Source organism: Falco biarmicus, chromosome 8 (assembly GCF_023638135.1).
Source record: "Falco biarmicus isolate bFalBia1 chromosome 8, bFalBia1.pri, whole genome shotgun sequence".
NCBI classification, from domain to species: domain Eukaryota; kingdom Metazoa; phylum Chordata; class Aves; order Falconiformes; family Falconidae; genus Falco; species Falco biarmicus.
In genome coordinates this window covers 28,175,330-28,463,687 of record NC_079295.1, presented here as the reverse complement: position 1 = coordinate 28,463,687, position 288,358 = coordinate 28,175,330, and the positions used below count along the sequence as shown (strand labels likewise).

At 43.6% G+C, this 288,358-nt stretch overlaps 1 protein-coding gene across 7 annotated transcripts; it reads right to left on the bottom strand.

The window, feature by feature from the left end:
* Positions 1-185,783: 185,783 nt before the first annotated feature.
* On the bottom strand, positions 185,784-287,937 carry BIN1 (bridging integrator 1). Of its 7 annotated transcripts, XM_056348986.1 has the most exons (18): positions 287,677-287,936; positions 244,553-244,633; positions 237,415-237,469; positions 236,881-236,975; positions 234,932-235,027; positions 230,183-230,290; positions 227,394-227,486; positions 222,181-222,266; positions 220,218-220,293; positions 218,132-218,214; positions 210,472-210,622; positions 206,276-206,404; positions 203,314-203,421; positions 201,474-201,497; positions 197,262-197,354; positions 196,384-196,494; positions 194,881-194,982; positions 185,784-191,412 (listed from the first exon to the last, which is right to left on the bottom strand). In XM_056348986.1, the coding sequence occupies exons 1-18, from the start codon at positions 287,758-287,760 to the stop codon at positions 191,305-191,307; spliced, it is 1,683 nt and encodes a 560-aa protein (XP_056204961.1). In that variant the 5' UTR covers positions 287,761-287,936; the 3' UTR covers positions 185,784-191,304. The 7 variants fall into 7 exon arrangements, with proteins under 7 accessions (XP_056204961.1, XP_056204962.1, XP_056204963.1 ...); XM_056348987.1 differs by lacking the exon at positions 201,474-201,497 and having other exon boundaries at positions 287,677-287,937; XM_056348988.1 differs by lacking the exon at positions 227,394-227,486 and having other exon boundaries at positions 287,677-287,929.
* Positions 287,938-288,358: the final 421 nt, after the last annotated feature.

The following is a 288,358-nucleotide window of genomic DNA, read 5'->3' as shown; positions in this document are numbered from 1 at the left end:
AGCTATGGAGTCCTGGCCCTGAAGGTGTTTCCAGCAAATGGGCAACACCTCACCATAGCAATATTGTAAAACTTGGTCTGTATTTAGTGGGGTGTGACTCATGAAACAAGGGGCTTTCCATGGTGAGTGGAGGAGGGATGGTATTGAACTGATCTGTGGTTTACCCAAAAAGAGAGAGACCAAAGCTGAACGCACCAGCTACTACTCCAGCTCCTGTAAACTCCTTGCAGACTCTCTTCCCCCCTTCCTATCTCCCACTAAGATACACTTATTTGCATGACCCTATTCTCACAAACCTTAAAAAACTGCAACTTGGCCCATTGCTGACAGTTTCTCATTGTTCACTGTGTACAGATGCTCTTCTACCTAAATCAATTACATGGTGTCACACCCTGGATTTCTGATTATGGTGCTGTTGTCTTTTTCCTGATAATGCTTTCTGTTCATCTGTGCCATATGCTGCCTTGAATTTATGCTGCTGTGTTTTATTAAAGCTCAGATTTTCCTTTGCCATTAAAGGAAAAATAGAACATTTCAAATGGACTGTGAAATAAGGTATAGAAAAGTTTAATCGTGCTAAAATCAATTCAGTGGAGTGGCTTTATTAATAGTTATTGCATTCTGCATCACATTGCTTATTAAATATTGTGCATTTTGGAAACTGTACTATTTTGTGCTGCAGTTACATTGTACTTTAGCAAGCAGCCAGTTCCCACTTCATGCAAGATTTAGAGATGTGCTTTTTGTTCATTGACAGACCACATCACTGGAAACATAGAAATCATCTTGCTGGAAAAAATTATGGACCATTTACTACAGTATCCTGTCCCTGGCACAAAGTCTGGTACATATTCTCAGGAGGAAAATGTAAGAGAATTCACGGTTGACAATTATACATTACCTTTTCTAATTCCTACCCATTAAATGGTGGCTTACATCACAATTCATAAACTTTTCTATTTATTTTTCACTTTTATGCATCAATTTATGTAATTTTGAACATTCACATGCACTATGTAAAGAACATGCATGGTTTTTCTTTGTGCTGGAAGCTTAGATATTAGAGTTGCATAGCTTCATTACTTGCACTAGAAAACATAATTCTTTTTTTTTTCTCCTTCCAATGATTAACTTTGTCTGTTTGTTTGTTTGTTTGCTTGCTTGTTTTGGAACAACCAAGACATCTCAGGCATAAGTCAACACCTCATTATAACTAGACCTATATACATCAGAATAAAAAGTCCTTACTCTGTGGGAAAGACCATTCTTTTTTTCACTTTCCTATATCACCTTGTCATGAGTGCCCCTCCACTTCCTTGTTCTCTAACAAAAGACCCTCATTTTCAGCTGGTCTTGTAATCCAGAGGTGTGTGTGGGTGTGTGTGTGGGTGTGGTGTGTGTGGTGTGTGTGTGTGCGTGCAGGGGGAAGGGGTAAGAACCCTCAGCAGGTCTTCACAGTCCTTTGTGAAGGATCAGTTGGGACCAAAGCAAGGTGAGGCATGACTCATTCCATCCCACATGTCCATGCTTTTGGTCATCTAAAGGAAGGCCATTTTTAACCTGCATTTTATATCTTAATTTGCACCTGTTCTTGCTGAATGATCACTCTCTGAAAGATTATTTGAAGTCTCTAGTGTCTGCTTCACCCCAGAGTCAATAGAAAAAGTCATTAATTTTTATCATATACAATCGAGGACGATGACTTTCAACTAAGGCAGAAAGGGACTAGTACTGCAGATGGCCATTACCTCCTGGTCCTTTCAATCCCTCACCTGAAAATGCTGTCTCTTTTTTGAGCTCCAGCTAATGAATATATACACATTTCTTGGATTCCTGTGTAGTGAAATACTTATTAATCCACAGATGAATGTGGGCTCTTGTAGGGAAGGATTTGTCTAGGAGAGAGACTAAATATGTAATAAATACAGCTGCAGCTTCAAAGAATAGTGAGGTTATTGACTTCTGAGAATAGTGATAATTCAGAAGTGTCTCTCTTTCCCTACTTCCCTTTAGCCTCTTTCTTATCGGATAGTCTCCTAGGGAAAAAGACTTACATGATTGTATTGTGTGGGTGGGTGTGCATCTGCATTGATCAATTTCTTGTTGCCCAAAGAATTTTTCATTCCTTGGCCAATTTAAATGCAATTTGACAAAGGTATTCAGTGTTTCCAGAAGTACACAAAAGGAAGATCATTGCACCCCTGTTTTCCTTTACACTCTTGAGTTTTTCTTTGCTCTTTCTGACTTCTGCTCTCGTCTCATCTCTCTGTCCCTCTTCCATCTCCTGTAAGTGACAAGGAACCCCTGAAATCAAAGCCTGTCTAAGCTCCCCACAAATTTTAAGAAAATAAAACAGCCTAAAAAATTAAACAGACTGTGCAAGTATTATCAGTTAAAGGAAAACTCTCGTATCACTGAAACCACAATGATTCTTCAATGAAAATTCTAGGTGAGAATATTTGGTGAATAATTGTGCAGCTAGTAAGGCTCAGTTATCACTTGTGTCCAATCAAGACTCAGAAAACAAACATCCATCCTAACTTACAGTATGGATTTAATTATGTCATTGATCTTCATAAAATCCTAGTACCTTCCACATAAAGTTAATTGGTAATCATGAATTGTCTTGTACATGTACAATATGTCCTCACAATGAATTACGAATACTTCATGTGTGGTTTGGTTTCTTTATGTCATTACTAACTTCAGGTCTTTAGTGTGTCCGAGATAAACTTGTAGCAAGGAGTATGAGAGCCATTCCAGTGCAGGTGCAAAGGTTTTATCAAAGAATAAAGATTTCCAAATTTACCTGATTCAGCTGATCCATACAGTTGGTAAGGACATGACAGGTTTTCCTGATCTGAAATCTCAAAGATCATGTCTAGTTCTTAGCTTTCCCCTGACACATTTGTACCTCTATTCTGATCTGGCCTCTACAAAAAAAACCCAAAACAAACAAACAAACACACACACACAAAAAAGGAGGAACCCAAAGAAAAGTTCAGTTCAACATTTCCAAAATTGCACAAAGTATTGCCTTGTTCTTTTTATCTCAGTCCCCAGCTGCTGTCTCTTTATCTTTGAGACTGAGAGAGGTTTCCCCAATGGACTTCTGCTCACAGTGTTCATCACCTTATAAAACAGGACTCCAAGGCCATGTGTAGATTTTGAACAACCTGAAGCATAACTACACCGTACAACTGAACACCCCCCCCCAACAAAAATAAAACAAACCAACCAAACAAAAAAATTCAGATTGCAGGTTCTGGAACTGACCAATGTCCTGTGGTTCTTAGAGTCTGGTAGCTCATGAGACCCTAATTCCTAAAACTCATGTATGAAATGCAAGGCCTAATGAGAGAACTGCATTACATCAGAAAGCTAGAAATGTTTCCAAAAGTAGAAAAGAGGAATACCCTTTGACTTGGGTATTAGGGAAGCTATTCACTTTTCCTTAGCAAAGTTGTGAGATTCCTTTCTTTGAGAGTATTTAGAAAGTTGCAGAAATACCTATCAGATGGTAACCGAAGTGTAGTTTATTCTACTTCCTTGCAGCCAGAAGAGTGTAGTGACTTCTGCAGGTCACATCCAGTTACATGTCTACGGTGCCATGAAAAGCCAGAAATGTGATTATAAACCTGCCTTCCACACTACCCTATAACCCTGTCACTTCAGTGTGACACTAGAAATCAGAAAGGTGTAAGCACACTATCCCTATGAAACCCTAACAGTTATTTTTTTGTATCATAAAGCAAATGCCTTTCCCCATTCTCAAATTCTTGCTGATATTTTTCTCTGAAAAGCAGACTTTGGACCCCAAGCCACGAGACGTTTGGAGACTTCATAAGCACCGCATATATTCATGCTTTTAATTTTTTTGTGGACTTTGCTCAGATCCTGCAATGATATTTGGGTCCCCAACTATGTGATACACAGATAAATAGAACCCAGCAAGAATATTCATGGATCCAGACTCCATTACATATCGATTCGGAGTTAGATTCTGACTCATGATGAGGAATTAATGCTAAAGTATGAGATTTTTCAGAAAAGCTAAAGGATGCTGCTCCTACCCAGTGTCCCACTGGGTAATCCAGTCTTATTATTAAGTACGTTAAGAGACAGAGAAAAATGTTCCACTTTTAATGAAGAAGAAGAGATAGTGCAAAATAGTTTACTAAATTTCAGCCATGGCATTTAAACCTATTCATGTGATTCAAACTCATTTACTTCCCCTGAAGTTTTCTGACAAGAACATATATTTCCCTGGAAATGTAGCATACTAAAGCCATTGTAAATAAGCTGCATGAAAAATAGTGCTTTTATTTACATTATGATTTACCAGTCTTAGCTCCTTATCAATCTAGGCTCCCTGTATGCTTGCTACAAGGTTGAACATGAATCAACATTTTCTCTGGGTGTCTCTTCAAAACCTTATGAAAATCACTTTCTGATCATGGGGACAGCTGTTAAACTTCATACTTGGTCTGTTATTTCCTAGTAGGTGGCAGTAAGGAAATGAAACCATATTCTAAATAGGTTTTATTGACATGCACATACAATATATACCCACATTTTTCTCTGTTGGCAATATCTGAAAACAACAACTTGCAACTGGGTACAAGTTGAATGACTGTTCACGCTAGAATAAAATGGAGATATGGCTCATAAACCCATGGTCTTGATGGCTGGTGGTCATTACAACTCCTGCGGTTATTTTTGCAAGTCTAGGTATGTATATCCTGTGCACTCCTGCATAAATTCTCTCAGCAGTTTCTACTGAATAGTTTTCCTTCATTTCTGCACACTTGTTGTATGTGCCTTGAAACAATAGCCCCATTTTGATTTTGACACAGCTACATCTCCATTGTCCTTATACAAGGGTACAATACTACATAAAACAAATGGGTCTGATTATTCCCCACAAAGAGAAATCCCATTGAGATCCCTGGCATGACCCAACTGCAATTTTAAAGAAGCATATTTTAAACGGAGATGTACATACACGCAGAGACAGGAAACGATGCTTTCAGTAGTAAATGTTAAGTTGTATTAAATTAATATTAAAACAATGTGAGAACACCATGTATTTAGCAGAAAAACATGAGAAAAATCTTGTGGAATTTCCAGAGGAGTACTTGTGTAAGAAACCAATAAAGGAGAAAACGTATGTCCTAACCAAGGTGAGACTGCCCTTGTGCCCACCTCTAAGCAGAGAAACAGTAAGTAATGTACCCATTATATCCATCAAATAGGAAAGACAGAAGAAGAGCTGATATTATCTGCATGATAAGAAAAGAACGTATAAATTGACCAAGCCACAGAAATGAGAGCCAGCCATGAACTGAAATGAACTCCCCTGAGTGCCAGAGTAACACTGAACTGCTCCCTGATGGGAAACTGGCAATACGCAAGATGAAAGCCTGTCCTGGTTTTGGCTGGGGTAGAGTTAATTTTCTTTTCAGTAGCTGGTGCAGCACTGTGTTTTGGATTTAGGATGAGAATAATTTTGATAACACACTGATGTTTTTAGTTGTTGTTAAGTAATGTTTACACTAAGACAAGGACTTTTCAGTTTCTCAGGCTTTGCCATCATGAAGGCTGGAGTGGCAAAAGAAATTGGGAGGTAACACAGCCAGGACAGCTGAACTGAACCAGCCAAATGGATATTCCATACCACAGAATGTCATGCTGAGTATATAAACAGGGGGGAGTTTACACACAGGGAGGAAACACACAGCCAGTGCCTTGTGATCACTGCTCGGGGACTGGCTGGGCATCAGTCAGTGGGTGGTGAGCAACTGTATTGTGCATCACTTCTTGGGGTTTTTTTTCCTTTTGAGTTTTATTCCTCTTTCCCTCTCTCCCCTTCTAATTATAATTGTTGTTGTTGTTAGTGTATTTAATTTTATTTCAGTTATTAAAATTTCCTTATCTCAACCCACAAGTTTTACCTTTTGCCTGATTCCCCTCCCCATTCCACCAAGGGAGGTGGAGGGAGGGAGTGAGTGAGTGGCTGCATGGTGCTTAGTTGCTGGCTGGGGTTAAACCATGACAAAGACAGGAATTCTGATTTTAGATTGATGGACTTCCTTGTTGTTGTTTTTTAAGGTAATTAGAGTTTCCTGTTTGTTTTGCATTTGCAAATGTTAACATGACTGTGAATCGTGTGTGTGTCCTCCTTTGCTCTACATCTTGTTTTATGCTACCAGAAATTTCAAACGGACTTTCAGGACTGTGTGTGTTTCTTCACTTGCTTTGCCTTCAGCATTTCCTGTACTCACTGAAATTGCCTTCCCTCGCTTACATGATGCAGTTGTCTGAGTCATGGCAATAGATAAAACAAATGTAAAGAAGGAGAATATCTACAAATACTACCAGCATTTCCTTTCCCTTGTTTCCTCAAGTGATCCCATTTGTGTCTATCCTCTTTTTGGGTATCATTAGAGTATCCCCAGGGTATTAAAACCTCTAACTTTAGAGACCATTATGAGCAAAATCCTTTATCTTTTCTTGCCTTCTCAGATGATGATATAGAAGATGATTTTGTTTGTTTGATTTATCAGAGCAAGTAACCATTTATAAAGCCTTCAGACAGCTGGCTTGCATTTGCTTCACTTCTCTCTTCAACCTGACATACATGGTTTCACTAGGCATCCCAGGAGGGACTAACAGCCAAAACAAGGTGTTTAACATGAGTTTTCTCATTGTGCAGTAATTAGATCCCTTTCCCTTATGACTTTCCAATATGATTGAATTTGATTTGGATTTTAATAGCCAATGATAATAAGGAGATGACTGAAAAAGAAGGGTCACTATGTCCCCTGAGCATGTTCAAAACAATGACTCAGAAATATGTCTAAAGCACAGGTTCCTGAGATGGTAAGAACTATGATGTCTACGCCTTTTGTGAAATGTGGCATGTTTGACCAAGCAATGTGAAAGCCAAGAAAAAAATGCTTGCTTATTACAGACTCTTCCAGGTAATTAAGACTGCAGAGAAAATAGCCATTTGTGATACAGAACAGTATTGCTCATAGGGAAAAAAAAAGAAAAAAAAAAAAAAGAAAAAACCTAAAACTTGCTAACTGCCAAGCACAAACTAAATAAACTACATGGAAGTTCTAAAAATTGGTCATGTCCTGCAATATTTTTTCACAAGGACAAGCAGAGCAATGTTTATAACTAGTTTGGGGAGTGAGACAAGAAAATATGTCAGAGGAAATCTTTCAGTTTGTTCTTTAGCATAGCAAGAAACTAATTTCAGACATGCTTTTTCCAGACCTCCATGTGGTACATGTTTTCTTCGAACCATTTCAGAAGTCAGTCATTTAATTCAAACACCCATTCCCCTATGTCTCTCAGTAGGATGTGCTCTCTTCAAGGATGTGCAGACCCAATGGATGCTGCAGCACTGGCTATAGGTTAGGCTAGACTGCATTGTATGAAGCACCACAAAAGTCTTGATTTCTTTCTTTTTATTTTTCCCAAAGGAAATGGAGATTTCACTAGATGCAAATTGCCATCTCGCTCAGAGGAGGGCTCCTTAACACCTGTGTTTCTATCTGAAGCACTGGCAGCTTCAAAGGAAGAATTTTGGGACCCTATAAATTACAACTGAAATAATACGGGGACAACTTCTGGCCAAGCCTGCCTTAATGAGAGGTGTTATGCCCTAAAGCATGAGGACTGATATCCTAACACTTTCTTTTTCCACCCTATAGATGTGCAATGGAGGGCCTTTCAGTTGTCAAAGTATTGCTGTTCTTCCTACCAAATTCTTCTTGTGGGTGATGTCTAGTGTCAATGAGTTCCAGTGACAAATTATGTTCTCAGAGAAGAACAAGTACAGAAAAGATTTCCTTTTGCCAGATAGAACTTTAAATGCAGCCCACGCTTCAATCCCCCCACCTGAAAAACTGCTTTTGTTGAGGTGTTAATTAAAACCATCCACCATACGTTTATGGGACAAGTAGGTTTTAAATCAGCCAGAGAAAACAACTTATTGTTATTAAACCCATAGGTTATAGCACGCCTAAAATGCTCATAGTCCTAAACCCGCTGCAATCTCTGTTTCAAGGGATCCTAATAAAAAAAAACATTTGGATACCATTATGGTTTGTAAATAACACTAATTTGTTTGGCTGTCGCAGGTTGCCTATAGGCCTTTCTCATTTCCATACAACAGTATTGAAATCGATAGTCCCTGTTGCCCAACATCATTTCCATAATTTCTAGGAATTGTTTTGATTGTTTCCTTTAGTCTCTTAAAAATCTGCATGCCAAAACTACATGGACGTGCTTCCTATGTTGATTTTTGCTTTAAAAGATTAATCCAAACCCTACAAAAACAGTAGCTTCTCTAATGACTGAATCAGACCCAAAAACCATTCATTATGTGCAAAAAAATGGTGATGTCTAGGACATCTTTCTAGACAAAAAGGGAAGAGCTTCTCAGTCTACACCACTACACCAAGTGCTAAATGGTGTGAATGAGGTCCTCATACTGACATAGATCCCACAGCCATGGCCTCAGAACCCTCTGAATTTTCTTCTCAATTCCCTTTTGAAATATTTTGTGGATGAAAAGGTGGTAAGGAATAAAGAAGTGAACAGGAGGATGCAGGAAGTCGGTGGAAGACCAGTCCATGGTTTTCTAACCTGGATTAGTGCCCTAGCTATAGATAGATCACCAAGACCTAATTTTAAGCAATTAATCCTTCCCTCTCCTTTGCTTAAGCATTTTGAATCATGTTTGGGAAATACAAAGGAACAGGAGAGGAGTCAGGGTGAGAGGCAGGAGACATCGGAAGGAAGGGGGAGTATGTAGCAAAGTATTCGGTGAAATTAAGGGATTGGCAGGGAGGGGAAATTGCTTCTGAATTTCATGTGGAAAAATGCAAATGGTGAGATGAGTTAGCCTGCAAAATAATGTGCCAGGAAAAGTGATGGGGGCACCAGAGCTTGAGACATTTAAATTACTTTGGATAAAGCACTGGGGTATGGAATATAAAGAGCAGTCACAAGTGTGCTGCATGTAACTTAACAGCTCATTTCCCTCTCCTCAGGGCCTAGTTCCTCACCGCCCAAGGACAGGCAGGGTCCTTCCAGACCCAGGACATGAGTGTCCAGGGCTGTGCTATTCCCTGACACAGCCATGGGGCTGCAGGGAGGCTGGGGAGAGGGAGAGGTTTGTCTTGCTGATTCACCTCTGAAGAGTGTCTTCTTACCCCAGCACTTGCTACTACCAAATGGACAGGAGAGCAGTGCCACTGCTGTAGGACAGAGTCTGGGAGAGTGTTCTACAATGATGTGGTGTCCGGTTTGGTCCCTGTATGTGCAATTAAACCACTTCTATCCCCCACCTGGTTGCCTGTCACAAGGGTTTCTCTATGCCTGCCACCCTCTGCTCTGTTCAAGGACAAACCTCAGGCTCAGAAGCCACTGACACATACAGAGCATCTGTCTTGTGAGCCCTTCTCCTTTGCAGAAGATGTGGCTGGTTTGCATCCCCAAGAAGGGCAGAAAAGCCTAACCTCAGAGCATGGCAGCTGTCTGCTTGTGAGTGATTAGCCCATTAAGCAAAAGATCTATAACAAGAAAATGTGAGCAAGATCTTGAGCTCTGACTATAGCTGGCCCCTACTGCTCGTGTCTTGGATGATTTGTGTGGTGCTACAGAGGTCTTTGTGTTCCTTCCTCATCACAAGGACCACTGGTACAAGATGTCCTGGTTTCAGCTGGGACAGAATTTCCTTCTTAGTAGCTTGTACAGTGCTGTTTATTGGGTTTAGGATGACAATAATGTTGATAACAGACTGATGGTTTAGTGTAGGCACTGCTCAGCAACAAGTCAAGGGCTTTTCAGCTTCTCATGCTGCCCTGCCAGGCAAGAGGCTGGAGAGGCACAAGAAATTGGAAGGGACAGAGCCAGGACAGCTGACCCGAATTAGCCAAAAGGATATTCCATACCATATAGCTTCATACTCAGTACATAAACTGATGGGAGTTGGCCACGGGTGGGTATCACTGCTCAGGGATTGGGACTGGCTGGGCATTAGTCAGCAGGTGGTGAATCTTTGTATTGTGCATCATTTGTTGGGGTTTATGTTGAGTTTTACAGCTCTTCCTGTCATCTTCCTTTTCTTTACAATTACTATATTTTACTTTATTTCTATTATTAAACTGTTCTTATGTTAACTCACAGGTCACCTTTTTCCAGTTCTCCTCCCCATCCCACTGCAGGGGTGAGAGGGGAGTGAGCAAGCGGCTGCACGGTACTTAGTTGCCAGCTGGGGTTAAACCACAACACTCCTTTTCGGAGCCCAATGTGGGGCTCAAACCCATGAGTCTGTATTAGAAGCCCCATGCTCTACCAACTGAGCTAGCTGGGCTCTATCCCAGCTGGATCCAGCGCAAGAGAGTATGCCAGATCCACTGCTTTCTGTAGCTGGAGACTTTAAACCAAATCCCACTGGCTACAAACTAATCAAACTCCTAGTAACTCCAATAAAAGACGCTTGTTTCTTCACTGCAAAATCTTGCTCACTGGCAAGGAAGCATGATGCAGTAAGTGGTAGGGGTCATGGTAGGTATTGTAACATATTCAGAGAGATCTGGGTAATCTGCAGGTATAATTCTAAAGTACAAACAGTTACAGATGCTTTCAGGACTCCATCAAAGCTTTATCCATCCCATTTTATTCTCAGCATCAGTCTGATAATAGCCTATTGGTGTTTCTATCCATTACTTCTCACTCTGCAGGAAGATAGTGGTGCATTCGAAAATAAATAAATGGCTTAAAAAAAACCACTGTTTTCCTATTTTTCACCTAGAAAATAAAAGCAGGGTAAGAAACGGAGCACAACCTCCATGACTGCAGTACATTAGAATTGCTAGTAAATGTTCAGAAGGTAGGAGAGGGTAAAGTGAAGTGGTATGTGAAACCCACACCCCAGCCCCTTTTTCAGTTTAATCTGAACGGGGATGAACTCAATTTATCATGTGGCTACTGCGCTGATTAGAAGAAAATGTTTTGTGGTAATATTACAGCTGAGGGAACCCCCTTTGGAAGTCTTTACAGACCAGGCAGAAAGACCTGCTTAATCTGCTAAGACTGAGGAAGCTAGCCCAGAATGGCCATAGGAAAGGAGCAGTCCTGCTCATTTTGTGAGATGACTTCAACCCCCCTTTGCAGGAGCATGTAATGGCAGGGATTACCGCGCTTAGATTCTCAGCAGTGTTATAGCCCCCATAACGTTCCATAGACAAGGAACTCAGGTCTGCGTGGCATTCAGCTGATCCCAAGAGCTTTTAAGTAGAAAGTAATTCTGGCTCTTTCCTCAGCATCTTCGCTGCATTTTTGGACTTTGTTACTCCTTCATATAAAAGTGACCTGATGGACAAGTTGCGTCAGCTAGACTCCCCAAACCTCCAAGCCAATCCTTTTCAAGTCTCTATTCATACTGATTCTGAGTTGGCCTATTTGGATGGCATGCATTAACGCAAGCATATGCACATGTCAAGACCTCTTTGCTTTAGCTAGTACAAGAAAACAGAGCTCTTGGCAGAGTACTCTGTGTTTTCTATGCATTTTGTTTCCTCACTTTCTTAGCCACCACAAGGTGTGCCATGAGCATTTTCTGCATATTAGATTAGATTTCTACAAGGGATCAAAGAATGCACTCCATTCTGAACAGGAGTGTATGGCTATTCTCTCAGCTGACCTTCCGTGCTCAAACCTCCTCAGGCATGGCTGGTGAGAGAGCATTTTTAACCTCCAATCTCTGTAGTCACAGCATTCCCTGACAAGCCCTAGCAAGCAGTTAAAGTCTCTCAGTATCTGATTCATTATTTAGTTTCTTCTGCCTCCTGCAAGAGTCCAGACTTGAAAGAATGGTTCATCTTGAATTGAGGTATTTGTTGTCAAGCAGACTTCATTTTAATGGATGACTATCAAAGTTCATCATCCTCATTGCTAGCCTGGTACTAGCCCTGCTCTAGCAATGTAAAAACATCTCCTTTCTAGTTTTGGCTCAGTTAGGAGGCAGATGAAAGGAAAAAAAAAAAAATAATCAAAGCTCCAGACTCCCTTACAGAGTTTTTAAGAGAACAGGGATCCACATAGTGAGCTCCCACTATCAAAGATAATTCAGAAACTGAGCCCAGAAACATTCTCCAAATTGCCACACAGTGCTTCAAAACTCTTTGCAGCAATTAAAGTACTGATTTGATGTAAGCTATTAGGCAATTTGTTTTAATATGTTCATTCTGGAGAATAGTTCCATGATTCCAAACACCACCATGGAAACAGGACCATCTGAACTATTATTATTTGATAAGGTTTGAAAAGGTGCTGTTCTTGGAAGTCCTGGGTTTTAAATCAATGAACTCATGCTTTACACAAAAATTAACAAGTGACCTGTGTCCTTGAGTTCTTCAGTTCCTTCCTTGTATGTATGGGAAGTCACAAGCCACATATCTGTGAGAAATGACAAGAGCAGAGAAGGAAGCCTGTTGCTTCAGCAAGGTTGTTTAAGACCCCAGCCTCTGGAATTAAGCTCTGCCTCCTTTGGGGTGTTATACTGCAATGCATTTTATTGCAAAAGACATTAGGTAAGGAGCAGTGAACTGCGAACAACTAACTTTCACTTAGAAGAAACTACAAGAAGCTTAGACATGCCCAGCTCCAGCCTGAGCTTTGCTGCAACCCAGCGCGCCGCTGAGACAGCCCACGTCACCAAGCTCGACAGGATGCAGTACGACAAACCAAGGGTGAAAGACAGCAAAAAACAGCGTCTTTTCTAAACAGTCTTAGATAACTGTAACTTTTACATCTCATCAATCTGCTCAAAAGAACAGCTACGTGTGAAATAAAGATTTTGGCTAGGGAAGGCATGAGCTTTAAATACCTAATGGTAGGAGTCAATGAGAAAACTGTTTTAATGGACTCTCTCCACAACAGTGAATCTAAGGTAAGCCAGTCAGTGTCTGGCAGAGGACGGTGCACTGACTGCAGTTAGAATGAGGGGCATTTTCACCTTCTCAACACAGTCTCTGAACTGGTGAATGCAGTGTGCCTTCTCCTTCCTCCTCCCTTTTCAGTAGACTGAGGGGGCTGATGGGGTTCTGCCTGCAGGATCTGCGCTGAAAGATAACAGACACATGCTCCTGCCCATGCAGCAACCAGATCTTCAAAAAGGTGGTAAAATTTTCCTCCAGGAAAGATCCAGTCCTTGGGCCTGCCTTGGCCCAAGGGTCAAGGAGAAGGGTTTCTGCTCCAAAGGGTCAAGAAGGGCCTTGGCCATGCTCTGCAAGTCACTTCTAGGGAGAAAATTCCAGCTGTCAAAGGGTTTGTTTTGAAGAAAAAAGCCACTCATACACACTCTCACAAAAAAACCCCACAACTCAGTAAAAAAATTTTTTTTTAATGCCAAGAACAACTAAATCGTAACTGTCAGCAACCTTCTCCTTTCTGATTTTCCCCCCTGTCACTGGCTACAGATAGAAATCCAATGACTTTGACTCATTTACAGCTATTTCAGGAGGCACTTGGCAAGACATGACTTCTACAGAATCCCACAGACTGAAACCCCAAATGTCTCAGTTGCTTTGAACCACAGACAAATTGAAATCTACACATTTGCTGCTCCTGTGGAATAGCAAGAACTAAGCTGGGTATGGTGCAGCCATGACTGGCAATGCACAATGAGATCCAGACATCCTGAATTCCACATCCAATGTATCAGAATAATACGTCCTCTCCTACTTACATAATCAGTAACTTACACCTTGCATTATTTATTTTAAATATACTGTCATCTTCTATCCCATCTCTTGCACGCGCTTTAAACTGAACAATCTTTTTATCTACTCCAGAAGCACAAGCATCCAGCCATCAGCCATGCCATGTGAACTCACAGCCCTTGAGCATTATGAGTTCAGTGGTACCTCACATTCATGGCCAAACGCTGTAATTCCTAGGTGATTTCTGTAGGTTCTGAGCAACATCAAATGGTCTTGGAGCTTCTCTCTCTACCTGAACTCCACTGAAGAGCAATACTGTGTGGACACCATCAATAAGAGTTGAAGATACCATACGATTGATTTCAACTCAAACTCTGCTGAAAGGCTTTAGGCGGTTTCTTCACTGGCTTTGGTCACACTAGTTCTCAGTCACTGATCAATTTTCTGCTGGATGCTATGGCTTGAAGATTGGTTAGCTGCTTTGAGTGGCAGGTCGTTAATCACAGGAAAAAGCCAATTATTCTTTTAAAGGAAATTCATGCATTGTTTTTAGATGCAGAATAAAGTCATATTCCTCCAATGACCACATCTGAATCTGTCATATCATCAATAATGACAGGCTTCTGAAATGTCATTCTTTGCAACAGTAGTCCCTTGAGAAAGAAAAGCAGGAAGGGAAGTTTACTTCATTCTGCTTTTTCAAAATAACTTATTTTTCTTTTCTTTTTGGCAGTTTTTTTTGTGCCTGTTTCCACAGTGACACTAACACCCCCCTGCTAATTGTTGAAATTATCTATGTTGTTTGCTTTATTACAGCTCAGGCAGCTGACATGGGAAGAGCTGGGTTTGCAGTGTCTGACATCATGTGCAAAAAGAGAAAACGGAAAGAAAAGCACCAGCCTATTGAGAATGAAAGTAACTCTTGTTCCAACATGTTCACTGATCTCCTAGGTTCACGCATCTGCTTGGATTGAGGAGTGTAGGGTGTCAAGTAAGCTTCATTCAGCAGTTTGATGTTTATTTCAGGGAGCTGCCTTCTTTTGGCTTTTATCTCCACAAAGTGCCTGGAGATAGTCCTCAAGATTGTGGGGTTTTTTGTTTTTTGGTTGGTTGTTTTTGTTGTTTTTTTTTTCATTTGTCTGTGATACAGTGTAAGAAATGCTGCAAACAGCTACCTCTGGGTGGAACCTAGCAGAGAAGAAACTTATACCAGATATTACAAACCAGCCTACTGGTGGGACACAGAGTTTAATAAGTGAATTTAAACCCTTCAGCCTTTTCACTTGGAAAGGGAAACCACAGTTTCTGACCCTAGATGGTCTTGTAGCTCTGTGAGATACTTCAGGGCTTTACATCACAGTAGCATGTGAACATATTGGGCTATGAACTTCAGGGGATCAGTAGCCACTTCTCAACAGCGGAGCTGTTGCTACAATGAGACCAAGCAAAGAAGGGCTACAGGGAAAATGTGGGTTTGGGAAACCCTAATGACACCCTAGAGTAAGTTATTCACACTTCTGAATGACAGTCCTTAGACTGAAATGATTTCATGATACAGTAGGGAATCAGAAAATAATTTAGTAATTATTTTCCATAAGTCTTCTCCCCTCTTTTTGTCTGCTCTTTAAGCTTTGCAGAAGTTATTTAATATCAATGCAAAATAAATTTAGAGGAAAAAGTTTCAGCATTAAATTAACTTTTCATTGCATTTTAGCATTTTTAATCCAGCAGACAAAAAAAAAAAATCATTATTTTCTTAAATTTAATTAATTTACTAAACTCCTCATGGTTCATTGAATTCAATCCTGTATCTGCTATCTTTCTGGGTCCATTAAGCTCCTGGGGTTCAACTTCATCTCTTCTAACTCATAAAAATCTCATCAAAATGGAAATAAAATGCAATTTTGAACTTGCTAATGAAGGGAAAAAATGTTAACTTTCCAGCGCTGTTGAATTAATGGATTATCTTTGCCAGCCCATTTTAAAGGGGAAAACTTTAACACTGGGGCAAACTTATGAAACTGGGAATAATTGCACAAAGAGGCGTTAGCTGTGCAGTATTTCTCACTGCTTTACTCCGCCACTACCTAAGATATTACTGCATTAAGATTTCTTTCCCCTGAGCTTGCTTTGTCTTCTATCCAAGCAGATGTATATGAATGTTCCTAGAGCATATCACATATTGTTATTAACTGCAGAAATGGCCCTAGATGTCAAATGCTCATTATGGCTTCAGTTCAGTAAAGCACAGAAGCACCTGCAAAATTTTAAGCCTGTGGAGTAATCATAGATTATTTGTTTGAAGCAAGGAGTTTTGAAGATGGAAAGTGAAAACAAACTTTAATTACTTAAGCAATGATCAAAGTATTTGGGGGTGGGGACAAGGCAGGGTGGCCTTAGATTTGGTATTTTTGCATATCAGGTGTTGTTTTATCATCAAATAACATTTTAGATGGCTTCCTACATAATCTTGCAGTTGCAGCTTGGTTTGGTATCATCTGATCTTAAATCAGGGTAGAGTAACAAACAGTTGCAGCCTGCTAAGTTCCACCCCAAAAATATCTGCTATCCAATGCCATAGGAAACAGTTTGGGGTTTTTCTAATCCACAAGTATAAAAAGGAGAACTCGCATCTACAAATACAACTACTAATTTTTCCTAGTAATTCTTTTTCTTTTTTTTTTTTTTTTTTGATTAGCCTTTCTAACACAAGACTTATCTCACCTTGTCTGGGTTTTACCTTTCCTTGAAAAATAATTTGCTTTTTTTTTTTTTGGTTGCTGTTTTTCAGTTTCCCCATAATGTTATATTGTTTTGCCTCCTTGTAACCATAATATTTTTCAAGATATCCCTTAAGAAATAACTAGGGAAAGAGAACCTTGGAAAACACAAATAAATGAAAAAAGATTATTTTTTTTTAAGCCTGCAGAAGTAGAAAAAGGATATGTAAGAACTGAGAGAAGTATTGAAAGCAGGATAAAAAAAAAATTTAAACAGACTTGCTTATCTCTGTGAAATGAAAACTAATTCAGAATTCCACAGGAAAAAATAATGTAATTTCTCAAACATTTCTAACATAGTGGAATATGCATTTATAAATAAATATATATATATATTGCTCAAGAAATAAGTGCTCACTATATTATTTTTACTGTCATTGCCATCATTATTATTATATGCACAACTGAATCATGCTCATGGACCAAGCCAGACTAGGTTAATGCCTGTGCAAATCATGCACAAGCAGTGCTCGGATCAATGAGTTTTTCATATTAATAGCCCTTAATTACCATCCTCTAAACACAAAACCTGAATGACAGATGAGCAAGTCTTTAGGAATAACACTGATTATATTTCAGATAGACAAGGAGTTGATCTAATGACCGCAGATCCATAGTTTTATCTCCTCCCCATGTTCCCCCTCCTGGAGAAATTACACATGCCTTAATGAGGGCTTGGTAGGGCGTGGATACACTTATCTGAATGAACGTGTCTGTATTACCTTCTCAGACAAGGATATTTTAATCTTCTGCACGTTGGATGCAGAAAATACAGCTTCTTTACATAATTCTAAGGCTTTCCCGCTTTTGTGAAGCAAATCTAAGTGTGCAGCACAAGGATGCCTCAGGCTGGTTCGCTTTGCCCTGTGTGAACACTGATGAAACGGTCAGTGGAAGTGTTAATGTATAAGCCTGAATCTTTATGGTTTTCCAAAGTGGCTGATTTTTGTGCTGTCTTCAACCCATTTGTGACTGCCAGTTAATTAGTTAGCTAATTTTCTGACCTACACATATGGGCACTTCATGAAGCTTTGCCATGTTAAGAAAGTTTCAGGCATTCAGCTCTGAAATAAACATCCAGGAGCTGAGGTAGCCTTTAAATAGGCAGCACGGGGACCACAAACTGCAGGAAGAAGTCTCTCCCAACACTTTGAGAACTGACATTTGTGCTGGATGACTGAATCAGGGAGGAAGGGAGAGGGCCTGGAAGAGTTTCAGATTCATCCCCCTGCTCTGCCAATATTTCCCTACTGCCCAGCAGACCTGTATGCACTTACCCAGTTCTACGAGACCTCAGCAATGAAAAACCATCATCCTCCCCATGCAATTGTTTCCAGTGAATAACTTACCTTACTGTTAGAAAGCTTTGCTTAGCGTCCAGCATACCTCTTGCTACAATTTAAGTCCATTCCCTCTTGTTCTTTTCACAATGAATGGGGAGAGCAATTTTCTCCCTTCTTCCAGATAACAGACTTATAAATATGCCTGTCTTTGCCTGCCTCTTACCTAGGCTAATCATACTCAGTTTCTTTCAACTTTCCTGGCAGCAGCTTTCAAGTTTTTAGTGCTTTCTCGGCTCTCAGCATCTGCACCACCTGAAATACAGTGACCAGACTTAAGTCCAGGCATCCCAGTGAGGCTTTACTGAGTTCCAAGAACAGTTATCTCAAACAGCTTGTAAGAAACCTTCCTACTCTGTATCCTGGGATTAAATCTGCATTATTTGCATGGTCTGAAACTGTTTTATTTGTCACCCTCTCTACTCCCACTGTTCTTCTCCCTAGATATGGCTAACTTGTTTCTCCTTTATGTTAGCACTGTGGATTATATCTGTCAGGCAGAGCACCTTACACTCACCTTGTTGAATAGCATGCAGTTTCCTTTTCCAAATCATGCCTCCATCTTGGTTCTCCAGCACATTTACAGTCTCTACTCATTCAATGCTAGCCACAGCTTAGTAATCATATTTTTATTCCATCACCCAAACTGTTAGGAATATTGAATAGTTTCAGGACAGCAGCTCGCAGCATCCCTCTTGATACTCCATTCCAGTTTAACTACAGATTAGCTGTTCTCCCTGTATGATTTTCCAGTCTGTTTTCATCCACAGTACAATACTTTCAGCTAAACCACTCTTTCCTAGCCTGTTTACCCACGATGCGCTCATGATTTCTTTAAATGAGCCAAAGGAACCTAACCCACAGCTCTACATACTTGTTGCAGTATCATTACTATTCACTCATCTAAAAGTGAGCAACCCAGCCCACTTAAACCGATCCTTAAATCTTCAGTGTTATCACAAAATAGAGATCTCTTCCAACACCAGCTTTTTAGATAATCTAGCTTTTAATTAGTCACTGGTGTTAACGTTATTGTTATTAAAGGTAATCCCAAGAAGACAAGTTCCACCTGAGGAGTGGGTAATTTAACAGCTAATAGCCAGCAAGCACCTGTGGTTCATTGACTTCCAGCTCTCACAGCTGCATATACACCACCACCTCTGCAAAGGGTCTGCAGAGGGTTTTTATCAGGGAAATTCTTGTCTGAAACAGGTTGGCCCAGCCTGGCATTTAATACTCTGATTTAAATGTTAAGGCCAATTTTAGATTATTAACATTCTGTCTACATTCCACATTTATCTTTCCTACCTGAAAGATCAGGAAATAGTCTAATTAGGCCTAGGCTCTATAACTCCTGTTGCTAGAGTCTCTTTCCTTCTGTCTCTTTCTTCCTATATCTTTGAACAAATCAGAGGAAAATTAGCAAGTTTTCCAGGAACAGTCCAATTAATAGTGATGGATTCTTCTCCCTCCACTCACAATGAAAGGTCTGTCACATTGCGTATCTGAATGCACCTTGAGCAGGACAGAGGTGTGTACTAGTTTGAGCGCCATGACAGAGTACCCCAGGCAGGTCATTTCAAAAACAGGTGCTCCTTTCATCTTCTTTGTCTCTCTGTGTCATCTCTTACCTTGTGTTTGGACAGCATCTTACTTGATGAGTCCCAGTTTGACTCAGGATAGAAGTGCAAATGATAAACAGTAGGAGAAAGAGATACACAGAGTTGCCTGTGATTTAGCAAAGGTGGTGGAACAAAACTCCAGGTTACTGACAGACATACAACTCTTCCCTTTCCAGATTGGTGTTGGTGGGAAATCCATCCCTTTTCACCAGATCTAGATCCACCTGCCTGGTTTCAGCTCATGCAATTGGCACTTGGCTGAGCATTATAAGCAGCCCAGCTGTATTCTGCAACCAGCATAAAAGATAGACTCCTCTGTAGGACTGTGGGGTGGGTGTGGTTTTTTTTTTCCTCTGGGGCTGCCTGCTGTTGCCATTGGGTGCAGACATAGGAGTGATCCCATTCTCATATTAAATACTGAAAGCTAAATTGAATAAAACTAGAGCATTTTCTTTTGTTTCCTGCCTTTCCAGAATGGGGGTGTAACCAGTGGAAAGAAAATAAACTGAACGCTCCAGTAATCTCTTCTGATCAGCCAGTTCAGCCAAAATAACCTGGCTGTGTCATTACATAATGTCAGTTAAAATCAAAGGCAATAGGGACACAAGGAATTAAATGTGGCACAGAGGGCTGATCTGGAGGACCACCACTTCCTAGCATGCTCTGCATTGCAGTCCCTGCAGCTACTGCCAACCTGGCAGTATGAGCTAGTTGCTTCCTTAATCCGTGCTCTGAAGTACCATGAATATTTGGGATCTCAGTCATTGTTTTTTAAAGCACTGTTCTAGTCTGAATGAATTAAAAAAAATATTATCTGGCAATCATGATATGAAAGCAATTTCAAGATTCAAAACTTAGAAGGAAAAGAATCTTCTAAGTATTCTGGTTTCAGAAATCTTCATACCTGAAGGTGATGCTGAGTGGCAGAGAACAGCTCATTCATGGTTTCAGAATACTTGTTGTCAATACCATCAATTCAAGGAGTGGTTCAGTGCCCAAACTCCCCATCCAGACAATGTGTTGCAATAGAAGCAGTCAGGAAAAAAGCCTCTAAAAAGCAGGTATAAAGATATTTCATTTTCTGTTTCACCCCTGCTTTGATCACACATAAATTCTTTTTGTCCCTATGGAAAGCCCATAAATACCAGACATTCATTTCTCCACAGATTTGCTCAGAATAGCTCCGCGATAGCCAGTTATTTCTATTCTATTCCATTTTTTTATTCCCTTCTTTCTTTCTTTCTTTTTTTCAGACTAGTTTTCCTTGGAACATGAGTATTTTGGGAAATCATTAAATTTTGCTGATTTACTACCTTTAAGTCTGTCAAAACTTAGTCCCTCCCACACTCACACACACACAACTCTTGTCAACCACTGTAATTATGTTTGGTTTATATTTTTTACTTTATTAATTGAAGAACTGTGTTAAAATTACCTCTACCCCACTGGGGTCCCATTGTTTGCCTCATGGAGATTTTATTCAGCTGGTGAACGATGGCAATTAACTTGTGCCCTAATTATTAAATGATTCACTGATATAACTATGTATTTTATGTTGGGCTACTGATAAACTGATAATTAATAATGCTGCTTAGACAGATAAATCACTTTTTTCCAAAAGAGTTGTTTGCTACATTTGTACTTTTGGTCATAATTGCTATTCTATTGGATTTGGCTGCAAGCTGTGAGGACTGTTAATTTGAGAAGGACTGTGGTTTTGCTGGGGGTTAATATGTTCTCTGCAGAAAGCAGACTTCTCTAGCCTTTAGAGAGGGTGGCACTAGGATGCCAGCATCCCAGCCCTGGTGCTGCTCCTAAAGAGAACACCCTGGATGAGCTCCACTGCAGGTGAAGTTTCCCCCTACAATGGGGGTGCTTTAGGGCAACTCAAGGTGAGTACCCAGCACTGCCAGGCAAGACACTCCTCAGCCTCTTGACCCAAATTCAAAAGCTGTAACAGAAAGGCAGGAGGCTGACAGTGGCTTGGGGATGTGCTTCCCAGAAGCCTGCATTCCCCTTTTATGACATTACTGGGGCAGGTACCACAGAGGGCAGCTGCCATCCCCTGCCCTTACAGAGCCTCAAAGTCTGCAGTCACCACCTCACTCCCCAACATACCTCAAAACACCACCAGCGGAGCTGGGAAGGTGGATACTTCCTGCTTTCCTGTGCACCCCGCACACAGAGAAGCAATGTCCAGCCCAAAACTTCATTCATGACCCAAGACATCATCTTTACCAACCCACAGCAGTGTCCCAAAATGCAAGGCAGACAAGCTGCCCCTGCACAGCCTGGGTCAGTTGTACCTTGTAAAACTCCACCAGCTATTTATCACAAAAAGCTTTCGGTCAAGTTAATTCAAGATGCGTCTTGATGTACTGTCGTTTAAAACCAGGACTATAACTACAAGGAAAATCATTCTGGCAAGTGTATAATGCTGTGTTAAAATGCATTACCTTAAATCATATCCTCTTACACACAGCACTGCAATGTTTGAATACATTAAATTTCTATAGCCTCAGTTTGGTAGCCTTCACTTTGGAGAGCAGCGATTGCTGCTAATTCTCTTAAGGGGCAGTATTTGTGATTGTGGCATATATCCACATGGGACTTAGAGACACATTTAACCCCTTAAAATCAGGAATTAAAGCCATAATGTTTACCCAGTTCCTGTGCAACCAACCTAAGGCTCAATAACAAACACAAAAGCTGTGTGTCTCCCCTAACACAGCAGGGAGCAGAGGTCAAAGAACTTGCCCAAAGACAAAAGAGGTATCCGTGGCAGAACCAGAAGTCAGCTGAACTCTCCTGGGCAATATGCCTGTGCTTTCCCCACATGAGAAACATTGCTGCAAATGCTTTTAGTCTCCTGTATTTGAGGATTAGTTTTCTTATTACTCCTGTGGGAGATCTAATATAAGGGCAAAGAAGACAGATTGATATTGAAAATTTTCCCACCTAAGTGAACAAAATGGTTTAAATTCAATGACTATATTTAGACATTTATTTGAACATTATTATGGTATGGCAAGGACAGACAGACAGAAACACAAACTGAAGAATGAAACAGAAAAGTAGTTATACATAGCTTATCACAACCAAATTTCCAGATGTTTCTTGAAATTTGGCACAGAGATTTTTGTTCCTTGGGAAAACTTGATGGTCTGCAAACAGCTTTTCCAGTCTATGAAATCTGTTGCAAGAGGTAAAATGTTTCTCTTTCCAGTTTTGGATGACAAACTGATATTTCAAAACATCTACATATGGAAATCCAGTGAGGAAATCTATGAATGGATTCATATCTCTAAACTGAACTGATTACATTTCAGCATTTTGGCTTTGAAATTTTTTCTCAGCTCAGAAAATGCACAAATGAAATACTTTCACCATTTCAAAACATTTTCTCTAAAATGTTTCAAGGGGGAATAATTATTAAAAACCCTTACCAACTTCAGACAAATCAAGATGTTTGTGTGGAAAACAAAATCTTGGCTCCCTGAAAAAAATTCTCCTCCAACTCTGTTGGAGGCCAAGACTGAAAACACTTAGAAATGAATAGGGTAGCTAGCACTGATGGGAGAAAAGAGGTTGCCCTCAGGAATGCACGAGCAGCTCTTTCTTTTTTAAATAAATTTCTGATACAAATGGAAATGTTTGACCCGATTAAGTTCCTTCTGCTTGGCACCTCCCAGCTGTACTGCAGCTGGAGGACTGTGAAAGATGGATGGTGTTCACCAAAGTGAACAAAGGCTCTTCTGCTTAAGCAGACCTCCAGATCCTATAGGCTGATGGTTTCTGAGACCTTCAGATCCTATGACTATAATCAGGCAATTGTGCTAAAAGTGAGAGTTGTACAACCTGGCCCAGAGCAAGAAACAGATCATGTTGGTTGTAGAATGTGACTGACTTAATACTGCTGCAGGAACCTTAATACTTTGATTTTTCTGTGTTTCTTGGGTGTTTTTAATGTTAACTGTGCAATCTTAATGGAACTGTAATGAACTCCTTTGCTAGACTGCATTTGCAATGCTGTGCTACTAAATCTTTATTTCACACCTTATTACAGCCTTTACTGCATGAGGCTGCCCAAAGACATCAAGTACAAAGTGCTATTATTGTGGAGACAGTGGAGCTTAGCAAAAATGGACAAAATAGTAGGGCTGACGATGGGTGCTTTGCAATACCAAAAATAAACCCCAAACATCACCTCATTCTTGTACCTGTTGACATTTCCAAAAGCCTAATAGTTATGAACTGCATTTCCAAGCAAAGTGTGAAATTTTTGTTATCCCCTCTGGTAAGCGTTTCTATCAGACGCCATCACCACAGAAGCCCCATAGGTTTTTGTCTGTCTTGATCAGTGTTTGCAGGCAACTCATGAGGCCAAACCAACCCTCCCCAGGTCCCCTTCTGCCTCCATGTGTCTTTCCAGGCCTGAGGACAGTGGCAACACTCTGGATTGTGGAGACAGGAGTGGTAGGCTGGCCCCAAACTCAACATTGTGATGAGCAGATCAGCAAGTCTGGACAAGTCTTGTCCTCTATCTCTGGTCACACAGTCCTTCTCCCAGCCCTGTGCTACCACTGGTACTCACATATGTGGCTGTGCAGTGGGATGGTTAAAAGGGCTGATGGAAAACTAAGGAGGGGAAAGCAAAAAAAAAGTGTTTCAATGACAGCTAAAGCAGGAGGAGGCTGGACTATGCATCCAAGACAAGGAGCCCAGCACTGACTTGTGTGTAGACAGAATTCAGCAGCCATGGCACTACAGCCCTCACAAAGGTACCCTACCTCTAGGAATGCTGTAAGCTCTTTAGGCTTAAGAGTTTTAAAGGGAGGAGGTGGTGCTTAGAACTTACTGGAGCCCTTATTATTAAGCCTAGACCTCTGTGGGGTGTTACTTTAAAAGTACTCCCCCCCAAGCATGCTACTTTAGGAAACTCTTACAGCTGTCAGTCTACCGCTTCTGCCTGATAATAGGAACTGCCTCCATGTGCTTTTATGGGCGTTAAACTACTCCCCACTAGATCCAGTGGGCATTTCTAAGGTGCATCAGGGCTGCATTTCCCATGTCAATAACCAATGGACAGCTTTGGGTACAGATTCCCATACAATGACATGAGACATTTTATGCTTTCAGTGTAATGTTTGCCCTCTCTCCTTACCAAATATGAATATTACATATATCATATCCAGGCATGAAATATTTGAAATTGGAAATTCTGATTTTCCAAATGCTGGAGATATCCCAGGGAACTCCATGGAAGGATCATCCGGCTGGCACTGGCACTGCGGCAGCACAAGGACTAATCCCACAGAAGAATTAGAAATGGCCTAGGCAGAGAATAGAGTGGAAAAGAATTGATTGGAGATGGCATTTCATATTCATTAGCAATGTGTCATAAATATGCTCATTTCTGATCTGCCTCCCTTTTGCCCCTTGGGATGGTAAAGTGCGAATGAAAAGCAAATCTCATGTTTGATTAAAATTTTAAAGAGATACCATTGGGTATTTTCAATGCAAAAAACAAGTTTTAGTTAAAAAGTAGAAAAAATGAAGGAAAAAAAAAATTAAATTTCTCATAAGTATAGTAATATGCCTGCAGTTCATTTTAGATTTGGAAAAGAGTAGAATTCAACATTGGGGTTTGTGCTATTCTTTTTAAAACTGAATCTTTTATATGATGTAGATCCAAACACAACTCACTGCAGGTAGCAATGAGTTCTGAAAAACAAAAGTGGTCTCTAAATAGAAGTGTTGAATCTGACATTGAGGGGAAAATAACCACTATTCTAGGCAAGTTCTATTTTTTCATTGTAGAAATGAGCGTAAGTAGCTTTTGGATATTTTCTAGTTTTTTTCTGGGATTTCTTTATATCCAGCCAGCACAATGGTTTTAACAGATCTGATACACATTCAAAAAAATCTAGGCAGGTTCATAATATCTTTACAAATCAGCTGTACCCCGGATCTGTAATGAGTATCACACTGCTGGGAAATGCTGAACAAACACACTGTATTCATGCTGTCTAGCTATTCAGTTCACACACAGTAAATCCAGCTGAAAGCTCTGGATAGATTGCACATGCTCTAGATAACCAGGACAAAATGATGGAAATTGTCCAGTAGCATCTCCAATTTAGAATTACAGATTCTAGCAATCCATGGTAGAGGTTATTTATGATTTTTTGGTATACTCTGTAGAACCCTCATTTCTGGCCATCAAGTCACTAATATTTATCAGAAAGATGTAAACAAAAGCTAGAAAAGAGAAGGAAAATTTAAAGAAATTAAAAGCCACAAGCATACATTTCCTCTTGAAATAAAATCTGATTTTTAAGTCACTAACGATCTTCTGCTGATTTCAATTGGAAAGCCCTGCCTCCTTTCCCACAGTTTGATGCAGTCTGCATGGCTGTTTCGCAGCCAAGTGCTAGCTTTAAAGGCTTTTTAAATCTGCAGAAATTCTTGGATTTTTACTGTCTGAAAAAATCTCTGTGGTGATGGATGAGTGGGCCACCCACAGGTGAAGAGATCAAAGATCCATGATAATTGCAATTTAGCAACAAAGGACAAAAAGAGGGACAGGAAACTTTGTGAAATGAGAATAAAAAGATATGTATAAAGGAAGTTAATATCTATTTTCCTGGGTTTCTAATGAGTCAACTTGGTGTAGGATGATGAATTACCTGCCAGCTTTGACTCTACAGATAGAGCAGCATCACTCTGAACTGATATTCATCCATGACAGGGAAGAGTGAAGGTGGTTCTTCTTAGGAAACAGTTTATTGCCACTTCCAGAAGCAGCATTGCTGTGATATAAAGCTGGGAAAGTTGATTTGCATTTTACTGTATCAAAGACAACCCTCCTTTTCGAGCTTTGGAACAGTGGCAAAGCAGTGACTTTACACTGACACATCAAGGAGACTAATGTGAGACATCTCCATTATGAGTTCTGGAAAGAGCCTCAGCAGGACGGTACCCTGAGGGGAGGCTGGATGTGGGCACGAGCGATGCTGTGTTATGGCATGACACAGCCCATTCAAACTTCAGCTGCGTGTTTTTTCTCATGAATTGATACTAATTCTAAACTTTCCACATTGCATGTCCATTCACTTCAAATATCTGCTTGATGCTTCTCAAAGGCAAAAACTATGATGAAGAGGTCTCTGGGAAATGACCTATGAAAATCACACCCTCCGAGACTTGCTCTCAGTCACCCATTAAAGTCAGTGGCCCAGACACAACTGCAAGCATGTTTCCAGTCATCCAACTTCACAAGGCAGTAACAAAACCCATCTACATGTTGCTGTTCCAAAACTTGGTCTTTAATATGGCAAAGTGAGGTTCTAGCCTTGTTGTTACAAATATCAGAAATGTTACTGTGCTTTCAAAGCGGTCGTAGTCTGGCCCTTCACTCTTATTTCTCCCTGCATTCCTTAACCTTGTACTCATTTTTTCAGTTGAATGCCTTCAGGGTGAATGCTTCATCTTCCTTTTTTATTATTATTATTTTCTCCAACATTTCTCTAATGATCTACCCAGAGGAAGAGCGAGGGCTAAAATATTTATGTATGCAGATGAAACTGTTCTTCTAGTTGCTGTTAATGATGTTTGCTTCCCTTTCTAATACCCTTTCTCCCAAAATGACATGTATGATCACTAGGCTTAATAATATTCATCTCTCTCAATCTTAATAAAACTCTGCTTGGCTTTCTGTCTGCTAGCAGATTTAATCCTTCTAATACCTTTAATGCACCTGACCCTGTCTGTTCAACCTAGGTGTGAGCAGATTCTGGGTTTGGACTTGTGTCTTTGATAAATTTACTCTCTAGATACTTAAAAATACTCCCCTCCCTTAGTAAACATACTGGTGATTAGACTGTAAATAGAATTAAGTTGTTCTCAGCAGCTGGTGTTGGGCAAAAGGGTGGATATCTGGATGCGCCCACTTAGCATTTTGATTTAATTTGATCATGAACTTGCCCACACACATTAGGAAGTAATGCCTGTCTCCCACAATTTTGCTTGGACAAATTAGGCTTTGTCAGACCACTTGATGTCAAAGGTTCAGCAATTTGCTTCTTTTCCCTACAAAACAACCTGGAAAGATGCTGGAACTGTCTAAAAGTTTCTCTTCATGTTTGTTCTGTGGTTGGAGGAAGTTCAAGCTCTTACAAAGTAAATTCTTTCTGAACACAGAAGGGCTAAATGAGTGTTACTTCTCACGGTGTTTTTCAGAGACTCTGAAATATTCAATCATAATAAATGGCATATGTGAGCTCTGGGGTACCAGCCTAGTCTAAAATGGCTGGGAGTCTGGAGACGTCTTTTGGAGCAGGGCATGGCTGGCAGTCATGGGGTACCAGAGAAGTCATCAAACCTCCCCTTTTTCTTAAATTCATCCTCCTTCATTGAAACTGCTGTGAAAGGACATTGTGGCAAAATAATTGGGATTCTTGTCTTGCAAGTGACAGGCAGGCAAGGTTATGAGAGGAGGCTGGAAGAAGTTAGAAAAAAGGCTGCAACAGGAGGAGGTCAAAGCTTATTTTGTGTCTACCTGTACTGGACTAATATTAATGTCTCTGTGTAAGTGAGATGTTAATATGGCTGCTTAAGCATACTAGTGTTCCAGAATTTTTTCAAGCATAATTATAGCTTCCAACAAAAAACTCTGCCCAAAATGGGTCATCTTTCTCTTTTCTGAGTATAGGAAAGCCTGTCCTGGACAGATATTTGTGAATTCATGGCTTTGATAATGAAGCAAAACTTGCCATTACCTGTTGAGAATTCATTTCTACTTGTTGGGCTTTGTGATCTACACTCACGCTTGCCAAGGACCTTTTTTTTTTTTTTGATGTTAAGGGGGTTTGTAAGCATTTTGCTTCCCTTACCTTTCTTTAGACTGACAGGGAATATAAAGTGGTGTTAAGTGCAGAATAGCTGCAAGACTATCTCCATTTTTGTACTAGGCAAATTTTTCCAGTGCACTGTGAATTGGCTTCACCCACACCTCTCTCAGCCAGGGTACTGGCCAGGTGACTGTACTCTGCCCACCTTTGTCAATTTTGTATTCAACGGGAATAAGGAGAAACCACATTTTAACAATCTAACCCCAAATGTTTATACCTGTTTCTTCATCTCACACAAGCTCCAGATATGTTTGAAATCTGGACGGTTTTCATATAAAAAGAGCGGAAGATGGAGAACTGACTGGAAAGCAGTATGTCAGCTGTGGGTTGCTTCGGACAGAATAACTGGCAGCCCAGAAGGCTTTTTAAATTAAAACTCATTGTCTGAAAACTGACTTTGCATGCTGTATATTAAATAAATCCAGATTGGATGGAAACAACACCATCTCCAGATGATTATTTTTTTCTTTTGGCAATTTATTAAGCTGTAAAACCTAAACATTTTAATAAAAACACAGAAGTACAAAACAAAACTCTATGTGGTTCATATTTTATTCAACAACAATGCTGAATGAGACATCCCCTTTAGGGCAAAAAAATGCCACTTCCATTTCATACTGTACTTATTTCTCCAATGTCTCTCAAATGATTATTTGCCAAGAAGCATATTATGGGGCCATCATTTTTCCTTCTCCCTCCCAGCAGAAAGGCTGTTTCTGCTTCACAGCAATAAGAGATCTGCTGCTTCTTCCCGCCTTTTCTTTTTTCTTTTTAGTTTGTTTACGTGTGTAAGTGTGTGTGTGTGTTTGTGTACGTGTGCAGGCAAATTCAGCCTGCATTATAAACAGCAATTCTACGTGCCAAGCAAGATGCTCTGCAACCTCAGCACTGTGCTCTTTTAAAACAGCATCCCCAGAGGAGTGACTTTACAGGTTATTAGTAACATTCACAGAAACGGCAACAGATATCCCTGCCCCATCCTTCCAATGTATTATTCATAAGGCTGTAGATTTATCATGATAATTTATTGAGTAAATCACAGACTCCTCTCACTGAGGCATAGTCTGTGGACCTCAAGGAGAATAACAGCAAGTTGTGGACATTGCACAATATGTATTAAAGTTTTAAGTGTCACGCCAAGGTGCAGAGAATGGGGGCCAAAGTTTCCCTCCTTAAAGACAATACAGATAAGAATGAAAAGAGACTCTGCATGTCAGGAGGAATTTATTCAGCTTTTGTAATGTGAATATTCATCTGGTGGAAAACAAACTGAAAACCATGGAGGGAACAGAAGAATTAGTAGGTGATAACTTTCTTTTACTGCTAGACTGGGGTCTAGCTGAATCATGGTAGAGAAATGCATCAGATCCCATTTTAAATTCACCAGACCATCAAGAATTGATTTTTCCAAAGACTGAAGTGCATTTGAACTGAGCATCTAAATCCCTTGTGCTGTCTTGAACTTCCTTTGCCACATGAAATTGAAATACAAGTTAAAAACTTCAATAGTTCAGAAAAGTACAGCTGGATAGTGTACATATTTTTGTCTCAAAAATAAGAAAACAGAATGAAAACAGCTTGCAAAAAGAAAAGGAAAACATACATATATGTATGAAACATACATACACATGAAATTGAGTGATATTATGAGCACCTCCAGTGCGTTCAGGTCTTGGACCGTAACTCATTTACACTTGTTTTGTGCCCTGTGACTCTGGAGACAGTAACTGAATGATGTGAAAGCATCAATTCTTTGTCCATCTCTTGGATGCCACATGTAATTTCAGTGACCTGTTGGAAGAGCCACAGAGAAGGTACAGAAAGGAAGAGCAGGGATACATAAACCCTCAGAGGTTTGGAGTAGCTTCTTCAGGAAGCAAAAATAATAATCTGTGACTCTTCAGCCTGGGAAAAGATGACTCGGGAGAACGGAGCAGAGGTCTAAAAAATCACAAGTGGCACAGGCAAGACAAACAGCAAATAATACATTTGGTATTTCCCAGCACATGACAACCAAGGAAACAATCAGGCAGCAGATTCAGAGCAAACAGAAAAAAGAGCTTTCTCAGTCAGTACATATTTGCAGTGTGAATATCTTTGAGGTGAAAATGTAAATAGATCCAAAAAGAAACTAGACAAATTCAGGGAGGAGAGGCCCATCAGGAGCTATTGATCCTGATGATCAGCTGAACTCCTCAGCTCAAGAAGTCTTATAGCCGACTTTTGTCGATGCTGAATAGATGGAAGGCATATATATTCCAGTACAAGGATTAAGGAGCTTCAACTTAAACTAGAAGGAGGCAAGCTCAAAACAAGTGTTTTCAAAACAAGTTCCTCTAGGAGCATGTATCAGGCTGTGAAAATTAGTTTCAAAACTTAGAAACTTAGAAATAAACAGTTTACTTGGGTTCAAAGGGAAACAAAAAACCACTAATGAAAGGCAAGTTGTTTGTGGTTTACCATTAGGAAGTCACTTATCTATAAATGCTTGAATAATATTAAATGTAATTGTCATAAAAACTTCCTGTATTCTTACTCGCTTCTGCTACCACCACTACTGAAGGCAGGCTCTATAGGATTTGACCCCACACAGCTGCTCAGATGCTAGGAGTGCCTGTGGGTCTACAGTACAACTTGCAGGCAGCCAGGGGGCTGGGGGGAGGCGGGGGGGGGGGGGGGGGGGGAGCGCGGGGGGGAATGGGTACTGAAAGGATTTAAGTGGAGCTGGATTCAGTTCTCAACCCACTAAAGTCTATATGCACATCTGCTCTGTAAATCAGTTCACTGCATATAGGATGAAACAGCATGTTGCTCTAGAGCATCAAGAAACCCTTCAGCAAAATGAGGCCCAGAGCTGTTGCAGAGCTCATTGCCATAAACATAAAATTATTGATGGGGTAGCTTTTAGGAATCAAATACATCATAAAGGAAAGTAATTAACAGGATGTATTCTCTATACACGTAGGATCAGATCCATAAAAGTATTTGGCCTCGTAACCCTCATTGACCTCAGTAGTTAGGATCCTAAATACCTCTGTACATGACAGTCTGGCAGTGCTGGCAAAGAAAAAAAAACTAGCTAGACAACCAGAAGGTTGGTAACAAAAAAAAAAAACAAACCCAAAAACCAAAAACCAAAAAAACCACTAAAAAACCCCACAAAACAAAGAAAACCAACTACACAAAAAAAAAAAAAAACCACCAAAAAATCAGTATTAAGTACGGAAACTTGGGAGTTTCCTAATCAGTGGGGTTTTCCTGTATTATTTATCTAGGAGTTACTTTGTCTACACTTGTCTGCAGTGGACGCTACTCCTCCATCTCTGCAGCATGCTGTGGCCAACCAGGAGGAAATGAAAGTGGTCTGGTAAATGGCAAAAGCAATAAGCAATAAATATAGCTGTCTGAGAATGATCAGTTCTGGTTTGTCAGACTTCAGCAGATCCTCTAAGTGATGATTTCATTGTGCTCCTCAGCAGTAAATATTCCAGGAACAGAAAGCTCAAGATTGACAAACAATGCTCTGATCCTCCTCCCCTCACAACCTCTCCAACAAAGGAGATAGTGAAGCACAAAGGAGGTCACTAAATATTTGTAATGCAACATTGCTAATGAGAAACAAGAAGAGCGAAAGGAAACAAGAAGGCAGAAGTCCTTTCACCTGTGGTCGGGCTTCCATCCTGGGCTTTGCTGCAAAAAAGGACCAGAGCAGATCCCTTAGGGTTAGCCATCACAAGTCATGGAGCTGGTTGTGGTTTCCCACGTAGTCCTGCTTTTCTTGGTTCTACTCCACATTGTGGGCGTCTTAGCTTTTTCCAAATCCCAGTCTGAGGATCCACCAGCCCCTTCAGAACAGATGGGCCCAGAGACAGTCTTTGCTACCCCAGATCAATGAGCTGGCACCCACCAGCTTTTCCTAGAACAGGGTTTCCATCTCAGATTCTCCACACGGGGATATTGCAGGAGGTGTTTGGCCCATAGCAGAATAGAGCAAATCCCGTACCAGCTTCTTTGTGGGAATAACCTGAATGCATTCCCTGGCTGGGAAGTGGATATTATCTTTTACATTCACAAGGCCTACACACTCACCAGAAAGGTCTTCATCTTTAAACTGAGAATTGATTTAAATTCCAAATATTTAGAAATGAAACTATACCATAATGGCAGGAGTTAGCCCATCAGCTTACAGATGGTGTCATATCCCCACCATCTCCCGCTCATAAAAAATCAAAGCATTTTTTTTAATACCTGTGAGCTCAGGCATGAATAAGACAAAAGTGCAGAAGATTATAACCTTACGCTGAAATATCATAACCTTAAATATTCCTTCTAAGTTTTAGCATTCTTTAGCATTTTTCTCATTCTCACATTAAGATGTTCTTGTGAAAATGGAAACGTTGCCTTCTGTTCCCCAGAAAGTCCAGGCCTCACTTGTGAAACACATTATCCTTCCAATACTTGTGTGTTTGCAAAGGAAGCAAGTATATTTTTAAGACACATCTGACATCTGCAGAGGGGAGAAAGTTAGTTCTGCAGTTCATTAATCCAAACAGCAGCTCTTCTGTGCACAAAAGGTTTTGCGGGGTTTTTTTCCCCCTAGCCAAATTGCCATGCCCTGTATATATATGTTCAGGTGTAAAATCTGCAAAAGGTAATTACTTTCCAAGAGTGCTATCAAGGCTCAGGCACTCTCCTCAGCACATAAATCTGAGGCAGCCATGCATCTCTCCAAACCTGAGGAGGCTGCTTGAAGAAATATAAAACCTCTGAATTTCCCTTTCCTTATTTAAACACCTGCGATTTCCTCACAGAGGCAGTGAGTGCAGAAACCCCACATAAATGGTTTGTAATGCAGTTCTGAATCAAGCCCTTAAGGATTATTAAAGTAATCCATCTTAATTACAGTGGAAACCTGTTACTGGCCTTACATAGTAATGCTTCATTTATAATTTCCACTTAGGTCTGTTTCCCTTCCTTCTCATGGTTCCTTCTCTCCTCTACATTATTTTTCCTTTGTCTGCCTTTGAACAGAATTACCCAATACCTCTGAAAACTGGTAGAATATTCTTAGGGTGGCAGGGTGACTCCCTAATTAAGGCAGAGGTCAAAGGAAAATGACACTTTAGGTTTTCTTCCCAGTTGTGTCTTTGGCCAAAAGTCCCTGATTTATGAGCAACTTTCTGGTTATCCCTGCAGTCCCAGCCAACATCGGAGATGGATGAAATGAAATACCATAAAGGCTCATCTCTACCTCAGTCTAAATACTTTTATCTATCTGTCATATCATTTACATTACCTGTGCTAACAATGCTAATAAAATATGGCTTCCTCAAAGGGAGGATGTATCTCTTAAAGTCTGCTTAATGCAATGAGATCCCCTAAAGGAAGAACAAATTCTTATTCTGTGCTAGAAGAATGATTAGAGGGCTAGGGCTGTACTTTGATAAAAGCTTCTGAAGATAGACATCATGAGCGTCTCTGTTGACACCACGTCATTATTTCCATTTGTATTTAAGTGAGGTGGTGTGATCTGTGCAGAATAACAGAGATGCCACTTTGGGTTGTGGTTTTGGGCCTGCCACAGGTCCCTTGGGTTATGCTATGCCCAGTGCTTCTACCCCAGCTTCAAAATCTGTGCATAAAATGCTTGCTGCCATGCACCTCCTTCTCCAGCAACAAGCCTGCACCCAGAAGCATCCAGCATTTTGTAGACACAGACTGACACCTAAGCAGAAGCATATGCAAACTTTTTGCTCAAGCAATTTTAAATGCAGAAATCTTCAGTAAGCCATACTTCAGTTCTCCGGTTTATAGAATGGTGGGAAAAATGACTCAGGTGTCCCTCAGAGTCTGAGTCATCACCAGTACAAGATCATGAACAGGGTCTCCTAGAGGGGTCTGTATCGCTGCTGCATCCACCTGCCCCTTTGCTACTTTGGAGAACTCGTAGCTGTCACCCACCTCTTTTCAGACCTAAGTGACTGAGGGGATCCTCTCCTTTTCCACTCTCAGCCAGAGTACACCACAATCAAGTGACTTGCTACCAGTCTTCATTTCTGTCATCTCAGAACAGTTTTCTTTTCTTTTTATTAACATTTGAGTCCTAAACTCTTGGAATGACTTCATGACTTCACAGCTATCTTTTCTAGCTTTTACCCCTCTGTAGCTTCAATAAAAGATTTGCATATTATCCCTGCTAAGACAGTAGAAGAGGATCAGGAACAGCAGAGGCTTTCTTGGCCAAAAGGTACTGCTTGTTCAGGGACCTCACTGCTGGCAATGCTGAGTGTGCAGCATCAATCACAGCACACAAGGCTTTGGCCATTTGACTCGTTGGTTTAAGGTGGTCTCTGAGTTGTTTAACAGACATGTGCTACTTAGTTTTAAAAATGAAAAGATAATGAAATAAAAATATGCAAACTGTGAGCTCTTTTGTTCAGTTTTACACTTGTACAAAATAACAAGCAAGGGATTATAATGCTCACAGACAGCTTGACTGACCACACGGGAATCTATTCTTGTCAATTCAGGTGACCTCATGAAACACTCATTTCTTCCAGTCAATTGCAACATTCACATTATTTGTATTACATATATAAATCACAGAACCACAGAATGATTAGGGTTGTGAGGGACCTCTGGAGATCACCTAGTCCAATCCCCTGCTAAAGCAGGTTCTTCTGGATCAGATTGCACAGAATCACATCCAGAAGCATTTTGAATGTCTCCAGGGAAGGTGGCTCCACAACATCTCTGGGCAGCCTGTTCCAGTGCTTTGTCACCCTCAAAGTGAAGAAGTTCTTCCTTATATTCAGATGGAACTTCTTGTGTTTCAGCTTGTGCCTGTTGCCCCTTGTCCTGTTGCTGAGCACCACTGAAAAGAGCCTGGCCCCATCCTCTTGACACTCGCCCTTAAGATGCTTGTAGAGACTGATAAGATCCCCTCACAGTCTTCTCTTCTCCAGGCTAAACAGGTTCAGCTCCTTCAGCTCTTCCATGTAAGAGAGATGCTCCAGTCTCTTCATCATTTTTGTAGCCCTCCACTGGACCCTCTCCAGTAGTTCCCTGTCTTTCTTGAACTGGGGAGCCCAGAACTGGGCACAGCGCTCCAGATGGGGCCTCACCAGGGCAGAGCAGAGGGGCAGGATCACCTCCCTTGAGCTGCTGGCCACAGGTCTCCTGATGCACGCCAGGATCCCACTTCTTGGCCACGGGGCACACCGCTGGCCCATGGGCAACTTGCTGCTCCCAGCACTCCCAGGTCCTTCTCTGCAGAGCTGCCTTCCAGGTCAATCCCACCCTGTACTGGTATCAATTTCTATTTTAATTAAAGTCATTTATTATCCCTTTATCACGTACAACAGAGACCTGATCCAAAGTGCTTTTCAGCTAAAACGACTTTCTTTCCCCACCTCCCTTTGAGGGTTTTTTAGGGGGTGTTGATGTGCTGTATTGAAAAAATAAATACTATCCATTTTATGCACAATGCTTGGGAAAGTAGGGACACCAAACTAATCCCCTGGGGTTAGCTGAGTATCTTGGTACACATATATGTCTAACTTGCATGGTCTCTGGGCATATTCCAGTCAATATTAGTATGGAGACTTCAAGCTTAGATGCCTTGCCTCATCTATGGGGGAAAGGGAAACCTAAACTGTGGCAAACCCAGCTACAGATCAACATTTCCAAGATTAAAATTTAATTGAGTCAATTATTCTTCTTTTGCTCTCCCATGGAAGAAAAGGTTAAGCTAAATTTAAATAAGCCATGTTGATCTTTACATTATTCATTCAGTCACTGATAAATCACTGTCTTGATAATTTATGGATTCTAAAAACTACCTAGATGATCACTGCCCATCCCAACATCTTGGGGAATCATCAGTTAAGATGTCCCTTGGTTCCAAATTCATTTCAACTGTGATAAATCTGCAGGAATTGATCAAAATTACTATTCAATCATTTTTTCACATGGAGCGCTCTGACCTCACCTCATGGTATCAGCTTTCTTCTTGTGGTGATATGGATGTCTCCAAGCTGAAGCTCCTCAAATTAAAAACCCACTATTAATTCTAGCAGTGATTTAATACTGCTGCACTTGTAAGTTTAGCTTTTTATATTAAGTTTACAGAAAATCTCCTTTCTTTAGGAATGTGTGACATTTTGTCTTTTGTTTTTAAGTGCATTTTAAGCAGTATTTTCAAATATAAGAAAGGAACATGGAAACGAAGTGCCATTTTCAAAAAGTATTTTTTAAATACTGAGCCCCATGCTCTGCAATGCATTTTGTCCCACTGAAATCACTGGAGGTGTTTTGGAAACCTTAGCAGCCTAAATGCAAGGATTCACTAAATCTATACCTAATAGTCAGCATCAAGTCTAACCATACTACCCAGACTTCCTCTGAGGTCAGGGAACAGAAGGTAAAGCTCTCATCGGCATCCCACCCATCTGAGGGTGTTTGTCAGGTACAGAGAGAGAAATTGTCTTCTTGATGGAACTCACATCTCTTCTTTGACAATAAAGGGAACATAGACAAGGAACTTTGACCAGAAGAGCAGTCCCATGTGCAGTCTCCAGCAGCAAAAATACAAAACGTAGTTTATAAAGCTGATGCTGTAACTCCTGCAGCAGGCAACACTATAATAAAGAGGATAACACTTCCTCAAACAAATGAATGTTTTTAAAGTGGCTTGAGCAGTTCGATGCTGAAGACCAGTTGCCTTCCAATGGAACTGGGACTTCCAAGGACACCTTTGTAGACCTATCTGAATGTTGTTTTGCTCTCTGTTGTAAGATCTAAGCAATATGAATAACTAAGTCCTACTTTCAAGAATGACCTTGGCACTGGGAAAAACTCATTGAAGTGTAGTCTTCAAACTCTAGCTTTTTTGTCACTGTCCTAACATGCACCCTTATGATGCAAAGAGAAATCATATTCCTTACTGCACTGCTTGTAGTCTCATACCTACCAGTGCAGCCAAATCCTTCCTTTACACACTCCTCCATCTTTCATCGGTAAAACAGAAAAAAGAAAGGAAACAATTCGGGACATAACAGATCCACCCAGCTCCAGGCAGTCATAAAAAGTATTTCCTCTGTCACACATCCTACAATGAAATGATTGTTAAAATCAATGATCCATACACAGATACTTAGCATTTCACCCACAAGAGTTACAGAGGGGGTGGAAGTGGGAGGAGATAGGCAGAGGAAGGTATGTTTTGGAAGAGTGTGGGGCACAACTTCTCTAGCACGTGTTAATGACAGGTCAAGATCTGCAAACAGCCTTCCACTGCTCCTGCTGAGTCTGTCAGCCATCAGCTAATAACAAAGGCAACAGCAGCTTTAAAAGGCAAAAGAAGAGAAGGCCAAAAGATCTGTGATTCAAAGTAGCACTGAAGCTACCATGAGCACATTGAACATACAGAAGCATGTCAATCATTGTCAGATGCTCAAGAGATTAAAAAGGACACAAACCCAAAGTAAATTACTTAACAGTGCAAGTCTTTTAATGACTTACCAGTTGTTTACAATAACTTACCAATGTAAGTAATTTACAACCAGTAAGTGGGAAGCAGTGGGAAGCAGTGATTCAGAGCTCTGTAAATGATTTACTCTGGTTGTTAAGCCACAGGACTTCCCAGGATACCACCAACAGAACTCAAGATCACTACTTCCCACTGCTGGTTGTCACGCTAGAAATTAGAAAGGCAGCTGTCCTTGAAGGACCTAAAACGCTAGAAGAGAAAAAGGAGCGTCTGCACCAACGAAGACCAAGGTCTTGTCTGCTCTCAGCTAAGAGGAGGCTTTCTGCAAGGCACAGGCACCACCTTGACCCACCCCACCACGTGATTCATTTTTTGACACCATCCGTCAGGTCTGACTCGCTGGAATGGGAGGACACTGCTGTCAGGGCAGATAGCTTGTCTCACCAGGAGCCGAAAGGGTACCTCTGGTATGGGCTTCAGAGGCGGTCACTGTGGGGTGGAGGGACGGAGGAAGGGGACTTTGCCCTTACTGTCCCTCATGTGGAATTGAAAAGGCATGTGTCTTTACTCCAAGAGCAAAGAGTCTCCCTTCTGCTCTGTGCCCTCCCTTGCAAAAACTTCAGTCACACACAAAAGAGAAAACCCAAAGTGCAACATACTTAGCTACTCTGCTGTCTTCAAGGTGTTGCTAAGTGGCTCCCAGAACAGACAATGTCACCATTGGCCCTGTCAAGTAGAAGACATTGGGGAAGTTTTTGTGTTCTTTTTCTGTGTTTGATTCTGTTTTCTCCCCTCCTTCCCCCTTCAGTTGCCCTAAAGCTATAAGAATAATATAAGATCTGTCTCATCCAGTATCTGTGACAGGTACAGCTCCACACGCACAGCCATGAGGAAACAAGAGGTCCCCGAATCTCCTGCAGCTGGATGACGAGTGTGAATTAACTCTATCTCCATTGCCAGGCATTTCAGATTCAAGAGAGAATTGCTGCTCAGTAGGATCCAGGCTGCCCTTTCCCCCATCCTCCTTGGTTATTTATGGGCTTTATTTTCCTACATACTCTGCGCTGCAGCATTTGGAGGTGGTAGTGGGGGAATATGAGAGCTGCCTGCCTGGGTCAGCATTGGCATACAGGATCCTACTGCAGTCTGGCACCATTCTCTTCCCAGTGCAACACCTTGTGAACTGCTCAGATACTTAAAAAAAATCCCTCATCCCAGACCCCTCCTTCAAGTTTTCCTTTGCTTATCTGTTTACAACAGCAAAGGATATTGTGAGGGTGAAGTGAGCTGTGACCAGCACTTTCTGGGAACAGGATGGTACTCGTTGGGTATAGTCTGAAGACCGTCAGCTTGTTCTGAAATGGCAAAAAGGGCACCAGATTGTTGCAGCCTGGCACAGCCTAACATTATGAATCACAGACAGATTTTACCCTGTTCTTGTTTTCAGGCTCATGTGGTTACGTCTGCACTCTGCATGGCTCCTTGAGCATCACTGCCATGCAAGAAATCATGAATAGCAGCACAGCCCAAGAGTTGGTGTCTCTGCCACTAACCCACCGCACGCCCAAGGGCTGCTCACCGACTTTATCTGTCCCTGAAACTGTTACAATTCATATCAGCGGAGTTACGTGTCTCTGGCCCATGAATGATGCTGTTCAAGTCACAAAAAAGCAGATGTGGTTTAGTACATCACATAAAACATTCAGTGCCTCCAAACTGGGGCTTTTGGGATGTCTGGAGACCACTGGAACTCACAGCCAAAAGCAAACCCCAAGATAGGTGCAGTCAGGCACCTGAACTTGATCCCCCGAGAACCGCCTTTAGCTCAGGTTGAATGCCTCAAAGGTTTTCATGGGCTTAAATAAGGCTGTCGATAGGCTGTGCACTGCAGATGCCCCTTGACATTTCAGGCTTTCTCTGTGGTGAGTGAAAGGCATGTGTTTGAGGAAAGCTCAGGTCCAGAGGGGTGGCCAGTTGCTCCTGACAGAACTGCACTGTTTTATCAGTCTCTATTTGCTAATGCAACCAAGACCAAAAACGACACGGGTATTTCCTCATTAAAGTCATCTGCTCTCTCTGTCTGTTTATTTCCATTTTTAAAAGGCCACCTTCATAACTCAAAGCAGCCTGCCCTCCTTGCTGTTACCAAAGAGAATTTCAAGCAGGCTTAGACTTCCTCCTCTTTCCAGACTAACAGATACTCGATTTCAAAACACCACTCTGCACTCTGCAGGACATGGGAAAAATTGCAGCAAGGGAATGCTCCATAGGAAGAAAAGATTTCGTGCTTTCCAGGAGCATAAATACTCAGCACACAGGCTACAACTTTTGGTTTTCCTCAACTTAGCCCAAGCTGTTTTATCGCAAATTTATGATTGCATCTTGAGTATCAAGGGTAACTTCCTGGCCCTTTTCTTGTTGTTTTTTTGTTTGGGTTTGTTTCCCCCTCCCCCGCCCCCCCCCCCCCCCCCAAGCTGACAGATATCTGCCCATGTTCTGGCTCTGATTTAAAGTTCTCTTTGCCAGTCAGATTTAGTACTTGCTCATTCCAAGAAAACTGAAAGGAAGTCCAGGTGCGGGAAAGCAGATTTGAGTTACATTGTACAGCTTGCCTCTGCAGGACTCTGGCGAGGATGCTGGGTAGTTATACTGTCTGATTCTCTTGGTATCTTTCTCAACTCTGAATAAAAGAAGGAAACCACCAATATGGAAGGTTTTAATCTCTGATTATTTGTTGTTGTTGTTGTTTGTTTGTTTCCTTTCTTATTAAGCATTCCACAGCATGAGGTACTGCTGCTTCTAGAAGAAACTTGCCCAGGTCCCAGGTAATATGAGGACTAGCCTAGATTGAGAAGTAATGCAAATCATATCCTGTGTATGCTTGTTAACTTGTGCTTGAGGACCCTGTGAACTGTGCACATGAGCAGAGAGGAGCTGCTCATCCTGCATGCACACCTTTTTGGGGAGAAGGTGGCTCACAGGTGCATGCTACAAAAGCACTGGTTAAAGAAAGTGATTCCTTCACCTGCCATACAGTCCCAGGTTTTGCAGTCTGCTCAGCAGAAATTTCCTGAACCAAAGGTTGCATGCTTATCTCTGTATTAACAGCCTTGGATGGATGAATGTGTTCAACTGTTTGGGGGTTTTGATCCATTACTAATTGGTAATACTTGTAGCAGGTGAGATTACCATGTCACAGCTGAGAGATGCTTTCTGTAGCTTCGTTTTACCCCTATTGCTTGACTGCTCCATTGGACACCCTTGTCTCTTGGTGAATTCCCTGTTCTTCTTCTTCGAGATTACTATGATTTGAGACACTTCTGTCAAAGGTCCAACTCTCTCATCTCAGTTCTGCCTTTCAGTCTTTCCTTTCAGCCCCAGACACCTGGGAATGATCTGGTTCTCCCCAGAATGGAAATATGCACAGAAGGATTATTCCAAAGAAAGAGTAAAATTCAACCCGAGAGACAAAAGTTCATAGTAGCCTGGGAGGATACATCAGAAAAATGGGACCCTCCCTCACCATCAGCAATGTCTCAAGTATCTCAGGCTCTCCCTGGACAGCAGCAATAGCTATTGGCTCTGGGCAAAGCCAGCTGCAGGACTGCAGCTCTTTTGCCAGCCCTCACAATCTGCTGCCAACTGCCATTGCCAAGGGACCATCCAGCACCATGCCCACCTTCTCAAGGCACTGAGCACAGTGCTACAGCCACAACCCTGGCAGGCTGTGTTGAAACCAGATGGGGCACACAGCTGATCCACCTACATCTTTCTGCCCCATGCCAGGATGGCTGGGTGCAACCATACTGTGTAATGCCTGTAAGAGCAGTTTGTTGGTGGCAGATGCCTCCTGTAGCCAGGACAGCTTTCTTAGTGCTTGGTTCGTTCTGTAAAAATACTGCAAGTTAAATTCAGACTGAAGCAGGCAGTTTGTATGCAAAAAATGAGCACTCCTACTCTGGGGCCAAAAAAATACATATCTGGGAACAATGTGTGTCATGGAAGGTGTTAGGGAATTTAAGCCAGAGAACAAACTCTTACAGACATATTCCATTAAAGGACCAAGCACAAATACCATATTTATTTCTTTTCATTTTCTTCCATTCAGCACTAGCTGATTCCTTACAACATACTCAGGTATTTCTCACATATTTGTGGCAGGGTATTTTGGTCCCAGCCCATCTCTACTAAGAAGATGAGAGAATAACCCTTCAGTTTTCTGCTTTACAGTTGCTATAAGGTAACTCATAATTCAGCTTTCATGTACAGCAAAGTTCTGATGAGATTTAATGGAATTGTAAGTTCTCTTTATGTACATACTGGGAACCAACAGCAAGGCTGTGAATTCATTTGCTGAGGGACATTTACAATCCCTCCCCACAAAATAAAGACAGAATGTTTCATGGGTTTTTGGCAGAAGTCTAATGCTTACTTCAGAAAAAAAGCGAATAAATAATATGAGAAGCATAATTTCTTTTAGACCTCTTGCAATGCTTAGTGTATATGTTATCTCTTATACATTTGAAAGCATCCTGGTTAATATTCTGAGAAATGTATACATGTTGCAAATTCCTAAATTGGCAGGTATCAACCATAAGGAGGCTAGAGAGAGTTCTTGTTCAGCTCTCAGAACCTGTTCGCAGCATGAGGATCACAGAGATGAAATGTTTGATCAGCCATGATCAGTATAGCCAAGGAATGCATTTTTAGTAAGCATTTTTACAGGGTGACCCTCTGTTTCACCCTTTACAAAACCTACACTGTTGAAGAAATTTGGAGCTTTAAAGGTTTGGGGTTTTCTAAATTAATTTTGCGAAGACAATCAAAATCAAAGCAGTCCCTCTCTCCTTCCCAGTTAATTTGAAGTCATGACCCTGTGAGATTTGACACAAAAGGCTACATAACTGCATTTTTCCTGTGCATTTGTTGGGGTGGAGACACAGTTCAGACATGCTACTGATCCTAAGTAAATGGCCTGAATCACGCAAAGATATGAAGAGATATGCTTCGCTCAATGGATAAGGTTAAATAAATGCATAAATCTGTACCAGCTCATTGCTGATGAGGTTCCATCAATATAGTTTAATAAACAAATTAACCCTCCTCATCTGGAGGGCCTGGTTTGCTACCATTGCAGCTCTTGAACTTCAGCATATACTGAAATTACAGCAGCCTAAAACTGGCAGAACAGAATGCTATCTCAGGCCTGGTTTGCTCTCATCTCCTTCCTACAAAAGTACATTAATAAGCAATTTGTCTTATCCCACAAAGCATTCAGGGGAAAAGCATGACATTAGACCAAGAAGGATGATAAATTGCCAAAAGATCTGCAAGCCATGTTTGTGAAGATTGAAAAAGATAGTCTTATTTAATGCTATGTACTGACCTCATGATCTATGTGTAGTACACATGCTTGGGACTTTCTGTGGTGGGTATTTACTAGGTCACTATCTGTAATGGCTTTCTTCAACACTAAATGGGTCCTCCACCCACATTCTGGATTCCTAGTATATTTAATTGGCACTTCATGTCTAATCATTTCAATGAAATAAAGTGTAATAAGTGATCACCACTTGTTCAAAACCGCCCCAGTGAGAGTTAAATTCAGCAGGAATTTTCTTGAAAGTTCCTAAGATGTTCAGCATCAGCATTTTCTTTTCTGATGGGAATATCATGCTTGAGTGATAGGAGAGCAAAAGGTCTACTTGCTGCATGGTCCAAGTGACAGGTTCTAAGTGAGAAGAGATGGGAGGTGAAGCTGATATCAATGAAGTATATCTGGTGGTAATGTGACCACAGAGCACATGCTGTTGTCTGACATGACAGCTAAGGGAAATCTTAATCTCAACCCTGCTGTTGAAGAAGAGAGTCATGGAGAGATGCAGGCTTTCCTGCCTCTGTCTTTGGTGGGAGCACAGAAATGGTCCCACATCTTGCAGACCAAGGGGCATATCTTGGTTGTCTCCAAGCCAGGGGATCCTCTGGGCTCTTTCAGGCAATCTGTTTTTGCCTGTGCTGAAGACAAGTGGCATGACACGAGGTCACCCCAGCCTTAGCTCACACGCAGGTCCCCTGCTGCGAGGGGGGCACAACATGGAGTAAAGCCCATACAGGAGCTATCGCAGAGGCAGTATGGTCAGTTAGAGGAGTAAGAAGCTGGGACAGCATCACAAGAGAGGGAATACCATTTAACCAACCCGCCTTGGATAGTGGTAGAGTGTGGGAGAGCAGAGCCCAGGCCCAACCCCTGAGCAGTGTCTGAGGGGCAAGGCCCGTGGCATGGGCTGGGCCCACCAGTGGTGGCAAGGAAAAGACTTTACAGCTTCAAATACACGCTGAAACTTCCCAACACTGCCAAGCTGGAAACAGCCTCTTTATCCAAGGTTGACACAGCCCACCAGGAAAAGGTTCAAATGTAGTGTAGCAATGGCCTCTGTTGCTCAGTCACTGTTGGGTTTTGTGTGCTCATTCAGGGCTGCCAAGCCAGCCATGTTCCAGAAAGGGGAGATTTGCAGAAAAGCAGGGATTTAACATCACATTAAGAAGTTATTTACTGAAACTGTGAGATGCCGACTGAAACTTGGCATGAAGTAAAACTGACTGCATCTCATTGCCTAAATGCTCAGACTAATAATGGTGTTTATCTGTGGAGTACAATGCAAATTTGTAGTGCAGGGGACAGCAGAGGCCTAAAGTACAGGATGTTCTGCAGCAAACTCCAGCTATTTTCAAGGCCTCAGATTTGTGAAGCAGTTTGTTGCAATTGCTGGGATACAATAACCCTATTAATCAAAGTTTCAAAATCTTCCTTTTTTTGCTTAGTCTCAAAACTTTCTGAGAAGCATATACAAAAATAGTGAGAATGATACAGGGTCATATTTATTGTCATTACTGTTACTACTTCAATCATCATTACTGTTATTATTTCTCTCTACCCAGGAACCAGACTAAAACTAAAGCATCATATTTGAATGTTATCACCCTCTTCAGTTTTTTAGAGGTGCCCATTAGTGCTGGTTTTAGAAGGATGCTTATCCCACAATAAAAGCAATTTCTAATTGACATCATGCTGCTCTAATATTCCCCCTGGCCTTCTGCCCTCCTGGGATCCCAGTGTGCTGCAAATGATTTTGTGCTCCAGATTTTCTTCAGCTCCTGTCACATTTCTCAGTCTTATTTTGGTTCTTCAATCAAATTTCATCCTCCAAGTGTGAGGATGCATTCCACCACACCACACTCTTCCTCCTTTTCCCCAGAGAAAAATGTCTCCCAGCACATATTACAAGACAAGCATCTGCCAAAAAAAGCACCATTGTTTTATGGCCTTGTTTTTTCAACTTTATCTGATGTGTGGTTCTTAAGCCTTTCTCAAAATCGAATGATCAGCTATATTTTTTCATCATTGTGAGATTTTCAATATGCCACACAGCCTACAGGGCAGGAAGGCTGGTCACTCATCTGAGTGCTCATCCAGACCCACATCCAGCCAGGATTACCAAAACAGATGGTAAAAGAAAATTTTGGAAACTTCAGAGAACTTCAGTTCATTTTCCACCCCAAGCCCAGCTGTACTCTCCCGGCCTGTTCTGCCCCCAGCACACACACTGGAGAAGTATTGTAGATAAGGCCCAAGACATAGACCAGTTTCCATATAACCCCTCTGTAGGCTAAGAAAATGCCAAAAATGTGTTAGAAATTCCTCTACCTTTCTTCTTTTAAGCACAGCAAGTAATACTTTCTGGGCAGCTCAGTCAAAAATGCCCCTTTCCTGTTTGCTTGAAAACATATTGCTTCTGCCTAAAAAATAAATGTTGATCCATTTCTTTTAAATAATTTCCTCAAAAAGAGAGATAAAAGCAACAATAACAAAGAAATAGCAAACCCAGCCCAAAAGTGAGGCATTAGTCTAAAGTATTTCACACTGCAGCCTTCTGACTCATGTGGTTTCCCTTGGTGTTTTGAATTCAGACATTTTCTTCCAACTTGCAACCTTAAATCATCACATACGGCCCGATGAAATACCCTCTAGAGTGGACGATACTGCAAAGTACTGAGCACTTAGATAAATAATTTGTGCCTTTCTTCAGGGCAATATGGACTGTTCATTCCCAAAGAACCTAAACAATTTCCTCATACCCCCTCATCATCTTCCAAATGTCATATTTATAAAATCAAGGGCTGACCAGGATTAGCCTTTGCCATCCTCAGAATGCCTTTCATGAGTTAGATTTAGTCCATGCAATTAGCTAAACTATAGTTTAGGTGATTACACTCTGTAAACCTGAATTTCTCACAGCCCCAGCTATATCCTCTTTTTTCCATCACCTCCTTTGCCTCATGAAAGGCAAACGAAAAAGAAAAGTGTGAACTCCATCAGTCCTTTCAGTCTTTAAGTAAGAAGTCGAAATAGTGAATTTTTTTCTGCAGCAAACACCTCAGAAAGAAATGTCATTTGTAATATTTTGGCTCAGTTTGACTTTAAGTTATGTCTGTTTGTACAGCCAGAGAACCACAGCCTGCGTGGCCCGTGCCCCCACAGCCATCAGCCAGGCTCCTCCAGCAGCAGGCAGCAGAAACTTAAGGTGCTTGACAGAAAAATCACATTGGGCATTGTGGCAACTCAGGTAAGCACAAACTGACCTCCAGGCAATCTGAAACAGCATTTCATCCTGATTTTCTGAGACTTTTTTCTTTCCCCCCCAAAAAAAACTAAAGTCTACCTTTTCCTATGGAAAATATCTGTTAAAAATGCTATAAATGTTTACTAATAAAACATGGAGAAAAAGAAAATTTCTAAGTCCCACTGGAGGTACAGTGCTGGAATCCCACACTCGGCAAACGGTTAATGATCCCCACAATGAACCAGTCCCCATTCCTTTAAGATTTTCTTTTTGACACCTTCAAAGAAAATAGGGTTCGGCATGTATCGTTTAAAAAAAGCTTTAAAGCACTTTCCAGGGTAACATAAAAGAACACTATTTCTCCTGAAAAAAAGGACCTTAATTTTTCAGAATGCAGCAGCTACATCAGTTTTAAATCAGACAGCTTGCAGGCCTTTAATTGAGTATGATTCTGTGTGAATGTATTTTCTTAGCTGAAGGGGAGATGGTATTTTCTGCTAGGGAAATTGTATGCTGTGTGAAACATCGTGGGTATGATGAATCAGAGAGAGATTTGATTTTTCCATGGAAAATGACATTAAGAAATCATTGCAGTTCTCTCTGAGACATTGTAACTTTTTTATTTTTTAAAAAATAAAACTCAAAAAAATTCTGAGTTTTGCGTATGCTTGGGTTTTGTGCAATGACATCTTCAGATTAGTGGAGAAACCTGGCATACATAACATGTTTCCAATCCAATATTCTGTCAAAAATAGTTTGGATAAGATATTTTTCAGTAAATCCTAGTGAAGAAATTTTGACTTTTGGTCTTTCAAGTTATACATCTCATTTGGAGAACATTTTAGTCTCTTTACTGCATGCTGCATGTAGGTTTAGATAACTGCTGAGAACATAACACATATATCAGAAGACAAGTGAAGAAAAACATTTTTATAATTACATTTTATTACCTTAAAAATTTAAAGATAGTTTTAAAAATAAACATAAAATTGAATTAACATAGAACTAAATAATCACAGAAACAGAAAAATAAGGAAGATCCACTCTCTTTTGGTGCATTTTCTTGTTGCAAGACAGTATTTTTCTTTTTTGTTTTATGTAAAGTTTACTGTATTTTGGAAATATCCATGTGTTTTCCTTTATTAAATATATTGTTTATGCAGGTGAAAAATAATTTACTATGTGGGACAACTTTTCACATAAAATGCTAAAATGTATTCAGTTCACCATGTACGCTGAGCAGAAGGGAAAGTGACACATCTCTTGTCCTGATTTTCTTTGTCTTTTTTCCCCCAGGTACAAAAGTAAAGTAATTGTTAGCACAGCTCTGCTAATAAATTCATAACCTGTCCTCTGTCTCGCACAGGAAAAAAAAAAAAAAAAAAAAAGCAAAACTTGTTTCTGCTTCTATTGAAAAGACAAAACTTTCGGTGACTTTGATCAGTGCTGATAAGGCACTAAATAAATAAATGTGAGCTAATTCACAGGATTTCAAACACCAGATTTACTAGCCAAGTGCATACTCCTAAGGAGGGTTGCTTGCCAAAAAGTATCTGCAGAGCAGTGCAGAATAGAAACTAATTACATGTACACACATGAGCCTCACATGGCCACCTCCTGGCTTGCCTTGCCACCAGAGCCAACACCACCTTGTCATAGTACATCTCCCTTTGCTCACCCCAGGCAGGGCAGCAGAGAGGTTCTTTGCCCTTTTCCCACACCCATTGCCACAGCCAAGCCTAGGAAAGGCCATGCCAGCAGGCTGGAAACAGCGTGCCCAGTGCATGGGAATATGTTCTCTTGTATGGATATCAGATCCTGACATCCATCTGGCCATCTGTAGACAACCATAGCCTTTCTTGTGAGGCCATGAATATTTTACTCCACCTCTTGCAGAAAAGATCTCTAAGCCAACTGCATGTGTGCAATACTTCCCATGTCCTGCTGTGGGCAAGTGGGAGCCATGGCAGAACTTTGTTATTGCCAGCAGTCCCACCGCCATAGTCTCCACAAAAGATACTTCCTATTTTCTGCTACCCTTCTCCTAGCTCTTTCCAAGTGACCTCTGAGCCCCCAAAGTTCCTTCCCACTTCACCCTATGGAGGCATCCTCTGCTGCAGTCATCTAATAACTGGTTTCCCAAGTGCTCCTTGGCATTCAGATGCATTCCCAGATGTAAATGTTGATAGCAATCAATCAGCTTTAAATCCAGCCTTTGCCCTGGCAGATCATTAGACTGTGAATAAAACATGGAGATAGATACCTGGATTTCTGATCAGCCGTAGGTATGCTGATGACTTTCATGTGAGGCATGAATTGTAAGTGTGACAGGACTCATTATCTATAAATCACTGGTTGGATTGTGGTTAACTTTCCGTGGTAACAAAGATAAAACACACTCTTTCCCTCATTAGCTGAGCACTGACAAAGCACTGCAGGGATCTTTCTGCTGCACAGAAAACATCTGCCTGGATTAAACTTCAGGAGATCTCTCACAAAATCTTTTAATCTGAGGCATCTCTCCAGATGAAATCGCACATGGGAGAGCAAGGTCTGTTCCTGTGTGGCCCTGGGGCAGCACAGCTACCTTCACACACCCAGCTCCACAATGTTCCAAACCCCAAAAGCAAAGCTCCGCATTGCAACAAGCCTCCATTGAGTCAGAGGTGCTCAGCTCACAGCTGCAAAAGTAATACTCCAGTAGGATTTCAAATATGGCTTCATCTGCTTCTGTGGTTTTATTTACTGAATAGGCTTCAGTTCACACATGCTCTGGAGAAGCTCAGCCCATCTATACAGTTTTCTCTCCAGCTCCATCACAGTCTCACCTCTGCAACACATTGCCTATAAATCTCTACAGCACTGTTGGATTGCCTCTTTCTGCCTCTCCCCTTTCCATTTACCTTTGGTGCCCATGAAATACTGGACGTGTGCTCAGTATGCTGGGACCTCAGCTGTTTATCAGTGTTGCGTTATGATCCTCTTACCATTTCTCTTGCCACGTGACAGGGCAGTAAAATCCTTTTTACTCAGGGCAGGGACTGCAGGTCAGCAGCATGACTCTGCGGCTCTGGGATGAATGCAACACTGGTCCTTAACTGAAACCCAGAGATGCAGTGGCTGTATAAGGATACCCACACCCTACTTGCATTCCTGAATTCACACACTAGACAACCTGCACCCTTCTAACAGCATTTCTCCCTGAAAATAAGTATTTAGATAACCACATCTTGGAAAATCTACACAAGATCAAGGGCAGAGGTGCTTTTTGGAAAAACAACAGAGGATCTGAAGGACCAAAGAAATGGCTGGAGAAGAGAAGACTGTGAAGTAAATTTCCCCTGGTATTATTATAGTATGCTCATGTCACTGCAGGATCACAGTTGTTTTACAGTTGGGGTTTTTTTTACAGATTACTATTAGTTATTAAAAGATTAGTAAGGATATAAATATTGTTAGCTATACAGAGTGCAAAAGAACACTGTGCAGATTATGAGTTAAGTGTAGCATACCGTCATGGGGACCTGGAAGACCAAATGAACTAGTTTTTCTGCTGCTGTGCCCTCATGAGAGGCAGTGACTAGAGGGTAATTCAGAAAATGGAAGATAAGTGTTTGTTGTCCTCCAGGTCTGGTAAGTCCCTTTTCCATCAGAGAAAACCAAGAGCAAGAAAGCATTTACCGAGACCAGGTACAAGGAAGGAGCGACAGGCAGGAGAAAGGAGACAAATCTCTTCCTGTTGTAGCTGGCAGCAGCCAAGCCCACTGCTACAGACTGCAAAGGTGACAGTTACTTTCTCCAAACAGTCTTGCACTGTTTCTAAAAGGTATTAATCAGCCTGCACAATCGCCCAGACGGGTAAATAGCACTTCCCACGTTTATCAAGTGGATGCGCGAGTTACTGGATAACACAGAGATTAACTCAGATTCTTACAGAAAGTGAGCAATAAGTTTATAAAAAGCACCTCGTTGCTCCAAGCTTTCACTCCTTATTCTCACATCCTTTCTCTGAAACGGAAGGACTTGTACTTCCATTAGCTTTTTCTGAATAACAACTAAAACCTAAGAGCCCTCCTACTCAGCTGTAAACACTGGGCTGCTTGGTCCTGACTACACTTCATTCCAGAGCCAGGGTATTGCCCAAAGGTCTTGGCTTCCTCACTCTAAGCAGTGGACTAACCTCCTACCCTTACTGTGACTTTCTTCTTCAGCAGCCCACAGATGAGGGAAACTCATAGCAAATGGTGGATGTCCTCTCTGGAAAGGACTCAGTTTGGCAGCAGGTGGTCACCATTGCATTTGCAATGTTGCTTTCCTCCATTTCTAATTAAGGGCCTGATCCTGGGAAGTGATAAACAGCTCCTGATGTATGCTGAGGACCCCTCCCATCCAAGGGTACTTGCTACATAGGACAGAAGACATTGCTCCCAGATATCACCTGGCCTACTCTGCCTTGCTTGTTTTGAACTCTGAGAGTCAGATCCCAGGACCTCCAGCTTTCAGTGGCCATCTCTCAAGGTGCCTTGACTCTTTACTCCCAACCTTATTATAACTCACCTGCAACCCTTTCTAAGTTTGCCTTTGCCACTTTCTATGGCTTCTTTGTTGTACCTTGCTACTGGTCATGCTGATGACAATATTATAAATTGGAACCAGCAATTTTTAAAGTGATGGATAATGTAGAGAGAAGGCCTAAGTGTGAATGAAAGACAAGCCAGTTTATGTGGACTGTCAAAGAGGATCCATGTACTTGCGCAGAGGAAACCAAATAATAGTTAACTTCTATGGGTTGTAACTGTGCTGGTGTTCCTCTCCTTCCTTAATCACACACACTTACCTTGTATTGATGCTGGGATGATTTGTATGCCATGGGTTTCTGCTGAATTTCAAGAAGAAATATATTAACCCAAAATGAATAGCATTGTGTCAGTTGAGGGTGAGTATTTATTTCTGGTGTGTTGCATTTCTTTTCTGCTGTGCTGTCAGTTTGTCTGCAGGGCAGCAGCACCCAGCGTAGCAGGTGAATCACTGCACTTCACTCCACAGCATGATTTATACTTCTCCAGTTTTGGTCATGCTGTTTCTGTCTCTTGTATTTATTGCTCTTTTTTCAGGCATTACACTTAAGACTAGGATCTTGATCATCTGTGCTCTCCCAGATCATGGCATCATTTGTGCCTACCAGGGTAACAAGTTATTGAATTAGAATGGCTGGTTTATACCTAATTTGTACACCAGGGCCTGTTTTACACAAAGGCAGAGTCAGCAGTTGTCTGCAGTGGCAGATTATTAAGGACTGGACCACAGCCTGTATCAAGTGTGAAGGAAGGAGGCTATCTGAGACAACCAACAACAGCTATGCAATGGTGGATGCCCTGGACTTCATCTTCCTTGACGGTCTCAGAGTTGTTAGACTACCAAGAGCATATCTCTGGTAGGTGATACAGTCTTATTGAGCTCTGTTCTCTACCACTTCCCAAGGGAGGTGGAGGTTTCCTGTCCCCCCCGCAGCCTCTCTCCCTCTGGCTGTCAATCCTGCACTGCCTGAGATGGGTCTGGCATACACACTTAGTGCCAGTGTGGGGTGGGAGTAGAGGGAGGTATGCAGTGGGGCCAGGCACAGCACAGAAAGTCCTCAACCATCTGTTACAGGAGCCAAGGAGGTTTCACAGTCACAGCCTCTTACGGCTCTTGAGAAGGTCAGATCTCAGGTAACTGCTCTATTACAGGCTTAAACATTGAACTACGAAAAGAATAAGAAGTCTTACTCCATTACCATCTTTGGAGGTTACACCACACAATTTTGCCTATGTACTAATATGCCTTGTTTCTTGTAAATGGCAGCGCACGCTGCAGCTGATGAGAATCTGCCCCATGCTTGTGCCTTCCAAATCCTTCAGTGATCATCACTGATTGAACAAAGAAATTTGTATTACTGGTGGAATATAGCCAACAATACTCTCTTCTTCATCCACTCCAAAGGCATTAAATCAGAGCAGCTACAGGAACTGATGGCAAGAACAAGCATGAATTCACTTTTAAGACACCATCATTAGTAGCCTGGCTGCAGCTGATACAAAAGGTTTCATATTGCAAAGCAGTTCTTGATAGTTATTGAATTCCTAAGGTCAAAATAAAATCATGCAAGTGAAGTGTACAGGAAAGCCACCTAGAAATTTTTAAATTGTATTATTAATTCACTTGCTGGAAAAGCAGTATTTTGCAAACAGTAGAAAATAGATGTATTTGTGGAGTGAGGACTGTGTTGTTCAAAGTATTTACAGGGGCTAGAAGAACAAGTCCTCTTATTACAAGATAAGCAATACAGCTGTGTTCCTAAGTCACTAATAGGAGAAAATAATGCACAGAAGAATATGCAGTAATATTTGCACAACAAGAAGCCTTTAAAACTGCTGTTCAGTGCTACAAAGAGGACCATTTTTAACTATTTTCTCTACTCTCATAAGTAAAGGAGCAGGTTCCCCTCGTTCTTGCAACCAGTTCCAGTGAGCAGCCATTTAATGTCTTTTGCAAGGCAGGAAAAAGCTTATATACTAGCACCAATATACTAGGACCTGTGTAGTAACTTGATCTACCCAATGTCCTATAAAAGTTCTCTGATGAAAATCTGGGAATCTTCTTATATTTCTACTAGCCTTTCCATATATATATATATATTTTTTTTTGCTATGATACATGTCTGTGTTTAATAATATGATGCCTGCTGTTACCCAGGCTGCGCTTGACGACCCAAGAGGTCTTACCCAGTCCTACATTTCAGCATGTCATGTTCGTGACATTTTCAACAGGCTGCCACTGATGCATGAGTAACCCCAATTAATCTCCTGAGAGATAAGGAAGGAGACGACATCAGATCCATGCAAAGTGCAAAAGCAGACAAAACTATCCTAAAACCTTGGAAGGGATAAACATCACTCTTTTCATGACCTTGAAACCTGAGAAATCCCCAGTACAACTGAAAATGGATGAGAGGTTTTGCTTTTTAGTCATCTAGAAAGTGAAAATCCATTTGACAGGTGTCACAACATCCTGACTGCTGGCTAACCCCCAAGGACCACAGGCAATGCGTTTGCTTGGCACCTTCCTACTGCAGGTGTCAATCCCAGCCAAAAGGAAACCCCACACCAATGTTCTTGCTCAAGGTCCAGTGTGGAGGTCAAGCAAGGTAACTGAAGTTAGTGGTGTCCCTGAGTTAGTTCTGTAGATGGAAAAGCTCACATGGTCACTCCTGTAGATGGAAAAGCTCACATGGTCACTTTACAGAACTAAAGGTTCAGTAGGTTAAACCTGGAAAAATACAGCCAGTTTTTCTCTAATAACAGGCTTCTATTTCCATGAGCTGGTTTAAAGGCATCCATCTACTGACCTTTTTTTGAATGTCAGTAAAAAACCAAAGAAAAACCCAAGTAATTTCTTTTTCCCAAGTTTTGTGACAATAAAAGTGCTGAGAACCCAGAATTTTCTCATAGCCTGGACATTTTAAGTTTTATGCAGGTCCAGCAGTAACACTTGTGTTCAATTTCAAAGAGAGTTCCTGGGAAATAATAACTGTCAGTCATATTCATGTCAACTTCTCTATGTGGCCTTGTTCACTGAATGTCCTCTTGAAACTTTTACTCCCTCAGTGCATCCTTCAGTCAACCATTGCCACTAAGCTGCCAAGGTGTAAAATCAGAAGAAAGTGAACAATAAAAAAAAAATAAGAGAAAAAGCCAGGTGTGAGAACAAGATCTGGAAAGAGATTTTGAAAATGGGCCACTACCCTCCTGATTTTTTGTGATGTCTACATACCTGCCATGGTCCCTATATGTCTATATGCCACAGTCTACATCTACAGAGATCTTACTTTCGTGGAACTCTCTTGAAAAGGTGAATACATTAATAGGTAATATTCATCTTGTGTCAGCTATGCATATCCTTTTTCATTCCTGGCTCCTGTTTACCCATTTGTGACCCTGGCCAGGAACAAAAAATTTCATCTGTAGACTGACTGTTCTGTGAAGCAGATTGCCTTGACCAAGAATTTCAAAAGTCACCTGACATAACTTCAGGTGTACAGCTTGAGAGTTTTTGCACGTTTTTATGACTCTGCTGGAAAAAACTCTGTAAGATATAGTGGGTGGGGACTCAAAAATCAATCCCTTTCTGAAACTCCTGGGGTGTTTTGTTTCCTTTTTTTTTGTGGTTTGATTTGGTCTGAGGTGACCTGTAAAGAGGTGGCTGTTAGCATCCCAAATACCAGGAATAATAGTTACAAACACAGATTTTTACTGTTTAAGGACATCAAAAAACTTTGTAAACAGTAAACAGGTTTCCTGGGTTACTACAGTCACTCCCTACTGCGTGTCCTAAAATCATAAATCTGTAAAGTTAACAATCTTCCATTTCCTGCTCACACTGCTTCTTTCCCAGAATAGATTTCTATACTAAAAACAAACCCTCCCACTTTTACAATTTCTTGCAGTGTTCCCAGCAAACACAGAAGAGCTCCCTGCTGTGCTTTGTATTTGGTCACCCTTCAGCTCTGTTTCTTCCGGGCACCAGCCACTCTTCTTTCCACACGACTCATTTTCCAACCCTTTTACTTTTTTGCTTGATTTCCCTCTGGCTGGTTATAATTTGACCCCTATGTTTCAAAAAACCCAGCACATTTCACCCCTAAACTAGCTCTGGGTAAGTTCGTGATGGTAGTGGAATAAATTCCCTCTTTCTGCTTGAAATACATGATACTTTTATTAACACAACCTCAATACAGCATTTCCCTTTTTTGTGACTCTGTCATTTCCAGTTTACCATCCCCTTTATAAATCCTAGCTCCCCTGTCCTTCCCAGTGGCACTGCTGCCTCTTCAGGATGATTATGAATTCAGTGGTAGACTACCAACTACTTAAAAGCTATAAAAGAGATGTGTTGCACTTTATCTCCAGCTTAGGATATGTTGGGGTATCCATTCTTTATTGGCTTTATTTCTCCCTATTTCTTCCAGCTTCCAGCAGCCACTTGCAACAATAGCAATGATAACAATGAAGCAGCTGAAAATGTTGCTGTTATTTTGATTTAATGAGCCCTCTATTCTGTAAAAGAGTCAATACTTCCCCAAAATAACATCAATGTTTCCTGTAAGACTATAAGAGGGAGCAGAAAAGTTTGTGAGAGTAGCAGAGTCTTTTCTCAGTAACTATTCATCCTTTGGGGACTGATGGAAGAACAAAAGGCATGTGTTGTTTGATGCCTGGTAAACCTAGAGCAGGGAGTAAATGACTGTGATAACTTCTGTGGTAGCAGAACAGGATCTTTAATCTGAAAACAAGGACTCACAGTATTCTTCACGTGATGGCAAAATGCTTTCACCATAAAGAGGGCTGAATGGTGTCTCTCTTTTATGCAGGTGTCCAAGACAAAAAATTCCCTGCAAAGAGGGACAGGCCACAATAAAGATGCGTCTGTCAGAGCACGTCAGTCTGAGTGCAGGGCATGGGGAAACATTCTGTGCTTACTGACGGTCTGTGGATCATTCAGAGTGGAAACAGTTTGCACAGGAATGGCTGGGAGTGCAGGGAGATGAGAATTTTAGGGGCAGGAACAAATAACAATTGGTAAGCAGCAAAAGGTACCACTCAGTCCTTGCCTGAGCTTGCAGGTGGCGTTGTAAGCACAGAAAACATTTGCACAAAGAGGAATAGGGGATAGAGGAATAGTCCAGAAGGTCAGTCAGCAGAAAACTGCATCTTCTTTAGATATGGGCAGTTTGATGATTACATGCCTCTTTCACATGACTATGAAAGATCTGGCTTCCTCACATGTTCATTCCAAACTGAATCTGACTCATCTGTTAACTTGACATATAGCTCTTCACAGTTTTCTAGATACATTTAGGTATGATGATGAAAATCTCTTTCAAAAATATATTCTGTCTTGACCAAACAATGTCTAGCACTGAAGGATCTGATGTAACCTTTGGTAATTTAGTTTCATGACTACTTGCCCTAACAATCAGAAAAACAATTCATTTCTTGTCTGAACATTAAGAGTGAACCACGACTCCTGATATCAGATCAGGGACACTTTCAGATAATGACAATTTACTATTTGCAAACATATTTTTCTTTCATGAAGGCATGATTATTTTTTTCTTTGTATTTTTTATAACTTAAGATTTATAAAGTAGAATTTTAATGAATGGTTTAGAGAACAGGTAGACAAGATAAATAGTCTGAAACAGAATAACTAAATCTAGGAAAAGGAAAAAGATGGAAATTATTTATGTGAGAGCAAATATGCAGGACAAATGTAGAAGACATTACTAAAATAATTATGATTCTGTAAATGTAGATGTCTCCAGTCACCAGAATCAAGCACTGGTGTCCTGGGCTTAAATGTCCTCAATTTCCACCCTTTTTCTGCTGGGCAGAAAAGACATCTCTCACCAAGTTCCAATGCTCATGTGTTTAGTTATTGTTGTGACTCCTTTCTAACCACACTTCACGGTGTCGAGGCAGGCACAGGTCTCCCACAGTTGTTTTGCCACTACTGCCTACCCCATATGGAATCTCAGATATGGTCCCATGTCCCCAGTGGCTCTAGGTTACTAGCTTAAGCAACTGAACTCCACCCTTGTCTCACATGCAAACACTTACCATTAAGTATTTCTATCTAAAGGTCTTAACCTGGAGCTGAATCCCACAGAAGCAAGTTTCAGCTATCTAAGCATAGGTCTGTACTGCCGGCAAGTCAGGCAGGTTATACACATCATTACATTGTGCTGTGCAGGGCTACTGAAATACCCACACTACCCACTGTGTGTCCAGGAGATCAGTCCAGTTAAGTTCAATCAGTTTCTTGATTAAGGATCTATAATATTATACTGTCAGAGATGCAAAGCTTATGATTCCGAATCCATAACCTTTAGTTTTATCACAGGTGCCGCAGTAGCTCAAAGCAAAACCAGATTAATATGCAGAAATTTCTAACAGCATTTATCCTCGCTGTTGATTACACTTAACAAACTTTCCATCTTGTCACTTAATTCCCCCTGCCTCCTTCAGAAGCATAAATTAGAATGTCACCGACAAGAACACCCTTCAGAAGCTTTCCTTTAGAAACAGTCAGAAACAGAGTCCACACTCCTGGAAAAGAAAAGCAGATAACGAATGCAAAATACAAGCCTTATCTATGTTTCCTGCGAATACTATTGGGAATCAACAGCTTAATGAATTGCAAAAATATTTAATGAAACTGTGGTTTGTAAAAATATTTACCCAAGCTCCCAGTCTAACTAGTAAAGCGTTGTATGTTTGGTTCATTGCTTGTCCTGACAATATTAACCCTTTACCTTAATTAACACAGAAACTAAAATCAACATGTAGGCGATAGATAAGCCACCAGAGTTCTGAACAGGTTAGTTTTGATATCAGAAACAGGATGCTTGCAATCATATGGAGCTTTACATAAGCAAGCTGATTTTGTTCCTCAATGGCTTTTCAATTTGTGCTCTTGTTTATAGCCACCTCGGGCACTGTGCAGCATAGGCACAACTACAGAACGAACTACCTCACAGTACCATCCCAAGACAGATCTACAGTACAGCCATTCATGTCCTATTGAACTCAAATGCAGAATTTTCATTGACACCTGTATTTACTGCTTTTGCTTCCAGGTTTTTCTGTGCTGCTTTATCTGCCATGCAGGAATGGTGGTGTGACAACAGATGCTTTCTGAGCTCATCAGTTGGTGCTACATATTCCCATTTGAATCCTTAGTTGTTGCTTTGTCTGGCTGTCCAATTTGTGCATTTCTGGAGTATTCATCTATAGCAGCATCAGCTACTCTGGAAATTATTACAAATGTAGCAAACACTCTGGTTTTGTGTTGACTTTTAAAAGTAATCCTCCCCTTCACACTGAATGAGGTGATGGTAACCACTAGGCTCAGAGCCATGCAAGAGCAGAATTAATCTTTTGTGCCATAGGACTATGTGAGATGCCAGTGACCTTTACTGAAGCACAAACATATGGGAAATATGACCTCAGAGGAGAGACTGAAAGAATTAGCATTTTTTAGTCTACAAAAGAGTAATGAGATACATCACAATAGCGTTCAAATATGTAAAAGGTAGCTTCCATGAGCAATCTATTCTCCAGAAGCCACTTAAGAGGTGACAGGAGGTATTGAAACTGAAAGGCAACAAGGAAGGATTAGGCTGGCTATTAGGGAAACTTTTCTTAGTGTAAGGACAGGGAAGTGCTGGGAAGCAGGAGAAAATTGCATAAGGCTGCCTGTCCCACCTGTCAGACAAGTGTTTCCCAAGAATGGTTCAGGTCAAGCCGCTCACGTTTAGAGGCAGCAGACAGGACTGAATAACCAAGGGAAAGCTTTTTCAATAGCGTCTTCTAGATTTCTAGGATAGCATGGTGCAAAAGAGGGGAGGAAAGGGTGGCGGGTCTGTAACATTTTGATATCCATGTGCAGCCTCTTCCAGGTGGTCCCATAGAGAAAGCTGAGGATGTGCACATGCACCTACTTGTTACTCCTCCCTCTGGATGAATAGAACACTTGTGTCTGTGAGAACAGGATCCACAGCCAAAATCCACTGATCTGGACCTTGGTTAATTTTGAAGCCTAGTGCCAGACCTTTCTAAGTTAGATGTTATATTTTAACACTGGTGACAAAGAAATGCCTGAAGAGCAATTTGGCATATATCATATCGGGGAGGGTATGTCTCTAAAAAGAGTAGCATCTAAGCTTTTTGTGATGTGTTTCTTAGTCCCTCTGCATTATGCCATGCAGCTGAGGGATATGACCTTGGCCAGGGAACTGCTAAATGTTGGCAGATTCACAGCACAAGGCAAGGTCTACCTTAGCAAATGTTTCATGTTATTTAGGATTACCTTTCTCCCTGAACCTCCGTTGTAAACAGAGTGGGGCAGAATATAGATGCCCTGTCACAGACGAATCCAGTTCCTGTCTCTTTCCAGCTGGACTCCCCCTTGGAAAAACAGGAAGCAACCTTTTATTATTGAAATTGATGAGCTGGGACCGAACCAAGCTGGTCCTGTGGTGACATTTGTGTAGCAGTGATTCTTTGTTGTTGTTTTCAAGTATGACTTTAAAGCAGCAAGTGGCAGTGCTCCACATCTCTCATTGATTTTGGCTGCTGAATGTTTTATGACAAGGACTCGCCCTGCATGAATTCTGAATAGGAGATCAATAGGCTGCTTAAGATGTCGTGCTGTGTTTAGCTGACTGACGCATTTCCTTTCCATCACCACCACTCCTAACCCTTTTCCCTCAACTCTAGCCCATTCCAACTCCAGCCTTTTTTCTGTGTGCATCCATTGAAAGGTTTCACCTGCAGTGTTATTACCTTTCTGATGTACATCCTAATAGATCAGTCACTCAATTGGCCAGCAACTTTCTTGTTATCAACATAATTAGCACCAGGGAACAATCTGTAGGAAGGAAAAAAGTGAGTTCACAAAAAGTCTACATTCCTTGCATCTTCAAAGTTTCCAACCCAAGAATGGATTCCTAGAAAAAAATTCTTTGCATGAGGAGTACATTATGTCCTATTCTCTTTCCAAAGAAATATAGGCATATGCTGCATCCTTGGGGACATTCTTGGGGTTTTCACTAGAGTGGTCTAAACCAGATGTTCTTTTGAGCTCATGGAAACAGCTGTGCTGTTCCACAAACTTAATTCCCCAAGCTGTTCTGGATCTGGGATCCAAAGTGATATAACCCAGACAGAGGAGAGGTCCCACCTCTGAGGTTTGGAGGTCTAGTTCCCTCAGAGCTGTCTCTCCATCTCTGAGCTCAGAAGATGGTGCAACGACAAGAGACATGAAAGGAGCACGAGAAAGGAGACCCTTTCACTGAGAACTGCACCCAGATCAACCCATTTCATGGAGACCAACACATCACATGGTCAGTGCTTGATGCAGCTCACTGCAAACAGTGCTCACCACAGCAAAGCAGTGCTAGCTCCACAACTTTTTTGGCTGTGCAATGGTTCTAAGGAGGCAGTAGGCAGGGGCTGCTGTCCCTCCTGGAGGTCTGGGATGAGTAAACTACCATCCTGAGCTCTCCCAATGGCAAGATGATCTGTAAACCCAGGTTTCTAGGACTTCCCCACATCACTTTGCCCCTGCCTTGCCATTTCCCCTTCTTATGAGCAAGCTCAACTGCACTCCTTCATCCTTCAGGGAAGCAAAAAGCAATTCTGTGTCACTGCCTTGAGACAGTTCAGGTTCAGGAATTACCCTCAGATTAGATTTCCAGGGAGAAACAGAACTCTCACCACTGAATTATTCTGTCCCCTCCTGTTTACTCAGAAGGATAGATTTTGGTTCAAAAGGTACATTTGAATTTATAAGCAGTGAAAAAATATCCTAATTATTTTTTTTTAAGTGTTGGCTCAAAAAAAAAATCATATTCTTTTCTGTTACTTAAATTTACAGTGGAGAAGGTATTAGGAAAGAGCTCGGTTTTTATCCCAGATGACTGTCCAGGGCCTAGAGGTTACGGTACTTAATCCAAAGACTATTAATGAAGCAACCAAGAAGTCATTTTAGTGAATTTTGCGTTAATTATCTCCTTCCAACTGAAAAAAAGGAGGAAAAAAAAAAAGCACAACATGGATCTCAGGAAGGAGGAATCTGTCAGACAAACAAATCAGAAAAGAATACACAACTAAGTATATCTGTTCTGTGCCATTTCCAAGAGTAATAATTAGTCATCACTCATTAACAGCAACTGCAGATCCCCTCCTTCTCTCTGTTGTCACTTCTTCATCTTCATTTCCCAGGAGGAGAAAGTAAAGAGAAGAGACAGTTTCAGATAATTCTTACAGGACACGTTTTCACTTTCCCAGGAGTAGCTCCATTAAAGCCTTTATATAATAGAATATTGTATAAGTTATTATACTGACATGAAACAGTACATGGTGGTGTATCAGACAGTGTTACAGGTCACAGAACAGACCAGCCAGGTATTTGCCAGTCAAGGAAATTAGTAAAAGCTGACCTTAAAACAAAGACTGCATTATTTGCACAAAACCTGATTCATACTGTGTAAACTGAAAACTGAACTAGGCTGAGGCATTTCAAAGACTGCAGCAAGTAGATGGAAACAAACTTAAGAAAGCTCCTGACTGAATGGAAGTAATTGTTCTGCATAGTGCCTAGGAGTCTATAAGCAGTGCCTATGGAGGACAGGGGAGAAATAATAAAAGAAAAAGAATCCTGAGACTACAACAGCAAGGAACAGCATGACATCAAGGTACAATAGAAGGACATGAGAAACAACACAATAACCCGGACTCTTGTACAGAGATGCATTCAATCTAATCAAATCTCACTTAACTCTGTTTGTACGTTTGTAGCAGATGTTGACTTAATTGAACATCGCTAGTAGTTACTAAGGGTGAAATCACACATTCAGTTACTGCCGAAGCAGTCTGTGACTAGTTGTGCTTTGCTGTGGTGATTTGTGTTAGGTATATCGCCATTTGTATTAGGAGTTGCCATGCCCACCTCATTTACAAATTTACAAATGTTCCCTCAGTTGCCTGTCCCAGCTGGCAAGAAGCAGCGGCCCTTGCCTCACAACAGCCATGACTCCAGGAGAATAGGTCTGGGGCAACTTCACTCAGAGCATTCTTCTTCCATGAACCCTTACAAGAGTATGACATTGGAGTTAAGGCATTGAACTTGAATGCAGACTATCTGATCAGCATGGCATGATTATAACAGAAAGAAAACAAGGATCACAGAGCAGCTAAGAAGCCTTGTACCTTGGTTCTAGAATGAAATTTAGATGTGTTTCTCAAAGACAAGAGATCCTGTATTTTCAGGAGCATGAGGACATCTAGACAGGTTCCTCTCAAGGGCCAAATACCTTTCCCAGGACTGGAGAAGTGGAAAGAGGTTGTATGAAGAGAAATACATGGCATTTTCATCCCATTTTTCTAAACTTTTGTGGTTTTTTTCAGGAAGGCAAGTTAACTGGTCTTGAGAATAAAAGGAACTGCACTGGAGGTGCAGAGATCCTGAGAGTTCAGGAGTAACTTGTAGTGGTCTCAGCCTGGCTTTCATTCCGCTACAGCAATCATGCTGGTGTCCCACACATGCTTTGTAAAACTGCTCATCTCATCTGAAAAATCTTTGTACTTATTTAAAGTTCTTAACACTGCTTGATTGTTATTCCAGTGTTTCTGTAATGGACACAGGCAACACATTTGGTAGGCACCAGATGAAGTATAGGAGCATCCTTGGGAGTCTCCCTTGGATTTGCTGCTCTTTAAGTAATTACCTTTTGCTTGCATGGATGCTTTAAGCTTAGTGTAATCCAGGCTAATGGGAACTGGCAGAGAGAGCACAGAAGAGACCCCCAAGATGGAGAATCATAAACTAAGCATGAACTCCACATGCTTCTCCTTAGAAGTTAATTGTCCTCAGTTGTAATACAACTTTTTCTGAGCTGATTCTCAGATGAAATCTTTTAAAGCTCCTTTTTAGAAAGGAGCTAAACTGTCTCCTGCTGGGTATAATCCAAATAGAGACTGTGCTCCCCTTCCCTACAAAGAGATTTGTCCAGTCTCCCTCCCAGAGATCGGGATGGTCTGACACAACAATTCTGCTCTCCCACACAGAGCGCTCAGAGATGCTTTGATAGTCCTTGATATTGCTATGAGGCTCTAAATCCTCCAGCCTTTTAATCTCTCTGCAGGGGCTTTCTCCAGATATTCTGAATATAAAGAGCTTCTGATATATTCAGACAAACATTTGCAATGATGTCACACTTTACGGCAGGGATGAGACTCCTCAAACTGTCTGTTGGAGCTGAATGACCAGTATCTATGTCTGTTAATGGAAACCAATTGTTCAATACCCCACAGAACTGCAAATAATCACTGGAGTCCATTGACATGTAAAAGTTCCCTGTTTCTTTCTTTCTCTGTCTGCTAGTTGCCACCTCAAGCAAGCTGAAGTCATGGAACATGTGTCTTTCCACCACAAAATGGTTTTGAAACACCATAAAAAATTTCAACCCATGCAGAACCTTTCTCCCAAGCAGCTGGCCCCCACCTATGTTAGCCAAGAGCCTTTCACTGACAGCCTCAATTCTTGTCTCATCTACTGGATGGGTTTTGCTCTGGAAACTGATTATAGTCAATAAAAGTGGGCCATTGAAAAAAACTAAAACTCAGCTGGATAGTAGAGACACAGCCCCTTTACAAACTAGCAAATTCTAAATACCTATTACATTAATGATTTGCATTACTCTTATTTTAGTTTAAAATAGTTCAAGGAAGAAATCTTCTCAGATAACTAAAGACTACTGAGTTTAATTATTTTGTAAATTTTTCTACTGCAAAAATGTACATTCAGGTCCACTGATGACTTGTTAGTCCTGCTGTCATTAACCTGGGGTTGGTTCTTCTTTTTTTTTTTTTTTTTTTCTAATTCAGTTTTTATTCTAATAAAACTCTGCATGACTTCTGCCTGGGTTATAGCTCAGCTAACTTACAGTAAGTAGAGTGCACAAGTGTGTAACATAATCATTACAGAGAGGCTTGAAGAGAGTTCACATGAAGCTCTATTTTTAACACCTAAACTGACAGCAAATGCAATCAGTGAACCTCAAAAAGGAGACAAAAGATCAGGCTGCAAATTAAAGAAATGTCAAAGTGAATATTTTCCAACCCAGCAGATTTCTTGTTTGAGCATGTAAACCCAACATGGCAGTAACTAGTTAATACTGCCAGATTAAGCATGATGTGGGTGCTGTGTGGTGGAGGTAGGAGCTCTCAAGTGCTGTCCAGGATGCTAGGTGTTACACTTCCAAAGTCAAGGAGTCTAAGGAGCATTAAGTGCAACACTTGATGGAAGGACCAAATCTGCCCAGGCATGTGCTAATTTTTTAGCTTCATAATACTGCTGATTTGTTGCAGACCTTCTCTGTTGGTCTCTCCGGTGGGGTGAATGAGCAGGTGAATAAGGTGGACTCTTCAGGAGTAGCTGCATCACTCAGCAATGAAAAGCTGTGCCAAGTTATCAGTTACTCAAATTTGGCTGTGTAATAGCAAGTTCAGACATGAGAGAGGACCAGTAGTCTCAGACAGCAAGTGACATTTTCTTAGCAATCTTGATGAAAGATCAGGCCCATTTCCCACAGCCATGGACTCCAACATCTGCACTTTTCCCTAGTAGAGGTTTGAGCCATGCCTTCAGGCTTCCATGTTAAGACAACATTTGCACGGGAAGAGAAAGGTTTTAACACAACAAGCTTTGTGACCCATGTGCTTTTCACCTGCATCCCTGACTGTGGCCCATTCATACATCTCATGCTCAAAGTACATGACTAAGTGTAGATGTCCACCTTGTGAATGCCTTCCTCTGAACTAAGCACCTAAGGAAAAGCTATTTATCTCATCCTAAAATAGACCTCTTAAAGAAAATCACCTGAAACTTCTATTTCCCTCTGTTGATTATAAAAAGAGTAGCTGAAATAAGAACACCTAAAGTTAGGCAAAACAACCCCAACCCAACCATCATCAGTGTTTAGGAATGGACAGGACCAGGTATCTGTTGGGTGAAATAGACTTTATGCCTGATCTGTCCTCACCATATACATGACACTATAGATGGCCTAATGTGCTAAGCTGACCATCAGCTTTGTGTTCATCTCGGGGTGTGAGTGTGAGGGTTCACTGTGGGATGGTAAGTTAGCCTAGTCCTGGGCGCAAGGCTGGACTTGCAGTTAATAAGTTTGTGTACCCTAAATCTTCCTCCACGACTCAATGACTTATCAGGAGTTCCCAACATCCACATACAAGAGCGTTCCCCTCCAGAATTTTATCCCTTCAGACTTTCAGCGCTGGTATTACCTGCCAACTTAGCAGGAATTGTGACCTTAATTGGGAACAGCACTGTCTGTTATTAGCATACAATGTGCATTACTGAAGTGATTTGTACAACCTGACTGCCACATACAGTTAAGAAGAGTCATACAAAAACGTCTCATTAAGTCCTCCAATCACCCAACTCCCACACTATTTCGTAACAAGTAATTATTTAGGCAAAATGCCTTTGTGAAAGTTTTGTTCGGTGCCGTGTTATCATTTATGAAGCAACAAACTTTTCTTCCCCAGGAGTCAGACATAATTTAACAGAAGGGCTATTTATCTTTTAATCTAAATTCTTTCCAGCTCTTCCTTAGTTCATTACTCCTTTTATCATGTCTTTTCTGTACTTAAAACTGAAAATTCATAAAGCACAGGATTCTGTTTTAACTTGCATATCGTATTTGCCATTGACAAGCAGAGATGATAAGATATTCTGCAAATTTTTAGTTTTGAGTTTGATGAGTCTTCAACAGTCAACATGAGAAGGATCTTCCAAACTATAATGTCTTTTGTTTAATTTCCTTTTTGTGTTTTGTCTTTGTTCCTTTTTATTTTAAGAAGAGATTGATTGCTGCTACCCAAATAAAAAAAAATAAATGCTCAAAGTGGAATACAAATAAATAACTGGGTGCAGATGACTGTGGAAAAATTGCTTTACTGCCCCAGGAACAAATAGCTACATTCTATCTCCTAGGACACCTCTGTAATCCCCCTGAAACTAGTAGAGTAGTTTAATTCATAAACATCAGTTCACGATGTGGTCATTTTAATTTTAATTATCTTAATTTAATTCTATTCTTGCACAATGATAAATCTAAAAAAATGAAGTTTTTACATTTACATAACTGAGATCAAAACTTATCTCCCTATACTTATGACCATCTGATAGCAGTCCTGCTTCTCAACTCTCCTCGTAGTCTATTTCAAATGGGATTAGAAAATAAAAAAATCCAGGCTACTTGTACAAACATGAAATGGAGGATCTGCTCCAGTGAAGTTCCACATTGCAGTTACTAGGGGCCTGTCTATAAAGTACAGGAGGTGAATAAGTTTCCAGGACCTCACAAATCAAACTTGCTGCAAAGCAGGTGACCACAGTCCATGCCAGCATAAACGTATAATTTTGGGTAGTCATCAAAAAGGAAAATAACGTAGTGGTATGTAAATAGGATCATCTCTGGCTAATTACATCAGTCCTGCTTAATACCGACAAGGTCTTGACTAAAGAGTTATGTCCACTTTTGAGCACTGCACACCACAGAGGATGCTGACCAGTGTGAAAGAGCACACAGCAGAGTGATGATGATGGTCAGTGGTCTGGATAAAATGACTCGTGGGGACAGACTTAATGAACTGGTGCTCCTCAGTCTAAAGTACAGAAGGAAGAAAAATTATTTTACACACATAAAAAGCAGCTCCAAACAAGGAAAGAAAGAACTCTCTGCACAGCCACTGAGAACAGGACAAGAAGTAACCAGATTAAATTACAGCAAATGGATCATGATAGGCATAAGAGAAAATATCCTGACAAGAAGGACAATGAAGAGTTGGTCTTCATTGCCTGGGGACCGAGGTTTGCAGCACTGGAGGTCTTCTCTAAGATGGGGTAAGACAGTTGGTGGGGAATAAAGTTTAAACAGAAAATTCCTGCACAGAGAGCATCAAGAGTCCCCTCTGACTCTCCTGATTCTGCAAAATTCATGACCCAAACATCTTTTATACTTTTTTTAAACTGTGGCTGTGTATATATTCACAGCTGTGCACCACAGCTCCACGAGCTCCAAAATGTGCAACACTGCCAAGCTTTATTAAACCAATCTGTTCTGCACAGGCAAAGGACCACTTTGTGGACTAGGATGTGCTGATTTATTTCAACCTGAGATAATTTTTGAAGCAATCAGGAGTCTCCATGTCAAAGACCTGAAAAATCTCTAGAGCATTACGTCAGCAGTTATCTGTCTATAATATTTTTCTTTATGCGTTAATATACAAATCTGTCCTGTTTCTTTGGGACGAAGTTCTCGATATTAGGAGGCTTGGTCAATCATGAAATAGGGGGAAGCACATCTGTAAGAGCAATATTTACATAGTGGGTCAGAAGAAAGTAAACAGTCCCTAGACAGGACAGGCAGTTCTGATCTGAAGCTAAACCAGCCAGCAAAGGGATTTTTATGCCTTTTTACTTATTTCCTTATTTACAGGGTACGCGACTTGGCAGCCATTCTAGAAAGGCTCCTGTTGCCCATCTCTACATACATACTAAATGAAATACTTTCTGTTGCCATGGCTACTGGGTCCTTTTTATATTTTTCCTCCCTTCTTTTGCCTCCAGAAGCAACAATACCTGCTAAGCAATTAAATAGCAAAAAATACAGGGGAAAGTAGGAAGACAAGGGTTTCACATGTGTCCTCATTTTTAGAGGTTTCTAACTGAACTAGTAAAACAAAACAGAGATTTCAGAATATCAGGATGTGTGCAAGGCTTTTGATGCATGATACCGTCCTAGGCAGCTAGCAAAGTACCTGTAGTGGTGCAACAATTCTGATCAGGTTTTAACTCTTGCATTCAGACAATCACAGATTGTTTCGCCATCCCCACCTCCCTGGCTCAAGCTCATTATGTAAATAAGCTCCCTTCAGAATGGATCTGGCCTCTGTATCCTTGTTTGAGTCACCAGCCATCAAACCCAGACAAGACTGAGCATTAATTGTTTGCGTTTGCATGGCAAAATTCTACTTTTCACCTGGGTAACTGTGCTGGTGAAAGAAGTATGATTTAAAAAAACTTTTTTTTGATCAAATATGTAGACAAATTTAGTAATAAATCTACACTCAAGGAGTTCGTTCAAAGAGAACACTTCTGAGATGTTTAAGACACCCCTATTAGTATCAATGCGTTTTTCAGAATAACACTGACCAAGTGGACCAACAGGTGCCACATCAGCCTGAAGCTGCCATGGCCCAGAGCAGATGCAGCCCTGATGTATGAACTGTGCACAGTGAGGGCTTCCACCTGACTGCCTCAGCAGGGAGGGCACGGTGGGACAGATGGGTTGGGGCCATGTCAGGTATCCTTGAGCACTGCACTCCCTAGGCAGAAGTCTGTGGGTTCCCAGTATGCCACAATCAATTTCACAATCCTCACACTCACGCCCAGCTCTGACATTTCTCTGGGACATCCAAATAAAGGCAGACAATCTGAAATAGGTCAAGCGCGCAGGCAGAGCTGGCAGGCTGGTGAAGGCCCTTGCAGGATAACCCACAAGCTGATGTTTCTTTCCTTTCAATTCTTGAACAAAACCAAAACTTTTCAACTATTCTTCCAGAGCAAAGTTTTATTCGTTAGTCTGGTTTGTGATCAGAATCTTAGATGCAGGCTTGAACGAGATTCCTTCAATACTGTCCGGTGTTTTGGGGCATTAGGAGATGTTCTGTGGCCAAGGTGGGGTAGATGTGTGGAGAAGGTACCTTCACTCACACAGCCACATTTTTTGAAAAAATAGCCATTCCTTCTATTGGCCCACAGAAACTATATTGAAACTTCATCCAGCTCTGTTATGTTAAAAGTTACACTGCCCAAGATAAGAAAGACACCGTGCTATGGACCAGGAAGATCAAATTTCTTTAGATCCTACCATATTTTTACAGATCCTGATTAATTTTTTCTGTGTTTTTTTTTTTTAATCCTGTCCTCTCCACTGGTTTTTTCCCTCCTTTTAATATCTCTGCTAATATTTTTACAGAGGTAAAGCTGTCTCACGAGTCTTGAACTGTTCCCTGCTCAGATAGCTTTAGCAGTACCCAGACCCCCAGGCTGCATCCTCTCTGCAAGTTTCTGTCCCGCTGCTTATAAGTGATGTTTTCTAAGACTTTTCCAAGTTTGCTACATTTTAAGATATATCTTATATCATATATACTTCATAAGATATACCTTGCAAAGTGTTTGAGAGTCACAGTTTTAGTTGTGCATGGCAGAGGATGACAGAGTAAACCATAGGAGGTGGAGAAAATCAATAGAGAAGTATTGTGCCTTCTCCATTCTCCACTTGCCACTGATACTGACGAAAGACTCCCATAACGCAGAAGTCATTCTAGTATGTTTTTCTGGCCATTGTTTTAGGGGGGAGTCTACCAACACAGCAGCAAAGTCCATCCTCAAGTTTCTCTGGCAAAATGCATTTTTTTACTGCCACAGTCTCACAGCTGACTCATGCAGGCATAATCAAGCCCTAAAGCAATTAAGCTACTTTGGCCTTTGTAAGGCAGTTTAAAAGACAGATCCATTTCAGCACAATTCAAACAACACAAAGAAAAGCTTTTATTATCCTGATTTATTGAGGTTTTCCATTTCTCTTTTATTTAAGTTCAATGTCTTGCATTCAATTTAATGACAATAGTTCTGTAAAGCATTGAAACACCCTATGACTATTAGAGGAACGTTTATTGAGGTCTAATAAGAGACAAATCAAGTTTTCATTTAAGTGCCTAAAAAAAATACAAGCAATAAATGGCTGATTATATATTTAACGATACTGTAACTTATACTGTACCAACAGAAAAAAGCTTTTTCATTTCCAATTTAACACTATTGCCTGTTGTTATCATTAGGGGAAATGTTTATTATTATTCTAATTGGAAGCAGCAAGTTAAAATCCATCTTCATTTAAAAGCAAATTCTGCTGCTCAAATGCTTAATATGTATGTATAACTCTTGGGGGATTTTTCTGGGAATGCTTGTTTATTAGAGTGGTCCACTCCAAACATGGATATTACACGGGCCTGAAGGATGCCATTGGAAGGCACTGCAGTACTCATTTCAGAAAAGGGTGTTCCAGTAGAAAAAGCATTATGGCCCAAATTCTGACATCAGACTTCTGTATAATAGCATGTACAGAAGAAAGCATGAAACAAAATTTCAGTGGTAGAATCCAACTTTTCTCCTTAGTCCTGGAAGAAACTACATTTTCAGACTGTCTCACTTGTCAAGGTGGGTGTTGAGACTGTCTTTTTGTGGTTTCCTTGTATTGCTCTGTTCTGTGTATTTTTTTATTTCTCTGCTTTTTAAAACTTTGCCAACATGACAAAGTCACAAAATTTCTTTTTATTAATCTGTGAAAATGTGGAGAGACCAAGAAAGATAACCATAAAGATAAACCCTTATAGTGCATTTAGTTGGGAAGGACAGAAGTAGATTGTCAAAAGTATTTCAATCTCTGTCACCCAAAAAAAAAGGAAAATTGGAAAGATTTTCAGGAAACGTTAAAGTTTTGAAATGAAACCTTTTATTTTGCAACTGAAAAACCGAGGCACAAAGAGATTAAGTTGCTGGCAGCAAATTTAAAACCTATTCTGTTGTCTTGACTTCATCCTGACCCAAAGTATCTAATGTGCCTTATTATAGAGGACACGGGACCATTTCTCTGTATTTTGATTCTGGCTTCATTTGTCCATACAATTTAGGTCCTCAAGTCCAATGCCTTCCAATCCCAAGAACCAATGCAACAGAGATATCATCCCAAAGTGTCTTTCAGGCATCCCTTGATAAACTACCCCTTGGTATCTCACCACAGACTGGACTTTTAGAAAAAGACCAAAAGCCACAATTACTGAGCAGTTTACGAAAGGGAGAGAGGTAAATGCTTCCCCACTTTCTTATGAAGCAGACGCCAGTGCTACTTGATGTCCATCACAGTATTGCCCAGGACACAGACACATTGCCCAGTGCTATGGAACTTCTGTGCGGTCAAGTCCCGTGGAGTTTTCTCCTGGGGAAGGATTTCCAGCCTGGACCTAAGGAAATTCTAAACATTTTGATTTCACACAAGAGTTGTCCTATGTTGCTTTATACATTTGTGCTTTACTTACAAAGATACTAAAATTAACAGGCATGGTGATGGCAAACACTCATTGTGAATGACAGAGTCTGTCACAGTGATCTACTCTGTCTTACCATGGTGGCAACATATCAGCCCCTCACTGCTTCTGGTTTGCAATTCCTGCATTTTCTCTCTTCACCCTCTTCCATTTCTAAGAAATATCAGAGCTGATTTATTTTATATTATCTGCAACTGGCTCTAAGGAAGGGTAGACCACTGTGGGTATGATTCACTGACAAGCTGATTTTCTTTCCTAGGAATTGATTTAACTATAAAAGCAAAGGATAAGGCAGCTATTGAACCAGTTAAATGATTTAAAAATTGGGGACTGAGTGTTTGATCCATCAACAGGCATCAGCACTGAAATTAAACCTGCAAGAAGGCAAGGATTTTATTTAATTATTTTTTTAAAAGCCCATGTGAAGTTATTTACACTTGAGACAAATATTAAAGATGCTGTGAAATTCACTGTCCCTGCACTTAAGTGGGGAGCATGGCAGAATGGAGTCTTGGTGTGGATGCTGCCATTCCTGACACCCTGTTAGCTTGCTAGTATGAAATACGTTCTGACAGTGCAGTAATATTTGTAAAGCTTATTGGGAAGGATATCACATCATCCTGCTGTTTATTCAGTGAAGCTTAACGTATCACTGTTGAGGTTGTTCTGTGTCTTGCTTACGCATCTTGACTTCCCTACACCCTTCCTTTGCAAAGTGTCTTTTTCATAAAAGGCTTGCGTTTGCCTCCATGTTCATACCACTTCGCACCATTTCACTGCTCAACAATGTAAATCATTCAATTCATGGCTCAGATTCAAAGGCATAAAAGCCTTTGTATACAAAGGCGATCTGTGGTTTTCTGCAGTCTGCATATGTTGCAAAAGGGCATATTTAGACAGTCTAGGGAGAATAAACAGGCAGTTGTCTATGTGATTTCGGCTTTCCTGGTGATTGCATTCTACTAGCTGTCAGCCTCCTATACTGTCCAGTTCCATTTCTGTCGTTCACCTGTTGCATCCTGTTAGTCAGTCAGATTGAAAACTTACTAGGCCAAAAAATGTTGGGCTATCATTCTGTCTCATAATTACATTACTCACAGCATCATCTGGCACATATACATTTGCTGCAGATCAAGAACATATATATTATTATCCTGCCCTAAACACAATCTACATTTTCAGCAATTATTAGTTAGTGTTTGGCATCTGAGTGTCAATATGAGCCATTTTAAAAGACCCTGATCGCCAAAGGAAGGAAAGACAGAACTCCTTGGATTTTTTTAATAAAAGAGAGAGAAAGACACTTTTAGAGATCATAAGCTGAGTGATTTAATGCTTTCAAAACAATGCATCTGAAAGCATGTCTCTTTCAAACATTTCAAGCATGAGCCATACCTTATTTCAGAATACTCCTCTTTTCCACACAGAGCATTACAGTAAAACTAAAATTCAATCAACAGAAAGAAAGATAGCATGTAATATGAAAAATTGGACATCATGATATGTGGTACACTGTAGTAAATTAATACATTAATTTCAAAGTGGATCCCATTAGTGTCTGCTTGGGGCGTGTTTCTATATCTGGTTATTTATTAATGCTGTCTTGCTTCCCAGAACTGATATACCCTGTATTGACAAGATGTCAGAAATACCATCTCTTCTTTGATATCAGATAACCACATCCACTGCTCATAAAACACATAATTAACTAAAAAGGGAATACTTCTTAATTAAAGCTGGCTGAAATTAATCAAACGCTGGCTTTGCAGGGTGCTCCTGGTTCTGCTCTTTCTCGTTTGCTCAGAGCAAACCTCAGCTGGTTGCTCAAATGCTCTCCTTTGCAGGCTGTTAAATGAATAGCAGACCAAACGGCTCAGTAGAACTGATTGAAAATAAAAGTCATAGAACCATAGAATCATAAAAACATTTAGGTTGGAAAAGACCCTTAACATCATAGAGTCCAACCATTAACCTGGCACTGCCAAGTCCAGCACTAAACCATGTCCCTAAGCACCACATCTACACGCCTCTAAACACCTCCAGCGATTGTGACTCAACCACTCCCTGGGGAGCCTGTTCCAGTGCTTGACCACCCTTTTGGTGAAAAAAATATTTCTTAATATCCAGTCTAAACCTCCCCTGGCACAACTTGAGGCCATTTCCTTTCATCCTATCACTTGTTACTTGGGAAAAGAGATCGCCACCCACTGCTTACAATCTTCTTACAGGTAGTTGTAGAGAGAGACAAGGTCTGCTTTGATCTTCCGTCTCTCCAGACTAAATGACACTCAGCCACTCACTGTAGGACTTACTCTCTAGACCCTTCACCAGCTTCATCACCATTCTCTGAAGGGCTTTAAAAACTCCTGGTCATTGTCTCTCCAGGCCTCACTGTGCTCGACACCACCCAGCACCAGAGCTCCCCATGCACTGGTGTCATGATACTGCACTCACCTTCCTAACACAGCCAGGGTGGCTTCATTTTGCACCCCGGGACGGCTAACTGTCCTTCCCGTCAGTACATGGCAGTCAAGGAAGAGATAGTAGCAGCCATGAGCAGTGCTCTGTTTTCTGTATTGAGGATTATTCTCACCTTTCCTTTGCTTTCTAAAACGGCATAGGAAGCAAGCCCGAAGGCTGTTTCTGCAAAAGGAGGGAACTCTGGGCCTGCCCACTCAGTACGTGCAGATGCTTCTGGGGGAGCCCCATTGCAGGGGGAGTTGGGAAAGTCTGTGAAGGTGCACATGCTCCTGCCCGAGGAAAAGAAGCCCAGGAGACGTTAAGCAGAGACACTGAGGCTACCCTGCAGCACTGGAGCAGAAAGGGGAAACAGTCCATGAACTGTCTGTGCTCTGGGGCTGGCAGGGGCAGCCCCCCCTTTCTGAAACTCAGCTGGTACCCGTACTCGGCATGCACTGCAGGCAGTACTGCTAGCTCAGGGGCTGCATGACGTAGACATGCCATAGCAAAAGCAGATCATACAGGCAGGGTGGTCTGTTTGGCCGTCCCATGGCTGGAGACTCAGTTCCACATCCAAGGGTTATGAAGATGCCCTTGTGGAAATCAAAAAGAAAGATCAAAGGCAGGCCTGAACAAGGAATTGCACTCTCTGAAGTTACTACTTTCATTGTTACTTTTGTGCTTCATAGTCTAGTACATCACAGCGGGGCTTTCATGCTTTTTTTCTTTTTTCTTTTTCTTTCTTTTTTTTTTCTTATTATTTGTGATGTTCAGCAGACTATCTTCTTTTCATCTTATTTGATGGATTTTCCCCTAGTTGTTTCAGTCCTTTTATTCCCTGAAACACAGCTTAGGGCTACCTTGTTTTCTTCTGTTAAGGTGGCACCATGAACCTGCTGTATCACGGCGTGATCTCATGCTGACAGCTCTTGAGAACAAAGCCTGCTTTGACTGTGAGTTCAGTCTCCAGGCTCTGCACCGGCAGAGCTCAGTTAAACTCACTGAGGTCTTGCACCTTTCCGTGGAGAAGAGGACAGGGTGAGAAGCTGCTGAGTGGGAGGGATGGAGAATACCCTGAGCTGTGTCATATTGCTCTTTAATTCCACTTTAAATGCAGCCTCTGAGCTTGGTCAGGGCATGCAATACTTTTAGGGCCAGCTGGTACTAGAGGTACGCAGTATCTCCAGGGGTAACCATGACATAAGGAATAGAATAGAGAAGAACAAAACAGAACAAAACATTATATTCACAGAAATAAGAGAAAAAAAATATGTTTTTTCTCAGGCAGAGAGCGGATCCCATAAATTCCAAATAAATTATTTCAGGAGCAGGGTGTTAAAATCTTCCAGAGGAAAAAATATATTATAAACAGATATATAAAACTTACTTTTTAAGAGATCAAAGAAACCTTAACTCTGTCCCAGAAATGAGCATGGGATAATGCTAAAACAGTTGTGTGGCTTAACAGAGTGGTGCATGCAGTGTGAGGGCCGTGCTGTGACACGTGTCCGTGGCAAGGGCACAATGTTGCAAACTGGCATTGCAAAAGGCATCTGCCAGATCCAGGCTCCAGGGAGGTAAGAGAAGGGGGCACTGAGCCCTCTGAGACAGGGGAGGAATCAAAGCCCAACACCACAGCTTTGTGAACCCCATTCTCCTCCGTATCATGAGCCCTGGGGCAGACCCAACAAGGACATGGCTAATTTGGGCTTGTGCTGTCATGCTGTCATGGTTTGACCCAGCAGGCAGCTAAACACCACACAGCCACTCGCTCGCTCCCCCGCACCCAGTGGCACGGGGAAGAGAATTGGTGGGGGAAAAAAGAGTAAAATTCCTGGGCTGAGGTAAAGTCAGTATAACAGGACAGAAAAGGAAGGAAGAATAATAACAATAATAATAAGAACACCACCAACAGCATACAAAACAAGTGATGCGCAATGCCATTGCTCACCTCCTACCAACTGATGCCCAGCGGGTTCCCGAGCAGCGGCCCACAGCCAGCTTTCCCCTTAGTTTATATGCTGAGCATGATGCCATGTGCTATGGAATATCCCTTTGGCCAGCTGGGGTCAGCTGTCCCGGCTGTGTCCCCTCCCAGCTTCTTATGCTCCTCAGCCTCCTCACTGGTGGGATGGGGTGAGTAGCTGAAAAGTCCTTGACTAAATGTAAACACTGCATAGCAACAGCTCAAACATCAGTGTGTTGTCAACACTATTGTCATCCTAAATCCAAAACACAGCACTGTACCAGCTACTGAAAAGAAAATTAACTCTGTCCAGCCCAAAACAGGGGCACGTGCCCAGCTCTGTGGGGAGCTTCTCTCTTAGGGCAGTTCTCATGCTGGTCCTAGCTGTCTGCCCACAGGTTCTCATGGATCTGGTCTCTCAGAGCAGGGGAGAACATATCTGGAAACTGCTCCCCATGCTGTAGACTCCACTTAGGAGGGCTGCCCAGATGCACAGGCCGCAATACAGATGAGGCAGAATCTCACACCCAAGTTAGGCGTAAGCACAGATGTAAGCTCTCCTCCTTTTTTCATCTTAGCCATGCCAACATTTGCCTTCTTCCTTGTCACCAGGGACAAACTTCTTTGGTCTTCAGGGCAGCAGAAAAAGCACAAGACTTCCGTTGAAGCTGCGACAGGACAACTCTTCTTCCTTAATAAAGCTTCCTAAGGTCCCATGTCTGTTCTTCTCAGCATAATGCACTTCACCATCTCCCCCTCCAGCCAGAAGTGACCTGCAATGTCTTTTGCTCCTGTGCTCCCTGTCTTCCTCACAGCGGAGGAAGGAGAGGAGAGACCTGTCAGCTGCACTGCAGGAACCAGAGTCTCCTCACTCTGAGCAGTGACTCCAGGGCCTCCACTTACTGAAAGAGATCATTCTCTGCACTCTTTGATCTGACTTTCCTCCAAGCTGGCCAAATCTCTTCATTATATATCCTTCCCAACATATGCTTTTTTCAGCTTTGCCAAAAGGGAAGGGCTCCCTGGGAGAAGATTTCATGAGGAGATTTTTGCTATTTTCGCAGCACTAGGACTCTAGTGCAGAATAAGGGATAGGACTGCTACAGCATGGGATTCTGTAACAATCATGCAAGACCACCTTACTCTCATACGCACACAATGCACTGGCACTTGAATTTGTGGCACCTGTATCCTGGTATTTTATCCTTGTTCAGTCTTAGAACTTATTATCACTATGAGCTCACACCTGCCATATCCCACCCAGGTATCTTTCTGCTTTTCTTTTGCCTTCTTTCTCTGTGTCTTTCTCTGCTGTCTCAACCTGATGCAGAAGATGGGTTTTCCAGTGCACATAAGCAAACTACGTTTCTTTTGAGGGGAAGGTCATAACTGTGTTAACCATTGATTCTCCTCTGCTGTAGAGAAGCACCAAGGAGCTTTGGCCAATGCTGGGCTCCTCTTGTGCTGTGTGCCTACAGATAGAGATAATTTTACTCCAAAACATGTCCAAATAACTGTTAACTCCTCTTTTTACATGATGAATGGAGGCACAGGAGAGTTAGAATGAAAGCCATGAGCAGAAGATCCCCAGCCTGGTTCATATAATGCAGCACTGTGGGTTCTTCCCTTTTAAAAGGAGAAGATAGCAAGCAGCCAGTCTTTTGGAGGGGGCAGGGCCTTTCTTGTAGCCGTCAGTGGCCAGCACTATCAAAAAGAAGGTTCCCTAGGGACCAAATGGGTCCCTGTAACAGCATCTTTTCAGTATGCTTCTAACTATTGAGAAGCAAAGCACTGGCCCTTTCTGCCCAGGGAGGAGATGTCTCCACTCTGCCACAGACCCCACTAGAAATGCCACACACATTTGGTTTCTGTATTAACAGCTTTGGGAGACAAGGACTTTTATCTACGGGCACATTTTTGAGCACTCAGTCATGAAATAACATCCATCCATGTAAAGAGTGTGAGAAGGCTGTTTTAATGATTTTCTTTTTAACCTAAAGGGAGCTTGCACCATCTGTCCTGCTGACAGGTTCACTGAGGAGAGATGTCCATGGTATGTCAGCTGGGTTTCACACACTCACTCGTGAATCCTGCCCATGAATGGGATTCTCTCTCAGGCCAAAGGTACTAGCTGCTTTAATTGAAGGTCTTCCCACACCTGCAATCATTGGGAAGGCTTGGGCTTCCATTTCCCATAAGTTTTGCCTTTTTTTAATGCCCTGACCAATTTCAGCTAGAGCAATTGCTGCTGTCTAACTGCCCAAAATCCTCTCTGTAATTTTCATTAAGGAGAGCTAATTTTTATCCTTATCTTCCCATTCAGTACACCTGTATTGTCTCAAACAGCCACCAGGTTTCCCCCAGTGGTGCCTGTGTTTCAGGGTATGGAAGACCAACATTTCACGAGCTTTGTATTTCCAGTTTGTGACATCCTGAATGTCAGTACAATTTACAGGAACTGAGCACTGTAAGTGGCAGAGCCTTAAGTAGGGTGTTAGGCACCACTTTTGTGTTTCCACCAAGATATTCTTTGGCTTATAAGAAACAATGGTGTCCATGATGATTTAATGTCACAACCTTGCATGTGGTTTTGTGTCCAGTTAAACAGAAGTCACTGCTCAGTTGATAAATCCTACATGGAAATGGAAAATTTATCTACTATTTAGAGAAAGAAGCTTGTCTGCATCTTGAATTTAGAAATGGTCTCTGTATTCCATTGGCCCTTCTGCATGCCCAGCAACTGCCTGTGGTGATGAAGACTCCCACCACAGCACCTTTGTCCTGCCAGAGAGCACAAATGGGTTTCAGCTCAGTGTCCCCACTGTAGGGGCAAATCTTCTTTCGGCCTCTCCATTTACTTCCAGGAACAAAGAAGACACTTAGGTGAAGGAGCCTTTATTGCAAGTGATACCATTCAGGCTTTCTGCAGGAAGCCAGACTGGAGTATAACGACTATACTGAAGAGTGTCTCAGAGGAAGAGGATGAAGTAATCTAAAAGAAATGAAGACTGAAAGCAGTAGCTGACACTTAGTCTTGCATTACAGCCCATGGGACAGAAGGCACAAATACAGTAAATTACCTGTAAGATGTCTCTTCTTCCTAGAATGTATGACTTCTAAGATACTGGCAATACAATGAAATGAATGAAAGATTCTCCCTTTCTGTCTTTAGAGGACTGAGTAATAACTTACAAGCTTCCTTGTACAGCAATATTTTAGTCAATATTTATAGAACAATGTAGTAAAGCGGCTTGAAATTTGTTCCCTATTTGATAATAAATAAAGATGGTATTCAGATTTCTAGTTGCCTTTAAAACTGTCTAATCTTCTATTTTTATGTGGTTTCAGCCTGAATAATTTAGTACCAGAAGAAAGCTAGTCCCAAAAGTATGAGGTCTCAAAACATCCAGAGAGGAAACTGGAGAAGCAAAAGGCAATGTTCGTCTATGCCATGGAGCTACACGTGGCACATCTAGACATTTTGCCAAGACAGGTCAAAACAAAGGGACAAATCTTATTTCATGTCCCTGTTGCTGATTGTGGTATGATAAATAAGGCGGTGTTGATGGCAGTTTACTGTGGCAAAACTTTCCAGTTCTTCATTCTTTCTGAGTGCCTTTCTCTGTCCTGCATTCAGCAGTTTCAGCAAAATCCTTGTGTCTCTTCTGCTTCTCTCCTCAGTTGAGAGGAGAGAACCAACTAAAGCAATGGCTTACATTTGGGTATGGTAGCCATGGCTCTGGGAACAGAAGAACTTAGAGTTCCTTTATTTTCCTTCATCAGTGTATACCTGTTTCCTGTTCTTTCATTATGTTGTATGCTCATTACTCCAAGTTTATGCTTCCTAGTGACTGACTAAATCTGTAATCTTAAGTGTTTTGAACTGCTGGAATAAAACAGAGATATTAAACTGCACTGAAAGTTGTCCTTAGCACCGTTTATGTTTGAATATACTGTATTGTTTCTTTCATCATTACAGGTTATCTGGCATTCAGCTCAGGTCTTCCAACTGTTGCTGTTCTGCCCACGATACCTCAGCAAGTGCACTACCAGAAATCTCACTACACAACTCCCCTCTCCAAACCACTTATTAAATCACATCGTATTCCTCAGAAGTGAGTAAAGCTAGTCATATCTTTATGAAAGGATTTCTTATGTTATGTTGTTAGGTTCTTATGGAACAGATAAATCCATTCTCTATCTCTTCTGAAACCTAAATTCCTTTTAAAACTAAAGGAAGGGGTCAGATATGAGTGTGTTTAGCTGCATCACCAAACTGAAATGGCCATGTCAGCAAAAGTTAGCAATCCAGCCTGAAAAGGCTGAAGCTGGACAAACTGCAGACCAATCCTGCAGAGCTAACATATGCAGGACAGCCCAGGACCAGGGCACTGTAACCCAAATCAATCCTGATTTACAAGAGCTGTGTATCAGACCACGCAGCATCAGCCCACCCCATCACAACAGCATGGTTTTCCACCTCACCAGCTGTGCTGCTGACCTTTAAACCATGCACGTCACCACGTTAGCTGAGCAACCACATTATCAATCACCTCAATAATAATTGAAGTGTAGTAGTCAGTGATACTCTCCCTCATTTTATTTAGATTCATTGCTGGTGGATCTGTGTAACCCAGGGTCTCCTTCCCCAATGAACATATCAGTGCTATTATGTTTTCTTTTGTTCATCCACGAGTGTGAATAACGTACAAATTTCTTTCAAAAGCACTCAAAGAAAAGCCAGAAAAAAGAAGCTTTTTGCCTTGGTCTATTTAAGATAGTTAGTTCCTTCCGGGTAGATAATAGACCATCAAAACTCCCCAGCATGAGTTAACCTTTAACAAAGCAGTAGGCATGTAGCAGACTTCAGCAGGGAAGCAGCTGTAGCAACACGGTAATAGACACACTCCTCTGCGCAGCCAGTCCCCACTCTCACTGTGGCGAACTGTCTGTCTGATCTGAGAGTCTTTGGCTCCAGCATTTGAGGTGCTCAGGTACCATCTGGACTTCAGTGACAGAAGCCCAGAGGGAAGGACTGCTTTGTTAGTCAGTGTCTTCACGTCTTTAAATCCTTCCTCCATCTCTCCAAACGGATAACTTTGGAGTTATTAATTACTTTACTTCTCTGAGGACTATTGATTTTTAAAAACATGGTGTTTCCACTTGTTTGACAGAGTAATACTGACAGCAGAGAAAGTGGAGCAAAAATGGCAACAGTTTACTGCCTAACCCAAAGTGCATCAGAATTAATAGAAAATTACCCATGGTCTCCACCAGGCTCTGGCTCAGGCCTGAGAGACAAAGGGGTTCTGGTAGCCATGCGTTACTTTTACACCATCTAGCATGGCATCCAACAGGACCCTGCTATCATATCTCAAGAAAGCAGTAAGCAGCTCAACCTGTTCATGTCTGCGAGGACTCAGCATCCTCTAGAGCCAATGGTAGAGAGATTCTCACACACCTAAAATGAGGTTAAATAATGCAGCCACAGGCCACAGATAGCAAACGGAGCCAGGATCTAATATTGGTGTGTGTCAACATCCATAAACCCATCCTCCCTGCCAAATTCACACACCACTTGGAGTTCATCAAAACCAGAAGAAACTGTTTCTCTTCTCAGCTCTGCCCCAGCATCTTGGCCATGAAATTTGGTCTCCTGAGCCTCAATTTTTCTGCGTAATGATGAGGACCTTCATGACATGTTACCTGCCTGGTCTTTTTAGGTTGGTAGCTCTTTAGGACCAGAGCTGTTTCTTGCTTTGGAATACAGAAAATACTTTTACTTCGAACCTACTCTTGATAAAGGTTTCGAGACACTTGCCATAGTAGTATTTGGTTAAGGAAAAATGTTGGATAATTCTCCTCACCCACTACTGGTTGGCTGCCAGTCCAATGCAAGACACTTTCCAAAAAGTCTATGAGCAAAACCTAAGCAAACACTCCCATGTTTAGGTCTTGCCTTTCTCACCCGTGAAAACTATAATCCTCAGACAGGTTTAGATCCCTCAGACAGGTTTAGATCATTGATAAGTACCTGTGTAGTCATCAGTAAGTGTCCACAATATGGCACTTAAGAAAGGGGCTGCAGCTTCATCAGTGCATTCAATCAAGATGTAATTGCAGGAGCCATGAAATTACAGACAGCTCCTGCACTCTGCTATCATGATTGCAATGATATCTCTTGTTTTGTTTTTCAGCTATCATTTTGATGACAAATAAAGGCTTGTAGAAGCATTCCACTTTACAAACAGGTGACGAACCAGAATGGAGACTCTGTAGTGCAAGGAAGCACAAAAAGTTTATGAGAAAATGTATTTAGTGTGCACTCTTGTCCTGTTGCTTGTTATCCGGGAGAAGAGGCCGACCCCCACCTGCCTACAAGCCCCTTTCATGTAGTTGTAGAGAGCAATAAGAGCCCCCCCCAGTGTCCTCTTCTCCAGGCTAAACAACCCCAGTTCCCTCAGCCGCTCCTCATAAGACTTGTGCTCCAGAGCCTTCACCACCCTCGTTGCCCGTCTCTGGACACGCTCCAGCACCTCCATGTCTTTCTTGTAGTGAGGGACCCAAAACTGACCACAGGATTCGAGGTGGGGCCTCACCAGTGTCAAGTACAGGGGGACAGTCACTGCCCTTGTCCTGTGGGCTACACAGTTGCTGGTACAAATCAGGATGCTGTTGGCTTTCTTGGCCACCCAGGCACACTGCTGGCTCATGTTCAGCTGGCTGTCGACCAGCACTCCCAAGTCCTTTTCCACCAGGCAACTTTCCAGCCACTCTTCCCCAAGCCTGTAGCACCCAAGTGCAGGACCCAGCAAAATACTGATGAATAACAGAGTGGCAACAAGTGTACAACACTAATATCCTGTGCCTGCTTGTACCAATCCATGTTTCAGCATCCCTAATAAATAAATAAACAAATCCTAACTGTGGTGCTCACGTTAATTGAGACTAAAACATATACTCTAGTCAACAACCATATATACAGCTACTTTACTTCAACAGCTTTGGGCCCAAGCTGTGAAAATTTCAAGGCTGAGGCTCCCTCGTGATCCACTGAACACTTTAAACACAGGTGCTAACAAGTGAACAGTGGTTTTGCAATGACTCCCTAGAGTACCTTACTTGTGTAATGCAGGGATCAGTGCTCAGAGTGAAAGGAACCTGTCAGCGCAGTCACCCATGGAGCCACTGGTCCTTCCTCTAAGACAAGCAAGTATGGGTCAGGCTGGGTTTGAATGGCTTTGGGTTTGTAGGGTTTGTGGCTTTTAACAATGGGAATATTTAGAGAGCAAATTCTGCTACAAGTCAGCCCAAATGAGGACTCAAATGTAGGACCTTGCTGAGGGGCTCCCCTCCCTCACAGTGATGGAACAGGTCTGGTGCTGAACCTTTGCCTGCCAGGTACCTCCTGGTGGCAGAGGAGAAAGGGTCACATGGACACCAGCACAGAGGATGAGGCTGCACTGTGGGAAGCTCGTGTTCACAGCACTCAGCATATGGGCACAATCCTGTCAGGTCCCACCCTTTCCATCAAGAAGGGGAAAGGTTGTGGTTTGTTAGTTCAAGCCAGGAGATTGCTTAGCATTTTCTGTAAAAGAATAAATATTTTCATCTGGAAAAACAATGGGGTTGCACTTCTTTCTGGCTATATGATGATCACTACAATTTCTGCAAGCTGATGAATTTCACTGAGCCTTTGAAACTGGTAATTAACCATTTATTACTGAAAGGGGGGAACAAAGGGGCAAAGCAAATTGAATCTTAACTAGGTTCATTGTGTCAGCACTAAACACAATTACAGCTGCTTTGCTGGACACCTTCAATTTTCACCATCATTAAATAGAGACATATATCAACCTCTTACTGAATACAGCTTAGAATGAGACCTTTAGTTTAGAAAAAGGCTTTTCCAGAGCCAGAGCTCTGCTCCCCTGGGGAGCAGATTCACCCATCCAGGCTGCAGTTGGCCACAGAGCCCTGAGCCAAAGCCATAACAACTGGAGTCAATTAGTCCCTTCTCAATTTGAAATTCAGGATGCTATGCCTGGCTGGGCTTACTCAGCTCTTCACTTTCCTGCAGAGGCAGATTTGGCCCTTAAACAGACTTCCAATGTCTTCATCAAAATGTGGACCCTGCTACATCATGTCATATGAAAGCGGTAAGCCTAGGGCATATGGGGATCACCTTCTAACAATATTTCTTTAAAGTTTATTCCCTGTGCCATCAGTGCCAGGGCAACCTTCCCCACTTCAGGACCACATGAGCCATACTCTGGATCAGATGTGAAATCTCTAGGCCCAGAGAGCCAGGGACGGATGCAGAGCTGGGGGCATGGACCAATGCAGGTGATGCACACCTGGGCAGTGAGGGGGTGAACCTCCTGCTTGGTGCCCGAGTCTGCACGTGTCTAAGAAATGCTTAAGATTAAAGCCAGCTTCTGGTATATTCAACTGCAGTCACTGCAATCATGCTTATTGAACCAATATCTAAAGATTTATATTCATTTCTGTACATCTTTGGCAAAATAGTCACACAGTTACTGAACATTTAGTGCACATGTGAGTGCTGTCGCTGTTCAGTTAAGTACCTGCTTAACTCTGAACATGAGGTTTAAATGCTTTTAAGGTTGCTGGGCATCCAGAGCATATGCTTAAAATTAAGTGTGTGATAAAATATTTCACTAAAGCCATAAAACAACCTAAAATGATAACACGCAGAAAATGTAAGTGCAGTGAAGCAAATAATAACAATAACAGAAAAAAATCCCCTTGTTATTACCATGCTGAACTGAAACATATTGTGTGAGCCTTAACACAGAATCCAGGGGACTTTCTGGTATCCTACACCAGAACATGGCCTGGGATGAACCTGGTGTGCTCATGCACTCTTATTTCAGAGAACAATGTTGTTCTTACAAAGCTGAGTGAGGACGTAGGGACCTCTGTTCTAGCCTTGACTTTGATGCTGCTCCACTGGTAAACTTAGGCAAGTTCTTTATTGTGTTCTGCATCAGTTTGCACATCTGTAAAATACCGATCAGCTTTGTAAAGCTCTTTTGATATGTACAAATTCAATAATGAGCACAGCTGATCACCTCTCCATTTGTCTGCTGTGCAGCAGAGGTCAACGCAGATACATCTAAATTTGTCCCGTGACCAGAATAGCTGCATTAATTAAGAGGCTGATTGGGTGAAGCTAATTACCACCAAAAGGTCATAAGGTAGGGCTTCTTGATTCCAACACAATGGCACTCTTACACAGCTCTGCTGCTTTCCAGCAGAGCCAGGGCAGCCACATAACACCCCACACTCATGCATGTCCCCTAGTGACAGCCCTTCCCACTGGCCCATCTCCACTGGCCCCCACTCCTCAAATACTTTTCTCAATATACCAGTACTGACAAAATTTTTGCATTTATTTTGAAACTGAGATCTAATAAACTTTACTTGTTTTTCTCTTCCCACTCAATTCCGCAGCAGCAGACAAAGAGGGTGCAAAGAAAAGCCCCAGGTGCCTCAGCCAGCCTTTTCCTTATAGAGGCAATTCAGGGCAGATCCTGATTTCCCTAGAAGCCTGTTGCGCTGAGATCAAAGAATGCAGGTTAAGCCCACTGATAGGTACTTCCAGAGACAGTTTACACTCCTGTTGCCTTTTTGATGGGAGTACTGACAATTTCACAGATTCTTTCACTTCCGTCTGTCTCAGCCTCTTTCTCCTTGTTACCCCCTGCAGGGAAGTAAATGAATTGGAGGGGGCGATGGTCTTCACCGGTCAAATGCACTGAAACTGCTGGAACCTCCTCAACAGTTGACAAGTTTGCAATGTTACAAACTTGACTAGCTGCCTTGTGCCACCTCCCCAGCGGGACAGCCATTGGTCATCAGCCATAAGACTGACCTTGGGAAGTCTGCGCTGGCCTCCCGCAGTGTGAAACACAGCGGAGATGCAGGGACCCTGCCACACCAGTGACCAGAGGCCAGATCCAATTCACTTTGTGTGATTGCTCCAACAGCCAGCAGAAAGAGCCTCGCTAAGCTTGGAGTGCAGTTCCCGAATAATCCACAGGACAAAACAAATAGATTTTTCTTTTTTTCAAAATGAGTGCCAAACACTGATATCAAAAAACATTCTTATTACTGATTATTATTTAGTATGGGTGCACAAAGACATTTCTCTTATGAAGTGTTAGGATGGGAAGGGGAAAAAGCAGAAGACCTGCAGTTAAGGTTAGTTTGCAAATCCAGACAACACTTTGAGATGAAATACTGGGGGTTGGCTGGGAGACAGGGAGGTCTAGCACTTGGGCTTAGAGCCTTTCCTGAAAAACAGCTTTTTCAAGCACCAAAAAACCCCTCAGTATCTGAGAAACAGTGTAGTTTTGAGGCAGCTGAGGCAGCCCCTCAGCTGTGCCTTGTGGCTAAAACCCACACCAGCTTTTCATTTTAATTAGGGGTTGAGACCAGTCTATAGTGAATGAGGGTGGGTGTGACCCAGTCCCACCTTCCTTCTGGTGGACCTGGGAGAAGCAGTAAGGACAGAAACCACTTGTTTTCCTTGGAGTAAGCTCTGGAGAGTGGTGTGAGATTCTGCCTGAGGTAAGCAAAATGTTACTGGCTGCCTTTTAAATTAGCAGGAATATTCTGTCTTCCTGGTGTATTTCATGTTTGTTTTGGTTGATCTTTTGGAGTGCAAGATTTTGGGATGCTTTCTCTGGAATTCAGCCTCAGAAAGCTTTGTTTTTCAGATAGATTGCTTCCCTTCTTTCTTCTCTCTCAAAATATTTGTTTAATTGAGGGGGGTTTTGGCTATAGGATTTCTGTGTGTTACTTTGCCTCAGCAGTGAAACACCCTATGTAGAAGCGCCGACAGCCTGTAGGGTAGTGATGATAGTGGAGGTTTGCAGCTAGGAACAGTAAATTAGGTCTTGGTGAATTAGGGTGTTGAGCAACCAATTACTGAAATTCCAGATAGCTCTGTCTGATGCACCTTCTTCTTCTACTTGAGGTTCATTTGACATTTCTCCAGGCCTGGTAAGAGCCAGGAGTCCCACAAGTAGAGGCTCTGATGGTAAGAATGAGCTGCTACTTCTTCATTTGCCTCATGCCTATAAAGTTGCTCCAGTGAAATCAACGAGACGTGCCAAGAGCCCCTACTCCAGTTAGGGCCGGAGGAAGCAGAACAAGGAGGTAGTGCTCTGTCTTGCTTTTATTCCCCAGCTGCCTGAGCCCTCAGCATCCCTTGCACGTCACCTGGTGGACTGGCCTTTCTAGGCTTGCTTTATATGACTGACCTTCTACATGGGTGATTAATTTCTGGACTTCTGACGGTTATGACTAGCGCACAGGCTGCGATGCATCTTAGCTGCTGTATATGTTGTAAATTATGATACTTACATAAGCAAGCTACTGAAGTGTGGTCTAGGTGGAATTACTGGGAAATGCAAAATGTTTTGGAAAAGTAGCAATTTGGGTCAAACATCAGTCCGGTCCCACTCAATTCTACATTAATGGCCTGGCTGAAGAAGTAGTTGTGCTACTTATTGAATTTGCAGAGTGATATCAGGCTGGAAGGGACTGCCAGAACTTTGGAGGAATGGATCACTGTCAAAATTATCTTGAAATTAGTGAGAAACACAGGCAGAAAAATAACTCAAAGACAATGAAAAAATCTGGGGTTCTGTAGGAGCAGTCACAAATGGATCTGCAGGTTAGGAGGAATAACAAAACTAAATTCAATAATGTCATACAGGAAATTAATTTTATTTTGAGATAAATATGTAAGGGGAAGGTCACCAGAAAGACAAAAAAAAAAATAATGGATAATTCCTCCTTTCTGGTGTGAACTAGCAAAGGGTGGTGCATCATGTCCAGTCTGGAACAACATCTTTAAAAGGAAAAAACTATGAACTGAGTGAAGAAGAGGGAAATAAGAAAACGAGAACAGTCAGTGGACTCAAAAACATGAGCTTTGAGGAAACTCTAAAAGAAGTTTTCTCAGTCAAGTGAGGAGAAGCACAACAATCTTCAAGTAAATAAAAGTTGTGTAGAGAATGAAAGGTCCTTGGCTTAATATTGTGATAAATATGATTTCTGGGCTCAGTTCAGTCATACAAACATAGACATTTGAAAGCATTTCAAATGCTTCAAGGTATGTGATACAATTCCACAGGGCTGCAAACATGACACTGGTACTAAGCAGAGCAGGTGTTTCTGCAGAGGTAGCTGGGGGTGGGCTGGCAAGATAAGCCACCTTTGAGCACAGTATCCATTAGATGGCTTCCCAAAGCCTCTGCCCGCCAGAGTGAGCATCCCGAATTCAGTTGGTATTCTTTCTCCTACCTACAGTTAAGTAGGGTTTCCTACCTAAGTAGAGAAACCTGTAAAGCCTGCGCCAATGAAGCCTGCTAGAGGAGGATCAGGTATGGCCACCTAGACATCGGCTCCAGCACCCTCACAGTATCTCCAGCCTTTGTATTGTTACTGCTGTAGGTAGATTGACAGGGATGAAATGCCTTTACTATTATTTAGTACCAGGCATTAACATGTCTGCGGTGTGCAAGATGTCGCTCTGCAGTGTGGGAAATTCCCCCACAGCTGATGTGTTGATGTGGTGTGACTCAGCCCGGCTGTGAGGAGGGATTGCACAGCACCATGTGGGCGGGTGTGAGGGACACTGCAGATACGTTTCTTACTTATTTGGGTGCCTGCAGCTAGAGGATGATAAATCAGTACATAGAAGAAGGAAAGAGGATAGGACAGTTAAGGATAGTTTCTGCATACAGGGAACAGAAGCATGAACAGGGCACAACAACCCACCCTACAATTTACTTTTCCTGTTCCAACATTTATTTAATTTTTTAACATTAACTACCTTTCTCCCTCCTCCACTCTCTGGCCTACAAGAGATAATGTGAAAACAATTATAAAAGAATATTTGCCTTGAGCTGGAAAAAATTGGAGAATTAACTCTGCTTGTGGGGGAAGGAGAAGGAATCCACCTTCAGTGGCCTTAGTTCAAGCTACATTGTGTCTGCTGTAGTAGGGCTACATTTTCTATGTGTTCTCATAATTCAGGCCAAAAAGTTGGTGAGAAAAGGAAGAATGTATTTGAACTTCACAGCCATCCCAACACCTCTGGATCAACCCGTGTTTTTGTGATCTGTGAAGCTCTTGAGATACAAGTTGTAAAAGCACATGACAAGTTTCTGGCTAGCGGAGTTGGCTGGAGGGGTGACAGTCACCTGGCAAGCAGGGCAGCCTCCCCAGGAAACGTCAGGGACGGGGAGATGCTCGATGTGCCAGAGGCTGTTCAGCATATGGTTACAGACAACAGTCGCTGATGGCTTTAAAAAAAACACCTTCTTTAAGCTTCTCAGCAGAGACAGCAACATATTTCCTTTAAAAACAAAAGCATACTGTTTGTGTCGTTTTCTTCTCACTGCCAGGAGCCTCATGGTGTGAGCAATTCCTGGGGCCAGGTTTGTCACCTCCTAACAGCCCTGTTTGATGAGCAAAGCCTGCCTCCCGTTCCGGGAGCTCTTCAGATCTCATGCAGATGGAAATCAAGTCACATCCCTGAAGGAAATCGAGGGGTTGAAATGGCAGCAGAAAATCAGTGCTGTGCAGCCCCTCAGAGGCTGTTTGTGGGTAGTAACAAACCCTGCACTGGCCCCTGCAAACAGCAGAGCTTAAATCTCACCTTTTGGAGAAGCAGCAAACGTTTCTTAAGGAGCAAAGCTTACAAAATATTGGAATATATCACCCTTCCATCAGGACACAAACAGCTGCAGCATGCCCATCTCTGTCTATGCAGAAAGGTGATATAATTTTTCCTCTGTTTCCTCACTGTCTAATTGGTTCATAAAACCCTCCAGCAACTCTCTTTCTAAGATATTATTTAGTAACCCTGGCATGAAATGTTGAGAGGAAAAGTGCATAGATTGGCTGAAGTAGCATCTGAGACTCAAAAGGCATCTAGATCTTCTGTAGATTTAATGTTTCAATCGGGTCTCCATGCTTCAGTTTAAAGACTGAGAAACTCTAATCTTTGCAACACTGTGGGCTGGAGATCACAGTATGAAAAAAAGAAAAAAAAAAAAGGTTGGGAAGACTATCATAACCACTTAATTAGCTGCTAGATCAGCCACTGTAGCAGAGCAGGATTTATTTGGGAGACAAATGGGATTTCAGGTTTCTGTCTTACAGTTTTACGATTCTCGTCATGAAATAACTCGGAGTAAAATATCAGAATAGGTTTTACAAGATGGGTAGTTTCCCCTCCTACTCTCACCATTTTCACTTGTCTCAGCCAACTCTCCTATTTAATGGAAACTCAGCACTTTCCAAAACTTTTCAAGTCTGAAATCAAAACTAAAAAGCCATTGCAGAAACATTTGAGTAATAAAAATCTGTAGCAAGGTTTCGTGTTTCTGGTATGAGTAAGTGTGGAGGGCTCACAGCACACGGAGGAAGTATTTGTGCATTGTGAATTAGCTTCCTTTATACTGTAGAAAATAAAAATAAAAAAAGAAAGCTGGAACAAAGACCATAGCACCAGAACTTCCTACCTGTCATTGTTATGAGGTAGCAAGGGGTGGGGGTGCTGGCAGTGATTGCCTTAGAAATGGATGCCCAAGCCGCAGCCACCTCCTGTGCTTCCTGTGTCTGAGCTGACACCCTTCATTCTGGCCCTTCACCTGTTATGGCTACAGCCAGTGCAAGACTGCTGCCCAGTTGCACTTCGCATCTGATGAGCCTCATGTGAGGTGTCACCTGCTGTCCATGTGGTGCAAACATGTCACCGCTTAAAGGAGAGTACGGAAAGCCCAGCCTGCCCTGTAAATTACCCTGCAGCCTTTCTGCCTCCCTGATTATTTTGACCATTGCACTGTAATTTTCCTCTGCATGCTGCAATCGCTTTGCTTTTCTCAGATGCTACACCTGTATCAGTAAGTCATGCAATCTTTCTTAGTGCCTTCACTTCTGCATGGCACCCCTTGCAATGGCCTTGAAAAGCAATATGGTATTAATGCTGCAGTAATCTGTTATATGCCCATCCATGACAGTTACAAACCAAAGGAGTCAGATTGCTCCATGATGGTAGTCATGATGCAGATGCAGCAAGAAGACATGGCCTTACCTTTCAAACATTTCCAGCAACTGCATCCAAATTCATGATGAACCAAGATTGGGAGAAGTATGTGAACAATTTCAGGACTACATGGTTGGGCATCAGGGCTAGAAGCAAGTGCGAGAATCATGTGCAACAATAAAATTTCTTTTCAGTGTAATGTAGAATGTGGATATTTAGCTTTGGTAACTAAATGGGTCAAATCAATGACTTGGCTTTATCCTTAAATTGATATCTGTCTTTCAAGTCCATTCCCTAACGTGTTATTTTAAAGGGTACACACACAAATAGAGTCGTTTTGCTTTTCTTTTTTTTTTCCCTTTTATTTTTTTTTAACTCAGGATACCTATACTGCTATTGTGTGGTGTTAAAATGTTGGGGTTTTTTTTGCATTCTCACTGTGTTTCTAAATAACCTTACCTGCTGAAGAGCAGTCAACACAAAATTGCTGTGCACGATGATGAACCAGAAGTCTGTCTAGCCCCATATCCTGCCTCCTTGCCTCAGAACAAAAGCAGATCTCTAAGGAAGAGGATATGTAATAATACTTATTCTAAGGACTCCTCCAGGCTCTAGCAATGTGCATCTCAAGGGTTTCAAATGCTTTGTGTTGAACCATTTGCAGTGGAGAAGGGTGTCATTTTCTGCATTTTCATCTGATGTTCCTCACTGGAAATGTTTTCTGTCTTTCATACAAACCACATTTCTCTTCATTCACTCTTCACTGTGATCCTTACTTGAAAATGAAAATAAGCTTGGCTATAGAATACTTTGGGCGGAATTAACAAAACAATTGGAATTTACCAAAAGACATTTCAGAGATCTAATATTTTCTTCATGCATAGACTTGAGGCTCTGTCATCCATTTACTCAGCGCAAGCTCCTATGTCTTTTAGTACTCTTGGTACTTCAGACCGAGCAAGAAGGCCAGAAACATCTTCACTACCTTCTTCTAATTTGCACCTGCTATCTTGGATGTTAATACTTTGAAAACCTCTATTCTGACTGTTCATAGTCATTATTTCACAGTTTTCTAAGCCTCTCATTTCAAAATGCTTACGAAATTACTCACTGACAAGACATGGTGAAGCAGAGTATAGGGCTGGTAGTTTAGGAAAACTGTACTCCTCAATGTAGCAGCAAAGTTTGGACCTCAGATAATTAAGAAATGACAGAACCCTTTGAAATGCACAGGTTGCTTCAGGTTCCCATCAGCTTGTTCTCAGCTGGAAGAAAGCCTGTTTCTAGAAAAATCTGCTTTGCTACACAGCTTTCTAAATTTCAGATTTATAAGACTGCATTTATGACAGATCCCTGACTGTACAGGGACAAGCAGCAGTTAAAGAATCACTTAGTTTCACTCTAAGCTCTAGGGTGTATTTTGGAGCAGGCTGGGGTAGATGAACAACTTTGATGAACATGAGGATGCTGTGAGCCCATGTCAGCAGGTATGAGCACAAGAAGAAAATGATGGCCATTAATACAGTACTGGCTGTTAAACTCTAAATGAGCCTGAATGCAGTTCTCTGAAATGAATCTATTTCCTTTTTCCCCAAAGTGTAAAAGGTCTCTGTGCCTGAAGAAAAGGAGGGATGCTGTCACTGTCAGAGCAAGACTGTTATCTGTAGAGAAGGTCTCTGCCTCATCTTCACTTTCTATCAATCAAGTAGTTTTTATGGAGAAGTCAGGAAAGGCTAGTGGTACAGCTTCTTCACTGCAAGGAGACAGCAGGGAAACATGGCCTTTGATGGAAAAAATGCACATTGGGTTGACTAAAAGAATTTGCAGCTTTATAGTTTTTTGCCTTATCATTGTTCATAATTTACAAAAAGCCAAAGCATTTCAGTGGCAGTTTTGCACGGTAAGTTTCTATGTTCCACTTCAAAGCAAACTGGCTTTTCCAAATTTCTCATAATAAAAATCTTCAAAGTAGGTCTAAAGAAAAGAAGATCAAACACTGAAATATCTTTCAGAATAATATAAACTTTTTTGTTTGTTTCTGGCACAGGGGTGGGTTTTTTTTTTTAAATCTTTTTAGAACTGAAATAAGTCTTGTCTTGTATGTTTTTTGGGGGTGAAGGGCAGTGTTGCTTCTTCCTGTCTGGCTACCCATTCAGAAATTTGCACAGCTCTAAAATAAGGCTATTTGGCCCTTTCCCCTGGAAAATTTTGAGAAGACAACTGTAACCCTACATATGTGATCATAGGAGTACGAGTGAAGAGGGGGACTTCTGGGGGAGTGATTTTTTTTGTCTCGGGCAGCTCTCTTTAGTGTCTTCCGTGCCTGCCTGGGAAGCACACAACTATACACAATGCTGTAGTCATACCTGGTTGTGTTCAGGACCAACTACAAGGAATGTGTTCTTAAGCCACAAGTGGCCCCTGGATGTTGTGTACTCACACAAATGAAGGTCTGGCCCTGGATTATCTAAGAGTCCTCTCACAACTGAGATATCTGAATTCATAATTCTGGATCAGAATCTCCTTTTCTTTTCTTCCTCCTGCTGGTGTGCCTGACACAAGGGAACACAAAAATAAATCTTCCCAGGACACCAGACTTACAGCATCCTCTTCATGTCTACTGAAAAGAAGCATATGGTTTTATTCTGCACTTTGAAATCTGCACCACACTTTCAGTCTGCCTCCACAGACTCTGGCTCACTTTTTGAAGGGTTCTATAAAAAACCCTCTTAAACTTGTTCCTTTACTACTGAAGAAATAGTGAAGTTGCAAAAAAACCCAAACACCAGGGAATTCAAAGGTAAGGCAAACGCACTGTTCATTTAGACCTAGATGTTGCTAAGACTTTCTGAGCAGTGGGTGACTGGGTACCTCAGGGTATTGTTGCCACATTATGTCCTTCTGCACCCTGCATTTTTCACTTCTCCTTTCAGCTGGTCTTTTCAGCCACTGCAAAGGTCCGTCCTCCCCCAGCCATCTTTCTTTTTGCCTGCTGTTGGACAGACCATGTTCACAAAGAGCGATCTTCAAGGAGGGGCTTTTCTTTACACACACACCTCTTCTGCAATTCCTGCTGGGTAAAGTAGCACATCCTGAAGAAAAGGTGTTCCCTGCAGCCATTTAGAAATTCCTTTCACACACACCAAAGGTGAGGAAATACTTATTCTTTCTCTTGGCTTTGCCACAAATCAGTAGAGGCAGTTATTGCTGCCTGACAGGGCAATTGAATGAAAAGGATTTTCACAGGTGGTACTATAAAGGACATTTACCATTGATATAAACTAGTCCTTAATGGCTTTCTCTGAGTTACCTTATCAAGATTATGTGCCAAATAGCAAAGGTCTCACGCTATACCCAAAAATCAGCAAGGGGTTCATCTTCTAGCTCAATTCTCCTGGTAAGCGCAACTAAAGAGAGAAGTATGGTAGTGTATCTCTGATAATGAGGTAAGGGATCTAAGTGATGTTTAAGATAGGACCTGTGGTATTAACCTAGCTCAGATACAAAAATAAAGAGCAGTGACACTGAAAATTGTTCTTGTGCTTAAGGACAAGACAAATAGACAGACCAGCAGACACTCTTAGACCTATAAATAACTTGTCGGCAAACTGTGCCGTGGTGTGCCCTTCTTAGAGGGCCATGATGGTGTTCGCTATAATAACAATAACCAAAAAGACTGCAGTATGATTACCTGAGACAGGATGAACAAAACGAGGCTTGCTGTTCTCATACTCTTTGGTTTGCCTGTAAGGGATAATTATAGTCTATTTTGTCTAGGAAAACAGAGTTGATAAACTCGTACTATCAGACCCAGACTCTGGGTCTCCCCCCAACAATAAATTCTGAAAGTGTCATTTGACTTCAGCCAAATCTGACAGAGGAGCAGAGCTCCCAAAGGCCCACCTACAAGATCCATGAATACCTGCACCATGAAAAAAGAGCCTACAGGTATCTTCACTAGCAAAAACTCAGCAGGATGAACGTGTCCTTTCCTAGACATCAGTGAGCTCAGTCAAAAGTCACAAAGCTGTGCAAATAAGGCTTCATTCATTGTGCTGCTCTCAGCAGTATTTGTTTATCTAAATAAGCATATGTGATGAGATACTCTGTAGGAGACTCAGGGGCTGGGTGACATTCATGAGCAATCAGCTTCTCAATGAAGCTGGAATGTATGGGCCTGTGATTAAGGTGGACAATCAGGGAACAGAAAGTGAAATTTCATCATTGTGTCAGCTGCTTGCTCACAGGGCAAGACAGGCACTTCATTTTCACCTCTATTCTTTCTCCATATCCAGAAAATGGACACAGTCACTCGAGCAGAAAGAAGAATTTGCAAGAAATTATATATGTGACTTTGGTCCTTCTGACTTAGAGAAAAGGAGACCACAGTTTGCACTTTTGAATGGATTTAGTGTGTATCCTCTGGGATACCTCCTTTGGTCACCCTGTCACCTTCTAACAGCTCCTACAAACAGAGAAAAATGAGCAAAATATCTCACCCGGAATGATCTGAGCTACTAAAGTCTGATTTGTGCAGCTACTGTAAGGCCTGTGGTCAAGTCCATAGGCAGAAAGAGGTAGTTCTGACCCCAAAAATAACTGCTTAAAACATGAGGTTCCATTCGTATCTCCAGTAAACATGTTCAGAGGTTATTTCACGTTGCCGTAAGCAACTTAATTAAATTTCAGTTAATAATAAAAATGGCCACATAAATACATCTGCCAGTGATTATTTAATTAATTTCACACCAGTATGATGTGCCAATTAAATGCCTAATACCACTTCTTGATTTACCATATTAATAAGCAAGATGTGTATAATTAGGCTGGTTATGAAACTTCAGGCCCACCTCACATTCTGGAAAGGCAGTCTGCCAGAGAAGAAGTTGTTTTCACCTTACAAAACTGACTCGAGGATCAAATTATCCAGTGATATAATGCCATGTTATCAATGTAATTATGCTGACACACAAAATCATCTTCTGATCTTACATTCAGCTATTTAAGAAATGTTTCCAAATTTAAGGGACACATTTTCATTTATGCTTTAAATGATTTTTTCATCCACTTCCATGATGTATTCTAGACAACATGGGTTCCCTGAAGTTTAGGCTAGGAATGAACCTGAGATTGAAGGATAACACCTATAACAAAGGAACCCAATTTACTCCACTAACTGATCATTTGGCCAGCTTGGTTCCCTTTGCTTCTGCTGACATCTGAGGGGGCAGATTAGACTTGGTTGCTCTGTGCCTTGACTTCCAGTATTATAGCACCATTTCTTCTTTTTTTTTTTTTTTTTTTTTTTGTCACCCAGCACCAAAGCTGTGTTAATTTCTGCTGCATTCCTAGAAAAGTTTCCTCCTGCAAGCAGCAGACTCTACCTGCCAGTGCAAAGGAGGTGGGATATAAGAAAACACCTCCACAAATCAAGCTGTTGAGTAATCCCAGTGCACCAGGCAGCATGAACACCGGCTGCTCCAGAGCAGGGAGGAAGTCTAAATTTTAATGGTAATGAAGGTGGGCAGAGAAGAATAAATACTGTCAGAGCCTGCTAATTATGAAAAGAGACGGATGGCTGCTGTAAATCAGTGTGCTGTGGGGAGAAAGTCTTGAGACAGATTAAGTTATTATTCATACCAGGGCTGTTCAAATAAATCAATGGAAATTCCATCAGCAGCAGGTTCCATTTTTGTTTTGCTTCTTGATTTATGGGTTATGCCTTCGGTCTTTTTATCAGAATCCCTTTCTGCTTTATTCCTAACAGGTACGTATAATCTAATCTGAAGCCACCAGATACTTCCTTGTGCAAAAATATTTTCATAAACAGCCTGGTAACATGAAAATTCACAGGGCAAGCTGCTTTTTATATTTCAAACCCTTTCAAAGTACTTTATTGCATTGCTTTTTGCTTACATTCCTCACCAGAAAAGCAAAGATTAAAATAGTAATTTCTTCCATGCTGTTTAGCCTGGTCTTCTAATGAAATAGTATCAATGCAGTCACTCCGTGTGACTCAGCCATTCCACTGCAGATCTTGGAATTTTTTTTTTCACCAATTTCAACCAAATTTTGTGAAGGATAAAGGTCTCAGGGATGCTGAGTTTCCTGCGGATTGAAAATAGGCAGTTACGTAGAAGACCCCACGTGTCCTTATGGAGGAGGTATAGCGTCTCCAGCTCAGATAGGTTCTTCTCTATTCGCAATATAAGTGGGAAATAGCTAGGGAGCCAGGTCTAGGGCACTGACATCAGTAAGATTATTTGCTTGCCTGTTTAGATGACAAATTCTCTGTAAAAGTGTCTGTCTTTCTGTGTTGATGTACAGTACCTTATGTATCATGAGAGAGTCTAAGCAGCGCCCTGGGAGAAACAATAAATGACTCGGGGCCTAGGGTCAGGAAGGCCAAAAACATTGCATCTCATACTTAACATCTGCTTCAATTTATAATTACGTAGCCTTACCACTCCACCAGCAATGTCTCAGGGTCTAAAAATAGATAATGCTGTGAAGTCTGAGTGGGTAATTACATCTACCGGTTTTTCTGATGGTCCACATGCAGGAGAAAACACATAGCCTGTATAGTAGAAGCATTTCAAAGACAACCCGCGGTGTCTGACAGAGGGCAGCCAGGTACCTCTGTTGAACAGACAGGCATAAGCAGGCACAGCCTCCTTTGAACAAGAGCAAGCTAATGGGCTGGGCATGGATGGCAAGCAATGAAAGTGATGGTTAGGGACCAGCTCACATCTGTAGATGCCTGGGTTATCATCAGGCAGGTGTCTGATGAACGTGTACTTGAATGGTTATACTTCTGCCTGTTAACAACTGCCTAAAAATCACCTCTGACTACGTTATAGGAACAACTATGCAGACAGTAGTAAAACTAGATGGAAAGCATTTATCTGTTCCTGTATCTTACTAGCTGGATGGAGCCATTCATACTAGCCAAAGAAACTGCTATACTGTATGTGCTGCTACTAAGTGCCCTCTTGCTTTGTAATGGTAAAAAAACATTTTGTACATTTTGGCAGTCTGACATAGTGTGTTTAGAAGCCCTGATCCCAGCAGAGTATTTGCAAATCTGGTAATTGCGTATCATTACCTCCTTTTGTTGCTGATGTTGTTGCCTGTGCATTAGTTTACCTGTGGCTTTGAACCACTTAGTGTTAGAGAGGGCTTATCTTTAATGGTTTGTTTAAAGCAATGTCCATACATCTTTGAGCCCTGCAAGTAAAGCAACATGCTGCAGATCTTAATTAAAGAGGAAATAAAAAAATAAGTCTTTCCCCAGTGAGCTGAGAGAGTTTCATCCTGCTGAAGCTGATGGAATGAGATTGGCTGTCTGATGTTAGCAGGCAGAAAAAGAAAACTTTTGACAGAGGTGGGGAGAGCTATACTTCATTAGGGACAGAACCATTAAAAAGGGCATTCACTTATTATCTACTCGAGGGTTTTTTATTATTTCTGTATCCAGCAGTGTTTTAAAGTAATTCCCATCCTGCCTCCTGCTGTAAGCTTGGAAGTAAAAGCAGCCAGTTTTATACATCAAAGCAGTACTGATAGTGCCTTTTCTCTCCCATGAACCATTAGTATGCGACCACCAATACTGCCGGGTCATGGCTGTGCTATTTCCATCAAATATCAGACCTGTGCTGGAAATGACTGCAGTATCTCATCTAATTAGTCTGGAAAAGGCACTAGGATATGTCTTCTGGATGATTCTTTCTGACAGCCAGGTCTGCCATTTCCCATTTTCTGCAGCTGCCTACACCAGGATGAGTAGTCACCATTTCAGAGCATTCAGGTCTCCTCTGGTCTCTGTAAAGACACAAAGCAGCTGTCTATAGGATTTTGAAATGGTTGTACAAGGCAGTTTGTAATTAACCAATGACAACCAAGGCATGACTGCTGGAGTTTTCCTTGCTCCCCAAAGTAAGAAAGCACTTTTAAAAGAGACATTTTTGCTGAACAAAATGCCACTGTGGATCCCTAATAAATGCTGAAAATCATCTTTGAACCTTCTGGAGCTTGGGCTGTCATGGCAGAGGCCGCACACCCAGTGAGTGCCAGCTACGTGAGCTAGTTGTGCAGTGGGATCGGTACCCATGCCCACATCAAGAAGCAGCTCCCAGCAGAGTTCCCTGTGCGCTTGCTTCTCTACTATCATTCACTCCTGATAGAAGTGACAACCTCTCTTTTGAGAGCTTACTTATTCCAACATCAGCTGTCTAGGAACCCACCCCAAGAGTGTGAGGCTCTGCTCTATCTCCCTTGCTGGCCACCCACACAAAAGGGATGGTGAGGGTTAATTTTGGGTGAAGCAGCTGGTGAACTTAAGAGGAACCTGGCACCTCAGGGTGTGCTGTACCTGAGCAAAATGGTAGGATTTCACAGCAGTGTAACCACCAGCCTTTTGGCTGCAGTTGGCTGTAAGTCATTCTTCTCCCTAGGAGGCACAAGAACAGGCCATACCTCAGGGTGGGTGGCTAATAGTTTTCCTTAGCTGACAGTAACTTTGCTCATAAAAACACGCACAGAAACATTCAGTTGGATCCTCTGCTCCACCAGCAAGACCATCTCTCTGCCAAGGGTTACTTTCCTGCTCTACCAAACCCACACCTTTAATGGTATGTCAATTGGAGTTAAGTCCTTCCCTTGACATGAGGCACCAAAGGGGAGATATCTCTCTTTCCTTGCCATGTCCTTACAGGGACACTTCTCCACACCCATGTGTTACCCACACAAGCCAGATAATTATGCTGAAACTGCACCTCCAGCCCTCCATGGTCATATGGATTAACAGCCTGTGTGGCTTTTTCTCTTGGTTCCTATCAGCTAATCAAGAATATCTGGGTTTGTATCATTTCACAAATATCACTCCTTTCCCTGGGATCATTTTAGCTGCATAATAATGACCTGTAAGTGCCAATTGTAATATTCAGCTGACCTTCAAGGTAAATTGTGCTTTGCATTTGCCTTACATACTTTCATAGAAACATAATCCACTGTCTAACATAAATGATCATTTCTAAAGAACATAATGGTTCTGAGTGCAGACAATAACTGGCTGCAATTTGCTTCATGAGCAATTTTATTTACATCGACAGCAGAAGAACTAAATTGAAAGGTCTGCTCTTTGACTGTGGCTCTATCTGCGCTAACGCCAAAAGTCTGTTCAGCTTCAGGAAATCAATTCACCTTTGATTTAGCCCTCTGTATTATTAACACAAGAATAATACAGAATATAGATTTCCTGCCCAGATGAAGTGTGAATATCTCTCTTCATACCAAGGCAAGCACCACCCAAATTATTGAGAAATAACCATTTGATGGCTGGACAGTGCACCTCTTGGAAGGGATGTGGATGGGACTCGTACACATGGAGCTAGCTGGGGATAACAGTCATGCAGGCCTGCTCCAGCAGCCCTGTGGTGCTGTGTGGCTACTGGGTCATCTTCATTGCATACTAAAGGTACCCCTGAGGTAACCTTCATAGTCAGGTCGGGCTGCCAGATAGAGTGCAAGTGGCAAGTTAGATCTTAGATGCGGCTGGAGTACTCCGCCTGGACCAGGCTACATACGACACAGCCATGTTGCCTAGCGTCAGGAAGGACATATTGCACTCGCTGTCTTTCAGAATGCTAGAGGTCACTTTTCCAGAACAATACAAACAAAGCCACTAACGTGGACAGTCTAAGTAGACTACTCAAGTGGACCAGTTACTTGCCTGACATGGAGATGGGGTGGGATGTCTCAGGCTCGCAGTTCTTTCTAAATTCCTGGTTGGACTTCATGGCTGCAGAAGGAGATTGTCTTGATGCCAGATTTTTAGAAAATACTCTTCTTTAAATGTTTGTGTTACTTTTTTCCTTATCAGAAGGACAAATCATGGGGTGCTGCACAGAAATTAAGGAAGACACTTTGCCCTTTTACTTGCACGAAGACACTGTATGAGAGACCCCAGTTTCTCCCAGTCACAAAGAACCTGGAAGTTACGTAAAAAGTGAACAGCATGTAAATAGTGTAGAGAACAATGATAAAAGCTTTGTGAATTATTCAGGTCGAACGTGATGTCTGTTTTATGAGTGGCAAATGGAAGCAAAGAAAGACTGAGTTACCCAAGATCTTTTGGTAAGTACATCACAAAGCATTTTAACTGTTAATCTGGGACGTTAACATGAAGTCCATTGTTGTGAGCCAGAACATGCTAACAGTGGGGGTGCTGAATTTAGGAGCTCTTCCAATTTACCCCCACGGAAGAGCTGGTAAAGGTGAAGGCATCACATAGTAAATGACATTTAGATTTTGCTATGATGAAAGTCCATGAGGAAGTAAGCCCAGAAAAATTCAGGCTAACTGAGTCACAACAATTTGCTGGCTGACATCATTGCTAAAGAAATATTATGTGCCTCAAGGTCAGGAAAAAGCAGCTTTCATTGTGAAGGCTGAGAAAGGGTGAGGAAGCCTGTCTCAAGTGCTCCAGCAGCCCCTTAGACTGTCACCAGGAAGACTTAAGACTTTGCAAGTACTCTTTGACCTCAGTCATAGGGAGTGATTGAGAGCTGGTGGCGGTGGTGTGAAGGTGACACACAGCAAGGAAGGGAGCAAGAGAAGGAGCTCTGTGCAGACATGACACTTGCACATGCAGTCATGGGCTGATGTACAGCCTTACTTACTGGTGCTTCTTGTATTCTGGAAAAGAACAGTAAAAATAACTGTTAATAAAAATAAATATACCTTAATTCAATAGTGGCCTAATAAAAAAAGTATAGGAAAAATATATTATTGAGTTTCCTTTTTTTTTTTTTCTCCAGAAAGTATATAAATAGCCATAAAAATGTCAGTGGAAGAGAGGGAGGTGAGTGAATAAAAATGAAGCATATGGTGATCACAAGGAGTTTATAACCGGAACCTTGAGCCTGTCTGTTGTTATTTTGAAGGCCAGTTTGCACCACCGCATGGAATACAACCCAGAGAGACCCAGAGCTAGTGGCAGCAAGGAGGCAGGCCTGTCAGACTGTCCACAGCCCCATGCTGATGAAAAATTGTGCTAGATGATGCTGTTATAACAACAGTCACCTCCACTATCCATGGCCCCAAGGAAAGCAGCCATGGCACAAGCAGGTGTAGTAAAGGAGGAATGGAAGGACAGAGGCAGCAAGGAAGCAAAAGTATGCCTTGAAGAAGAGTGAGGAGCTACTGGGGCAAGAGCTTAGGACCAGCCCCAGCAGTGTCATGTCAGAGGCCACCCAGCTGTTTGCTCAGGGAAGGTGGAAGTGAGCAGGACCACAGCAGATGGCTGGGTTGGTGCTGTGCATGGTCACTAGACCAGGTGCTCCATCTTGTGCTAGGCTCGCCAGGTCTGGAGCAGCTACTTCTCCGCTGTGGGGTGGAGTGCCAAGGAGAAGATCTCCAGAGCTTACACGGAGTGGGCTATTCCACCAGGTCTTTGTCCATTGCTGAAAAGCTCCCCGAGTCAAATGAACCTTCCCTGGAGTTAACAGTTCAGGTAAGCAGCCCTGGCAGTCCAGCCCCATTTGAGTTTATCCTAGCAAGCTAAGACACTACCTGGGTTATTTCTAAAGACACTTCTTCATCTCATTGCCCATATAGCTGCAGATTTATTTCAGAAAAATATTTAATAATTAAAACCTTTTTTTAAAAAAAAATACATAGTTAAAATTTTGTATCTAAAACAAAAAGGTAAACATTTGCTGGCTTCCTCAATGACCATTTATATCTTTATTTTTTTAAACCAGGTCTATTGCTAATTAGGCCCTCTGACATGAGGATTCTGACAGCGAGATTACGAGAGATTTGCAACAAATGCCTCCAATTTTACAGCAGAAAAACACAGCAGGGGCAAGTGATGCCCAAATTATGAGGACCACTTCAGTTCAGTCCAAGATGGTAATCTCGGTTCCATAGAGGGAAGGAAGATGTGTGTCCTACCATTATAATAGGGCATTACGCTGTCACACATTGAATATGTATTCCCATAGAGGGATTTTTGCTTCATCAGGCCTTCAATTTAAAGGGCTCTGCAGTATCAAGAAGTGCTGTTCATGTCTCAGCAATGCCGCATGATTTAGACATTAGATGCAATCAAATCTATTAAGGAGTGTAGTTTAATAATCCACATCCTCTTTCACCTCGTTTTGTATTTATTGCCACAGTATGCAGCAAATGTGAGGCATTTCATGGCTAACAAGATTCAAAAAGGTATAAAAAAAAAAAAAGAACTGAAGATGGTTTTGTTTTGCTGGTTTCACACAGTTCATAATGGGATGCTCTGCACAGCATGAGGTTCACAGAGCTGGGCTCATTCCAGGGGGAAAATTGTAAATGTGTAATAGGTTTATAATCTGTGAGATACAGCTCAAGTGCTCTACTTTCACTAAATAGGTCCTGGAATATTATTTTTTTTTATGATGTTTCAGACACAATCATACACCAGAACAATTCCTGTGCCTGCAGAAGGCTTAAGCAGTGCTGTATCCTGGTCTATACACAGCAAAGGACAGTTGCATCCCCATAAATCTTAAGGATAAAAAGCTGTTGCAGCAAAGCATTTAAGAAATGTCTCAGCTACGTTTGCATCTCCTCACAGCTACTTATTTGTATATTGTAAAGCCCTTTTTGAGCCTTATCTGCAGAGCTCTAAAGAGGAGACACTGAAGGGATAGGAGGAGAGCAGCCTCCTTCACACAGACCTGCCTGAGCAGTGCTGGTCCAGAGGAAAAAGAGGACTGGCAGGGTCATCCCTGCTTGCTTCCCCTGCTGCATAGTTACCTCTGGGTAACTACTGAAATCAGCAGTGTTTCTCCCAGTTTTGCACCCATCTGAGGGGAGAGCAGCATGAATAATTTCTGATCACTCCCTGCTGAGCTGGATTTAATCACGTGTCCATCAGGAGAAAGCCTCCATCTCACCAGAGCCATCAGCACCTATGTTTCAAGCCAGCTCCTGGCAAAAGCAACTGGGAGCAGGTGGCCAGTGGGTCCCTCTGAGAGGCCAACATCTGCAGGTCAGTTGCAGCTGCCACTGCTCTTCCAAGAGCCATAAAGCTGAGGATGCTCCTTCTTAGCAAAGTCATGCCATAAATATATTGAGGGGGTTGTTTTGCCACCTGCTCCCATTTCTTCAACTTCGGCAGTAACATTCCAAACAACTTCACCATTCCTTCCCAAAAAGCTTTAGTAAACACCTCACTGAGCTTTGCTGCCAATTAACAGCAGCATTGTGAAATATTGACACAGAAGCCCAGACTGCTAGGGAGGACAGGAGGTGCATGTCCTTCTCATTGCACTTTACTCTCCTGCTAAGCATGGTCAGGGATGCTATTTGGCCCTGTGGGAGTTTCAAAAGAGAAAGGGCGGTTGCAAGGTTTCTGCTGAGATTCCAGGCTCTAGAAATGCCAATTTAAAAACAAACAAACAAACAAAAACCCCCCAACCAAAACAAAACAACAAAATCAGTCAATCATAAAGTAGTAGGAATGTTCAAGGTGGAGAAGCCTCTTCAATTATTGAGGCCACCTCCCTTGAAAGCCTGGCCAGTAGTTTTGACTTCTGTATTTAAACATTTCCCCAGCATAATAACATGCCCAAAGTCTGCTACCAAGTAAGTTTTAGCACACAGAAATCTCCATAATAAATTATTCATGACATCTTAACCTAAGCAAGCTACTTTTCTAGGGGTTTCCACAGAGAGATGCAGGAATGAACTGGGTACAGGACTTGAGCTCTCCTTCCACTCTTACAGCCCAGATTTGGAGGTACACGTTCCAGGTGACCTAAAAGCGATCCCTTGAGCTATGGCACAGGGTAACTCACCTCAGACGTGCATGCTAGTGATGTAGCTGTTGCAACACATAGTTCCTACCACTATGATGCTGGTAGAGCCATGTCATAGGGCTAGACCAAGGAAAGGTGAGCACAGCACCATCCACCCATCCCCAACTGCCACAAACCAAGCCAAACAAGGAAGATAAAGTTTCCTGGGAAAATAGCCTGTGCTAAGTAGCTTCCTAATTCCTTCTGTTTGTGGCTGAATGCTGTTTCTCAGAAGAGCCCACCCAGCCAGTAGCTGTTTGTCTCAGCACTCAAAGCCTTTCCTATTTGCAGTTATTTCTGCTGCTGCACCTCCATGACAGAGCTGATAAATTCAATTCTGACTGCAGTGGGGCTGAGTGACAGCTGAAAACAAGAAGTACAAGCAATCCTGACAGTACCTCACTTCCAGGAAAAGGCAAGGTAGGAGAATGTTCTTCAGGCAACCTGGTGAAAGGGAGCCGCTACTGAGCCACTGCACCACTGCATTCACTGGGGTTTCCCAAAGGTCACTCTCATCCTGCCTCTTTCTGCAGTCTGTTGTAGACCTTCTGTGGTTCAGAAACACACACACAAGCTTTATCGGGCTCCCCACCTGTCTCAGCAAAACCCGATTACATGTATGTTCCTTTTGCAGACATTTCCTCTTCTTGTTCTCTTTCTTACCTCTGTTCTTCCATCCATCTCAAGCTAACCCAATCTCTTGTATAGTCAAGGGCAGCTCTTATCCCAGGAACAGCTCAATCCAACCCTACCAGAACTTTATAAAAGACATTAAAATCTTTCTTTGCTGGTCTGCCCTGACAGTTACCTGCAGTTGTGGTATCCTGCAGCCAAGGTTTATGAGAACAGTAGCATACAAAGCAACAGTATCATTTGTCTGGTTTTGAGATAACACTACCAACACAATAATATTTAGCTACCATAAAATGGAAAACAGGAAAAAAGGCTATTATGTTGCATGTTGAAACTTTCCTACTCACATTTATAGCAGCAACCGGGCTGACTATGAATAGCACGTCTAAACATTAACAAGACCTCATATACATAAACATATTTAAATATATTTATATTTCTATATATGCATGTCTTTTACTAACTTATTAGAGAGTTCTCACATATTTGTATGCCTGCACAGTAGTCCTTGGTGGGGATGTTGCTGGCTGCAGCAGAAAGGCACACGGCAGCTCAGGTTGAGTATGGAAAGAGGCACATAAAAGAAAGTTCAAGGTCCTTTAAAAGGTAATATCCACTTCCAACTCACAATATTTTCAAACATTCTAATCTTGTTAGGTATTATTTTGATACATAATAATCTATAATGACTTCATTTCATACAGTATTGATCTCTCAAACCTCCTTTGCATGATACACATATGCATGTGTGTATACATATGCATACAAAATTCTACTACAAAATTTTCTGTTGAGATGCCACCACCTAAAAGGTATTAGAAACATCACTTTGTATTCCCTTGCATGAGCATTACAGTTTAGCTGAGCATCCAAATAGGTGCTTAGTCTTGGAAACCTCACTGATTGCTATGTGACTATCACTGGGTCTAGAGTTAAGAATAAGCTTGAACCAGACATAAAGCTGGGTCTGTCTCACAGTCTCCTATGGGAATATGAGCATCACGAGCTACAAAGGTATGTCCCTCCTTTATCCAGTCATGATTAAAAAAAAAAAAAAAAAAAAAAAAGACAGTGAAAAAACACACAATTAAATGTAAACAAAATACTGCACCTTGTGTTTATTCCTGATTCTCAACATTTTAGAGATCTCTGTGGATCCCTGGGATCTGGCTGTGCTGTTATACAAAATGCAAACATCAGACTGGGTGCATTAACAGGATTGCTGTAGGATAAACGTGGGAAATGTTCCTTCTCTGCCCTGCTGCAGTGCTGCACCCAGGTTTGGAAAATGTTGTTTGAGAAAGATGTAACCTAACCAACTTAAAAATAATTATCAGCACAATAACACAGATCACCAGATATCTAGAAAGTCTGACTTAATTTGGAAAGACAGAAAGAAATTGACTGGTTTAAGTCTAATGATTGAAAAAGAGAGAAATTAGAATAGCGGATTTCACACGTGCTGGAGGGAGCTGCAGAGTAAGTCATAAATAAATAAATGCATGTCCACTGTGACTAGAAGGATTTGCCTTAAAAGCAAACAAGGATGATTTAAATGAGACACCAGGAAAAAGCTGACAAGGCCCTGAATAGGCTAACATCTCTCAGGAGCGGTTCAGATAAAACTGATTCTGCCCTGATGATGGATCTGGGTGAGGTGACATGTCCCTTCCTCCTGCATTTTTTTACTACAGAAGATGGTACCCCCCCTGGAGGAAGTTATGTCCTAGAAAATGTTTTTCCAACCACTGGAAGTAGCATCACTTTTTGGCAGTGCCAGAAGAGACTGGCCAGTTTAGTATCACTGCTTTCTGCTTTAATAGGCTAGGATTTCAAGGGGATCCTAAAGTGGCTCAACTTCCTTACACGTTCAATAACATTTGGACCTTTGGGTTCTTCTGATTTTGTGTTTGTTAAAATAAAATTTCAATTTTAGTGGTAAAAACCTTAATATTAACAACATCGTATCTAAGTGGCAGAGCAGTAAGCAAGCTACCCTCTGTTCTGGTTCACTTTTTATCAAGGGCATGTCTTAATGACTAAGAGTGGATGGTTGTATGGGTCCAAACAGTAGTAAAAGCCAGTCCTGATGAGTCCCACACGAGTTACTGGGTCTTACTCTGCCAGCTCTGAGCGTGGCTATGAATACGGAGAAGCATAACCAGCTGCGTAACCCACTGTAGAAACAGGGAGCAACAGAGCTGGATACTGCGAAGAGTGAACTCCATTTCACAGCTGACTCTGTGGTTTGTCAGGACTGTGAAATTTGTAACTTTTTCACCTTATACAAGCAAAAGACATCCTGGGGAAGAGATGGAGAGTGATAAACAAACAGTAATAAAAACTTCTCCACATTACCACATAGAGCAGCGGGTTCTGTTTTAGACCACTTATCCCTGAAATTTTCTCCTCTTTAGTAAACTCTGTCATTTGTTTTCCACCATTCAAAACCAGCCAGATACATCCCCATATGCTGAAATAGACCACCCTATGCTTTCTGCACAAAAAAGTAATTGGCTTTAAGTGCAAAGAGAGAGCTACCTAAACAAAAACCTCCTTCCTGGTCTGCATATATAGGCAGCAGAAAATTGGATGTTTTGGGGGGTGAGATGTCTTGCAGAGAAAAGAAGTTTCTGGAAGGTCACTCCCAGCAGGACAGAGATGCGTTAGAATAGCCTGGTATTCAAGCACCACTGCTTATTTCCAAGGAGAGTGGCAATTTCACTTTGGTTGTCCCGGGAGATAATAACCTCCTTAAAATAGAGTATTTCACACTCCTCTGTAGGGTAACCGCATGACTCCAAGGAAAATGGGCAAGCCCAGAGCAGAGGGCATCTCTGCGCTGTGCAAAGAGCATCTTCAACAGCAAAGGGGCACAAAATCCACTGAAGCACAGAGAAGTATTCACACTCCCTTGGCGCTGGCTTGTGCTGCTTCTCAGTTCTGTACCCATAGTGACCTGACCTGGACCCACCATTTGGCCCTCCTGTGGTTTTCTGTGGCTTCAAAGTGAAAACTGGTGGGTTTTGTGGCTCCAAGGTGAAAATCGGTTCGTTATCCAGTCATTAAATTCACCTTACTTGAGACCACATTTCTATAGCAATCAAGCCACTAATACTGTTAATATTAATATTATTACCGTTAATATTCTGCTTCTGAGATCAAACAGAGCTGCATATGGGTTTGTTCACAAGTAACACACCTTGCATTGGTTTCTAAACATCCCACTGAAACCCTCAAGGTACTTAAAGCTCCTTTTTACCCCAGTCTGTTACTTCGCCCTGTTGGAAAGGCAAGGTGCAGGGAGGCAGCCAGGGTAGGAAGGCAGAGAGCCAGTGAGAGAACAGAAAGATCATGAAACCTCTGCAAAAACCCAGGCATGCTACCAGCCTCACTTGTGTGATCTGTACTGTTGTATGTCATAGCAAGCCAATTAGACTTTCTCAGCACAGTGCCTATTCATGAGCCTGAATACCTTCTCTTGTTCAAGCACTGTCAACAAAGAACTTTGCTCTGAGCTGTCCATATATTCTATAATTAAGATGAATTAGCAAGTTGAGAAGCAACTGCAGCAAGAAGAAATAAGAAGTAAGCAGTTGTGCAGAATACTAAATTCCTTCCTCAAGCTTTAAGTCTGAATGAACTTTCTCCTTTGCTGGCTTTTCTTTTCCTCTTTTTTTATTCCCCCCTCCTCTTTCCTTTGGTAACAGAAGAGTGAAAAGGACACAACCCACCAGCTAGTAAACTGAAGCACTGTTTCTTTCATACCTTTTTTCCCCGTGCTACTCTTTACAGAGCCCTTTAAGCTCACAGAACTTCTCCCCATTTCCTCCCTGAAACACTGATTAAACCAGAAGAGTCAGATGTTATGGGAAGCAAGCGAACAGGGGAAATACATTCCTGCTACCTAGAGCCCGCAAGCACCGCCCTGGTCATCAGAAAGTAAGTGCCCTTTCTCTAGAAGAAAGCAGTTTTAAATGGCTTTCAAACTTGAAGTGACCATAAGTATCCTCCAGAGATGGGAAGGGGAAAGGGGATCTTTCTTAGCCTAGATATTCTCTTCTGTCTCTCACTTGTGGTCTACTGGCAAGTCGTGATGATTGGCTGTGTCAGAGTCACATCCAGGAGCAGCTCTTTCTTGGCTTTCCCTCCCTGCAGGTCCTAAGCACAGTGAAAAAACGGAGCAACCAAATGACAGCAACAAGCCTACATGGACATACCTCACCCTTCTCAGACAATTGTTCAGTCTCACAGGGCCCTCAGCCATCAGAAAAGGCTGTGAAATGCTTCTTCTCCAGCCCCGTTGGCTGCTGGAAGGGCTCCTTCCCACGAACCGCCAAACAGAAGATACAGTAGACAAGATAAACACTTTGGGTCTGTTTCTGGGAGCAGAGTGAGTCTGGGCTGGGGCCACAGCTGGCAGAACCCTACAGCTCCCTCCTTGAGCATTATTTGGGTGATCATGGGACTATATGTTTTGGAACAGCTTTCTGATGCAGCTCCCCCTGCCCCAGGAATGTGGGCAGATGAAGGTTGGTTTCCTGGCTTAGGTGAGAATAGGTTGCTCAGTCCAAGACAGCTTGGGCCATGAAACCTCTCTCAGGAACTAGAAACTCTAAGCAAAGAAAGCCCATGATGTTAAGGCAGCAGATGTTGTGGGTATTTATAAGGATTGCAACTCCATGTTTTGGCACTTACTTGTCCTTTCAATCTTCCTTTAGGGACAAATCCCAGGAGAGTCCTTAGGCCTTTCCTAAAATGATTTGCTAGATGTGACTGAACTGTGTCAGAGTCATAAATAGAGCCTTGGTCGGGAGGGGTTTCTGCTCACAAGAGAAAGGGCAGTTCTAGAGTTGGTCTAGAGACCAGAAAAGAAATTTCCTTTGTTTGAGGTATGCATTAATATTATTTAAATTTTTAAATAAAACAGTCAAATTGTTTAGGAAAACTTTATTTCCTCTTGTTGTTGTAGGAGGTTTGGGCTTTTTCTCCCTCTGGTGGATTTCTGCTTCTCTGATTCAGGACACATCTTTACTCTTTGGTTAATAAAAGCTCTTCATTTGGCACATGAAATGGGCCATTAATCTTTAAAAGGTACCATTAGATGTGGCTTTAAGTGTAAAAGACTGTAAGTAAAGGCTTGTTAGAGGGTGGTGAACCTTTCAGTGTGGTTTTGCTACACATTTCTTGGTGGGAGGTAAAAGGGGAAATGGGCATGAGGGCAGCCCATTTTGCTGGCAAACAAGCCAAGGAGTCTAGAATGATGCTCAACCTCTTTCATCCTGGGAAAGAAACTTGCCCAGTTCAGTCCCAGCCCCCTCTTTTCCAAGAGAGCCCCTGTGATCAATTCAGCCATTCAGAAATGCTGAGAAGTAATGACTGCATGGGAAGTTCAATACAGAGAATATTCTGTATCCAGCCACCCTTGGCCCCCAGGCTCATCAACATTGCAGAACTATAGCTGTGTTCCTCATTACAAGCAAGATTGATGTATTTAGATCGCCCTGCAGCTCTCCCTTAATCAGCTATCTAATTTTAGGCCTTTGCATCGAGACTGGGAAAGGGGGAGAGAGGGAGGTTATTGACAAAGTTCTTAGAATACTGTAGCAAAACCCTACACTTGTTAATCATTCTCTTTATTTGATTTATACCCAAAACATAATCCACTCTTCCCTCCCTCAACTCCTTTATTCCCTCCAGGATTCACATTCCAAAGAGCTAAGATCAATTGCAAAAAAAACTTTGATGAAGTTTCACATTGGACTTAGGTTCTCTGTGTAGGATACATCATAGCAGCAGCATGCTGACTTAACCCTTCTTTAGCTCTTGTATGCAACAGAGAGCGCCTCAGCTCTCAAGCGCTATTGGTCTGTCCTATTGTCAGTCACAACCCAGCAACTTTTTTGAAGTTTTTTGGCAGCAAATAGCCAGAAACATTAGGTAGCTCCTGCTGGAAAAGCCAGGGACAGCAGTCCCAAAAAGCATGAGAGTGTTCTAACTCCTGCAGGCTGATGATTTATTTCTATGTCTCTCTGGAAGAACAATGTCAATAAAAAGTTATTACAACTCTTTCTTTTCCTATAAAACCAAGTCAATAAGATATTATTGCAGTGGCTTGTTTTAAAGAAAAGCCTGGCAGCCAAAACCACACAAAGAAATAAGAAGGGGACTGGGTGGAATCCCCTAAATACAGAAGGTCTGTGCTTATCCCCAGGTGTATCTGAGGCAGCAGTTTCAGGAACTGAATGTCATAAAGATGGACTTGATGCACAGCCTAGATGCTCTTTGGTCTTTCACAGTAGCACTAGCTAGGGAAGTGCAATGGTCCCTCACAGCTAGAGCCCTGCTGCAGCTCTCCTCTTGGTCCTCACAGATTCTCACAAACTGAAAATCACTGCACTAGATTATTCTTCAGTGGTGGATTTGATTATTTCCAAACCAGAAGTGACCTAACTTGATTCTTTATTTACTGCAAATCATTCAGATTTATGCTGAAGAGCTAGCAGTGCACTTTGGGCAGAAATCTAAACAACGATCAGAGCTGCAAGAAAAGTATTACACATGCTCTACAGCTGAAGTACTGAAAAGAAACTGCCTGCAAAATCTGTCCAAGGTGATCTTATCAACAGTTTGGTGGGCATCCCACCACCCGTCTGCCTATGTCACACCCTTTATCCGTATCTTAGAATATCTGAATGCCTATTGAAAAGAATTTCTTAACAGTGGCATAAATCCTACAGTCTGACAGCTGTGAAAATCCCCATCATCCAAAGAACTAACTTGTGGCATCTGGTGCGTGCCCAGTAAAAGTTGGTCCTCCCTCAAAATTGACTTCTACTGCTGCAGTATTTTTTCTGTGTTGCAAAAACCCTTCCAATGAACATAAGTCTCTTGCATCTCTCATCCTCAGCATGAGGTGGACCTCCAGCTAATGCTTCTTGGATCACTGATGTTCATTTCTTACCACAATCAACCTTTAGCTAAATTAACAGCATTTGTTGGGAATACTCAGAAGAACTTGTTCAATTTATATCAGCAACCACAGTCCCAGAAGCTTTTGCTTCAGCTGAAAGAGTATCGGTGCAGATGAAGTAAAGTTAGTTGCTTCACATCAGATGTTCTTTACCAAGCCCTCACTCTCTGGATCAAGCAAAGCATTTGGAAAAGGGAGGGAACATAAAAAAGGAAAATTTATTAAAAAGACTACCATCTGAGGTTTCTTTACAGATCCATGGCTTGTAGGTATGCAATAGGTATCACAGAGAAAGGAAGTGATGCAGGAAGGTCAGGAGAGAGGGTCTGTAACCTAGGAAGCTAATCCAGATGACAAACTGGAGGGACCATTCCTTTGCTTACAGAGTCCAAATTAAATATAAGCATTTCCCAGAGTAGTAGAGAAAAAAAAAACCAACAACTTAGTGTGATGTTCACTAACCTCATTACTGTATAACTGATGGCAGAAAGAAGCAGGGATGGGCTGGTTACAGCTAGTCCATTAATCAGGTCCCTGGTGAAGCATCTCAGCTAGAGTTAAAATTAACGTTAGCAAATTAATCGGGACTTCACAATGGAAACCGTGAAGCATATGGTGTCAGCTAATGGAGAGGCTGTAGGGCTGAAGCATCTGAAACTTCGTGTCTTCCTGAAATCTAATTAGACCCTAATGGAAGGAAGACCGAGTGAAGGTTCTTAATTGAAAATTACACTTCCAGTTCAATCAAAGCCTGCTTCCGTGTTGCTATTAATGGCCTTTTAAAAATAGCTGAATTCTACAGTGACCTTGCATACAAAGTGTTCACTTACAGCGAGTAGCTGTATGGATAATCAATGGATGCCTCAGTGATGGATTTGGATCTGTTCTGTAATAATTTATGACTAGTATGTATTGACCTGGTTACTGGGATGTTGTCTGTATGGATGAATATATGGTTTAATTTAATAGGAGCTGTCCAGAAAGAACAAACAAGCAGGCAAAATGTCTCAAGGCAAGCCACTCCTGGGCAGACACTTCGGAAGTGTTAAGAGGTAATGCACGGACAGGAAACAGCCTGGAAATAGTCTCATAGCTAAGGGGGGGGGGGGGGGGGGGGGGGGGGGGGGGGAGGAGAGGAAATTTCAAAGAAGGAATGACTGTTCTCCAGGTGGTATATAAAGGCCCAGACTCAGTTTCACCCAGCTTTGGACATGTCATGAATGTACACAGATTAGTGAGTGAAGATACCCAAGGGCAGTTGATCTAGGCTCCCTCTATAGCTTCTGAGCTGTTGCAGACCCCAGCACCAAAGAACTTATCTAAATGCCACTGGAAACCACAAGACAGCGATAATGAGATGCCATCAGAATAAGCAGTAGATTGTCTCCATCAAGAGCAGCAGGAATTATATGACTGTTGCACTTTGAAGATCCAGACTAGAATTTGCTCAGCAGGGACTGCTTGGTGAGAGCAAGGTCAGAAGCACTGGCATCATCTCAGACCTTCAAACTTCAGGACTTTCTAACTATTTTCCTGAGTTCTCAGCCTCGTGCCTGAAACTTTTCACATCAAGGCAGATGAAGGCAACTCTGTTCAGCTGTGTGAATCATTCCACTTTCCCCTTTGTTACACAACCCAAAAGTGTGTATCTGTCTATGTGCTCTGTGAAGCATCCTCTAAATCTGCTTGCTTGCATCTAGCAATACAGTAAGTTTTTCCTCTGTTTCCCTTTCCTACATTTCAGCTTATTTGTCTCAACATCCCCCTGGCTCCAGCAGTCCCCAAGCTTTGTGACCCCACTGCTCTGCCTTGCAGGCTTGGAGACCTCCTTGCAGCTCCCACAACTTCTCCTGCCAGTTTAATTTTTATGGCTTGGTTTACCTTTACTCCCGGCAGTGACTGCTGTGCTCCTTCTTGTATCAGCCACTGATTGTGAGGCACCCTGTGAAGTTTTGCACTCCTAAACCAGCCTACCTGAGCTGAAAGGCAGTGATTCTTCTGGCATGTGTTTTCCCTAAATTGTGTCCGAGTCCTGTGTAACACAGATTTCTTTCCACTGTTCCAACTCTGACACTGCATTACATAAAGGCTGAGTTTCACTGGTTGCCTCTGACGTGCATTCTCTCTTCACTAGGCTTCTGTCCCTCTCTCTTGGTCTAGAGGCTTTACAGGCTGTGATGGGAGATGCACAAGCAACCATTTCTTCGTGGTTTGTCTGACTCATGGCTCAGTTTGGTGAGCTCAAGTTCAAACTGGAGCAGGATGGGTGAGATTCTTATATCAGCTTGAGAAAGTAAAACTCAAGATTATCTTTTCAAGTTCCGGGCCATCTGGTGAAACATTTCTATGTGCAAAACACAGTAGGTAACAGAGACAATTTATATCTAAAATCAAAATACTTAAAACTGTCTAGATTATTTCACTCTGTATCCCCTCCACTCACATCACAAAACAGGACTCACCTACTGCTTCATGCAGTGGAGAAAGGCTGAAGTGATCCATTGACAAAACCCCAAGAGAACTTCTTTGCTTCCACACAGGCATTTTTCCTCCTCTTGGGTTACGCAGTGCAAAAAGCATGGAAATTATTCTCTAACACGTCTCTGCAGTGATAGCAAGCAGCCACAGAGACAGTTCTTCTGCTTTAAGTGGGGAGACCTTAATGAATCCAGGTACTTTACTGGAGGCTCATTACAATGCTAGATTGGCTTGTGAAATGCAGCTGACAAACCACAATGACAATATCAGAAACACGAGCCATTGATAACTTGTAAATGCTTTAAAGCAGTTCAAGGAATAACAGTGAAGTAAACATGCATCCAACCAGAGTTTTGCATAAAGTGTTTCCATATATATATTGCAGCAGTACAGTAGGTAATTAATTACCATGCCACAGGTAATTAGCAAATTAGTTAAAATAACTGTACCAACAAAGGTAAGTAATTACTGCTAATAAATATTACACCTGTGTGTATTTAAATTCCCACAGCCAACTCTGCATTGATTTACAGACGGTGTCAAGCAAGCATTATTTCCTTTTGATGCAAACTGAAGAAGCCTCTACTTAGGGCAGTGTGATCTTACATTTAGACCAGCTCACCCAGGTGATTTACACCCCAAGTTTTAATATAAGGTACATTCCCAGTCACTCTCTTTCCCATACACACCTCACTCCAACCAACCAGCCATATCTATCCATTACTGTAACACTCAACCCACCTTGTATTTGATGAAGTGTAAAAATGAGACTCCTCTTGTAAAAAAAAAAAAAAAAAAAAAAAAAAAGAGGATTTAACTGTCTTAGAACAACAAAGGGTGAGCAAACCATTGCTATTTGACTCTCCTTGCTGTCATTCTGTTCCATTGACTCTGTTCAGGACTGAAGACATTTTACCTATATTTTATCACATAGCTGAGAAACACTCAGGTGTGCCTGCCCACTGCCCATGGGTTTATACTGGAAATGCTGCACAGTGACACTCCATCATGCAAAGTATGGGCAGTGTCTTGAATACCGTATACCAGTAACATCAGACAGAGAGATAACTGGACCAGTACCAGGAACCTGAAGGCAGGTAAATGCCAAACAGATGCAATGCAAACCTTTTAAGCCATTTTACAGCTGCTAACAAATCAAAGGAAGTCATGGTTCCTCCATCTCTTCATGTCCTTAAGTCAAGACTACAGGCGCTTGATTCATTGAATTTCTTTCTTTCCTTAAGTTTCCAGGCAGAAACTAGGCAGCTCCACTCCTGTGAGTTCTTTGCTGCTATTCCTGTCTGGTCCGTCTATCCTTTCTGCTATTGCTTCTTCTGAAGGCATCTTCTGGGTAACCTCATATCTTCTTTGAATTCCACGTAAGTCCTTCACCTGCATATCTGGGCATTGCCATGAACAGCTAATTCCAGATACGTCATTTCCTTTTGATTCAAGTGAATACACAACTGCACGGGAGTATTTCCACATCTCTTTGTTGGTGGGAAAGTCTTCCTTCCCAGTGTTAAGATTCCATAAGTTTTTCATAAGTTAAGATTTCATACATTTTTGTTCTCTACAGTGTGAGTTTTTTCCTGTCTGGCACTTTGGCAGTTTCCTACATTTCACAGCAAAATGTTATACTTGAGATAACATTTAAATGGGAAATTCTCTTGCTTGTTCTAGTGCTGTAGGCTTCTGACTAGAAAGAGCTTTGATCTATTTCAGCATGTTTGAGGAGAAAGCAGGTAAAATTGCAGCTTGAGTTGAACAGGATGCTGGGAAGGGTGGTCTAGTGATCTTAAAACCTCACCTGTCTATTAATTAACCCACTGGAAAAAAACTGATTTCCTAAGCTGTACTGTAAGACTATTTCTAAGCTTTGTAAGATTGACCCTAGCAATGTAGAATATGTATAATAAAAATGGAATTGGACATGACACATTGCAACCCTTCAGTCCAGTTCTGGGCTACCTCCACGTTTCAGCCTGTCTCATCACACTGTCAAGGCAGCACCTTTCTAAGGGGCAAGATCCTCTGTCTTTACTCACTGAACTAACACCACATTGTGTTTCAGTGAGAATAAATACCTCTTACCAAGCACACTGGAGCTTTCTGATGTGTCACAGGGCCCATGAAATTTGGGTTCACTTCTTCCAGAAGGACGCCGCTCAATTAATTTCACATTTTTTTCCATCTGCAAAATGGAAGTAATGAGAGTGATTTCTTCTGTAAAGTGCATCAAGTTGTTTTCAGGGATGATGTGGAATAATAGATGTTTCAGCCAGTGTTTCTTATTAGAGAATCTGGGTCTTTTTCCATCAGATATTCACCTGCAAGCTCTGAAGAAACTGTTCCTTTGCAAATCTACATCCTAGTTGGGGGCAGGTAATTAGCCTAATTACAGGTAGTGTGGGTTTTGTTATTACTTTTTAGGTAATAGTGGAAACTTTTCCCACTTCTTTTTCTTTCCTCTAATTAAAGCTTTTTTCATAGCAACAGCAAAGAAAGATTGGAAGAAATAAACAGCTAAAATTTAGAAATCAGAGGAAGGCTTTCACAAGAGCTAATCTCCCTTTACCAATCTAAAACCACCCTCAAAAAGAATCTAATCACCTGCATTTGCCACTGCCTCTGTGAATACAGAAGGAGCTTTTCCTTCATTTTAATTGTCCTGATTCCTTTTTAATTATACCCCTTCCTCTGCTCTGCTCAGTGCCATCAAATACTGGAAGAAGACGTTGGATTGCAGCCTAATGCATTTTGGCTGAATCAAAACTCCTGAGTTTCAAGTTTCTTTCCCTACTCACAGACACAAAAAACCTTTCTTAATGAAGTTTCATCAGAGGCCTCTTGCAATTTGTGCAACCTCTTGTTCACACAGTCTGGTTTTGCAAAGGTTCACATCTGCTTCTCTGAGGTTACGTTCCCTTCACCACTTTTAACAAGTAAAACCCAAAGTTTCTGACCGATTTGACACAAAACTGTGTTCTTCAAATTGAAGATAATCATTTTTCTTTATTACCAGTTGATAAACTGGGAGTGAAATTACAGCGCTGCAATGGGCAGAAGACCTTTTCAAATCAGTTGTGTTTCTTAACACTGTTCACATCCGGAATTAAAACTGGCAGACTGGCTGCAATGTTTTGCTTCTGCTGCATGGGAAGTCTGAGTGAACAACAGTGATCCACTCTAGCCTAATAAATCTCTGACACTATTAGCTATAAATTTAAGAATTAAAAAACACTTTGGCCAAGAGTAATACACAAACATAAGTAAGTGTAAAAGCCTTCATATAGAGAGAGTTAATCTTCTTCTTTCAATATTTGCTTTTTCAATTTTTCTCCGTACTTTCAAGCTGGATCCAGAATGGCTTACTGGAAAGTTGCTTAGTACTAATATGAGAGTGAAATTGCAGCTGGATCCCAATATTTACAACCGTACATATGCAACAGTGCCTGCGATCCTGATATCTCATGGACTCAGAAAATCAAACCTATTGTTTTAAAGCAGGATTTCCCCCACACAAACTTAGCTTTACAAATCCTGCGTTTCAAACATCCCACAGAGTTTCATTGCCATTCTTTCAGTTGCTCCTAAAGATACTAAGCACAAAAAGCCTTGAACAGTATGTCATCAAAAGATCAGACACTCAGCTGGGAAAAGAGATCTCAGGCTTTCCCCTGCCATGGTAGTGTCTCCACCGTAAATCTCTTCTCTGCTAGAAACAAGAATTATCTCAGACTACATGTGCTGGATCAGACCTCCACAAGGCCAAGAACAATTTCAAGGTTTTTTGCAGAGTGCCCGGTATGTGTTTTCAGTCTGCTGTCCCCAAAACAGACACAAGGTGATAGAAGCAATAAAAACAAGGCAAAACTCACGAGAAGCATGCCTCTTCTCATACTACCCTTTCCCGTAGCAAGTTGGAGAAGGCAGAAGCAAACCCTGCAAGGTTTGCTGCAGATCTTACAGGACTTACCACACAACTGAAGGGCATTCAGGTAGGGTCCTAGAAATTCTAGTAGGATCCTAGAAATTCATGGCCGAAAGGAGCTCAATAGGATTTACTCCATTCCCTTAACTAAGTGGACAGAATAAGACATAATTTGCCTCATGTAAGAGGTTTGTCTTACTCATCCTTACACATTTTCAGGTACAGGAACCTACAACCTTGCCATGTGACTCATCCCAATACTCATCTGTGTTTCCAGTTAGAGAGTGGGACCATGTTCCAGGACAAGAAACTAGCACACAGAGTATACTGGAAAGAGTTGCAATTTTTAGTAATGTGATGCTCTACCTCAGCAAGGAAAGGTTTTCAGGAAGACCAACTCCATGTAATGGATTGTTAGACCAACTCATAAAGCTAAAAAAAGAGACAAGCTTTCATACATATAAAGCCCCTCACATCCTTTCACGTTGTTCTTCACCATCTGCGCTCAGACCTTCAAAAACACCTGTGCAACTCCAGCACCTGCATTCAGCAGGAGATCAGTGAGACTCAAACTCCTAAATCTCTTGGGTGATTTTGAAAACTTTATTTTATGAACAAATTCATCCTTTATGTGAAGTGAAATCACAATTTCCACTTCTCGCACCATCATCTCATTCCAGGAGCTGTCTCCATAACAGCACTCAGTAAAAGATGCTTCTCCACCTAGAATGGTCACCATCTTCCATAAGTTTCTCATATGCATGGTTAGATTAAAAAGCTGCTGTTCATTTCTTTCTGAGGGAGTTAAAATTCACAGAGGCCCACCATACTGAAGAAGTTTTACGGGGATTGCAGAAGAATACAAGCAGCAGGGAGACATTTAAGCCTCTTCCTTCTTAATCTAAAAACTGTTTGCAGCTATGAAACAGGGGCTAGAAACCTCATTCGCACTGCCTTTGGCAGCATTTCTGTTCCTTTTAGCTCATGGTAATGCCTACATATACCTAGAAATGCAGAAAAACTTTCTGAGAAGAGATTCTTCCAAATCACATTTGTAAGTGGAGTAATCCATGCTTGACCTACATACAAACCATTTTGAGCTTCACCACTGAAATTCAAAGTGGCACCTGCCAGTTAACAACAAAATCTCCTTATTACTTGAACAGGAGAAAGAAATTCAATTTGATTTGCAAGTTCACTAAGGATACATCTATATTGCAGGGCTGTAGAGGGAGAGGTGAGTGACATTTTCCTGATCAATCTGAGTGTCCATGTCATCTGGCTGGTTTTTTACAGCCAAGGCTGAATCCAAGGAAAGGCTGGCCCTGGGCACCAGCAAAGTAAAGCAGCTGTCAGGTAGAGCGGCAATCAGAGAGGGGCAGAAAAATCACATCCTGAGGTATAGAAGAGATGCAGTAACCACAGTTCTAGGCTGCCTCAAAAAGGAGGTCTCTTCTGTGACACTCTCACAAGTGGAGAAATCCTCGAGGAAGCCACAGCCTCAGCTCACCCATGCACTGTCCCAGGCCAGCAGGGAGCCAGCAAGGAACAGGCCATGCAAGCAGCGACCTTCCACCGCCAGTGGGTCTTGTCCCCCATGCTGAGAAGCAGCAAATGGCTGGAGAAAGTCCTTGCTGCCACAGCACTACTGGTACCCGAGGCAGCTTGCTTAAAGCCATTAGAGGTGCCTGCCCTCGAGCTAGTCACGCTTTCCAAAAGAGGTGTGCTTCAGGCAGCTAATAAGGTCTTTTGGCTATTACAAAGGCAGATGTCAAAGAAAAATAAAATCAGACATTGATTGCTGTGATAAAGGAACTGGAACCTCAGGAGTCTGAAGTGCTTCACAGACAGTTCTTACTGCTGACAAGGAAACAGCACTTTTCAGCTCCAAAATGGAGTGCAAGCGTTAGCTAACCGTATCTTACGGTGTACCCCAGTGGCATTGTGGCTGCACCTATTTTAATACATAGGGAAACTAAGTTACAGACACTAAACTCATCAAAAAGGCAAGTAGAACTTTTTTTGCAAGTTTTCCAGAATTCGTGCTGTTCCACCAGCATGCATCGTGGGAAGTGAAGTTGAACTCTTTCCTCCTAGAAGAAAACAGGTTATGAAGTACAGCTGCCTGGAGGTACCACAGAGGTATTGTTAACTTAGAAAAGAAATCATTCATCACAATATTGACATTTTTATATAAAACTTTTTTCCCCAGAAAACAGATACATTTATTTTTTAAGAGCTCTTTTTTTAGCAGAAAAGTTGACTGGCCATTTTTTCTAGTGCCTGAGCCCGCTCTTACTCTGGGAGACAGATCTGCAAGTTACTGTGCATTCCACAGTCCACAGGTGGGAATGAAACCCTGCGCACTCCCTCCTTCCTATCCTTCACAGTGCTGGCAGTATGAGTCATTCCCCAGTATAATGCTGGCAAACAACAAACCAAAAAGCCATCATAAAAACAGGAACACTCTCAGGGCTTAAATCAACGATATTAGTCAGCCCAAGGTTGGGGTGAGAAGTTAAAATGGAATTCCTTAACACTTCAGTTTTCTTTTCATAAAATGAAACAGAAAAAGAACAAAGAGATTCCACAGTGGAAGAATTTCTTTCCACGCTGAGTCTGCAGAGCCAAGAATGTGCTCTGCTCTTGGCAAACATGATCAGAGGACACCAGTCCTCATTTACTTTACAGGGGAATGGTTTACCTTGAGTGCCTCCACAGACAGCTGCCCTGCCTCAAATATACTCACAGACCCCTCCAAAACAGTGTGGTCTGCAAAGCCTGCTGAGCCCCAGGTACCCCCACAGAAAACTACAGATCAAGATGACTCAGTAAGGCAGAAACTAGTGTGCATGAACAAAAGCATGCTTATTTAGCCTGCAGTTACAATGACAAATGACAACCCATTTTCATCAGACAGCTGTCAGCACATTTGCAAAAATTAAGATCTGACCATCGGCTCCTGCTTTTTAAGGGCAGACATGACGCTCAGCAGATTTGCTTCCCGCTCTTCCTTTAATTTCACCCATGCAGCTAAACTGCCCTCCTTCAGACTTCCCACCCGAGGGACAAGCTGTCAGTCTTCAGAGCTGAGATGGTAGAGGCAAAGGCTGCTGTCTGCCTTTCGGTGCTTATCTGGGGACCAGCGCTTGGCTACCGTGCTTTTCAAAGCAGTAGGTTGGTACAAATACAGTCACTACAGTGAGATGACAAGAAGGAAACACATAACAGGTCTGGTAATTAAGAGCTATGACTGCCTGCATTTGTTATGATTTTCTATCACTGGGAAACCTGGAATCAAGACTGGATAGCTTTTCCAGTCAAGCTGTTGATGAAACAAGAATCAATACAGCGAAGCAGTCTGGTCCACCAAACCAAAAATATCAGGACAGTCACAGGGGGGGGTAGTTGACCTTCTGCATTAAGAAACAGCCAGACAACAAGACTAAAAGGCATAAAAGAATCTGGAAATGACCCCCTCAGAGCACACATGCTTGATCACAATAGCTCCAAGTGTTTCTGTCTGTTCAGTCTTCCAAGCTGAAAGCAATGTTACTCCCTGTTTAGACATCATTTCCCTGTGCCCGTGTTAATGGCAAACCTCTCCAAGCTCTAACATCTAGATCCGCAAACCAGACCAGCCATGCCTGAAGCCAGACCATTCACTCTAGCACAGCTGCCTGATGTGATGCTCCCAGCAGAGGTGGATCACATCGCACTGGTGCGTCTACCAGTGAATGCCAAGCTGGTTTGCAGTAATTCCTTACAGTCCACTTGTATTCGAACCCCAAATGTCTCTATGTTCCCAGCGCAAAGAGGAAAGTCTGGAGTAAAACATTAAACCCTGCCCAGGGAACAAGCATCAGCTCTCTCCAAGGCTTTACAGCTGTGCTTACGTGAAGGCAGGTTATTATTGATGGGAGCTGTCAGTGAGTTCACTGCCTTGTTCATTGTCTGTAGTTGTTGCAGAGTTTCCTGTACCAGTTGCTCTGGAATGGTCTAAAGCTGACTCCAGATGAAATCCCAGAAAGCCCAGAGAGGAACCCTTCCTGAAGAGTCATCCATCCATTGCAATTATTGCTAATAACATACTTGGTGCTTATGACAATACCTGCAGCGTGGGAGTTTGCTTGGGGTGGCCAGAAAGTTTTTCTCAGTGAATGGTTGATAAGAAACCTATTTTACTTGTAGCTTCTATGTTTTCTGTACTGTTTTGGCACAGCAGTTTCCTTCCTTGCCAAGAAGCTTCCTTGCCAATAAGTTTCCCTGCCCAAGCACTAGGATCACACTGCTTGGAGACATGCCCCTGCAACTCAAAACCCAAGTTATAATTATCAAGCAGGCAATGCACTTCAGAAAGAGAGCAAACTGCACAGCAATACCACTCCTGCTGAGCCCAGCTGTAGAAATAGTGTTGTCTGGGACTTTCCTTTATGGTCGTACCATAATAAACCAGGACATCCTCCATTCTCGCTCCAAAGATGACACTCTAGGACATTTTTGGCCTAGCATCACCCTGGGTTTTGTCACATTGTGAGCACACCTGCTTACTGGTAACAAACAGCACCATATTGTAAGCATGAAGCTGACATAGTTTAGTTCTCACACACCCCTTAGGGTGTTTTTCCTCCATGACGCCCCATCCCATGGCGATTGTGAATGCAGATCCATTTTATTGTTGAGGGAAGCTACCAATTATTTTTCTTTATTAAGCTGTCTATTTAGTAAGGGAGGGGGAAGAAAAAAGGAAAAGAAGAGCTACCTTCCTTCATTGCTGAAATCAAACTTAGTGCTAATGACAAGTGAGCTTTCTCATATTTACAGCCCCCGCACAGTGGAAATAAGATGAACACCAGCTCCTCCAACATCACCTTAGGAAACCACTCAAGACAGCTATTACTTTTATCTTCTAAGACTCTAATTTATGTAATAATTCATTAGGCAAATATGGAAAGTATGACCCCACAAAAACAGTCAGGGTGTCATGTTCTATTGACTTACCACAACTGTGCTTCCAGTGACCTCAGCGTAATATTAAATAATAGCATTATTTTACTTAACCTGAAAAACAAAACAATGTTGGAAGTAGAAAAACCCCTGCTCTTATGCGTTGGCTATTTTAAATATCAAAGCATTTTTTCTTTTAACGTATTGAAACCCATTCCAATGATAATAAATTGACACTTAAATGTCATTGCTATGGAGCCTACTTAACAAAACAATACAGACACAGGATCATAGAAATGTTGGTGGGATGGGACTGTTGGAGGTCACCTAGTCCTACCTACTGCTGGGAGCACGGCTATTGCCAACGTTACAACATGTAAGATGTGTCTGTCTTTGGCCTCAAAATGCCTGCTCTGACTCTAGTGCACGCCTGCACAAGAGAAGCCAGGGCAAACTGAGTGCTCCTTGCTCAGGAGGAAGATCAGTGGAGAGGACACAGGCTAACTCCAGGCAGTGCAGAGTGCCTGTGACCTGCCCCAGTATACCAACCTCTACCAGACTGTCAAACCTTAGTCACTGGGCTGAGATGGTTCGTGAGAACTGATAGGAGTAACCTTTCTTCCATCTCAGCAAGGACTGCACAAAGCCAGGCAATAGGCAGTGCATCTTTCCTGCTGCTAATTGCATTTTTTAGACACCATGTCCACTGAGGAATCAAAGAAATGTGTGAGATATTCTTGTTGAGTTCAACCACACGTGCCAGAGCAGCTGTGTGTGGACTCACCATGCCTCTCATATCATCACAAACTATTTGAGGGTTTCCTTTCCCACATGGATAATTATTAGTTTTCCAAATGCATTGATTCATGAAAGAATTAGGCTCAGAAGCAATAACTCCCTTGCTCCTGGGTAAGAAGGCTGTTGTATAGCTTATCCTTGGCTTCTGGTCCTTTCTGCTAAAGTTTCAGTGTCTGTCTGATTGTTCCCAGGCTGCATCCTTCCAATTTCTTGCACTTAGGGGAAGCTTGCCAGGGAAGATGGACTAAAGCTGGGGTATCCAAAAGGAACAGCAGCATCAGACTATGTCAAATGTTTCAAAAGCTTGCCACGTTCAAGAAAATCAGATTTGAACTTCCCTGGGAGTCAAGCTTCTGAAAACCCAGGCCCAAGTTAATAAGAAAGATCAATAGCATCAAATACTGGAGATCCCAAAGGAAAGTCATGTCATCTTGTCCAACTCCCTGCATAATGCAAATGAGATCATTCCATCTTGCACTCAGTGTAGCATGAAAGCACATTGCCCAAAAGGCAGTTTGCCCTGATTTGACAACTTCAAAAGAGGCTAAATCCACACAAGGCTAAAAAATCCTTCTCTGTTTGTTCAGAGAAAGGTGGGAGATGTGGACTGAACTTTGCTTCATCCTATGCTTCAATTATTTGCCTGTCATACTTGGCTGCTGTCCAGATTAGCCAAGGCATTTGGCATAATATGCATAAAATCAACTTCCTCTGAGTAAGCAACCCTTTGTGCCTGTCTCTAAGCTCCTGTTGGACATTTTTTTGAACCAAAAATATTCATTCATCCTCTCCTTTCCTCTCACTGCATTCTGGATGGGTCTCTCATGTTCCTTTGCTTCCTTTTGTCCATCTCTGAGGAGTTAATTTGGCTTCTTTCTCATTCTTACACACATACACACCCAAACACACGTCTGCTAAAAAAAGAGCTAGACAAGACCTGTACCTCTCTGTACTGTCACCCACCTCTTGACTACTGTCACATGCATCTTGTACTATGTTCCCACACTGGTTGGAGGTTACTCTCATTTCTTATAGAAAATTAGTCACCTTCTACATGTCTCTTAACTACTAGGTAATAGTAACACAGAAGTGTCAGAAGTTCTTTATCCAGACAGCAGCCTCGTCTTATCTAACTGGGAGTACTAACTCACAGCTAGATACTTATCTAACTGGGACTCCCAACAATTGGCTAGATCTTCAGTTCTGAATACCAGGATTAGCCCCTAACTCCTCAGAGTACCCCTGGGACCAGCTGGATATATCAGGTGTACTGTAACTAGGCTGGGATGTCTTGGGATCTGGTAGAAGTTCACCATCCTTAGGAAAAGGACTAACAGCACTGCAAATTAAAGGTTTAAGCCTGTGAAAAGAGCAGGTTAGCATGTCTTCTTAAGTGTCCCTCCAATGTTCAATGGCTAACAGACCTTATTGCAGCACATCTTGTGTTTCATAAATGTTCTACACCTTGCTGCCATGAGAAAAATACAAAGACTAGCTACTTCTTGTGGCTGAAATCTGTTTTCTGGTGACCGGTAAATCTAGCTGCAAAGTCCTGCACTTTTGTGGGAACTGATTTATATTTATACCAATGAATTCAAAACCACACCATTCAGTTCCTTTCCGTATTGCACATCCTAGCAAAACACTTCATTCTTGAAGGCACATGTTTTTCCTCAATTAAATATGTTCAAACACAAAGATGACCCTTAATTATGGCTTTAAATGCACTTGTTTAGAATTACCTCCTTGCTCATCTTGGGAAAGTATAATAAGTAGTAACACGATAATATGCAGTACTGTAGTTTTGGAGTAATTGCCTACTATGCTTGAACTCTGTGAGGCCTTTTCCAATTACATTTGTAGCTTGCTAATGTTTGGGGATTTTCCAGGATAAATTACGTTAATTGTGTTCCTTGGATCTGTTTTCCACAAAAAGCCCAATAAACAGCAAGAAGAGGGAGGGAGAGAATTAAGTGGCGGAGTTAATTAGATTAGGCTTGTGCTGTAGTGAAGCAGGAAGATTCCACTAAATCCTATAATAGGCCCTAATGAGGATTTTATCATGCTTGTTAAACGGGTCATTTAGTTGTGTGACGGGGCCGCTGAGTGTAATGTAAAAACTGGTTAATAAAAAAAAAAAGTCTTTTAATTGCACACACAGGCAAAGCAGTATCAAAAGAGTCCAGCCAAATGGAATACCCTCCAACCAAATACAGGAAAATCTCTACATTTCCTGTAATGGTGAACACGTAATGTGATTAGGCCACTTAATTTTCCTTGACTGGCACAAAAATTAGTGTTCCACGAGTGATTTACACTGGGGAACTTCAATAATCTAGATTGATCAAGACAGAAATTACTTCTTTTGCCTGCTTTATTTTGGTTTTTTGCAGAGGGGGCAAAAATACATGCAGATCCCCTTTCATTAGTTTGTAGGAAAATCCATAACAGAGGCACTGACTACTGTGGCTAACCTCCTTCCAGGGACAGGACGAGGCAATCTTTGCCTTTTTATTTTCAGATAGCAGACGTCACACAGGAAAATAAGAGTCCTGGAAAACATACTCCATAGAGTATGATTCCTTAGTATTTTTCTTTTTTTATCTGAAGACACAGCTTCTGGAAGTCTGATAAATACTGGGCACAAGAACTCATATCTTCCATGACTTTGCCAAGGGGTGTAAACCAACCCTGTTGGTTCCCTGCTGTCCCACTGCTGAGGCCAGCTCCAAGAGACTAACCTTAACGATGCAGGCACATTTTAAGGCTAGTTTTACTAAACAAGAAAAGAAGCGAATCTAGGCCATCAGCAAAAAAGGTGAAGACATCACTTGATCCACTTGCTTGTCAACATTTACCAATTCAAAATAAGACACATGATAGGGGTCTCTGAGCTCAAAGGTCTCCTGTCTCCTGGAAGCCTGTAAATGGTTGCTCCCTACAAGCTACTTTCCTAGGTGACATCTTCAGGGCAAAATCCATCCCTTTCCCTAGCCATTACTTCAGCTCAGAGCTCACCGCCACTATATTCAATAAGGAAGGATGACTTCCTTCAGCGTTCAGCCAGAGCAGTGCGACAGCCCCAGCTCACTGGCAGACTCTTAGGGCTGCATTTCTGACACTTCCTTTCTTATGCTTTAAAAACCAATTTGTTTTCTCAAGGCCCCCACTGCAGAGAGGGTTTGATTTATATCAATCTCTGTGGCATGTGACAGGGACCAGGTGGTGACTGAGCAGAAGACCACTGCGACTCCCACCCATCCAGCAAATGACAGCCGTTACTCCGAGTACCCCACTGAGACATACCAGCTGCTGCCACCTCCAGCCCAGCTTGGTGGCACCCCCAGAAGCAACGGTATGGAATAGCAGGTCATCCATAACCACCACTTCCAGCATCCAGTGGCTCCATCGCCTCAACAACTGAACATCTGCTGGGGAAAATGAAAACAAGAAGTTCAACTCTTCCCTGCTTATTCATCCTATGATACTGATTTTTCAACCTTTTCCAGTTTGCAGGGGCCTAAGAGTATTCAAGTGGCAGCACATGAAGCCCCCTGAAGTGATTCAAGCCAACCGTTAATAAACTTTCTTTTCTTAGTTTCCTTTTCAGGAATGTCCTAGAAGTACCAGGAGACCCAGGACTACCTACAGGTAGAATATCACTGTCCTGATCAACACTTTCTAATAACAGTGTAACATGTAAAATAAAGGTAAAAATACCTACCCATTAAAAGCATGACAACGCCAACCCGCATATAGTTGGTATGTTGGCATAGTAACTGTACAATCAGTTACTTTTTTAAAATCAAAGCTTTAACTGTGACAAATATGTTCCTTACAGAGCAGTTACCAGAACTGGCTTGATTTATGAAAGCTACCACATCTTGCTTCCTTGAGTCCTTCTTACAACACTCCTGTGCCATAGCAGCTCCCCAAAACTATGCAAACATGGAGTAGTTTTCATTGCTTTGCAAGATTTATAGCCTCATTGTGCTAAGTCCCTTTGTACCATTCAATTATCCGATACTTTGGCTTAGCTTGAGATCACTAAATTCCCCGCTCTGTGTTTCTATAGCACTTGACACAATGGAGTTCTATCTATACCTGGATTTCCCCCACACTACATATAAGCAAATATTAAAATAACATTATCTCTTAGAAGTAGTTGCATTATAGCATGGCTCCTGCACCAAGTTAGGGCAAGGAAGCTCTTACAGATAAGGTGGCTCCCAGATAAATAAGCTGGCATTGCAGTTTGGCTTCCTTGTTTCTTTGCTCTACGAGTTTTCAGAGCTATGTTCAGATTAGTATGGACCAGTTCTCCCAGCCATCAAGATATCTGCACAGTCATGCCATCAACATATAGAAATAATCCCTGTTGCTCACAGCCAGGCTCCAAAGCGCAACCCTGTCAGTGATCCTGCAAACAGCACCAGCTCCTGCTCACGGTCCATTTCTTCAAAATCACATTATCAGTGAGCATAGGGATGTTGAAGAGCTGACTGAGATAGCAGATTAAAATAATGTTGATTCTCAAAGCCACGGTAATGCCAGCCAGACAAGTAGGTAAATACACTCTGAAAGGAGATTTGAGAGACCCTTACCTCAGACCCTTACCTTCAGCAGGGGCTGCTTGAAAGGGTTAAAGCCAAGCATAAGCTCTGTTGCCATATCAATAACCATGTTACATCCATCATACTGCAACATGTAAATGCTTCTAGTGGCCGGATAGCATATTGCCACTTAATGTTTCATTGCACTTTACACTGCACAACTCAATCTGTTACTCCCAGTGTGCAGAATTAAGTTCACTTTACCGAATCATTTTGCCAAGGAAAGGCTTCTGCTCCTGTTGGTCTAGTCATCAAAATTAACTGTGTATGCATCTGTCAGTGTATGGGTGCATGCATATATGTATGAGAGCATCCATCAGATATACAGCTATGACTAATAACACAGCAATGACTAATAAACACCATCTAGCAGATGTGATCTATGAAAAATGATTCAAACAATTGATGCCAAACTGCTTAGAGGAGAGGAGAGAAGATCTGGTAATAGTATTCAAATAAGTTAACAGTTGTTACTGAGGGAGAGAAAGCTCTTTGCTTTGACTTTGAAGTTAGCTCTGCTTTGAACAGAAGGCTGTTCACCCGACATCTGCCCCACTCCATGCTATGACATCTCCTTGTGTCAGTTAGGGACAGAGCAAATACAGCGGGTGTGAACTCTTAAACTGACGTGAAAGAGATTTAACTTGGGTATCAGAAGAATTAGGAACTAGGTAGCTCAGGAAAGTGCGAAGACTCTTGCAGAAGGATTTTGTGAACCACGTAGAAAAACAATCCCTGGAACAACCTCTGGGGTGGCGGGATAGATTAGATGTTCCCTTGAGTCTTTTCCATAGGCGTGATAACTGTGAGTTGATACATTTTCTGACAACAGCTAGGCAAGTAGGACATGCTTGAAAGCACAGTATTGCTTCACAGCAGAGCAGACTACGCTGTGCCTTCCCTTCCAATCAAGGAGGCTCCCAGAGCACAAACTGCTAAAATAAACTCAAGACATTTTAATTGGCAACTTTCTTCGTTTAAACAATAAAGAAGTAATATGGGTCACTTCTGCTGTGGAGCAGCTATCTGTCAGACACAGAAAAGACTTGTATAGCAATGAAAAGGGAAATGCTGACTTTGTGTTCTCTTCTATTTGTGACCTAGAGTTCTCCCTTTTCTTCTTTTCTCTTTCTTTCTTTTTTGCTTTTTTGCTCCTAACAGCAAGCCCTGGAAACATCCCAACTTGCCAAGTTTTCTTTCTACAGACAGTTGAAGCTGCTAATTGCAATCCCATCACTGAAACGCAGACCTGCCCCTCATCTGTGCTGTACCATTCCTGTCCTTCCCCTGCAGTTAATGAAGTGTCTTACACTGAAGGAAGGAGTACTTTGCAAGCCCAGCTTTCACCAAGATACTTACAATGCTGTGCTCACAGCTAGAAATTTGAGCCAAAGCTCTCCAAAAAATCAAAGGAATGAAGAACAGTCCACTTTTTTGTAACGTGAGCAGGCAGTGTGTTGCAAATGACTGCAGGTTACTGGGGATGGCTCTATTGCATGGGCTTTGGATGCTATGCGCAGCATGTCCACCAAGCCAGGGACTGTTTATTTACTTTGTCCCTGATGTAGCACAGCAAGTCCATTACCCAAGGCTCATTTCTTTTCTATTGTCAAAAAGTCAACAACACTCTGGTTGATAAAGTATGGCGTTTTCTTGAGAGGCAGAAGAAATGTGCTTCCTGGGGAAGAGCAAAATACTTTAGCAAGAGAGCAGTGATGCATGGGGAGAGGACCAGCCTTCAGCTCCATTGCTGGAGCTGTTGACAGAAGCTACGCTTGTGCCACCCAGCAAACTGAGCGAGCTTCCCGGCATGGCATGAAAGCCTGTGGCCATGCTTTCCTATCCCAGAGTGTAAGTTCCTGTAGTCTGGGGCAAAGGTTATTTCTTCCCTAGGGTTTTGGTTTGGCTTTGAAGTCTATCCTTTCCAGAAACAGGTTGTTCTGAAATAACACCCTTAAAATTGCTACCCAAATGAAACTGACTTGGAGCCCTCTCTAAAATTCCTCAGAAGAGTGCCCCTCAATATGTAAAGGGGAAAAATTTCTCATAACATGTCCTCAAAATCCAGTGGTGATGGAGGATGTGGCCACAGGCCTCTCACAGCAACATCAGTTTTAGACACAAGGAAGCAGAAATGCCTACAGACTGTTTAGCCTGCTCTGTGTCACACTGAAAGTGACCTAAGAGTTGAAGAGGAGGGATAATTCCCATGAATGAATCAACTTCTGATATACCATGACAACTGCCTATTTTCACACTCAGTGCTGGCTCACGGGGTCCTGGCCTGTTTTTGCTGATCCATGCCTGTCCGCCCCTGCATCTTCTACACAAGTTTAGAGTTTGTACATTTGGGCCCGCAACACCACATCCCCTCAATCAGGTTATTTATTTAAATACATAACTGTCAAAAAAAACCCAAAACCAATACTGCACCCCCAGGAGAGAGGGGGTGCAGTATTGGTTTTGAAAGATTAATACATGGCGATATTTGTTAGCACTTAATCTCTTCAGACAGGGAAAGCTGGCTGCCATTCCGAACACAGCTGTCTCTGCTTTCCATAGGAAGGGCTGAAAGGCCCAAACCTCAAACAGGATTGCCAGATTCAGGCTTGCAAACAGAGTGAGCAAAACCAACAAATATACAGGATTTTGGTGGGGGTGGGGGAATATTGAGGCATACTTTATTGCCTTTTGCTTCCTATTTGGAACAGTCCATTTCTAAGTCTTATCTCCAGCTGTGAACACTGAAAGCTCTTCATAGTCATCCTAAGGTTCACAGTTTAGTTATTCCTTAAGGATCTATGAAAGGAGGCTAAGTAAAAGAAGGTCATGTGTGCTGTACAGTAACTTACAGATGCAGAATTTCAGAGGGTCTCTTGATCTCCATGGGAAATGTTTAGGAGTCAAAAAACTGCAACTGTTTGGAAATGCTTTTGATTTCGAAAGCTGTAGGCACCTAATCCATTGTTGCATTCTGGTGTCTATATATGCACATGGCTCTGGGAAACTCTTCTCAGATTAGACGTCCCCAAATCTTACTGGTTGAATGTAACAAACCCAAACTGTGCTCAAAGTGTTCCCAGCCATGGAAACAAAGAGGCCGTGTGTTCACTGAGTGCTAAAGCCCTCCTCAGACACAGCCAGCTCAGCAGGGAAAGTACAAGGCTTTGCCATGCCTCTTGTCACCAGGTACTAAAGCAAATCCAAGGAGAAGTGCTCCCAGCCAACAAAAGCTTTAATTTTTATTCACTTATTTCTGTTAATGTGAATGAGATTCATGTATCACCTGCCTGCGACAGACCTCCAGTGTTAAATGTGGGCAAGGATTTCCCCACAAACAGCTCTGCCAACATATCTCAGCCAGGGCTGCCCTAGGGCTTATCTGCTGTCCCAGGTTCAGGGCTGTCCGTATTGCTTGGCTGTGTGATCTCCGCTAATGTCCCTCGGGCTGAGACCACCTCCCTCTGCTGTAGCATACAGCCTTGTTCGCAAGAAATGAACAACCATTAACATATCTCACTGCTGCTAAAAATCTTAGTAAGAACACACACTTACATAGAAAGTGTAACTTGTAAGTTAACTTCCATACAGAGGAATCAAGAAATTCATCAAGTTAATGGCTAGCCCCTGCAGCACTGTAAATCCAAATACATAAATTCTAACATCTTCAGGGGTTTTAATGCCATTTTTCCCGTCTGGTATCTGAGCATTATAAAACTCCAGGCAAGTCAGTGAATCAGGGAATGCAGCTGATTTGAAATAAAAGCAAAATGACTCAGGGGTTTAATTGTCCAAGCTGGGCAAAGGGAAAAAAAGTGAATAAGCACTTTGTTATACGTGATGAAAAACAAATTGGAGCAGAGTCCAATTCTGAAAACTTTCTTCAGGCAAAATTCTCATCAGTTTCACTGGCAGGGACATGTATGAGTTCCCAGAGTGGGACTGAGCGACTGGAAATCATCAAGAGTTTCCAGAGCCACAGGGCATTTCTTAACATCAAACTTGAAACACCCAGAAGGCAGGTGATTTTCAGAGCATTTCACCTGTAAAAATCTGGTCTTTCTTGAAGTATCTCCACCAGGACAACAAAAGGTCTGTTGTCGAAGTTGTGCTCCCTCAAACACCACTTGGGGTGGTGGCTGATGTGAAGAATACTTAAGTTACCAACCTATAGTGGGTTGAATTCTTTTGATAAAATACTTCCATTATGAAAGAGAAGAGTTTGGTTTTTTCTTTTAATTACAGGTGATATTTTTCACTGGGAAATTTTGTTTCAACTTGATGATCCTTTTTTTTAGTGGAGATGAGTCAAATAAGAGGATTTTAGCTTTGCACTGACATTTCAAAAATGCCAAGAACATCAGCATTTGTTTAGATCAAAGATGTCACTATTCATCAATCTGATATTTCAGAACTGGGATTTTCCAGATCAAAAGCGTTCAACAAAAACTTGACTTTCCTTACAGTTGAAAAACACCTTTTCAAAAAGCTCTCCCACTACCTAGCTGAAATGACTTTGACCACCATCAGCCATGCATCTCAGAAGTCCCCAGAACGGCCTGGGTAGGGGGGAACCTGCCACAGTCATGTTCCTGGGCACTTGCACAGTGCAGCTGCAGTAGCACCCAGCTCCACCACGACTAGCAACAACATAACACCCTCTCAAGTGCTCACCTCTCTCCTCTGAGCTGAAGAGCTCCAGGTCTGCTGAGATCAGCAACAGGCTCACTTTGAGCAGGCAGGGAAGGAGATGTGCGACATCCTTTGCATTTTAGGACTGTAAATAGACAGAAGCACAGCTTTTGTGGCAGGACTGTAAAGAGAACAGACAGCACAGGCCTCGCCATGAGGCTATACAGATGAGGACCTATAGTACCTGTAGGTGGTACTGAGGTGCAAAGGCCCAGAATGATTAGGAAATGTTACTGAGGACGCAACATTACCAGCCTTGACTACTGTCTGATGCCACCATGCTGCCACCTCTGTTCGCTTCTCCATCCAGGTGGGCACTACTGCCTGCTACCCACCCACATAAAGGGAGAGGACCAGGAAAAGTGTCCCTCTCTGTCCAGCAATGTTCAAGCCCCCAGCCAAGACATGGGTGGGACAGCAGAGCAGAGCCACTACATGACAGTCCATAGAGCTCTGTGGCCAAGGAGAGGGTGTCTGGCATAAAGATGTCCTATACCACTGGGAAACTGAAAGAAGAGTAAAAAAGTGTTTACAGTGTTAAACTGGGCAGGCAGAGGAGCTGAAAATTCACCATTTTTCCCACCTAATAACAGTTTCTTTAGAGGGCAGGTCCTTGCTAACTCATTTGCCCATCCCATCTCTCCCTTCTCCAGGTGGTGGCACTAAGGATGAGGCACATGATTTCCCTGAGGCCTGTTCACATCACGAGGCTGAAAGCTCCTCTGGAATTGGCAGCACTGCTAAAATCTAATCAGGTGCTTGTGCGCAACAGACCCAGAAGCAATTGCAATCAAGCCAATTGCTGCATCTGATTACACATGAAAGCCCTCATGCCAGTAAGTGTTTTGCAGTCCTTAATAAAATGTGCCTGTCTTGCCTCAAATTGCATCAGGCTTGGTTGGTTGTTTTAGTTTTTTGGGGTTTTTTTTTGTATTAAGAATTACCTGAAAGGAGAGAGGGAGGGAGAACAGGTGGAATTAGAAAAAGCAACTGCTGAAAACAAGGTAAATAAATGCCTAAAATACACTCATCGCCTCATATGCCTTCATGATAGTGAAATGGGACATTCAGAATAAACTTCACAGAAGCCCCAACAATTCCAGAAGAGAACATAGCCAGGTGCCCACGGCTTGTTCACTGGCCTCACGAGAGACAGTTGCACAGACTGATCAACAGCAGTGACCAAATTCCTCAGGAAGCAGTAGATTTGGGGTTTAACATGCAATGGGTTTTGTGGCTGATTGTGTTTGGCATTGCACACATAGCAACCACAGTGCATGCACAGACACAAATACACACAAGCACCTCCGTACTAAGGCACTGCACAAGCCAAACCAAACCCCAAGTACTTGTATCCTTTCTAGCTGAGCTTCTGTTTTTCCAGATTTTCTAACAATCTGCACAAAGACAAGATGAAAACTCCTAACTCTCAATTTTCCTTGTTGGCCCATCAATGAAAAGTTGTGGATTTTGCAGTTCTTATAACATGACAGCCCATACTAGGGCCCCTAAAGTTACTCTTCATTTAAATTGGGCCAGCTGGAGAAAAGAAACTGCATGTCTGTGGTAACAGTGCTAAGCTGTGCCATGCTTAGTCTAAGCGGAAACACCATTTCACAGACCCTGCAAGCCACACCACCACCCTCTCCTGCTGAGGCCCCACACACTCAGTGCAGCCAGTCAGTATTTCTCAGACCTAGTGTAACCATGGAAGTGCCATCCCTTGGCTGTCCGGGCACCCACTTCCACATCCACGCAGCTCAGGCTCGCTGCCTGGGCCACGACCCTACAGCAGTATATGGTGTTTCCTGAGCTCAAAGGAACATGTCTGTCAGATGTGCAGAGCCTCAGCAGGAAGAGCAGACATTTCCAGAGAGTCCCCAGGTGATGGAAGCCCCAAAGAGGCTGTCTCAGCATATGGGAGAAACAAAGAGAGATGTAGAAGAGGGACTAATGAGCAACATACCAACCACATGCATTTTCTTTTATAGCAGAAATATCCCAGTGTAGAATAAAGTCTAGTCACGGCAGAGGAATTTATATTGCTGCAATAATGAGTGAAAGCCTGGAGCTGCCACATGTCCTGCAGCAAAAGGCCACTCTCCCCTGCTGCAGTAATTTGCAGATGTGAAATGTAAGACTCTGTAAAGGAGAGATTCTCCCTGTGATGCTTTGACAAAGGCAAAAAGGGAGCAAGGAATTGCAGTGGAAGAAGGAAGCATCAGCTCAATGCCTATTTCCATGCATGCCCAACCTCTACCAATTACAGCAGAGGACTTGACTCCATTTCCAGGATTTCAGCAAGGGGGCAATTGGAGCTGATGAATTAATAACCTCTAAAAGTTGAACCTGTTCATTGCAGCTGCTGGTCAGGGTTTGGCAGAAGAGCTGCAGAAATCCACGTCTTGGAGGGGAAGCTGCAGCTGGAAGCTGGGAATTGCAGACACCAGAACATGTCTTCTTCCAACACAGTCCCTTGAGAAAAGACTGAGCCCAGCAGCCAAATTCCAGGGCAGGAAATTGTACCTTAGCACAAATGAAGATATTAAAGTCATAAAATGTTTCATGATACAATAAAGAGTACTGAGAATAAGGAAACATTGAACTCATTATTTTGACTTAAAGGCAAGACAACTAATAGTCAGAAGTACTCCTTTCCTCTTGACATGACTCAGCCTCCAGGAACATGGAGAAATCTGGAAGTTCTCTCTTCTGTGCAGTTCCACAGGTCCATCATATCCAACTTAACTCTTTCGTTTCCTTGTGAAGGCCCCTGGGCCCTCTTCCAAAGTCCACCAAGATCATGAAAAGCCCTTCGGTGGTTTTAGATGCTGCTGAAGTCCATTCATGACCCCAAAGCAACGGCGCTGGAAGGGTTAACACATACTGAGTGCTGGGAAAAGCGCTGTTTAAAACATTCAGCAGATGGATGAGGCTGTGCATGCCTGTTCAGAGACTCACATCAGGAATTAAGCCTGCAGTGTTCATTAATAATAATGGGAGCTAAATGCTGTATTGCATGTGTCACGATGGGAATGGACTCCTTCTGCTACAGCAGCTATCAGGGGCTATCCAAAACAGATGATTTAATTAGTGTATTACAAGTATTGAATCTGGGAATAAATATGAATTCAGCAAATATTGCTAATGAGCTTCTTAACCCAGCGGTATGTCCTCCACACAAACCAGAAGCACTTGCTAGTTGAATATATGTTATATCCCAATACTGACAGGAAATCTTAAAACCACTGTTAATGGAAAGAGCAAAATTAATGGTTGCCTCCCTCAAATCTCTGTTTAAAGTTTACACTTATAACTGGCCTTTCCATATTCTCATTTTAATGGATAGGTTTCTCTTTCAAAAGATGTTATTTTCTTAGCAAACAGAATGCAGCTGTGAGGACTGGGAACAGGCTTCCTGAGAGGACTCCAGGAGGTAGGTCTCTGCTAGTCCTTGGACTAAAGCCAAAGATCTACACAATGCTCAGGTTTTCGAGGCTTTTCCCTGGGCAGAGATGACCCTAAGCCTACATATACACCTCTCCCAGATACCAGGACCAGCTCATGCCTTGTGTTAAAGTGTGTTCAGAGCAGTCCTTCAGTACCTCCTCCAGTTCATGCTTGCAACTCCTTCTCTTTCTGTGCTGCTTCTCATTCTGCACCTCATTTAAACTCATTCAAGGGGCTAAACTCTAGTGGCTGCTCACTCCTGCTGAGTGCAGCAATAAAGAGATCAGGAGGATTTTAACCATCTTTCTCCAATCTGGCAATGCACTTGAGCTCAATGGCACTCCCAGTTGGTCTGCAGAATATGAGTACTACCAGGTCCAACAATGAGTCCTCCTCTGCCATCCCATCAGCCAGCCAGACCTTTCCCAGAGAATCCTGCATCTCTTAATTCAGCTTTCTTCCTCTTGGTGACCCATTGCACCACCAGATTTTGCATCTGTCTTGCCTCATATGTTTGAGTATTTCCAAATTGGGAAGGAGGGAAGGTTTCTTCCTGCAGCAGTGAAGTAACCCTATGCAGTAAATACGAGAGGGTTTGCAAGGACTGTCCAATGAATTTGACCTTCACTTAATAGTTACTCCTAAATATATATATGAATAAAAACTTTTATCTAGATTATCTGCCTTTTTGCAAAGAAGAGATTCCCAAGCTTGTACATATGGTCATTAGCCGATGCTTTCCCATCTGCTCTTTGTAGGGAATATGCAGGCTTGTTGATAGTATTAGATGTGGTAGTCAAGGGAAAAATCTCTGATCGTTGTGCATTAGCTCAGCTTTTCTCTGCTCTGGCAAGTTTGACTTATCATTAAACATCCCAGAAATGCCAGCTCTAAAAATCATTTCTACTTTGATGTTATTTTCCACCTCTGAGAAATTGCTGTTCTCTTTCTGGGATTTGATTTTTATTAGAAACTTTTTTAAAGGCCAAAAAGCTAGAAATGCATCAACAAAATCAAACAGCTCCATCTCTAATTCAAGAACAGAGCCAAAGCCCTTCCATATTTCAGCCATTTTTTCGTGTACATTTTCCAATCCATCTCACTCTCCCCCTTCTTCACTACACAAATGTATGAAAGGAAAACACATTTTCTAGTCAAAGTTATCAGCTATTATTTAGATGAGAACCTAAGAACAGTCAGTCTGGGTTTAAACAAATGTCTAGTCCGGTATCCTTCCACAGCACAGAAGTGATGTATGTCCATTGAAAGTCACATAAGCATATACAATACTTCCCTCCAAGCACTCCTTTGATCCACGCAGTCATTAGCATTTTCTTTGTCTTCAGTAACACTCACTTGAGCATAATAACTAATTACATGTAGTTCATGAAGCTCAGATTCAGTGTTAATTTATGATCACTAGTTGGTGCTACTCTATACTGGCACTGAATGAGCCAAGTGCTTTCTTCTTTTTTCCCCATTTATCTAAATGCCAGTCCACATGCACCTATATAGAGGTGTTGAGCAGAAGACATTTCTCACCATTTCCAATCTCCCCTGAGAAGAGTTTTCGCTGCAAATGTTCCCAGCCTCGTGTGCCAATTAGTTGTTCTTGTCCAGTTGTGTCTCCAAAGTGATCTACTTGCTATCAGCTGTATGGCTCTGTAGGCCAGAATCACTCCCATGAATAAATACGAAGGCATGGTGAGTTATCAGAATCATCAACATGCTGGAGAAGAAAGCTCACTAGGGGAGAAAAAAAATTTTGTTATTACTTTTAGATGCCCTTTTGATCTTATTAGAAAGGATACTGTAGGACTAGAAAGTGAAGGGAGATAAGGGAGGGCTGGCACAGGTTAATTTGATTATTATTTTTTTTCTTTTTTTTAAACCAGGAGGTATCTATACATTGCCAAGTTGTTGTTCCCACCTGGGAAATCCTGTGTGGCCCTTAAGCCCTGCTAACGTGGAGCCCAGTGTTAGTGCAGCAGCACAGGAACATCCCCCAGCCCAGGTCTGTTAAGGACCAGGTGCATCACCAAATGGTAGCTGGATCCCAGACGTGCAGTTTGCCTCCTTGTAGCCAGTTCATTATGGGACTGCCTCTGCCCCTCCTTCCTAAGCACTGATTTATTTCATTGCACTCAGCTGGACTCCAGCCAGAGCAACCTGCTAGCTGAGAAGCAGCAATGGATGCAGAATCTGGCCTGGTATGTGGCTGGTGTTCCTACCCGCAGGCTGGAACAAGCCTTCCTTTTTTCCTACTGATTCAGGTTTTGTAATGCAAGGACTCCAGGGCCTGATTGTTCTCTGGAAGCCTTTCCTACAGACCTAGATAAAGAACTGAACTACATAAAAATTGTAGCATGTAGGTTCTGCAGAGACCGATCTTGGATCACTGCTAAGAACACTTAATGATCCTTGAATTCATGAGGAGGAGAGAGGGCCTTGTTTCTCCCACAAGACAATTTTTGCTACATAGAATCGGGCCCCAAAAAAAAGATGGCAATTTTCTTTCAGGGAAATTTCTGCAGGTTTGATTCTGCAAGAAAAAAACACTGAGATGAAAGGTAATTGAAATGAGTTGTTTGGTTGGCTGTGTCTTTGGCTGGATTTTCTGACGTCTATTAGAGTGTGAGCTCTGAAGCTTTTTCCTAAGCTTGGACAGTAATAACAGTGCGTTCTTATGTATACTCTCTACTGTCTAGTAAAAGCTGTGATCATGCACCAACAATACAGGTAAATTCTCCTTTATCTTTTTCAGGCCACTTCTTTTTTACAAAATGTATAGGAACTGGCTATATTTGAGGTTTCTACCCCTCTGCAAATTTGGTGATAATTCACACCAAAAAAATTCATGCAGGCAGAGTTTGGACACACATGTCTAAGCATGCACAGGAAGCATGTTCACATAAGCCAAGGATGGCAGGATAGAGATTTAGCTCACCCAGGATCTTTCCTCCAACTCTGATCAATGCCAGCAATTTTAGGAAACATATTAGAACAGGCCAAGCATTTGCATCTCCAAGTATTTTTCCAGCCTCCAGGAAACCTGTTAAAAGTTTTCTCAAACCAGAGGATACCCATCAAAGGATTTTTTTTCTATGAATTTGACTACTTATGTTTTACATCCATGTAAACTTCTAGCATCTACAGCATCTGCAGCAAGGAACTCCACAGCCTAAGGGTATGTTTTGTGAAGATTACTTCCTTTTGTTTGCTCTAAGACTGCATCATGACAGTTTCATGCCCCCATATTGAAAAAGGCATGGGGATGCATTTCATTAGATTAAAATAAAAAAAATTTAAAAATAAATCATCATTCCAGTCAGTACAAGAAAGTATCTAGCCTGCAGGATACTCCAGAGACCAACATCAGAGCCTCACCAGGTGTGTTAGATGTTCAAATACACAGAAATCTGAAGGTTACTAGTACTTGGTTTACCTGTCCCCATGTCAAAAGCTCTGAAAAAATTCTAAGACCCAGAAGAGGAAAAGTAAGGGAATAAAAGTTCTCAGTCTGAACTCTCTTTCTTTCTACAAGCTATCCATCATGTTTTGAAACATCAGAAACGTGATTCTGGCTTTGGTGACTTCTGTAATCTCTTTTCCTACATAAATAGCTGGGCCATCTTCTCTATGTACAATATATTTAATACCACCCAGTGACTACTGGAATCAATGAAAGCCCTCCAGTTCAGCTCAAAATAGTTAATCAGTCTCCAAAAGCTGATCTTTATTAATCTGCTTTGAAAATCTAAAGATCAAGGTATTTTTTTTCTTTTGAGACTTCTCAACATCTTGAAGAACTACTCAATCAGACCCTCAGAGTAGATTATTTATTAATCTCCTCTGAAGACCTAAAATAGAGAAAAAAATTAAGATTATCAATGTCTTGAAGATTGATGAAGGTGATTTTCACTGACTCTCTATGGAGGAAAACTTAGGGCTGCTAATACTGAATATAGGTCAATAAATCATTCTAGTAGGAGTGACCTAATTAACACTCAAGCTCTGATTTGAATGCATGAAGATTATTATCTTGACACAAGGTTCACTCTCACAGAAAAGGAAAAAAAAAATAAAACTAAGACTCATGTAAAACTTTTTGGGAACAAAGTTTCTGGAAAAGATGGAAAGCACCTGTCTTCTGTTCAAATGTTGCTGCTGGTTTCCCAGTCCTAGATTCTTCTTGAACAAAGGGAGATAATAGGAAACATTTTCAATTAGTCTGGTACAGCAAAGCTGTAGAAACAGACATCATTAAACACAGAGATAGTTGTTATACTCCAGCACCAGAGATGTGCTCGGTATTATCCAGAAGAAACTATTACCTTCATTGGTCTGGCACTTATTGGTGACAACTATCTTTGTAAAAGCACCCATTGCCTGGCTGAAAGGATCCCCAGAGTCAAAGGACATCGAAGCACTTAGAGGTTGTTGCAGTACTCAGATAGCATCTCTGCAGTGACCTATGGCCATGGAATACAGAAGCATGTGACTGACAGGTGGTCCTGCAGACCCCAGGGACTTTGTCTGGAGGAATCAAATGCATTGCTTTACCCCTCAGATGCTGAGGGCCAAAGTAATTTTTATGATCACCCAGGTACCAAAGTGCAAAAATTGCTCCCTAAATGATTGTAATGCCCCAGAGCCACATAGTTTCCTTTTACAGCTCCTTCCTTCTCAACTCCAATCAGCTAAAATAAGAATTTTCTCCTTGCTTTTATACTAGAAGATGAACAATGAACAAGGAAATATATATGGCAGACGAACAGTTGTATTTTTCCTGAGTATCACATGTAAATTCAGAAAGATTTAGACCGGAAAGTGATCAAAGCCTGCTCTTTGACAGACAAGGTGGATCCTCTCTGTGATACAAATGCCCACCTTTGCATCCCCAAGTAAGCATCAGACATAAGGAAAGATAGGCCAACACGGATGTTCAGCATTTGAAAGAGCTAAATGCAAGGTAGTTTACACATGGTTAATCTACAAACTAGGAAATTATTTCTAGTAGATAGACGAGAGGATTTCTAGAACAAGAAAAGTAGAGTAGTGGTTTTGAAGTTGAAGCTCGATTGCATGACAGGGACTACAAAGTATGAAGGCCTAAGTTTCTGCAGTGGAGCACAGTTTTTCTGTGTCCTGTAGTCCTGCCTTTACAAAATACAGCTGTGAGGCTATACACAAATATACATTAACGTACATGGTCCTTCTACAGTCTTTGGGGAAGGTGTATGAAATTGAGAACTTGAATCCATTTATCGCATTAACCGAAAAAAACCAAAGTGGAGTCCTGTTCCATACAACTCACTTGACTTTAATTAACAAACATCTGAATCAGTGCTTGTTTGCAAAGACTGCATTCTAAACCAGGAGCCATAACCAGCAATTGTTCTTTTTCTATTAGGGTAATTGAGGAGGGTGCCATTTGATTAGCCCATGGCTTTATTGATTAATTTATCATTTCTTTGTTTGCATTTGATTTTGATTGATTTTCTGTGCTCTTTGCAAATGAGCGAGTTGTCATGAATACGAGAGTGCTTCACACACAACCACTACCACAGCTCATTCATCTGTTGTTTTCCTGATGTCTTCTTCGCTAATACTGCATCCTTTTGCTGTCCACCAGCTTTCACTCACAGCAGCTGCTAGCTGAGCTAGTGAGTGCGCCTGGGCTTGCAGCTTGCAAAAAAGCATAGTGTCTTTACTAATGGTACAACAGGACAGAACAGCATGGAGTCACAGCGCTCCTTTGGTGTGAAATTGAGGTCTATTTAGACACAAGTCTCAGTACAGCATGACACCAGATTTCTGCAGACCTATGACGTTTGTAGAAATCTCTGCTGATACACAATAGTAAATATTTTAGGAAGGAAACAGAGGTGTGGTGGTTTTGTAGGTCAATACCATACCCATGTGGTGGCACTAGCTTGTCCTGTTTGGTTTTGCAGTGAGCAGAAACACACGCCATTGCTAAAGCAACCTTATTCCAGTTCTGTGTAGCTAGCTAGTACATACGGTCATCTCCTTGGGAAGTTTGCAATCCAGTATTATAAGGCTCCTTTCTCACAGCTGGATTAGCAAGGTGTATTAGCAAAACTATGAGATGGTCTTAGGCAGAGGATTGGAAAAGAAGTCCTGTCTTCAAGCTCTGACGAGTGTGTACAGCATTTCTTGATCAACTTTCTTAAGTCTTTACTGTGTTACAGGCCCTTCATGCATTACTGCCTTTCCTCCAGATCACCATCCCTGATCAGGGACCCATTTGTAAGCTTCTTGCACTGTTAAATGTGTTAATAACCAATCAGTAGGATGGCTTGCAAATGTACTGAGCCTGTGACTCACAGTCCTTTGCTGCAGGTCAGCTGTTCAGTGACAGCTTATTGAGCTGTGGTAACCCTAGCACTGCTGTCACCTGGGCCTGATCTTGCCTTGAGACCAAACACACCTTGCTTATGCACTGCCTCTTATAAGGCCAGTGGAAGAAAGCAGATATGTCCTTCAAGAAAAGTGATGTCAGAAAGCTCAGCATCAGCTGTGAAGGCTAGCAATTTTAATACAAAAGAAAAATGTAGCAAAAAAGGAAGTGCTCCAGACTGTCAGTTCACTGCAGTTTGGCTTTGCTTGTTTCCTAGTAAGACAGTGATAAATTGCGGGTTAGACTAATGAAGGGCAAAGCATCTCTGGGACCTGAAACCAGCAGCCTTGAAACCTTTTGGGTTTCAGTGAATGGAATAGCTCAAAATTTAAAGCAGTATAGAAACAATATCAAAATATCTATGCTTTGTGTCCTGCTTGGGGACTCATTTGTAGGCAGAGCTGTTCATTTCTCCACTTCACCCTTTAGATGTCCAGCAAACGGTTTAGTTTCTTTGTGCCTAACTTTCTTCCGTAAAATAGATTACCTCATTGGCTGACTGTAGCTGGGGCTCGTGAGGAAGAAGCATCCAATAAGTTCAATGACTAAGCTTGGGTGAGTGGATGGATGAGGAGAGAGTAAAACAAAGTAGTAACAATCATATTACATGACATTAGGTAAAACTTAATTTAACACATGTTACTTCAGTTAGGTTTGATTCTGGCAGCTCATTGTAGAAAGTCCGAGCCACAAACTGATCAGAGCCATCTTAATGGTTTTTATTTAAAAAAAATTTAAAAAAATTTAAAATGGTCTGATAAAGCAAAAAGCTTGCAAGGAGTTTGTTAGTCTTTTCATATTCACTGACTTCTTAGGCTAGCAGGCTAACTTGTTATTAAAAAAATCTCATACTAAAAAAACCCGCAAAGAACCACTTGTCACACATGCCCTTTTAGAATTTTAACTAGTCTCCATATAGCACTAGTTCATTATATATGTATATATGAGAGAAGGTTCTTCATGCAGTCATTAAAAATTAATCTACATTAACAGTGCTTCTGTAATTTTTAATATCATTAAGGTCACAATAGTTTTTAAAATGTTTTCTCAAACTTTTATAGCTACTTGCTCTATTCATATCTTATCCAAACATTGACTGCCTGAACACCTAGCCTCCCAGCCATCTCCTCAAGATTTTCTCATCACCAGATATGAAAACAGCCTCGCCATCCTCTGAACACACTCCAGTTGAGCAAATTAACAGAATGCATTAACCTAAAGCCTTGGACATGAAATAAATCATTTGCATCTGTTGGGAGAAGTAATTGGCTAAAAGTAGCTCATTCCTATTTCTGTAATGCCAAATATCGAAGTTCCTAACTAGATAGAACCTTTACAAGTTGAGTTTCCTCCTATTTGCTGTTACCAAAAGATATAACCCCAAAATTATAGCCATCAGTATCAGATGGACACACAAACAGAAAGAGGGTCTGTTAAATTTAAATATACAGTGCATGAGCTATTGAAAGAAATCTGGTCTTATGGTTAAAAGTTCAGCAGTCAGGAGACCTAGGTTTGACCTGTGACTCTTCCTTTATATGTCATTAGGAAGTAAATTAATAGTTCAGTGCATCTGTTCATCATCAGCAAAACCAGATATTACACCCTTACCTCCCAGGAAAAGTTGTCTGGAAGATAAATATGTTAATGCTATAAAGTGTTCAGACACCACATGGACCAATTGTCTGAGTACTCTGTGCTCAGTTTCCTGAACCAGCAAGTGTTGTTTAATTACCATTCTGTCCGCAACACTGCAAGAAGTTAAATCCCAAGTGAGAACAGCTATTCTTTTGTTATCTCATGCTGCACTATTGGAAAAATTAGAAGGGCTGGGCTAACAGAAAATTAAGCTGATTAACAAGAAATGAATCTGAACTATGAAGAGCAAGTAGAAAAAAAGACTAAAAAAATTTAGGGAAAGGGAGAAAAACTGCAGAAATAACCAGTGTGCTTTCAACCATGTGGCAGAAGCTGTCTCCTTTACACCAGCACCATTAGGAATTGAAAGTGGGAATTATGATTTTGCATATATGTGCCTTTGTATATGTACTTACATATAAGTATTTACATATTTATTCACACTTGTATATTTGTATCTCTTCCAACTGGCAGCCATGAGTTCTTTATCCGTCCCTCATAGTTTACTGGAACTGGAAGTATCATAACATAGTCTCTTACTGGTAATGGTTTTAAAATATAGGACAATGGCCAGCTTGAGGCGGTCCCAATTCATTTGTGGCGGAAAGCAGAACAAACACAATGGATTCAGGCTAGAGAGAGAGAAGGCATAAATATGAAACAGATCAAGAGTCTGGACCTTTCTTCACTTACCACAACAGTAGTTCTATATTAAATTGAAAGGATTACACTGAAGTTTTAACAGCATGCCATAGCACTATTCTAATGTCACTTCTCTCAAACCTAATAGTAAGCAAACCAGAGAGATAGAAAGGCACAACCCAGGCCTTCAGGGAATTAGAATCTCACCCATTAAGATAATGAGGTAACAATTAAAAGTGTGATAAAAAGTGCAAAAGCTACTGAGAAGTTGTATATCCAGATACCATCTTTTAACATTTGTTGCTTGACAGATTGCTGATGTACCCAGGATGATTCTTAGAAGCCAGATAAGTAACCCTACTAGCTTTTTCAATAAAAGACTACACAGCAATGAATGAAGTCAAATTTATTTTCATTAAATCTAAGGTTGCTGAAGAAATAGAGGACATGGGATACTCTTCATCTCATGAAAGAAACTATAATGATAACAATCCTACAGTATCTATCCATGCTGCCTGGCATTATAGAAACCTCACCAAAAATAAAGAGTCAAATACCATGTAAGACATCTTTTCTAAAGATTTTAGTGACCCTGTTGGGCTAATTCGATGATCTAAGGAAAACAAAGCACTCATCATTACTCCCAGACACACAAAGACACGGGTGGGACCTAAGTAGCCCTATTGCCTGAGGACTAAAATAGCACATTGCTTCCAGTTTTAGATCTGATGCACAACAGAAAATGTCAGAAGGTCAACAAACAAAATTAGATCCAAACCACAGACAAGCAGATCTTTGCTTCAGCCCACATCTCCAAACAGCAGCCAGTTGGCAGAGAGAAGCTCAGCATGTTAGCCATGTCCTCTTTGCCCACTTGCTAGAACAAATGGTGCTATTTCGGTCTGCTGCGGCTGCAGGCAAGAGATTAACTCTCAGGCTGATGAATTGAGAGCAAAACTAAATGAAGCAACCCAATTTTTCAGTTGGGTTCTCTAAGCACAATTCACCACCTAGTAGAAAGAAGTGTAATCTTAGATTTTTGCAACCTTTCTGCTGGGTAACATGATTCAACTGTAAAGCCATAATACAGTATAATGGTGTATACCTTTATGGAGCCTCTCATAGTAAGAGAATACCCAACCCACATTACACATAGAATATATTTAACCCCTGTTACAGAGAAGCTGAGAAGATAAAACCAAGCTCATCAATACAGTGTCTGCAAAACCTCCCTGCAATGGAGCAATATGGGAGAGGTAAACACAGGGTGTGACAGAAACAAAAAGAGGTGCAGAAGAGAAATCCTAAAATTAAAGAGGAATAAGGAAGACACCTCTCACTGTCTGAGAGGTGAAGAAAGCTATATAGGAGGGCATGAGGTTAACCAGGACATGGGGAATCCGAGGAAGGATTTCAGACCAAACTGAAGCTAGAGAAGAGGCAGGTATTCAAAGAAAGGGACAAGGATGGTTGCAATAGAGAGTCTTAGTGGAGGAGTCCTGAGATAACAAATATGGGGAAACGAAGAGAAGAAACAGGATTGAGAAATGTGAGTTGAAAAGAGACAGGGGAAAGCACTCCTAGTAGAAAGGGAGAGAAGAGATGAAAGAAACGAAGAAATGGGTGCAAAGAAAAATAGATTAAAACCCAGGAGATGTGATCTTTTGGGAATGTCAAGGGATTAATTTATATTCAGGCACTCAGAACCTAGTTCATTGTTGGTTCTGGCTTTTGACAAGAGGTTCTGCTTATGCATCAATGACCCTAGGGAAAAAGTGAAAACAGTTGTTAAGAAGTGACATATTTTCCACACTTACTTTCTTTAGGACAGAAGAGCAAGAAACTTGTTCTTAGGGAGAAGCTAGTGGTGACCTCTGACTTGGACAGGTACCTGCTCCATTCATAAAGGCCAAAGCCCACAGCCCTGGCAGCTCTCTACAATAGGGGGTACACACTGCTGGCTACCAAACCCACTACTCCTCAGATCTGCTTGGTTTGCCTTCTCTGTGATTTTATCACTTTACTTGGCTTAGAGCAGCTGGCAGGAACAAGCCTGATGGATGTGTTCAGATTGCTCGCCTTTCACCTCCACCCTGACCGCAACCTCTCACACCCATCCATTAACACCTCCCAGCCTGGAGAGAGGGCAGAAACTACCTCTGCCTTGTTGCTTGGCTATTAATAACAGAAGGCATTGATTTGGAAAGCCTGCAGACTCCCTGGTGCTAAAAGGAAAGATCTCTCTGGCTTGTCTGACTGCCTTTCTGCAGGCTGGTTTTCAATCAACTTTTTGGCTACCCTGGAGCACAGTGTTCAGGAGATGGACCAGCCTGTTCTTGCACACAAGGCTTTCACCTGTTACCTAGGAAAGGTGCAAATAGAAGACTGGGCCACAACAGTCAACTAAGATTTCTAAAAGGATTGGCTTCCCATTCCCCTTGGATAGCCTGAGATCACACCAGGAAAGAGTAATTGCCACGGGTTTGTTAATATCAAGCAAAGGGATTACGGATTCACATTCTCTAGGCTTTGCAGTATGTATAGATTGAGTCTAGAGCTAAACTAATACCAAATAGCATTTTAAACTAAGTTCCCCAGACCACACAGCTGGATACCTTGTGATTTTATCATTTATATTTCCTACAGAAGCTGCTGAGGGAACAGGGCTTGGTTTAATCCCTCCTGGCAGACAGCACCCTCTAAAGTAAGAATGGCCCTTTGGAAGCATCTCTCTCCCTCTCCCCACTACAGAAGTCTAAACAGACAGTTTGATGTAGGTATCTGCATTGCAGGTGGATGAGCTCCAGAGACTGCAAAATGAAGAAAGACACACAAAAAAACCCAAAACCAAAACAACAGCAACAAACCAAAACAAAACCCCCAAACAATAAAACAAACAAGCAAACAAACAAAACAAAAAAAACCACACAAAACTGGGACTAGTCTCTCATGATCATTATAGCACTAATTCCACTGGTCTTTACTGCAAGGCTTTACCATAGATATTTTTTAAAAGAGGGGGCAGAAGTTAAGGGATTGTTTTTGTTTTAATTGCCTTACCAAGGTGTTCAGCTATTCGAGATGAAATAGAGCAAATATCAAGTGGAGAGAGTGTCTAGATGTAGAAGGGAATCCTCTGCCTTGAGAATTAATCAAACCTCCACAGAAGTTCAGAAACTTTCCAAAAGCTTTTTCCGATTTTTTGATCACTCCAGGGATCTTGTTTACAGCATCACACTGGAAGTCTGCTCTTTAAAGTGGATTGGTATACAATCCTTTCAGCGCCCCAAAACAAAGATACAATCCTCTAACAGTCTACAATGTACTTAATGCAAAATACCTGCACACTAGCAGAAGAACTTGCTTTGCAAATGCATACCTTTTCGGGAACTCATGGAACCACCTGAACTATCAGTAAACTGGAGCAGTCTGGCAAAACCCAAATTCACAAATGCCACTAAGATGTTTTATCACAGTTTTCTTTTGAATGTTTTATAAGCTCAACACACCCATTAGTATGAAAACTGGACTCTCATCTGCTTTCAAAAGCAAGCTGGGGCCAAGTTAAAAAAACATCCTGTGCATAACACCTCTGCTTGGAAACCATAGTTTATTGGTGGTGGACAACTCCATTTTGCAAAAGGCAAGAACTGTAAAAAGAAAAATTCCCTGCAGTGTTTACTAACCTCAGAGTCTCTACACAGCCTCTGCCAGCTACACACACAGGAACTGCTTCAGAGATCAAAGAACAAGTTCATACCTTCTCCCATGAATCATCTGCAATGCTCAAGAAAGGTGGGGTTTAGTTCGCATTTGCTTTTCTCTCCCATACTTTTTTTACAGTTACCACATTAAAATCAGAATTGGAAATGTAACAAACTTTTCCTCTCAAACACAGCAGGGATTCGAGCACATTGTCGAAGTCTGCTCATACAGTCAATAAATCCCTTTTTTTTTTAGTATGATTATTTAGGTGCTGCATGTGCGTATGTATCAGCACACTTGAGACACAGGGCCCCACACTTGTATATAACAGGTTTAACATGATTTGCCATATGACCTGGCAGCAAAAAACTTTCTTGATACAGCAATTTAGACATCCTTTCCTCTATCTTTATTCTTATAATTCCTTACTTCCTACTAAGAAGACAACACGGCACACAGATGTTAGTCTGTTGCCCAGGACATGCAAATTTCCAGTGCCTCTGAAATGGCCATGGCCCCAGGAAGATGGCGAAAGGTCTCGAGGGAAAGAGAACAGAAACTTGGTCTTCCATTTTAAATGGAAGCCTTAAGGCCTTGGACACAGCATGCTCGTATCCTCTGAGGTGGGATGTAATGCTAGCCAGGCTTTAGAGGAAGGCTGTACCTTTGTGGGGAGGGCTGTGATCTGTATAGGAGAGAAGCCCCACTGCATTACCAGCATCAAGTTGAGCACTGTTCTCAGCACGCAGGTAATGAGATCACACTATATCGAAAGTCAATTAAGACTTTGAAGCTCTGAATTCACAAAGACAAACTAATTCTTACAGTTTTTGCCTTTCCCAAGCCAGCATTTCTGGCAGGCACTTGAAAAGAAATGGTAACTAGACATAGAGTAAATATAAACAATTACTGTGTTTTACCCATGTGTTATCCCAGCGGTACTTGGCATTTTAAGAGTTTAAAGTTTAATTACATTTTTGCTTTTGGTACATTGGATAGCCATTCACCTATGAAGAAAAGCGTCTGAGAGGGTTTCAAGCTCATTTAAAACACTCAGAAGCAAAAATTGCTGAAGCCTGTGAGACTGGCTCTGTGTTTTGATGTGCTATAGAAAAATGTATGGAATTATTTATATATTCACTAAGTGGTGCATTTTCATTGTTCTCTCAGCTAATGTGCAGAATCCACTGGCCCCATCTCAGGAAAGCTTTCCAAAGCGTGGCACTTGCTAAGATTTCCAGTAATACACTGAATTTTTCCTTGCCCCATAGCACTGTTGTGTTTAAGGAGATACTTGAAAGTCTGCCCAGGCTGCAGATGTTAACAAGAAAGGGGGAAAGAGATGATCAAAAACATTTTAGACAATCCATTGCTCAAGAAATTGCTTATTATTCAGATTTTCCACTCCTGGTTTCCTCCAATCACCTTGACTCCGGATGCCTTTCCTGCCACTCCTTCATGAGACAGGAGCTGAGCACCCTTCACATCAAATGACTCTGAATGTGTTCATTAGCACATTCATTACAACATCAGGCTTCAATATTCATGTCCATAAGGTCATAGCATGCTCCCCACAGGAAGTCTGTCATGGTAGGCACACTGAGGGGACAGAAATGTCCACGTAGAAGGCAGTTCTTGATTTTCATCAGAGGTCAAGGAAGGTGGACAAAGAGCCACTAGTGCTACCAAGCCAGAAAGGTTGAGCAAAATGTATGGCATAGCCTTGAGCTGTGCCACCCCACCACAGCTGGGTTAGTGGAGTGGAGCATTTTAAAACTGTCCCAATGACCGAGAGGAAACCAAGCATGAAAAATGACCAAGTTTCAACAGCCCCCCTTTTCAGCAGGGAGCCCACATCACCAGTGCCCTGGCCACCAGAGGAGGAGGCATCTGGACACCAAAGAGCACAGCATGAGGCCACAGAGGAAATAAATCCATGCAAGTCTTTCATATGTCAGGATGAAGCAGACACAGATGTGCACACATTGCACCACACCCCGACCCCGGCGGTGTTACAGCAAGTGGGAGCTGCTCAACACAGCAGCGATGCAGGCTTGGAAAGCCCTGCCACAGTGTCTGCATGGAGCTGGTGGGTAAGGGGCCAGAGCAATGGCCATCACCATGAATCACTGCAGAGGTTTCCTACTTGCCTGGTTACACCCTGAGCCCCACCACCCACATGTCATTTGCCTCCTCCATCCCTCTTTTTCTGTCCTGAGCATTTGTCTGCTGCCACAGGCACAGAGCCCCTGCTGTGCTCAGCCTCCACCAGCCTGTGCTCCGGAGTGGGTGAATTGATTTCACTAACACACGTCTACAAACATCGGTTTTTCTACTGTGGTAAATCAACACAGCTCCACAGGATCAGACAAATAAAACACGAAGCAAGCTGGGGGTCTATTTCCTCAGCCTGAAGGGTGCTCCATCATGCCAAGCTATGATTACTACAGCCCCACACCAGCAATCTCTTCCATTTCTTAGGTCCAGGCTCAGTAGTGGAGTGTAGTTGCACATGGTTGTTTGTTTTAATCTAATCACCATTCATTTTCAGTTATCTGGGGAAAAGAGAAAATCTTTCACACACACAAAGCCCAGTATTTCTTTTTTTCTGGCTATGAGCGCGCCACTTGCAGAAAGACAGGGCCCTGCCACACAGGTTCTCATTTGGGAAAAAGATGGGAAATGTGTTAGTGGGCAGCAGAATCATAAAAAAGAGAATAAAAAGGCAGAAGGAAAGATATGATCAAAGTGAAACAGCTAAAAAGGTCTAGGATTTCTGATGCATGCGTGTATACATGTAGGACTACATACATATGTAAAGTTGCTGCGAACTTATGTATAAAGGTATACATGTATATATAGAAAATGCCTCCCTCACCACAAGGGAAAGCTTGTATTTTAGCAGAAAACTGTGAGAGTCCTCTGGACTTCCTCACTGCTACTTCAGGTTTCTTACTTTTCCTTATTTAGCTGCAGAAAATGGTTAAAGAGAAGTCCAGCTCCTCATAGTGCCTTTAAACACATTTGAAATGTACTCCACTGGGCTGGGACAGCTGTTTTTCCCTTTTTAGGAAAAAGAAAAAAGAAGAGGAAAGGAAAAGAGGGAAAAGAAAAAATAAAAGGGGTTGGAGGGGTGGGAGAGTGAAAGAGAGTCTTTCTGCTCCTTTTTTTCCACCTTACAGACTCTCTTTTAAAAAGGCACATGTGTTTCCACTTCTGACCAAACTTTCACAGCAGAAAAGCAGCTCTCCCCCACTGTCTTCAAGTCTCACTGTTCCATGGGGAAAGGCTGTTGAGCTTAAGGCATTACCTTTGTTTCTCTCTATCCTCCCTGCACTAGTGGGGGCACATTCCAGAGCAGCATCACACCGTGTTACTCCTTGTCACTGAAGAAAGAGCGGTTATGAGGGTACTTTCATTTCCAGGTCACAAAGCCAAGTGCACTGTGCATCAGGAACAGCTGCTGTCAGGTCTTTGGAAATCCACTTGAAAAAGCATGGTGGCTGGGCTCCTTATCCATACATCCTGATCCAAACCACAAGTACACGTCCTCTTGCAAAAATGCTTCAAAGAAACACCCAGGGCTAAGTGAGCACAGTGACTACCTACACTCCTAGGACAGACAGTCCTACCAGGTCTTGCCTGAGGGTATCGACATGAAATTTCTCACAGGTTTGCAGAAGAAATGAGGTTGTAAAACCAAGTCATGTGCAGGCCACTGGATTTTGGGCAGGTCTGGATTGGGCTGCAGCACCTGATCAGGCACAGAACCCAAAAACATACATAACCAGGAATCTATCAGCTTACACAGGCTGATGAGCAATCTGTGTTGCTGCTATCCAGCTTGCTTTCTTGAGGGCTCACTTCTCATCACTGGCATGGGATATCCCCAGATTGCACCAGGGAGATGAAACTCTCACTAGTCATGGTTTTGTCAATTAACCCTTCAAACTCCAGTCCTAATAGGGCTTCTGCTGACATCAAGAAACAGGATAAGGGGTGTTGTGCGATCGGCTTGTTCTAAACCAAGGGCCAGATGAGTGGAATTTTAAGGCATTGGAAAGTTATATCAAATATGATTTATAACCATAGCTGTTACAGAGCAGGCCCAATTAAAAAAAAAAAAAAATAGAACTGCTTTGACAGAAATAAAAGCAACTACAAAATAACCTTTCTGAGGCACTAGCATTCCCATGTAAGAGCCTGAAACCAAATCTAGACTGCAAAGAAATAGTTTTCTGAAAAAACATGCCACAGTCCATTGGCTGGGTCATGCACATGAACTGAACTGTGACTCTTGGATCTAAAGGCATCAGTCACTCCTGTCAGAGCAGCTTTAGTTGTTGTGAAGTGGGAACCAGGATCTGATCCCTGCAAGGGGACATGGACAAGCTCCGTCAATGTATTATTTGCTGTGTCTACCCTGACGGCTGGATTGGATCCAGGCCTCCTGGCCACCCTCCGATTTACCAGAGCCTTTTAGCAACCACATCTGTGCTTTAGCACAGTGGTGTGACAGAATTACCATGCCCTGCTGAGATCGCCAATGAAGGGTTGGAGTAGGTCAGGGCAGCAGTAGCTGTGGGGAGAAAATGGCAGGTTTCTGTCAGTGTCCAGTTAGAGGGATTATGGCAGCTCTGTGGGAACTTTTTCCTAAAACAATCTGGGTAAAGATGTCATGCCTCTAAGGCTGATTGAGCGCCTGCCCAAGAACGCCATCACTTGGAATTGCATGTAAATAGTTGCAAAGAAGAGTTTTGTAGCTGAATTAAGATCCTTTCTTCTTGGCCAGCAGTGGATACTCACTTTCTCAGCTGCTCAGAGAAAATCCTATACTGGACTACCAAACGACTGACATAGTGTTCAGCTACAGTGTCCCTGCAGAGACCTGTCTTGGTTCAGTATGTCAAAGTCACACTGACCCTGCTGCAGGCTCTTTTCCAATCTGAAAAATGACAGCACAGAGTCAGGACAGCAAGATAAAAGATACTTCATGGAAAGTCCTCCACAAGCTTAGCTAAAATTCAGTGAGCTGTGAACCCACCCAAGGGACACTCAAACCAAATCACACTCAAAGCTCAGGCTCAAAATCAGTTTGGAGCAGAACATTAAGTTGCTGATCACATTATTACACAGCAGCTGGGCTACAGTAACTGTCACAGAATCACAGAGTGGTCAGGGTTGGAAGGGTCATCTGGAGATCATCTATTCCAATCCCCTGCTAAAGCAGGTTCTCCTAGAGCAGATTGTACAGAGCCACATCCAGGCAGGTTTTGAAAGTCTCCAAAAAAGAAGACTCCACAGCCACTCCGGGCAGCCTGTTCCAGTGCTCTGTCACCCTCAAATTAAAGTTCTTCCTCATATTCAAATGGAACTTCTTGAGTTTCAGTTTGTTCCTGTTGCCCCTTGTCCTGTGGTTGGGCACCACTGAAAAGAGCCTCGTCCTGTCTTCCTAACATTCACCCTTAAGATATTTGTAAACGTTGATAAGATCCCCTCTGTCTTCTCTTCTCCAGGCTAAACAAGCCCAGCTCCCTCAGCCTTTCCTTATCACAAACCTGCTCCAGTCCCCTCATCATCCTCCACTGGACCCTTTCCAGTAGTTCCCTGTCTCGAACCAGGGAGCCCAGAACTGGACACAGCGCTCCAGATGTGGCCTCACCAGGGCAGAGCAGAGGGGCAGGGTCACCTCCCTCCGCCTGCCGGCCACGGTCCTCCTCATGCACCCCAGGATCCCACTGGCCGCCTTGGCCACAGGGCACACCGCTGGCCCGTGGGCAACTTACTGTCCCCCAGCACTCCCAGGGCCTTCTCCCAGCAGGTCACCCCCAGCCTGTGCTGGTGCCTGGGGCTGTCCCTCCCCAGGGCAGGACCCTGCACTGGCCTGTGTTAAACTCCACCAGGTCCCCCCCTGCCCAACTCTGCGGCCTGCCCAGGCCTCGCTGGATGGCAGCGCAGCCTCTGGTGTGTCACCCGCTCCTCCCAGCTCTGTGTCATCAGCAAACGTGCTGAGGGGACACTGTGCCTTCGCCCGGGTCACCGATAGATAAGTTGCACAGGACTGGGCCCAGCACAGACCCCTGGGGAACACCGTTGGCTCTAGGCCTCCAGCTCGACCCTGCGCTGCTGGTCACAGCCCCCTGAGCTCCGCCACGCAGCAGGCACTCAGCCCACCTGGCTGCCCGCGCAGCCACCGCTCTGCCTGCGCCTGCCCGGGAGGGCTGTGGGAGACTGTCAGAAGCCTTGCTGAGCTCAAGGTTGACAATTGTCCTCCTCCAATTAACCTGTGGCAACACCCCAGGTAATACAGCATAACTTATCCCTAGGGAAAAAAAAATCCAAGTTGCATCGTGCTGCACCAGTTGCAGAGTAAAAACACATGAACAGAGGGGCAGCCACCAGAGCCCAACCACCTCTCAGTAAAACACTGAGCTGCCTCAATTTAGAAAACTGTATTTTATAGAATCTCTTTTAATATGCATGCTGGAGGCTGTTTCTGATGTTAGGCCATGTAGCTTAGGGCTCTTCTGTGGTCTCTTACAGAGGCCAGTTTACTGTGTCATGACAGCGCCTTGTGCAGGTGCTGGGGAGGATCACAGGCATTGCCCTCCACGCTGGGAAGACAACCACCGCTCCTTCTCAGGCCATCTTGCCAGCCTTTCCAATTGTACAGCAGTGATCCCTATGCCGTTTTATCCATTTTAAAGTCCCATTAAGGCTGACAGTTATGCAAATGTAAGTGTCTCATCCTTATTAAAAGGGACGTTTAACTCTGAGCTCCTAGAAGAAGGATAGCATGCACCATAGCTATCCGGGAGCCTCTTAGACACCTTCTGCCTGCTGAGACAAATGGGTCATTCCCACTAGCCACCCACCTTCTTCACTGTGAGACCATGGGCTGACTGCAACAGGGGGCTGAGGAAAACCAGAGACATATTGACACCAACTGACTTGCTCTGTGCCTGCATCAAGGAAGGACAGACAGAAATTATCTTCATTAGCAGAGAGCTGCATCAGAAAGGGAAAAATTGAACACTAGGAAAGGACAGGAGAAGTCTGAAAAAATTAAAACAGGGCCACCTTCCCACCCTTCTTGTCATATGAGGAAAGGATGCTCTGATCAGGGCTTTAAAGGAAGCCCTTCTTTTGTGAGGGATGTCAAGGTGAGCAATTGTTCCCCATGCTCTTGTCTTGCACTCATAACACTAAATGATAGTAACAGAACGCTAAGCTGCCTTTGCTTTCCTGGAGTGATTTCCAGTTGCTTTGCCTACACGGCTGGTTTTGGTCACATTGCATGCTTATTTAAGTAATCTCAAAAACCTTTTTGAAAGGTGACTTCCAGCACTGACATCCTTGCAGAGAGGGGGAACTGAGGCATATCATGGTAAGGGACCTTCCTTGGGTTCTCAGAGGTTAGAAATAGCTGGAGCTGGTTTTGTAGCCATAGAGTAATTCAGGCTACATAGTCCAGGCTGGTGCTGGGTAACTGCTGGTACTGCCAGCTTTTGTTCCTCCAAGGAAACAATTCTTTGATCAAGAGATTTCTCATACACATATATCTGGCATGTACACATGGAATTAGTTATAACTGCTTCCACTCTAAGCCACATGAAATCATTAAAATTCATTCCAATTAATGGCAATGAGCTGAAAACAAACCCAACACCTGCAAGTCAGAGAGAAATCAGCAATTACAATACTTTACATATGCCACACCACCTTGGAAATTTTGCTGAAGCTTTAATGTGCAGGATGTGAACTGAAAATGAGTATTTGTCTGCTCAGACAGATCTTCCTGGCTAGGGAGTCAACGAGATTTGAGAAGCCAGTGCCCAGTTAACCTCTTTGTGGCACACTGCACAAGCTGGTTCACAAGTATCTGCCTGGGGGAGTTCAGAAACCTTTGCCTCATCTTACAGCCAGAGAAAGTGAAGCACAGAAGGAAAGGCACAATGGCACTAGAAGTGGTCTCTTCTGAGTCCCACTCGAGGCGGGGCATGCACACAGTTGTTACCTGATCAGGGTTGGACAAGAAGACAAAGTCTGCAGTCCCACTAGTCCGTGCTGCTTCGTCAGGGAGCTGGGAGACAGAAATAACCAAGAAACCTGGCTGCCAAAAGCAGGCACATGCTTGTGGTGAGAACGACCTGCCAAGCTGCTGAGGTCCAGTTGCAGCTGCCAACCTGTGCTGGAGACCTCTATTGATCAACTACAGCCTTCCGAGTATGGAAGAGAGCCTGAAAGCATGAGAGCTTTATTGAGAGAGGCATTTGCAACAGCCCACAGCATTGCAGCCTCTCCCAGCTCTGCACCAGCCTCTGAACTAGAGGGGATAGTTCTGAGTCCCCTCTGCACAAGCATTTCCCTCACAGGGATGCTCACCAGCTCTAGAAAGTTTAACTCATGGGAACTTCACTTTAGTCTCACCCACATTAATATGAAAACTGCTATAAAAGTACCATTGCTTTGTGTCACTCCATCATTCGTAATCTTTTTGGGTCTCTTGGGGAGGGAGGCAGGAAAAAAAGAGATAAAAACTTCTGAAAATCATGTGAACTATTTCCTGTGCTTTTGTAACACAGCAGCACTTCAGAGACAGAGTGCACATTGTGTTCATTCCCTCTCCTATCTGCAGCATTGATATTTGCTTTAATGATCTTTTTTCATTTCTTCTTTGGGTGTTCAGTGGGAATCATCTATATCTCTGTTTCCCTACCAAGAGTGAATGAACCACGAGTGCTTTTTGTATTCAACTTAACAGACTGATTGACTTTAGACTAAGTTTCACTATTTCCCATCTGACTTTCATTACCTAGAATAAGATGGTAAGTCAACCTGAACTGAAAGTAATTAAGGGAGCTTTGGAAGGGGGGGTGGGGGGAGACAAAAAAAAGCATTCTCTCTTCAAACACATAATTGTACAAAAATAACACAAAATGCAAATGACTTACAGATGCACCGATTTGGCTCTTTCATTGTCACTTTGAAGGCAGTAACTACAAAGGGCTAATATTTGTAATCTGCCAACACAGGAGTACAGCTAAAGTATGTTATTTAGCATCTTCCAAAAACACCTCCTGGGTTTGTCTAAAAGTACCTGAAGGAAACTTAAAAACCCCTTCCCGTTCAGATGTTCCCCCAAAACAACAAATCAGGCAGGGTATGGAACAGGTTTACATGGGTTAACACCCCCCATCTTGGATTTCACACGAAGTACAGCCCCCTTGTCAGCCTGACTGGCTGCATGATCAAAGGGATGCAGCTTTAAGGGCTGTGTTCAAGGCCAAAATATCTTAAATGTACCTTCTCCAAACTTTAAGGTTTATAGGATATTTATGGGCTGGTAGGCATTACCTAGATGTTAAAGGATAGTAAGGTAATGGATAGATAGATGGATGGACAGACAGACAGACGTCTCTTACCGTTTTACTTTTTCACTGTTACTGACAGGAAGGGCTGTAGAAGAAAATCAGTACCTTCTAATCTTAAAAACAAGATGTCACAGACATTTGGTATCATCACAGTGAGATCTTCTGCTGGACCTGCCTTTGACAGGCAGGATTTCTCATATAGCTACAATCAGCAGTAGGAACTTCCAGCAGTAGGAAAGGGCAAAGGTAAAATCCCAGAGAGCTATAAAGGACATCACAGAATCACACTGGAAATGATCTAAATGTATTCCAGTTTGATTTGGAAAAAAAACAGACTCATGGGGACAATGTGCTGAGAAGGCTGGTGATGTCGCTACCTGTTACATCTCACAAAAAGTCTCTTTTCAGCAGGTGCTATTAAATCTCTGGTATTAGAGGGTAAATCAGGAATCGTTTTGGTTCAGGAGCTGTTCTACAGAGCAGGGAAAGGGCAGACAGCAGGCCATGGTACACACTGCCTCTAGCCCAATATAAATTACACTCCTTCAAAAATTCACCTAATGGTGATTTCAACCTAGATATTATGTTGCTTAAACCACAGGAAGAGATAACAGGCTCCATATATGGCCCATCATTCATATTAACAGTGAGAGAATAAGCAGAAAAGACAGGGAGGAATGACAGCAAATCCCCGGCAATGATGCAAGGACCAGCAGCACAGGAGGAAGAATGCATGGCACCAGCTTGTTTGAGTCCTTATCTCTAACAGCTGATAAACTGCAATTGAATCAGCTTTTGGTCGCTCGTCTAAATAATGCTTCCCATAAAGCAGAAGGCTTCAGCAAGACAGGAAGAACTACAATTTGACATTAAAGCCTTCCCCCATCTCAGCAGCACAACAAAAATAATTAAAAATAAAATTTGGGTCAGGGCTTGTTGTGGTTTAACCCCAAACAAGTAACTAAGTACTATGCAGCCGCTTGCTCACCCCTCACCATTTCCCCAAGAGCGATGACTAGGAAAATCAGGAAGGAATGAAAACTTTAGGGTTGAGACAAGAACAATTTAATAATTAAAATAAAATAGGAAAATTGCAATAATAATAATAACAATGATGATGAAAAGAGAGGAGGGAAGAAGAATAAAATCCAACATCAAGGGAGAAAATAAGTGATTTTTTGCTCACCACCCGCTGGCCAATGCCGAGCCATTCCCCAAGCAGTGATCACAAGGTGCCAGCCTACTCCCCACGGTTTGTATGCTGAGCATGATGTTCTATGATATGGAATATCCCTTTGGCTAGTTCGGGTCAGCTGTCCTGGCTGCGTCCCAATTTCTTGTGCCCCTCCAGCCCTCTTGCTAGCAGGGCCTGAGAAACTGAGAAGTCCTTGACTTAACTGTAAACACTACTTAAGCAACAACTAAAACCATCAGTGAGCTATCAACATTATTCTCACACCAAATCCAAAGCACAGCACTGCACCAGCTACTAAATTAACTCTATCCCAGCTGAAAGCAGGACAGGGCTTTACTTCAGGGTGTGACAAAAACACAAAGCACAGAGCATCCTTCCCCCAAAACACATGGAGTAAACAACAGCCATGTGACTGCTGCAGCTGTTGTGAGAAGTCCATGAAAGAACTAGATTTCTGGCCGCTGTGTTTTGCTCATGATGCGTGGATGGAACCACATAATGGATGTGTGTCCACAACCTTTTAGGGACTTGCTTTTGGATAACTTAATATGAAAAAATATTTTCTGTCTTGCTTTAGGTTTACAGTTGGACTTGATGACCTTAAAGATCTTTTCCAACCTAAACGATTCTATGAGTCTAAGTATGCACTGCAGGGGATTCATCCTCTTAACAAGCTCCTTCATCACATTAAAAACAGTCAAACCTCTTATATCTTATTACAAAGGAGAATGTGTCTTCAGATAGTGTGTTTAAGCATCCAACATAATGAAAGAGGATAATCTATACAACAAACAAGAAGCTGCCACTTTGCTCTGTGACAGTGAACAGTGGGAAATTCATCTCTTGTGATACCTCCCAGCAGGAACCATGGGGAACATGGATGTGAGCAGAGTGTCCTGGGTAGCAGGAATCTGCAAACCAGCATCCTCTACCCGTTTTCTGTATGAGACTCCAGCACGTCCTTTGGAAGTTTACAAGCAAGAATTTCCATCTATGAGAAACAGGCAGGGGATACAAGTGTAGGTTTGTCTGTTCACCTGGTTTATTTGTAGTCTCTTAGTCTGTGTTTATTGCTGGTACGTCCATGCCTCCTTGTCAGGTGAGAAATAGTATGAAGCTCTCTCATGCTGGGTCTTTCACCTGTGCTTAATAAGGAGGTATATACAAAGTCTTCCTTGGTCAGCAGCGTGGCTTCTTCTGAGTTTTATCAGGAGAGCAAGATCTGGTTTATCAAAGCTGCTGCAAGGTACCATGGTGGTAAGAACACATTACCCTCATAGCACATCTGGCCTCCAGTGATAGCAAAGCCATTTATGGAAACAGAGTTTCTCCCAATTACATGGACAACCATTATTCTTCAAATCTAACTCTCAAATCTAATAAAGCAAGGAGTAAGTCCATCCTAAACCCTACCCGAAGATATCAAATATATCTATTTCTTTGCCATCTACCATAAAAAGTCCTCCTGTCCTCAGGCTCTTTCTATGTCACATCTTAGGTTCCAGCTTACATGACAAACAATCTTTGGACATCATTCCCTTGATACAAGACTGCTTGTCCTATGTGGCATGACAGTGGCCAGCCAGCTTTCTCACTTTCTGCTAATTTCCAGTGATACTAAGTCCAGCTGAACCATATGGACATCAGCTATTCATAGCATTAGCTCTAGAAGCACTGAGGCCATAAAAATTCTTAGCAGTGACTGCCCTCTCCTCCTACACCTACAGTTGTCACATGACCTAAAGAAAAACACTTAAAAGATAATTTTTTCCATGAATTATTTTTTAATTCTCTCAGTTCCCTGACCCTGTTCATAGCACGTTTCCACAAGCAGTGGTTCCTTGCACAATGATGATAAGACCAGGAACAAATAGCAAGGGGGAGGGAGGGACTGAATACCTGACTCAGTATCATCACGAAAGCTTGTCTTGGGAAATCAAACCTGAATGTTCCCACCTGCTTCTGAGATTTTAGCAACCCTTTCCTCTCTAATTGTTTAACTGGTTCATGTAATTAAATCAAAGTAGGACAATTGTCCCTAATGTCTATTTACCTGGAAGTCTGATGCTTCTGTTTCAGATCCAAAGAAAGGCTGTTGGGCCCATAAGTTCCTAGGTATGGCTCTTGAATAAAAGATATTATCCCTGTCTGTCAATCTTGTCTTCAGTGTTTGTGGCAATTAATGCTGCTAGGGTCTGCAGAGTTACTTATTTATCAGTATCTGCTCAATAATTTATTTGTTCAGAATATTTTTCTTAATTTACCTGCAATGCTGTTTTTTCCTCCTCCTTTTTTTCTATTAAGCAACTGATCTTCCCTTATGACAATGATTCCAAGCACCAGAAGGAGGAAAGAAGGCTTACACCGTGAAAGCCCCTGGTTTTGGCTGCCTTCGTGATGGGGGAGATGTTTCTTTTTCCTGTTCTAGTACTGTAGTTTTTGTGGGTTTGTGCCCCACTTTCCTTTGCATCCCTGTGCCTATGGTGTTCACTGACTGCTGCACCTACCCAGCTTTCTCACTGGGCACTCTGCCTATGGGGAAACTTGACTTTGCCAGGACTTCAATTTGTAACACTTAGCAGAGGCCAGTTAAACTTGAACTAAATCTAGAGAAACCAGTTTTGGTACAGAAGCACAGATCCCTCCTCCCTCACATTCCTTCTAAAGTTTCTAAGTACAAGCACATAACAGCCACAGAGCTATGTTTATACAGCTGGTCTCGCATCCCAGTTGATGCCTTTAGGTGTTTAAATACCTTCAGAAAGCTGTCACCAGTCCAGTGGCTGGGAGAAACCCACTGCAGATCACCTTCTGAGCAGGACAGGCACAGCCTGCAACCACAGCAGTTTCCTCATAGACAAGTTATCTTCATAAAGAACAACTTCAAAGCAATTCCAGGCTAAATAATAGGGGGGAAAAAAACATGCTGAAAGCAGAGTTTGAAGGCAAAGGCACGGTGAGAATCCTACAGGAATCGGGTAGGAACATCCACAAAGCTTTTGGGATGACATTGAAGAATTTGGAAGATCCCTTCCCAAGCCTACCAGGATTCCCCATTTGATATTATGCAAATCTTACACCCTAAACTCCTGAAAAATGAGGTTTATAGAGTTTAGTCAAAAGGTCTTCCTTCTTTTTCACCCTTCAGTGCTGTCTGTGTCATAGAAGGAACTCATGGAACATTCATAGGCCCCGTACAGGCTTGAGCAGAGTGTCTAGCTGGGCTTTTATAGATAAGAAAATGTGGGAGGAAAGGGATATCAACCTTTGAGGTTGCCTAAATTGTACTCGGTGCAGGGAAAGACCTCTTAGCTGCAGGGAGTTTAACCATTCATTCAGTTCCTTCATGTTCCTGGAGAGCTGGTCACCCTTCCCTCCACCCATCCTGTTTCTCAGCCTGATGATCAGTTTGGTTATTTGGGGATTTTTCAGCACCCTTCCAGGTTCTTCCAGCTGAGATAAGAAAGACTTTTTAAAAAAACCAGCTCAATGAAAACACTGTCCTCTTTGTTTTTTCAAGTGCAAAAGCCCCCCAAACCTTTGATTTGGATTTGCCTTCAGAGGAAATTTGCATGTCTGCAAAACACTGCCTGAATGCCAGGGCTGAGCAGAATGGACCTGCGTGTTGGGCAATTACCCAACTGCTAATATCAATAAACAGAGTAGCGTCCAATCTGAAAAGCACTGGCAGGACAGAAGCCACCAACCACTTTCAACATGCGTCGGAGCTGTTGTTCCTTTAACTTCAGAGGAGCTGTTTTATCTCAGCACCCCAGCAGCAAACGAGTGGAGGAGCCATGTCAAATGCGAAATAAAAATGAGCAATGCCTATAAAAGAGAGATATCATGAGAATCTGCCACTTGGGAATAATGAAAGGCTAGAGCAGGTTGCGCTGATTGTGCAACCTACCAGAAGCCTGTCAGCTTTGATAACAATGGCAGCCATCAATTCCTGTAAAAATGGCAACAGCATGAATTGGAAATTGTGAAGCACCATTTAGGGTTGAAATGAGATTTTCTTCAGAATGCATTTGTCGGCGTGTTCCCACTTACTTGAAAAGCTCTGGACAGATCAGAAGGAACATGAAGTAGCCGGGGTTAGAAGCTTTATTTTTTTTTTTTTTTATTCCGCCTCCTCCTTACAAAGCAGTTTTAAATGCCAAGAGCTTTCAACAAAACAACAGCAGTTTCAAATCTGCCAAAGGGCAATTTGAAAGTGAAAGGTATTCTCTTCAAATTACCTTAGAAAATGATACATGTTATGAAAGGGGTTTACTTTTTGGAGTGTTAAAGAGATACCAAAAATCCAATTTTATTGTCAGATTACAGCGGCAGGCAGTGGGGGTGAGCAGGAGAGCTGTGTAAAATTGCCAGAGCTCCTCTTTAGACTCCACAGATGTCTATTTGCCTTTCATGGACACCTACAGTGAGGCAGCAGACAGCACTGAAAAGAGACAAAAAAAATCATGATTGGTTGAAAAATCTTTTTTGCTAGCATATTAAAAAAAAAAAGTCAGAACTTTCACAAATGGTACAAATTAATAATGGGGAAAGCACACAGCTTGAGCCAATGCTGGTCAAACTTCCAGGAGAGACAGGAGTTAGGAGAAATTTTTGTATTGGCTAAAGGAAGGTTGAGCCAGAAGAAATTAAGTCTGTGTCTATCTTTGCCAGCTCTAGACTACAGTATTTAGGATGCAGATTTTTTTATATGTTTTTTCTCCCTACACACTATGGTGCATGGAAAGGTGGGGGTTTTAATTTCATTTTTCTAAATACTATGACATCTATTATTCCCCAAGGCAAAGAGCAAATCAAATCAGCCTCTCAAATGCACATTTTCTAACTGTAAGTGTGGATGGATGGAAAATAACAGCACAGGCCTTAGAAAAAGGAAGAAAAATTAAGTCTGGAATCTGAATAGAAAGAACATAATTGCTGCGTTCAATGCAGAGGAGAAGGCAAACCTCAGGACTGAATTTTCTCCCAAGATAAGTAGTGAAACGTAAATCAGGGGATAGGTTCAGTCCTGATACACAATAATCTTTTTGCTTTTAAGTCCCAGTTCTATTTTCCCTCTTTTCTGTGTTCTTGAATTGCTTTTGATCCTTCAGTGAAAAACATCGGTAAAAAGAGGCCACTTTTTGAAGAGCCTAGCACACTTAGTGTCCAGCCAGTAGACATGTCTTTCCCTGAAATCACAGAAGACTTCAGATGTGACTAATGGACAATGCCCTCAGCCAGTTTCTAGGAGACAAATTCTAATTCGAGTAAATCAGAGTGGTCAAATCCAGCTCCCGCTGGAGTCAGGTGCTCCACATGCTGGTTTCGGTCCCTCAACAGGCACAAAGCAGTCAGGCAAGGAGGTAAGACTGGTGAGAACTGGGAAGCCTTTTCCATCTCTCCATTGCTTGAAAACAGAAGGCAACATGTTGCCTCCTCTTCTCACAGGGTCCCTTTTCAGGTGCAACCAGCTCTGGCAGCCCCTTCCCAGAGGACTGTCCCCCTGCATTGCCCAGCTCTGGCCTTTTGCCTCTGCTAAGTCACAAACCCCATTAGGAACTTTTTACAGCTGAAGTCTGTGACTGCATGTGATTTGTTTTAAGATGCACTAGTACTTGCTTTGCATAACAGGCAAGGAGTCACAGCCTTGTTGGTGCTTGCTATAAGCCAGGTGGAAGAAGAGACTGAAAGCACACTTACCTCTAACTTTCCCCTCTACCTCTGACCCCTAAAAGCACATCTGCAAGAAGGGAGCAAAGTTGGCTTTGTGATTTCTTTGAGCTCTGAGATTGCCTTCGAGGGAGAAAGGCTGCAATGTGACCCTGTGTAAAACACACTGCATTTGTACAAACCAATATATTGCAAACAATCATTATGAATGAAACAAGCTTCAGACGGCAACTCACTGCATTACTTTGAACTTGTGCTTTCCTTGCCAGCTAAGCTTCTAAAAATGCACTAGGATTGACTGGAGATTTTTTTTTTTTTTTTATGAATCAGAAAGGCCAAAAGAAAACAAGGGGGAAAAACTGTTTTACAAACCCCATTGCTTCTTTGCTAGTTGAGCTTCAAAGTTCTTTCATCAAATAGGCTGCAGATCTGTGTTTTCTGAGGGTGAGGTGCACATACACACACAAGCACACCCACCAAGTATCAGTCCATTGCATCTGTCAGCTGCAGTGGGCTCTTTTCTCCTTCAGTTTTTTGAGAAGACTGGGGACCATGCTTCTCAGCACACACTGAAGTAAATAAACAGTGATGTAACTGAAATAACAGATTCACACTAAGGGGGACTGAAAACTTCTTTGTGAATTTGTTACATTACAAAGATTTGTTAAGTTTACAAAGCCAAACACAACAAAATCAGGCATTATTTCCATCCTTTTGGAAAACAAACCCTACTTTATTTGTAAATAACACCTGTGCATATATGTATGCGCATGAATATCTTCCCACTACTAGAAGCTCTGATCATACCTGCTCTTTGAAAGCCAAAGTGTGTGGCTTCACAACTGCAGTGGACATTTCTAAGGAGAAACACAGCTCACTGCAGGAAAATGGCATTTGTGATTCACATTAGTGGCAAAATTAGTTCAACTTGAGGGGACGGCGATATGGAGGGACTGTTTCCTCAGATGGGATATTAAAAAGCAAGATCTTTGACCATTCATGGCAAGCATAGCTTGCCAGAGCCATTACCCAGCGAGGGCCTGAGGGCTGGTATTCCTCTGACTGGCTCTCAGCCTCCTTGATTACATGCTGCTCCTCACCGGCAGCTGCAACCAAAGCAATTTTTTCCCCTTCATATTTTATCCTCAGATGCTGGCTTTTCAGTCTTACCGTGTGTAGGCAACAGACACTTCACTCTGCCGTGAAGAACAAGTATGGCAGGTAGAGAGGGCAGCCTGGGGGGAAAAAGCAGCTCCTTTTTCCAACCAGAGCCCTCAGGGACCGTTCAGGGCAGGCTGGAGCCTTGGGTACCCACCTTATGGGAAAGCCCAGAGAGACTCCAATGGCAGCGCTGGATCCTGGTGATACACACAAGCGAATGGCATTGGGCTGTCAGTGCAGCAGTCACAGTGAGACATTTGCAGGAGCCAGGGATGCCTGTTCATGCCTCTCTGATAGTAGTTGCACACTGCAGTCCTCTCCCAACACATCCCTATATACACTGGCTGTCCTGTGCTGTGCTTTGATTGACCCTTTCAGATCATGAAGCGATGCAGATCCAGCTCCCTTCCTCTGCCAGGGGATTTCTATTCATTTTCATCAACTCCATAAACCATCTTTTGGTGATTCCTTCCCGCTAGAACCAAAGTGTTTATGTCTCTCTCCTGTCTTCACTTCCTTATCTATCACCCTGTGATGGCACGGTGATAATGCATTAGAGACTGGGAGATGTTAACACACTAGCAGAGTGCAGAAGGGTGGCACAGGCTTATTTCAGTCAGCTGGGAAAGAAAAGCCTTGAGAACTGAAAAGCTTCCACAACAGCAAGGGCATGTGCTACACTATTTGCGCATCTTTGATATTCCACTTCCATCATCATCACAAAGAAATAATCAATTAAAAATTAATACCCCAGCTCTGAGGTGGCAGTATTATTTCCTAATAAGTTTCTTGCCAGCCTCTGCAAGGCAGTAAATCTGACACGACATGGTCATAAGAGGAAAAATATTAAATTTCACCTGTTTTTTTTATGCCTGTTCAAAATTCAGCCCCATGCTTGCAGAAGTTTCCAGGTGTAGGGAACCTTGCCCTTCCTTTTTAAGCAACATAAGGAGCAGTAGTGAACAGCTACTTGTAATATTTGGCCTGATGAAGCTTTTTGCAGTATTTGGCAACACCCTCATCATTAGAGACCCCTCTTTTCCCCTAGGGTGCCTAAGCCTGTTCATCACATCACCATCTACACACTGACAACTACTTGTGTGTTAACTCCTGGCAGCTTTAGAAGGCTAAATCCAAAGTGAGAAAGGTCTCATACATTGAGTTACTAGCAGGACCTCCATTCAGCCACTCCTTTTTAAAATTCCTTGCCCAGAACATTCATAGCCCATAAACACAGAATTTCACACCCTTATCTCTCTTCCATATCATCCTTCCCACAGCAAAAGGATGCTAGAAACTGGTACATTCTTACCCCAAATCCTGGTGTTAACAGCTAGAGCAGGGTGTTTATCTCTTACTAACCCCACACCTCCCCTAATCTATCTACCCTTTGCAGTGCTACGACTGGGTGAGTTACGTGCTGTGGCCCCAGTGACTCAATGCTCAGCGTCCTTAGGCCATTCACTAGGTACAAGCAGACTCTGTTCAAAGTAGGGCATTTCTAGGCAGAGAGGGGATTAACAATTGGAGGAGGAAATGTCAGCAGTCAAAAGAAAAAAATATTGACTTCTCCATTGTGAGCTGAAAAGTCTAATAATAACCAATAAAGTTTCTCTACTCCCCAGACTAAAAGTCTGCTTTTTGGATTAACTTGTAGCTACTCAGGCTCCTTGTCTTCATCCCTTTAATGTTTAACACAAAATATTAAAGCAGAAAACAATGCCCTTGGCTCTTTTTCAGGAAGCACTATGAAATAAAGTATATCATAATCTGCTTCTCTATCTTTTCTCCAAGGGAAGCTTTGCTCTTCTTCCCTTATAAACCTTCCTGGTAAACCAGTACTGTTGATTATCTGGGACTGGTTTTGCCATTTGCTTCCATTTACTTCGGGTTTTGCATGGTCTTTTTGCTTTGAGGTTCAGTTCCCAAACTCCCAACAACAAAACACCTACAGAGCACTTTGGTTTTGCACTGGGCACACTGCGTGCAATCTCTTTCTGAAGAGAAGTGCTGAAGACTTTCACTCAGCTCCAACCTCTGGACAGAGAATTGGATGGAGGAGGAGGAACTATACATGAGGAGAGATCTGACCCTTGCACAAATGCATGCATACTCGTAGTGAACTTCATCCAACAGTGTGGGTTCCTCTAGGTGTTACTGGACCCTGCTGGTGTCTAACAGACCAGAAGAATCATAGAATGTTTTTTGTTGGAAAGGACCTTAAAGATCACCTCGTTCCGACCCTCTGGCCGTGGGCAGGGACACCTTCCACTAGATCAGGTTGCTCAAAGCTCCATCCAACCTCCCCTTGAACATCCCTTCCACGGATGGGGCATCCACAACTACTCTGGGCAACCTGCTCCAGTGTTTCACTACAGTAAAGAATTTCTTCCTAATCTCTCATCTAAACCTACCCTTTTTCAGTTTAAAGCCATTACCTCCTTGTCCTATCACTACACGCCCTTGTAAACTCTCCAACTTCCTCGTATGCCCCCTTTAGGCATTGGAAGGCTGCAATAAGGTCTCCCCTGAACCTTCTGTTCTCCAGGCTGAACAACCCCAACTCTCTCAGCCTGTCTTCATAGGAGAGGAGCCCTCTGATCACCTTCACGGTCCTCCTCTGGACTCGCTCAAGCAGGTCCATGTCCTTCTTATGCTGGAAGCCCCCAAGCTGAATGCAGTACTCCAGGTGGGGTCTCACAGGAGCAGAGAAGAGGGGGAGAATCACCTCCCTCAACCTGCCGGTCACAATTCTTCTGTTGCAACCCGGGATTTGGTTGGCTTTCTGGGCTGCAGGCTCACATTGCCAGCTCATGTTCAGCTCCTTGTCCACCAACACCCCCAAGTCCTTCTCCCCAGGGCTGCTCTCAATCCATTCTCTGCCCAGCCTGTATTTGTGCTTGGGATTGCCATGACCCATGTGCAGGATCTTGCACTTGGCCTTGTTGATCTTCATGAGGCTCACACAGGCCCACCTCTCAAGCCTGTCAAGGTCTCTCTAGATGGCATCCCTTCCCTCCAGCGTGTCAACTGCACCATCCAGCTTGGTGTCATCAGCAAACTTGCTGAGGGTGCGCTCAATCCCACTGTCCATGTCACCAACAAAGATGCTGAAGAGCACCGGTCCCAATACTGACCCCTGAGGAATGGCGACTCATCACTGGTCTCCACTTGGACATCGAGCTGTTGACCACAACTCTCTGAGTGAGACTATCGGCCAATTCCTTATCCACCAGGTAGTCCATCCATCAAATCCACGTGTCTCCAGTTTAGAGACAAGGATGTTGTGCAGGGTGGTGTCAAATGCTTTGCACAAGTCCAGGTAGATGACATCAGTTTCCCTTTCCTCATCCACCAACGCTGTAACCCCATCATAGAAGGCCACCAAATTTTTCAGGCACGATTTTCTCTTGGTGAAGCCATGTTGGCTGTCACCAATCACCTCCTTATTTTCTGTGTGCCTTAGCATAGTGTCCAGGAGGACCTACTCCATGGTCTTGCCAGACACAGAAGTAAGACTAACCAGCCTGGAGCTTTCCGGGTCTTCCTTATTTCCCTTTTTAAAAATGGGGGTTACTTTTCCCCTTTTCCATTCAGCTGGCACTCCACCAGACTGCCATGACTTCTCAAGTATGTTGGACAGTGGCTTAGCCATTTCATCCACCAGTTCCCTCAGGACCCATGGATGCATCTCATCAGGTTCCATGGACTTTTGCGCCCTGAGGTTCCTTAGACGGTCTTGAAAGAAACTGGTTCCTGTTTTACACTGGAAAGTGGCAAAGCTGAAAGCAAAGACAACCAAGGGCAGAGCGAGCATCCAGCCTCCCAAGTGACAGCTGGGCTGTGGCACAGCAGCGCGCAGAGCCCAGACCCCCTGTCTCTCAGCCCTCTGCCTAAACCACAGGACTATTAAGCTAATAGGCATTAGTGTATGATTTTTCCCACAGGAGCATTTATTTCCATGTGTGGTTAACAGCTCTGTCTTGTATTTCTCACTGCCATTGCTGTGTTGGCATTCTGCAAACCTCCTTATTTGCTGTTCTTTGCCCTTCTCTCTTGGGTTTCTGTCTGCACTGGGATTGAGGTAGACAGAGGCGTATTTCATCTTGCCTGCTATAGTAATGATGTTTGCCATGACAGAAGGGGTTTGATCAGGGAGAAGGAGGGGGAGGATTTAGAAAGAGAAAAGCAGTGAAAGAAACATGAAGGAAAAGCAACTCAGGCAGAGAAAAGAGATTGAAAATGTTGATTTGACATCTGATGCTTTGGAGAAATTCTTGGCTGTGTCTACTAAACAGCAGCCTTTGTGCTCCTTTTGTAGCAGCAACAGGAGCAGCGCAGCAGTGGAGACTCATGCTGCAGTCAACAGAATGTCTCATCCTCTGAAAAAGAAACTGCTGTCCGTGCTCCGAGGGGTAAAATACCCTGTCTGGACTGTGTGGGGTTTGTAAATCCTAGAAAACCACATTTGGCTCCATTTTACACATTGGTCCTTCTCCTCATTCTTTCTGTTTTGCCTGTTTTCTAGTTCAAGCCAGAGCCTCCAAAGCCTTGGCAAAATATCCCTGCTGTTTTATGCTTAGGGGAAGCAAGCACAGTAACAGAAAGCAAATCTCTCTGATGGAGCCATTTCCCCTTGAGCAATGTCAAGTTTGACTCCACACAGCCATACTGTTGTAGAAAACGGATCTGGAAACAAGTGGAAATGGTCATCCACCACCACAACCTCTGCTGCCCAAGCACTGCTGACACTCTGCTCTATAAGCGCAACGATTAACCCCCTTATGGCTCAGGGTTATTATTTCACTGCACAAAGAGCAGATCCAAAGCACAGCAAGGGGAAAGGAGCTGGCGAGGGAAGCCTCTGGCTGGATGAGCAGCAGAAGTCATGATTCAAAAGCCAGCTAACTGCCCTGGGCATTGCCAAAGGTCGGGGAAAGCCCCAGTGCTGCCTAGAACACGTGGAGACGCTTTTCTTCCCAAATCAACAAAGCTTCAAGGGTATTTCGGGCCTTAAATCTGCCACTGAGCCAGGATGGGATATTACCTCTGAGGCTGGAATAATCCTGAGTGAGGCATTACAGAGAGGAAGGACACAGCTGTATATATGTACTGGCTTACACGCCCTGCCATGCAGCAGGATGCCTGCGACAGGTCACCTTCCCACCACGTCTCCTGAAATTCCCCACCACAAAACTGACAGCCAGCCACTGTAAATGTGTGTGTGTGTTTGGGTTTATGATTCATATATAGATACATAAATGTATTTCTATATCTCCATATATATACTGAGGGCAACCTTATCACCGTCTGGGAGCCTCTGGACAAATACACATGCTTTAAAGCGCACAGGCCACAGGTTCCACATAAAAAGCACAGGGCATCCACACAGCAGATCCACTGTTCAGGGTAAAGATAACTGTACAGCATAAGTACCTTAAGTGAGAGTACACTGGAAATCCAGGAAAAATAAGGGAAATTCTTAAAATCAAGCTGGACAATGATTTTTTGGTGGATAAAGTGGACATGCCTAGGAAATAACGGGATGTCCCATTGCTTTCACCTCTATACAACTGTATCTAATCAGGTAGGTAGATTATATTAGATAAATAGATTTCATAGATAATGAATTGCACAGGAAAATAAAATAAATGAAACCTATTTAGAAGGCAGATTTTGCATCCATATATCAGCTGCTTGACATTTTTCAAATTCATGAAACACTGTCAATGATCCCCAGGACACAGGTCAGTGCTGAGAGCACAAATGAAATAGCAACCAGCACACGACAAGGCTGTGTCTGTACCAGATCCATGTGCCACTGCTACCTCCCAGCCAGATGATGTCAAGACGAAGTGCTGTCCTTCAAAGGCTACACATTCCTTTGGGATGAGGCAGCGCTAACCAACAATAGTGTAGCATTTTGCATTGGTACTTTCTGATGCTTCTTAAGGAGGTTATGCATTTTTTTCTTTCCACCAGTTGTAGCAGAAACGTGGGTTTGGCACACATAGTCACTTGAAACACAAAATAGAAATAACCTTCTTTTCCTACAGGGAAGTCATTTAATATTGCCAGATGTGAGCCCAAACTCAGTCTTACCATAAAGCCACTTGAATTCCAACACAGCGTGACTGTGGAGAGGTGTAACCAAACAGGGACTTCTTCAGCGTGCCCTTAATTAAACCCAGCATGGCGGGACACAGATTTCTGCAGTTTGCATCTGTGGGTTTTTTTCATATGAAACTCTTGATGCTCACTCTGGGGATACAACTCCCTGCGTGTCAGCAAGAAAAAGAAATCAACGCAGGGAACGGTCCAAACCACAAGGCAGCACTGCCACCCTGAGCTGTTCCTGCGGATACGCAGCCCAGCAAGGCAGAGCAAGAGGTTTTGCTGCATAAGGCAACAGGATCTTCGTGTTACCTGGTTTAGGCAGGAGCTCCCGTATCCGTGCGAAAAAAGCTCTCAAATTTCTTCTGGCTTCAGCAAGTTCCTTTTCCCTCTGCATCACCTTTCAGTTACACCGTGAAAGCCACAGATGGTGTGGGACCCTGGGAATGACACTCCAGTCCTCACGTACTTGCAGCAGCATGGATATACTCAATGCTCCCAGCCTGGCTGCTCATAGTTTGAAGACTATCTGACATCTGTGTCTGTGGACTGGGTTGTTTTGGAGACTTGAGCAGGGGTGATGCCCCTCTATGTATATTGCATTTAGGCAAAGTCAATCCAGTATCACAAATCCAGCGCACACGTGGCTGATAGTTTGTCCTCTGACAGTACTTGTGATGTGATCACTCATGTGTGGGGACATACACCAAATTTCAGCTCAATATCAACAAGCATTAGTCTTATATCAGGTGGCTGAATTAAAGTGTAAACTGGAGTATTAGAAGTCACCTTTCTCCAATGATACCCACAGGGCTGAAGGGAGAACAGATTGAAATTGGTTTAGATCTCGATAGACCAGGCATGCTTTGGTCACGTGTCCACAGAGTTAGGATGACTCTTCACTTGCTCGGTCAGAGTGCACATAGAGTGTGGAGGCACCATTTAAACGGGGGAAACTTCAATCCTCCTTTAGGCTCATGGGAGAACTCAAACCATGCTTGCCCTAAACATGGTGCGATTCAGCTCCCCACACCTAACCCAGCCAACCTTGCTGGCGCTATCTATATCTGAGCTAGCTAGCTCAGTTTCTCTTTAGTCAACAGAGACAACTTTGGTCTATGTTAGGTATCTACCACCAGATAAAACATATGTTAATCTTTAGGTGCTTTTCCTCTCCCTTCCTAGGTACTATACTGTTAGCATAGCTATAGACATCTTCTATAATAAGTTATCGAAGTGGAACAGATCCATCTCATTCCTAAAATCCAAGTAATATGTCAACCAGGCATTGCACCCATATCTGCACTGTCTAGATAAAAGCCTGTCAGGTGTCAGCTGTAACACCAGTCCATCAATCCAGATCCACATTTCTGCATGGACAGAAAGTGAAAAGGAAATTTGACAGAGCCATTGCTGAACCTCCCAGCCTTCCTCAAAGGGAGAAATTCTGCAGTTCCAAAAAAAGATGTAACACAAAGTGTTTAAGGGAAGGAGGCTTTGCTTGACACCATGACGTAAAGGTCCTTATCCACACCTGGGTGTTTATCTACAAGCTGTGGCTGTATCTAAGCCTTCACTATAAAACCTCTTCTCCCTCCCCACAGGGTGCTATTCCCCTTCTGCCAGGGCCACCCTTCATGCATCCGTCCCTGCTCACAGCCTGCCTCCTGCAACTTCCCCATGGCTGAGAGGCCATGCTGCTCCCAGGGGACCTGGCTACCTTCTGAGGACTATTTTGCTTCCCCAAAAGGGGCTGAGCCATTCTGAAGGAAGAAATACACTCTTGCACAAACATGTCAGTAACACACACACGTACCCTGAACAGTTCACAGAGATACCCTGTCCTGTGCAACAATCAGCATGCTGGCTCTTTAACATTAGGCTGAATTCAGGAGAAAAAAAATAATATATATATATTCTTTATAATGCACAGAGCAGTACTATAAATCTGTCCTTTTATAAGTACCTGGTGTGATCAGCTCTTTTGCTACCTTTCAGCACGGTTATAACCAGTCCTGTGGCTTTCGCTCACCGCAGGGTGTTGTGAATGGACTACTTTGGTCCAGCAGCCTGGGCGCTTTTACACAACCAAAATTTGTATTGTCACAGAGTCCATGAAGGGGAAACGGTGCCAAGCTGCAAAGCAACTCTTTTGTACCCCCTTAAAATCATATAAATCTACCAATCTCATTGCCGGGAGTGACTGCAAACAGGCTGAGGGAGTTTTGTGGAAAGCCAGGGCTATTAAGTGCTACCAACTGGACTTCAAAACACAGGGCTCTGCCAGTTCTTTTAAACTCCATGCTAATGACTAACACACACTCCCCAGCTCCTCATCTCCCTCCTTTTCATTGGAAAAGGTAGCCTTGTCTATTTTTGGCTGAAAAACCTGCCCAGCTGTCATTATCTTCTGCCCTTCTCTAGCTGACGGCTGGCTGGACCACACTCCTGGGTATAATCCAGCCTCAGACAAGAAAACTTTTGTACTCTGAGGAGCAGGCAACACAACTCACTTCCCCATAGTAAGAAAGCAGAAGAGAAATTACAAAGCTGGCAGCTGTAGGGCTTTATCCTAATTACAGAGCTCTTTTCCCCAGCTGAGATAAGGCCTGTTAGCTTCCCTCCATCCCATCCCACGGACCAGTGACACCTGCAAGACAATTTCCAGCCACAGCATGAGGCTGGATGTAGGGAGCATGCCTCTTGCTGGGGCTCCACAGCCTCCCTCCCACTCTGATTTTTTTCCCCCAAAATGCAGAACTAAGATCTGCATGAGGTGTTTCTGCTGAAGGCAGGCAACTGCAACATGATGGCAGCAGCAGGATCATAGCAAAAGCCCCAAACGCTGTAGCAGCAAGTCCTACAAGAGCTGTAAAGGAACCATTTGCAAGCAAGGACTCACCCCTGTCAAAGCCCAACTCCTGAGCCAGCTGCAGCCCTGGTTGTAGCAAGAGAGCAGGAGCCGAATGTCATAAAGAAGAATTAAGTCTGAAAGAAATCAGAGGAGGATGGCATCACTTGTTCTCCATGTCTGACAGCTAAAGATAGCCTGTTACCCTGTGACCTCATATCTGAAGAAGCAAAATCATACAGTGCTGTCTCTGGTAACACTGAAAGACTTTTTATCCCTTCTGCAATGGCATTTACAAGAGACACACGTTTCTTCCAGCCCGTCCCTAAAGGAAGATGAACTCCTAGGAGACACACATCAGCCTAGCTTGATACTGGGCTTTTTGTAACAGGTTTCTTGCTGAGAAAACAAGAAAAGTATTACTGTGAGAGATGAGAAGCCCATCTCATCCCACAGGGAGCCCCTGGCTACTGCCTAATACCAGCCAGCAGAGAGAATAACCATCACCCTCGGCCCACAACAGGCACCCACAGCAGAAGGTGCCAGCATAGGGAACACCACATCCACTTCAATGCAAAACCCCTGAATGCACTGGTGAGAGATGCCACATGCAGCCGCTTCCTACGGAGGGCTGTTGTGCAGACAGGTTGCCTCTGAGGGCAGGTTTTGCACATGAAAACGGCTCCTCGTGCTGCTGCCTGCCCAGTCAGGCTGAGCCCAGGCATGGGGCTGGGCTTCCCCCTGCACACCAGGGCAATGGGGCAGATGTAAAATCTTCTGTAACAGAAAACCATAATTTATCCAAACATCTAGAGATCAACGTGTTAGGAACTCTTAATGGAAACTGGATCCAGTGGCCATCAAAACCTGTTCATGAACTAAATAGGACTTGGGGTGATAGACCTCTAAACCAGCCTCAACAATATGTTCTCAAGAGCCTGGGCCTCCACGACCTCCTGCGATCATGCAGCAAGTCTGGGGCAGGGCAAGGACCAAAGCCAGCTCTCCTAAAGCCTGCTCCAGCTGAACTTTCTTTCCTGACCCATCTACCCTTCTTTAGAGATGATGTATAATATTTCAAAGGCATCTGATCTGAACCTCTTTTCAATGGCAAGGACATCAAATTATACATTCATCTTGTTTACTCTACCTTGGCACTGGGTGTTATTGTAGCTGCCAGCTCACCACAACACAAGCTATGTTACCAACTTTTCTTCTTAAAAATGGGACTTTCCAGAAGCATCTGGGCAGCTCTGACACCAAAACACCCATGATTACAGTAAGATTTAGGCACAGAGGCATTGTCAATCCCCACAGGCACTTATCTGAATCTTCCAGCACCTAAACATCTTTGAAAATCCAGCCCAAACATTGCACTGTAGCCTCCCACTAGGATGTCTGAATCATTTCATAATCGGTATGAAAACCCAGCAGCCTCTGTGCAATTATCCAGCTGACAGCTGCTTCCGCTACAGCAGTGCTAGCATTTGTATGAATGAGTATCAAAGTGGGACAGCTTTTGTACATCAGCACAGGAATATCTGGCCAGAAGAAGACTAAGCAACCTATCAAAGCTGATGCATGTTACAACACAGATAACAGAAGATGGTTTCCAGGTACAACACAATGTATTCATTCACCCTCTTCCTTTCCATTTTCTTCGCTTTTTTTTTTTTTCCCTTTTTTCCATTCAAGCAACAGCCTAGTAACTATCTTGCACCTGAAGGCAGGCAAAGCAGAGGTGCTTTAGGGCTGCCATTGCTGTGAGACACCCCATGGCTGTCAGCAGCAGCGGCATGTTGCAGAGGCTTGCCCTGGCTATCTGTCCTGCAGAGAAGAGCTGCTGAAAAATTCCTTTCTTTGCTCCTGTTGTGCCAATGTACCCCTTCACCTTTAGCCATAAAGAGCATAACTTTGTTTTCTGCAGCTCAAGATCTTTCTGCTCAGCAAGTGGGATGGTTGGCACCAGCCCTGACCCTAAAATTTTCCAAGCCCTCAGTTTTAAAAATTAGGCTGAGTCCACTCCTTCCTCTAAAGCTAGCAATAACTTGTTGAAGCATCCACGTCCCTGGTCATACAGACTAAGATGTGAAAACCGCTTGGATGTAAAATCAACCATACTATGCACAGGCCTGGGGAAGGCAGAGGCAGGAACGACTTTAGTGCTGTATCTGTGTGGTATATCACACACACACACAAAGCATTTCAGTTGCTACAGGCTCCATACAGAATGATGCAGTCACGATAGCTAATACTTTAGGAAGTTGTGTCTTCTTCAGGCTATACTCAACCCCTTCAATGGCAACACCATTTATATATCCATGCATTAATAAAGAGGGGGTATTAGAAGAAACATTCCTCTCCTTGTGCAAGTGCTTTGATGGAACCTAAATGAGGCCTTCCAGGTGTTAAAGAGCACCAGAACAGTAGAAAGTTCAAGTGGGAATGAAGAAAAGTCATTACAGATTTAACCAGCTGTGTAAAACCCCCAAAGCTTAGAATTAAAAGCTTTTAAAAAGCCTCAGCTGCACTCACTGAGTCATCAAAATTTAAAGGCAGAATTATTCCAAAGGAGATGTTAACCAGACCTTTAGCTCAATGATGGAGAAGGAAGTGGGGCAGGAGAGGATTTTAAAAAATAAAGAAGAAAAAAATCCCTTCAAAGCCACTAATAGACTTGGGCTGGTCAAGCTACTGATAGCAGTACTTTTAAGCAGCTGTAAATCCCACACTTAATCTGCACTGTGGAGTATGAGGCAAATGCACAACTGGAAATTGTACTGGAATGTGCTGTGAAAATGTGCTAGGTCCCTCACATGGTCCCCTGCCAGGCAGCTCGCTCCTTGAGGGCTTGCACCACTGCGTCTGAGCTAGTGGTCCTGTGAGGTCTTTAATCCAGAGACCAAAGGCAGCAGTGGACGTTCAAGGCTGGGAAGGTCTGCCTGGGATTTGTGCTTCCTATGCTGTACCCAGGGCTGTATCCAGGAGTCACAGCAACCAACAGGACTGGTGCTGGTTGTGACTGAACATTGGCCTTCATCAATTTTTCCCTGCCCTTTCATGCTCTTTAGCCTAAGAAATATAAAGACTATTGCATTTCAGGGCTGAGTACATCCTTCCTGAGATACAGAAACAGAGCTCAGAGAGAAACAGGGGTAACGACAGCCCCAATTTTAACACCTGAAAAGTCTCCGTAGGAAACTGTCTTTGAGGTATCCTGATTCATATGGAAAAGCTTGGGGTTTAGCCCTTACTTTTTCTGGCTATTTTAATATGAACACATCTAATTGAGCAGGCAATGGCACTTTCTTTCCCTTTAGGTTTCCTGAAGCACACCAATCCCTACAGGATTCCCTCCTGCTGATGGGGGTGAAAACCATGCGAGCCTGGGGCTCTTCTCCTGAGTGCTCCTTTCATAAGCCAAAAAAGCTGGCCAGCACTTCTCCAGCTGCATCACCTTATGTCAAAAAATGTTGCTTTAACAGAATCATAAAGTTTTGTAGAACTTCACTAACTTTGCTGAGAATATTTGTCGTAAAGACGTTATGGTCTAGTGTTCTGGGTTTGATAGTACAGTTTTCACTTCCACAACGTCATCATGTAATTAAAATCAGGAAACAGATGTTTATAATAAAATGGAAAAGTTGAAAGAGCAAAATAAGAAAACAGGAATTCTGTCTTTGGCAGAATGATATTTTGCATCAGCTCATTGAAACTGAATTTTAACTTTTCATGTCAATTTGCTTTTAAGGCAAATTTGGAAGTCTCAGGCTAGCCCACAAGTAGCAAATCAAACTTTTGTGTCAGCTCCAATCCACATTCATCATCCAGAATTTACATGATCAAGACAATAATGGCAGAGGAAGACCCCATTTTTGGGTTTTGCCCAAACTTCCAGCATTAACAGGCAATTCCTGTGGATTGAGAAAGCTGCAATTCCTGCAAAGGGGCTTGGAAAATGCAGAGCTCTCTAAGTCCACTTCTGTGGCCTCTTCATGTAGTTCAAGTTCTTTGGATTGCAACTAACCCTGTCGCAGATCCCATGAAAAGCCCACGTAAGGTAATACTGCCTATAAAGGGCTTGAGCATCAAAATGAATCATGATCAAGTAACAGGCCACAGGATCAGCACCTGAAAGGAGGAAGCCAGCAACACAGTCTAGTTTCAGGCAGAGAAGACCTTCCTGGCTGTCTCACACACACATCAGGAAACCATTTCTTTATACATTATTATTATTTATGATAAATGGAGTGTGCTGTAAACCCAAGGCTGGAAGAAGCTGTGCAGCTGGAATAAGATGCTCCTCAGATGGCTGCTCTGGGGAGACTGAAATGTTTTTGCAGAGCTAATTGCCTCATAAATTGGTTTTATTCTCCTGGCTGAGGCTAATGTCTTCTTTTAAAGTTAATAAAAAGAACTCAATTTGCTGATTGTTCTGGACTGGTACTAGCAAAAAGAGCTGCTCAGGGACTCTGGAGGGGCCCAGACAATTCCTCAAAGCCATTGCAGCTTGGATGCTAAGTGGTGACAAGCAAGGTGTTCCCTGCCTGCTGTTTAATCTGCTTTCCAGTGATGCTGTCAGATCGGGTGCCTTGGGTATCCCCATAAATGTCTGAGGGGAAGAGATTACAATTGACAGCCTCCTGTAGCAGGCCCCAGGGCTCAGGGATTGAGAGAACAGAGCACACGTTTATGCCAAAAGAGCATGTTATCAGCAGGCATGATATGAGCTTCAGTGTCACAACAGCGCTCAAAATCCAGCCTAGCCTCACACAGCTTGGTGCACAGTATCACAGCCTCCTCGTATTCAACCATTTCGTGGGTCAGTGCCATCAGCTAACTAACACAGCAGTTAAAAGTGCATCCCTCTGGAGATCAAAGCCTGAGCAATTCTGCAAGGTTTGTCAAATGAGGCCCACAGAGTTACATATAAAACCAATGCTCATTGACAGCCCCATGCACTGGCAAGTATCATGTCCTGTCTCACCAGCCCCAGGCTGTCGCCCACAGCCAGAGCCTGTGAGCAAGTGGAAGAGCACCAGCATGTACTTTTTTGCCCTGGTCAGGCAAGATACGACCTATTCCCAGATGCTGACGCTTACCCCAACATTCAGAATGAAGTGTGAGACCCTCACAACACAAACTCCCTGGCTTTCCAGCCAGGAAGAAAATAAACTCCTTACCCACCACATACCTGAATGAAACCTCCTCCAGTGAGATGACATGCTCCACATTTAAAACCCCATGAACCTCTTTTTGACTTGTTTTCAGTGTTTCTTCTTTTCTGGTGAAAAAAAACTTGCCTTCACTGCAGGGAAAAAGGTGCCAAAACCCTCTGTCACATCGGTGCTATACGCAGTAGCACAAACTGGCTCAGTGTGAGGTCGTCATCTGAGGGGACACCAGGTCAGTCACTAACACTGCCATGGATTCACAAAGGTTTCACCCAAATGCCAGTGTGGATAGTAATGAAAAGCGACTAACTGTTAAGCAAGATTAACTTAAGGTTAAAGTGGTTAAGACAGTGCATTAACAGCAGGTTAGACTGGTTCAGGGACAGGGCAGGTGAGTTTTCAACAGGCATCTATCAGACTCCCAGCACTGCGAACTCTCAGCGCCTTTACCCAGGGCTGCCACACACAGAATCATTTGTATGATGCTAAATTTGCCAGTGACCTGTTAGCAGAATGTCCATGGGGCCAGGCAGACTTGGAGGCAAAGGCAAAAGCAGCAAACCCACCATGTCCTTCTGCTGGAGCGATGACTGGATGCTCCACGCAGTCATTGCAGCACGCTTACACCAGCTGCAGCCACCACGCATAGGGGACCTTTTCAGTAATCTCAGATAATCAGGAAGGTGTCAAAACTACAGCTTCTTACACGGACACAAATTTCTCTAGAGTTAAACCAGGGACTGACTCAGGGAAGAAAACCTTAGCAGATATCCAAGGAGATCACTTAAAACTAGGGCCTCTCAGCCCCTCTGGGCATTGAAAGGACCAAGTCCTCTCCTAGTGCTGAGCACAGGGAATTCAGCTCTGATGCTAAGCTTAATTAAATAGAAATATGAAGTAAGAAAGAAAGGCTAATTAGATAGAAATGCAAAGTTACAGGATGTGAATGCTGATTAACCTAATAATAGACAATAATGCTGTTGAGGGGAGTTAAATGGTTTGTTTAATGGATGGAATGATCTATAGTATATAATATATAAAGTACTTAACAGTAAACATTTAATTACCAACTTGAGTTGCATTTTTCTTCACTGTGTGGAAGAAAAGTGTTTCATAAAAGGCTTACTGGATAGGAGTAATTTACACTCCTGCAAAAACACGTGTATTGTATGGGAAAGAGCAACAATGCTTCACAAACAGTGAGCAATGCTAGGGGCTGCCAGATAGGGGAGGGAAAACCAAGATAAAATACCTGTCCTCCTGATCTGGTACACCACTACCTCCATAAGGCAGGGTGCACAGCCTTCCCTGACGTGCCTGCCTCTGGGAAAGAGGGATTGGGGGGCAGAATATGAGCACGAGACTTCACAAGACAGCTCCAGGAGCAACCTGCTGAGGATTTAGGAGAGTGGGCACTTGTCCCAGAAGACTAAAGCCAGCCTCTGGGTCTGGCAAAAGGTCTTAGAGGGCTGAAAACATCTCTGGTTAATGTGATCTTTCATGTGATCAGCAAGAGCAAAGCCATGGCCCAGCCACTAAAGCACCCTGCTTGCTCCCAGCACAGATGCTCTCAATATGAGCTTTCCTCAGAGAGGCCACAAGTCTGGCATACATAAGGTGTTCATCAGACATTCAGGATGTTTTGTGCTGAGGTAAGGCACTCACAGATTTCACGAGTGCCTCCATGTGGCTGGATCTCTGCACACCTAACCACAGCATTGCCTTCAACAGCAGATACAGCACATTCTGCAAAATCAATAGTCTGGCCTCTCCTGGAAGCCTTTAATAGAGATGTACGGTGGCAATCCTGGACATTAGAAAGGGGATGTCGTTCAGGAGGCTTTCACTGGTCTCTGAAATTGGAGATAGAAGTTCCAGTCTGGAGCACAGGGGTTTCCAAACACGCTTGACTTCTGCCACAATAGCCAACACTGCAGCAGTCACAGAAGGTCCCTGAAGGGGATCATGTTCCCCTTCAGGGCACAGGACAACAGGCTTGCACTGCTCCTCTTACTGCCACAGCAGCAGCCCCAGTCCCATCACGTTAACTCCACAGCCTGGGCTGTGTCATGCTGACCAAACAACATGAATGTGCGCAATTTAATTTTAATACCTTGCACTCCCGTTAAAGCTCTTCCTTCTCCTACCTTAATGCAAAGCAGCTAGGACAGAGGCGATGCTCTGCACTTGGTGGAGCTCAGCCCCTGCCTGGCAGAGCCGCCTGTGCAACGGGTCATTTCATCCCACTTAGATTTCAAAAAATCAGCCTTGCTTGCACGTCCTCGTTACTGCACAGCTCTGTCACTCCCTGTGCCTGCTGCAGCGTAGATGGTACCTGAATTTCTACACGTTAATTCATTAGAAAGTGCTGACACACGCACAGTATGTGTGAAGAAGTCACTCAACCTCAGTAAGAGGGAGCACTCCAAATGCAGGAAAGCTGTGGGATAATGCCACTGCTAGGGAAAGAAAAGGTGGCATTAGATTGGGTCCCTGCCAGAGAGTTGGGTACCTGGCTCCAACAACTAGTAAGTCCCCTTACAGATCTACTCCCCCAGCATCTGAAAAAATAATCTCACCAAATACCTATTAGCAGTGCATCATAACAGCTTGCAAATTCTGCCCATCGTTCCTGGTAGAGAGGGCTGCACCTAGCCCAGTGAGAAGTGAGGTCTACTCCATTACCTGCACCACAGGGCCAAGAAGAGCAGGCTGGCCATTAACTGCCTGTGATGAGCTAATTAATCACGGGCACTTGCTGAATTCCTGTTCCCACACTGTTATTAATGGCTCTGTGGATTGAGCTGTGCAGCAGACGGGCAGCAGAGGCTCCTCCACCTGCTGAAGCAGCAATCCTGCTCTGCAAAGGGCACCAGCTTCACCCAGCCAGCACACAGGAGAAATTGCTTAGAGCTGCCCCAGACTTCCACCTTCTCCTCCTCGGGATTGCAGAGTGACCCCCAGCTCCCCAGCTCCACTCTGGAATTCAAACTCCCTGCCATGGTATCTTCCCAGGCAGCATGGGCCGCCACTGAAGGACAGCCCAGACACCAACTTCTGCCTTCATGTGGGGATGCCACAGAGCAACTGACACCAGTCCATGCCAGTCCCCTGCAGCATGTAATATGTAAGACCCTGGCTTCTACCTTGCCCACTGCCAGGCACCCCAGCCTCACCTAGTACTACATGTGCCGCCTCCACCTGTAGAAGCTTCCTTCTCCAGCTGTGCTCCCGGAGCGAAGCCCAGCTCTCCCTGCAGCATGCTAAGGGCTCTCGAGGACGGACCCAGGGGCCCATGAGCCTGCTCCTGCTCCAAATACATCGCCAGGGCTCACGTGGCCACAGCCTGCACTCGGCCAGCAAGCCCAAGTGCTGCTTGTTTGGAGCAGGAAGACATCACTGAGAATGAATTATACAGCTGAGCAGAGGTGGCTGATAATGAATTATGTACACTGCTCGCCCTCGGCTGCCTTCTCCCCTCCCATTTTCTTTATGTTTCTGGGTGATGGAAATAAAACAGCTTGAGGAAGGGCAAACAGAAGGCATGCACAGAGCCTCCATGCCTCAGGGTTTTGCTCCTGCCCTGCAAGCTCCCTGCCCTGGCAGAGCTGCCCCAGCTCAGCCTTGCAGGAGCCATCATGCCAAGCTGAGGCAGAGCCCAAGTCACCAACTGCAGCAATAGTTTCAGGGGCAAGCCTGCCTCTTTCCCTCCCTCTGCTGCAAGATTTGATTCAGGTCCATCCCAGTACCACAGAGGTGAGGCTAAAAGGCACTAAACCCTCCAGGCCATTTGGAAATAAAGGAACCATACAAGCACAGTCTGGCCAGCTCCCCATGCTGACTCTGAGGCTTGCACACCTGCATGCTAAAGCAGAGGACTCTGGCAGTCCATTCATCAGAGCGCTAACTGGCACCAACTTGCATCCGATCATGTTCCAACCTTTGGCCAGTGCTTGCTATTTACACACCACGTCCCATGTGCAGCTGCACCAAGCCTGTCTGGAATAAGGCATCCAAGGGGGTGGCCCCAAAAGTCAACAAAGTACCATGAATCCCACTAATCCTGTCCCTCATGGGTCCTAAAGCACTGGTTGAAGGGCAGAAACATCCCCTTTCTACAGGTGAAGAAAATGCCCCATTAAAGACCAGACCCAAAAGCCAGCCTGAAAACCAAGAGCTCATGCAGGTGTGCCGACAGGCCAAAGGGAGCTGGGAGATGTTTGGCCAGATGGGGTAGGGTGCCCACGTGGTGTCATGCTGCCATCACCAAAAAAAAAAATTGCCTTAGAGGATGAAGACCACATCACTTTGGGGTCAGTAGCTATTACAAAGCAAAGGTCTCCAATCATTCCACACGTTGCATTCCTTTGGTGTCAGGTCCTTACAACAGAACAGAGATGGCTGCTAGAAGAGTTTATTCTGCAGTTGTACTCATTCAGGAAAGGAGCAGCATCGCCCTCTCCATCCCATGTGTTTGAAAGAACTTCTAGAACTAATAGCACCTAGCTTCCTTGAAGGTACTCACCTCTTTGATGAGAAAAACGTCCTGAATTGTTTCAACTTCTTTATACAAAGGTGGGGGGCAAAAATCGGGGGGATGGGGGGGTCAGGGAGGGGGGAAGGGGGAGAGAGAGAGACTGACACAGGAGTTAGGATGACACAAATTATATTTCTGAACATTGCCAAGAAACAAAACGGGACAAATCCATCTAGTACTTGTCACTGGAACTGGGTGTCACAGCTCTGAATACAATGGGGATTGTTTAGCTTTGTTTAAACAAAACAAAAATTAAAATAATTAAAAAACCCAAACATTTCTCAGGTCATTGTGGTAAAACTCAGAGACTGAATTAACAGAAGGAAAAGAGATTGCCAATACATTGCCAAAGTCGTTGCCATTTGATTCAGTTACAGAGAAGCAATAAGCCCAGGACTGCATCTGGCAAGTTCAAGCAGGGACCATCTACATGAAATGCAGACTAGGGACAGGATTAGCAGAATACACTGTAAAAACAGGTGAAGGAATTACAGCCATAAGACACATCAAAGTACAAGTTCATATAGACCAGTCTTCGCAGCTGTAGCTTCTCCATTTAGTTTCATAAACAAAATTCCTGAAACAGTCTTCTAATTCTCAGCCCCCATGCACCAGCTACAGACCCCAAGCTTTGCAAGGGCTGGTGGCACAGTCCAGCTCTGGGCACCACACAGGACCCCTTTCTGACAGGAGTTTGCTACTCCAAAGTGTCTAAGCCAAAGCATGCAAGCAGAGAGGTGTCTGGACCAGCGCCAGGTGTGACAAGGAAGAGCTCCCCTTTGGCAGCCCAGAGAAGAAAAGCTGTTGCTTGTTCTTCTGGTTATCAGCATTGTCAAGCTGCACTGCGTAGCATTTGCTGATGGACATATTTGTGCATCTTCTAGCTTTGCACTTTAGGCACACAGGGAAGTGCTCTATGCTACTGTCATCCTCAAAGAGCATGGGAGAGGCTGCAAACACGAGGACCTGGAGAGCGAGGTCAGATGCTGAAAGACACAGAGGCTACTGAGATCAGAGGCTACTGTGTTAGAAGCACACAGGCCTTGTCTGTGAAAGATCAGTAGCTCCTCCTAGAAAGGGCTGAGAGAGACATCCCTGCATTCTCCAGCAAAAGACACATTCGCTGTTTTGCAGTATGGACTGCACAGCATCCAAAACATGTAATAGTGGCAGAGAGCCACTCTCTGTCTGGCGCAGAGGAGGAAAGGGGAAACTCTGAGCTCAGCATCCTTTGCAGGAGACACACACCTGTTACCATATTGACCATTCACATCTAGACCACTCACATTTTGTTCTCAGCCCTAAATAAAGAGGTTCTGGACCTCCCTGTAACTGAGGCAGCCAGCACATCAACCCCAAATGAAAAAGAAAACATATAATCCCTCCATCCTCCCCCAGCACCTCCTTAGCCTTGGGCCTTTTCCCTTCAAGAGGTCGTTGCAAAATTTAACTGAGCTGACATCCCAATTCCAGGCAGAATATAGAGTCCTCGCATCTGCTCTGGGTCATGAGAGACCCCCTTGACTTGGGGGTGTGTGTGTGCCTGGGCCATGGGCTTTAGATAGTGGGACAGAAAAGGGTTCTGCAACTGTGAACAAGGTTCGTGGCAAACGGATCACAAAGCAGGACTAGCTCTGAGCAGCTGGGACGAAGCCTGCACAACCTTCACAGCCCGGAAACACAAAGGTGGTAAACACAGACAGTTGAGGAATTCCCATGGAACGCAGCACAGAGTATGCAGGACTCTCGCCTGGAACAACGCATTCATCTTTACCCTGGGACCTTTTCCTAATTCTATCTAATATTCCTGACATTGCTAAGACAGAAAAAAGGAGAAAAAGTAATACCTTATTTCTTTCTCATCAATTGGGCAAATGTTAATTCCCACTGAACACTGGGATTAGGCTCAAACTGGAGTAGCATCATAAATCTATAATAATAAATCTGTGACCAAACTAAGACTGATAGAGCAAGAATGTCTTTCTAAGCCAGGCTACAAAACCAGTCAATAGCACGGGATGAGAAATGCTTTTATTGTTCACCCAGTAAAACAAGTGGAAGTTATTAGATGAGGAAACAGCAGCTTTGCTGGACCAGATACCAGGTAATCCCTGCAATGTGTCCAGTGTACCTATCAGTGGGGCAGAACTGGGCAATAGGCTTCTTTGGGTTCTCTTCAGTGGATGATGTATTCACCAACAAAAATGCAGTTTAGGGTTAACTGAAACCAGTCATCAGATTAAGAAAAAAAAAGGCAAAGGCAAAAAGACTATTAACATTAAAAGATTTTCTTTCAGCATTTTCAAAACAGAAGGCTTCACATTTTTGCTTCAAAGCAACTTGTTATAGCCCAAGTCATAAAGTTTTTCAAAAAGTGAAACACAACCATACAAGTGTAGTTCAGTTTAGTTTGAAAGGATATTTTTGTTTGTTTATGTTTTGATTTTTCCTTTTCTTATTTCACTGAGTAAATGAAGGGGGGGGGAAAAATTGTCTCAGGTCACCCTTATGACTTTTTTCCCAGGATTTTCCAGTTCCGCCCGCAAACTGAAAAACCACTGTGGGCACAGCCTACTTGGGAGTTTACTGTCCCTCTTTCTATTTGAATCAGTCCTAAGCCAAAGAAAATGGAAAGTTCATTCCACCAGGTAATACCAACCAGAATCAAGGTATTTAGCAGATGTAAAAATACTGAAAATGGGAGGAGTTGTGGCTGTTTACAATGCGCTGAACATGACCCAAGAGATAAGAGAACTCCTGGCTCCAAAAAACATTGCTATCTGCAAGCTTCCTGCTATGCCATCCTACTCTCCTATAAGGCAATTTATAAACTGTGGGTCTGATCCTGCGTGTTCAGGATCTGACCGAGATGTGCTGACACTACTTATTTGCAAGCAATGCAAGATCTGGGTAACCCACTCTACCTCCTCTAAGCAAGGGGGTTTGGGGGCTGGGATTTTTGGGTTGGGGGTAAGCAAATGGAGAAAGACACAACATCCTCCCCACTAGCAATATTTGAGCATCACTCATGTGACCTGAAAACAACATCCCTTATTTGCAGCGTGTTACCACTTCTGCAGGGACAATACAGTACTGGATAGTTGCTTTGCAAGCTCAATAAAATGAAAAGGCCTTATGAGGATCTTTGTTGGGACAGTCATCTGGTTCAAACACAGCAGAAGACAACAACAACAACAGCAAAAAAACCCACAATAAATTAGGTATCAGCACAGCTTTCTAAATGGTCTAGAACAATTACTTGCAAGACAAAAATCACAGCTCTGGTACTTAGAATCTTGTGGTTTTTTTTAAAAAAAAAACAATAATCCACAGGTTTTGCATAAAAATAAACATTTTAAGCTGACAGCATTATGTTAATTGGATCAACCCGCTTTTCTATATATATATTTCTATGTATATTTAAATGTATATTTTTTTCTATGAATATTCTTTAAAGGAGTAATGGGAGTCACAAATGCATAAAAATAGATATTTTGGAAAAAGAGTAATAACAAAGACAACCCCAGTGAAAAAAGGAAAACAAAAAAGATCAAACAGGGCAGTATTCTAAAGCAACAGCTCACCATACTATAATTTGTGGAGTCCAGTCCTTCTGTGTTGTGAGCAGTTACTCCTAAATACTATGGGGGTTTGTAACAGTGATGTAAAACAAATTCCCGCATGTTTATTGGGGGGGGGTGGGGGGTGGGAAGAGAGAGAGAATTAAGAAGAAAAGAAGGAGAAGGGATTTGGGGTATATAGGACAGATTTTGATGCCTGTTACATTGCTGTAATTAACTAGCACAGATCATCTCCCAAGCTGAAAGCAGAAGGAACTCCAGCAATTCATTGCATTTATAAAAATATACTTTCTAATCAAAATGTGATCTGCCCCTCTGAACTAAAATTTAAAAAAAAAATAAAAAATCCATTTTTGTCCTACCATGTTTTTTTCTGTTGTCCTACAAATAACCCAAAAAGATTGGGAAAAGTGGGGTTTTCAGTAGTGCATGTCAGCATTCTTTGACAAAAGCCAGCTCCTAACAGGTAGGAACATTATTTCAGAGTGATCCTGTCCTTTTACAGCAGGAGGTAACCTCGCTGTTAAAATCCCTTCAAGGCAAAAGGATCATAAAGGTGGGAGGGGGGGAAGCCATAAAAAAAAAAAGGTAACAGCCCGATCTGCTTGCCAGCTGCATCAGTATTCAAGTAAAGTTTAAAGTACCTTTGTGGGACTTTAGAGTCTTGGAGGGTCAGACCGGCTTATTTTAACAAGTGTAATATGCACTTTGAAACAGCCTTGTCATCTGCTTGTTTAAACTAAAAAACAAAACTCAAAAACAAACAAGAGCAAAGGAAAGGTATAGGAAAGGTCTTGGCATCAGTATTAGACTGCAGAATATCTTCTTGACACTGACACTCTGATGTTCTTGCCTTCCTTTCTAATGCATTAAAAGACCATGAAGTCATGCAGCCACTTTAAATGAGTATAGTTTTCATAGAGATTAACTCGATCGCCAGCACAGCACTGGAGAAAGCTGATCTAACAATATTTCAATTACAGAACTCTTCAAAAGAAAATAAGAACTACAATTCCACAAATAACAATGCCAATTAAAAACAAAGAAAGTATTTTTTTTTCTCAGTGTCTTTTCTTAGATATTCTTTCAGAAAAAAAATCTTTCTTCCTTTATCTCTTTCTTTAAAAGCAAATTTTCTAACCACCCAGATTTTAGAGCTATCTTCCATCTACATGAATCTAAGCTTTTCTGAAACCGCCTATGGGGTTGGGGGGGGCGAGGATTCCCTCACCTGAATTTCAGAGCAACCTAAATGGCATCTGCTTATTTTGTCTTGTTTCTCCTCTTGAATTTGTCTGTCCCCCTTAGCATTTCACAGGTCAATACTACTGCGAGAATTTAAGTGTCTGCATTTGAAAGAACTTTGGACTGAGCACAGCTTCACACATTCCATCTTCTCTATGCCCTTTCCATGTAGTTTCTTCTATCTTTACATGTACAAAATCACAGTTTGTGTAACATCGTTTTAAAGGAAGAAAATAAAATACACACACGCACACACACATAAGTATTGGTGAACACTATACACTAAATATTTTTTTCAACAGCATAACAGAAAGTTTGGCCTACTGTAGGTTGAACATGTAGGGAAGGCTGATCTTTTATGGTTGCCATGCAAGCCACCTTCAAGACAAAACAGATGAACCCACCCAAGAGCAAATGCAGCTTCTACTCTCAAGCCATTAGACAATTACTGCCTTTCCAGGGATCAGACTGGCATCTCACCAATGCAGTGAATGCAGTATTTAGAGAACCACACCGAGTTACTTCTGCATCAGTCCTCCAAATCCAAACGCTATTAAAACCAAAGGGGAAAAAGGGTATTTGACTTGCCTTATTATTATTAATACTTATATATTTTGATAACACTTTGAATTTCAATTTACTTCTGAAATCTTGCCCTTTGAGAAGAACACATCCTTCAAGTTGACTTTTTTTCAGGCTTCTGTGCCTTTAAAATTCTCTCTTCTTTTCATTTTGCTGTTCTTTTTCAATTATCTACCAGAAAACTTGCTTTCTTGCAGCAGAAATGCAGCTGGTGGGCTTGGGCTTTCACTGCACCCGCTCCGTGAAATTCTCAGGGAAAACCCCTCGGCATTGGTCAAGTTCCTTATGCTGGATCCAGTCAGACTCCTTCACACCCATCAGCCATCCTTCATCCTGGAGGAAAAGAAAAAGATCAGGTGCTGAGAGATAAATGTCAGCAGGGACTTTTCTTACAGACTGCAGGCCAAGGAGGTGTCAAGGCATTACCAAAGCCATGCTCGTATTTGGCTTGGGAGACAATCCAGGAAAAGGGTGGGGGAGAAGGAAAAAATGTTCCCTTTTAAACTGGGAGAAGGCCACACCCCCCCAGAATCAGTACCAAAACTCCTACCCGACCCAGAGTGTCTAGAGGCACTGAAATTGTAAATAAGTAGCAAGCGTAATAGAAGTATGTCATAATTTATACCTGCCGAAGCAGGAGACATTCTGCCAAACTTTCTAGAGCTATAGGATGGGAGCAACCACCAATCTCACCTTTCACAACCTAAACACGAGGGGTCTAACATTCTCCATAGTTATAAAAAAAGATGGGCACCTCCACAGTGCCATTCACCCCATTTATCTTGGGCACGGGTCTTTGAAAAGGATGAATCATCCCCTGGAGGTGCTCATCCCCTGCTTCAGTCAGGGCACCCGGATGATTTTAGAGAGGTGGTGTAGGCAAAACGAGTCTTGTTTGCTATGCTGAAATTCTGGTCTAAGAGAATAGGGAGCCAAGGACCTCAACGCATCTTCCCAAAACCCAGCAGTCTGTTGGGCCTAATGTAAGGCGATCTTGGCAAAGCTCCCAAACTTGTGCCACACACTATGTAAGACTCAAGGTCTCTCACAAGAGCCATCCCTAGCCACCAAACCTATACATCTATAAACAGGGGTGAATTTTAACTGAGGCAAACGGAGTTCTGCTTAGTAGAACCTGCTCAGGAGGAGAACAGACTTCCCACCGCTCTGCCTGCAGAGTGTCTAGCATCAACGTTTCTGCTCCATCTGAAGCACATGAGGCAGATGAGATATTCAAGGTGGGAAGGCTGCACTGTTTGCAGCTCTGGTGTGCAACCACCCCATTCTCTGCACGCCGCGGAGATGCCACCATGGAAGCACTCCTTCAGCACGCAAATATACCCACTTCATGTGAGTCATTTGCAGTGGGGCAGCCTATGGGTTAAGACTGCAGCATGAGGCAAGAGAGCTGCACAGAGGACTGCCGTTTCCAAACTCAACAGCCTGCTCTGCATCCACTCCTCTGGGCAAAGCATGCACCAGGCTCATTTAGACATATGTTATCACACTCAGCTACATAACTTGCCAGGGCAGAAGTGCTCAGGCAACCAGATGCTCTAAGCTGTGGGGAAATGAGGCATGCATATGTGTGGTTCACACAGTTGTTCTGACACTTCTGGTTTCCTGGAACTGGCAGGAGTTACCTAGGTTATTTACCCAAAGCCAAGCAACGGCTCCCTTTGTATTTACAGAATATGTTCTTTAAAAACATGCCCGCACAATGCAGGAGTGATGCAGCGGGCACATATTGCTTTCCACTGCCATTTTGCAGCTTCTGCTCTCTTGTCCTGTTTTCTGCACATTTCATGTGGCAACAGCACAGACCAGCCATTGTATTCCAGTTCCCTGCTCCTTGCAGGCTGTACTGGGTGCCTGTAGACTCAGTTAGCCCTTGCTGCTGCCTTAGATTTGAGCATTCAGGGGATGTCATGGGAACGGCATGAGGCAGGAGCCCATCTGCAGCAGCCAGCTGCAGGGGCTGCAGAAAGACTGACATGCCATAAATCAGGAAGACAAACGACTAGGTAGAAGATGCTGGGCCCAAGTGTCTGGAAGGCAGCTTCCAGCCCACAGCACAGCAAGCACAAAAGCTCATCCATTTGCACATAGCATCTCTGCCATACAGCATGCATCCTGCTGCATCCTGCTATGAAGTGTCTCCTCAGCTGTAGGGATTAGACACAAGGACCCAGATTGACCCCTGCTGATCTTGAACCACATCGCTCCAAGTGCCAGCTTAGAAACATTGCTGCCCTCAACCCTTTCTTCTGTCAAGAAAAATCAATCCAGGCCTGGCTGACAGACCCACAAACAAGCTGCAAGATAAGGACATGGGTCACAGTCTATTACCCTAAACTTCCTCCACTCACGTGCACAGTTCATGCACATGTTAACAGCCAACATCTTGTGGCTGGGTATGGTCAAGGTTAGGAAAATGAGCTGTAGCACAGGATACACTGTAGGAGGGTTAGAGGGCTTCAGTGCAGCTACAGCATCATGTTAGCAACACTCAGAGCTCACCCTCTGCAGCTTGGAGAGTCTCGAGTTCATGGCTGTTGCACCCACATCCAGCTAGAGTGCAAACATAGGGCATTGAGAAACTCTGCTTTCCACATGCTGTCTCCTACCACAGAAACTAGGGAAGCTGCCACTCATTTCCCATCCAGAATGCTTTCTGAGAAAGAAATGTTCACAAATACTCGTGCAGGGCAGTCCCACTCAGTGATGAGTCTTGTCTCTACAAGGAATCACTGCCTTTTCCCCATACAACCCTTCCCCCTAGAGCGCCTAGCTCTGCAGGAACTGCCGGCACGTTATAGCTCCTATTTCACAAGCAGCAGCAAGATCTGCCTCCATAATTCACAAAGCCAACAGCTGAGCCACAAAGAAGATCCGCATCTTCTGTGGCCAGTGAGCTACATCAGCTTCCCTTTACCCCTTGTGGAATCCCGATAGCGTCTGGGCTTGGCCAAACCCAAAGAGCTGATGACTACCTAATCACTTTGAAGAATTCTCTTCCTTTTCCAAACAGAATCCTGGAGACGTGAGCATGAATTTTATAAAATCACCACCTCCCTCAGCCAAAGTAGTAAAACTACTGCAGACTATCAGTTGGAAGCCCTCAAACACAGCAAGTGAGAAGGATTTACTCAAGGCTTCTAGAAACAGCTCAGATTAAAGAAAAACATTGCCAATTAAATTCAGTTGGAGATGGGCAGTAAGACTGTTCTCTGAGGATAAGAAATCTGCTCCAGTCTTTGAGTCTGCTGCCATCTCCTGACCAAACCTGTCTTTTGGAAATTGCCATTGCTACGCTGAAGTGCAAGACATCATCCATGGCGAGCTGCTTTCTCCGAGCTCCAGCACTTCCCAAAAGGGGAGAAAATATTGTCAGAAGCTGTGGGTCACTCCTGCCAATGCCACAGTCCACACTGAAGTGGTCATAAGGAACGTGCATCAAGTTTAGGAGCAGTGAGGAGGTGAAGTATGGGCTCTGTCAGGCTCTCTGATCAAGGAAGTCATTGCACTAGCTCAAATGCCCCGATAGGAACAGGAAGCCACAGCTATTTCACGTGCTTTATACAGGATAATGTCTCCACTTTCCAATAACAAGCAGAGTCCTCCACTCTCTTGCAGGAAGCCAATCTCAAGCTTAAGGACAACCGGCTATCCCGGTCAGCTCCCAGCCACAAACTGATGGCTCTGCATCCAGCCAGCCAACTGTTAGCAGAGGAAGAAGCAGCTCTGGAAATCCCGTTGGCTCCTCCCGGCCCAGGCTCACACCCTGTCTTCCCCACTCACCTGCTCCTCAGGGTTCTCAAACGGAATCACCAGCACCACATCCCCGGCCTTCAGCTGCAGTTCGTCGCTGTCAGTGGCCGTGTAGTCATGCATGGCCTGGACCTACGGGGAGAGAACAGGAGAGCTTGGGTGAGGGCAGCCTTCTCTCACACAGCTCCATAACGGGTGGCAAGGCTTTCCTCTTCACTGATTCACTGGATGATTCCGGTAGGAAGGCACCTTTGGAGGCCATCTGATCCAACCTGCTGCTCAAGGCAGGGCAAGCTTGGGTCACAAATGCCCTCTCTACGGGAATAACCACTTCCCTTAACCTAATGGCTACATGCTTGCTCATACAGCCTGGCATGCAGCTCACCTTCGCCACAGGGCATCTCATTCAACTTGTTATGCATCAGCACCTCCCTGTCCTTCCTCAGGAGAGCTGAATTCCCATGGTACGGGTCTAAAAACCTCACAGGGTAGAAAGCCTGTATTCACCCAAATGGTGCTCTCTATTCTTTTTGCAGCTGGACTGCAAGAGCATTAGAGACTATAGCTTCCTATCTCTGTCACAGAAAGCAAGGAGAGGAAACGCAGGAAAGAGTAGTATCAGTTTAGATCTTTGAGTGATTGTATCCTGCCATGTTCTCTCTCTGGTATTCAGTCTAACTCCTATCATCATATGTGTTACAGCTTTTTTACTTCAAACCACAGCTCTTCGCTTTGAGCACTACAGCCTAAAATTGCTGCCTGCAACCAATCTAAATCTGATGAACCTCCTATTGTTCTTCAGGGGGTTGTCATTCTTCTGCTTTTGGTAGAACTCCCTGAAAAAAAAACCCCAAAATGATGCCTGGACATGACTAAAGCAGAAGAAAAGCATTCCTATTACAGGAGACTGTAATTTCTCACTCTCAGGGTATTATGGATCTGTGCTGTCTTGCTACAGTATTCCATTATGCAGGTTAAATTTGTGGCCTATCGTCACCTAGAATCACTCCTTCCTCCAGCACCTTCAAAACAAGCTGTGAGTGACCTTTGGCATATTCAGAATACCCACCAGACTTCCCTGTCTAATCCTATACTTTTTCATGTTTGGGGGAAATTAGAAAGCCAGGATAAACAGGAACTCCTCTGTCCCTACAGGTGTTTTCAACTCTTCATTTGCCACTTGCATCAAAGTTTAACCTTTCCAGTTTGAAGCACAACTTCTTATCTACTGTCCCGCATCTGTGACTGACACTACCACACCACCAGAGATAGAAATAACTGCAGCAGAGAGAAGGAAGAGTTTTGCTATACACCACAGCCAGACATTTAAACACTGATGTGCTTGTATAGTCCTTTGAAGCATCTAGAACCGCATGAAGCTGGGATGGTGGAAAGGTAGGTGTATCTCTTCTTCAGCTTCTTTTCTCCTTTTCAATGCAGCAAAGCCCATCGCCATGCTGAGCAAAAGTAGTTAATTCATTACAAGAAAAAAAATCACCAGGAACTCAGTGCCCCATCACCACACACACTCACCTTGAACAGAAATCCTGGGGGCATGTCAGCTCTTTCAGATGAAGCACCTCCTTCCACAGTGCCATTGATGGTAGCAGGGAAAGTTTCCACAACGACAGCAGGCAGAGAGCTCTGGTAGGGAGCAGCAGCCAAGGAAGAAAAAAAAGCCAATGAGAAAAGAGAATCCAAAATTACAGCCCAAGTTCACCCTGGAGGATCCACATCTCTACCCCATCCATGGCTTCAGCAGGTTTTTCAAACACACCAGTGACAGAAACACCCCAAAGGACGGCAAAGGCAGGAGAGGTGACCACTGTCTTCCTTTGCTAAAGGCTGTGGAAGGGCAGAGGGAATTTAGAGTTTTTCTGGGACCATAATGCCTGGCATTTCTCATTCGCTGCAGTCACAATGCAGTTTGTGTAGAGCCCTCATGGAACCAACAACTCAAATGCAACAGCCTATAGGAACAAAGCAGCCACGAGATGGGATCTACTCCAGTCCCCTAAAAAGGTGGCAGTACCAGGAGAAAAAGAGGAACCCTGGATATTCAGGGGACAGAGGCAAAACCCAGAGGAAAGGTAGGTAAAGCAGAAGGTGAGCAAGGAGGAATCCAGCAGACAACACAAGCTTAGGACGGCACGGGCTGTGGGCTGGCTTCACAACATGGGTGAAGGGACAGGTTTTTTTGTGGATCTTCCATCAGAGCTTCTCCTTAAGCTCTACACAGATAAAATGTGTATGCACAGCTGCAACTGGCCTCTAAGAGCACTATAACTGCTGGGGTGGCACGATGTGTTTTTCCAAGCAGTCACCTCTTTCCCCAGCTCAGCCTCCCACATCTGTTGTATGACAAAGAGATGCGAGGAAAAAAAGGGAATGCTGTCCCTCGAGGTGCTTACCGATCCTGAATCGGCTTCGGTTTTAGATGCTTCAGCTCCAGCTGCTGCTTCTGATCCAGCTGCTTCAGCTCCTGCATGGGCTGCTTCTGCAGGCTGCAATACAAAAGTGATTCAGGTGGGAAGTTATGCTCAGTACAGCTACACAGGAAAGTGCATCTTAGTCTGTCCAAGCGCTCTATGCTGTTGGCTGCTGCCATCTGCCGACAGCCAGGTGAGAAATCTCAGGGTCTTGCTGGGTTTCATCTCCCTCTTTCTCTGCAACCCCGCGAAATCACAGTAAAGCCTGCATTCCGCATTCTCTCGCTCCAGCCACGCAACAGGTAACACTCCAGAGGAAATCGATGAAACACCAAAAATCCTGTGCACCTCTTTTTTCATCTAAAGAACAGACCTCCTTTACACATGCACAGTATCTATCACTACATATAGATTGCCCACTTGTACAGGAATACAAGTCGGCTTGCACATCAAGGGACAAGGATCTCTCAACAAGTTACTTCCAAGGATCAACGATCAAAGAATATTTAAGCCTTTGCATACTGCCAGAAACAGAAGAGCATGGTAATAAGGTGTCCAGATACAGAACTTAGTCTGGACTCAGCATCTACATGACATCAGCACTAAATCAAACTGAACTAAAAACTGTGCTAACTTTCACCCAATTTGATTCTCAATAGGCGCAGAGTCATATGAATTTTGATTCTGTTGTGAATATTTGCTACGAATATTCTGCATGGTGCATGCACACGTTTGTGTTGGTGAAGAGTTTCTAATGCACAAAAACTGCCACCAACAGGGAGAAATATTTAGCATCATCTACAAATCACTGCCTGGAAGAGACTGTTTTGGGAAGCCTTGGGACAGGAATTTCTGTGCAAAACAAAAGACCAACCAAACACCTCTGATACACTTTCTGCAGTTCAAGCTTTTATTCTCCCTTGCCTGAAATCAGGCTAAATTTGTTTGAACACAAAATCAAAAACATTCATTTGCCCCTCCCAGAAACTGCAACAACACGGGAAATAAGTTGGATCTGGCAGCAACAATGCTGCAGATGAGTCCCTTGGGAGACTGGCCAGGCAGCACCTGGGAATACTGACAAGAATCTCACAGGTCTAATTTGCAGCCTGAGTGCCATCATGGCCAGCCTATAGCCATTTGTTCTCTATACCAGAGAGCACATGCACCTCCAGACACCCACTTTATACTTGCACAATAGAGATTGCTACAGGGATTCCGCATTTTTAATACATACGAATAAACTAGCTTTAGTATGCCTACATGCCTCATACATTTGGTAAACACATAGTGTCCTGGTTTTGGCTGGGACAGTTATTTTTCTTCCTAATAGCTGGTATAGTGCTGTGTTTTGGATTTAGGATGAGAATAATGTTAGTAACAGACCGATGTTTTAGTTAGTGTAAGCACTGCTCAGCAGCAAGTCAAGGACTTTTCAGCTTCTCATGCTGCCCTGCCAGCAAGGAGGCTGGTGGCACAAGAATCTGGGAGGGGGGACAGCCAGGACAGCTAACCCAAAGTGGCCAAAGGGATATTCCATACTATGTGAAGTCATGCTCAGTATATAAACTGAAAAGTTGGCCAGGGGCTGCTGCTTGGGAACTGGCAGGGCATTGGTCGGTTGGTGGTGAGCAATTGTTTTTCATTTTGGTTTTTCTTGGGTTTTATTTCTCTCTCTTTTTGTTATTTTCCTCTTCAGTACTGTTATTATTATTGTTATTTCAATTATTAAACTGTTCTTACCTCATCCCACAAGTTTTCTTACATTTACCTTTCCGGTTGTCTCCCCCATCCCGCCAGGGAGGAGCAAGCAGCCAGCTGCACAGTGCTTATTTGTCAGCTGGAGCTAAACCATGACACACGCACCCCTGAATACAACCACGTTCAAAGCAAGGCATTGTCCAGATTTCTTAATGTTGCAATTCTCATAGTCCCAACCCTACAAAAGCCCAGCGTAAAGCAACAATCATAGTAACCCTTAACTCTACACCCACCTGGCTATTAGCCATGCACTGGCACAATCCTCCAAGCAGTTTTCTAACAGCAGCCATAATGATGAAATAAAACCTTAATTTAACAAAAAGTCATGACTTTACCTTCTCCAATGATGCCATGCTTTCCTCTCTTACCACACCTTTCCTCACGTCTCCCCATCACCATGTTCACAGGCCTGTGCTGCCAGAGGACGTTCCATGCAGCAGAGCTATCCCTACCCTGCAGAGGATTCCCACAGCAGCTTTGGTAGCACTAAGGTAAATGTATGCACAGGAAATGCTACAAAGGCTTCTCCTGTCTAAATAGATTCCCTCCCAGGCTGCTTTTTATTTGCATTCAGTGAAACTGGAACTGGGACAGATGCCAGCCCAGCTCTACCTGGCCAAGCATGGGTTTTATGTGGACAAGGAGCACAATGTGAGCTTCTTTTTAAAAAGTGGCTAATTTGCAAAACCAGTATTTAATAACCAGATTAACTACATCTAAATTAATCCCTAAAGGGCATTTTCACGTCAGCTACTTATTTTTCTATTTTATGTACCTGTGGGCATCCCAAGGCCTATAAAAGCATTTACAGTCATGGAAAGACACTATAAGGAGAAGAGGGAGAACTGCTCACTGCTGTTGCCAGGTTTGAAAGCTTTGCCTATTCTAACAGCAGCGTCATACACACCAAATGCAAGTTTCCTTGTCTGCAGAACTACACAAGTTCTGCTGCATCCAAGTTCCTACGCAGCTGTTCACCTGATGACATACAGGACTATGTAACCATGCAACAAGTCTTCTCTCAACAGCTAGGAACTACATTAGAGCAAAAACAGTTCAGAAGACTTGAAGAGCAAAAGGAGGATTCCCCAGCTGCAAGGAGCTCTGCTCTTCAACCGTATATGGTATGCGAGGTGAGAACATCTTGTCTAGTAGCAGTCCCCAGTTGATTAAATTGTCCTTTGAGTGAAATTAGTTTCTAGGATGGGAGAAATGGCCCAAAACACTTTTTACACCCCAGACTGTAAGCACAGCTCAATCAGATGCAGTCATACCTCACTCCTACCCATCCGCTTGAAAGACATGAGATCATCCCTCGCAAAAACACAAGCTACTTTTCTTTCTTACCAAGACAGACTGACAATGCTCATACAGGGGAATGACAGATGTTAAACACTAATGGCCCATAAAACACACAATGGAAATCTCTTTCTTGACATGACCCAAGCTCATGTGAAGGAGGGCACTGGCCACTGAGTCCATGGGCCAGGCTTTCAGCAAGGGGTAAGTCATGCCCTCTGAGTACTGACTGTAGGTGGTGATCCTACCTCGAGAATGGTAAGGTTGGCAGGACTCCAGCATAAGCCAAGGACATGTGCCTGAGGACACGCCATAGGATACAGCCAGCTCAAGTAGCAAGCTTGAGTACCGAGACCAAGCGTTTTCTGTCCACACCCCCGGCCATTTGTCTAGAGAGGCTCAAGAGTAGTTGTGCCTGAAATATCTCCCATATTGCTGATCTGCAGCAATCTGAGACCTTCCCAGGCCCAATATATCTAGAGGGCACAAATGAAGGTCTGGTTTTGGTTCAGATGCAGAACACGTGTAGGGTCTTCCTTGTCAGCAAGCTCCAAAGCTGAGGTTGAGGCAGATGCCAGGTAAGACTTGGGCCAGCACTTAACTTCCAGTGCAGACAGAGGCTGATGTGAATCAGCCTTTCTGGAAACAATGGTCAATAAGGAACAAACACCACAGATAATTCCAAACACATGTATATACCCAGTGATACAGGCAGTAAGGACAGGGGGCAGCTGAGCCATTTATGCATCACACACAAGACCAACAGAATGTACAGAGTTTAGGAAATGCTGGGGAGTGGAGGGTGAGGATGATGCCACAGTGGGACTAAGTTTGAGGAGAATGTCACAGCATCATGCCGGAGGAAAGATGAGTAAATTAGCAGGGAAAGACAATGGGGTTGTGCATTGGTGGAGGCATAAGTTTCAGAGTGCCAGACCTGACTTGCAAACATGTGGCTGCCCCTGGGGCTTCACAGAAGGTGCAAAAGTGGGTTCAGCAGCACATGGCACAACTTTGGTTTGGGGTGTGCAGAAATGAAAAGCAATGAGGGAAAGCAGACAGGTATGTACACAGAGATGGCACCGGCACATGCACAGTACATGATGAGAGATGAAAGCCATATGAAGTTCTTACCTCCCATAAATCCCAAGGTAAAGACTAAGCATGTCAAAGAGCAACAAAAATAGAACATGTTTATACATGATTATTTCAGTGAGTACAAACATTACAGATGCTGATCAGACTGAAGCAGACATATACATTCAACAGCACTTATCTCTGCATGTTTTAAAAATACTTTTTGAGTACCTAAATTTATACACCCCTCCCCACTGCATATTCAAATTGAAGTACCAAGGCATTTAAGTAAGTGTTTTTTCTACCTCTGGTATGAAGGGAGACAGCCAAGCCACGTTCAGTTATCAGTGGCAGATCACATAGCCAGAAAAAAAACCTCATGAGTTTGTAGTCTGTCAGGGTTAAATATGCTCCCATATATCCATACTCAACAGAGTTAGCATGATTTCAGAACAAGACCAACTGTTGTCTTTGGATCAGTAGTGAAATATCTTAACCTCTTTGCCATAGCACCCACCTTATAGGAAATAAATTTGACCGCTTTGACAACTAGCTGGTTTTCACCAGGTTTTGTACTGTGGTTACCATTAGAGAATACTGATTTCAGATTCTTTCTTTTAATGACTTCTGAAACTAATAATAAATACATTAGAACACCAAACATGCTAATTGCTGAGCAGTTTTGAAAAACCCACTCAGTGCAGTATTTGTTGCTTGCTGAAAGGGTAAAAAATTATTCCATTTTAAGACAAACTCATATGCTATGCCAGGGTACCCAATTATCCAAGTTATAATTCATGATTCAGGAAAAAAAATCCCAGTAAATAAATTTAAAAAAAAAGCTTATCCTGACATGCAGCTTGTTCTGTCGGGCAAGCAGATACAAAATGCCAACCTGCCCACTTAAATTTCCAGAAAGCGGTACCTTGCCATATTATCCATGCCATATTATATTATGCCAGTTATCAAACTATGATAACCACTAGTATCTTGTAGTTAGAGTATTCTAATTTAGAAGAATTGGATGCCTAATGTTTGATCTCTCTAATAAAAGCAGTCTTATTACTACAAAAATCTATGCCATACAGGCATACTTGACATGATGATACTAGAGAAATACTGTAAGCATCCCAATTATGTTTATTACAAATTTAGATGGCAACCACAGGGAAAAAATAACCATTTCATACATACAAAATGGAAAGTCCTGGTGAGGACAACAGCCAAATTCAGGAGCCATTTAGACATAAAATGAAATGCAGACCACCTGCCTCTGACAGCAGACAGGACCAGGTACAGTCCAGACCAAAACCAGACATCTTCCTTTTTGATGCTGCACTGCACAGCATTATGCTCAGGGAGGAACCTACTACTTAACTATAAGCAGAGGCTATATTATACCCAGAAAAAGGCAGGCTTCACATCACTGGAATATCCATCTACAGCTATATCCACCTTAAATAACTGCAGATTATCAGTGACTGTTTACTAAAAAAATCCCTTTGAGAGCAATTTATAGCAGGAGCACAGAACCGAGGTTGAATCCCCATCCACAGAAGAACAGTTTAAATCCATATAGCATACAGAGGATGCTAATCCAGGGAGGGGCATATGTTAAATTGAATAAGTTGTCAATCAGTAGATCATCAGAGCAATGCACAAGCACCCCACAAACACTTAGTGCCAGACTGTGATCAGGCTAATTGCCACCTGATTCTCACCGGACTTACACATCCAGCACAGAAGACCAAGGTGCCCATCTGCAAGGCACGGGGCTGATCACCCAGCCCAGCCACCCGCAGCTGAGGTCCACATTATCATTCATGTAGGTGCAGGTCATGCCACACTTGGCAACAAGTCAGTTACGAAGGGAGAAGGATTAGTGATATGAACCAACCTGGGAAGCGGGTGTGGGGGTCTTCCCCACAGTGGCATCTGGTTTAATGGGATCAAAATCCAGATCCAACAGGCTGGCTCCCTCCTGGAAGGGCCCAGGGGCATCAAACTTGGCAGCAGTAAGGAAGAAAAGCAGTACGAGCATTAGACACACACACACAGAGTAAAGGGAGGGTATATGATATCCAGGAGCTAAAGCTGCAAGCGCAGAAGACATGGTGGCAATGCAAACGCCTGATGTGACTCCTGACTCTTGGTGCCTATAATCACGGGTGGTTCACATGGGTGCCACTGTAAACCAAACCTGAGCCTCTTCCACAGGACTCATTCATCTTCCCACTTGGCCAAATGAGCTGACATGGTGTAAGCGCCTGACCTGCTGTGGTCAAAAGGATCACTGCCCATTGATGACTCAGAAGGGCTTCTCTTCTATTTATATCCCCCATAGCTCACCCAGCTGCCTTTGTACTGATGGCCCAGGGCAGACTCCCTCAGCCACATAGAGAAGAGCTTCTACCCACACAACTTATCTCAGGAGCCTGGACGCAGGCAGAAAACCACTCAAACTGCTGGAAGGCAAGTCTGAGAGACCTCAGAGCTACCCTGCAAACCTGCCAATTCCCTCCTGCTTTATCTGAGACAGAAACACAGAATATGGCAGCTCACCCAGGCTAAAGGGCTTGAATCACTCCCCATTCCAAAAACGCTGTTTTGAATGATTTCCATTTCCGGACATCCCAGAAACATGCACACAACAGAAGTCTTCCAATAAAGCATAAATTTGAGAAGCTTTGCTACTTTCTTCAAAGTCAGCAGAATTTGGCTTTGATTAATGCTCTAGCTAAAGACAATGATGGCATATTCGCTAATTACCATTAATAAAACAGTCACTACAAAGGGCATGAGTCATTAGTATTCAAAACTGAACTATCACTTTTGGTGTTCAAATTTAACCTAACCACTACAAGACACTCTTTTCTACTCAACAGAGTAGTTGCTCTCTCTAGGAAGTCCAGGAAGATTTGCCCCTATTTCCACTGACCTCCCAGCTCACTGGCCCTACTGCTTCAGCTCCCTTTCCAACCACAAAGTGTGGCAGGTTGGTCTCCAGTGTTACATCACAGCCCCACAAAGGAAAACCTCCTGGCAAGCAGCAAGAGACACCATTTAAGAGAAAGTCTTCTGAATACAATCCACATCATTGTTTTGACCCCCTCTAGTGAAACACAACCCTCTCATAGATTTTTCTTTTCCTTATGAGCATCTCTGAGATCCACTGGGATGACAACAAGGAACCAAGCTATAATGTATCACAGTAATAAATGGTGACCAGTATCAAAAACCAACTGGCATACTACCACACTCCTCCAGCACATCCAGGCCACCCATTATCAGAAAGGCTCCAACCCCCATCTTTAATTTTCTTTAGTAGTGAGACATCAAAGGCTCCAGCCATTGAATAATAACCTTACCTGCCGTTCAAGACTTACATGCAAGGGCTAGCACCCCTTGCCTTTACCCAGATCTCCCACAAGACATCTATTGAAGCTAAGACATCAGAGAGGAACAGCCCTGGGCAACACACTGAATGCTAGTGGCGGTTGGGTGCTTCAGAGAAGACTGCTCTGGCAACCACAGTCCTCCCTCAGAACTCCCATCTGACTGAAAGTCACAGCAGATCCCATCCTGGGTCAGAGCACTGATCAGGTGCAGAAGAGTTCACCTGACTAAGAGCTGGCGTTCACATGGAAATACCTGATACAAACCATGGGGCAGACAGAGCTGTCCATTATGATACAGGAGAAGGAAGCACAGAAAATGGCAGAGTTGTTCAGCTGCCTGTAGTTCCCACCTTCCAACACTGCTGGCAAATCACGTCTCTGCTCTGTAAGCTTTATCGACTGCAATGCAAAATCTGACATGGATTTCCTTCCCTCCCCACTCCACCTCTGCTCCTCAGCAGCTGGGTGGAAGGTGGTAAACCAGAGGCAATGGAGCAGAATGATACAAGGAAAAGTTAGGGAGTGAGTCACAGATGAGCACCAATAGAAACATTACTTGTGTTTTAACAAGCTATTTAGGAAAAAAAAATAAATTAAAAATATATATACACATACAGATATATAAAAACTTAGATGCAGGTATATCATGATACAGCCAGAAATCTGGTCAGGCTCCTATATACATAAGGACTGCTATTCTTATATATACATTCATTCCATAAGGACAGAATTCCCCACCCAAGCATCATCTCTTGCAATGATGTAAATCAAAAGAAAACTGAAGAGGAAAAATACATCATCTGAATTTTTTTTTTTCCTTTTTCAGAGCTTCAAAAGGTGCCACGAGACAAGAAAGAAATACTCTGATGGCAACCACTTGCTGATAAAGAGTGATAGACTGTGTCAGCAGTCCTGAATTCACAGCAGCCACAGTCCTGCTTATCTAAACTGCAGGCACCTGTTCTCTGCAAAGAGAACTTCATGCAACTCCGGCTGGCCTTTCCTGTGCAGGCTTTAAACCACAAAGCCTATGTGTGAAGGCACAAAACCGCCTTCTCCCAGAACAGACATAGATGCACTTGGGGATATACAAGAGCAGAAAACGCATGCTTCATCTACACCCAGTATCAGTGGGTCTGGAGAGAGCGTATCACGGGATGAGGGGAGCCATAATCCACGTACATTGCTGCTGAACAAATGCAGCGATTACTTTCTGGCATCTTCACCGGCTGCATTTCTCCCATTTCTTCTACGAACGAAAGCTCCCAAAAGGCAATGTGTTAGTCAAAGCTGCCTTCTAGCCACCCTCCCACCTAACTCTTTGCCTTCCAAGGTCCAGTGCTGAGCTTGCCTCCCTCCTTCACCTGACCAGGTTTCATGGCTTGACACCTCCAAAGAGAAGAAAGGTCAAAAGGAAAAGTTCAGAGGTAGACAAATATAAGGCAGGGCATAGCAGCTAACCTGCGAAGGGGTTGTCACACTTATCTCAGGGACAAAATTGTCATCAAACAGACTGATGATGTTCTCCTGCTTGATCTCCTTGGAGGGGGTGACTTTTGGAGGCGGAGGCACCGGAGGCCCTTTCCTCAACTGCATGCAAGTGAGCACACGGCCACAGCACAGACGGCGACACCCAAAAAAACCAGAGACAGGAACCAGGTTAGCCACAAAAACTGAAGATGGGGGAAATCACAACCACAGGCACAGAGCAAGGTCCAGTCAACTCCATCTGAAGAGAGAGGGAGGGAGGGTGAAGGGCTGAACTGAAACAGAACAAAAAAAACCAACCACACGCCTCCAGAGAAGGTTCAGCATCATTAGTTACACTTCAGCCATGGGCAAGTTTCCTTCTGCAGAGAAGCGTAACACAATTAATATGCATTGACAGGACATGCATACATAATTAAAGCATGTGCAACCTTCAAAAGAACCACTGGGAAGGGAGCAGATCAATTACTGAGAACATGATTCAATAGACCAGGCCAGCACTGCCTCCTTTTCTGTACTTACCATACCTAAAGGAATGAGAGATCAGACTCAGTTTGTCCTATTATGGGTAGGTGACCACGAGGACAAGCTCTGATCCGCTCAGTACTGGTTCCCTGTTGCACTGGTTATCAGTATACTGTAAAAAAGGTCTGGAGGAGCTCTTGATGGCATCTTACCACTTCTCAGCTTTAGGCAAGAACAAGTCAGACTCCTGAGAAGCCATGACTGCTGTGGGCCCAGCTCTGCTCTCAGTTTCACCAATGAGCATTGACGCAATAAAGTCATGTCTCCATTTGAAGACTCCCGAGAACACATAGCAAAGTCTGACCCTGAACTTTAATCCACCGTAATACACACACCACCGTGTTACAAGACTCTGCCTGACACAACATCCACAAACCCTGTGGGAAGCTGTGGTAGACCCTTCCTAGGATCAACCCAACCACATCCTTTTCACATTTTCCCGTGCCCAAGTCTCAGTGATCATTTCCAGGTCAAATCTAACTTTGAGGAGCTGCTGCTGCATTGGAACAAAGCAGCCATACAAGTTCCCAGCACCACAGCAACGCTCAGCAATGACAGTATTTTCCACTTACAGTGATGTCTTACAGTTGATCTTCTCATCGTACCCGGGACCCCAAGGCAGTGAGAATCAGAGACCTGACAAAGGGCAACCAGTGCATCAGCGTCAGGCCCAGGTCTGAAATACAGCAATTCAACACTCTTAGTCCTGTGTTCACACCACTCCAGCATATAACTGAAGTCTGCTAGGCGTTTATTTAGGTTGCTGAGGATATGCCCAGTTTTCTACTGGGCTAACCTACTTTAGGTTATGAGTATGCGAACACACATTTTCCCCTGAATAACTGGTTAGGGGAAATAATGAAAGTAGTGTGTTCACTTCCAACTTTTCACTGTTTGCAGAAGGTGTTGCTTCTATATTTCCTGAAAAGAATCCCTTCCCAGAAATCCCCTGCTTGCCAGTTGCAAGAAGGGATGAGAAATTTCAGGGAAAAGCCATTCTCAGAACACAGCCACCATATGCAGAAATGGGAGGCTCCAATTACAAACTCTAAAGTCAAAAAGATTCCAGCTCTTTTGCTATTTATTTCTCTAAAATACTCAGTCTCCTTCCTTCCAATGCATTAGTGCCTTGGAGACCACCACTTACAGCATCCAGCATTACCTCCAACAGCAGCCTAAACTCATATTTCAAAGACAACAGGATTGCATATTGATTTTGGGCCTTACCTGGAAACTCATCAAGCACAAACTTTGCCACCTAGAATAAAACAAACCCACTAAATTTCTTCTGCTGACTTGGATCCCAAAGAGCTTTACCTGTCTAAATTCAACATAGTTGCGCTGATTTCAAAAGTATCACTACGGTGTTTCAGTGGTGTAACTGAGAGCAGAAGTCTGACCTCTGAAATTTCATAGACCCTGAAGTCCTGCATCATCATCAGATTACACAGTGCAGAGAGCTAATAGTTGCTTCTTCCAAAAGACGGAAATAAGCTGGTTTTGAGAATTCAAGGACAGTGAGAATAAAAGAGGTAATTTTCTTGGCATAGGGAACAGTTCAAAATTTAGTTAGTATTTATTTGGTCTCTTCTGTATTGCTGTCTTTTCCTCCACAGCCTTTGCTTATGGTTTGCATTAGTATTTCAGGCACCAAGAGGCCAGAGAACTGTACTTGCGCTTGTTGCTTTTTGCTCCATCCTCCCCGGAGGATGAGGCCCCTAGCCTCCCCAGGAGGAACCCTAGAACAAATTACTTACCCATAGGTCAAAAGGAATGACACCTGTGAAGATTTCAGTATAAAGTCAACTGTTGAGAGAGCAGACACTTGTGCTTCCTGCTGGCTGGCAAGCTGACACACAGTTTCTAGACGTTATCCACACAGACACCAGGTTTGGCTCCGAATGTGAAACCCTCCAGAAACCCTCCCTCTGGAGCCAGCTCCATCTCTTAGCGCCTAGTACCAATGTGGAGTGGGGCTCTTGCTCTTCACTGTATCGAGGCCTGGGAGAATGAATTAAAATATAGATTGGGAAACAGCTGCCAGGCGATGGCAGCATTAGCTGCAAACACCATTTCAGTCTTGCCTGTGGCCCAGCTGAGGTTCCAGCCAGGGCTGCGCTGGAATATTCTGCTTACTCGACAAGGGGTGCCTCCAGACCCATTCCTGTGGGCAGGGAGGCAGCAAGTGACTGAGAAAGCACTTGCAGGCTGGCAAAAACAAGGCTTGTGTGTGCTATTTAAAGGAAAAGGCAGAAGCCAAACTCAGGAAGACAAGTCCACAGGCATGGGGAGTGCAGTCTGCAGTGAACAGCTCAATAAATCTGTTCGATTTCTTCTTCCAAATTTCAATCAAGTTATGGTAACCTCTGAAAAAATCAGGCAGGCAATTCTGGATGCAGAGCCCTCTCCCCTGTACACATACCCTGCTCCAAGGTCCTAGCCAGGGTGGTGGAGAAGCCACCCTAGGCTGCGCAATGCTGAGTGGTGTAGAGACCCTGAAGAAGTCCTGAAAGGACGCTGCCAGGCATCCACATGTATCACAGGCCTGGAAAGGACCCTTTTGCCAATGTACAAACATCCCCTTTTTGTCCCTAGATAATCCTGAAAATCAAAAATGCAGTGGAGAGGAAAACATTGCGAGAGGCTATCCAGAAACAGAAGACAGCCTACGCCTATTTGGAATCACACTGCTATGATGGCAAGGAAGTTCTGGGTTGTCCCCATCTCTTTTCAGAAGCAATAGGTTTTCTCTTGTCAGTTCAGCCAGAACCCCTTTCAGCTTTAATTCTTCCTAGAAAAATGTTCCCAGTGTCCCACTTACTGAAATGCAGGGATTGGCACCAGGCACAGATCTGGCCTAGTTACTACTTTGCTCTACTAAGCTTTTCCTCCAACTCAGCAATACAAGGATGGGTAGAGGAAGTAAATATTTTGTTTTCCTTAAATCCCAAAGTAAAACACATCACATGATATGCTGAGTAGCAAGAGCTACACCTGCTCTTTCAAACATGCTGCTGGGTATCTCCTGTGTAAGGAAGAGACTAACAAAAGGCCACGTGGAAGGTATCAGACTCCATGTAGTGGACAATCTTCTTCCTGGTACTCATCCAATTTCTCCATAGCATAGGAATATAATGCCTTTATTTTCACCACAATATTTTATCTTAGGATTAAAGTGAAACATTATGTAAAGTACAGATGTTCTCAGCCTTATCAACATTAAGCTTTTTGCTTTGAACCTTCCTCAGTTATGGAAGTTCTTGAGAAGAAACTGGTCCATTGAATTCCACAAGTTAATTCAAATGTAAAGAACAAATTTCCCCACCTAGCTACAACTCCATCCTCCCTAGATCTTCTTGGCCATCCTACCAGACAGGAAAATATATTACTGGCCTTACTCCTGCAGAGACATTCAGGGACAACATAGTTCTTCCCTATATGATATGGAGATGACCAACGAGCAACTTGTATTTCTCAGGAACCTCTCAGGAACCAGTGAAGGAGAACAACCATCATGTCATATTCTCTGGGCTCAGCAGCAGGAAGAGGTCTAAAAAGGCAACTGATGGATGTCTTTGAATCACGGAGCTTCTGCCATCAGCAGTCATACTGCAGAGACATGATCAATGTCAAGGGGACACTACCTGAGATGGTGACTTTGGGATGCTTGCCCCAGGTGCTTCCAAAGTGGACGGTTCCAGCTCATGGTTGACAGTCTTGGTCTCAGGGCTGGTGATGGGAGATCCATCTGGTGGAGGCGAGGGGCTTTTATTTGCTTTCGCTGGGGTGCTGTCACTGAAGGAAGTAGAGAGAGAAAGGGAGAGAGGGGGAAGGAAAAAGAGAGAGAAGTCTGAGCCAAGTCTAGGAGGAGTTGTGATAACCAGCACAGATCAGTAACCTCCATTATCTCTTTGCTTCGCTGCCGAGACCATGATAAAGACATCTGAAGCCTCTACAAGCCTCTGAGAAGCATCTTTGCTGAGTCACTTGCAGTCCGACACACTGCAGCAGCATTACTGTGCAGCAGACTACTCACTAAATTCCTACTGTCCTCACACAGAAAAACAAAACCACAAAACCAACCATGCATCCTTAATCCTGCTAGATTCTAACATAAGTGCCTGACGTTAAGTCATGGTCTTTTAATAACGGGGAAGCAGACGGGGGAAGGAGTTCCGTGTAGCTCATATAGTTTTAAACTCTACAGATAAGAATTTTTCTGCGTGGCAGTGTACTGACACTTGCATGGGTTATGACTAACAGACTCGTAACATCTGAACTAAAGCTGTAATCACAGGGTATCATATTCCTCTATGAGGTACAAACCGGCTAAGCTGGAAGAGGGGCAAAGTACCCAGAGGTTTCACAGATCGAATGAGACAGCAAAGAAACAGTGAGATTCCAGCTACTAATAAAGACTTCTCTGTTATGGAAAGTCTCCCCAGCCTTGTTTTTGATGATGATGAACCCCTTCTATCCTTGTCTTTCCAGCTGGTCTTTATTCCAGGACTGTTCCTGACACACAGTCAAGAAGGATTCTTCAGGGAATTAAGATGCAAGAAGCGTATGCCAATGGCATTTGTTGGTTCGTAACGTGGCCAGATTTGGACAGATTTTTCAAAGGAATGGCAAGAGCCACATGCCTTTTCCTGGCCAAGTGTCGAGTCTGTGCTTCAAAGTACAGAATCACAACAGATCTAGTGAAAAGTTGGTTAACAGAATTTCAACAGGGATAAAGGTAAAACTATTTTCCCAATCTAATTCTCAGGAACAGCTGAATCATCTTGGCTGAAATTCAGCTACCCAAAAAGCAACTAATCAATTTATCTCAAGTCATGCCGAAGCACAGACACTGGTAGGGGATATTTCAGCAGAAGTGGTTACAGTTTGGCAAAACTATACATAGCAGAAAACAGTATTACAGAATATTGCAAAAGGGCTGTGCAATCCCATCTACAGGGAATGATATTTGCCTCCACTTATAAAGTCATGGTTCTTGCAAAGTTAAAGGCCTTGGGAGGAGGCCAAAAGGAACAGATCCTTTCCTACAACTGGAGACAACAAATCCTGGCATAGAGCCAGAACTAGAGCAATGCAGACCTGATTCTGCAGGGACATGAAGTCGATTATTTCTTTGCTCTGTCTCAAGAGAAAGCCCAGGGCTCCAGACGTATACATCCATTCACACCTGGATGCCTGAGGTGTGGTGACCATCGGCTAATGTGCATGACAGCCTCCTTCCTAAACACTCACGAGTAGGGGGACAGCAAGAGGAGGAAGGGACAGCAAGAGGAGGAAGGGACAGCAAGAGGAGGAAGGGACAGCAAGGCATTTCAACAAACCTCCCCCTTCCAAGCAAGCATCTCCCCCTGCTCAGCATTCCAGCTTTCAAGCTCCCCATCCCATTCCCACTTTGACCTCACCCATTGCCCCCACCTCCTCCGCACACGCACATTTTCCCCACAAAGCACTGGTTCTCAGGTCTGCATGCAGGTCAGATGTTTCTGATGACACTGATGCCAGCAGCACACCAACATGATGCAACAAATCCAATGACGTTCTCTGCCAGCAGCTCTCAACCAGGGGCACACACGCCAAGGGAAAAAGAGGGAAAGGAAGAGGGAAAAGGGAAGAGGAGAGACTAAAGAACATGTATGCCAACCCCTGCAGTTCTTCTGTTTGACTGGATATGCCTATAGTGTCCTTCCTGAGAGGTCCCCAGAAATCATTTCAAAACAACATGGGTTGTGTGAAGGATTTGGCAAAATGGACAAGTTTGTGCTACAGATTAAAAGAAGTAACGGCTGGAGGGTGAAGGAGAAGTCCTGTTCTAAACTGGAGTCACCAGGGAACAGCAGGAAATGACAGAAAATGTCCTCTGATGCTAGAGTTGGGGGAAGAAAAGAATACGTTACCTTCCCTAGAGTTCAAAGCACTTTGGAGAAGATGGGGGGGTGGTGGAGTGCAGCGATGTACAGCTAGACTGACAGAGCTCCTCAAATGCCCAGGCTACACTGGGAACATTTGGACTCCTGGCTGTCAGCTGGCCTACCAACACAAGGGCAGGCTTTTCTTCTTGGGACCTGATGAGCCTATTTCTCCCATTGAGAAAGGAATTCAGGCTTATTTTCTGAAGGCCACGCAACAGCTTTTTAGTGACTTATTTCTGGTGCCTGACAGTGACTTAATTTGGAGATATATTGGTAAAAGGCTCCCACATGAGAGGCAGTCCACTTTCTTGCCCTCATCCTACAAGGGCTGAGAGTGCCTCGCACTAAAACCTTCACTAAGTCACTACTATTTACAGCTTGTTTGATGTGTTGGCTGATCCCCCTAGGAAAATGTCAGTGCTAATTTTGGCTGAGCCTTTTCCAGCTCCCCCGAGCGGCATCTTCATTCCTGCACTTGTTGCTTTGTACTCATTTAGCCAGTGCAACCAGCATCAAGCACGCCTGTCGCCAGGATCCACCATCCTTCATTGCTCCCGGGGGAGCACGCGCTGCCCGCACAGAGCAAAGCCCTGTCTCCATACTGACCGCTTGCTCAAGGAAACACAGGAAAAAGCAAGAGTGTGGGGACTGTCCCCACTGACAAAATGTGAGTGCCACAGTAAAAACAAGTCAAAGCAACAAGGTCACTGCTCTCTCTTTTCCCTTCCCATCAGCAATTGGGCAGAGATGCCAAATCCAGGAATATCAGGCAGTTAAGGGAAGGGGGTGTCAATTTTCTTCTGCAAATAGAGAGCTGGGAACAGGGTCCAATGCAGTTAATGCAGCTGAAGGGAAAGCTAAAATCCCCAGCCTCTTTTAGTGCTGCTGAGCTTCCAGACCTCTCATGGGACTGCCTCATCTGTTCTGGAAGAGCAGAGTAACATTTGCAGATGGAGTTCCCGTGTGCTTGTAACAATCCTATACTGGAAAGTGGGTTTCACCCTCTGATATGGTAAAAACAGACCAGTCACCTCTTGCCAAGTTCTCAAGTTAAAAAGAAAAAAAGGTTAGCATCTCAGCTAAGGCTCAGACAGGGCCTTTTAGCCAAAAGCAGTTTATTTTTTAGCACCAAAGCAGACTGGAGAATTATGTATTTAAAAAAAAAAAAAAAAAAAAAAGGGAGCAAGAGAAAGAAGGAAAAAGCATCTATATACCCAAACATAGGGTAGCATAAATGTACATTCTTGCTACAGATCAAAGAGTGACAGAGTCCCAGACTCTCCTTCCCTGCACCAGGGGTCGCACATTTCTCTGTGACCCCAGCATCTGTTCTGATGGTGGAAACCCCCAACACAGCCCAGGTCAGGCACCTGAAGTGCTGGGCCAGCTGGAGTTTATCAGGACGGAGCAGGAAGATGCTGTGGCTAGAGCTCGTCAAGATGAGATCTACTGGCTCTCCCTCTGCTGTAGCATCCGTCTGTTCTCAGTGACTGGAAATACTGGACTTTCTGCCTCGTGCAGGTACAACACTGGTCCAACCAAGGACCACAGTCAGACATCCAGAGAAGTAGTACTCCTGTGAATCCTTGTTTTCCTACAGTAGAAAACCTCAGAACAGTAACACCACGAGATATTCCCTCACTACTTTTCATTTTAGGATATAAAGTCAAGATTTGCCCTTCAGCTTCCCTGTGAAATTACCATTCTCCACCCTCGGTTACTCACTTTACAAAGAATGTATAGCAAAGAGAAGGGTTGTGTGACTTGCCCTAGTCAGTGGGGAGCCAGGATCAGAAAAGCAAGGATCCCAATCTACCAGCACTTACTTTTATTGCTGGCAGGACATCATCTTGAGAATATTTCCCCCCACCATAAAGAACCCATGGAGGGAGTACCAACACAAAGACTAAGAAAAACAAAAAGGAAATTTCCATGCTGTTATGCAGGAATTCCCACTTTGCTCCAGAGCATGTCCTTTTCTGAGTCCTTGACCATGACTACGGTAACTCTAGGCACTGTAGCAATTCAGTTATTCAATGCCATCACTGTCTTCAAAGGCAAGATGCTGATTTTAGTCTTCAGACAACACAAAAGACTTCCTTTTCCTTCAGCCCTGAACACAATTTTAAAGGAATGGAGCAAGACAGTGAGGATCCTCAAGAACAGAGCAAGTAAGGAGCAAAGGTGGAAGTGTCTTTCTGCCACCCCATCATCCTCCCAGCTGCAACAGGTAGACAGCACAGGACTTCTGAGCATAAAAGACCTGCCTTGTGATCCTCCCTGGCCCGGCAGGGAATAAGAATGTAGCATTTCAGTCCTGTTCAAAAGGGCAAGTGCCACTAAGTAAAACTAAAAGTTGTTAATCACCAAAATTGCCCATATTTCCCTTGGAAAACCCACCACCATGGTTTTAGTCACACAAAAACAACTGAACAGACAGTGCCTGAGCTTTCACGTTGCCTTCTTAGGTAGGAAAAGAAGCAAGGATTCAAACCAGGCACACAAGCAGTTAATGGGATTATCCAGACACAGAGAGATCTCAGCAGGACCCAGCAGGCCATGAACACATCATATCATGCAAAGGACCCCTCTCCCATCACAGGGTTAACACGTGCCAGGCTGTTAGAATCCAGCAACAGCCTCTCCAGTTTTAGGAACTAAATCAAACACGTATCGAAATGCTGCTCTCCGTACCGGTACCTGCTCATCTTTTTCCTCAGCCTGGCGAACAGTTTAGTTTTCTTTCTGTTGAGGATGGCACGCAAATCATTTCAGTTACAGGATGGCACAGTCAAACCAGGGAGGAAAAGTTAAGCTTCTGAGCACCCATTCGCTTAGTGCCACAAAGCTCACTATAATCACAATGACAAGATCTCCTCCCTCTCTCTCACACACAGATACACACACACACACAGAGAAACACGTACACACTTCCCTTGGTTCATAGAAAGCTATGGCCTTGTTTGGAGAGGGTAGGAGAAGGCTTTTTGTGCCTGTCAAAGATCTACATGTATGTAAGCAAACTAGTGTTTTCCCTGCTCTTTGGAATATGGGGCCAGGGTGCACATGGAGATGAAAGGAAATAGTACAGACGGGCAGAGAACTGTAAATGTCCTTTTTTCACAGGTAATCTCAGCTCCTCACTCTCCCCTGTAAATATTGATACACAAGAAACAAGCTCCCCATTCTCCTTTACTTACATGATATGTGCCCAGTCTTATGTGTGGAACCTAATCAGCAGCTTTCCTACTGTATCTTTTTCCAGTTTGTCCAATCATAGTAGGGTAATGCTACCAAACTCCTAGGTCTACTAGGCATCTGAGCTCTGAACATTCAAATTCTTTCAGAAACAAATCCCAAACACACGCCTGAGGTTCCCAGAAATACATCAGCTGCTCTGTGCTACTGTGCTACACAGCCAGCATCAGATTCATCCAGCCACGGTAATGTTTCTGTAAGGCCTCACGTAAATGCCATAATGATGTGCACAGATAACTGCCTCTTCTCACACCTCATTCATTTCCTGCCATTGTATCCATCTCCAATCCCCTTCCCAGTAGAGGAGAGTTAGGGAAGCATCTGCTCCTACTGCAGACCACAAAAAGCAATCAGATCATCGAGAGCCATTTCCTGCTGCACACTCTTGCTCCAGCCCTACGCCACCATGAGAGGTCAAATGTGCAGGAGAGACAGAAGTGCCTCACAGCATTTCCTGGTCACTGCATATTTACTGCCTTGGCCAACCTTCGCTACATCCTCCTACACCACTCTGCTCCACTGTGCTCAGGAGGAAGAGAGGTGCTCTGGGACAGGTCTGGCATCTCAGCCGAGACACAAGAAGTGATGAAACAGCAGCACTCAGACTGCTAGCCACACAGGGGCCTCTGCGTGCACTCGTTCATGGCTTATAGGGCCATGTGGTCTCATCGCCAGCCAAAGGGCACAGAACTGCTGTCAAGAGACCCACTACAGCTCCAGATGAAGCTAGCAGTTTGTGGGGCTGGGAAGCGTGAAGACAGGTAATTTATTCATTGGAAACTTTTTCAGGCCAGAAACCTCATGCCACAACAACAAACGTGTCTGGACCAGGCTGTCACTACAGTCTATAATCACTTCCTTGAGGAAGAAATTAAGAAGAATTAAAGAGCTGGACAAAGCAATGGCTACAACCTTCATCTGTCCCGTTACCTCATCCTCTTCCAAGCACCCTGGAGGATGCTGCTATTAGAAACACAGCACGTGGCAGCAAGAGGATGGGCACCATGGCCTCCTCCCAAGCTTTCGGTCTTGTTGGGTTGTGATGATCAACAGACACCAGAAGCCAACTTGGGAGAAAAATATTATTTTCACAAGAAGCATTCCTATTAGCATCTTGTGTCTAGTGTTAGCAATCCAAAAACTCAGGGGCCAAATTCAACTCCGATGTCATCTTCCTTCAGAGCTGGCAAACACCACACACACTGCTGGAACAAGAGAGGCAAGTCAACCTCCTGCAACAGGAGGTTAAACTGGGAGGAGAGACAAGGGAGCACAGAGGTCTCAACAGCTGATCTAGTCCTTCCAAGTCAATGCACTCAGACTGCAGCTTGCCCTTACTTCATGCTGACTTCACCTCCTCCCAACATCACTACACCAGTTGAGGACTTGGGCTGTGCTCCTGCTCACCCAGCACGTGGGATTAGCAGCAGCTGGAAGTCAGAGCCCGACACTGTTTCATCACTCATGCATTTGGACGGGAGCCAGACAACCCCATCCAGAGCCTGACCTCTCCCTCCCCTCTCAGTGCTAGAGAATGTGCAGACTTGCACTTAACAGGACTGAACCCAGCTGAGGAAAGAAAATTAAAGGCCTGGAGGACACTCAGTCCTTGAAAATGTGCAGATTGGAAGTGCTCTGAGATCAGGATGCCCCAGATTAGTGAGTCTGCAACTACTTCCGCAACGCACACAGAGGAAATACACCTTATCTTAAATACACTTAAATACAGGGGGAGAAACAAGGCTTTGGCAAACAGGTGGTTCCAAGTTTGGAAGAACAAAGAGGAGGCTGGGGAAACAAAGGTCTCTTGGTGCTCAGTCTCACAAGCTGTAGGTACATGGTTGAAGCTTTTGAGGGAAAAGAACAGGACAGGTGCTATGCATGGGATTCAATTTTAAAAACACAGAGCTGAAGTCAGTTGCCTAAGTATCAGCACCTAGTGAAAGTTTAGGCCTCTAGTTGCCATTCAAGAAATGTAAGAGGTATTGCATTGTGTCACCCAGTCCCACGTGCAATCTTGGACACACTCTAGGGAGTCTCAGGAGGGCACGGGCTGGCTATATGCAGGTAGTCAAATCACTTCCCGATTGACGAGACTATTCCCACAGTTACTGACCTGGGCTGTGCTTTAACGGGGAAGGCATTGCCTGAGTACTGCTTGTCAAGACCCAGCAGGACATCATGAAGGCTTTGGTTCAACTGCAAAATACAAAAACAAAAAAAAGAAGAATGAGAAAGAGAGTCCAAGTGCCATAAGAGAGTTTGGGCTGAACTGCACACAGGCTGACCAAAACCAGGCTTGTGCCCAGACATGTGCACATACTCAACTAGCCCAAGAGAGGACGGCCCGACATCTGTTTCCACTCTTCCATAGGGTATGAAATACTAGAGCGCTCAAACTGTTGAAGAGCTGCTGGTGCCTCGTGGGCACGCTGTCTTCCTTACACATAATCCTCTTTGCTCTGTCACCTGCCCCCACCGGTGTGCTGCCAGGTACCATTGCAGAAGGAGGAGTGTTTACCTAAGGGTCTATGTGCTAGAACTGAAGCTTCACTCTGGATTTGCTGCCAAAGCTGTTCCTCAGACTTGCTTATCAAAGCTTAGGATATGGCCATTTCAGCTGTGGAGCCAAAGGCAACTGGACTTCCAGTCAACAACACACCTTGACTTCACAGGCTGCCTGGGCCATCTACGTTTGGGCAGGACCTTGCAGAAATTTTGCAGGGATCTTTGCAGAAACTCAAAATTAGGGGTTAAACATTCCCTGGCACTGAAGGCTGCAATATTCACTCCAGACACTCCTACTCTGAAACAGCCAATTCATAAACAAGACGAGATGCCAGATTTATCACTGGTAGGAGGAGGGATCCAATGCAATCAATGCTGGAGGCATTGTGCCAGCAACACCAGCAGTTAATTGGATGCTATAGCAATAATAAGAAACAGATGGTTCTTATGGAACAAAGCAAAAGCCCTGCTCTCATACGAAACTCCTCAGGAAAGAGAAATCCAAGACATGATACAAGAAGATAATTCCTGTCTAACGAGCATCTTTCCAATGTTTTGTTGAGTGTAAGGTAATAGCAATGAACTGAAAATTATAACAATGCCCCCTATTCTTAACAATCAGTTCATTACTCAGTGGAGAGGAGCAGGCTATTAATTGGAAAGGTCCCCATGAAATGTCAGAGAGCTCAGAACTGATGCATTACGCCAAGGCAGAGGGCCCCTGACTGCTGGGAATTGAAGGGCTATAACGTTTGCTCGTTGCTTAGCGGCTGTCTTGTTGTCAGGATGACACTGGGGAGGGGAGGCAATACAAGAGTTTTCCAGCTGGGCTCTCAGTCACTAATCAAGGATTAGTGCAACATTTACAGAGGGCGTGCAACCCTTAGGAGCAGCATACAGACCTAAGGAATTCAAGACTTCTCTAGCTTTCAAGTGAAAGAGCAAGAACATATTTGTAAATGGAAGCGGCAGTGGGGGGCTTCCCCACAGACTGTTACTGAGGTCCCTGCTGGGTGCTGGCACACAGCACCAGGGTCCAGCCTGCCACCACCAGGTTACAATCCTGCGTACTGCTGCGATTCCCAACTCATGGCCAACTGGCAGCCCATGCAAGGGCCATGCTAAGCACGCGAATGCCTTCTTTTGGGTCACAGGGCAGGGAAGAAGCTGAAGCAGAGAGGTACTGTTGGGAAGTGCCTCCTTGTGGGACCGGAGCGAGGCAGGTCTCAGTCTTCAGCTGACTTGTAGGTTGGCAGATTCTGTCCTGTTTCCATCCCCACAGCTAGATGGATGGGGGTTCACGGCAGCTTGCTGCCAGGCAGCAGAGGAGGAAGAAAATAGACACCAGGCTGAGAGTGCCCAGGTTATAGATCCATAATGTAGATAACTATAAAAGGCAGCAAGAGATAGGCCTGAAAGTGGCTTCCTTCCCTCTGCAGATCTGCAAACGAGCCATGCCAAATGACACAAACCCTACTGTTGCATGGCCCTGGGGTCTCAGCTTTTCTCCCAAGTGGCTCAGAAAAAAACTCAGGGTTAACACTTACCTCTGACATAGGGCAAATGCTGTTTTCTCCAGCTGGTTTTTCAGGTGGGTTTTGTTGGTTGGTTGGTTTGCAGGGGAGGTGGGGAGGTGGTTGTTGGGGTTTTTTTAAACAGTGAGGAGAGGGTGTATAAGCTGTTAGTTGCCTTACCTTGCTCATTTCTTTATGGAAGTTCTCTTCTAGGCCTGCTATACTCTGGAATGTGTTGACGTAGAAACCAACACGACTGCCAAATGGAAAATGAGACAGAAGAACTTAATGGACACAATGCTCTCCCAAAAACTTTTTAAAAATTCTGCCCCTTCTCCTACCTCCCACCCACCATTCCCAGTCAAACTCAACTCTGTCAGGTCTGGCACATGCTGGAAGAGAAGGGCAGCAGAAGAGCATGAAGGGGGTGATGGAGCAAAGGTCGGGTGATGGAGCAAAGTTCAGGTGTGGGGCAAACACATCTACAGCGAGGAGAAGGCCAGGTGGGATAGAATCTGAATTTGTGCTCGCTAAAGGGAGAGGCTAGCTAAAGGGAAAGGGAGCTGCAGGGATTAAAAAAAAAAAAAAAAAAAAAAAGACAAAAGGAAAAAAAAATGACAGTGGTAGGGTGATGGAAAGGAAAAGGATAGAGGCTGTGATGCGGGTGGAGTGTGGGAAAGCTGGGGAAATTGGCCAGAGGACAGGTATTAATTCATTCTGAAGATCCTCAGCATCAGGGGAAGGAAAAAGCATGAACTTTTTGCTTCAGGGGCAGAAGAGTAAGAAAGCACAGGACAGGCACAGAGAGCAGCAGGAAAGCAGAAGGATCAGCTAGATAGCAGCCGCTGTGAACAACCCATGGCATCTTAAAATCCCAGAAGCTGCCTGCTGCCCTCCTCCCTCTAGCCAGCCCGCCAGCTGCCAACAGAGTGCTGTACCAGCACCCAGCTGGAGGGGTAACAGCAGGAGCAAGATTCTCTCCAAGACCAGCAGCATCACTGTTCTGCACATGGAACCACCCAAATGCCTGTATCCCTCCCAGCTCCTTCCTCAGCCAGGCTCGCACACTGCTCTGAGCAGAGTTCTGACCCAGGCTGGGAGGAAAGGGCAGTGAAGGCAGACATCAGCACTTTGCTTTCCCGCCCTGCTGCCACCCACTCTCTCATCCCCCACAAACCAGAACTGCCAACCCAGACACAATCACTGCATTTAAAAATAAGAAACTGAGGCACTCCTAGGAGGATTTTGTCTGCTTTCCACTGTGCCCTCCCCATATATCAGCTTCTGCTGCCCTTCAGTTCATCCTTCAAGCTAAATGTTGGTCTGTTTCTTTCTCCTCCCTTTTTGTCACTGTAATCGCTGGTATGGCAAATCAACGGGTCTTTCAAGTCTTCCTGTTTTCTCAGCCCATTTTCCTCTGCCCAGGCTATGTTTTGTTAAACAGAGTACAACAGGACAGTTATAATCACTAGTACCTCACTGGGTCCTGTGTCACATAGCCAGGAGCAAATTTAGGGGCAAGAGAAGGCAGCCATACCAGGATCCTTCCCTCACCTTTGTTCACCCAACTCTCCAAACCTGAGCCTGGTCTCTCATCCCCTCTCTTGTGTTAAACCTGCTGCTTCATCAGGTGCTCATAAGCTTGCAAAGCAAGACACAGTGATCAAGGCATCACCTCCTGGGTTCTCTCCAACCTCAGCAACTGTATAAACCCCTCTGACATCTCATCTTCCCTTAATCAGTCAGCTGACATACCCACTCAGCTGCAGATGTTCCTTCCAACCAGCCAGCTCTGCACCCAAAATCCTAGTGACCCAGCCTGCTCTGTCTGCAGTCCACAGCCGAAGATGGGCTATTGCCCAGGAAAGTTGGGCAGAGTTGGTGGGGCAAAGGGATTAATCAGACAAAGCTTATTAAGAGAAACACAGTTTCTCTCTGTGGTAAAACTGAGTTTTTTTCATAAGGATCACGAAGCAAAGCATAGAAAGCTCCGGGTGAGGCTGGCTAGGGGGAATCCTAGACAGAGTCTCTGAGATGATCCAGAAAAAAGCAGGCACCCAGCCCAAGCTAAGGAGAACAGTGGTACAAAACTTTAATCTTTGCTTCCTTCCAACCAGCCCTTGGGAAAACCTCCAGCACTCACCTATTCCATAGTGAAGGCAGCTCCTCCTGCAGATCAACGTTCATCTCTTCAAACACCTTCTGAGCCTTTACTAACTCTTCTTCAGCCTTAATAACAGAGAAGGGAGATTGTCAGCTCCAGTGCAGACAAGTACCCCTGCAGGGCAGGGACAGCTGTGGCACTTTTGGTTTCTTTGGGAGACCAGGCAAAATTCTGGCATGGGGTAACCTCCATGATAAACGAGTCTCCCAGGAACCAGGGTTGCATCACAGGTGACCTGACACACCTTCAGCTTGCATGTGTTACTCTCAGGCTTTCTCTCAATGGATTTCCCTGTTTGGATACTCGAAGTAATTCAGACATCCACTAATGTCTTTTAAGTTCTATAAATTTCCCTGGCTTCAAAAACTGAAAGGAGCTGGTCAGGCAGCTTGGATACAGATGAAGATAATAGTGGCCCCTGCCCCTTGCCAGGTCTCTGAAAAAGTTGAAATCCATCCCACAAGGCATTGAAGAAGAATCCTCCCTCGTGGAGACTCTCTGCTCAGGTAAGGCCATGATGAAGCCCCATCTCTTCTGAGGAAGGGAGGAGGTCTGCATCCTTGGCTGACACAGCTCCTACAAAGCTGGAGAAGCAAGGAAGGGTACGCAGAGCATGAGCTGAGCCAGCAGGAGGCTAGGCTGAGTGCTTGAGCAGCAGGTCTTGGTTTCAGTGGTCTCATACAAAAGCAATCCCTGGCTGGCTGCTGGACACCAACACCAAAGGAAATACACCTCATACAGGACCTCCTTCTTCCAGTTGAGAGTTTAAATTTGATCTGTTCTTTTGACCTAGACACTGACAGACCCCAACACTGATACATGTATTCTGTCAGGTTTCAGTGAGGAGAACAATCCTGGTTTCTGTTGCGGACAGCAGACTCCAGCAACAAGCACATTCCCCTTCCTATATTTGTCCCAGGCAATTTTTTCCTCTTTTCAGTGCCCTGACTTAAACCTCAAAGCTTGCTAATAAAAACATTTATATTCTGTAATTTGCAACAGCACAGCATTCTCCCATAACCCTGTACAGTAGCACGCAGGATGGAAAATCCTTGCATGAGCAACTTGATGACAGGTCTGAGCAAGATCAGCACAAGTGCCTACTTATACATGTGACAACAGCAGGAATGTCACAGTGCCACAGGGCTCTGCAAAGAGGCCACAACCCACTGGTGAACTGGATCTCTCTACAAGCCTGCAGTCAGATTCCTACCCCTTCTATGCAATCAAGTTTCATCTTCTTTGTGCCAGCTTACTGCTCCTTAGGGACAGGTACATGCAAAGATAGGATCGATGAAGAAAGGACTTAAAAATATTTTGCTGTTCAGAGTCCTGTTTCTCACAACATCGTGTAAGGATCCTTACACCCTCCATTTCTCTCCTGACCTACAAGAAAACTGCAGAAGCGCCTACTTTCCAGCTACCTCCACCTTTCAGAGCATCATCCATTGCTACTAAGGGCAAGGCTAAGACTTTTGCACTCAAGATCAGAAGAGAAAATTTCCCCCGGAAAAAGACACAACTGGGAGGTATTCAAAAATTAAGCAGACCTTGTGAGGAACAGGTAGGGGGAGAAGGGGCCATGATGCCTCCACCCAGAAACCCCCGTATTCCGCTGCTACACTAACTGAAAACCCCAGCATTTTGAGAGGGTTTGCATAAAACAAACAAAAAGCCCATTTAAGCAAAGACACAGTTTATGCTGGATCAGAGACGATGATCACAAAGACTCATTCTGCCTTAAAATCCCTCTACAAATGAATGTTTCTAATGTAATCGTTTTAAAGAGAGGGGAAAAGAAATCCCACTCTATCCTTTGGCTTTATCTTATTCTCATTTACAAAGTAGACTGGAACCAGAATCAATCCAAGAGATGGGACAGCTAGGAGATGATGCCCAATTGAATGCTGTTAGTTTTTCAGATACGGTGAATATTAATAACAATCTTTCCCTCTCTTGTTTACCTGTTCAGAAGGTCAAAGAGCCTAGAAAGCAACACGTGAATATTGTGACATCCCGAAGCAAAGGCAAAATCAGCAACAGGCAACGTTCACTCTAGAGTAGCTGTAGGAATTAGGGATCCGTCTAGTGACTGTGGCTCAACTAGTGCTCTCATTCCCAGGTACAGCATTGAATTAATTCTTCATTCCTTTGTCAGCCCAGGGATCTCCTCACCAGTGGGATTTATATTTGGTCCTGACACTGGATAGCCCTGACTGTTTCCAGCCAGAGCCAAAGACAGACTCAACTTGGTCATGAGCCCTGCTAGAGGAAAAGCCAGCTCATGCAGTAAGGCGGGCAAAGGAGGAAAGACGTAGGTCTCAGTGCAGACCCCATTGCTACGGTATCTGTGCACTTCCTATTTGAGCTGTCATCCTTGCCAGCCTGATGGAGAACTGAGGCAGAAGGACATAATACCCAGTTCCATGAAATGTGATCTCAGAAAGTTCTTCCTCTCCTCTCCCTGCCTGAAGGTGGGAAGGTTTGTGCAGGAGCTGGACAACACAAACGCTTTCCTGACCGCCCACATAGCCAAGATTCAGAGTGCCAAGCACAACCAGTTCAGTTGCGACATGGGGGCGATTATTCCACATTATGTTTCTTACCATCATGCATTCCAGCACTGTTCAGTAAATAGCTTGGATATCCGAGAGGCAGGGGGTAAGGAGGAAAGCTGGGTGCCTCAGCCCAGGCCCAAGCTCCAACTGGTACCAGCCAGACCTGCCTCTCAGAAGGGCAGCACAGCCCAGGACTCAACTTGCTGGCTTTCTCCTACAGATAGAGATATTGTTCTGTTACCACTGCAGCACCAAGTGTGTTGCTTTTTAGTCTGTATTCAGCATTTCAGAGGAGCTTAGCAAAAAGGCAAGAATTTGCTGTTCTAAGCCATTCTCCCCTTTGTTTCAAAAAGCACAGTCACTAAGATTTGTAACCAGCATGCAATAGCAACCCCCCCAAGAGACTTTACAGAAACCCTCCACTATATTGTTTTTGTTAGCCTCTGCTAAAGGCCTAAAAAGCCAGCAGTTTGTACACTGGAGGGAGGGACTTGGCTTTACAGTAGAAATAATAGGTCTTGCTGACCCCATTTTGCTTGAGGGTTGTAAAATTATCAAGCAAGAAGAGACAGCAACACAGCTGCTGGTAAGAGGAAAGACTTTTTTTTTTTTTTTTTTTTCTTTTTCCCCAGTCTTAATATTCTGAAGCTCCTCAATAAATGCAGTGTCATCAGCCCTCCTGCTTTTATCAAGAGCTTAATGAGATTTAGAACTGTCATTAACACCTTTGGTCTTGAAGTCATGCAAATACAAAAACTGAAGCCTTTTGTTTTCCTGCCTGCTGCGTTTGTGAAGAAAAGCTGGAAACCCTACAGGTTCAGAATACAAACTAATCTTCACTGAGATATTTTTGTTAGTCCACAATCAAAATAAAAATTAAAAAAAAACAAAACCCACCACGTGAATACTTGCACAATTGGAAATAAAAATTAACGTTGGCAATAGTATTACTTAGTTCAAGACTGAAAGAGGAAAAACTTACAGGAGGACTTGATTTGAAATGTTTGGGGTAACTGAATATATTAATGCCACATAGCAGGAGGTTAACACCCACACACACAGTGGGTGGAAGACTACATACCCTCTTCTCACATGCGTTTGGACGAAGCCACCCAGTACAGTGAAATTACCGAATGACTCTCAGCAGCCGAAGACCCGAATGCAATGGATGAGGGAGCACCCGTAGGTACTGCATCTCTAGGCAACCTGTGGGCAGTGGTACTACTCCCAGTCACCCCAGCCAGGCTGAGAAGAGGAAAAACGCCCGTGGGCTGATATATTTATTTATTTGTGGCTCCACAAACTTCCCATACCTGCTTTCCAGCCCTTCAGAAATACCACCAGCAAAACAGACCAGTCCGGAACCACAGCCTGCAGAATGTTCCCAGCACCGCACAGGAAAAGCCCCTGGCAGGCTGCCAAAGGTCCTTCTCCCTTCAATCAAGGAGGAGTATATATTTCCTCCCTTTTTACTATGCATCTTAAGCAGGACTGCTAACAGCTGTTCTTTCCCCAGGCTTTACTGATGTGGTAATCTAGCCTTTTCCCTGATCGGCAGTCACACACTGACTGTGAAAAACCCAGGTGCTTTATAAGGTGAGAGTGATTTAGTGCTTCTAAGCTGCAATTCATTCACCAACAAGGAACATAAAAATGTAGGAACATTTGGTTGAGAACAGATGAGCTCACCAGGAACCTGTGAGCAGGTACTCTGGCCACTCCTGTTCTGGGTCATGATTTACTACCCCTTGCCCACTGAAAGCATTTTCCTCTCACAGACCATTTTCTGTCAGCTCCCTTATCCCTGAAGGGGTTCAAGGTAAATACCAAGGGAGATTTCATCAGGAAGCCGCGCTTCTCCTGTGCAAGTGGGATTGAAATTCTTAGTCCCTGCGGTTTCTCCAAGCTGGTCTCACAGCCCTCAAGATGCTATAACCTAAACGTTCAGCCAAGTTCTGCCACAGGACACAACCATGACCTCAGCCTGGAGCTGCTGAATAATATTACGCAGGGTGTAAATTCCCTGGTCCGGGCCCACCTTTTCTGTGCAGACTGAAACTCCGTATATCTGGAAAAGGCTCTCTGAGACAACAAGAGGCAGGACAGTGCCTATTTTGGAAAATTAGTTTTTCCATAGGAGAATGTTGCAACCACCTAACTCGGCAGCCATAGAAATTGCTTCTGAAGCAATGGTTTGAGCGTTCTTGGGCTTTGGCTTTACTCAAGAGCACAAACGCAGAAGCCAATTTTTCAGTGTTTCCTCCTTTTCCTTTTGAAACAGCAACAATAAGAATTGACTGCTTCTCTTAGAAGACAAAGCAAGCAATAATTGGAGGAACCACACTACATCACTCTCCGCCTTGGCATTATTCTGTAGCCTTTCTTCATCCACGTTTTATTTGAGGGGAAAAAAACAATAGTCCAGCATTAACACACCTGATTAGAAATCAATAGGGCTGGCACAGATTTGTTCATTGGTCAGCAACTTCCACATGTCCACTGTAGCTCAGGAGTATCAAGGACACACTTAACAGAGAGGACTAGAGTGAACGTTGCCTAGAGATTAGTCGCATGGTACAATCTAGAGCCCAAAATAGCGCATGCAGGGTTACAGCCAGGTAGATCAGCAGTCACCTGATTTCGGAGCAGATTAGTTTGCGCAACGAGGTGAGCTTGTAGCTTCCCTTGACACCACTGAGGCGCAGCTTTCTCAAGCAGCGAAACAGGCTGGGGGGAGGGAGCATGTTTGAGTGAAAAGAGAAAAAAAAATAAACAGAGAACAAGAGACACAACCATATATCTTTTAGGATAAAAAAATTAAAATCACAACAGTGTATTTAGAGGCTGGGCCAAACCAGTATCACCAAGGCGAGAGAAAAAACAAACATCCCAGGACCAATCAGTTATGAATCCTTTGAAGCATGCCAAGTTTAGCAGTAATTAATGCTCCAGTGTGGGCTGAGATACTGTAGACCAGCCAGGCAGCTGCAAAGAGCAACAGATATAGCTGTTAGTGACCTAGCACACAGAAAACCCTACTCCGAGTCATGGCTGTGAAGTGGGAGCTCCTTAAAGAGAGGTCAGGATTAATTAACCATCATAATTATTTGCATGCAACAGCTGAAATTCCACAGTGCTTTATTTTAATGGCAGGTTGTGAGTTTTGCAATAAGTGGCAGGAGTCCTGGGTGGGAAAAGAACATCCATATATTAGAGAAGAAAAAAAAGAGACCATATAGCTCCAAAAAGTATTTGCATTGCTCTTTCTGTTAATATACCATGAAATATCGATCAAGTCAGTTCCCATCTGTATGCTGTGTCACAAACATTATTTCTCTTTCCTAGGGGCCTGTCATCACATTCTGAAGTACCTTACACTGCAACAGCCCTGCTTCAAAAGGTCACACGAGCAAAATCACCGCCACAGAACAGAGGGGTGGACTTCCTACATCAGCCTAGTGCTCACTGAGCCCTGGCTGCTGCCCACAGCCCTGCAGAGCTGCGTGACTGCACGTGTGGAATCGCAGGCTGGGCTGTGAACCCCCCCATCTGGGAAGAGCATACATACATAACTTTCAGGGACTCACTGCTCCCATCTTTACAGGATTAGGACAGTGCATTGTGTCACGTATTATCCCACGCAAGAGCTTATGGCCTGATGATCTGATCCAGTGCACATCCTGGCTAAGAAGAGTCTGATCAAGTACCAAGAGACACTTGCACAGGCTGAATCAGGAACAGAGCACCAACTCCTAAGTCTCAACATTTCACTCGTCAAACTGCACTGTTCTTCACACCTTAACAAAAGCGCACCAAACAAACCCCCTTAATGACATCTTGTGTGAGCATCTGGGAAAACACGAGCGAGTGCAGCAATGATGAAGGCAGCCAGCCTTTTTGGCACACTTCACCAGGTACCAACCCGAATAGATTAATTCCTACAAAAACTATTTCCACTGCAGCAGAAATCCCATAGGCACACACCAATAATACTACCATGCCCCAGGGAAATTCTGCTCTTACCCCCGCACACAGTGAAGTACTGCTTTGAACAGAAGGCACAGCCAGCTGGGCCTCACGCCTTGCACACAGAACCAAGACTTGCTTTGCCACACAAATGATGTAATGACACCCGAGCCATTGATCTCTCCCCCTTTTGTCTGTCAGGGTTAATCACAGTGCATGCACCTGGTGAGCAGATGACTGATGACCTGCAGCTTAAAAACAAAAGTACTGTGGCCATTAAATGCAGATCTTTCATTCAGGGGGAAGATGCACCTTTATTCTTCCATGTCGGAGAAACACTAGCATCTCTCACACAGCCCATATTTCCCCCTACCAGAAATAACCCTAAGCAAAGGATGGCAACCCTTCTCAGCCTGGTTAGAAGATACAGATCCATGCTCACTCTTCCCTGTACTGCTTCTAGCCTGAAGAGTCCTGCTGTGCCATGGCCCACATTCAAGAGAATTAAAGATGTCGCTCCAGCCCTGGACTATCCTGTTGTGTTAAGACCTGTCCTGTGGAGTGGAGCTTGTGGGCTCAGATTCCCTCAGGATACAGGAGTAATCCACAGCTCATTTTGTGGGCAGGTATTCAAACCATGCACCTCCTCCAGAACAAAGTTTGCACTATCACCTTTCTTCAGCTACATTTAAAAGAAAATTAAAATTTTATATTTAATGAAACTTACTTTAATTAAAAATAAAATCCTTCACTTGTTGGGCATGCTCTGCTGTTAACCCTGGATCAGGCTGTTCACAGGCATGAAAGCAACCACATCCTGACAAGAGAAAAGTCTTGGTTTTCTGCTTTTGGCTATATTTATTATCCAGTGATTGTGACCAATAGACAACAGAACACAGTCATCAAGTGTGCATAGGGTGCATTTCCACTGATTAATTTTAACTCACACTCCTATGGGTCTCTGTCCTAGAATACCAGGACTTCACAAACACAATCAACCTCAAGCAACACTCAAACCCTTACTCTCGCCACTGCTTTAAGGTGAGGAGACAGAGCCCCAAGGAGACAAACTGGAAAACTTTCCTGGGTCATTGCAAGGTTTTGCTTCCCCCAGAGGCACATGGGTTTTTCTGATGCGGGCTACTGGTCCTGCAGCATCTGAGGAAATGCATGCCTAGGTCTTGGCCACCTACGGATGCAGTGATGATAGCGGGTCTGAACCAACGCAACACGGACCATCCTGCCTTCTAGAAGAACTAAACAGATGAGAAGGAAAGACCTAGCAAAACCTCACCAGTTCACAACACCTCGATGGTCTTACAGGTCCTTTCCAGCTGAAATGATTCTATGAAAACACAGCCAGTGAAGAGGTACAGGTACACTTAAGAACTGCTCAGTAGGCAAATGCAGACCTCCTAAAATGAAAGGATGGCTGCACGTCCTTCTACTCGCTTTACCTTTGCAATTTTGGTTTCATCCTTCTTCTTTGCAGTCTGCAGGGCTTCAAAGTGGTGCCTGGCGCTGTCATAATCCACAAGCTTCCTTCCTCGCTTCGCTATACGAGACTAAGAAAGATAGAGAAAAGGAGTTGTGACAATCTTCCACAGCAGCCAAAACTGCAAAGACTCACAGAAAAAACAAACAAACAAACCAAAACCTCTTCACCCAAATTCCAGAGCCCCTCATTCTCTGTCCACACAAGGACACTCACTGGATACTCTACACAGGCTGCCCAGAGAGGTAGCCCCGGGAGCCACCTGTGACAACCAACCGTTCTAGAGAGAGCTTCTCAGGAGCAGAGCAAACATTGCCAGGGAAAGCAAAGGGATCCAACCAAGAGCAGACCTCACTTCTGGATGACATTAATGTTTTCAGAACCGTAGCTCCAGTGCTTCCTATGCCTCCCCATGTGCCCACATCCTATGGACACCTGCTCCATCATTTCCAGGGCTTCCTGAGGGCTGCAGCCAGACTCTAACCAGCTCACAGCACTAGTTCATGTGGAAAGTTCAACAAAAGAAGGCATTACTGTTGCCAGCACAGCAAAAGCACTCATCCATGTGCTCAGGATATGCTTAGGACAGCATTTTAGACCCTGCAACAGGAGGTCCAGACAGAAGCGACTGCAGCCACAGGCAGTGGTCCATTGTAACTAGATATTAAGCAAAAGAAGTGTGAGGGAAAACCTGTAGTACTGTGTCACTATTAGGCAAGACACACTGAAGCCATAACAAACATACGGAGGAAGCCAACTGTGTACCAGACTTGTGTTCAGGAATGGAGCCTGATAAGTCCATGAGTGAGAATCCGGGACAGACAGTCATGCCTGTGGCCTGATCCTCCATTACCCTTCATCTGAGGTGTGTCAGACTTGTTCCCCCAGCAGAGTTTCACCTCAGCAAGGCTCAGGCCCTTTGGGCTGCCCTGTTTTAAGAACGATCCGTCCCCCTTAGACCCTCGCCTCCCACACTCTCTACAAACACCCCAAACTATCCGGGTTGGAGCACAAGTCTTCCCAGCCTGACCCACCCCCCAGCTCAGAGAGCCTGGTCCAGCATCAGTGATCAGCGGTCTAGAGATAGGCTGGAGAACTGGAGTGAAAAGGCACGGCAAGGAGCTCGGAGGGTTTCTAACCAACCACAGCCCCCAGGAAAATTGAAGGTGCAAGACAAAGAATCAGCATTGGAATTTACTTGCAAAAGCAAATTCCCCCCCTCCACTGCTCTTGGCAGGGACGTGCGGTCTCCTCCCCTTAGGCTCCTGCAGATAAGCTGCACAGCTGCACTCAGGGCTGACCCTTCTGCCAGACCAGCTGGGAGCAGTTCGCGTGTCTCCCACACACACTCCTCTGCACTCAGCAAACACTGGTGCAGCTCTGAGTCACAGTGCATCCGCAGGATCTCAGCCACACGCACACCCAAACTGATTTCAAAGCACTCAGGTCACTCCAAGACAAGAACCATGAAGAAGCTGAGCCACCCCACAGTCGAGATCACTAGAAGGCACCTCCCAGACATCATGCTGCCAGCCAGGCACAGAAACAGGATGTCGGAGGGGGCTTCCAGCAGCATGACGATCTCTGAGATGCTAATTAATGCATTTTACACACACACAGAGATAAAACACATGACCAAATCTGGGATTTAAGAGACAGAATTCTTCCCCTAGGTCAGACTGGTAGAGATAGCTGGAGTTTTGCCCCCCTCTGACATGGCAAACAGCCACTTCAAGATTTCCTGCCCTCTTCCAGGGACTTTGATTCCACGTCATCCCATCTCACCAACAAGGTCACTCCTGCCCTTTTTAGCTGCTTCGTCATCTACGCCCCACTCTCACATTTCTACTAGAGTGCATGGAAGTGCTGCAAGGTACAGATACACTGCGTCCCAGTCCTCCTGGAGTCCTCATCTGTCTGCAGGGTCCTGGGTTTGAGTGATGTCCTGTGAGCTTTCCTTCCCCCACAGTCCACTGGCCACAGGGCTGCCTGTGATGGCAGTAATGGGACTTAGCCCGGTCCTGGGAGGCTGCAGGGTAGCTTCCTTGTATGACTCCAGGATAGCTGCAGCTACCCACTGCTATCTGAAGGCAAAACCTGAACTCCAACAGAGTTTACAGCTTTGCAACAAATCCATCTTAATTTAAGCCTCCTTTAAAAAAAAACCAAAAAAACCAAAAAAACCCCAACAAACACCACCAAACAAAAAAATGCCAGAACACAACATATTCCCTCCCCCCCCCCCTTTACTGATATTTGGTTTTAAACCCTAGTACGAACAGGGCACTAGTTTCAATGCAAGGCACGAAATCACCAATTCCACAGCTATTCAGAACCTTGGTTATGATTTATCTTCTCTAGGCTTACTGCAGAGACCTGTGCTCTCATTGCGTACTCTGCAACGTCAACCAAAAACTCTCAGAAATATTACAAGATTATGCAAGACTCCTACTCCAAGAAGGACTGACCTGATACTGACCTGCAAAGAAAGGATAAAGTACTTCTTGCATTCCCGTTTTTCAAGTTAGAAAAGATAGAAAGGGCTTTGTTCACCCCTCCCCACCCAACATTTAACATTCACTCACTCTTTTAACTAATAAAAGTTCCTCACTAAAGGAATGCTATGTCTTCACATTCCTGCCATGGATCCTGTTGCAAGTCCAAAAAATTCAAGGGAATTTTTCCAGGCCCTCAAATGAAGGATTCAGAATATGTCAGAATTTAACAAAAAATAATGAATGCGTGATCTAACTCATCACACATCTGAACTTCTGGGTTGTTAACAAAAAGCAGGTCTTGACACAACTAAATTAAAACCATCTTCTCTCCATAAATCATCTTTCATTATCACAGTAATGCCAGAGTTCCAGGAATATCAGAAAAAGCGTTTTTACAGAAAAGAAAAAAACCACACAGAAAACTATTACCACAACCACAAAAAACAACTCAAATATTCTGTAAATTACGTAAGACATTGGGTTTTTTTGCCTGCCAACCTCAAGAACTGTAATTCGTTATGTGAAGCTACACTTCTTTACAACTGTAGCAACCTTCAACAATAGCAGTCCAAGGAGTTTCTACCAGTTGAAGAAAACATACTTGATTTGAGCACTTCTCGTTGCTTTGGGGTAAGAAGGATGATCCATCCAACTGAATTACCAGTAAAAACATAACAAACTATTTAAATTCATACCAGTGAAAGTGAATTTTTTTAAAAAATAGCCAAGTCTTGTGAAATATAACCATATTTTATCGTAGGAACCAACAGAATGCCAAATTCTCACTCATTATAGGAAGGGAAGCAAAGGCAAGTAGAGATCTCTTCAAAATGTTACTTAAATTCTGCATTAAATTGCTTTGGCTTCCCATTTTCTAGAGCATCATCTGAAGACTGAGAAAGGAACATTAGTAATAAACACCTCAGTGGCCCATTCAGAAGCCAAAAAGGATCCATGGGAGCTCAGTGCCTAACGCCTTGAGTTTTGGTGGAATTTGTGTGGTCCCGGTCTTGTACTCCTTTTAAAACGTCACCACAAAACCTCAGCAGAACCCCAGCAGAGTTAAGAAACCCCAAAGATACTCAGCATGGAAACCAGTAACACCCTGAGGTGACCCAGCGCACAGCCAACAAGGCTGGTAAAATGCGATTTGGCTGGAAGCAGTGCAGAAGTCTGTGTCTGCAGCAAGCCCAAAATTAAGCCTTCAGCTTGGGAACCAGGACATGAGCCTCTGCACTGCTAGTTGAGGCGCATGGCATCACACCACAGCGAGCTACCAGCTCTACAGCCTCGAATGGCTGGAAAGCAGTAGCAAGCCTCTTTGTACTTCCCTACTTCAGACTTCCAGGGACAGAAAAGGATGGAAAAATGAAGCAAAAACAAGAAGCCCAGGAGGCAAGGCCATTGCTGTTCAGGGCTCATTTTACAAGCCTGTGACCTGCCCCCCTCTGATACAGCACGATCCTCCTGAAGCAACAAATATTGACAAACGTTTTAAGAGACATGTGGTGGGAAAGGGTTGTTTTCACTGGGAAGCAGCCAAGCTGATACTTCCCATATGGTGATATCATTACTAGTGCTTCCATATGGTGAAGACATTTCCTGCATAACCTTCTCAGAACTAATAGAGAGGAGAGAACTGTGGGGGAAGGGAAGCTCACAGGCCCTCAGATACAATCTCTCCCAAAAAGACACCTATCCAGCATCCCCCGCCCCCACCCCCACCCCATTCCCTGTAAAAAGCTGGTTAAATACACAACAGGACTTCAGGGAACACACAGAAATCCGCCTTTCACACCAACCTCTACTTACAAAGCACATTTGCCACTAACTGTTTCCTCAATGCTTTGTGCTTACAAGGAAGTTAAAAAAACAGAGCACCAAAAAGACAAGAGAGTTTGAGTTATTGCTGACACTGCCCTCCCGCACTCCGATACAATAGGGAATTTTAAGGATCCTCCTCTTTCACACTTATGCTTTCCCTTCAGCATCTTTCCACTGGATTCTTCACTCTCGTTTTAAGCCCAAATGGAGAACGTAACATTTCACACAACAGAGCTGCAAAGATCTTGGCTGCTCAGAAAGGAGAGCTTGCAAGCAGCACAGCACAGCACACACATCCCCCTAAAGAAGATGAGGATACACAAAGCTGATTCTTATGAGGTTTCATCTGCTGTGACTCTCTAGATCAAAAGGTTTTAAAATAATCTTACTTTAATATCTGGAAATTGGCCAAGGTATGTATCCATGGTCAGAAGTGCCTGATCCACCAGCTTCTGATGGAAATCCGTCCAGAGGAGATCATTGTTCTGAAAAACAAAAGTAATGCGCTATTAAGAACAGAGCCCTACGTTTCTTTTTTTCCTCCATGAGTGCTCCAGAAAACAGTTTCAGTCCCCCAGAGCTCTTAAAAAAAAAAATAGTAATTTATTTGGAAAAACTAAGGAGCAGAGAAATTAGTTGAAAACTAATTTCTGTCATGCCAGAAACAGAGAAGTCTGATGCTGTTAATTCAGGTGACCTCTCCAGCACCCTTCATGGACCTTCCTTTGAAGGCCTGTCCTTTCCCCTGCAGTGCTCAAGTCCATACAGTGGAAGGGAAGATGAACATCAGGCTGGCTTTACCTTCTTCTCCCAGCAGCCACAAAAATGGGACACCTGACGCTACTTGGCACCATTTTCTGCTTTTCCTTTACATCACAGCTTTCTGGAGGATAATGAACAATAGCAGAAAGCTATTCCAGCAGTCTTCAGCTCTCACACCACAGCCTGATGGAGGTCACATCCAAGGCTTGCACTCTAACCTGTGCACATTTTATCCTTGATCTTATCTCAGGCACAGTAACTTCCCATCAACACCTTGCATTAAGTGGAAATTACCCCCTCTCCTGTTTTTCCACTTGAGCAAACAATTTTGGCTAAAATATTCGGGACAAATTCCCGTTTTATGTAGGAATTCCTCCCCCCCCCCCAGGAATAACACTTTTCTCCTACTTGTCTTTTATTGAGAAAAATACAAAGGCATTAAAAGGGGGAGGTGGAGGGCTGAAAATATTCCTGCAGACCCTCAGAGCAGCTACAGTTAGTTCTTGGGATTCATGCTCCCTTTGACACCTCTGGCTCAAACCCTCTGGAGGGACAGTCTCCCAGGACACACCGCAGTGGCTCAGGAAGAAACAAGGCCAACAGAGAATACGAAGCCCAACCAGCTGATCTACAATTCCATTACTTACTGCAACATTACTTCCTAATGGAAAGTTTCCATGTTAATGAAGGAACTGACCTGGAAATGTTCAGATTTTTTTTATTATTATTTATCTGCTTTGAAGTCAGTATTTCCTGGGTAAGATGCAGATGTTATTTCAGGTGAGATTTTCTGCAGGGGAAAGCAGGGGAAGGAAAAATCCTGCTCTCCCTTTCCCCACTGCTCCAACACCACCAACAGCTGCAGATAAGCCCAGTCCTGCAGCCTCACGGTGGATGGATCCACAGTACTGAACTGCCACAGCTGCTGCTCAGCAGAACAGCTGAGCAAGAGAGCAGAGGGTGCCTGCATCCAGCTGGACCCACCACACACACATGCCATGGGGCATCCCAGCTGTCAAAAGACAGGCTGTGCCCTAAGCTCCACAGAAAACATCTGGGCAAGTTGGGCAGGTATTACCTCACCCAGGGATGAGAAGAAAAGCAGGCTGGGGTGACACATGGCTCAGCAAAACAAGTTGGCAATTAAAATAAGGCAGCTGGTGGTACCGCTGTGAAGTTGTTGCAGCTACACAGCGGCTGCTCTGACCATGCTTTGGCCATAGATTTAGCTTGCCCTTTCTCTTGCACAGAGCATAAGCAATACATCCAGTTGACCCTACTAACTCTCTTTTGGCATCTTCCACCCTTGTTTAGCCACTGTTGGGGGAACAAATCTGTTGTGGGCATAAGCATATGGGCTCTGTGTAGCAGTCAAGCATCTGGGGACCATATCCCACACAGACAAAAATGCAGGACACATCCTGTCAGCTTTCCCTTCTTCCCAATGCTGAGTTTGTCTTTCCAATTATTCTGTAAAGTCATATGCCTAAAGAAATGTGGTGCACTGACACAGCTTCCAAAGCTCATTTCCACCGACAGACCAAGTCTGGTGACCCCACATTCTGGACAGTCTTACCTCTGCTATTTTATTTGTGTCATCTCTCCCAGGCCAATCCGGCTCATAAACTTCCTGCAAACACTCCGTCAGCTTCTTGGAGGCCTCATGCATGGCTAGGAAAGAAGAGAGAACCATGTCAGAAAGAATGAAATAGTGTGTCCCTCATAGTTTAACTCTCATCCTGAGGAATGGAGACACAGAAGGGTTATAACAAATGCTAAGTTGCTCCTTACAGAATGCCTGACCCTTGATAACAGAGATCACCAAGGTCACCAGAGGGAGAAAGGAACCAAGGATGCAGTCGCATCAAACCCTTTGTGTTCATCCTCTCCTAGCAGAACATGCAAGAGCCTACATGCTAAAACAGTACCACTCATTTGGCATACAAGCACAACCCCTTTCCGTCCCAGCTGGACCTGAAGGATTCCAAAAGATCACCCACCCAGACGAGGCCGACCTTTCCTACAACTTACACCTGCAGAAACACAGGAAGGGGATGGCTGCAGAAACCTCACAGCATGGGAAACGATCCCCTGCTCATGCAGACCTTACCTTTTACAGAAGCCAAGTAAGTTCGGAGGTCCTTCTGTAGCCTTGTGCCTTCAGACTGTGAACACAGGGAGAAGACCATCAGTTATTCTCTCATATAAAGAGAATGTAAGAAGGAGTCATCAAGCATTTCTAAATAAAGAAAAAGGGTCCTGCAGATGAGCTACACACCAGACCTATGGCCACATGAAACAAATATTAACAGGGAGACCACACAGCCCTGACTTGGTAAGCCCACAGCCAGACACCTGCAGGCATGTTTGGCCAACAATACCACCAAAGTACCAAGTAACTCCATGTGGGTAAAACTGATCTGCTCTTCCCAGAGACCAGATACCCCAGACCCAGCTAGAGAGGATCTTAAGGGCAACAGTTAGTTTATAAACCATGGGCAAGTGGGTCTATGCAACAAGTGTAACTAAAGGGAGTCTGTAGGATATAGAAGATAGAAGCAATTGCTTTATTTTGTACTGGTTTAACTCACCAGTTTCTCCTGCTACACTGCAAACCAAAACCCCAGTGCAAAGCAGGTACAAAGGACCTCTGACCTGCCCAAACATGGCTTGCAAATACAGAGTTAGTCATCTTTTTCTTTAGCTTCACCGTGGAGGTGGCCTGACAGCAGCAGATCTCACTCACTAGGAAACAAAGACTTAAAACCAGAAGATGGGTGGAATCTTGCCAATTTGAGCCTTCATATGACCCAGCTGAGCACAATACAAAAACCTAGATTAGAAAGGGTTGTGGAGATTTTTACAGCAAGGTTGGTCCAGACATTCACACATACATGCACCCCCCAAATGACCGGTCTCCTGCACTAGAATAAGCATACTCAGGCACACCTCCCCTCTACCATACCATATATCATCGACAGTGGAGCGAAGCTGACAGGGAAATACTCCCAAACCCAGGCAGTGACATTATACAAACAAAAATGAAATTAAGAGAAAAGCAAGGCTTGAGAAGCTGACCAGCACCATCGCAAAGCATATCAAAGCAAGGGAAGGAGCTAACGTTGAGGGTGTCTGTGCAGATAACCTCTGGAGTATGCAAGTACAGAAAGAAGTTGAGAGACAAAGACCTCTGTTATAAGAGGATTTCTCTTACTCTGTAGAATCTCACTGGATCCTCACTACCCCCCAAATTAGCTGTAAAACAAGAACACAGGAAAGCAACAACTACACCTCACACCTTCCTCACAGCCTGCTGCAATTCCTCCTCCTCTTTCCCAGTTTGAGTCCCATTGGGGGTGGGGGGCCAGCATAATGAATTTTGACAGCTGAAGACAACTCCAGAGACAAGGAGCTCGCAGGACATCTCTGACAGCTGTCTCAGAGCTACTAGCTTCAAAAGCAGATGCTTCCCATCAGCCCTCCCCAGCACCTCTTTCCCCAACTGGGCTCACGCTGTGATCCTTTGTGCTTTCAGTGCAGCTGCGCTCTCTAAGCAGAGGCTAAATCTGCCCAGCTGTTGAAGTGGCAGCGCTAGCACAGCTTTGTGGAGAAATACATCTGCTTCCAATACTATGGCCCAATTTGTTTCCCTTGCCTCGAAAGTTCTGGATAAGTTCACACTTGTTCTTTTCCTGCCATCAACAAAGGAAACAAGGGAAAGAGCTGGCTACTTTTATAAAAGAAAAGCAGACTCCTAGTCTGGAGAAACATTGGGAACTGATCCAAAGCGAGTACAAGAGGGAAGAAATAATGACCACATCAGCTGCAAAAGTCCTAGGAGTTCTTAAAACACAGAGCAAACAAATGTAGAGCTTTTTGTTGACTTAAGGTGAATGTGGAAACCTGGGCAGATCAGACTTTCCTAACAGCGCAATCAAAAACCACCAGGGAAGAGGTACAAGAGTAATCAAAGAGCGCGCACACACACACAGAGGACCATCAGGGAGGCAGAGCTGAAAAGCAGCAGTTCAGTCAAGATGTAACATATCTTTGCTCATGCCCAATGCAGAAAGCAAGAAAGTCTTAGAGGAAAGCAGTGCTGTCTGCCTAGAATTGGTCTGTGCTAGAAATCACAGATTGGAACAGGCAAGATGAGATGTCAGAACACAAGAGAAAATGGTACAGAAGACAATACCATGCAAAATCCCTCCGATGAATACATTGTCACTCTGCAGCTGTAGTCATTCCTAAAAACAATAAATTTGAACACAACTTCCAGGTTATCAGAAACTAATCAGCAGGGAAGGTCCTCTGCAGAACCTGCCCCACCACACACTGGGGCACTGCTATATCTAGAATGGTAACTCTGAAATTTATAGCACCTAAAAATCAGAAACCACCTATTAAATTGTGCCTATACTTGCCTGAGTCCTGCCAAAGCAGCCCATGACAACCCGGACACATGAACCCTTCAAGTCTTGATATGCAGTCCCAAAGTCATGGGGACAAAAGTATCCTCAAAGCTACACCAGCATTGCAATTAAACATCAAAACAAGACTTTTAGATAGACCACCTGAAAAACCTGCAAGTCAGGGCCTGAGTACTGAAGCGTGCAACTGCAGCAATGCACAATCAACCTCAACACCTCTCCCTCTGCAACGTGTGGTCAGCCGACGTGAAGCGCTGCATCCTGCAGCTGGAGTGGTCTCTCTCAGTCACATCTTTCTGATGTTTAAAGTCAGAGTTACAGCTGATCTCTACGACTATGGGACTACCCAAGTCTCTTAAAAGTACCGAGCCTGCCAGGGAGAGTGAATCGACTTTACAGCCTGCAAGATCTCCAGGCAGAAAGATTTTCAAAGACAGGCCCATGTGCACAGTTTTGCCATGAATCCCATTTCCTCAGCTCCCCTGGGCACCTAGGCTTCCCATCCAAGTCCTTCTTTGCCATTTCCATTGCTTTATTTCTTGTCCACTAGTGAAGCAGCTCCCTCACTTGCTACAAGCATTTCTTTTTATTATTTTAAGCATTAATGCTTTCCCAAGAAACTCTGGCAACTGCCTTCTCTCTGTGCCTGCAGCACCTGCTTTCTTCAAGCAGGCTACAGCAAGCTGTCAAGCACAGCCACAATTCTGTATAAACACCTCTCACAATGCAGTCAGACGCTGTCAAACACTATACAAAACAGAAGCTTTCAACACCCTTGAGTGCACATTTAAGACATGCTTCCTGAACTCAAAGGTAAAAAAGGTAAGGAAGAGAGTTAAACTGGAATCTGGAAAATTAATCCACTTCCCAGTTATTGAAGAGTTTAAGGGTGTGCAGAGGGAAGTTATAGAGGTATGGTTGAATCTAAAGATGTTAAAAAAAACACCCTAATAACACAGTAATTTTTAAATTGCAAGAACATAAAGAAGAAATTGTGTGTGTGTGTGTGTATATATATACACACACAAAAAAAAAAAAACTCCACAGAAGGAAAGTAAAACTAGGACAAAAATGAAAGATCAGTGCCAGTTCTGAAGCCCACATGCATTTCTCATCCCTGCACTAACAAACTGAATGAAAACCTTTGCACAGGGACAATGGCACTGTGTCCTAATATAGAAGTGACCACAATAAGTTGTTCTACTCAAACACACAAGCGTCATCTTGTTTGAACAGATATTGCCATACTTGCAATCACAGTGTAATTCAACCCTGTGAGCCTATAACATAAGCAGGGGTAATACGAAGGACACTATGCACAGGAAGATGCACCTTTAAAAATAGATGTGCTGTGCTTGGGAGGGTGGAAGAGCTCTCCTTCAGAAGACCTAAAGAACCACCTATTACTTATAGTTCTGTGACAGAAAAACACAAGAGTGCTTTTGTATCTTTTTTTGTACTTTCTTGTTTTGTTGGGGGGTTGTTATTTACAATACCTTTCACCGAGCCCTAGCTAAGTATGTGACTTTCCATAGAGCTGTTTCTTGGTAGCAAACAGGTTTCCCAAAACATTTTTTCCCCCCAGTCTACAAGAAAAATTATTTTATCCTAATATTAGACTGCAATCCCTTCTTTACATAACCTCCCTGGTTTTGGAGTTCTGATGGGAAGGATTTTTATTATCAGGAAGGATGTTCTGCACCTGAGAGGGGCAGGTAATGTCCTGCTCCATATTAGATTAATATAAGGCTGGAAGAGCAGACTGTGGAATTAGCAGGTTGAGGGGGCCAGAACTGAAACATCAGCTCCAGGTAAGCCCCCTACTCAGAAAAACTTCAGAGCTATTAAGACACAAACCATGAACTGGTGAGAAGCTCTCACCCCAGGGTACCAGGCAAGCTGTTCAACTTGTTTTGCTACGTTGGGCTGCAATGGGAACTGCTGGGCATGAAGGGTTCTTGTCTAGAAAGGAAGTCTCTCTCTGAGCTACTGACTGTAATGGTCCACAGCCAAACCGACACCACAAGAGCAAAGATTAAGTCCACGCTGCCTGCCCTGCAGGCTGAGGCTGTGCTGAACACCATGGGGTACGGGCAGAGAAGGATGCAGCCTGTGCCAGCAGCAGCTTGCCTCTCATGTGTTTGGTGTGAAACACTTTAAACCAACTCAGAACTTCCACATGAGTGACAGCTCATGAAGGGTATTCAAAACCCAGCCACTCTGCCAGGCAGAAACACAACGTTGTGCCAGGTGTAAAGGCTGCCACCAGCCTACCACTCTCTGTCTCACCAGTGAGTATTTCAGATGCAGGGGAAGAGATGCCAAAGCCTGGCACGCCTCAGGCAGGGGCTGTGTTGCACCTTTGCAGCAGACCTCTTGCTCCCTGGTCTGTGAGGACAATTTCGAAGACAAGACCCTTGTGCTGGTGCCTGAACACAAGCGACACCAGGAAAGGGAAGGAGCGGGGAGCCTTCAAATGAACTTTTTGGGAGGTTAATTACCAAAGATAATCTGTCATGAGGGAGTCTGAGGTCCAGTTGTGCTGCTTGTTCAACCTTCAAGGGACACAGGTGAGCCCTGTAGCCCTGCAGAAGCATGGCTGCGTCCAGCTCATTTGTCACACAGCAAATCCATCTGTTTGAGATAAAAAGCTCCTACCATTCAGAGACCTCAGTAGTGCTCGTAAATGAACCTGAATGGGCAGAGAGCTGGCAAGTGCAACGCTTTCCCTTATGCCCACTCAACCACCGTCTGAAAGAACCACAAGATGCCATGGCTGAAAATAAGCGAGTTTTAGACTTGCTCTCCACTCACTGACAGCCCACACGCAGCTGACACGTGTGTCAAAGCTGCCCAACAGAGTCTTTAAGAGCCAGAGGAACCTCTGATCAAGCAGCAAACAAGGCTGCTGCCTGGTCACAGCCCAGCCAGTTCCACAGGAGAACTGTTCTGTCACAAGCCTGCAGCAAAAGATCAGCTTTCCTCCAGACTTACATTTCCCACTGGAGCAAATTTTTTAAGGAAAGGCCACAGAAATCTCATACATAGCTATCATACACGCAGATATCACACATATATATACACACTTACATATATTTATAAGTATATGTATACGCACCTATAGCTGACATTTTTTCCCTAGTCTGCTTGGCACAACAACTCCTCAGCCCTGGATACCCTAACAATCCAGCTAACTCATATTTATGGTTAACCCTAAATAACATATTATGTTATTAACCCTAAATAACATAAATGGTTAACCCTGGTAAAACAGCCATTTCTTGCATTTATTTTAGTAATACAGACACTGAGGGCCAAAGCAAAACCAACAGCCCCCAAGCAACCAATGCAGAGCAGCCTCCAGCTCCTTTGACAAATTACTTGGAGAATTTAGTTCATGGCCTGCCCCTGCAACACAGGAAAAGAAATTCAGTTTTAGGGGTACAGAGGCAGTGCTTCTTTAACAGGCTTCTTGGTGCACCACTGGAACTTGTGGCTTTGGAAATTGAAAAGCCATCCCAGACAACCAGACCAAGAAGTCTAGATTTCAGTTTTTCAGTATTTCTCCTTTAAAAAGGTTATTCCCTGACTGCTGATACTTAAAAATGATACAGAAAAATCACATCTGGTAACATCACATTGTCAGAAAGCAGCCAAACTGTATTCCTTTGTACAAGACAGTATCATTGGTGGACGTGCTATAGAGATGTTGCATGAACTTCTAGAGTAACAGCTACTATTGCTGCCAAAAGAATGAGTGTTAGTCTCCAGGAATCTGCAGTCAGCTCCAGTGAGACATAAGTCAAAGTCAGACTGAAAGATTTTCATTATATTCAGCTGTAGCGAATCCCTTCTCAGCTGGTTTTGCAACACATACCCGCATCTGCTGAGTCTTAACAGCCACAATGCAGCTGCCGCTAACAGCTCCAGAAAAACTTCCTAAATATGTCAGGGCACAAAGTGGGTAAAAGATCTCTTCAGCACTACTTGAGCGTGGCATGCATTCCCTGCCACAAAACTAGCGAGACTTCCCCCAACACCAAGCACCGGGGTGCAAATCCCCTGAGGCAACTGATGTTTTCCCCTCCCCTGGGTGGCTGAAAGCTCCAGGTCTAAAAAAACACAAACAAACAATAAAAACAATCACCAACAAAAATAAACCCACCACACACCCAATTCAAAACATAAACCTAGTGCTGTCTAAGTAGGAGGGTGGGGAAAAATTGCTACACTGTTAAAATATTTTTGTGCGCTAAAAATACAGGGATGAAGCAGACGCAAGGAATACTAATGACTGAGGCCTGACACCGTGATTGTGCAAGGATGGGGAGGACGTCAGATTTAGATCTTAGCCAGATGTTCTCTTATCACCATTTGCCTTCTCTGTCTTTTGCCCTCCACTGCGCTTAGGAAACAGAAACTGCCTTTTTTCCATTTTATTTTTGATTTCTAACCCGTTTCCCATCCTATCTATTCTTTCAGAGACACAATGTTGCTCTATCTCTGCTTCCAGCCCAGCAGGAAAAACTACATTACGAAGCAGCTGCTAACTAAAGAAAGTGTCTGGTTGAGCCATTCTTTTTCCTAAACTTGGGTCGAGAACAAGTATTATTTTCCAGCATACACTCTCACCGACTCCATGACAGGGACACTGGAAGACGCAGCGTAATTTCTCATAAGTGAACAAGTTGTGGGTCACTTCAACAGGCCTACAGCATCATTTAATTTAACGGGCTTCAATTGCATACTGTAGCAGATGACTGGAAGCTAATACTGAAACCCAGGGTGTAATTAATTACGTATCGTCAGTTATCTTACCAGCTGTTTGTTGAAGTTCTGCACGCACTGCTCAAACTGCTCATCTTTTGTTTCATCTGCTTTCCCAAGCTTCTGAAGGACCTGCAGAAAAAAGAAGAAAAGAAATTGGAGACTTCAAACACAGATGCAGCAAAGCAGAGAGAGAAACTTTTTCAAGTTTTTGCCCATGAGGCTGAAAGGAGAGTTGAAAATTCTCCCTTGTTCTTGCGATCAGAATATCTGGCATATTTCTCCACACACTCGTAATTTGAAAAAGGACTTAAGGACAAATCAGGATGAACTCATACCTCTTACGCTTTACTGTACCAAAGAGCATGACTGAGGTTTGTCCTTCACTGGTCTAATGCTTCTTGCAGACAAGGCAGTAGCAACCTAGTTGTTTATTCTCCTGGGCCAGCAAGAAACAAACCACATCCCTAATATGCCCGAGTTACGCTTATCCCGATTTAACAGTAGTCTCTGGTCTAGACAGGGTGAGGGGTTTTGCTCCCAGAATAGCTAGTGTCCTCAAACACAGAAGGCCATGCAAAGACCTTCTTAGAGGGAGAAGGTAGAGCAGCTGGAGTCCCACCTTCCTTTCACCTTTTCTGACTATGCACATGCTGGGCAGGAGCTGGCTGTTGACAGCAGTTGAGGACCTTACACCATGAATCTATGTGACACTCAGTCTAAGCGTCACATCTGAGAGTGTCAGCAGCCAGTCCTGTTCCTCTCACCACCTCCCTGCACAGCACAGCTCCGCACAGCCTGGAGGGGGGGGGGGGGGGGGGGGCGGGGAATCCTTATCAGACTACTTCCCTTATCACCCTTCTCTCTTAATGACCATGCAGCTAAATGGATCACTCCCAGGCTCTGAACAAAGCAGCATTTCATCTCCTGGGTGGGAAGGCAGGTCCCTCACAAGAAGGGTGGGCAAACTGCAGCTGTGGAGGAGGGCAGCAGTTACTTGTCAGGCCCCAAGCAACTCCAGCATGGATAGAACAGTGTAAACTGTAGCTGGTTAAGCTCAATTACAACATCTTTTGTTAATCAAAAAGAAAACCTGACCATGCCAAAAAAAGCCTCATCTTGCAGGTCCAATAAAACAGAGGAAAGCCCACCCGGTCCTCAGTCAGAGAAAGTTCTGGGGAACACGAGGTGAGCTAGAAAGGATGCTGAGGGAGCCCCCTGAGAAGCAAGGCAGCTCTAGCTGGCAAGGGTATGACTGCCCAAGAGGCAGAAAGCACTGGAAAGCTGAAGTCTCTCATGCTCTTCTGAGCACAGCAGTCCTTTAGCCACAGATGTCAGCCATCCTGGTCAGCCCCTCCTGGGGGGAAGATGGCCAAGATGGAAAAGCAGGTGCATGCTGCTGCCATCAGGTCTAGAGGAAGGCCACTATTAAGCGTCCCCACACCAGCCACTCTGAAAGATTGCGGGTTAGCCGGAACAGCCACCCAAACCAGCTTCCTCTGCTTCCCACGGACCTTCCCAGAGGATGTAAAGAGGACTTTTCCCCTGTAGGGCAGGGATCAGACTATCATGTCTGGTCCCCAAAATAGCATTGAAAAGGTCCATGCAACATAATGCAGAACAGAGTATTTTCCGTTGGAAGTCACCTACAACACTCATCTAGTCCAACTCCCAATGCACCTACTGGCCCACTTATCCTTTACACTGCCAAGGTGGAGGACATTTGTGTTATGTCTATTTGGATACTCTCAGTTCCCCTCTCCCACACAAACACAGATATTCCCAGCTCACCCCGACCACAATAACTGACTCCGGCACTAGACATGATATCAGTGCAGTCATTCAGCACCCGGCTAGTAAGTCCCCTTATTTAGGCTAGGATTGAATGCCTAGGAGGGAATCACTGGTTTTCAACATCCCTCTGTTCCAACAGCCTCTCTTCATCTCCAGGAATCGCCGAGGTATTCAAGTGTCAGCAAAAGGAGGGGAAAGGACACATACAGATGAAGAATGCCTTCTTTGTGACCAAGGACGGAACCAAAAACCTCCAGAGTTAGAAGCACAACTTTCTGCAACTCAAGTGACACAACAGCAACAAACACCGCAGCTACAAGCACTTAACATGCTGGGTAAACCTGTCTACACAGCAGGATATAGCACAAATAGTCCCTTCTTCCTCTCAAACCTTTGGTACGTAACAGCTTGCAGGAGAGCAGAAGCAGCAATAATGTTCGGACAGGCAGAGTCCTGTATGCCAGCCACTGGTGCCTCCTTTGCTCATCTGCCGCAGTGAAGGGGAGCACATGCCACAGCAACACTGCTGCTGGGGCTACACATCCCTCTGCCACACCAGCCGGAGAGGGGGATTCAGTATGGTCTCATCTTTCTCATCAGGTGGTATGGTGAACCTCTCCCAGAAGGACACTGCTCAAAGTCCTGGTGTTCAGCTGTACTCCCCTAGGCCACCAGATTCATGGAGCATGGTTTTCCCACCTGCTGGGTAACTTCCTAGATGCCCAAAGAGCCATCACACCAGTAGCACCCATCACCAATAACAATAAAGTACACAAGCTGCAGATTCCAAAACAGAATGATGTTCCCAGTGTGCAGATTAATAGAATAATTGGGGATATAAAGGAGCTTTTTATGGCTAGTCAGGAGACTTGATGCTTTCAAGCCTGGAGGGGAGGGAAGGAGACCATTTAACTCTGAAGAATCCAGAATATGTCGCCAGGGTCAAAGGTTTAGAACAGCCTCAGTAGTCACAGTGCTTCCTGGTGTAAAACACTGAGCAGCACCCACAGACTGCTCATTGTGGGAAGCAGGTGCGTGGCTGCCACATGTCCAAGAACTTAATCTGCAGTTCCACTGCTCCTTGAGGCACATGAACTCTGAATCTGGGATCATCCGGCCAGCTGGGAACATTCACTTACTGAGGTGCTCTGTACAAGTCCTGCAAAATGCTGGGCACTGGAAGGGGCTCCAGCTCTCAGCCTATCTCTCAGGAAAAAACTCCTGCTGCAATAGTGATGCTGAGCTGAGGAGCAGCTCTGAATGGGGGGGGAGGGTGCAGGAAGAAACCCTACATTTTTCCACAGTGGTGACATGGGGTGCGCGAAACAGAGGATTTGAGGATGCCAGCAGTGGAACAAGGCAAGGAAAACAAAACCAGTTACAAGACAGAGGCTGTGAGAAGTGAATCCTTGGCTACATTAAAAAAACCTGCTCTTGCTTCCTATACTGTTCCCCAATGTGGTAGGTGAAGGCACGTGCCCCACACCTGCTGGCCCTGTAGGCGAGTCCCAGCCACACAGCCCTCTCTGATCCCTTTATTACTTGCTATGACAGTGGAGAGACAACAGCCCTTGGCTGCAGCAGGGCAGGGGACAACTTCTCATACAGCTTTCACTCCAAAACACATCTGCCCCACACAAACAGCCCAGAGGTCAAACCCTAAACCACTTGAGCAGCATAAAACGACGGCTCCACAAGGCTGGCCCTCGAGCCGGCTCCCAGCTCTCCATCAAAGACCTGTACAGGCATGTTGTGCTACCACATCCCTCTGGACCCCCTAAACCAGCCAGGGACGGAGCAGATGGCCCTGGGTGTGCTGCTGACTGCAGGCACGTCTGTGCTCACTGCTAATAACCCATGAGCTCACAGGACAACTCCCCTCCCCAGGCTGGTATGTGCCGTCATAGGTCAGGCTATTCCGAGTGAGCCATGGCTGCTCCCTCCCTTCCCTTGCAATGGTCTTTAATCCCCCAGCTCACTGCAAAGCCAGATAAAGTTCGGATGGAAACTTCAGGCTCTTTGATAGCTATTAATGGAGCAGATTTACCAGGGTAGGAGTCAGGACCTTGCTGCAGCTCCCAAATCTCAGGCGGATCAGAGATGGTGTGATCTGTCAGCTGCTGTCTGGAGGCAAACCACACCAGGCATGGATATGGCATTTAAAAGATTAAGAAGCAACCATGGCTAGGATCCTTGGACTGCCCTTGACCTGAGACGTCCTGGCTCTGCGTAAAGATAGGGACCATTTCAAGATAGTGCAAGCAAGGGTGAAGCGGGTAATACTTTGTATGAATCCCACAAAACACTTTGTGGGATGGATTTCAGAGGGACCTCCAGCACTGCTGTGGGTTCCAGTCTTGGCTTGCTATGGACTCACCATGGCAGGGTGAGGGTATGATCCTAGCCAATGTTTTTTGGCCTCAGGCACTGGACATCATTTTCCAGTGTCGCTCAGAAAGCAAGTCTCTTTCAACAATTAGCTAGATATTCAGGTGCTCTGTGTTTATTATGAACTAGGACCACAAGCAAGTGACCAGCTACTGCAGCATCTCCAGACACAGCCAAATTCTACTCACGGAGCCTCAGTTTTCCCTGTATTTGAATTAAAGCAGCAAGGAACAAGGAGATTTAGAGTTTGACTGAAGTTTTAAAAGCACTTTAAGATCCTATGAGGCAAGATGCTATTAACAAACAAGTAAATTACCACATTCCTCTCATGTCATTGATGTATTTGTAATCTGCTGTTGCAGGCAGAACCATCTGCAGTCAGCTTTGAATTGCTATACTTTAAGAAGTGAGATAACACAGAAGTAACAGAAAAATCCAGAAATCCTCTGTACCAGAGACCCGCCATTCTGCTAGCAATGGTCAGAAGTAAAGGCATGAAACAGCCTTTAAAAAACAGCAACTTTTCCCAGCAAAATGGAATGTTTACTTAAGGAAATCCAAGCTGCAGATTTTTCTCAGAGGCAAGACCATAAGATTCACAGGGTGAGTGGGCATTACCTAAATACCACAGCTTTGTAGGACTCAAAAGGAAGCACCGTATCTGGCTGCAGTTTACCTTCTTTTTTTTTTCCAGGTGTACTGGAGGAAGCATTCCTGGAAAGGCAAACCTCACACACTGCTTAGCTTAGTGTCTCTCTCTAGTGCTCTGCTTTGAGCACCGGATGTTAAGGAAATTGAGATCAGTCCTGTGACCACCAAACTGACATAGAACAGCAGTCACCATCAAGGACAAATACTTGTCAGCAGTGCAGCAGCAGCTAGCATCAAGAAGCAGTATCAGACAAGTAGCAGTTCTGCTTTGCTCTAAAAAGCAACTGTAACAGATTCACATTTATGCTTTGTAATATGAGAAATACAGGCCAGTTGCTTAATGCATCCACAGTTATCGCTCAACACCTTCCCTTACTCTCTTCTGAAATTTAAGTGCCACAACAAAAGCCCTAAAACCCCAAATATTCTCAGCAAACCCCATATAGACCCATTATGTGAACCAGTAACCTAATAAAACTCTGCTTTTCACAGAATATGGGTCACCCAGGCCAACAACCAGTGTATAGAACATAAGTGATAAGTAGGAAGGCAAAAAATGAATGCAGCTTGTGGATCCCAAACAGGAGCTAAATCTGCGTTAGAAACATCTGAAGGTAGGGTGGTCCAGCCCTGAAGAGGGAGTCATTAAGCCCACAGCCAGAGAAGCTGAGCCCTGCAGGTCTACATCTTACTGCCCCCTGTACTGGAGAAGGGGCTGTGGTTACATCTTACTGATACGAGCCCAATACTCCTAAATCACTCCATCTCCTGACCTCTCCACCCCTCGTAAACGACGCCTCTGACTTCTGCTTTGTCTGCCAGCTCTGCATAATCTCCAACTACCAACTGGGCACAGAGCCAGTAAATACTGTGACTAATTTTGAATTGCAACAAATTGGCATGTGCCAATGGGTCAACTAGCAACAGAACAAATAAACCTTTGATCTCAGGCTGCTGCCTGTTCTTCCACGGGAGACGTTGTACTCTGAAGAGGGGCAGAAGAAAACAGTGTCCAAGTCTGATAGAAAGCACAAAGCCACCTGACTTACAAAGGAAGTTTCATAAGCTTTTTTATCTTATTAAGCCTGGTTTCTTCTCTGCTCAAATGAACTGTGACTTGTTTAACAAAGTAGATTTATGCTCATGGAGTAATTTGGGTTTTGCACTCAGGCTTGGGGAGAAAAGCAAGAGTGGCAGTGAGAGCCCTGCTTCCTTCCTGACATTCTCTGGGAGCAGGGCACATCCTCCTGCCCTCCATGCCTGCCTTTCAGCTGGTTTTGGGGGCAGCCTGGCTTTCCTCATGCAAGCCTGGCACAATTAAGTCTTTCTTTGAAAGAATTGGACAAAGGAGGATGGGGGTGGAGAGGAAGAAACTCCAAACATATTAACGCTTCATTTTAAACTGAGGAAATTATTCCTGTGGCTGAGCAATCAGCAAGACCCTCAGATCACTGGAAGATGGGAAAAGCAATGTCACACTTGGCGCAGAGCAGTTCTTGTTTGCTTCTTACTTGCTAACAAGGTTCAATAGATCCTGCAAAGACAGGACGTTGCCTCCATCACTGGGCAATCAGGGTTCAATACAGCATTTTGTTAGAGACTTCCTGAATGACCTAGAAAAGCCATGTCCAATGTCACATCCATCCAGCTGTAAAGAGGAGTGTTTGTTCAGCATGTCACAGAGTTAACAAATTTATCCCTGGCACCTCCAGCTAGCAACAGTGAAAGCAGTACAGAGATGAGATGACAAATTTTGAGTGCTCAGCTCAAGACACATTAAATTTGATTTTCACAGGTGTTCCTCTAATTGAAGTATGTGAGATGTGCATGCTTAGCCATATTCTAAAACCCAACCTGAAAAGGAAAAAAACCCCAAACACCTAAAAATATAATTTTCTGGTCACATTGGGGTGTTGAAGTCTCATAACATCCCCAAAAAATATGCTGGTAGTGAAGAATTTACATCATCACAATAGATTGCATGGAGATCCCTTGCTAATGAAAGACTTTAAAAAGTTAAGACAAGCATTTCAGGTGTAATTTAAGCCAGACTGATCCTAGTCCACATTTCAAAGCTATTCTTCTCAGATCCTGAAGAGGACAGCAACAGGAGGTCAACTACTTTGACTGTGAATAAACATCCTCCTCAAAAAGACCTCACTCCTTCCTCCATACCACAGTCAAAGTGTAATATACATTGAAGCATGACTGGGTAATAACAGCATGTATAGCCTATGGTCAAAGAAACATGTGCCACTGCCACTTTCCCTAAATGGCACTATATTGCAAAGTTTCTGTCAGAGCAAAAGTCACACTGCATTGCCTTGAAGGTTCAACTCAAACAGCTGATTCTGACAGCTACTAAAAAGCAGCCTCACCCTGATCTGCACCTTCAGGACACACCTCTTGAGTTTAACATTACTCACACTGGGTTGCCTTACAAGGTTCGTCTTTCTCCCTCATTCTATAGTCAAGGGGGGGGGGGGGGGGGGGGGCAGGGTAGAAAGGAGCTTCACTTTCTTATCCTGGATTATTTCCTGGAGAAACCTGCTTCCCCATAATAGGCTCAGAGAAAGTTCATGGCAACAAGTGTCACCACACTGAAGTCAGCATCTTAAGAATACACCCCTATTTCTGATCATGCCAGGTGCAGGACAAGATGTAGAAATTAGTACAGCAGGTGCAGGACTTGATTTCAAGTCTGGTGGCTTGGAACAATGGTCAGTTTATCCATAAGGCTAAATCACCAGTAATAAGTAATATCCCCAAGAAGGGAGTACACAAAGGACCTGTCCCATTTTCGAAGCTGCATGTTGCACCCCTTTTTCTACAAAGCATAAAAAGAGGATTGTTTGGCTGCAGCAGTTGCCAACCCCGTTCTGAACTCAGAGACCTTCCTCGAAGCAACTACAACATACAAGCCCGTAGCAATGGCCCTATGGGGACAAGCTATGCCTAACTGCGCTGTGTGCTTCACCCAAGACCTCAAGCAAATCTAAGTTATCATGTTCAGTTTCTCTCCATGGGGCAAGGCAGCTAGTATCCACCATAAATGGATGCAAAGACTCAGCTAGCTGCTGCACTAAAACATCTCAAAAACAAAAACATGTAGAAACATGTTAATCAGTACTATGACATGGAGGACATAATTTTTGTATTTGCGTTCCCTGTTCCGTAAAGGTACTTACATTACTTAATGATATTCACTATGAAGACTAATCAGAGCAAGCTTGCGAAATCTTCTACTCGTAAGATGCTTCCTCCTGTGCTTGGCTTCCTTTGAGGATGCTTTTCTCAAGTTACAGGTTGTCGAACAAGGGATTCACGTCACTCATAGTACTGGTTATCAAACACTACATCATTATACACAGTATATCATTATCAAGTGCCCTAAGAGCATAGGTAAATGAAATGAGAAGAATTGGGTCTAACCTTCATACTTGTTCAGCCCAGGACAGCCAACAAGTGGAGAGAGAGAAGGCTCTGGGTATTTTAACTCTGCACACTGGTCAGTCTCCCGTGTCCACCCCACAGCCTAAAGATAAGGAATGGTGTTGAGGCACAACACAGAGGCAGCAAAATTGCAAGGAGTGGCCAAGGTCCAGAGACTCACATTCCTCTCATACTACTCCACAAGTCTAGCAAACCTTGGGCTGCACCTGAAGCTCAAGAAACTCTATCCTAGGCTGTTGTTAAAGAACTGCTGTCTTGCTTTGCAAGTCAAAATTCCTGTGTCCATGAGTAAAGCCTTGTGCCCAAGATAAAGAGCCCTCCTAGATATGGGGCCAGAATCCCTACAGAATCTTCTACACTAGGAAAAAGGCTAGGATGGTTTTCACTACCCTGCTTACTTCTTCCTCTGTTTCTACTGCTCTCAGCATCTGCAATATATCTGCTGAACTCACTCCCTGTCTCAGCAAGACCAGCATCTGAGGACCAGCATAAAGAGCCTCTGTTTCTGGAGTAGAGCCTGCAGCAGATTCCCCCTGTCCATTCCCACCCTTCTGACGTACTCAATTTTTACTGAGGGAGGTACCAAGTACTTTGCTTTCCATTTCCACCCTGTGATCAAATCACTTTTCTAAATTGGGCTTTGACATTTCTCTGCCTTAATGCCACTCAGTCAGGGAAGCCTTCATTACCAGGATCTGCTAACACTGTCTCTAACTATAGTATATTGTCAATAAGAAAACTGAAGTAAGCAGAAGGAGGAAAGAAAAGGAGTAGCACAATGGGACAGGCTAAAAGCTCCACACCTGGCTGGCACAAACTTCTTTGCAAAACCCCTCCCTCTTAGAGGAAGGAGTCTGTTGAGGACTACCACCTCCTGAGCAGAGCATTTTCCTCCGAAAGCTGAAATTTCCTTATTCAGAAATCAAGTATGACCACTTCAGAGGATTGAGAGAATAATTTTGCCAGCCTTATTCTGTTTCCTGCTCCCCTGAGTCAGGAAAGTAATTCCAGAAAGCTTGTTCTTGAATACCTACCCAGGTTGGAGGTTTCTCCTTCACCACCAAAATTCACGACATACTGCCTACACAGCCTTTCCACCTGTTGCATACAGGACAGGCAGCACCTTTGTGCAAGTTCAAGTCATGTTCTTCAAGCAGTTAAATCTAACTGCTTCAAACAAAGATAGGAGCTGACGTTCTGTATGTAGGCACTCTCATCCCCTTTAAGGCAAAATCCTATATGCTATGACAGTCACTGAGCAGGTACCCACATTACTCAAGTTTTCTAAACTTGCATATATTCACACATGTATATTTCTGTACGACTCACCCAGACTTCAGGACCCCAACCAACCTGAACCACTGCAGGTGGCTGCTAACAAAAGACACTGGAGAAGGGACAGTCCAGAGACCTGTAGTAACGCACTTGTGCACAGACTATCATTGAGTTTCATCTGTCCACAGACTATACCAGCTGCACTGAAGGTTTGTCGGCATTTATTAACATTGGTGAGTCCATGAAAAACCTTTCATGGGTTCCTCAATGTTAATAAGCACTGACTGTTATGGAAGGCAAAGCCGTAATATTCCGGCACATTATACAGAATAATACCAACAACATCCAAAGTGTTTCTACTTATTTTATGCAGTCAGTCTTCAGAACTTATCCAGCCAGTTTTCAGAAAGACAGATCCTCCAAATAAAGGCAGAACCAGGCAAATCCTCATGATCTAGAAATAAGTGGTCATATAGTGAAAACAGTAAGTTAAAAACCCACTGAGAGCCCTGAAGTCTCCAGTCTCCAAGTGTATTCAGTTTTCTCCCTCCCCCCCCCCCCCCCTTTTGCATGTAACTCTGGACTACTTATGGGGAAGCCTGGGAGCAGGTCTGAACACTAGAATGAACTGTCCAAAGCTTGTGCATTTAAAAATAAAAAACAAGACACAGCTGCAACTTGCATTTTAGCTAATACCCACTAGACAACTGGGGTTTTGTTAGGAATTGGGGTGGTTCTGACTGATTTCCATGATCCTCTTCTCTTCTGAGTGAAGGTCCGAGTACTCCTTTGCTTCTTTAATCACCACGCTGCCTGAAGCACTCCAAGAGCAACAAGCCAACAGCTTCTATCTCACTTTTCTCTGAAAACTTCATACTTGCAGCAGGAGTAACTCTCAGGTTACTATAAGACAGTCAGTCCTTTTCATCCTCCCAACCTGACTATACAAGTACTTCATATCCAATGCTGTTTGACTAGCATTAGACAAGTAGGAAGGAGACCACAGTTAAACCTATCACCTAGCCGTCCTGCCTCCAGAAGCCATCTACTCCCTGCAACACCCCAGCAGCTTCCTGCTACTACCGTATGAACAGTCTTGCATTATAGATTAGAAGGATCTGAACTGTGAAACGATCCAAAGACTTCTGAAATTTGCCTGTATTTCAATACATATGGGTTAAAGGAGCAGTGTAGTGTTGGTATTTTGGGAGCATTTTTTTTGCTTTGATGCAGAAAGGTCATCTAGTGACCCAGTCCTCTTCAGTATTTTCTCCAAATTCCCAGGATATCACCAGGAAACTGAACAGATTGTTTATTTCTATACCTCTTATATAGGACTCATAGCATGATGGCATCCAGATAGTTTAATGAGTGCTATACAGATATCCAGCCAGTAGAGATGCTTTTAAAAACATTCATAGTCCTTAACCTTGTTCCAAAGGCTCACCACTACTTCCTCCATGCAATAATATCTAAAACTCAGCAAGTTTCAGGGGTTGATTCTTGGCTTTCCACAAAACAGCAGTGGAATTGTTCTGCAAATCAGAGTTTTTAAACCAAAAGGCACAGGAAGTACGGTGCAGCTGATCTGCTAATTCCAGCCTCATACAGACTCATTAAGGAAAGAGATACAGATGATATTCAAGTGTACACTAAGCCCAGGGGCTCAGTCAATTTTTTGTGGCACCAGCTTTGGCAAAAAGCCTATAAATAACAAGATCTTTGAAGAAACAGGCGAGCTCTATATGCATTCCCTTGCTTTTACTTCAGATAATACTTTAAGTGAAAACAATTGTTCATAGTACTTTTGAATGGATCCAGCTGAGTTTTAAAGAAAATAAATAAAATCAAACAAACAGAAAAACAATACAAAACCAAAACCGCCCAAACCACAAACTCAGGTCTTCCCAATATCCCTGGGATATATTTAAAAGTTACACTCACAAGCACATTGTTCCACCTAAAATGTTACATAAAGCTTTTTGGTTTATTTTTCAGGGGCTTTTTTAGGAAGGAAAAAAAAAAAGTCACAAACAGAATTGCTCCCCTGTTATTATGTTATTTGTTATCCTCTGTAGTTTTTTATTTTTTATTAGCTGTCCCAGGAAAAGTCCAAAATATGCTTGCAGGGATTGTTAAAATGGGCAATATGGAAGCCTTCTTTCATGAGACCCTACAGTAGCACCCTCTCAAAGGTCAACATTGAAAAGACTGAACAAATCAGCAGTTTTTTAAGTCATATGACCAGTCCCCAGATTTTCTTCAGAGTCTAAGAACAGGCTGCCAAGCACAAGCCTTGTCCTTCCAACAGCTACTGTGAACACACCCGCATCAGGCAGGTTTGCTCTATTAGCTACCAGCAAGATGGACACTGAACTTGGAGATCTTTAGGGGGAAGATACCATGGAAAAACTAAGCCAAGACCACCTGGTTGGCCTGGCAGCATCACTCCAAAGGTGAGACCAAAAATGCTTCACTCTCTTCTCACAAAAGCACAAATCAAAGGTGAAGGGCACAAGGACCCCCAGCATACCTGTATCAGGTACACTACAAATGACACATTGCCTGGTATCACCATTTGTGGAAGGGCCCTTCCACACTTCACTGTCCTGCCTGCATTAGGCAGGAATTTACCAGCAGTGTGAAAGGGGATGCCACCCCCATGTTACCAGTCATGTATGTGTTCCCACAGGAGGCAATGACATGAGTTCAGCTGCCCCCATCTTCCCAGCTGATCACAACCGCGTCCTCTACACAAGGCAGTGCAGACTTCTCAAGTGTCTTCTTCTTAAGCTGCAGAAGATGTAAAGGCCAGCAGAGAGCCCAGCTAGGCTGACGTTACCGCAGGGCAGAGGGTGCTGTGCTGCAGCTCTGCCACACTTGCACCAGACAACAGGGATTGATTGCTGTGCGCCTGTGTTGCCTTGCATCTGTATATCATTTGGCACATGAAGCTGGAGAGTACAAGAGGCATCTCAGGGTGCTTTGCCTTTTTTTTTTTAAAAAAAAAAAAAAAAAAGAGGCAGGGGGAACACAAAAGAGAGGGCTCCTTTGTATGCTACAGCCTCAGCTTTTGTTGTTGTTTGCTAAATCCTTAAACACAGCACTTCAAGGAAGCAATTTTTCATGTTCTTCCTCTCCTCTCAAACCTTCATATCAAGATCTCCTAGCCAAGGCAAAGCATTAAGTGCTCCTAATCATCAATTCAGTCACTTCTGTCCTTCATGCAGTTTCCAGTTCTCAGATAACCAGATCTGATTCAAGCTCAGCAGGTTTTATTTTTGACAGCAGCCTCCAAGCTCAGTTACCAGCCTTGGACAAGATGGCTCTCTGCTCAAGCTCCAGGCTGGAAGGGTGTCGACAGATGCTGAATATATTACAAACAAGTGGACGTGAGCTGTCACTTGCAAAGGAGAAGGGAAAAGGCACACTGAGGAAACTTTGTAAATCAATTGGAAGGGGATCTGTTAAAAGATCTTCAGACTTCTTTTATTCTTGCTATGCTCCATACATTCATCAGCATTAAAAACAGGTCCAGGAAACAAGACAGGGGTGATTGTTTAAAACGTGCTGAAAAAGACTTCAAGGAGAACATTAGGCAGCTACTGTGAAATGGCTCAAAACACCTCTTTTATCTGATGGGGTATGGAAACAAAAAAGCTTCCTGTTCCATCTTCCTCCAAGAAAGGCAGTACAAATCTACCACTCATATCTTTATAGAAGTTGCATGGAATACTTTGGGATTTTACTACTATCCCATAAGTAGCTACTGAAATAAGATTCATCAGATTAGCAGAGCTTGGCACCTTTCATTCACAGGAGTCCTGATAAACCCACTCCTCCCTCTCACCTGCACCTGTACACCATGTCCTAGAAAATCCCAAATCCAGGCAACCAGGATTGCCAACTACTGCACCAGTGCAGCTGCAAACTTGGTCTGCTTTGCACCATCGCTCATTTTATGCAGCTTCAAGGTAAGTGTCCTTTCTTCTTCCAGGTCTGTTTGATTACAGGATCCCAATCCTGGGGTTTTGTCCTTCAGAACTGCTGTAGTATTAATGTGTTATCACACTAACAAGAATGACTCTGGACCACGTGTCCAGCATAGCAAAGGGCAGAAGGGCTGCAAAGTACATGGAACTGAAAATCCCCAAGTCTCCTGCAGACAAAAGACACAGCTCACTCAACAAATATCAAGTGACAGTGTAAAACACTGCTAGCACAGTTTATGTAAGTGTAGTTATGCAAACTTGAAGAGCAGGGAGTGAGGGAAGTAGAAACAGAAAGGCAAAGGAATGGTAAAAGAAAAGCCTTCCTAGCAAATCTTTTTCCACCCATCCATCACAGGTAGCCAATTGTTCCTGACAAGGAACTCAGAAACAAGGTAAGGTAGATGCAAAGACATGTGGACTGCTGACGTGATGGAGCAGTTCTGAAGGGGCTGATGTAATCAAGTCCCTCTGCCTTCATATTGTACATTTGCACCTCCATTTTAGATGAAGAAGGAGCCAGCCCCAGGAGCTCTCCTTCCCTATAATGGATAGCTAAACCCACTTTCTAAACACCAGTGCTGCTCTGAAATGGGTTCATCTTGTTCATACAGATTGCCTCTCTGGACACTGCTTTTGCCATCAGACCTTTCTGCCTGAGTAATTGTTAGCACTGTCTGAAGTCAAATGTTAACTCTCCAGAAAGACATGGCCAAGAAGTTTTTCATGATGTTCACAAAGCGTTGAGTTCACCAGCTTTCATAGTCCATTTTTCATGGTAATGCCAGGGGAACACAGGTGCAATTCCTTCATACATCTAGTGGAGGATACAAGTGTCTAGCCCTCAGGGCCAAGTCTAAAAGGCAGCTGTTTCTATTTAGGTTATATGACCTGCTGCCAGACCTCAGAGAAGACAGTATCAGAAGAAAGTCATGTTCCTGAAAGCATGAAGGCTTACCAAAGGTCTGTAATGGGAAACAAAACCATTCCCCTTTAGGTCATTCATCTGAAGTAGGCTTCTAAGTGATAGTGACCAAAAGCTCTTCCCACTCAACTGCCATTTAACAGCATGAAGTTATGCATAAGCTCAGGACACCTCTGGTTCAGCCATCACTGGACAACAATCTGCTCTGTCACTCCACCGTGCTTCAGCACTACTTGCCTGAAGATCAAATGGGGCAGGCTTCCCTGACTGCTCATCCTTCACGGCAGTGCTGAGAAGCACGCTGCCAGCTCTGTTCTCCCAGGCTTGTCTGCTGTGGGAGGGAGGAGGATTTTTCTCTTGCGAGGGGTTTCATTAACAGGAAAAGCTTTTGAAAGAGTAACACAGATGCATGGCAAGAGATGAAGTCAGAGCAGTTAACATCACATGCTGTTTCCAGATGGCTTATGAACATACACCCACAATACTTGTCATTAGCTGTGCACAGGTGGGGCTACGGCTACCAAAGGCTACCAGCCAATTCCAACTGCAGCTTGCCCCAAAACAACCAAAAGCACCCCATCAAACAGACCATGTTATGAATATTTACTGCATATTTCATGAGAACAAAACTAAAGTGCCAAAAGTAGATAGCAACCCTTCCACACTTGGATATTTGAACAAAGATCCACAGCAACCAGTCCATGCATGTTTAATGCCTTCCTCCTTCACATCCAGCTGTGGTTCAAAATTCCCATTCCATTTCAATTTGCAGAAGCCCTCTTCTGCTTTCTTATCTTATTGAGCACACACATGCAGTCAAACACAAAATCACCATCTAAACTTAGACCAGATAAGTTAACTCTGCTGTAAATGTCACCAGGTTTAAGCCATGGCTGGGAGGAGAGCAAGTTTGTGTTACTGTCAGTCAAGAGAGACATATTGCTGTATCAAACACCATTGTCAGCTGTCTCCTCTAAAGCAAACGCAGCGTCTATTCTCAGAACCTGCAAGCCTTTGCTCTGACCATTAATAACCGGGGAAACTGTCAGCAATCTGCAGCTCTCCCAAGGCCCTGCTCCACACACCACAACTTGATGTTACAGCCTCGTTCAGAAAGGCTTGAAATTATAAGCGGACCTGCATAACTCATGGAAGACAAAAATGTTTTATCTATGAATCAATGTGCCTGCTTCTGGTCAGCAGAACAGCAGACATAGACCGAGCTGAGCCAGTGCTCAGCTTACCTGCATCATCGCTCAGGTGTGTGCCACAAAGGACAACATTTGCTTTTCGACAACCTGTCCCCCCAGTTGCATCTTATTACAGAGTGAGAGGGAGGCAGCCTTGCACCTGCAGTCTTTCAACATCTCTCCCTGAGAATGTAAGATTTATTGGGAAACAGGTGGATTTGGTGATCTGGGAGCGACCCCATTGCTGCTGGATGAATGATTCCAAGTTTTGGCAGTGCTGTGGACAAAACCCAGCCCACTCACTTCTGTTTGCACCGCAGACATGAAAGGATGTAGAAAAGGGGAGGTCATTATACACCATGGACATAAATTTCCAGTAAAGGGGAGGTCGTTATACACCATGGACATAAAATTCCAGTACAGACCTTTTTAAGGCGAAGCAGAAACAGCCCCTCCAGAAAAAGCAGGGTAACTGAAAAGGAGGTGTGATTTTTAGCTTCCTACATGGAGCAAATCTGGGTAGTACCTAAAGGAGGGGAAGTATATCCCACACCCTGGTCCCTAGGCATGTGTATCACTGGAACTACAGCCAGCAACACCTGAGCACTCCCTGCCCACCACATTAGTCATTATCCTTCTGTTTAGCCAGCACCCAACGATCATCCATTAAAAAGCACTTGCATGTCTATAGACATCATAGTAATTCCTTCAATCCTTCTCTGTCATCATAAGACCAATACAAGTATCAGCCAGAACCATCAATGTTGCTAAGATACCCATGTGCTCAAGTGGTGCCACCCAAGCTTCTCTCTCCTGGCTTCCCTCTTGCTCTGTGATCTTCATCCATCCTCGCACACTTTTACTATACAACTGGTACACGAAAGTAGTGCCACAGTTATAAGTGGTTCCAGCTCCTACATAAAAGAGTCAAGCCCACAGTTCTCACCCTTCCTGCACAGCTGACCTCGCTTTTAGCACTTTTCCAGAGGTGGTCAAGGGGCCTCTTGGAAATTCAGGGATCAGAGTCTGGGCTTCTCTGTTCCCTCCTGCAAAAGCTCTGCAAATCTAAGTCCTCTTTAAACATCTTGAGCTGTTATAATGAAGAACCATAAACTTATCAGTCAGATAATAAACAAGAGGGGAGAGACAAAGTTACAAGGAGGATAAGTTACCTTGTAGAAATTATTAACTCTAGTCACATTTTCATTAACAAGCCAGGATCTCCACTTTTAAAATACAACCTCCTTTCCCACTCCATCACACAGTACTTAAGAAGCTAAAGCCGCCTGGCATTTACATAGGTTAATATTTCTCATTAAAAAAAATAAAAAATAAAAAGCATTAGTTTCCCTTCAACATATGGAAAACTCCAGAACATTTATAAGGTGACATATAAACTAACATTTGCAGGGTTGCTTCGACTTTATTCCTTTGACTGTGCCAGTTGTATTGTTTACTGGAAGCCTGAAATGCAGACAAATTAAAGGTATTCTAGTCTGAACCCTAGCCCACTCCTACAATAGGAGCAAACTCCGTTGTGCCCTGTGTACTTGTGGCATAAAGGCCAGCCATGATCACAGAAGCAGTTAAGAGAAAGAGCAATGTCTGTGCTGTAACACACGCTATTTAGCATATATTTAATTTAATTATGTAGATTCACATACTTATTAATACTATGAACACTAAGTCCTCATACAGGAGGAACTGCTAGCAGCTTGCAACCTGTAGATACAAATAGCGAAATATATGTATATGTAGATAAAAAAGAGTGAAAGCAGCCCAGGAGTCAGAAAGGAACTTGGCTTCCAGAAGAAAATCTGGTATAACTTGTAGTTTCAGCTGTGATGTCCATTGCCCCCTCAATCAGGAAGTTCAGGACCACCTCTGGGTTCACCACAGAGCTAAGGAGAAAGCATCGCTTTCTCTCCCACAAAAAACTTCAACAAAATCCTTTTCATGGGTCTTCTGTGGGAATTTTCAGCTTTTTGTTTAAAAAAAATAATGTAAACAAAAAATAAAAATACCCTTTCAATGTTCAGTTTCAATTGATTTGAGAGTTCCTACAGAAAACACTTGTCATTGAAGACCTGATTTTGTCAAAGTTCTCAGCTACATTCTGTCAGGATAACGAAAATGCCTTCATAATAAACCAGTCACAGAAGGTTAAAGACAACCTGACTCGTTCTTAGAGTCATTTGGTGTTAATCTTGTTATACAGACCAACAATAAAATCAGATGTCTGTCCAGAGCCTAAAGGCTTTGCTAACCTTCTGTGGTTAAAGCACATTTATTTTATAGCTAGCAGCACTCATGGGAAAAGAAGGCCAGAACTGCATCTAGCTGCTTTCGTCTCCTCTTGCCCAAGAGTTTGTTTGCAAAGGGTTACCAGGAAGCAGTGGAGACAAAGTCCAGGTAAAACTCAAGATCAGTCTCTGGGTCACAGCAAGACTCTTGAACCACATCGCTGCTGTTTAGTGGATGTCATGCCCATTCGCTGCTGCCCACCCTTGGTTGTATCACCACCACCTGCACAGCTGGGTGAAGTCCCCCCCTGTTACTCAACACAGGCTGTGAGAGCACCACCAGAAAGGTATCTATATCCAGTGACTAAATCAGTCTTTGATGCCAAGATTTCAGTATTTCATGAACAACTTCTAGATTCCCTTTGCAGCCCCAAGAGCCCCAAGAGCCAGTGCCTTGAAATTCCACTTTACACAGCTTAAGTCACATAGGTTTTAGTTTGGCATGTGTTTACTAGGGCAAATCATAGATTCAAGGTGGATCTGAATGCTTCTATCCAACTATCTGAGGTTACACAGGCTGTAAATCATCTTTGCTCTGCATTACAAGCAAAGAGGGTGTTTTCACAACTACAGACCTTCATGATTTACCATGTCAAATGGATCGCCATACATTATTTGGCCCAATGGCTGCTAGAACACTGTCTCAATGCTGATGAACCGACTTGTCCGACTATCTGGGAGCTGGTGTATGAGCATGCCTCCTGCCTAGGACACAAACCACAGCAGCTGCCAGCCATAAAACTCCACCCAAAATTCTCAAACATAGAAACCGTGCTTGAACCAGAAAAGCTCCTCCCCATATCTAAAGAGCATTCACAGCCTCTCACCTTTCATTTCATATTCAACATGTTAAAACTGACATGCAATAGACAACCCTGCACTACACTGGATGACCAAGGAGGATTCAAGTATGCAATCTACTGAAGTCAGACCAAGGAAACCGCTGATATATTTTTAGTCCCAGACTCTGCAGCGATATAGACACTGATGTCCCAGCCACCCACAGAGCCTTGCAGCAAGCTAGCCCTAAGAGAAGGTGGCCAGACTTCATTTCAGTCTGGCGCTGGCTGTGCAGTGCTGCTGCGAGACATGACGGCACTGTAGGGCAAAGAAAGATCTGATCACATACATTGGAACAAGAGCAAAAGGTGTAGTATACTTTTCTATCTCATATCTGATACGTTGCCACCGCGTTCACTAACCAGTCAGGCTGTGCTCAGAGACCAGCTCATCTTCTGTACTGAAAAAGAAAAGCCAGTTCACCATCACAGTGACAAAAGCACCAAGCTGTGACCTTGAGGCATATTCACCAGTGGAATGATTAAATTCCAGCACTCCATTCAACTCACTCTGCTGCACCATCATCGTCACAAAGTTTAATGTGAAAGCCAGACAGCAAGAAAGGAACAGATAAGCTTTTGTGCTTTTATCTAACAGAATTCGTGTAAATGCTGTTACAACTAACAGGGCAAGTTATCCATTTTAAAACCTGCATCACTTAAACATTAACTGTCTCCAGACAGTCATGTCTCTGGGTAATAATCAGTCTCCCAAATAGCTTCTTTAAAAGCTTCTGCCTCTGGAACAGGGAGTACCAAATTGAATCTTTATAGTAAAGTCAACTTTTTAAGAACTTTTATTCCAGATTATTACATGTAAGTCAGTTTGTCCTCCCTTGTCGCACACATCCCACTCCATGCCTGCCTTCACCCTGATCCCTGGCTGACTTAGCACCCATGGCTCCATCAGGATAGCACCTCTGAAGCACCCTTTCCCAGGGACCAGGCTATTCTGCAGAGCTATTGCTGCCAAGGGTTCAAGCCATGCCAAGCTCTGTATCCCAAAACCTCCTTCCAATGAGAGGCCAGCAGAGCTGGTACTTCCATTGCGCTCTCCTTCCCTTTTACCTGAACCAGGAGGGAAGAATTTAGGGAAAAGAAGGGAAGAGATATCTCCAAGGGGGAAAATAAATTGGCAGTGGAAGCAGCAGTGGAAAGACAGGCAGTCTGTCCTTCAGATCCCCCTGCATAATGAGTAACCAGACACAGTATGTGCTGCAGAAGCCATCAATCCCTGCTGCTCCCAGCACGGTAACTTTCAAAAGAATCACCTGTAACACTGACCAAAGGGAGGTAAGCTACTGCTTCCACCAAGTCCTAATCACAAGGTGACAGGCCACCCGAAACAAAGGGAGGTGGGAGAGGAGCAAGGTGAAACAAAGGAAAAGCTCATATTTACCAGCCAGCTTGCGTGAATTGGAAGAACAGCTTCGTGTACAGAGAGATGAACTCAAGATCCAGGCTCAGAGTAGGGAGGGGAAGAGAGCTCAAGTGGACACACACAGAATCAGCGCCACATGCACAGTCTTCAGCTTTGAAATTAAATTCCTTTTCAAAAGGGAGAAGCTGAAAACTCTCTGCTCAGAGAAGCTGGCTGAGGACAACTCAAGTACATGTGGAAGGACTATAGGTGCCTGCCTGAGTATTACTCACTGCTTAGAACCTCAAAGCATAAACAGCACAGGGAGTTAGACAGCAAGGGCAGAAGATACTGGGTTGAAATTACAGATCTGGCAATAAACAGAACATTGTGTGATTTTCAGCATATGGTCTGCAGACTTCAAGGCCCATGAAGAACAACCATGGAAAGCAAGCTGTATATTTGGCATATACAGAGAAGGCCAAACCCCTGGAAAAGAAAATTAAGGCCCTGTGACTCAAGAAAGGATTTCAAGCCCTACTCTAGTTCATCCAGAGCCTGAATAAGACTTTTTTTCATGAGGTATAATCCTCATGGCTTTAAGGGACCTTCCTTCAATCCCACCAACACATTCCCAGACCATGCACCTACGGGGATGGAAGAAACAACTGTACCTTCAACACAACTCAGTCTGTCAGGTCTAGCCCCTCCAACAGGAGCCAGTACCTGCTGTGTCTGACAAAACAACAAGCAGCTCATTAGACTAACACAAGACAATCTACGCCAGTCATGAATAAAGACTTAAACCTGGAGTGACTGGGGTAAAAACCAAAAGAACTATAGTGATGAGTTTTCTTTACAAAAACCTTATAAAGGTTTCTCCGTTTTCTGTAATTCCCAGGCAGAGTTGGGGAAACAGAGCAACATCCCTTTCCTGATCCCTAAACACAGAGCCACACCAGGTCTGCTAATACAGCTGTGCAAACATGGCGCATTCCATGTTATACACCCAGTAAGGCTCCCAACCCACCACGAACCCTCACATTCAGCGACACATGTGTTTCGACTGCAGGGAACTGCTGGGAGCCGGCAGAGACATACCTCCCTCCGTGGTACAGAAGGCGTCAGTGTGACGCGTACCAACCCACACAGATGTCTTCCCAGTACAGTCACATCAGCCTCCTGGGCAGCTCCTATGTACTAATTTTGGCTTGGCATGATTTTAATAAAAATGAATCATGACAGCAACCAGCAAGTGTTCCACGGCTGCTGCTATCCACACTAATAGCTCAGGAAAATGAACATGGTATGTGAACACTGCTCTGTGCCTTCATTCCCATGAGGCAAGTGCCACCACCTAAATAATTCTGCTATCACCTGTGATAACGAGGTGTAGGCATGGAGGCTGCCATCAACAGTTGCTGTAGCCGCTGCCCAGTTCCCCACCACATGGGACGATGCTGCGGATACCTGCTGGGCATGAGACAGTGTTTCAAAGTTTAAACATGAGCTTTTGAGATCTCTTTGGCAAGAGACATGCTCTGACACCTCCCTTTCCCACCAGTCATGGGCACAGAATAAAACCTCCCTGCTAGATCCTATCCTGCCACAAGTTACACTTCCCCCTGCTTCAACAGCTCGGTGACCATACTGAAGCAAGGACAGGAACTGGAGTGCTCCCATCGAGAGGAAACAAACCTGAGAAAGGAGAACTTCTTGTACCAGTTGGGTGTTCCCCATCGCATGCCTCCGATCCCAGCCTGCTCCTCCAACTCCTCCCCCCAGCAACCATGGCACTCCAGTATTACTGATGTGCAGCCGGCAGAGCTTTGAAAGTATTAAGTGCTCGTACTGCCTGCACAAAGCCAGGCTGGGGCAGGGGGGAGACCCATACAGCTGAGATTTAGCTGCATAAAGTGTCTTTAAGAGGAAGGTAGAAGAGAACAGGGAACAAAGTCTACTTGTCCCTGTTGGTTCACTGTTTGTTATCCGCATCTGGCTATAAAGGGTCATGTTCACCCAGCATTTAGCTTCCTCTTGTGCAAACCGCAACCGTTACTTTACTCACGCCTTTTCTCTCCTCACTCTCCCAGAATTTAACAACAGGAAACACTCCCCGGCCAGTGCAGCGACACCAAGCTGAGGGACACGTATCCCAGGAGGCAGTAAAAACTCTGCATGATACCCCAGGAAGAGGCAAGTGCCGAGAAGCACGTCCATGCGCCTGGCTGCAGCTCCCAACAAAAGGAGCCTTTGTCCCCTGGTGGCTTTCAGCACGGCTATGCCAGAATCAACAGGGATTGATTCCAGCAATGCTAGGAAACAGGACAGGATGGGAAAGAACAGGCTGGGCTGCTCCTACCTTCTGTGCACCTCTGACTTGCACCGAGGGGGGCTGCATGTCAAAGGGACCCCAGCTCTTAAGAAAGGTACCATCCTAAAAACCTTCAGGCACTGGCTAGGGGATGTGGAAGCCATCCTCTGTAGACAACTTATACATACACAAAGCATTCAAGAGTTCTGCCACCTAATCACTTCCAGGTGAGAGATCTGATGGTCAGTTTCCAGGGTGAAAGCTCTGCTCTATCCAATTCATCTCCTGCAAGAAACAACAGGACCTTCCTTAGAAGTACATTCTCCAGCACAGATGGATAGAGCATCTTCTCCATGCTCATTTCCAGAATGGAACTATTCTGCTCAGGAGATGAAAAGAAAATTTGGAGAATTTGACAAAACACAGAGAAGTCTTCGGAGAGGCCACAGTTTCATGATGGTTAAAGCTTTCCCAACAAGGCCACTGAAAAAGTCTCATTTCCTACTCTTTCTTGTTTCTACATCACTGTTTCCCCTTGTGCTAACCCAAGAATTTGAGAGGCCATACGCTTAACAGGATTAAGAAACAAACCTCAATTTAAAAGATTGGTTTAAACTAACCAGTGGTTCCTGATGTCGCAGCCTGGCTCACAAGGGGTGGAACTGATTTTCTCAGCAGCAGTGCCTACTTATGCCCCATTACAAAGCCTTTGGTCATTGTTTTCACTAAGTCATATGGCTGTGAGGGTGGATCCTTGGCTAATGAACCACATTCAGTGGCTGGGCAGTTTAAACAGAATGTGTCCCATTTCTATCCACAAAGTCCCTGGAAAACACCAAGGTTTTAGACTTGCCAAACTTATATTTCAACAGAACTAAAAATTCAGTCCCGTTTCTAAAGAGGAAGACTCACAGCCAAGCCTTTTTCTATTTCGAGATAAACTGGTAAATTCTGGTCTTGTAAATTCAAATTTGTTTCAACTCTTAATTATAAAGGAAGATGCAGATACATCAGCCACATTTTCAGACAAACTTATTCAAAGTGTTTTAGGAGCTAGTTTATTTACTGAAAACTTTGGCCTCACTCACCAAGAGTAATTTCCAAACCTTGCTTTTGCACACTTTCTATAGTGCTTCAACAAGATTCAGGGGGTGTGTGTGTGTGTGTGTGTGTGTAGAAACTCCTGTTCTAAGCCACATACAGTACAACCCAAAATTACAGAGACAAATCTGTAATGGCAAAATTTCAAGCCACTTCTGTGTGCCCAGCTTCTACCTAGCCACTCCACAGAAACATCATCCAGCTCTGGGGCAGCCAAAACTGGTTGGATTGTGTACCAGAATGCATCAAATGCTCCCAGGAAAATTGACAGGAAGGCAAAACTCAGAACCCAGAAGTTTCACGGGTATCATGAACTCAGTGTCATATCTACCTCCTGCCTTTCATTTAGGTACAGCAAGTACTGGGAGTAACTGGTATTACTGAGCAGGAAATTCACTCCTGAGTATCCAGGGTCCCTAATTCCATACAACCACTCCAGAGCACAGAGACTACTGTATATTCCCCAAATCTTTAACTAAACTTTTGGATGAGAGAAGAGCCACTGCACGTTGATATGTGATTTCCTCAGTAACAACCACAGCTCTATTATTAAATGCAGGCTAGGAACAAAGGGGCAGGTTCGTCTGGGTCCTGGTATGATCACACAGCTGCCACAGACAAATGTTAAAGACATGAAGAGAAAGAAAAATTACAGCAAGAAGATCTAGAACAATGAATAAACAGATGTTTTTGTGGAGTAACACGGATCTTGAGAAGTAAGTCTTAGCCTGGAAGAGGAAAGGTTGCCTGTGTTTTCACCGCTCTAGAATTAGAGGACAGAAAATACAAAAACTAAGTTGTTTGAATACAGCCAAAGCAAGGGTGCCTTGTCCTACAAGAGAAATGAGCTAGGAGCGAAGCAACTTGACTAGGCTGCTAGGGCTTCCCTGGGATCTCACTGGGAAAGCCCTTCTGAGGAGGGCATCCAGGCCGCTAAGCACCTGGCTTCTTGCCAGGTACGGTGATGGCTGGAGATTACTGTGTGGGATTGAAAAGAAGATGAGTTGGAAGGAGGAACTTTTAACAATGTGCAGCTGATGCTATCCAGAAGTTAGGTGCTTTGCTAAGCAGATGACAGGAGAGAAATGCACACAATCAGAGCGGATCACCAATATCTTGTGAAGCACAAGTATCCAGCTGCACCTATTTTTCCACATGCACCTGCTGGCGTGTGTGAAATGACAGGGCATCTTCCTCCAAAACACAGAACCTTTTTCTGTATCAAAAGACACAGGTGCATCACACAACAGCACTGGTACGGCCCCAGTGCACTGCAAGCACAAAACAAAACACTTGCTTTCTCATTTCAGACTCCAGAGTGGGGACATAAATAAGCCAAAAACGCTGGCTGAAAGCAGGCAGTCGGTCTTTGCCAATCTTCAAGCAGTGCAGACAATGTAAGCCTAATAAATTTCTGCTACAGAGAGCAGGGCAGTCTCACCCACATTATAACAGCACTGTCAGGAGGAGAGCAGGCTATGCGCAATGGTTTGTTGCACGTATGCATGTATTCAAGGATTATTGTTTTCACCCCAACACAGAATCACTTTCTCTTTTATCATGTGCAGATGTCAGAATGAGACCTCTAGAGAACAACTTGCCTGTGGCTGTACAAGGAGTCTGCAATAGCGGTAAAAGCAACCCTAAATTACATGTAGGTCAATACTAAACATTAACCTTTATTACCAAAGGAATGGCGAAACTGTCACAGTTCCCTTCAAACCCATGAAAAACTGCACTGAAAAATTGCCTTTATCACAAATTTTGTGTTTGGTTTTGTACAAATCATCATGCCTTTCCATATCATTACCTTTACTTTCTATTGTAGTGGGGCTAGTATTCTCACATGGCCCACAAGAGGCAATAAATATCAAGTGCATGATTTCCCAACTCCTGAACATTGTTCCTTACCATTGTGTTATCAGCACACACTTGCAAAATTTCTGACACATAGGCAAGCCCAGTTATTGCTGGAGGAGATAAAAATGTTGATTGTGTTCCTGGCTCTCTTTCAGCCTTCCAGGTTTCAAGAACTGGGTAATAGCGAAGGTGGGATGAAAAACTCTTTGCTTTTGCAACCCTGAGTCAGCTTTGCACAGGCTGAATCTGAGCTACGCAGTGTCTTTTCCTTCTGAAAAGCAAGGACACCAACTGCACAGTGAAAGCTAGTCTAGAGGGTTCAAAAGAACATTCCCACACGTGAATTTTTTTCAGAAAAAGTGGAATTTACTGCTTAAGAGAGACAGGATTGAAGCATCCAGGATGCACAGATATTAGTCCCAAGATACACTAACACAGATAAATACACAAAAGTTTCTCCAAGCCTCTCATTTTTTTGTCATCCATGTATTACTAGCTAGAACTAGTTCTGAAGCCCAGAGAAATCAGTCCAGCATGCCTCATGGGCAAAGCACAAGGACAGGGGAACTGACTGACCTCACATCATCTCCTCCTCCTCTTCCCCCAGCTGCAAGACTCTCCCAGAGCATCCACAGCTGACTTCAGCAAAGGATATCCCGAACTGCACCTTTTTTTTTTCCCTTTACACGAATGGCAAAATCAATCCAAGCCATTCCTGACTGACAGCTAGAAGAAACACTAGCGAGAATGACAGCAAATGAACAGAAAGCAGATCAAGGGATTTTAGTAAGGAAGCAGAAGAGCCAGACAGCAAAGGCAGCAGAAAGCATTATACATGAATTTTCATCTCTCAGCCTGTCACCATGAAAACAGACTCTGTTTTCATACACCTTCCTCAAGTTTACAGCCATTCGTTAACATCTCTGTTTATCCTGGCCACAGCTTCAGGATAACATGCTAAAAATCTATCCAGGTGGGTACATGTATATGGGGTTAGTAGAAGAGCTACCGTTACCACTGGGGACAATGTCCTATGATAAAAAATATTGCCAGAGGGTTACTAGTCAGAAAATTAAGGAAGGTGGCAGCAGGGGAAAGAAATGAAGGAAGGATTTGTTCTCTCACTACATACACCCTTTTCCATATTTTTACCTTCATCCCCCAGAGATTCTTCACAGGTGAGTGCTTAAGCGTGTCACAAGAGCATACACACCTTTCAGACCCCAAGTTTCTCCAGCCTGCATCTTCCCCAGCTGCTTTACCACAGAAAAGATCTTATCTTACAGGGGGGAGGCAGGGAGCAGGGAGGGAACAGGAAAAGCTCAGATAAATGCTTACAGCCCAGCGCTGATAAGCAACTGAACAATAACAAACCAGAGCAACTGAAAATGGACTCTGCCTGAGCAGGGTTCCCCAGTTCTTGTTCGTTTGGTTTTGGTCGGTTTTTGTTTTTTTTTAGTAAAGAGAAAAGGACATTAGTCAAGTCTTTCATTTTACAGTGTGCAAGGGAACTGAGGTTTACATTAAAAAGACAAGTCTTAGGGCCCCAGATCCACTAACAGCTCAAGGGGGAACAGAGAAGGAAGCTCTGAAGGCAGAAGATCCAGAGCATGAGAAATTCACTTCCAAAAACAAGCACTTGTTTCATCTGACGAGGGAAAAGAGTGCTTTGCTTTCTGTTCTTCACTCCATGAAACAAGGAATTAGTCATCCCTTGAAGGGGACACCTGGTTCCTCAGCATCAGGAGACTGGAAACACAAGACTAGCCAATTATTATTTTTTTTTCTGGCCCCTTCAACCCTTGCCCCTACTCATTCTGGCTAAAAATATCCATCGATGTTTTTGATACCCTTCCACATCTGCAACATGACTGGCTTCAGACTCATGCCATCCTGGGCTTGAAGAGCGTGCTGCAGGGTGTCTGCCTCAGAGCCATCAGCTGTTCCTTTGCCCCGTGCTGCCCATCACCGGAGGCTGGCAGACAGGTACTGCAGGCTCTCAAGAAGGACCTCATTTCCAAAGCCTGCCACTCCACTGTCCCGTCCTAGTTTTCATTCACAGCCCCATTCATAATGGTGAAACTTTAACTCACACAGGAAACCAACTTGTGTTACGCTGCTTCGCTGGACCAGGGAGCACTCGTATCTGTGTCTCCAGCGCTTTGGGGACAGACACGGTTAGTGCTGCACATGCAGCCCCTGCCAAGGTCAGCAGTAGTGTTAAGAGCCTGCCCAAGGGCAGGACTCAGTCCCTACAAATACAATCTCCAGAAAGACAAGGCAGACCATCACTCTCTAGGGATTTATTTGACAATCCCTTTCTTTCCTGTCCTTCCTTAACTAAAAAAGTCACATTTTTCAGGTAAGAACTGGCACTAGTGTTACTTCCCCTGCAGAAAGTCTTGTTTCCTCCTCTGGAAGCCCCACTCCAGCCCTCACTCTTTCTCTTTCTTCATTATCCCTACTGCAGTTGGATCCTGTTCCTGTCCAGCTCCCTAAAACACATTTATTCCTTCTACGTGATCAGATCTTCTCCTGTGACCCGGAGAACATTTCCATTCCCTCCCTCATCAGTTTGTACAACTCCTGACACACTGCTGTTATCAGACACTGAACGTCAAAAGGTTTCTGATGTTCAAGCCGTTCCTTCATTCCCTGCCACCACGTGGCCACCTCTATCCTCCACAGAGACAGGCAGCTCCTCACCAACCCTGACCACTCATGGCTGGTACAGAGATCAGGCTGCTGTGCAACATCTAACTGCCTCCCATTTGTGATCCCAGTGTCCCACCAGGCAGGACCCCGCTCCTCTTACACCATGGCAGAGGGCTGGAGCTAGAAGACAGATTTTAGAGCAATTCTGATTTAGCTGGCAAGAACAGGCAGGACAGAAGGATCTTTTATTTTTTCCACATTTTTTTCCAGAAGACTTTATGGAGCACCTCAAACACCACCACAACTCACTAGTAACAATTTTAATAACCCAGTTTCCCACACCAGCACTTTGCTATCTGCCTCTTCAAGCTCTTCAAGGCCGGACAGTTCCCCCAGACCTGTTTCTTGGGTTTACTTTTTCACAAGCAGACTGCACTGTTCTGCGTAACTAGTCTGCCAACTCTAATTCACCTCCAGAGCACCTCTCCCTTCCTCCAATTATCCATCAACTCCCATTAATCTGCCCTCCTGGATAATCAGAGTAATGCTCTTTAAGCACGTAACTATGACAGGGCAAAGCCACTCTCTGGCTGCGAGCTGCATTAGAGGGCACAGTGACCCTGCAGGTAATGTAATCGGGAGTATTACGCGCCAGAGCTTCCAAATAGTCCATTTAAGGAGTCAGTTCCCTAGAACAGGACATGAGCACTGCAGAAAGGGCATTTTTACTGAAATATTTCCTGGCATATCTGGGGATACCTGGCTGGATAGCAGCTTACTGCAGTCCTGAATCTAAGTGTTCCCTCCCCCAACACCCTGGCACCTTCTCACCTAATTTAAGAGTGATTTTGGATGAATCATTTATTCCTGTGTGCAAGAAAGTCATCTTGAGAAGTGCTAGCAGCATCATTTTCTCCTCCTTCCCTGGTAAATTGTTCAGGTCATTGGCATCCATACTGTACTGCAGTTGTCAAAGATACATTGGGACACTGAAGAAGTCACTCAGACTCTTTCCATCACAACAGACTGCCTTTCTGAACATTAACCACTCCCTGGTAGCACTCACCTTTGAGCAAGAGCTGAAGAAGATGCTTTGGCACCCACTGCAAGAGAAATCACACTGGTGCAACATGACCCAGCAGAAAAGGAAAGCTACTGTTAGCATCCATCAAATACCATGGAATTAAATTAAGGTGGCAAGGAACTGCAGTATCAGTTTGCTTTCTTTTTTTCCCCAGAAAAAGAATCAGTTAGACTTCATTAATCTGTGCAGCGGAAGCCTCACTCCTCATTCCTCTTTACGTGCAGTAAGTCACAGTCAGCTTACCATGCACATGAGCAGGCTGGGAGGGGGTAAGGGAGAAGATTTTTCATGCCTGCCTGTCAGCCTGAGCTCTGAGATTCACCATAAATTCAACCAGGAAGCAAGGGTAAAGAAAGTTTTTTCATTTGACAGTAACAACTGATTTTTGCTGCCTCTTACGTTAAAACCAAAACAAAATGAAATGGGGATGATGGGAGAGCCTTACCTGTTAAGACAGGACACTAAGGATGTGCTTACTTAAATACAGATAAAAATCCCTCAAATGGCTTTCAGAAATGACCTGAGATGTAGCATGAACCTCTCTGAAACTGCTCTCACTGCAATGAAAAGGCTAGTGCAAGTGGGAGACTGGCCCAACACCACAGCAACAAAAAGCTGGACGTGAAAATAAGTGAATGTGGGAGACTGGCCCAACACCACAGCAACAAAAAGCTGGACGTGAAAATAAGTGAATATTAGTTGTTTGATCTAAACTGAAATCTGAGCAAAAGCAAAGATCGAACTTAAAAATCTGTATTCATTGTTGCGAAAGAAAATTAACGCACCTCCCATACTTCTAACATCCGTCTTTAGAAGGACTGCTTTCCAAAAGAAAACAGCCATACTGGCAGTTTAGGAAAATACACAGTTCATCTCCAGGATGCAAGAGCTATTTTCCTCAAGGCAATTCTACAGCATGTTTACCAGAACACACAAATAAATCCTCAGTTCTCCGGATGTTTTGCAAGCATTATCTCTCACCACCTTTGCACATGGCAAATCAGTTAAGCAGAAAGATTCTCTTATATAAGGAATCACAGGCTCCAAACCAACCATCTCCTTTCCCACAGAAAGGCACTTAGAAGAGGGACATGACAGGAGCTGGTGAAGTGGCTGAGGTCCCCAGTGTGCATACAGCACTGACCCAAATCCTGACATTCCAGGACTTTTTTTTACATGAAGATCCTAGCCCCTTGACTATTCTCAACATTTTAGGTTGTTTCTCCCTCCCTCTCCACCCACAGTTTTTGCAGTTTAGATTCTAGCATCATTCAAGTCTAAATTAAGTCACAACACAGCAGCATTAGTGCTGTGACAGACGGTACAGAAAAGCAATTTCTTTTCTCACTGACACTTCATAGCTTGGTCTCTGCAGTCACTGTGCTACGCTCATATGCTTGCACGTCACTGTCTGCCTACCCTAGGCTAGCCAAGCACCTTCAAAACCAGGTTCCTTTTAAAGGCTCCTGCTACACTAGCTGATTTAGTCCTGCTACGTTACTCCTCTCTGTCCCTCTCTCTCCCCGCCCCCCCCCCCCCCCTCTTCTTTAGGTAGTTTTGCATTACGCCTGCCCTGTCGAACAGCTATAGCCCGTGCACTAAGCTTGTACCCTAGCACAAATTCAAGGGTTGGTTCTCACCTATAACCAACAGTATACAACAAGAACTACTTCTTGCTTTGTTCTTCCCTAGATATATCTATGGTCCTGCCCCCTCACCCATCCCCAAACATTCAACTTTCCAGGTCTAACTCACTGCGTTCTTACGTGGACTTTTTTTTTCCCCTTCTATAAACACATGAGCTTACCTTGGTTTACAGAAGTTTATTAGGATGACATACTTGTTTTTATGTATCTCTTCCTTTGCATGAAAGATTTTAGCAGTTAAGAAGAAAGTATAGATATCTCCCTCTCCTACCCTTTACTCTTGAGCCTATATATATAATCTATATAATAAAATTATATTGTTACTATGTTAAGAAGAAGATGGAAATATTCTGCTTTTTCACCACCCAAGGTTCTGAGAACAAAAGCAAACCCTGGTAAATACCATTTAGACTTCACTTTCAATTTTTATCTCATCTGCTTTATATCCTTCAGTTGGGAGTTTCAGGGAGTCAGAATACAAAGGAAAGAGAACACAAGATTAAGAAGTTGAGTGCTATAGGCCTAGTCGAGCTGAGCTGGGGAAGAGGTCAATGCCCCAGGTCAGGCACCACACCAGTGCCCCACAGTCCTGCCAATTCAGCCATACTTGCACCAGGTCAAACTTGGGCTTACTCCCACTTTACCCTTACCTTGGGGCAGATCTGCTCTTGAGCGGCCTGGATTGCTAGTCCTTCCCCTGTCCCTGTACTTGTTGCTGCCCCTCTAGTCCCCCATCCAGAACTTACTGAGAGATGTACTTATGTGTGAGGAGAGGCTTGGAAAACAGGTAAAGCAGCACAACCAGCAGGGTGGTAAGAGGGCAGCAGCATGTAGAAAGGAAGGGGAAAGAAGCAGCTGGAGATGACACATCTCAGTAGTAGGTGTGGTTTAAGAGTGATGTGAAACTGCTGCCCCCGTGGGAGTAGCTGGGTCAGTTGAAAGTGCTGGCCTATAGGTTTTACCTACAGGCGAGTAGACACGAGACTCACACCAAGTGCTCCAGCAGCTGGTGTGCCAAGCGGGAACAAGGCAGTGGGATAACCATTCAAAGTGGTGGCTTCTTCCACCAGAACAAACCCAAACCCAGAAGCAGGCACCTACCTTGAGAAGTGTGAGAGATTAAGAAACTGAAGAGCTTCAGCTAGAGTTTTCAAACTTCAGATGCTTCAACCCTGACACCTTAAGCAGGTGGCCTGATACTGGAGGTGCTGGAAGCTCACAGCTTCACCAGAAGACACACAGGCTGTTAGGGTCATCTTGGTCATTCAGCCTTGGTTTGTCAAGTCTGGGGTACATGAGCTGCACGTCTCCCACCCAACCACATAACTGCCCAAGAATCAGACCACTGAACACACAGCTGTCAAGTGTGCTTGTGCAACCAAGCCATCTTGGCCATATGCGGTTGTATGCCTAACTCATAACTTCCTGAGCAATATTTTTCCCTACTTGGTTTGCTCTTATTCAAAGCAGGCAAACACTGTATTCCCCAGAGTTGCTGCTTTCCAGCAAACTAGAGACTGGGGAGAATACTCAGCTATCAATACCCTGAAAACGAAGAAGCAGAACGTAAAAAACAGTCTGCAAGAAAACAGGTAAATTTCCACCCTACCTTCTGCCTGCCCCAGCCTTAAGCAGCACCAAATCAGAGACCAAAAAAGAGTGGCCACAACTGTGGAGCTGGAGAGTAGCTACATTGCAGCTCTGTAGTTAATAAGGCCAAAAGGCATCACTTAATTTAGCTGGCATCAATCTGACATTCCAGGCAACAGGACTTCAGCAACATCAACATCTATTACTTGGATAAGCATTTAACATAGCTTAATTAAACTCTATCTATAGCCAACAGTAATACTAGTAAGAGGAATAGATAGCATGAATAGTACTGTTTGCACAAATCCCCCTTCTCAAGTCCTCCACCTCCTCCTCTGCAACACTAATTTTAAATGTTTATACATTTACAAGAAGTATTTTTATTTTTACGCAGGACCTAATGCAAAATGAAGCAACCAAACACAAAAGGCATTTGGGGCCATGCCTCAGCTGGAGAAAGAGATAAAGGAGCAGGTGTGTGCTGGGAGGGAGAGGGGCAGAGGAGCTCTTATAAGGCAGAACGATGCGAGAGAGGGACTCTTGAAGGGACAGGCTGGCTGCAGAGCCCTTAAGAGGCTAGGAAAGCTCCTGTATGGGTTCATGACCACCTTGCTGAACAGGGACGGGAGTTTCTCAAATGCAGGATGGATCTGGATCACGTAACAGGCATGATGGAGTAAAGGGAAAAGACACAGACATTTGGATCAGTTGTTGGGAATCCCTGGGCCAGAGGGCAACAGCTGCAAGGGATCAGACATGGTGAGATTTAGGGACAGTGCCCTCCACAGCCAGTTTGGGTTACAGTGTGGCTTGTCCCATCGCAATGGGAATGTATGTAGCAACACAGATTATCAGCTCTTACTGAGTCTTCCCAAGCAGCTTTTGAAAACAGCTCTTCCTCCTTTCCACCTGACCGAGAGGACTGCTTCTACTTCAAAAGAGATGGAAGGATGAGTAACAGCAGGTTTTAGGACTGGGCTTGATGGGCCAAGTTCTGCTGTGAACGGGTGTAAGCCCACCAACCTCTTTGCCAGAGTACTTGCTGAGAATCTGGACCACATTGCCTCACACTGGTGAGGAAAAGCTCTACAGTGTGGTCCCCAAAGAGCCTCCTCTCAGCTGGACCCTTGAGACTGACAGCTTAAGAGATGATCCAGATAAAACCATCGCAGCTCTAAGTCAAATCACCTTCATCCAGCACAGCGACACAGCTCTTTTCACCTATTATACCCACAGCCTCATCGCAAGGTATCCGACCCTGATAATGCACACTCCCTCCCTGAACTGTTTATGTTCACCAAGGGAACACCTCACGGAGTAAGGACAGCAAGCGGCTTCAGCTTGGCAAAAAGTTCCAGACTAGCAACTCACTCTTGATACCCATTCACAGGCAAGTCCCAAACCATGAGCAGTTAGACGTAGCATACCATTACAGGGCTCTGCGATCAACTGATTGCATCACCTCTCTGATCCCTCCCATCACACTACAGTCAGTCTCCAAACTCTCCTCTCCCAGCCCTGCACATACAACTACTCTTCCTCCCCAAAGAAAGCCAACCTCTTTTTCCAATTTCTTCAGCTTATGTACTTTCATTAAAATTTCACTGTTCAAAAATACCCCTGCACCTTTGCCTACAAAACCATCCCTACCAAACCTCTGCAAAAACATCTCCAAACGCTTTTAAGTCTTCTGGAATAGAGAATTTTACTGAAACAAACCAGAATTATCTTAATTAACTGAGACTGTCCAATATTTATATTAGAATTGTTTCATGATAGGGAATGATTTTTCTGGTAATATATAATACAATCACACTGCAGATATTGACAAGTAATGATGCTGCCTGTATGCATGACAAGGGAAATGTTATCAGAGTAGGTATGTTCCTTCAGCAGCTCAAGTTTACTAACACACAGCTAGGCCTGGAGTATTGCACTGGCTGTTCAGTCTGAACAGAAAAGACAAAAATCTCTAGTATTCTCCTACTGTAGAAAGTTCAATACACAGAAGAATTGCTGTTTCACTCCACTGCCTAGGAACCTATACTTTAAGGAGTGTTTGACGCAGAATCCAAGTACATTTCTCCATCTGGATGCATTTAAACTTTTCCTGAGCACAGTTTTACTCATAGAGCCTGCCATTCCTCTTACCAGAATTTCTCCAAAATATATTTCCAAAGCATCCTTTGGAACATGCTGCCTCCTGCCACAAAAACTGAATCCCCTTTTTGGTCTCTCGTGTTAGAATGAACATTAAGACCAGAGGGACCATGTTGTACCCACAGAGGGGGAAGAAAGTATCTCCCCAAGACACTGGGCTCAACTGCTTGAAAATTCAAAATTAACAAGATTAACATTCAAATTCCAGGAAAGAAATTGCCTGTAGTTTTTAAATACACTATTTTTTCCCCTACAATGGCTGAGGAAGTAGGAATGGAAATCAGGCTGGTCCCTCCACACTCAAGACTCCTGGAGCTGCTAGGATCAAAAGACTTACTATAACTTAGAGGAATGGGTAATACTACCTACAAGAGTACTAGACAGCTACAGAACCAGCATTTCTGTTATAGTAAAAGAGGCAGAGATCTCAGTTTTCTTCAAACATCAGTCTTTATACCTTATTTGGTAGATGTTCACGTCTGTCGCTGGCACCATTCCAAATAAATTCAATGGGATAGAATTGCTAATTCACTCTGCAAGTACCTTCAAACTCAGCTCTGGGTTGGTTAAAGTGTGCATTATTGTTTCTGGCCTGATAAAATGTGCAATCAAGCCACGTAGCATAAAGGAAAAAAAAAAAAAGTGTAAACACTTTTAGCTGTGTTTTCAAACACTGTAGTTACTGTACCATTGAAGTTCCCTTTCCGTCCCTGTTGGCAAACAAGCATTGCAGTTATGTCTAATACAGTTTCAAAGCAGAGTATTAGCAATTGTCCAGTGAGAAACATTTGTACTTCAGCTCTATAATCTCCCTCCTGAAAAGGCAACTTCGAAAAGAACCGAGTAACTACTGTAGCTCTTAAAGCAAGTTTAACAAAAAGTTCTAAGCCACTTAAAATAAACAACCCAAACGTGATCAATGAAGAATTAAAAAAAAATAAATCATTTCAGACAGGTTACCAGCTTACTGAATCTGCATGTCAAATCCTTGCAGAGACCAGTACTTCAGACTTTGATATCTGTGTATCATCAAGAGACTTAATGCAGCCTGTGGTTTCCACAGAGGGGTTAGTTGTTCTTCCTTATTGGTAAAGTTTGCACTCTCCATCCTGCCTGGCAGCCTTTACTAAGAACAAACTGCCACCCAGACTTTTTTATTCTAAAGAAAGAGACAAAAAGAAAGGCGACACTGTCTGGTTTTTATGACTCTCCTAACTGCACCCCCTGGAAATGCTGACTTTCCAAAACTTCAACCTGCCAGCCACAGGTCTCAGCAAAGTTTACTCCAGCACAGCCTAAATGGTAGAAAAAGTGTATTTGCAGAGGTCTGAGCAAACACAGTACCTATTCCTCATTTTCATAAAGCTGCTTCATAGTGATTCTGTGGGACTTCTCTCTAGGTCTGTGTAATGCCCCAAGCTCTGGCTTCCAAGTCTTCCTCAAAATACAACCAACATCCAAACCCTTCCTGAATGCAAGCTCCCAACATAATGAAGGAGAAACTTAGGGGAGGAGAGGGGGGGAAAGGGGAGGGGGGGGAGCAGAAAAAGGAAAAAAGTTAATTAAACAACTGTACAACCCACTGGTTGGACAGTTTCTATTTATGCTCCTTCAGACCACAGAACTACAAATCTAAAGATGTACTTACTTTCCGAGTAGCAGCTAAGAAACAAAACTATGCAAGCAAGTTAGCATAATGAAAGTGTAGCCTAAAACAAAAGATTCATTAATCCTATTCTCTGCTAATAACAGTATTTCCAATGTTTCTCCAGAAATGTGGAACAGGACCTGCCCTGCAGCACTTGCCAGCTTGGTGAAGACCAAGCAGCTTCAGAGGCTAGTAAATAACAGCCAGGAGATGTTCCAAGGGAAACCTGAACTGTCTGAGGTCCATCACTCACTTGCACGCACCTGCTGAAAAAACACCTGCCAGGATTTATTCATCCCTTGCATCACTGCCAACAGTTCAGGCAGATCTGCAGAAGTTCCTCACTCCTGTTCTGACAGTATTAAATAGTCAACTAATACCACATTTTAAACTGATTTTAACTATCAAGACAACATAAATTACTTTCTCTTTCAACCCCTTTCTGTGAGAGATGACCCCTTTTAACTCAGCAGTATGAATGTCAGGTTTGCTGACACTCACACACTCCATATTGCAGTTGTTGGAGAAAAGCAAATATAGTGTCCCCCAAGAGAATGCTAAACCACAAGCTCATGTCAAAATGAGCCTTGATGCACCATTCCACCTGCCAGCAGCTCTCCAAGGAGGCTTTATTAATATTTTAATGTTTGTTCCCATCTCATTGCTCTGAGGTGGAGAATGCACAGTCTCCTGGTCAACATTACTAGAGTCTTACCCCACAACAGAACAGCTGGTCTGCAGACCCTGAATTTCCCAGCCGACTGAGGGAGTTGAGCTGTGGCCAGGTGAAGAAGACAGAACTACAAGTCTGTTCCGCTTGGGCACACTGAGTCTATTTTCACACTAATGTCAAGTTGCCAGTACAGCACTTCTGGAAAGACAGTCTGATCCCTGCATATACAGGTAGGCCACTGGGACTGTAAAACGATCCTTGCAAAGCTGCAGAACTCGCACAGTGGGCAGCTCAGGTGTCTGGTCACCATCAGAACAGTGGAAAAAAATAGCCAGTCTAATACCTGTTAACCTAAGCTACCCTCTTGGCACTCCAAAAGGTCCCAAAACCAGAGTTTTACGACACACTGGGACCCAAGCAACAGGGTCTCGTCTCTCTGTCCAAAGGGTGCAGAACAAAGGAAAACTTGCATTATACCTAAAGACCCCAGCGCAGCTATACGCTGAACACCTCGGGCTGCCCACAGCTTTCCTCAACGGCTTGGCCAGACCTGCCGTTTGCTAGTCACATACCAAAAGCATTTGCGATGCTGCAAAAACATTTGTGCCTGGAAACACAAAACCTTGCTTAACAGCATGCATGATGGAGGGAGAGGGCAGACAAGTTTGATGGCATCCCCTGGCAGATGAGTTCTGTAACACTAACTCTATCCTGCCTAGAGCCTCATCAAAAGTCTTTTCACTGAAAGAGAGACCTTCCAGATCCTGCTTTATGAACCTGATCTCACAAGAACTGCACTGAAGAGGGCTGGCTGTAACACTAGAACTTACAGGCAAGATAAAGTGACCAAGAACAGGGCTGGGCCTTTTCCAATCAGAAAATTCACCCTTGTGTGAGATTCTGCTTCTTAAAAGAAATCTGTTGCCAACTCCCAGACAGAGGAGCACCTTCAGCAGGGCCCTCTAAGCCCCCTGCCAAACATCCCCCGGGCAAGGAAACATGTGGAGCCTGGTTTCCTATTTCACCTCCTCCCTGCCCCATGCAGATTATCTGACACCCAGTAATACAGTCTGAGTTCATACTGGAATCATCTGTACATTAGGGGCATTAATTCAGATCTCTCTCCTCTAACCAGTGCCTGTTTTTCAGCAACCTTGAGGCACAAAGTACCTTTGAGACTCTGCCCATCACCTAAGCCCTGCAGTCTTGAGAAAGCAAGCTAACAGGTATAAAGTAAGAAGCCCTTTCCTTGTCAGCTGGGGAGTCCTCCAGGAAAAAAAATGAAGTTTCACGCCAGATCAGCAAGAGAACTCTTGTAGCTCTTCAGGCAATTTGTACGTCACTGGCACAAGACAGATTGCATAGGGTAGGATGGTTTGGTGGCAAAGCCAAGTAAAAAACACACAAGCTTGGAAGAGACAGAAGGATTCTGAAGGAAAACCAGTAAGGAACCTCTCCCAAGTAGGTAGATGCAATACTTCTCAGGAAAAGAGCTTTCTGCATCCACCATTTTTTGAGTAAAGCCACTCCCCCCATCAGCAGAGGTTCTACAGATCAGGCAGCCTCTGACAGCTGAATCCTGCAGACAGCTGCTATTTAAATTTGGTTTAAGGTTCTTAGGTGCTGCTCACTGGTACAGACTCCCAGCTGCTTCAACAGAGCTGAGACTTCATTCTAGGTGTTCTTGCCTGACATGTGTGGACCATGTCTTATGAGGGGGAAAAAAAAAAAACCCAACAGTCTTATCAGGGCAAACTCAAAACCCAAGCCATGCCTTCTGCAAACCCTGTTCCACCTAAATCACAGCTTCATGTCCAGCAAGGGATTACAAGGGGAAAGACACAAAGCCTAAGGTTCTAGGAAACAAAAAGATACTTTCTGGACACAGTCTGTGCTACTACAACTGTTACACGAGAAAAATTAATTGTAAAATGCACCGGGACTGCAGGACACTGGCCTGCCAAAAGCAGTCCTGCACCTTCCTTTTCAGGGGCAGTGTCCTCAGTTATTTCTCCTTGCTGGACTGCAAATTCTTTAGTGAAGCCTCCAGTTTACTGGCACGTACATCTTCTTTTGCACTGTAGCAGGCAGGGAATAAGCACCAGCAAACCCAGCTACTAACAGCTACAGTCACACTAGCCCTGTGAAACCAGGACTACAGCCCAGCCTCCTTGGGCTGTACAGCCAGAGGAAAACAGAACTGTGCTCCGACAGAAGATTTCACCAGGGAGACTTTGCAAGCATGTATGTGGGTAACACATCGGTGGGATAAAGTAAGCCAAGAACAGAAAGCAGAAGCGACATCTCACAGCAACACAGCAAGCCAGTAGCAGAGTCTACAACCGAAATGATATCCCCCAACACAAGGGAGTTTGGCAAACTAAACTTTGCCAGGCCCTGGAACAAAGCCTTCCCCTTTGGTTAGGGACAGAGAGGGAGAAAAAGGGATACCTTGGTTTGTTGGTACATCAGAGTAAAACTATGAAAAAATATGACAGCCTGTTCACGTCACAGAACAGACTCCTCATTTTGGCCAGCTTTGTAATGAAAGGAAAGCAAGACACCACCACTCCTACAGAACAGCATCTTCCCACACTCAGACTGAGTCTAGAAAGGGGAGTTCATCCCTTTCTACTCCTCTCCACACAAAAAAGCTCCCAAGGAAAAACGTCACTATCCAATGTCAACTTTACAATTCATCTCATGCGCCTATTAATCTGTACGCAATTTAAATGGTCAATCAGTGCCCGCATAGCCAATAACACTTTTCCACTCTGAATCTCTGCCTAATGTGCCGGAGGAAAGCAAAGCGCTTGATTCTCTGACAAGGACCCTCACTGCCAGCCAAATAACAAAAATCCATTTGCTCCCCTTGCTCCCCAAGATCAACCTCATCCTGCAGCTTTGCAGAGGAGTTACCCTCACGTCAGGATTCCATCAAGTCACCAAGACACTGTCTCAATTTGTTTAAAGCAGAAATGTTTGTGCATGTGCAGGCTGACACATCCAGAAACAGGGCACTCTTTGAGAGAAATGGGAACTGTGGAAATCGGGGAGGTTTTTTAAAAATGTCAAATATAAGATAAAAAGTGATCACATAGCAGAAACATAAACTTTAACCAAAATGACGGATTACAGACATAGAGGAAAAAAACCAACAACTTCAAATCATTACTGGCAAAGTTTGAAAGAGCTTGCAAACATTAGGGTCTCTCCAAGACATCATGACACTGCAGGCATTACAATTTTCCTCTATTTTAAGAAGTTTAGAATTATGAAAGGCTCAGACCTCAACATCTTGGTCTGAAAATCCTTCAGCTAACTACAGGATTAACAAAGCGTGATTTCCAGACTGAATCTCCTAATTGTTAGTTGCAAAGGGTAATATATTAGTCAGCAATAGTTGCATGGGTTCCTTCTGTGAGGTGGGTTCCGCTGGACAGAGCCATCAACTAATTGATACATTTCACCAGACAATGGGCAAATTATTGCCAAGTATTGTACTTGAGGCTACCGCTGGATAGAGCGAGAGGTTATAAGGGTGCAGAGCCCATTCGCAAACAGCATAGTCAACCATTCCGCCCCATGTTTCCTGTAGAATTGAGAAAGTGTCTTCCAAAAATAGCCAGCAGTTTTGCTGAAAGGCTCAAAACAAACAGTACTTCTGAAGGAATATCTTGCATACTTTACATAATAGCCATCTCAGAAGGGGAAAAAAGGATGTGTACAGTGTTTCAGTGTGAATTCTGCATTGAACAAAAAGACATCATTCTTTGCTTAACACAAGGCTTAAATTCACCATGAAGGAAACTGCTGAAGTCAAAGCCTCAGGGCTCAAGTTGGGAGGGAGATACCACTCTGAAGGGAAGAATTTTTATCCTAGATTCAAATCAAAAGAAGATACGTAAAAGGAACACTGTCAGCTTGTTTAAGCCTCAAAAAGGAAAGCTGAACCTCAGTCAGCATCCCTTCACAAAAACCTCATACATTTTTAAAGTGCCTGGTCTGTTATGTATGCAGATCTACCTCTGCACGCTTTTGCTTATGTTTTTGTTTATTTTTTTAAATACCTGATCTTTATCTTGTGGTTTACTCTTCCTACTAAAGGTAGTATCACAGTTTAAAACTAAATACCACAAGACCAGTATATATACACAACAGTGTAATGCCATGACGACTGGTGCCTCCCTTGTCACTTTCTATTGAGCTGTATCTTTCCTCACCAGCTGAAAGTTACCGCAAGTTTGCCTCAGTGAAAGTCTGTCCCTTAGACACACAGGTGAAACAGCTAACACTCCACAACAGAGGACTTGCTGGAGATAACGCTGTAGCAGTATGAAGGGGCAAGTCAGAAGATGAAGCAAGCAATGCCATTTTTTTCTCTTTTAGAGGCCAGAGAGCAAAGCTGTTTTGTTTGCGCTAGGATAACAATGGCCGAAGGAGCTAGAACTGTGTTATTAAGCAAGTGCTTTGGGGTTTGTTTTCCTTCGCTCCTTAGAGGGAAAGGAGCTGTGCTAAGAGACAAACCACTGATTTCAGATTGTGCAAATCACCTGCAAAACACGGCTAAACTCTTGATGATTATTGTTGTCATAGTTCCCATATCCCCAGTCACCACCAGGGAATAAGCAAGGAAGTGAACTGGATCTCCAGTTGAGAGGAATTTGTGGAAAACTCTCCCTAGGAAAAGAACCTGCGTGCATTCCGATAAGAAGCCAGGGAAGGGCCTGGCAGGCCACACTTGGCTCCAGGCTGCACCGATAAATACAATAACTCCATTAGCCGGCCAAGGAGCTCAGCCTTCACCACCTACCTTCATATTAACTAAAAATATGGTTGCCATCTGGTGGTTAAGGCAGAATGGATTTAGCATCTGTGACGAGTTCAGGGTGAACTAGATACCAGGAGACAGCTTCCCTGTCCTGTCCCCCCCTGGAACTGCAGGAAGGGGGAAAACCACGGACGCAGCCACGCTCCCTCTGGCACGGGGAGCAAGGCCAGGACCTCGGTGCTGCAGCCAGCTCCATACTACGTCGGCTATTCACTTGTGGGTTGTTGGTTTTTTCCTCAAGCAGTCAGGCAAGTTCAAATCATGCTCCCAGTCCAGTAAATGAGCTTAAATTAGTGGAAGCAGCATGTGCAATGCTGGGCCCAACAGGTTGGGGCTGCCATTCTGACCCAGCAGCATTCTGCAACAGCGTCGGTGATTGGTACAAGGCTCAGGCCAGCGCTGCATCCAATCCCAAACCTCCCAGATTAAATCTATCTGCTAAAGATAACTTCCACGGCATGAGAACAGCAGTGGGCAGATCTGTTCACCCTCCCTCCCTCGAAGATGCACCAGTCCTTATTCAGTCAATGTCATCTCACAGCAAATCACTGAAAACCAAGATGAGCGTGTCTGGGATAAAAGCAGCTGATCGATGTCCCTTCGTAAAATGTCTGATAATCCCTACGCAGAGCAGGCATCTGGCATCAGATGGAGCATGCCAGAGAGATGAACACAGAAAGTATCCATTGCATATTCCTGGCACCTTTTGCTGGCACAGGGGTGGGTGGAGAGCCGCGAACGGGCTCCCGGGATTCAGAAACCACCCCTCCCTCAGCAGACAGCGGCACGATCTTTAAAGACCGTATGGCTTTTGCTTCGCCATCGTTCCAAAACCTGGAGCTCAAGGTCAGTAAAACAAGCAGCAACTGCCATGCTGTGCTGTCAGAAGATAAGGAAGCAACATCTCCTTTTCCTCACCCTCTTCCAGGTTACGCATTTAGCGCTACCGCAAAACACAGCGCTGCTCGCGGAACTGCCGCATAAAGCGCAACCTTAACCACCCCAGCAAGAAGGTTCTCCTCCTGCCGAAACAACGCAGCATCTCCCCGTTTAAAACAAACGTGCGGCGCCCTGTCCTCCCTCCCCTCTCCCAGCCGAACGCGATGCCATGTTCCTGCTGATCCCGAGCGTGCAGGCGGATGGCAAACCCCCACAGCTGGGGCATCCTCGGGATGCCGAGGGGCTCCCAAATCCTCCGGCGGAGACAGCAGCTGCCAGCCCCTGAAGAGAGGAGGGTATGGGGGGGTGGGGGGGTGGTGTGCAGGGACGCCGCTGCTAGGCGCATCCCTGCTTCGGGGAGGGGTACCAGCCCCGGGACCCGCATCCCTGCTTCGGGGAGGGGTACCAGCCCCGGGACCCGCATCCCTGCTTCGGGGAGGGGTACCAGCCCCGGGACCCGCATCCCGGGGAGGCGGTGGCCGTGCCCCCCCTCCATTTCTCCCCTACCTTCTCCTGCGCCCGGGTCAGCTTCTTCTGGACGTTACTAGCGATCTTCCCGGCGGTGACCCCCTTGCTGCCCAGCTCGGCCATCTTGCCTCCTCTTTTTAACGGGCGGCTGCGAACGCCGAGCCGGCAGGAAGGGGGGGAAAACCCGGCGGGCAGGCGATAGCCCCGGCCGCCACCGCCTCCCGCCCGCCGCCTTTTAAAGGGACAGTGCGCCCCGCGCCGCCTTAAAGGGGCCGCGCATCGCGGCGCCCCGGGAGGGGGCAGCAGCAGCACGGCGGGGCATCGCGTCTGCTGGGGGAAGAGGGTTTTTGCCAGGGGGGTAGGGGGTGTTTGCCAGGTTTTCCCCACCCTGCCTGCCTCCTCTGGGCCAGGCTGCGGTGGGGGACCCGCCGCAGCCTGGCCCAGAGGAGGCAGGCAGGATGGGGAAAGCCGGGAAGCATCGCAAGGAGGGAGGTGGGATGCAGGGAGAGATGCCGAGGGGCCTCCCACAACGAAGCAGTGAGCCACTAACACTTCAAACCAGCTAAGCTGGGAGGAAAGTCACCTGGAGATGCTGGCTAATGGCTCTATCAGTCTTTAGTAGTAGTCACAATTACACACAGTAACGAGTGATTGATCTCGGGTGATGGTATGGATTTGCGGTTGTCTTTCACGCCGCAGCAAAATAGCATTCTTCCCGCTT

What these genes read in the sequence shown, in the direction of transcription:
- BIN1 (XM_056348986.1), bottom strand. Translation starts at nt 287,760, where the DNA reads ATGGCCGAGCTGGGCAGCAAGGGGGTCACCGCCGGGAAGATCGCTAGT. An exon ending in GTGTGACAACCCCTTCGCAG is followed by an intron (nt 203,422 to 206,275) that starts GTTAGCTGCTAT and finishes ACTGCTGCCAAG; the next exon opens with TTTGATGCCCCTGGGCCCTT. An exon ending in TACCTTGGGATTTATGGGAG is followed by an intron (nt 197,355 to 201,473) that starts GTAAGAACTTCA and finishes TTTGTATTGCAG; the next exon opens with CCTGCAGAAGCAGCCCATGC.